The sequence below is a fragment of the Mytilus trossulus genome, chromosome 3 (genome assembly GCF_036588685.1).
Source record: "Mytilus trossulus isolate FHL-02 chromosome 3, PNRI_Mtr1.1.1.hap1, whole genome shotgun sequence".
NCBI lineage: Eukaryota > Metazoa > Mollusca > Bivalvia > Mytilida > Mytilidae > Mytilus > Mytilus trossulus.
The window spans coordinates 44,769,431-45,057,788 of record NC_086375.1 but is presented as its reverse complement, the minus strand read 5'-3'; the positions used below and the strand labels follow the sequence as shown (position 1 = coordinate 45,057,788).

At 31.4% G+C, this 288,358-nt stretch overlaps 5 protein-coding genes and 3 long non-coding RNA genes across 9 annotated transcripts; 4 read left to right on the top strand and 4 right to left on the bottom strand.

Annotated features, from left to right (window-relative positions):
- Positions 1-6,023: 6,023 nt before the first annotated feature.
- LOC134711596 (transcription factor Sox-14-like) lies at positions 6,024-7,890 on the top strand. Its single transcript, XM_063572284.1, has one exon. It carries the CDS (start codon positions 6,305-6,307, stop codon positions 7,112-7,114), a length of 810 nt encoding a protein of 269 aa, XP_063428354.1. The 5' UTR covers positions 6,024-6,304; the 3' UTR covers positions 7,115-7,890.
- A 73,178-nt stretch (positions 7,891-81,068) lies between these two features.
- LOC134711595 (peroxisomal ATPase PEX1-like) lies at positions 81,069-111,090 on the bottom strand. The gene is made up of 20 exons (XM_063572283.1): positions 110,937-111,090; positions 105,125-105,259; positions 104,191-104,274; positions 103,414-103,525; positions 100,454-101,499; positions 98,293-98,416; positions 97,444-97,669; positions 96,915-97,150; positions 95,604-95,774; positions 94,792-94,946; positions 94,147-94,324; positions 93,605-93,789; positions 92,856-92,990; positions 92,374-92,438; positions 91,824-91,883; positions 91,603-91,685; positions 91,245-91,348; positions 89,836-90,210; positions 88,784-88,974; positions 81,069-82,464 (listed from the first exon to the last, which is right to left on the bottom strand). The coding sequence occupies exons 1-20, from the start codon at positions 111,072-111,074 to the stop codon at positions 82,371-82,373; spliced, it is 3,897 nt and encodes a 1,298-aa protein (XP_063428353.1). The 5' UTR covers positions 111,075-111,090; the 3' UTR covers positions 81,069-82,370.
- Positions 111,091-124,620: 13,530 nt separating this feature from the next.
- LOC134711594 (transcriptional coactivator YAP1-A-like) lies at positions 124,621-153,779 on the top strand. Of its 2 annotated transcripts, XM_063572281.1 has the most exons (7): positions 124,634-125,406; positions 145,066-145,298; positions 145,764-145,915; positions 147,003-147,147; positions 147,890-147,979; positions 148,386-148,483; positions 149,373-153,779. In XM_063572281.1, the coding sequence occupies exons 1-7, from the start codon at positions 124,964-124,966 to the stop codon at positions 149,451-149,453; spliced, it is 1,242 nt and encodes a 413-aa protein (XP_063428351.1). In that variant the 5' UTR covers positions 124,634-124,963; the 3' UTR covers positions 149,454-153,779. The 2 variants fall into 2 exon arrangements, with proteins under 2 accessions (XP_063428352.1, XP_063428351.1); XM_063572282.1 differs by lacking the exon at positions 147,890-147,979 and having other exon boundaries at positions 124,621-125,406.
- A 1,881-nt stretch (positions 153,780-155,660) lies between these two features.
- LOC134711592 (UDP-glucose:glycoprotein glucosyltransferase 1-like) lies at positions 155,661-209,439 on the bottom strand. Its single transcript, XM_063572280.1, has 41 exons — positions 209,360-209,439; positions 200,032-200,159; positions 197,327-197,412; positions 196,804-196,934; positions 196,385-196,503; positions 195,787-195,967; positions 195,043-195,139; positions 194,621-194,696; positions 194,289-194,389; positions 189,534-189,633; positions 188,750-188,810; positions 188,061-188,216; positions 187,542-187,628; positions 187,047-187,166; positions 186,454-186,675; positions 186,013-186,141; positions 185,534-185,698; positions 184,492-184,615; positions 183,755-183,853; positions 181,125-181,219; positions 180,575-180,781; positions 179,717-179,848; positions 178,971-179,101; positions 178,419-178,514; positions 177,926-178,028; positions 177,497-177,576; positions 176,742-176,931; positions 176,059-176,110; positions 174,511-174,614; positions 173,867-173,952; positions 173,652-173,736; positions 173,237-173,322; positions 170,634-170,729; positions 169,856-169,940; positions 168,782-168,891; positions 165,706-165,778; positions 164,722-164,825; positions 164,091-164,147; positions 163,407-163,638; positions 158,780-158,948; positions 155,661-158,366 (listed from the first exon to the last, which is right to left on the bottom strand). Exons 1-41 carry the CDS (start codon positions 209,375-209,377, stop codon positions 158,335-158,337), a joined length of 4,605 nt encoding a protein of 1,534 aa, XP_063428350.1. The 5' UTR covers positions 209,378-209,439; the 3' UTR covers positions 155,661-158,334.
- LOC134711593 (uncharacterized) lies at positions 190,562-191,922 on the top strand. Its single transcript, XR_010106199.1, has 2 exons — positions 190,562-190,654; positions 191,607-191,922. It is a non-coding gene; the product is annotated as an uncharacterized LOC134711593 (long non-coding RNA).
- Positions 209,440-216,583: 7,144 nt separating the features above from the next.
- LOC134711590 (uncharacterized) lies at positions 216,584-252,534 on the top strand. Its single transcript, XM_063572279.1, has 12 exons — positions 216,584-216,666; positions 219,574-219,987; positions 220,226-220,370; positions 221,103-221,202; positions 221,529-221,648; positions 225,156-225,212; positions 225,460-225,627; positions 244,605-244,902; positions 245,322-246,915; positions 247,389-248,142; positions 248,821-248,976; positions 249,603-252,534. Exons 2-12 carry the CDS (start codon positions 219,627-219,629, stop codon positions 249,783-249,785), a joined length of 3,936 nt encoding a protein of 1,311 aa, XP_063428349.1. The 5' UTR covers positions 216,584-216,666; positions 219,574-219,626; the 3' UTR covers positions 249,786-252,534.
- A 15,485-nt stretch (positions 252,535-268,019) lies between these two features.
- Positions 268,020-269,913, bottom strand: LOC134709466 (uncharacterized). Its single transcript, XR_010105974.1, has 3 exons — positions 269,121-269,913; positions 268,753-268,816; positions 268,020-268,120 (listed from the first exon to the last, which is right to left on the bottom strand). It is a non-coding gene; the product is annotated as an uncharacterized LOC134709466 (long non-coding RNA).
- A 4,642-nt stretch (positions 269,914-274,555) lies between these two features.
- LOC134711589 (uncharacterized) lies at positions 274,556-282,028 on the bottom strand. Its single transcript, XR_010106198.1, has 4 exons — positions 281,896-282,028; positions 280,126-280,268; positions 279,045-279,177; positions 274,556-275,605 (listed from the first exon to the last, which is right to left on the bottom strand). It is a non-coding gene; the product is annotated as an uncharacterized LOC134711589 (long non-coding RNA).
- Positions 282,029-288,358: the final 6,330 nt, after the last annotated feature.

Sequence of the window (288,358 nt, the reverse complement as noted above, 5' to 3'; positions counted from 1 at the left end):
TGATATTTGCTATCAGATTTTTCAAGGATCTTTTGATTAAATAATAGAACTTCTGTTTATCCTTATTTTTTAAGAGGTTTAGGTTGATGAATAAACTTGGATTGCATCAATACAGAATTCGGTGTCAGTTCTTTCCATAATTTGTAATGATATGCTTAGGTGATTAAATATTGTTGTTTAATAATGCATAATTGTGCTATGTGTCTTATTGCGTTCCTGATATCTTTTAAAATCTAATCAGGATAGCGATTTATTACTGCGGTTTCAAATTTGATTTTGTATATCTTTTTCAGTCAAAGGGAAACAACCAAAATCGTGTTGCAAAAAATATTTAATGATTCTTCTTCCCAACCATGGAATTGAGAATGTAAATATAGTCGCATCTTGCACTCTTTATTTAAAACAGCACATGCAACTAAATTGTGGTTTTTTTTTATTTTGATTGTACACTTCAAATTGCCTGTACCAAGTCAGGAATATGATAGTTGTTGTCCGCACGTTTGATGTGTTTGGGGTTTTTTAGTTTTCCTCCGAGTACAGTATTTTGTGATTTAACTTTTCAAAAAGATTCACGTGATTTTAATTCGGTAAATTTCTGATTCCAAATATATATTCATCGACTCATCCTACGTGGTAAATTAAAAATCTGAAATGAACAACCATGCCAATACAGACTAACTGGCTATAAGTTATTTTAGTATTTTAGTTTAACAAAACATTATACCTTCATAAAAAGTAAAATCACAAATCAAACGGTGTAAACTTTCCAGTACCCGAGGTGAATTTCGACAATTTATGTCTCTTGAGTGATTTCCAATACACCAAACTCGCCAAACAACGAATGTGTTTTTTTTTATTTGAAAAGATGCTTTTTGTGCTTCTTTGTGAATGCTTGTTTGTTTTGAGATTGTAACACAGTGATGACTGCTGTAACCATATGTTTGACTATTTTACCGATTATGTCTGTTTTGTTCACACATCGTTATAAAAAAAAGTGATGCGACTGTCATACAAGTGAGAGGTTTAGCGCTATAAAACCAGCTTTAATCCATCATTTTCTACATTCGAAAATGCCTGTACCAAGTCAGGTTTATGACCGCTGTTTTCCATTCGTTTGAAGTGTTTTATCATAGGACTTTGCCATTTAATTGGGTTCTTTCCGTTTTGAATTTTCCTCTGAGTTATGTATTTTTGAGGTATTTCTACCTTTTAAGTCTGGTTTGATTTTTTGAGTTGGCAGTTCCAATGCTTTTTTGTCGCTTTATTGTTTAAAATGTGCATATAATAATTGAATTTTCATATCATATTTGTAGCATGTTAACATAGAACTTTCCATTAATAATTTGATGGTACATTTTGGTCCAACACATTTCCCAATCCTCTCACCCCATACACACAAGTCTAATAAATAATTTTTATAATGATATCAGGACAAACCTAGTTATCGTCTCCCGAAATTGACTATTATTATCAAACTGTCCGAGAATAAAGTTTCTGTGAATGCTTCGATTTTTATTCGGAGTGACGAAAGATACCAAAGGGACATTCAAAGACTAAAAAAAACTGACAACACCATGGCTAAAAAGGAAAAACGAAAAACAGACTATCAATAGTACACAAAACCAAACATGACATTGAAAACTACAGAATGAGTAACACGAACCACATAAAAAAACTTGGGGTGATCTCAGGTGCTCCGTAGGGTAAGCAGATCCTGCTTTTTGTAAGACACCGGTCGTGTCCCTCCTATGAAATATATTGATTTGTCTTTAATATGACAGTTGTTATCCATTCGTTTGAAGTGTTTGAGCTTTTGATTTTGCCTTTTGATAGGCGACTTTCCGTTTTGAATTTTCCTCGGATTTTGTTTTTTACTGGTTACTTTATCTATACGTATCCATGAACCTCTTTTTTCCACACATGAATTTTTTTTTTAGCTTGCTCCTATGAATTATCTTAATACTATATCTGGAGGTCTTTATTTGTAGTCTTAGCGACATTAATAAGGTATCCCTTAGCTCAGAATACTGATTTTTTATTTCGCTCTTTTTTTTAATTTACCTTTGAATTCGGTATTTTTGTTTATACTTTTTATGATACAATCTATATTAAAAAAATATATAATCACACAAGTTATGTAAAAATAAATAACATGAAATCTCAAAATTTATTTATCTCCTGCATATCTTGTACTTGAATTCAATTGTACATTTAGGAAAGCTTTATATATTTTACGATTTTTTTTAACTTAAAGGAAAATAAGACAATATTAAGAGATGTTACTAGAAATATGAAAAAAATAAATAGATACAAATATTATTTATAACTGTAGTATAAGTATAGACTTCAACAAAAAGCTCTTAAGATAAGACTTAAGATAAGACAAACATGTGTACACTTTATATGACACCTTCAACTTTTTAACCTTTCCATGTTGTTATTTTGCATGTTGGGTAAAACATGCATACCAGGAGACGGGTGACCTTTTGAAACATCCGGGCTTGTTCCCGTCTCAGATTCTATCTTTTAGTTTGCGTATTTGAAATAAATCTTGTGAGTTTTGAACATCGATAAACTGTTAAATGCAAGTTTAATATTTTCGGGCTCATGAGATTTTACACATAATTTACTAGTTTAATTTCATGAATACAAAGGAATTGTTCGTATCACTTAAAGAGACCGTCAACCAACAAATAAATCAAACTAAAGGCATAAACGGGTAAGCACGTATTCCTATACACTAAACAATGTTGTGTAATTCAAATTCTGGATTTCATCTTGAAATTGTTAATAGGGGTAGGTGATGAGTTTATACACAACAAAATTTACGACAAAGGTTATCTCTACTTAACAGTTGTGAACTTTCCATTTCTTTGTAGCAACATTCCATGAGCGCCAGCATATACCTCTCCCTTTTGATACGATATTGGAAAGCTTGCGTTTTCTATTATGATTTCCATGACAGTTGGTTGCTGTTGACAAAAAACTTTTGAAATCAGGATTTCAAGAACTAAAGTTCAGAAGTAAGCTGGAAGTCATCACTTTGAAAGTGTCGTAGACGCCATTGTGCTTTGATTAACCGCTACTTGATATATATGACATAGATGACCACGAATATGTTCCAATTGTCATCACAGAATTTTTACATTACCATCAACAACAGCACTAGTGCCACTAATGGAGTAGGACATTCTTGTCTTTTTGGAGTATCTGACAGTATCTCCCATTTTATGGTGGGGTTTTTATTAGTTTTGCCAAGTATTATGTGTTCCATGTGATGTTTCGAGGATTTGTTTGTCTTTTTGTCTCCTTCTCTTGTTTGCCGATGCACTGTCAGTTTATTGCGATTTATGATTTTGAATGTCTGTGTATCTTCCATATTTTATTTTTATATAATGTCAAGCACTAACTCGTCCAAAACTAGACAAATATTTCATGCATTTAACAGAGACTATGATTTGATACTATCAAAGATTTGTCTTTAAATTCTTAAAGTGGTCACATAAAACAAAGACAACTATAATACTGACAATTTTCTTGACACATTTAGAAGTGGCGAATTAAGATATTTGAGAAGCCACTAGGTCCTTCCCTTGAAATATTTATCTTAATAATGTTATAACACGTTGAGTTATAGTATGACAGGATGAAACATATATTCTTTGGTTATCCTGTATAAGTCGCTGAACTTATTTGAATGAAAAGTAGGTACTTTTCTTGTTTAATATGCTGTCATCTTCGCCTTTAAGATTGTATCTTGTTTATAAAGTTTGGTTTATTATTACATGATCATCTTGTGTTTGTAAATCATAGGATTAGTTTCTACAAACTAAACAAGATATTATCCAAAGTCTAATACAAACGAAACACAGTAAGTTATATATATATATAACTTTATTAACAGATTAATTCAATTCTAACTAAATTAAAATCAAGGAAAAAAATTAGAAAATTTGTTATCTTTCCCATCATCATGACGAAATCCTCTATTGCTTATTTTAATGTAAACAGTATTCACATAAGATACAATTTAACGATCATATTAAATTCCTATAAACTTTAGATTAAAAAGAAACAGAAATTAAAGGCACTTTTCAAAATTTGATTTATTACATAAAAATCACATAAAGTATTTCAAATGCGTGAATGTAGACTAATTTCTGTATTTGAAGCTTAAATATGCACAACAAGGAAAATAAGATGAATAAAATTATTAAATGATTTAGTCAGTTTTACTGACGAAGCAAACTCAACTCTCTTCTTGTAATTAGACTAACTTTATACTTGAAGAATAAAATTATATTTTTTTCATCGTTGACAGTTTATCATTTAAAAGGAATGTAATATTTATTAACTGTGTTGATAAGATCTTTGAATGCTTTTGTAAAAGAAAGTTCTATAAATTATACATTGAATATTTTATATTATGTGTTGTAACTTATGTGCAGCTTTAAGAATCAGTTGATTTGTTTTTATTTAGATGAAACTGTTTAATCTTCCACTAAAGGATTTTAACCTTCGATATTGTTTGATTCTTGCTCTGTGAAATTCAATAGTTCTTTGAAATATTATTCCGGGAAAAGCGTCTTTTTATAATGAAATCTGAATGATAATAATGAAATATTTTTTCGTGTATTTCTTCGATCGTTTTAACTTATGTAGTCAATATGTCCACTTATTACTTTTAATATGAAAATAAGGAAAGTAGAATTTAAAGATCAAAAACTCGGTGCTGTTATTTTTTGGTCAAATGTATTATTATTTGATTTATGTTTTGTCAAACTTGTCTTCAGTATATTGATATATATCCACATCAGTAGATATGGATATACATCGTTTTTTTGCTACAGCTACCCAACACCATTAGTTCATCCAAAAATAAACATTTGTGTAGGCTAATGTATATTTTTTTCATACATTTTCTTCTTCCATACATTCTTCTTTTTGATTTCTGTGAATTTCTTTTCGATATTCGAAAATAAAATATGTACTGACAAGACGTCCTAGCAAATAAATAAAAACGAAAACAAAGAATTAAGAATTCATAAAATATGATTTAAGAGTGCAAGTGACTGCATAATATAATATTGTGATATTTTCACATTATGGGTCGCAGTTTACACGCTTTCTTATTTGTTTAACTCGTATCACACTGTTTGTCGTAATAGTTTGGTATTCGCTTTGGCACGTTAAAGTAATGCGCAATTTATTATGATGTGGCATTTTGTACTTGGGACAATATAATCTATTTAATTTTTCTTTTTGATGTTTGTTTAATATCCATCAGTTGAATTACCTTTCGTTGATATCATTATATCCTCTAATGTATTTTGTGTTTTAATGTGCAACTGTATTTTATTTTCCATATAGCAACTCGATATTTATGACATAACAGTCATTATTTTTATTTGTTCTAATTTTTCACTACGTACCTAACTCTCTTTATATTGTCTGGGTACAATACAAATTTGAATTCGGTTTTAATATTTTATAAATGTAATATTATATTCGTATCAATAATTCAGCATTCAGCTATATTTAATAATTTCAGGAAAAACGTTTCCTATTTTAATTTCCTAATTGAAATTTTTAATATTTACACCATGCATATTTATCTATTGTTCCAGTAGAATAAAGTACATCATTGAATTATTCAAATTAGTTTTCAACATGAAGCATGAAATTCCATGAGCAATACATGTTGTAAGATACTGAGGGGAAAAATGTCCGATTGTTTTAATGGTACCTTCAAATATTTACCTGCCAATATATTAACCAAGAATCCTTTTATTTCTCAAAACTTATTAAATACATGGTATAAAAATCAACAGACCAAAATCTATAAACGAAGAAATGAAAATTAATATGCTAGTCTGCAAATAATGACATCTTCATTTTTCTGTAATTGTAAATAAGAGGCGTGACCCAATCACACGTGGCTACAATAGACGAATGAAAAAATTTATATTCACTTCCAATCAGAAATGAATACACAAGAAGGAAGGTGTTATCTTAATGCGAATAAAAGTCTATTGGTTAACACTTTGTTAAAATAACAAATGGATAATAAAAGCTTCTGAAGGGGCTAAGAATTAATCGATTTAAAGGTTTAGTAAAAAAGGTATTCAAGTTAATTCTAACTGATAGCGGATGAGAAAAGGCATTGAAGACCACAGGTGTAAAGTTGGAAATTCAAGCATTTTTTTCATAATCGAGGAAAGTTGTGTTATAATTCAGACTTGAAATATCCGAAGTTGAAAAATACACATATTCAATAACTAACTTTATTTGTGATCGATAATTAATGATGAGTTCCGAAGATATGAGTCCGGAAGATCTTTCTTCCCCTGGAAGTGACAATATTGACTATGGTGATGCTTCTAAAGCGGGAAATATGGATCATGTCAAAAGACCAATGAATGCATTCATGGTTTGGTCAAGAGGACAAAGACGAAAAATGGCACAGGATAATCCAAAAATGCACAATTCTGAAATCAGCAAACGACTTGGTGCTGAATGGAAATTACTTTCAGAAGATGACAAAAGACCCTTTATTGATGAGGCAAAACGACTCAGAGCTCTTCACATGAAAGAACATCCTGATTATAAATATAGACCACGAAGGAAACCAAAGTCATTGTTAAAAAAGGACAAATATGCTTTTCCGATTCCAATGATACCAGGTATGAATCCAATGGCATTCGGTGCTTTATCGTCATCGTTCTATCCTTCTGCAGTTTCCGCTGCGACAGCAGCCGACAGTTTCATGAACTCTGCATCAATGAGTGACAAAATGAGGGCATTTTTACCACCATCATCAACACATAGTTTGTATTCGCATTTAGAAAATTTGAAAAGTTTAGACTCTTCATCTCTAGCTAGTTTACGATCTCAGGAACTGTCCTCAAGTAATCCACTCAGTTATTCGCCGTATTTCCACCCTCCTACGTCATCAGCGTTGACGGGATTACCGCCTGCAGCACACTCACATCCGGGACAGTATTTGTTACCTTGCTGCCCTCCTGGATATTTACCGTCACAAGACATCCATAGACCAGTAGCATATGTAGTACTTAAACCGGAAGAACATTACCGACATTCGTCTGTTATGTGATATTCATAGTTATGACTATAACAATGTTTGCTTTGAAATAACATTTCTGGCATACTTGAATGGCGAAATTCAAACGCATACAGTTTGGATGTGTTTCAAGAATACATTTTATTATATGATGCTGGTGTTATTCAAAGGGATAGTGTCCAGACACTTGTTCGGTATGTAAAAATGGACATCATGATCTCATGAATTTAAACCATTCTGAACACTCATTAACTTTTAAAGCCTAGTGCTAAATAGATGAAAGACTAAAAGTGCTAGAACTGTTGTCAGAATATGTTATGTTTATTTAGTTTTAATGTTATAAATGTCTATTATCTATAATGTTGATACCTATTTTTGTTATTTTTTTATTGAAAGTAAATGTATAAAAAATATATAATGACAAGCAAAATATTCAAACTTCCTCTTAAACTACAAATAATCGTTTTACTATTAGAAATTGAAGCAAAACTCTTGTAAATTTAACATTTTATAAATTACTCTAACACTTAAGTTTTTATTGTTTCTATTTCTAAACTTAATATTATTGCGGGAATAAAATGTCATAAAGATTTTTTTCTTGTTCTAGATTAGTCTTATATAGAAATAAGATACCTTACATTCGTTCCAGAATGACAGGTCTATATTGTTAATTGCAGAAAAAATTATACAAAGATTCGAAATAAAATTCTCGTTATTACATTGATAATAGAGAATAAGTGTAAGAGAAAAGTTACAGATTTATTACAATTTTCAAAATATTTAAATAGCATATAATTTAAGTTCGACAAGCAAAACCATTGTCCAAATTTAGAATAAATACAGAAAAGATTTAATCAAAATGTTACAAAATACTCCTAATTCAATATGTATACATTTTTAAATACAATCCCGATGGGCAAAAAGATTATAATCTACTAAAAATCCCAATGTCAATTACATTGAAATAATTGTAAAAGATTATCACAGATAAAACTTACAAAAGGCGACAAATCAATTTCAACAATAGAAAATTAATTGCATATTGTGACGTTCATTTTTTTACAAATTGCCTCATCGATCTGTATTTATGAAACAAGGAAACATGACAATAACATTGTTAAACTCTGTTAGTTATGGATCGTTTATTGCTTAGGAGTTCAACCTTCGATGACTGACAGGGTGTTAATTTCAATGTCAGCTTCACTAGATTGTTTAACTATTTGTAAACTGTTCGTTATTCAGTTTAAACTACTGTTTAAATATTTATGTGTAAACGTTGAACACGACAAACGGTTGGTTTTGTCTAAAAATACATTCATCATTTCATTATTCAAATTTTATGACAGAAATCATACTTTGCGTTATAATAAATGAAAAGCAAAAAACTTTGCTTTTCATACTTTGCTTATAATAAATGAAAAGCAAAAAACTTTGCTTTTCATTTATTATAAGCAGAATTACTTCTATTGTCCAAGTCTATTGAGAAAATTTAATTTGATTTTCAAAGTATGATTTCTTTTGTCAATTACAATTGGAAATTACAAAAAATGATAAAGTTAAAATTATTTTAAACAACATTCTATAAATAAATAATAGTAACATTATTGCCATGCAATATATTATGCAATAGAAATTAAAGAAACTCAAATATTTACGAACTAGAAGGAAGTCATTACATACAACATACTAGCGCATTCATTTCAAACTGCATGTGCCCATTTATTGCATTTTATTCATTTGACATGTCTCTTAGGATATATTAACATTGTCATAATCTTAAACAGGGTTATTGTTTACCTTGATTATTATTTTTAATTTTTCTTAATATTTTGTTATTGAAATAAAGTGTTCAAATGTTTCTTCGTTTTCTGAATTTCATTATTTATGCAACATTGTCTTTTACATTAAATAGACAGAATCTGCGCTTCAAATTAAAGACGTGGTGCAAACATCGCTTGAATTTGAGAATTCGTAGAAAAAAATGCATGAAAAAGTATATGAAGGCGTTTAGAACCATTCGAATTTTTTGTGGGAGTTGCAGTGAAAGATTTATCAATTTTTGTTAAGAGATCTGACTATGGGTTCATCAAGGTTTGAAATAAGAAGATATGGTGTGATTGCCAATGAGACAAACTACTATTAGGGATAACAGCAACTATAGGGAACCGTACTACCATCAATAATGAACAAAACCCATTCAGTATACAAAGTTGTAAAAGACCATTAACTGGCAAAATACAAAATAGTTCAATCAAGAAAACCTACAGCCTGATTAATGTACAAAACAATATACGAAAAATAATTGTAGTATACTGCATCAAATGACAACTACTGAATTAGAGCCACTTACTTGAAACGGGCACATAAAGAGTTCATTTTCTGGTCGTATTTTCTTTTTGTTTTAAACAGTTGACACAGTTTCTGGTGCTTACGGCTTAGGAACATGGCAATAACACACTGGTTTTTTTCTTAATTTGTTGTTGCTTCAGTCTATTGAATGTGAGTGTTCGAATTTTATTTCTGATTAAGCAGCATGCATCTTTCCAGTGGTAAATAAAAAATACTTTTTATGGCTTCGGCATGCTTTTCCATAAGAAATCAAATCTTGTCATTTAGGCCTAGCTAAGAAGAGCACAAAATATACTGTAGGGACCCTTATAATTTTATGAAACTGAGAGTACAAAACCAAAAATTTGTAAAGCTAAAGATGGAAAAAAAGTAATCATTTGAAACGCTGGTGATTTTGGCAACATAAAAAAGTATATATGTTTTAGCAGGACGACGTTGTATCGTATACGAGAATAACGGAATATACTTTGCTTAAATCAATCAAAAGTTAGTTTTAGTAGAATTCGTCCATTGAATAAATACGCACATACATATGTAGCAATTTTAAGCTTGTTTATTTTAAGAGCTATGATGAGATTTTAAAGAAAGTTAGCGTTCGAATGATTCTGTGATAAAGATATGAATAAATGAGATGTGTGTGTACATCAATGAGACAGCTACTCAGGACAAAAAAAAAGAAAATGTGGTATGATTGCTAATGAGACAGCTATATCCAAATATGAAGCGGATACCTTCTTTTGCGTTGATTCGTATAGTATATATAGAACTGAGGCTAATTTATCAATCCCATCCTATTCTTTTTAGGCTGAAATGTCATTATCATGAAACTTTAAATAAAACAAATAAACGTTTTGTTGATAGACTTTCCAAAAAGTATTCCTTATTAGACACGAAACAGTAGAACATTAAACATACATATCATAAGTCATCAGTGTAATATTTTCTTTTAAAAATCTATATTTACATGCCGAAAAATGCATGAATAGTGTACACGTAATTTCTGGTGAAAATTTGTGATGCATTATATCAAATCTTTTCAAAGAAAATACAAAAGAACCATTGACAACTTTTATAGAATCAATGTCGATGACGAAAATCATGACCATATATACATGTACATTGGTCATGAACTTGAGATAACATCAATTCCCAATGCCATAAACGTCTGTAATATATTGAAATAAACGAATGGAATTGTCGAAAAAAGAAATTAGAATGAACCTATTTCACGGTGGACGTTAAAAACATTCAGTACCTTCCGGATTTAGTTTTTTTCCTAATATGTTCTTGGTAGTTTTACTTTCGTGTACAGAGGGTGCATTATGTATTTTTTTTTACAATTCCTTACACTTTTTTATGTTTATAAAGTCTCATGATGTTTGTCTAAAAATAAGAATAAGTTTTACATATTAATAATACTTATCAACGTCCTTAACAAAATATTAAACGTTTAAAGTTAGAAATATCTGAAATGATACGTTAAAATTTAGTCTTTTATTAATGAAAGAAATCCATTAATTGAATTTTAGACTAAAAATTCTGTGAAAATGGAAAAATAAATAATTCTTTTCAATACAGCGTATATGCATCAGTGAAAACCAAGGGTATTGGGTATGAATTTGATGCTTAGGTGAAATATAGTTCCCATTTTCAACGTTATTTGGATGCTGAATTTATGTGACTCTATAAAGCAATGATTCATTGGACATATACAGTTAAATTGGGGAAAAATCTTTGGCTGTGATCTCGAAATTGATGTCTATTTTTCTGTCCTTGTCACTCCCTTTTCCCCCTTTTTTCATATACTTCGATTCCACTGGATTGTGGAAGTTCATTGATATTTACATAAAAGGATGGATGCGATGTTCACCTAAAGTGTAAACATCAATTAAACAGTAAAAAATAAAACTCCTTTTCTGGTACTCAAATTAAGTCTGGTTTCTCCTCGGTTTTGATCTGAAACCTGTTGCTCAATGCTACAATACTACCACATAAAAAGTATTAAATATTTTCAACACCGGAACATTCATCAATATGTATACTTAAAATAAACCACCGAAAAGAACCACACACATCCACACATGGAGACAAAAAAACCTAAATGTTACAAGTACAGCATATAACTCAATTTTAATCTATAGTCTTCGATATCGCAGTAATCAACAAAGAGGATAAATATGTTTACAAAAGCAGGCTATAAAACATTAAACCACAAATTTAGATAAAAAGTTGAATATATATTCATAATGGTCATGATATGCAAGTTTTTTGTCATTATTAGAACCAATAATATATATTTTCAATTGGTCTAACATTGTACGGTTTTAAGATAATCGTATTTTAACTATATTTTTTTAAATACTCGTACTTGCTATTGGACTTAAAACATTGCGTACATTATAAAATATGTGAAAAGTTTGATATCATATCTACAACTAGGACAAGAAGTTGACCTCTAAGTAAGATGACCTATTAGGAGACAACAGACTGGAGATTCAATGAGTTAGCTAATTTTTGCTGGTTAAGAGTTGTCACAAGTAACGAGCTTGTGTGTGAAATACAACAGGCTTCTTATTGACTTTTTATAGCATTAAAGCATTTTGTAAATAGCTTATTGTCGGTAGAATATATCTTAGACTTAATTATATTTGTAAAGGACTTGAGATACAATACAAAAGTTTGTAAATTGACAATATGAATTATTCTAGCCTCTCAAAATGAAGTCTTAAAGAGAATGATCTAAAACTGTAATAAGTCTAACCACTGTTCAGATGATTTGTGCAAACTTACGTAATTTATCAACTTTTTACCATAAATTTTTACAACCCTTGAAATTTAAAAGAAGTTTAAAAGATCTTACAATAGCTTTATATATTATCGACAGTTATCATCATAAATGTAAAAATAAGTATAAGAGATTTTCGTAACTTTACCTTACCTAATAAAATAGTTAAAGCATTCTTTTAAAGACCTTTTCATTTGACTAGGGCCAAGATCTAGGAAGTCTGCAGTACACAACGAAAAATAATATATACCATGGATTATCCAAAAGACAGTCATATTTAATTTTTATAGAACGAAGTCGTCTTAGAAACTTTTTGAAATTATAAACAAGACCAAAACATTGAAAAATAAAAGATTCGAAATCGTGATGGATTTTATATTCATCAGCATCAATTATTCTATATGCTCTGAGGAGTGTAATATCAATTGTTAATGTGCTTTGTTTTACTGTTTAATAAATGTAGTAATTCCTGATATCCTTTTTATAAATTATAATTGATATTTATCAGTATTTTCCAATTGTTGCATGCCTAAGGTTGCATGCGCTCGGTAGGGAAATAGAATCAATCTATTTCCTCCATTGCTTAATTACCCAGCCAATAATAAAGCTAGTCAAAGATAAATCCAATGACTTTCGTGTTCCTGATAATCACTTTAGATTAATAACCGAATAGTTTTTTTTATCGTTTGTTTATAACTTATATTGACTAAAACAATCGCATACTAAAATATTAGTAGTATGAAATCAAATGATCTTTTTTTTTTATTATAAGGCAACTGCAGTTACAATGTATCAGATCATATCAATATTTGTTTTTCTAGAATTATCCATCACATTCACAATTGTGTAGAACTAAATGATTTTTTTTTATTATTGAAGAGGTACATAAATTCCCAGTACCAACACTTTGATTACCTTACTCTATATGTAAATATTACTCTACAATTGTCTTTTGTTGACTAGATTCCAAACTTAATTGACTTGGATTTTCAGTTTTCCTACCGATGGTCAGTGGTTCTTCCTGCACTCTTGCTTCCTCAATCAATAAAAAACTGACCGCCACGAAATAGCGCAAGAGTGTTGAAAGGGACATCGAAAACCAATCAATCAATCAATATAATTGTCGTTTACTTTGAGTAATTTTAGGTCCTAAATGCTCTTCAAATTCGTACTTTATTTGGCCCTTTAACATTTTTTGATTCGATCGTCACTGAAGAGTCTTTTGTAGACGAAACGCGCGTCAGGCGTAAATATAAAATTTCAATCCTGGTATCTGATGTGTTTATTTACATATGAGACATATGAATAAAAGCACACGTTGGTTATTTGTGTTATACGACAATGAGACAGCAACCTATATCTACTTGAGGTAAGTAGGTAAGTAGTTTGATTATTATTTATACTAACACATGTTTCCAAAAAACAATCTAAATTTCGATAATTGTTGTGTTTTTAACTAAATTCGATTGTTTGATTGACTAATACAGCTGGCAATGTGATTACAAAAGATTATACTTGTTTCAGATAAAACTTTTTGTATTCACAGTATTTGATGTGTTTTGTTATTTGTAATATATAAGTAGAAAACCGGCATATTTGGTGTGATATTTAACCGACCATAAGCGTTATTGAAAATCGCAGTCACCGATCAGATGTATTCTTTGCTGCCTTGAAGAAATCGACGAATGATATTTACTAGTGCAGGAAGTTCAGTTTACCTTACCGGAGCACCTTACTTCTGCCCCGAGTTTTGATCGACTACGTGTTGCTCAATCTTAAGCTGTTTTATTCTGTGTGTTATTAGTCTTTATTTGCCGTTTTGGTACACTCTAATTAAAATTCTGATCCACATCTAAGTATAACGAACTCAGAGAAACATGTTTTAAAATTACACAGGACCAAGGTATTATCTGTTTTCTTTTCTTTGACCCATGAAGATATTCGGTTTTTTTTTTCCAAAATGAAGACCCCACCTAAATATACGAAATTTTCTACAAATTGCTTATCATTCAATGTTTGAGATAATCTTTTTTAACTTAAGGCATTCGAAGTTATAAACCATTCTAAATTAAACATGACTATGTTGTTATATATCAACCTTCCACAAATTTTATATCAAAAATACTATTGTTTCAGAGTTAAATGTCTAGGTTTTGTTCAATGGTTTTTCTTCATTCGTTTCTCCTTTTGGAATAAGTTTGCAAATAGGTTTTTTTTTAAGTTTGGCTATTCAAAGGTTTTTTGTTTTGTGCTGTTTATGACAGCCTTATATAACGCATATTGAACTAATGTTTAAAACTTTTTAACAGACCACTTAGCAAACTATGAGCAGCTATACTGCAATTTTGTGATGCCCTTTCTATACATCTAAGTAAATATTCACAATCAAAACAATCAGTTATAAGTATATAATCCTTTGGTATTGGTCATACATTATTGTGTTTCTGTCTCCTATGTATCATTTGTTTCCGAATATTTAAATACAACATGCTACTCTTGGCATATAGACAAAGACTCTTTTTCTCTTTTTTAATACCGTATGACGATCCAACTTTGAAAAAAAAATGAACCCTGAAATATTTTTCTGTACATGTTAGTGTTTCAAAACACAAATAAACATATAACAATGATAACTATTTGAAGTCACTTTCTGGTAAAATTATTTGTTATTAATTTTGTATGAAAAATTTATAATATTAACTCCTGCCAATGAATCTGAAATGAATATGAATGAAAAGATGTATCAATTAATCAGCAATTCAACAACAGAAAACCCAAAAGACACATACGTTCTTTTAAAGATGACAGGTGTCTCTATAATTTGTCAAGATCTTAATCGGCCCTAAGTTAGGAACGTAATGACTGAATTAACAGAAACTTTCAAAGATCAGCTATCAACCCCATGTCAATTCCCAGGCATGACAAGAGATAACAATTAACGAGTTTTCCGACTAGTATGGGACAGGCGGTTGCATATGTGGCGGGGTTAAACTGTTGTGGTTCTTTCGACCGTGCGATGGCTGAATAGTCGATCAAGGCCGTTAAACACTTCCATCATCAGTGATATCGCAAGCAAAATATTGTGTTTTTTTACTTATTTTGGTAAAATTATACCTCTCTAGACTCCGATATACATGACTGTATTTCAAAGAAGATTTCGAATCACAACTGTCATAAAAACAATGCATAATACAGAAAGATACTATCATTTACAATTCAGAAAATTCACCCTAAAATAAGGAAATAGAAAAAGTATTTCAAAAAATAAGTTTTACAAATTAGAAAATATAATATTTGATAAAAGAAAATGTATGAGGGGCGCCAAAAATAGCAACCTACCAAAAAGATATCTAAGGAAAACACACGGTCTTCAATAATGAAAATTGTTCATAATATATATATTATGTCAAGCCATAACGAGTTTACACGAGTAACATGACAGATACGAGATGTTGAGCAGGATATACTAGTATTTACCCTTCCGAAACAAATAAGATCCTCCCAGTTTTTAATGGGGTTCGTGTTGGCAAGTCTACTGTTTGTTATGTTGTGTTTTGTATTATACTGTTTGTCATTTGATCGTTTTCGTTTTTTCATTGCGTTGTACGTTTGTTTTCGACTTATACGTTTGAATGTCCCTTAATTTTTGGTATATTTTGCCTTTCTGCTTACTCTTTCAGATGGAGGTATTGACTATTTGTCTTACATTTAATTGAAGGAACTGGTCATTTCATCTGTTCATCTACATTCTTTTAGTTTACCTTTATGTATGCAAACAGAACCAACAGCAATGCAACAATTGGACAATCCTCTACATACATTAATACCATTCAAAAAGTGACAACTAAATATCTCATATTGCTCATTGCTCAGGATTATTCCTGAGTTCTCTACACATCAAAGTATTCTATCGGATGTTGAATTTTGAAGGTTAGTATTACATTTTTAAGTTCTAGAATATAATTATGTATTGGACATCCCACCACAAAGTTAACAAAGGGGAGCGGGGTATCCATTGATAAGCTCTTACAGAAGTACTATTCGATTTTACGTTTTCATAACATCTCCACTTCCGTGTAGTATGCAGGATTAATAAAAGTATGCATTGACCAATGCGTAATAATTTTGCATGTCATTTAATCTGATAGTCATCAATTTTGATGACTGGGTTGCGTTCAATGTCGTAGCAGCTACATAGGGCTATGGTTGATTTTTTACTACTGAACGACTCACGTGTTACCATATAGACTAGCTGCTATATAGGGCGTGATCTCAAAAAACTTTGCTCAGTGCTTGGAGCACAAAAATCATGCCCGAAACATAAAATCAAACATTTTGATTGGTTGATTTTGAAGTAAGAGTACAAAAAACTGACTCGAAAGTTTTTTTTACTTCAAGGCTAGATCTACTTAGCAGTTAGGCTAATTACACGTTCAGTAGTCAGTAATCTACGTGTATAGCTGCTATAATATTAAACAAAACCTTGAACTCTTTTATAGCTAGATTTTTTTTTACTAACATACATAAAATACTAAAATACATAAATTACATAAAATACATAAAATATTTACATTAATATATATCAGTTTAGAAATATTCACACAGAACAGTTTATAAATTAGTTTAATGTATTCAATGTAGGATAATGCTATATTTAAATAATTAATGCGTTTAATTACGCTATTGTAATTAAAAATGTTAGAACTCACTGACCACAATACATATCAGTTAGAACACAACTGCAAGATTTTCATTATTAAACATGTTCGTGATAATTTTGACGCTCTAGAAATAGATGAATTTGCATTATAAAAGTATTTTGAAAAAAAATCCTTTTAAACTTTCATTTCAACAATTTGTATGCTTTAATGACACGTCATATACTTAAATTGAAATGAAAATGAAAAAGGCTTTTATAAAATATAAATGATTAATGGTATGAATAGAATCAAAAAAGAAAATGATACATCAATTTTCATAAAATACAATTTTGGATACGCCTTCATGGTATATGATTGTGTGCCTACAAAAAGGTAGCTCTTAAATGGGTATAATTTTGATAATACAAACAAATAATTTGATGATCTTAAATGTGATATCCTTTAAAAAGCTTTTTACTTAAGACTGATAATAGCTTCAATGTGAAAAAGTACCTAAACTAATAAATTTGAGTGATTCAGCAACGTTTTTTTCACTAAAAGTATAGGTGTCAAAATTTCATTTCGATTTTTCCATCTTGATATGCTTTACTGTATATCAGATATTATTCGATATTATATCTTCCCGCAAACTGAAATTCATTTATTTAAAACGTATGAAAATATATTGGTTTTTTGTCTTAAATTCTGCTTTTTGACATGAATCTATTGTATGGTAAAGCTGCATATCAGGGTAATGTTGCTCACTAGTAACTGTTTCCAGACATTTTAATTCATTTAAATCATTATGAATCCAGGGTATGTCTAAAAACCAACATACAACGTATCTGGTGTTGAGTTAGTTGCAACACCTAAATAATAATAAAAAAACAACATATAAAGGTCATTGGAACCTCTGGTTTGATGCATTGCGCATTCAAAATGTACTAATATATTTGGTTTGTCTGTATGGTATTTCGTTTGTTTAAAATAGTTTCCTTCTCTCCAAGAATTGTGTTGCTCTGATAATCTCGTTTTGTTTCCTCAATAATTCACTCTGTTCACATTGAATTACTAATTTTGTTCAATGAAATGACTTCTTATTTCTAGGAAATATTTGTTAGTTATTCCTCAAAGACAGTTAAACTTAAACAATGTATTTCTCATCTAACTTTTGTTTTTTAATCATTTGCCCTTATAAAAAGATTACATAGCAATTTTGATATACAATTAGTTCGTATTTCAACTCATGGGGCTTTTATTTTTGGTAGGTGTGTGTCAACTCTTAACAAAATTTACTTTCTGGCTTAATAATATTTTGTCTGTTAACAAGTGCATAGATTTATTGCAAAAATTGCAAAGATATTGACTTCCTTTGTAGAGGTCGTGTTGTTCTTTCAAGGAACAGTGCGCGGAAGTGTTTCAAAAGCGCAATTGTCAGATCACTGAATACGACCTGCATGAGATCTGTGTCATTTAATTCATTTTTATACATTACACTCAGAAATACAAATAAAAAGAAACTGAGATAGTTGACTCTGAATACTTGTCAGTCTACCCTTGCAGAGATTGAATAATGTTCCATTACATGCGAATACAAAAGTCTCAGAAACCATTCAGTACATTTACGTGCTATTTGAAACATTATATAATCAATCAGCATGATTCTAAAATGACAGGTTCTATTACGAAACAAAGACAGTAACAATACACGATTATTTAACAGTACTTTTATGATTCAACATTTTATTGTGAAAACACAACAAACGATTTCAAAATTTCAAAAATTCAAAGCTTTTGGACACAGTTGTCTCTTGAGACATTTTAACTTAGTATCTCTTAGACTTTTAAGCATGCACCATCTTAGTTGGAATATTTGGCCAATTGGTTTTATTTGTTATTACAGTACTAATTCAATTCATAACATATTCAAAGTTCTTCAAGATTCGTTATTTCTCTGAATTCTTACAACATATTTCAACAGCAACACAGATGATAGACTAACTTATTCAGTTAAAATGATTCTTTCTTTCTATGCTTTAACGATTAATACAAATTGCCACTTGCAACTACTGGCGATCACAATTAAATATAGTATCAGACTTCATGAAACCTCCCAGGTCTCTAATTTTTTTCTTGAGACAGAGTACTCAACCAACTTCTGTGATAACTTTGGTAAGATTTTTGTAGAACCAACGTTTGAACCCCCGAGTTTGAACCAGCTTTCTAAATTGTGTGCCGTGGTATGTTTCCTTATTCAAGTGAGTATAGAAAGAATATGTGGTATTATTGACAATGAGACGACTACATGTATCCACGAGAGAGCAAATGACACAGAAATTAACAACTATAGGTTGGAGGCCATTATATTTGAAGCTCGTATATGCAGATTTTTATTTATTGTTTTACCTTGACGAAACATGGTCTTCATCTCCGTGTTGTAATAGCCAAATTGGGTTTTGTGTTCATGTGAATAGTCTCATTTTTTTTTCATTCGAGCGCCAATGATGAGCCTTTTGTAGATGCAACGCGCATCTCCCGTACACGATTATTAGCCTTCTAACTTTAATTAGTTTTCCTACAACCACTGAGTCGATGTCACTTCTAGTAAAGGTTTCATCTCCGATGATATCAACAACTCAGTATTCAGCACTTTTGTGTTGACATGAATTATTATTGAAATGGTCATATGTTAAAAATGAACTATAAAAAGAAGATGTGGTATGATTGCCAATGAGACAACTCTCCACAAGAGACCAAAATGACATAGAAATTAACAACTATAGGTCACCGTACGGCCTTGAACAATTAGCAAAGCCCATACCACATAGTCAGCTATAAAATAGTCAGCTATAAAATAGTCAGCTATAAAAGGCCCCGAAATAACAATGTAAAAACGATTCATACGGGAAAACTAACGGCCTTATTTAAATAAAAAAAATGTTTACAAATCTTTGAATTTTTCGAAACATAAAAGATGTTCTACCGCATGAAAATAACACCTTAGCTGCAATCATTTGGCAAAAACTATGAAGTTTCGGGTCCTCTGTGCTCTTCAACTTTGTACTTGATTAAGCCGTTTTTTTCATATTTGAGCGTCACAGATGGAGACGAAATGCGCGTCTATAGTGTACACAATTACAAGCCATATATCTTCAACGAGGGTTTCCCCCAACATTAAAACAATCTAAGATACATTATAGAACCAATCATTTGTTGTCTCTGCTGTCTTCTGAATTCATATAATAACATCATACCATGCATACAGAAAGGTTCCATCACTAAAACTTAACCACAAACTCTTCAAAATATATGATGTCTTGATTAAAAACATGCGTTTGTTAAATTATTTGAAGTTTCTGTTTTTATAATATATCTGTTTTACAGATGTTAAGATATGCATGATAAATGCAGATGTCCAATTCTGCAAATTACGTAAACTCTTTCACTTCAGAGCTGAGATAATTAGCCGAGCAATCTGAAATATCGGATTTATGTGACAATTGTCTTGGATAATTCGTTTTCATAATAATAAAAAAAAATCACATATTTCAGTAAAGGACAACTTTATGTAAAATTATAAAAACAGACTGGATAAGACCATAGCACAAAGATATGAAGCACGGGTTTTAAGTTTGTGAACAATTTCTCTGTCAACTCAGGCTTGGCTTTGTTTTGCAATACAGACAACCATATGATTTCAAGTTTAAATCCAATGACACGATAAAACTATACTGATATAGCTGTGTGACTAGGCTACACATGAGTTCATAAAACAATAAATCGGACGCGTTTAAAATGTGAATTGCTATTGAACATAAGCATAATATGTGTCTCTGATACGATTTTACTAAGTTTGAACATTTACATGTGTGACAACATTGCATAAAAAACTGATTTCTAAAATTATGAACTCCGCTTTAATAAATCAAACATGAAAATGATTTGCCAGAAGTTAGATTTTATAATAAAATAGTTTATGAATGAAATTCCCGAACTGACATATTGTATTAATATTGTTACAAAGTCTCTCTCAAAGAGCTTCAGCACTTTATTTGAGCACGAATATATATGTCACTATGCCGTTGGGACCATGTTTTTTTTTCTTTTAGGGAAAACAGTTTTGATACGTCTTTGATTTAATATAAAGATTTTTATGTTTTGATGAATGGAATCGTTATTTGCATATTATTTATTTTTAATATCTTTTGCAGTTTTTTACAACTGACTTGAAAGGTCTTTGTTTATTTCACATCTTCCTTTCTTTTAATTTCTTGATAATCAGATACTTAGTAGCTATTAAATAATAATCATCATTATAGTGGTACAGTTGTTTCAACAAAAACAAACTTGAGCGAACACAAAACCTTCGATGGATTTAGTGTATGTTTGTCAGTTGAAAAGAATATACGTCAATGTAAAATATATTAACTAGAAATACTTTACGGTTTATTAATGCCAATTATAAATTTATCTAAACATCCGTTCTACAGAGTTGAGAACCTTGAAGCCTTTTCTTTTTGAAGTACGTTAATGAATTGGTTAAAATTTGCAAAATCTATACATATGTCATCTTCCTCCTGGGAAGCACTCTTTTCGTTTTTCTAGCAATACTAACTATATTCCAACTCATACTGCGAATGTTCAATTGAAGAAGGCCATCCTCTGGTAGCAGACGTACGCCACACACCAAGTCACGCGTGGAAATCTCATTTTGACGAGATCTGATGAGTCTTTCTGATTTTCAACAATAAGTACAGTTATTCTTTAAACTACTTAGTATTCAAGAATATCAACGGGATATTGTATTAATTAAATACATATTATTTCCGCATTCAACTCAATAAATTTGTCATTGATGGCCCGCGCATTTTTGATTGCTGAAGTAAATATGTACAGGAAAAGCCACAAAAGCAGTTTGATTTTTTTTATAATAGGGAAGGAAGCTTATTTACCAGTTCACATATTTCTGTTTTCCACTTTTTACTCATTTCTGCATATAGATAAAGCTGATAAATGGCTAAATAGATGAATTAAAATACTATTTATTGATTGATAATGCCGGATATGTATACGTGGTCCGCCACCTTCACTCATAAATTGAAATACAATAATAATTTTAGGTGACCGGCAAGTTTTTTTCTCATAAAAATACATCTCTATCCTCAATTCCAGAATTTTAACAAGAAATTACAGAAAAAACAAGTGCCATATGATCACTCCGCCCCTGATGATTTTCAATCCCTCTGGACTTTTCTCTCGTCAATCAATCAATATATACATGTACGTTATTCAAAATATATTTCAAATAAATTTATCAAAATATTACAATGTCTTGCTATTTTTATGACATTTTTCTGCAGAATATGGAAAACTCCTCATTTTTGAAAGTAATGATATTTTGAAATTCAGGGCAGCAAACTTTCTTTATTCTAAATTCCAGCGTTCGAAAAAGTTTTCAAACAATTATTGGTATATTTTTCTCGGCGCGGGACGTTTGCGCTTTTTCATAGGACATTTGCGCTTTTTTTTTTAGACACTTGCGCTTCAAATCATAGGACATTTGCGGTTTGTAAAAAAAGACATTTGCGTTTTTTAAATAGGACATTTGCGCTTTTTAAATAGGACATTTGCGCCTTCTTGTCGTCTTTGAGTCTCTTATCACAGTTACAATGTAATTACTATTTTTTGTTTAACAATTTTAATTTAGTATTCAAGAATTGCTTTGCAATTTTCACAGGTTGCCCTTAAGAGTTTTGAATTATAGATAAATAAAAAACTTTTCCATTTCAAAATAATGTGTTTTGTCTAAGTCAACATAAAACATGAAACTGAAATGTTTACGATAACTCATTCTTTTTTATTTAAGCTATTTTTCTCCGATTTCATGGCCATATATCTTGTAACAGACTTGTTCTCCCTTTGTTTATGCATACTTAATATGACAATTATTCTTTTCAGTTTACTTCTGAAGCATTTCTGATCTGTAGAAAGCTCACATTGTAATTTCCATCTCTTGTTTGTGCGGAGATACAATAGATTCTATCATCATAGAAGTATTTTTGTAGACTTTTGATTATTTGCACCTGTGCCATTTGAATTTAGAGATGTAAATTTAAACTTTATTAAATTTTTCAAGTTTCAAATTCCAACAGTGAAATGCGATACATTGGTTTTATTGAAACTTCCATAAAGAGATTAAATCTCCTTTTGTCGCCATTTTGTTTACAGTCCTTTCGGAATCACTCGCTTAATCGCTTCGTCATTGTTTGGGGGTCATCACCTATTCATGGTTTTTGTTGAAGTTTATTGTGGTTTTATTATACTCTATTTTGCGTTTTGCATTCTGTTTTGAAGTAATTAATAGTTAGAATATGGTCGCACAATGAAATTGTAGTCGAAATATGCGAGTATATTGTCAAGGGTTGAACCTAGCTGCTATAATTAAGCGAACTCAAGGTATTAAATGTGCAATGAAAATCCGTAGGATGTTGAGTTAAAATAATGTTCTTTTCAGAAAAAGATTTATTGGTGTCAAACCAACTTTTAAATTTCTCTTCATCCAGCTGAAAATTTGTTTGTAATAACAGAGAAAATTTAGAAACATAACATCTTTTGTTTTCTTTATTGACAAGTGATTTTATCAGTTTAAAAAAGAGTAATTTAAAAGAATATGATATCAATAGAGGTTTTAAAATCACAATTCACGTAAAAATTTAACAATAAACCGAACAAAAGCTTTTAAATATGATAAAAGTAACACGTTATATTCATTGTTGCTGCGTCAAAAGAAATACAAAAACAAAATTGTATTAGTTTGAATGGCATAATAACATTTAAAGGTACTACGTCTAATTTGTCAATTAATCATATGATTTGCAGCAATATAGATTAACTTTACAAGAATAGGACACGCAAAGGAGCTGTAAAATATTAGATATGATATTTTAAACCACATGAATGTTAAAACCATTGAGTATAAATAATGGCTTAGAATATTTTATGAATATTAGTAATCGGCACCATAAACTGGTCATTCCAAGTTACTGACACCGAGTTTCACTTAGATCTAACACGACACTGTTTGGACAGAGCGGGGGGATATTGAGTACAAAAAGAATGGGTGTGGTATGATTACAAATGAGAAAACAATATACCTAACTTTAAGGATTCAATGCTGAACAAAAACCATACCTCCAAGTCCGTTAAAAGACCTAGATATGACAACATGTGAAACAAATTCAAAAGACAAACAACGGCCTGAATGTCTCTCTGGTATCTTCCGCCTCTCTCTCTTTCACACCACACAAAAAAACAATGTTCTGATGATAGGTATTGAAACAGTCACTCTTGAAATACTAGGGGACAATATTGAAAATAAATAGCGCTGTTTGTTTCCTTGCGTTTCTTTGACAACTTGATTTCTTTGGGTTACATATACCCTTCTTATGGTCGAAGACTCTTGTTGTAGCAGTGTAAAACAAATCAACAACAACAAAAACGATACTATTATAACCTAAACACCGGAAGTATTTAACCTCTGTAAAAATGTATCTGTGACGTATATTTTATATTGTAGACGAAGAAGCAACAAGCTTTAATCATATGTTTTTTTTAATTTCACAAGTGGTGTTATTTCACAGATGCAAAAGATGTAACTGATGAAAGTTATGAATTTAAGATTCGTCAATATACATGTAGTTGAACTGTTGATAAAATGGTTGATTTGGATGCTACACTTACAAAAATAAGGAAATGTGCCAATGAAACAACGATGCACCTAGATCCATATATTTACTTGTATGGTAGTGAATTGCTGTAGATGTGAAGCAACTAGTTTATCCACCGTAATTTTCCTTGATTTTAAAATGAAGCGCCATTTTTTTGTCATGGTAAATTTAATGCGTCTAAAAAAATCCATTTATTCTTTTAAAATGCTCGACTTGAAGTCCGCATTTCTGTACGACTTCCATCTGTTGCATCAATTGTTAAACATGTTTATTTTTGTATATATGGGAAGAACTTTACTGTTGCTATACAATATCTATAAAGTACGGATTATAACTCTACCTTGAAAATGAAAAGAATTGCATATTGTGTTGCCAGGCTTGGTGTATTGTTTCGGAACAGTACATTTCGTTTGTAATGTATGAAAATTATAAAGATTTCATTATGATTTCATCCACTATACAGTCACGGGTAAGCAGTTGTTTTCATGACTAGGATTATTTTTTCTATTCAAGCGAAAAAAATAAAAGAATAATCCCCTTTGATAAACCCATCACGATGTATTTGTTTCATTTCATGCAATTTATAATTAATGAATACCATTTAAAATGAATTGAAATAACTTCGGCGTCTTTGAAACCAAACCAGTAAACATTCATTCAAATTAATCATTAAACAATACTATGATGAGAATCCTATCGACAAAAGTTAATTACAATGATTATTATTTTACAATTAGCAGAATCTGATGTGAGAAAATGTTTCTACAATTTGTCATAAACGATGTTACCTAACAATACGTAACGTTTTAATGAACACTTGTTCTGTCTATTGTTGCTTGATCCAGCATCGTTCAATACCACCCAAAACCGTAGGCGAATAGATTGTTACACTCGCTGTTATCAAAACCACGAAGCACACAGCGAATACGAAAATATAATGAATAAAGGATAGATGGTAACTACGTTAACCTGCACAAGACTGGGTTTTTACATCTATGTTCTGCACATATGCTGGGGAAGCAACAAGGTCTTAATTTGCCATAAATCAAACGAATCAAGTTTGTTCGCTAAGCTTCGTATTTCAAATGATGTAAAATTGTTTTATAATTTGAGTAAAACATTTCATGCCCTTTTAGATTTTAAATATTCAAATTATAAATTGAGGAAGGACATTTTAAACATCCACCCACCAGTATTATAACTTTAAATTAATAAATTTTATTACAAAAAGAAATGTTGAAAGATATGATTTGGTTTAGAATTAATAAAAAATAAGACTAAATTGAACAAAGTAAAGTTTCAACAGAGCAGCTGATGATTTTTTTTTATCATTTCGTCCTTTTGATCTAAAACACGAAACTGTATTACGCTAAATAATAGGATAAAATAACCAAGGAAGTAACGATTGACTTCGAACAAAAGCTAAGCTGTATGCTATGAATAGAGTTTGAAAACTCGGCCTTTATCAATGACATAATGAGGAATCGGCTACAAATAAACCCTATTCAAGAAAATTGACATATATTCAACTAGTATTGTCCATTGCAGTAATGAAATCAGCATCGCTCCTATTCAGGCAGATTTTGTCATTGTTCAAGAGAAAATTGAAAATCATTTCATTCTATACAAACACAGCATGCTTTTGAATGGTGATGAAAGGCTTCAAATGCCTCTATAGAATATAGCTTTTCATAGATGAATAGACTTTAAAGAGCTTTTCATGGATCGTGTACAAGATCAGTTGTAACACTGATCGGGCGTTTTTTTACAATATCTTTCTAAAATTGATATTGAAATTGTTGTCTTTTTTCATGTGTGAGAGCCATGATTCCAATTGCATACCTTTTAAGAACAGAGTAGTTTTCTTCGTTACCTTCCATTGAAGCGAACAAAAGTGTACCTGAATGAAGTACCGACACAACTCATTACATTCGGACCAATCAAGCATGAAATCCCGCCCTTGTTCACCTCCATTTTTAAAATGGCTGCTGATGTTAAAACGGAAACTCATTTGAAAATTTCCCACCTTTAACATCCAACGATCCGTTTTAGCTTTCAACGAGAAAAGGATGCACTTAGCTGAAATGAACAAGGTCCCAGGTACATTGTTAACCATGCAAACTTCCGTTTGTGTTCCTTCCATGGCGAAAAATAATGCAGAAGAATGTAAATCATCACTTTTACAGTATAAGTAATATAATACTCATTATTAAGAATAAAAGCGTTGTATTATTTGTTTTAAGTGAGTTATTAAATCTAAGATGTTTTGTTTATACTATAGAAATGTTCTTATGGTGTTTCCAAATGCATTCTTTTCACAGGGTTTCTATTCTCAGAATTTTCTCAAAAGATGTTAAGAAATGTTGGTCTTTGGTCTAATGATAATTAAGTGCGAACACTAAATAATTTTCCAACAGGAATTCTCTTATGATAAACATGTACAAAAGAAGTTAAAATCTATTCGGTTTACGGTGACTTTTAATTTTGAAATAAAGAAAAGCTTCAATTGGCAAATGAATATAACAACTTTTAATTTGCAGATTGAATGGCATTATATTGTAACACTTAAGGTTTTTAACCTAAGCACAGAATGAAATTAACCGACTAATCGCAGAATTATAATCATCAATAACGCTGGAACTGTCACACTTGTGACTTCTTTAAGGTAAGGCAGCAACCATTTGATTTTCTGGGGGTGGGGTGGGGGGGGGGGGCTATGTTTTTTTTTTTGGAAGTTTGTTTCCAGTTTTTGGAGAAAAAAATAATTTGTTTTTGTATTTGGGGAAAATTGTTTGTTTTAACCCTCAGCTGCCACTATATCACTATATGTCATGAAAGTAAAATTGAAAGAAAAAAATTGTTTTTCGACTTGTCGAGAAAAAAAAAATTGTCCAGAAAAAAAACCCATAGCCCCCGCCACCCCCCCCCCCCCCCCCCCCCCCGAAAATCAAATGGTTGCTGCCTAAATGAAAGTTACAGAAATGCCTTCTTTTTTGTTTTTGTTTTTATTTGTTTTGAAAATCATCATTGTGATAAAAAAAAATTAGTACAAGCATGTTGCTAATGGCTTCCCACAGTTTACAAACAAGCATGTCATAACGAAGTGATGCAACCAAGATTCATGTATAAATCGGCAACGCATTTAGAACTACCTTCAGACAAATAACGTTCGTTGCTTTTCTGTAAAGCCCCTGTAAACACTCTGATCAAAACATTTTTTTATGAACAAGAGTTAGTGTGGGGTGAATGTCAGAGAGATCGCAAACCACTGAAAAAAATAACTGAATCTGTAAAATTTAGCTTTGGTGTGATCGTCAGTTTGTAAAAATTGGATTGCCTTTAATTGCAGTGAGGTGAGAGTTTTCTAGTTCCGTGTTGAAGGTGACTTTGAAATGAAGAATAGCAATAAATACACTGTTCCTTTGCTATTTATATTCTAATGTACACATACCTATGTTGTACCATGAATGAATACCCCAAATCCTTTCCTTTATATTTATATCAAATTCTTCAAATAACGAAAACTTTAGGAGATTACAAATTCGTACTAACACCAAAGACACAAAAAGTGACTTTTTTTATGACTAAAAACGATAAAAAGAAAACCAAAGTCCTCAAAACCGTTCATAGAAAAATTAAGACTTAGCAACGCGAGTCAAACAAAAACAGAGGGGTATCTCACGTGCTCCGGAAGAGTAATCAGTTCCTGCTCCACATGTAAAACATGTAAAACCTGTAGTGTACATCTCTGCTGTCAAAAAAATGTTAGTAAAAAAAAAAAAGGCATTATACAACGGAAAATCACCATCATGAAAATAGTGTTTTTATGATAGTTTATAACACTTTTAACTTTACATTTTGACTTGTACAATATACAACTACTTTATCTTCGGGACAAAAATTATACATATTATGAAGCATTATGGCTTATATCGTTTCTTTGTATTTTTGATTGGTGTTTTTGTAAGTTTTGTTACTGAAAAAGAAAGTAACGACTGCATCAGATTTTGTAATAATAGTACCCAAAATCAAATGACATATTTATCAAATATGAACACTTCAAATTCTGTATAACAAGTTTGTGAAATAAGCTGTTTGAAGGGTGGAGTAATCTGAGCGAGTTTGAAACGATTGTATTTGAGCATTTAAAAATAGAAGAACCAACACATGTCTTGTTGCATTTTTGGTGGATGTAGAAATTAAAAAGGTTTCTTTTGCACTTGTATAAAGATGTATTATTCTAGGGCATGTTTTTATATGAAAAGAGAATGCTTCCAAAGAAAACAGTTTAAAATGGCAAAATACATTAATGCTACCATCCACTCGTGTACTAGTATCTGGTTTCTGGAAAGCATGCTCTATTTCCGGGATACTTTTCGTTCACTCTGACTTGATTTCAATCACATCTTTACTTATGGTGTAACACCACTAATTCAGGCTCCGCCAGAAAGCACATACCAGAAAGTAGTACATATTTAACACAAACTAGTTCCTACGCATGAGTGTAACTTTCAAAATATGTAGAATATTTAATTATTTTTGGTATCAAAATGAAAGCTGAAGGACTGGTGATCATTGTAGAACACTTTTGGACTTTTAGTTTTGAATATTAAAAAAACTGCACCAAATTTTAAAAAGAGGGTACATTTTGTCTGTTTGTCAGATCTGAAGTACCTGTTTTGGTACATCTGAAGTTCCGGGAACCAGTTCTTTCTTATATGCCATGCAAGGTATGTTGATTTTTTCAGTACAAGACACCATAAAGTGTTGCTTTGAAATGCAATGATTGCCACTTTATTTGAACTTAAAATAAAAGAGGTGTGCCTGCTTGAAACGGAGGAATTTAACATAGAAAGCAATGGGACCATGAATTAGTGGTGTACTTCCTTATATCTACATGTGTGCGTCGATATTCAATTAGCATCGTGTCAGTATATTAGCAAATAAGCAAACTTTAAATGTTTGTAAATTGATTTAAACTTCAGTTTTATAATTTTTAGCAAATGTTTTCTAAATTAAAAATGAAGGTCATTTCTGAACAAGAGAATATACTATAATTGCAGTAAATCTATGTATTCTTTTTCAAACTATGAAATAATTCATTTGTACAAAGAAGTCCTTCGAAGCAAATTTTCAACATGTATATGTACTATTTATATCAATTTGTCTTTAACAGCAATGTAAATTGCATTAAATAGCAGTCTCAATTTATGGATGTACTAAAAACTGCTGTGAAAGCCTTCGAAACAAATATTATTCAGTCTTTAGTTTTCAAATAACAAAAGGTATAATCAACTTTTGCATTTTGACATCATAAGGGAATCAAATACAGACGAATTTTGCCATACTAGGCTTGAAAAGCATATGCTTGGAAAATTCCCTGAAGTTGCTCGGTACGACAGTCAGTTTAGAAGTGATTTCATATCTATGTGTACACTAATGAAAATCTCTATACATTAAAAACTTAGATTGCCGAAATGAAATAATTCCGATGTATCCAAGGGGTAAATTAGCATCCCAATCGAGAATAACTAACAGGAGCAACAACTTAAACAATTCACTTATAAATGACGAATTTGTCTTTAAGTTGTTTTTTTTTAGAAAAGATTAAAGAATGATATTTAGATATAAAAAGTAACAAACAAAGAAGCGGAGGTACCAACAGGACATCCAAAACTCCTATGTCGATAAAAACTGACATTTAAGGCAAAAACAAAAAGCAAAACTTTAAGGAAATAAAAGATACAAATTTTGATACGGTGACGCATATTCAAACAACACTTGATGAATAATTCAATTGATTTTCGATAGGTCAAACATTGATATAGAAATACGGAGATGTGGTATGATTGCCAATGCATGAGACAACCATCCACCAAAATTCAAATGAAGTGGATGTTAGCAATCATATGCAACCGTACGGTCTTCAACAATGAAAAAAAAACAGACCATATAGTGGGTCACTATCGTTATAATGTAACAATTATATACATTACGGTTGTTTTAAATTTCTAAGGATATACCGGGAACCAGTACAGCCTTCGACAATGAGAAAACCCCATACCGTATTGTCGGTCGTTATTGTAATAAGCAATTACGTTAGTTTCTGAGTAATGAAGAATGATTCATGAACAAAAATCTGCCATGTCAGAGTTGCATGTAAGGTGCAGTTTCCTTTTATTTTATTAAAATCACGCAGTGTCAACGGAAAGCAAAAACAGCGACCTTTGTCAGCTTTAATTTATTTCAAATTAAATATGATAAAGGATTTTATAAATAATATGAGAAATTGTACATTTTATCACGACAAAAGACGAACAAAGGTGGTAAAAAGTTTTCAATGTTTCTTTATATTTTAACAAACAAATTTGTTATCTCTATACAAATTTAATATCAAATATCGTTTAATATTATTATGTTTTTAAGTAAAAGAATACCATATCCGTTTTGATGAATATAGATTTTCCAGCTTAAACAAGACTTCAAAGAATTCAGGGCTATCGGATATGTTATAATTCAAATTTACAAATCTTTCACCATTTATATCGTTTTTGTTCACTGTAAATTAACCATACTGTGAATTAAAACCTTTTTCATACGATAGCTTTTTACATACAAAGCATCTTCGCTGCATGACCTCTTTTAAATGGGATTTTGAAACCTTAATCCCTCCTTGTGACTGAATCAAATTGGATGACAATTTGTTCGTTATTTAATCGTGGAAAACGGGTCCCGCAAATAAGTAGCCTTTATAAATTCTATTGGGAGATAATACGGGGAAAGTTCAACATTTAATAAAAGCCTTTGAAAACAGATCAACGAGGTTTTTACAAGGCGAAATCAACATTACGAACTTCGTGTCTTTTGTAAGTCCTGGCATCAGATTTCATTTGAAATCAACATGGTTTCAATATCCTTATTTGTTCGGTTGAAAAGAGTAGTGTTTAATTTGGCGTAAAACTCTTCAGATATCGCGTTACTCCCACCTGTGACGAGAATTGGTTTCTATTGTTAGGTTTTGTTTATCAATACCCCGGGACATTGCCGATGCTTAAAATTATGACTGTTAAACGAGCGTAGTTATAAAGACATAGTACCTATGAATGCAGATTCACAAAAGAAGGATTCATTAGGTAGCACTTCCTTTTTATAAGTCCACAAAAGGTATAAAAACATTTCTCAATAGTAAAGCAACAAAGGTGTTAAAAGGTATGATAATTTCATTGAAGAAGTAATGATTTTCTATTTACGTGTAATTCATGATGTTATTGGAACTTAACAAAGCGAGGTACAACATTTGATTGTTCACAGTAAGACCCAGATTAATTCTATTGTCCAGTGCTTTTACAAACCATAATAGCTTTAGAAAATATTGAAATCGTTTTTGCGAGATTGTTTGGTAATTTCCTGTGTTGGCGACTTCCAATACATTATTAAATCGGTTGGGTATTTTTGTTAGTTTGAGTATCGTTTGTGTCTTCCTTAAATTGTCGTGATTAATTAAAATTGTCCCGTCAAACCATTGATTGTTGCTTAAATTTGGGAGGTGAACTCGTATGATTTGTAAAGATGACTTTAAACGTTGATAGTACTTTAAAATAGTCGTACTCTGACCTATATTTTAAAGCATTTGTACTATTGCTTTTTCATTAAGCGATATGACTGTTGCTGCGTTATGGGTTATTATAGATCGATTTGTATTGTATAAATACTATTATACTAGGTGTGTTATATATATAATTAATAGTTTGGTTTCTAGTTAGGTATTCTGATGTCTGCTAGAAGTTTGTTTTAAAAGGGGGCAGAAGATACATATTGTAACAAAGTGGCAACCATTATTATCGTAAGGCAATGAAAAACAGACAACGTCATAACAAAAAGCAAATTGCGACAAAAATGTCCATAAAACACATCACAGAAAAAGTAAAATATTTTTAGAGAAATAATCTGCAGTCCTCAATAGTAGCATCGGTTGAATGTCTTTACAAACAGTGTTAACTATAAAACTTACAATCTGGTTTCAAAGTATGATTACGGAGATGGTTAAGAAGAAGTCAGTTTATAAATTTTATTTTGTTGTAGTATTTTTTTTTTAAATACAGTCATAAACTACACTGATTTAGACATTAAACTTAGTTGTGCGGAATGTTAGCTGTTGCGAAACTGAATGGAAAAGGAGAATTGTGAACACACCCTAAGGAATTAGCCATGTATTATTCTTAGAATATAGATATTAAGTACCAAAGAACAAAAGTACATTCAGATTGAATACAAAAGACATTTCCTCTACATATTAATTTTCGATCTTTCATTATATATTTACATTGTTGACCAGTCAATTACCATATACTGTTGTTGTATTGTAATGATTGTTTTTCTTTTTTTTTTAATGTTACACTTATCTTACTTTCAATATTTTCGTATCCTTTCTTTTGGTTTTTATATCCATTTAGATCTGTATTTAACATTGAACAAAAGGAAACAATATACGGAAAATGAAAAATGTAGTTTGAAGCAATCCTATTGAAAAAGATCAAATCGTGTATTAATACTTAGTTTTTAAGTAATTCTTACATACAATGAAAATGGCATTATTTTTCCATTAAGCGAGTATAATTTGAGAGAGTACAATAAAATCTCTTTAACAAATAACATTTAAACACCCTGAAGGGAAGTTTTAATGTAATTTGTTATTGAAAAATATTAACCCTTTTATATATGTGTTAAGGTTTATTTGTCCAATGAGATATCACCCAATACACATAAGAAAATTTCATTATTAGCTTTCTGAAAAGAAAAATAATTATACAAATATATATTTTACCCCCGTCAAACAAAAGTTAACTTTCCTTTGAAGACAAACTAATATTTTTAAAAGCAATCAATTATAAACTAAATATCTTTTTTTATCTCTATAAAGTAAAGTAATTTAAGAAACCCCACTTACACGTTTTAAAGAGTTTTAAAAATGTTTTAGTATTTTAAAAGCATATGTTATCAAATTTATTGTAATGATTTTTTTTAAGGTGAAAAGGCCGCTGAACTATGGGTAATTAATTTTTAGACTTGTAGACTTGTAGACTTGATATTGTTTTTTGTAAATTTGCCATGCATGCAGCAGGCCACCTATACAGACTGTTTTAGTGTTATCAATATGCAGAGAGCATGATACTTTACCTACATAAGGCAACATATTTAACGTCCCTTTTCGAACAGGAAGCCGGCGTATTTATAAGTACCACAACGTGAGACGCCCCACTAAAGAAAGGGTTATACTCCCGGGCGGAGGAGTCTGGGAATGGCCTTCATCTTATATCAAGTAAACCCTTGCATTTAAATCTAATTTAAAGAAATGAAACCAACACATTCAAATAGATTACTATTGCATTTTCTGTGTCACCTTGCGGTTATCGGTTAACCCAAGATAATACTTAGCATCTGCAAAAGTTCAGAAAAGTTCTAAATGTGATGGAATTATAATTACAGTATGAATACAAAACCTTGTTGGCAAAAATGAAAAACAAATGTATCTGAAACAGTTGTGTTTTCCGGCTTTCATTCTTAACGAGACGTAAAACCCTTATTATGATATTTACATTTCCACGGATCATTCTAACGAAAAGCTGATGTCAATTGCCAATTCTAAGTTCAGCCTTCATTATCGAAAACACTGGATGCAGCGGTGTCAATTTCGGCAAAGAAATGAACAACTGTTGATCATTGTAAATGAAATATAATTGATAACCAATATTTCTCATTATAAATACATGCTTTTCAAAGAAACAGGCGTTTGTAATCATTGGTAAGGAAAGAATTTTTGTGATTCTTTACTTGCTAATGAGCAAAGAAAATTGACAGGACAAGTAAAAGGGACTTAGTGCAAGTTTGTCTGTGTCTTTAGCAAGCACCTTATGTTTAGTGCAAGCTTTTAAATAATTTTGATACAATATCAGAAAAAATAGGCTGAGTTAAGTGAAAATACGTAACTTGTTAATTGAAATACAGCTGCTAACCTTGGTCTTTCTGTAAATCTTGAGATCTTAGGTTTATCGTCCTAGACCATCCAGTAACTTTATCATTTAAAATATCAGCAATGAAAAAAAACTTATCAAAGTATTAAAACGTTTTGTTTTTCTAAACTTTACACCAGTATTCCCCATTCCAAACTAACAGACAAATTGAAATGTTGGTCTTACTTTGTTTCATTAAAAAAATGGCGAACGTAGATACAAGTATCTTGTCTTGGGGAGGGATACATCCTACTACTAGTATTTAAAAAATCACTCTGATTCAAACAAAATATTCTCTGAAACTGGTATTATCAAGATTGCGGTTTCTTGATTGACAACATATTTGTTAAGTTTGGAATCTATCCCATCGAACTAGAGATAAAGGATACTGCATATACAGTTAAGTCTGCCTCATATTTTGAATAAGGTCGATTGAAAACAAAACTTTACGACAAAAGAGATGATTTCAGCTTCCAAATTGTGACTTTTCCATTTCTATGCAGCAACATTCCAGCAGCGCCTGCATATACGAAGTATATATCTCCCAATTGATACGATATTCCCGGGCTTGTATTTCCTATCATGATTTCCCCTTTAATAGAAGATTGCTGCTCACAAGGAAGCTATTAAACCAAGAGTTCCAAATGGTGAAGTTGAATCATCTCTTCGAAAAATTTACGGACGAGTTTGTTAACTTTTATGGAATAACCGTTTCATAAATGATATAGGATATGTCCTTATGTAACTATTATACCCTTCCCTTTCCACGAATGTGACCAACCGAATTAGACTATTTACCGAATTTGAAATAACATAAGCAACACGACGGGTGCCACATGTGGAGCAGGATCTGCTTACCCTTCCGGAGCACCCGATATCACCCCCAGTTTTTTTAGGGGTTCGGGTTGCATTTTATGATGTGTCTTCTGTTATTATTTGTCTGTTTATCTTTTTATTTTTAGCCATGGCGTTGTCAGTTTATTTTTAATCTATGAGTTTGACTGTCCTTCTGGTATCTTTCATCCCTCTTTTACAGTGTATGTTTTTGCTAGAGACACGAGTACTCTGTCATCAATGTAATAGGTCTTCTCCGTCATAATCCATCAGACATGTGTTTTCTGTTATTAACTATTACAATATTTAGTTTTACTAGAGAAAACTGCTCTCCGTCATAGATACCAGATAGTTATAATTGTGGAAACATAAGTAATGTTCCTGGCATATTGCTAGATATAATTATTGAATCGAATGACGGGTAGTTCATGCAAAGCAGAATATGTTTATTCTGAAGATAAACTGGATGTATAATTCCGTTTGAGGCTGACATAGTCAACCTCTCTTGGTTGTCTCAGTTCCTTGCCTATTTGAATATAACTTTCGAATTATTAAGTTTTAGTGTCATGTGATACTACATTTGTATTTTTCCTTTACCTGCATATACACGATCATAAATGATCAGGTATGTTCTTAAAATTTCTTTTGTTTTGGCTTTGCTACATCACAATGCACAATCATAAGCATAAGTAGAGAGGGCATAAAGTCATATTGACGACAACATTCATTTTTGACAATAGTGTATGCCTGAAATAGTTTCTCATATGGGCACCTTTTATGCTTTTGGTTATATTTTCTACATTTTCTGATTCCTTCATCCTTACACATCGTCTTTTTTCAAAGTGATAAAAATTGATTGAATCTCAGTTGTTTCTTACAAATGTATGAGATCATTATTGCCTTTAGTGAATAAAAGCAACTTAAGTATAAAGTAAAATCACCAAAATGCTGAACTCCGAGGAAAATTCATAACAGAAAGTCCGTAATCAAAATGGCAAAATCAAACGATAAAACTGTCATCTTCTTGACTTGGTACAGGCATTTTCAAATGTAGAAAATGATTAGTTGAAAGTGTTATTATAGCGCTAAACCTCTCACTTGTATGACAGTCGCATCAACTTCCGTTATTTTTACAACGATGCGTGAACAAAACATACACAATCGGTAAAATAGTCTAAAATATGATTTCAGCAGTAATCACTGTGTTACAATCTCAAAACAAACAAACATTTACAAAAAAGCACAAAAAGCATCTATCAAATTAAAAAAACACCTTCATTGTTTTGCGAATACCGCTGTCCGAAAGTCATAAATCGATTGAGAGAAAACAAATCCGGGTTACAAACAAGAACTGAGGGGAAACACGTCAAATATAAGAGGAACAACGAAACAACAGAAATACTAAAGTGCAACACACAAAAAAACCGACAATGGAACCCACACAGGAACGAACTATAAGATAACAATTGCCATTTTGGTTCAGGACATTTTAAGAAAAAAAATGATGGGTGGAACCTGGTTTTGTGGCTAGCTAAAGGTCCCGGTTTTGTGGCAATGTTAAACATAACACTAAAATGACAACATCACATTCAGTGCTACAATACAAAATAATGAATAAACATTATGGATAGAGAAATACACAAATTAACAATACGATAGAATATTATGACATACTAATAGTTATTAAAGGTTCCAGGCTTAGTAAATATCAGTTTTTTACGATGTCCGATTAAGAACTGCATGAAAAGGAGATCAAAACTTCAAATGCCAGATTAACAACTTTTAGAATAATTGCATCACATCTGCAGTTGTGCAGTTTCATTTTCTATTTATACCTTTTCAATATGGTTATTTTAAGTACTTATAAATGAAATGAGGATAAAATCAAAAATGCTTAAATATCAAAAAAACATTACAAAGTAAAATCTTCGCTAACGTATTTCTTTGTTGATCACACAATACACTTTCTTTTTGATCATTTCCTAATCCAAATTAGTAATAGAGAAACATGTTGTTGACGCAATTTAACATCTTTTGTTTGTTAAGAATTTGAATAGAAAATAATTCACTGCGTTTCGTGTCATTAACCCGATCCTCTTAGCTTCATGCACTGCATTAAGCATGTACAAAACAAATTTAATTTGCAAAACATTTGTACATTTTTCTATTAGTTGTTTTTTAGTTTGACTCCATCTGTTACATGGGTAGCTCAATAGAAAACACATCACGGTAACGAAATCCTTTGAAATTAAATAATAACTTTGCAGGTATTAGAGACATTATTGTCAAAGTCCTCTTTTGGTTTTATATTCAAATATCAATTTTCAAACTGCTCATTGATAGCCCATTGTGATCGGGATAATACAAACGATAGGACTCCGATGACAAATATGCTACCAAGAAAAGAAACTTTGATGAAGGGTTATTTGGTAAAATGATTGAAAACCACTTCACAAAGGGCATGCATTATGCGTTAGAATTGCACAATACAAAGATAACCATAAATGTATTGTTAAAATCACAAAAGAAGAATTGATATTCTTTAGCAAATTATATTATTTGAAAACTCAATATAATGGCCTCAAAAGAATTATAATAACCCGAACAAAAGCCGGATCGACACAACATGTCACTCTGTGAAAGAAAAGTCATGTTATAGGAGAAATTAATTAGGATATAAAGGCCTTTGAATATTTAGGTGTCTTAGGGGGGCGTGCATTATTCATAAAAATCGTTGAGAAATATCCGTATTTGAATAAGAGAAATTTGTTAATCTTTAACACTTCTTAAAGGTCCTCAAGTTTGAATAGGGTTATTGCTCTGAAATATGTAAATATTAGCAAATGACTTTCAGTCTTTTGTTATTAAGACGTCTTGAAATGATAATACCGTTTTAAGATATCGCGTAGTGAGGATCTAATGCCATTTGATGTCAAAGAATTCATTAATGATCGCATCTTTCCCTCAAGTACTTTTTAAATGCCTGTTTTATTAGTGATATAATGCTGATTGTTATTTTTTATTGCTCAAAGATAAAAATCCCTCGGTGAGATGCAGGTGTTTTACAGATGAAGAGCACGATTTTTTTAATGCAGGTGTTTTTTTGATCTTGTTGCTTACGCGCTAACAAGTTGATTAAAACGGTGAAAATTGTAAATTTTCGAGTGCTAGTGACATAACTTACATAGACAAATGTCTTGCAGTCATAAAAATTTGAAGTGCGATAAATATGTGATTTACTCAGACTCAGAAACCAACCAATCTAAATACTGGATGATGTATTTCGAGCAAACATTTATTGCTCCGAATAATGAATTAAGTTTCTTGGCCGGCACACCGGGAACTAAAGGTGTCAGACCACCAATTACTCCCTCCAATTTAAAAGTAGCATTACTCTGACACAAAATAGGTTTTTGATGTCATTGTTTACCTAAACTAACCAACAAATTTGCAGAAATGAAACATTTATTTAGACCATTTTGAGCCAAAATTTACTTAAGATTTAGGATTAATGCGCTCCATAGTATTTTAATTTGAGATTTCCAGAAAACCAAGGGTTATTTTGGCATACCTGTTTTTCGAAGGTCAGATTTTTCTTATTACACTTTAGAGGTAGATTGAAAATTGGCATGTAGAAAGTGAGATACATGTACAATTCAGGATATACCTGGTTTCTATGAAGTTGAACTTAAAGTAAAATGTTAAGAAGGCTGTGAAAATTGCTAAGTTTGGTTGAACATATAGGGATTTTTAATTGGTGATCTGACACCTGAAGGAACAGAAGAAGCTGTGTTACAATCAAAACTCGATTGTTTGAAACAACCTTCACTTTATTTTCTAGTATCATTACTTCATATGTATACTGTGAGATTTCGACATGACAATGCCCAGTATCTGTATATCAAATCATCTTTTAGAGACTTGTTGATCCGTGATACTGCAGTTTTGACAAATTTAGGAAAAGTTTAAAATAAAAATTGAGTTATTCAAAGAGAAAAATAATAATTGAGTTATTCAATGAGAAAATTCCAAACCAAAACAAAATCGAAAGTAAAAATTCAAGTTCAGTTGGTATATAACCTTCCGTTCAAAACGTGTGAAAACAAATTAAATATTTCAATAAAACTGTCTCCTTTGCGTTGAAGTCCATTGGTGGCTTTCGGCTGTTGTCTGCTCTTTGATCGGGTTGTTGTCTCTATATTCCCTATTTTCATTCCCAACAGTAACTTCATGACGTTGTTCGGGTTTCATGAATATATATTTTAACTTCATGAAAAGTTTCAATTTTTTATATCTAAATTCTGTGGGTGTTGTTCATACAGATAAATACAAGACTATATACATGCCTGTGTTGATATGACTGAGTTTATTTTCTTTATCCCTCTTATGACTGTTTTTGTACATTAAAAATATACATCAATCGTTTGATTTATAAAACGGAATCAAACGGAAAAAATCATGTACAATTCTATGGTCATGAATTTTTGTATTATTCGAATTCTCTTATACTTTTTCCAAGTTGATCACTTTGTATGTTTATATAACATATACATGCTAAATTAGAATAAATCATTTGAACAAAGCCTATTATACCAAACAATAAACAGGAAAGGCACAATTATAGAATTTTCTATTCATTTGTATTATTCATGTTCAAAATACTCTGAATCCGTTATCTTTTGTTCTAAGCAGGATCTGAACAATGACGTGAATTTTAAAATTGTCAATATTGCTTAATTATTTATTCCTCTTTTGTTCAGGTGGGATTTCCACTCCAATATGAAATTAGAGTTTAATTTCATGGCGTTAGAGTTTTTTTTTAAATATTTTTTCAACAAAAGCGGATATCAATAAACTTGTTTCCTAGTATTGTGACAACCCTTCTCTCTTCGTTGTTTAGTAAAGGAAATAAACCCTGTTTAAACTCTTCAAACTGGTTTTCGATACATTTCGATATGTTCAGCTCATTTGTCAACCCTTATTTACCCTTCCGGAGAACCTGAGATCAACCCTAATTTTTGGTGGGGTTTGTGTTGCTTATTCTTTAGTTTTCTATGTTTTGTCATGTGTACTATTGTTTGTCTGTTTGTCTTTTTTTTCATTTTTAGCCATGGCGTTGTCTGTTTATTTTCGATTTACGAGTTTGATTGTCCCTTTTGGTATCTTTCGTCCCTCTTTTATTAATATAGAGGCTATAAAAACGAACCCGTCAAATGCGAAGTTCGAACACTGATTTTTGACAATTGAACATTACAGCAATTCTTAATTATTTTCATATGTATACTATATCTGTCCGTCTGTTAATTTTTCTCACTATTTTCTATGATATTAGTTAGGTATTTTAGTGATTTCTTGGTTGAAGTTGTGGCCCTTCAAATTTAAATTTACCAATTTTATCGATTAAGGATTTATATATAGTATTTTCCGAAGATTGTACAAATTGTTATTATATATTTTGTTCTGTTAGTAAGTTTTGGTGTGTTCCTTTTGTGTGTGTGTGTGTGTGTCTATTGTTTGGAATGATACTAGTAGTTTGATTTCTAAGGAAGTATAAGTTGTAAAAGAGGCATTCATTTGTTAAGATTAAGAACTCTCTACCCTATATCTTAAGAAATGAAATCGTTGAAACAAAATAAAAAGTGAACAGCAGGAGGCATTTGATTTTCCTTTTAAGATGTGGCTACAAAATATCACTTTAAACCGTATTGCCGGTATTATAGAAGACAAAAAGATTAGAGTGTGTAAAAACATGTTTAAAGAGCACTATCAATTGAGAACAAAGTCACATTATATCAAAATACGAGGTAAACATAAATAAATACAAAGGACCACATTTTAAATGTTAAATGCAAAAACAATAAGTATAACATATATTTCAAGTCCTTCGTCTCTCGTCTTCAGAAGATTTATGGAAATGGTTTCAAAAGAGTCTTAGAAATGTCTACATCATCAACACAAACTTTGAAAATGATAGACGAATGATAAAAAATTGACACCCAAACTAAAAAGTCGAAAATAAACAAATAACACCATGTCAGAAAAAGAAAAAGACAAAAGACAAACAACAGTAAACAAAACACAGCGTCGAAAACTAAAGATTTAGCAACACGAACCAAACCAAAAACTGGGGATATCAGGTACTCTGGAAGGGTAACTAGACCCGGATACACATGTGACACCCGTCATGTTGCTCATGTAAGTACAAACCAGGTGATAATACTAATGCGGTAGGTCATATTCAGGGAAGAGGAGGACGGGATTGTGGTTTGACGATTGGGACATATCTGTCGTCATATGTGCAACTGATATTCCATAACAGTCAACCAACTAGTGAAAGCGTCCGTAATCAAAGGAACAATTCCAACTACATCACTTTGAACTCTTGGTTTGATAGAGTCCTTGTGAGCAGCAACTACTTTATAAAGGAAATGGTGATAGGAACACAAACCCTGGAATATCAACTGGGAGATAAATACTACATATGCAGGCGTTGCTGGAATGTTGCTACATCGAAATGGAAAGTTTACAATTGAGAAGCAGAAATCATCTCTATTTTCGTAAAGTTTGTTTTCATAATCAACCCTCATTATCAATTTAAAGTTGAAGGATAATGCTTCCTCAGAGGCTCCTATATGACATCAATGAAATCCACCTCATATATAACTCATTGCCAATTTGTGGATATTTTAAGATATGAGGCAAACGTAACAGTTATGTTTATGGATAACAATGACAATCATGTTCCTAAACTGGAATATACAAATGCTACGCGGTTAAAGCAGATTTGCTTATTATTCGATCAGTGAAAGAACAAAAGACACCAGTCAAAATGAATTGTTTGTCCTCTGATAAGTCTATTTTTACCTCTTATATCTGCCATTGTATTTTTTAATAGATATCTAACATTAACATACGTATGACTTGGCTCTGTTCTTATACATCTCGTCATTGTGTTATTATGCTATGGTAATTTTTTGTATTCTTGTCTTCAATTTCTGCTAATGTGATTTGCCTATATGCCTTTTTGTGCTACTTTGTAACATTTTTTTTTAGTGATTAAGATTATAACACAATGATGACTGTGGTATCCCTTTTTTTTTTTTTTTTTTTTTTTTATCTTTTTTACCTATTATGTCTGTTTGTTTTGTTCACACATCGTTGTCAATATAATGAAATGTGACAAGTGGGAGGTTTAGCTAGCTATAAATCAGGTTAAAATCCACCATTTTCTAGATAAGAAAACGCCTGTACCAAGTCAGAAATTTGACAATTGATTTCCATTCGTTCGATGTGTTTTGGCTTTTGATGTTGCCATTTGATAAGGAATTTTCCATTTGAATTATCTTCGGAGTTCAACTTTTTTTTTTTACGTTTTTTTAAAAACAGGACAAGTAAACACGATAGTGTGCAATATATGTACATTATAAAAAAAAACAATACAAATATGGAAAACAAACTGTACATCATTTAACTGGTATTCCAGTGTCGATTACTGAACTTTTATATTAGAGGGTCGATGGATTACAACTGGATATTCAAACACTTTAGTCGAAAGCAAACTGACAATGTCATAGCACTAGAACGAAAAATTTTCATATTGTGTTGAGGATTTACCGATAATGAACAAATGTAAAGGAGAGAAAATCGATACCAGGAACTCATATTGGAATACCTCCAGACAGTTTTAACAACAGAAACGAAGCCATTCAACTTATTTTCTTCCAGCAGCTAAAACAAAAAAAGTATTTCCTTGTTTTAACTGTTTATGTTTAACAAATAAGTTACCATTATAGAGACATAACAGCAGTCTTCTATTTCATGACCACCAACTGTCGTTTTTGCCTATAGTATGGCATTGTGTCCATTATTTTAATTCTTTACTCTATTGTACGGACATAAAGCACCCAATGATTTCTATCGTATTATTTGCTGCATATTATCGTTAATTCTTTTCCGGCAGTAACACAATGAAGAAAACAATATGTTATTAATTGAAGCCCTATCAATCGCTATATCTCATTCTCTATTGAAATTAATATGTATTGGACAGAGGCAGCCTTTTGTTCAACAATTCATAATAAAAGATGTTTCTGTATTGTGCCATTGTATTGGAACACAATGGCACTATGATTATCGGGATGTTTTACAAAACCAGAACAATGGCTACTTTGATTACACCGCTATAGACATAATTCAAATTTGATTGGTCGATATAGATGTAAAAGAAATGTACATGCCTCATTTGATTCTATTGTTTAATAACTTCAATTTTATTGTTACTTGTTTTGTGTTGGGATTATTTTATTGTTAGCAATTGATGTAAAATCAGATATTTTTTTTGAAACTGTACCGAGGTTTCGTGGGTGCAGATAAATTGAATATTGAAAAATTACAATTTAAAACTGCCAGATAATTGTATCTTTGTATTGTTTTTAAACTATTGGCATTTTACTTGTAACATATTGCGTCCTTTTGACGACATGAAGTAGTACTTTTCAGTATTATTTTCTTTTCTATACATTGAACTATGTATCGTTCTATTTTTCATATAGTATGTCTTTCACATTGTTGTATTATGTTCTCTTCTGATAAGATTCTTTCACTTTTAACTGTGCACTTCGAAACGTAATTGTAAACCGGTCTTAGAACATCAGGTTGTTCAACTGCTTGTGTTTAGTAAAGTATTCCTGTTGTCAGCTTCCCTTCCGTCCGCATAACGTCTGCAATATCTTGTGTGGCTTTTGTCGCAAAAGCTTACATAAGATTTCCTGGAGCTTGTTTAGTTTAAATGTCCTGTACCAAGTGAGGAGTATGGCAGTTGTTATCTAATAGATTCCATTTATGTTGGCGTGTGTTTTTGTTGCACCTGAGGGTTCCTGTTGTTCCTTTGTTTTTCTCTTATAGATGATGTGTTTCCCTGAGTTTTTGTTTGTTACCCAGATTTGTTTTCTCTCAAACGATTTATGACTTTCGAACACCGGTATACTACTGTTGCTTTTATTTGTTTTCAACTTGAAGATAAGAGCTATTTTTTTCAAAAATATAAAGACTTCTCTAAGAGCTATTTTTTTTTCAAAAATATAAAGACTTCTCTAAGAGCTAAATTTTTCAAAAATATAAAGACTGCTCTAACAAGGCAAAAGTGAAAGAACTATATCAGTTAACAAGAAAATCTGATTGTTGTCATCGTCTTGACATTTTTTCAGTTTCTCACCTCATTGATTGCATTCAATGTTTCCACATTAATATTTATGTCATGCTCAAATTGCTTTCGTGTTTTTCTCTCCCTGGTTTTTGGAAGTAACTTCTGCATAAAACTGGATGTGACCAGTGATGAAGGGATACCAGCAACTGTTTACCCTTTTGATGTAACTGGTTTTACACAGTTTGGATTTCGAGCTATTTCAATTATTTTCACCCCAAAGGTCTGCCTGTTACTGTACTTGTGAATAGAGAGAGAAGAAACCTAAGGTCAAAAATCAAAAGTTCAATAAAAACTTACAATACCATGACCCAACACAAACGACAAAAAGACACACCACGATAACAAAATATTGCGCAGACAGCAATATAAATGTTAACTAACACTAGCATCGACAAAAAAGGGGTGATCTCTGGAACTCCTGTTCAACTAGTTACATCCGTCGAGGTCTTACTTATTGTAAGCAAACATTTGTTGATAAATCATATTTCGTGATGTCACAATCGTTGAAAAGAGGACAGGAATGTGGTTACGACAAATTGAACATATCAGTGGTCTTCTTTGACATCGATTTTCCCCCAAAATGTGATGGTGTTCGTATAATGTGTGAATATTCGTTTGATGTGTTTCATCTGATTTTGCCATTTGATTAGGAACTTTCCGTTTTAGATTTTCCTCGGAGTTCAGTATTTTTGTGATTTTACTTTTATTTTATTTTTAAATGTCTTCATATTTAACATCCCTAATTTATAGCTAAAATTCATTTTTTTTTTTACAAATTTGAAATATATATAGCACACATGCAAATTATGTCAAGTTATACTTTAGAAAAATAACACGACTTCATAACAAAAAAGATATGAGCAATTTTCTCTTTTTTTAACAATAGTCTTTTACCAGAACTTGATGGCATATGTTGACCAGAATGGGATGGCATAAGCGTAGATGTTTTGAATCTTTAATTAAATACTGGAACATATGTACAGTATATAAAATGAAATGACGTAAAGAATACACACTTAGATCAAATACGAAGTATAGGACATGTAATTGTGCAAATTATTGTACATCACCAAGTGATATTTTCCTATTTCAAAGCATTCAATGAAACAAAAAACAGATGTCAGATTCTGTCATATTATTCAGTCAATTTCGGTATGAGGTACAAAAATTCTTATGACCAAAAGTTAAAGGTTGTGTAAGGCTTTTGGTTAAGATTTTTCGTAAAAAGTTTTCCATTTCATTTAGTCCTGGTATTTATGATGAGTTTATTTACAACCACTGGGTCGATGCCACTGCTGGTGGAGATTTATTTTCCCGAGGGTATCACAAGCCCAGTAGTCAACCCTTTATGTGCTGACATGAATTATCATTGATATTGTTATATTTATACATTAACTGTTTTCAAAATTTAGAAATTTTTGAAATACTTAGGCTTTTCTACCTCAGGCTTAGATTACCTTAGTTGCATTTAGCAACACTTTTAGGAATTTTGGAACTCAATGCTCTTCAACTTCGTACTTTATTAGGCTTTATTTTATAACTTTTTTGGATTCGAGCGTCACTGATGAGTCTTTTGTAGACGTCTGGCGTATATATAAAATTTAGTCCTGGTAACTATGATGAGTTTATTCACAAGTCGATTTAAGTCAATTCAAGATGTTTGTACCAGACATCTCTATGTGTTCTTATGTCGCACTGGATATATACCTGTTCGAAGTTTAGAGCATGTTGATGTTGTTTAGTGGTTGTCGTTGATTGCTGTCTGTTATCTTTGTTTTTGCGTGTTTCACTTTGACACAGACTTTGGCATGCAATATTAAGTTGGAATAGAATTCTTTTGGCATATTATTTCCTTATAAGATCCGAAATATTTCAATTGGTGTTTTTCATATTCAAGAGGCTTAAAAGTTACTTTGTCGTGTTTTTACCTTAGATCATGCATCTTGTACCTGAATATTCACTACAAAATCTTTAAAAAAAAAAGTAAACATGAAATATAAATAAAGTTAATGTGACCATGATCAGTCTGTAGTTGTAGTTTTAGAAATGATTCGTTTAGGAGTCTTGAGTATTACCCCCAAACGCTCGAGTTATTTTGCTTACTTCATTGCTGGTCTGAACAGTTTTTGTTTGACATTGTAGTATATCTAATATTTCTGTACACTGTGTATAAGAACGACTCAAAGGTACACACCCCGATATTTAATTTTATGGAGTAATGATTTCAACGTCAGCAGATAAGATCATTATAACTGCAGGCTTTTTTTTTACTGTTTTGGGGTACTTACTCATACCTTTGTGCCTATTATCTGTAACACCCATAACAGGAAAGAGTTTTTTTAGTCTCAACTGAAACTCAAAAGAAAGAATGAATATAAATAAAGATTTTAAATCCCACCAAAAGCAAATGTGCCTGTCCCAAGTCAGGGCCCTTATTGCTTATTGATGTTTATCGTATGTTTGTGTCTTTGTTTATTTACTTTTTGAAAATGTTGTGTTGATGGCAGATCTTTTTTGTTGTGTCTATCAAATTCATTCACAACTTGTCTAGACTCAATATGATTTAAATGATATCATATGGTATAGACACGTGTCTGTTGTTGATGAACACGTGTTGCCCTTTGGAATTCTTTTCTGATTTTCTTGTGACCTTGGATGGTTGGCGTATATACACATCTCGCTTCTTCTTTTCTACACATTGTACATAATAGACAATGAAACAATTATACTTAAAGTTGTCCTGTTACAATGATAACCGAGAAGACTTTTAAACTCTGTTAGAAACATTTTCCTTGCAGGACGACAAGGCCATTACCGATTGAGACACTAGACAAACGAAAAGGATACAGATAAATGATGAAAAATTAGTTTTTATGAAGTTGATTTCTTTCATTTACTCATTTAACAAAATTTTAAATTGATGGACGACAGAGGTTTAGTTCATTTATCCTGTACTTTTTAGCTCACCTGGCCCAAAGGGCCAAGTGAGCTTTTCCCATCACTTTGCGTCCGGCGTCCGTCGTCGTCCGGCGTCCGTCGTCGTCTGGCGTCCGTCGTTCGTCGTCGTTGTTAACTTTTGCAAAAATCTTCTCCTCTGAAACTACTGGCCCAAATTGAACCAAACTTGGCCACAATCATTATTTGGGTATCTAGTTTAAAAAATGTGTGGCGTGACCCGGTCAACCAACCAAGATTGCCGCCACGGCTAAAAATAGAACATAGGGGTAAAATGCAGTTTTTGGCTTATACCTCAAAAACCAAAGTAAAAATGTTTATCAGGTCAAGATCTATCTGCCCTGAAATTTTCAGATGAATCGGTTAACCCGTTGTTGGGTTGCTGCCCCTGAATTGGTTATTTTGAGGAAATTTTGCTGTTTTTGGTTATTATCTTGAATATTATTATAGATAGAGATAAACTGTAAACAGCAATAATGTTCAGCAAAGTTAGATTTACAAATAAGTCAACATGACCGAAATGGTCAGTTGACCCGTTAAGGAGTTATTGTCCTTTAAAGTAAATTTTTAACCATTTTTCTTAAATTAAAACTATCTTTTACAAAAATCTTCTCCTCTGAAACTACTGGGCCAAATTAATCCAAACTTGGCCACAATCATCTTTGGGGTATATTGTTTACAAAATGTGCGGCATGATCCGGTCAACCAACCAAGATGGCCGCCACTGCTAAGAATAGAACATGGAGGTAAAATGCAGTTTTTGGCTTATAACTCAAATATCAAAGCATTTAGAGCTTATTTGACAGGAGTATAATATTTTATCAGATCAAGATCTATCTGCCCTTAAATTTTCATACGAATTAGACAACCCTTTGTTGGGTTGCTGCCCCTGAATTGGTAATTTTAAGGAAATTTTGCTGTTTTTGGTTATTATCTTGAATATTATAATAGATAGAGTTGAACTGTAAACAGCAATAATGTTCAGCAAAGTATGATTTACAAATAAGTCAACATGACCGAAATGGTCAGTTGACCCCTTTAGGAGTTATTGCCCCTTATAGTCAATTTTTAACCATTTTTCGTAAATCTTAGTTATCTTTTACAAAAATCTTCTCCTCTGAAACTACTGGGCGAAATTAATCCAAACTTGGCCACAATCATCTTTGGGGTATATAGTTTAAAAAATGTGTCCGGAGACCTGGCCATCAAATCAAGATGGCCGCCACAGCTAAAAATAGAACATAGGGGTAAAATGCAGTTTTTGGCTTATAATTCAAAATCCAAAACATTTAGAGCAAATCTGACATGGGGGTAAAATTGTTTATCAGATCAAGACCTATCTGCCCTCTAATTTTCAGATGAATCTGACAACCCATTGTTGGGTTGCTGCCCCTAAATCGGTAATTTTAAGGAAATTTTGCTGTTTTTGGTTATTATCTTGAATATTATTATAGATATAGATAAACTGTAAACAGCAATTATGTTCAGCAAAGTAAGATTTACAAATAAGCCAACATGACCGAAATGGTCAATTGACCCCCTAAGGAGTTATTGTCCTTTATAGTCAATTTTTAACAATTTTCATAAAATTTGTAAATTTTTATTAACATTTTCCACTGAAACTACTTGGCCAAGTTCATTTAAGATAGAGATAAATGTAAGCAGCAAGACTGTTTAGTAAAGTAAGATTTACAAACACATCACCATCACCAAAACAAAATTTTGTCATGAATCCATCTGCGTCCTTTGTTTAATATTCACATAGACCAAGGTGAGCGACACAGGCTCTTTAGAGCCTCTAGTTTCATGTAATCAAAGGTTGGTCGATTGTAATTTGAAAATAACATTTTCTCGTTTGAATTGTTTTACATTGTCTTATCGGGGCCTTTTATAACTGACTATGCGATATGGGCTTTGCTCATTGTTGACCTATATTTGTTAATGTCTGTGTCATTTTTGGTCTCTTGTGAACAGTTGTCCCATTGGCAATCATACCACATCTTCTTTTTTTTTTTGTATAGTACAGATTTCATAATTTCAAAAGCATTCATATACTAGTATTCAAAATGTTATCCAGCTTTAATAACTGATGTTGAGCCTAGTGTGATACAATACTAGTCAATTTGTTTAGTTTGTATCAAAGTTTGGACTGATAGACGCCTATAAGCAAAATAAGATAATAATAATGTATTTCATTAAAGTGTCACATACTTCTCTACAAAGTTATATACTTATTATATAAAACACCTTGCACAATAACAGAATAAGACAAAATTTATCAATCTTGCATTTTTGATCCATCTGTGTGCATTCATAAATATGAGTTGTCCAAACAAGCAAAGAATCTTTTACAAAAATCTTTTCCTCTGAAACTACTAAAGCAAATATAACCAAACTAGTCCACAATCATCATTAGGGTATGTAGTTTAGAAATTGTGTCTGTTGACCCCGGCCAGCCAACCAAGATGGCCATCATGGCTAAAAATAGAACATAGGGGTAAAATATAGATTTTGGCTTATATTTTTCAGATGAATCCGACCACCTGTTGTTGTTGGGTTGCTGCCCCTAAATTGGTAATTTTAAGGAAATTTGGCTGTTTTTGGTTATTATCTTGAATGTTATTATAGATAGAGATCAACTGTTAACAGCAAAATTATAATGTTCAGGAAAGTAAGATTTACAAATAAGTCAAATGACCAAAATGGTCAGTTGACCCTTTCATGAGTTATTGCCCTTTATAGTAAATTTTACCATTTTTTTATTAAATTTTTGTAATCTTTTACAAAAATCTTCTCCTCTGAAACTACTAAGACAAAAAGTAACCAAACTTGTCCACAATCATAATAAAAGTATCTAGTTTAACAAATGTGTCCTATGACCCTGTCCATGAACCAAGATGGAAGACATGGCTAAAAATAGTACATAGGGTAAAATGTATTTTTTTGTTTATATCTATGAAACTGAAACATTTAGAGCAAATCTGACTGGTGGCAAAAATGTTCATCAGATTTAGATATATCTGCCCTGAAATTTTCAGACAGATCCGACAACCAGTTGTTGGGTTGCTGCCCCTGAGTTTGTAATTTTATGGAAATTTTGCAGTTTTTTGCTGTTATCTTAGATATGATTATAGTATCTAATGATATCTTATAATATAAATTATGATTTTAACCTTATTTTACGTGATTTCCAAAGCATCAGTAATACAGGTGAGCGACACAGGCTATAATTAGAGCCTCTAGATTATAGGTGATTATCAAACAAAAATTTTGTTCGATGTATTTGCAGTTTTTCTTTGATACTTGAAACGTCAGAATAAAGTATGTAAATAATTGAATAGGAACCAAAGTTAGCCAAATAAAAGATAGAAAGATCACGTTTATCATGGAATCTTGATATTTAAAAAAAGAAACTAAGTTCGACCCAATTACTCTCAATGGATGTGTTGGAAAAACTATCTTTGAGTTCTTTTCTTTCCCAGTTGATAATAAATAGTAGTTCCCCGATTATTTGGGACAAACATTGCTGGTGTAATAGCCCAATCGGGGTTTTCGAAGTGTTTCAATTTGAAGGCGACTCGAATTTGGAATCCCATCATTGAGACATGTAGTTTAATGTGTTACTTTAATGTGTTACATGTATATATTTTACTTATAATTTTGTGTAAAAATGTAAAAAGCATTTGTTTCTTTACATGTGTCGTCCTGAACAGGCATGAAATATTTTCAACTGGACTGTAAGCAACCGACAATTAATCAAATCTATTTCATGACAGTGGTGTAACGCATGATCCTAATAAGATTTAAGGTATACTGTATACCAACTTATTTTTGAGAGCGATTTATTTTCGCGACTTTCGCGAGTAGAAAAATAACGCGAATCAATATAAATCGTTGCGAATATGTCAATCTTTGATCTTTCCTTAATAAACTTCATGAAGTAAATCAGATAATCGCGAAATTAAATAGCCGCGAAGTGGTCAAGAAAGGGTAAAACGCGAAATATAGTATCCGCGAAAAAAAGTTGGTTTACAGTATATATATGCTAGGATTTCAATAAGTTTGCGTCATTTATCGACATTTTAGCACTTTTACTTTATGAAATAAATAATAAAATTTAATGTCTGTGACATTATATTTCATATTTTCAATCTTTACAACAAAAATGAATAAATAAATATAAGTGCATTTACAAAAAGAATAAAAGATATCATATCAAAGTTATTTTCTATATTCTAATATATACAAAAGCAATTACTGTATGTCACAACCCCTTTTAAATATGTGAATTTATCATCTTTTTTTCTAATTTACAATTTTTCACACTTTGATGGAAATTAGATACATACCTTGTTTTCTATTTCAATAAAAGTTAAATGAAAGACGATTTCTCTCCAGTGAGACTACCAATTAAAATCATTTATTGTCCCTCCTTTCAGCTTCAATAACTCGAAAAGTTTTCTTTTGAAATTGGAAGATAATATCTGAAAGGACAAAGCCATCCCCGGCACCGTTTATACCTAGTACAATGAAAACCAAAGGAATTTTAAGGCATCCAGTCTGCCTTTTGACAAAAATTATACTCTTCCATAATAAAGTGAAAGAAACTAAATTCAAATGTCGACAAATTAAGATGTTATCGTTCAGTAATGTACAAGTTATTTGATGTTCATTGTGAATTAGATGATATCAAAGTTCTAGTTTTTATGATTTAGAATGTTATAATTTATATTATTAAAGTTAAATGCTTTTAAAAATATTTTTGATCTGACAATAAAGGCAAAGAATAAAACGACAAAAAAGTTTTGAAAGTGATATGAAACACTTCTTTGTATATCTTGTGAAATCTACAATGGAAAAGACATCAATGTTAATGGAAGAAATTGACGAGTATATGATAGTGGTAGTTTTTATGACTTTGGTACCATGCGGGGGTGGCAGTGGATTGTTATTTACTTGTTGTTTGTGACCTAACAATATTTTATTGCTAAACGTACGTGTGTGATGGAAAATAGTATAAAGTACATATATATCTGGTGCATTTGTTTGACATTGACTAGGATTGTTAATTGTTCTGTCGAATGTCGGTGGTTCTCTTCGGTCACCACAGCTTCCAATAAAAACTGAGCACCACGAAATAGTCAATAGTGTTTAAAGTGTCGTTAAACACCAAAAATCAAAATAAAATCCTGAAAATCAGACATGTTATATGGATTAAAAAGTAAATCACAAAAAATACTGAACTCCGAGGAAAATTCAAAGCGGAAAGTCCCTTATCAAATGGCAAAATTAGAAGATCAAACACATCAAACGATTGGGTAACAACTGTCACGTTCATGACTTGTTATCGGCTTTTTTTGAAAAATGAATAATGATGGATGAAACCTGATTTTATAGCGAGCTAAACCTCTCACTTGTATGACAGTTGCATCGAATTTCATTATATTGACAACGATGTGTGAATAAAACAAGACATAATAGGTAAAAATGCAAAAATAGGGATACAATCGTCAATATTGCAGTATAATCTTTATAATCCCTATAAAAACAAACAATATGTAACAACTTGAAGAAGCACAAAAAGGCAAATAGACAAAGCACAATAAGCAAAAATGAAAGACAAGAATTCAAAAATTTACAATAGCACAATAACACAATGACAGGATGTACAAGTAAAGAGTCACTTCATATGCATCAAAGAATCACAGAAAGGCATATAGACAAAGCACATTAGCAAAAATGAATGACAAAATTTCAAAAATTATCACAGAACAATAACACAATTACGGGATGTAAAAGTGCAGAGCCACGTCATATGTATTCTCAAGAAACTCAAACATGCATAAAAAAAGATACATTAGAAAAAATTATGAAGTCACTACTACTGTTCATTACTGACGAAATAAATGCTGTTCACATCTTTCTGTAAGGACTTTATACATTGATGCAGGGGTTGGTCAGGGAAATTATTTTCAAAAGACATTTCTTAATCCTTACTAAATAGCCAGTCATAAGTCGAAGAATAATAAACAACTTCATTGCAAATCTAAAAAGGTATACTAGTAAACAAACAACAGTTCTACACACAAATAAACTCGGGTGCTGTCTTTAAGTGTACATGTTTCTATTCCAGTGGTAACATCCGCCTAGTTTTCCTATTATGTATGTTCGTTAACGCGTCAAATTTCTATGCAATAGGGGATTGGTAAAATATATATTTATTTCGCAAAATTTAGAATACATCCGTACTTGTTCTTGAAACAATGGGAAACTTTGAAACATTTTGATCATGACAAATGATGAGACACGATTGTTGTCAGTAAAGAAACTATTCAACACAGAAATCATAAACAGAAGCAACATGATTTTTTTTAAAAACAAAACAAATTGACTCTTGTGCCCCGGAAGGATAATTCATCCCTATTGGCACCGCCGGTCATTTTGCTTATGGCAAACAAACTAGGAATTGACTATAGTGCCCCTATTCTACTATTGACAGTGGTATGTTGCTTACATGGCAAGCAACAATCCTGAAACACGTTGCATTCAGTGATGTCACAACTGAGTTGGGGCTGTGCCAATTAACATTGGGATAACGATTAGACCACAAAATTTGAAATAAAAAAACATTATCATTATCTGACTTGCATGACATTGGCATGCAAAAAGTAAAATCACAAAAATACTGAACTCAGAGGAAAATCAATTTGGAAAGTCCATAATCACATGGCAAAATCAAAAAACAATACGCATCAAAAACGAATGGACAAGAACTGTCATATTGCTGACTTGGTACAGGCATTTTCAAATGTAGAAAATGGTGGATTAAACCTGGTTCTATAGCGCTAACCCTCTCACTTTAATAACAGTCTCATCAAATTCCGCTACGTGTGTATTATCACAAGAACACATAGACACGACAATTAAGTTGCTGTGTCCATTACCGGTTTCACTCAAGAACACATAGATACGTCAGTTACTTTTACCGTGGGTAAAATATCACGTTGTGATTGGTTTAACGCCGTCACATGGTGATACCCTATGAGACCGTAGGGGGATAGTATATTTCATAGGGGGTTCATGACGCGTTAATGGTGACGTCATCTATTAATGTTGTAATGTTTCATTGTTTATTTTTCAACAGAACGCAGCAGAAAAAGGCCTCACCCCCTATGAATTTTACTAACCCTCCATGGATCCGTAGGGGGTCAGTAGCGAACCATATGTTTTATAGTATGCATTATCACGATATAATACATAGGCACGTCAAATACGTGTGCATTATCAACCAAGAAAGGAAAGTCCACTTTAACCAGTAATTTTAAATATAAAATCTACAATCACAAACATTTTTACACGGATCTTTATATACTAAGTTAACTTTGATTTGTTTGGCACATTTTAGAGGTATGACAAAAGCGAAATCTTACAAACCACAACTTCACGTCACCTGTGTCCATTCTAACTCGAGTGCCTTTCATTACGTTATCCCGTAAAGCTACAAACAATGTTACGAAATTGTATTCAGTATGTCCTATTGTTAATACCCGTCTTTTAATTTATTATCTTTTTACCCAGAAGCAAACAAAATATTTTCCTACATCCAATACAAAGGCATCTTGTATTGTGTATCGTCTTGTCGTTAATTAAAATTGAAAACTAAGAACTACAGAGTAAACATGAAAAATGAAATGTAAACTTTTACCTTGATACTAACAATGGAAAGATGAATTGTGTCTCAAGTAGGAGTAAAATGTCTTTGTCCAGCTTGACATTAAAATCTCCCAATAATATAAACTTTTGTCACCCAATACAATGGAATTTCAATAGGTATTGACGAAGGGCCTTGTTCTTTTATGCTAACAATCATTTAATGATACAATTTTGTAAATGATAAGATCTCTTTCTTGTGGCTATTCTTCTTTTTGTAAAAGGAAAACACAAAACATTGTTGTTAATAAATAAAAGGACCGGAAAATTAATTTCTAATTCCAATAAAAACACGGATGATACATTGTAATGAAAGGTTGGCCACAGAAATACCGTTTGGTAAATTCCCCCTGGCAACTTTCAGGGTGTTCTTCAAAGGAAGATTAATGTGAGATCGATACCACGATATGATACTCCAGTTCACTATGTACTTGTTTGCTAACCACGATACATTGTGTTTTAAGCAGTGTGTTGATACCAGTAATCAATCAGTGTTTTTTTTGTGTGTTGCTTGGTTGCTGTCTCATTGACGCTTGCGTCTTATAGCCTTTTATTCACAACTTTTGATCTTGTATTGAAGCACTGTTGTTAAGATAAGGTTCTCATTTAAATGAACGTTTTGGTAATTTATGTTAGTAAAAAATGCGGAAACTGGCAATTTAATGTTAATGAAAATAACAAAAAATGACTTATATTATTTGGATACTGTTAATACATATGCAACAGTGCTTGGCCCGAAATATATTGTTTGCACTACAGTACAGGCATCTCCGAATAGCGCATATAAAAAGAAGATGTGGTATGATTGCCAATGAGACAACTCTCCCCAAGGGACCAAATGACACAGAAATTAACAACTATAGGTCACCAAACGGACTTCAACAATTAGCAAAGCCCATACCGCATAGTATGCTACAAAATACCCCGAAATGATAATTGTAAAACAATTCAAACGAGAAAATTAACGGCTTAGTTTTTGCACAAATAATAACAAATGATAAATATGAAAAACATCAACAAACGACAACCACTGCACTACAGGCTCCTGGCTTGGGACAGGCACATACATACAGAATGTGGCGGGGTTAATGCACCATGGACACTGTATTTGATTCCTCGTGATAAAGTGCATAATTTGATAGAAGTTCATGTTGTAGATTTAAATCTGTTTCAATTTTATTTGTTATAGTATTACATATAATTTTAAATCAACTTCCAATCTGATTTTAACTGGATTAACCGATTTGATGAATTTTGTATTTCCGAATTTGGGTCTTTGATTATTTCTCAATACAAGTCGATAAAACTGATAGTGTACTAGTTCTCAAAATCTACCAAATGTAAAATAATCTTATGCGTTGGCAGAGTTATATTATTAGTTCTCAAATAAAATCTCAATTGAACCAAGTTTCATCATCTTCATGCATAGGATAGTTGGATTTTTTTTGTTTCTGGTTTTTCTTAAATTTTCAGATTTGACTCCGCTCTCCAAAAATCTTCCCACAACTGGTTATAACCATTGAAACTAAACACAGAAAGAAATATGCGAATAATCTTTCTTGCAATTTGCTCGTGTTTATCTCTTTCGTGTCTCTAGACTGGAGAATATAATGGAAAAATATATTCGTTCTTGACTGTTGGTGACCTTCTGCTGTTGTTTTGTTTCTATGGTCGGGTTGTTGATTCTTTGACACATTCCCCATTTCCATTCTCAATTTTATTGATTATATTCATTGCAATGCATAAATGTGTTGAGAAATATTGTGCAGGTTGTTGGTGGTACACTAACCCAAGGCAGAAATTGCCACTGTAGTAACGATATCCTTGGTCTGAAGCTGTTTATGTTGTTTTTGTTCAAGTAAATTGGAATACTTGGCATAAGCTCTTATATAGCCTGTCAAGTTTGAAATGTCGAAAAAGGAAATGTCGAAAAAGCACATAAAAAGGCATATTTCCACCAAAAAATAAACTTATACTGGAATCACTAGTGTCCCTTTGGTACAAAGATTGATCGGTAAAAATATTATGTAGAATTCATTATATTTAGATCACAAATATTGCATTGTTAACTTTTTTTGAAGGCTTGGTTTCAGTTAAGGATTCGTGTAGAATATTTTACATGTATGAGAGCCTTGGGAAGAATCGGTATGAATCTGAATGCAACAATTGAGTTAAGAAAGATAACTCAAATTTAAAAGATATTTTTCTATTTTAATTGAAAAAACGAACTAATGACAGTTTAACCTCTTGTCCATCCATTAGCAGTAACTAATTTGCTTTTGTACACTAATTTTGATATGCACATCAATTGTTGATGCTGTACATTGCCCGATTGGAATTTCTTTGTTAATACTTTTTATGATGAAAGTAGTCATTTTCACTGACAATGCACGAATATATTAATATTATAGAAACTTCATCCTATAATTATATTTTCTGAAATTTATAATTTGCAAAATATTAGATTTTTTAACACGTGAAATCAATGATTTTTGTATTGTTGTCCCGCGTAGTAGATCCGCTCAGTAACAAGTATTTGGGTTTAGGCTTTGAATTCACGCGGCAGGCACTTGTCTCAGAATTTTTTCCCCCTATATACCTTAATATGTACACATTTACTACTTTGTTTAATGAAATTTTATAGTCCTCACAGGAACTTCCTCGTAATGAACAAATTAAATTATAGGTTTAAAGTCTTTAAGTTTATTAAAAGCTTTTCCAAACCGGCACACAATTTTGGTAAACTTTTTCAAAACTGAATATTGTTATTTTGGTGGGTTTTTTAAGTCATCATTTAGGTACACAGTCTGTGATTCCAATATTTTGAATCGCACCTTTCTCTAACAGCAGCAGTTACCAGCGAGACACAAGTTTCTGTGGAATCCTTCACGTGATTGTTTACTTCGATAGACTTTTAGATATTGGCAAAGTTGAGTTCTTGCTATATATTTTTGTGTTTCTTTGTTACATATCTCTTTGTTTTAATAGCAGATACGATTATAACACAATGATGACTGCTGTACCTCTATTTTGAAATTTTAAATCTTTTTGCTCGTATATAATCGTTGTCAATATAATGGCATTGTGTGCAACTATCATAAAAGTGAGAGGTTTGGTTAGCTATAAAACAAGGTTAATTCCGCCATTTTCTACATGTGAAAATGACTGCACCTATTCAGGAATATGAGTTGTTATCCATTCGTTTGATGTGTTTGCGCTTTTGTTTTGACCATTTGATATACTTTTTGATATTTTTGTTATAATACTTTTTTTAGATATTATTTTGTATTTCACCATTTTGCAGTTCTAGTCATATATTTTACCTATGTCCATCAGTCGTGTTTGATAAAAGTGTGTTCGCCATCACGACATGCAGTTATTGGGAATTTTCTAAAACCTATGTCAAGGTAGAGAAACTGCACCTTTGTGTGAATTTTGACAGTGGAAAACACAATTCATGCTTTAAATGTTATGCATGTGTCACATCGTTTGGAAATGTGTCCAATAAAACGTAAACGTTTACTGTGGTTTTTGCTATTTCTCGCCTATTGTGTTCAAACCTTTGGCGATTTTTCTTTTTCTTCATCACGTTTCCCCGTGTTCGCTTCATTTACTGAAATGCAAAACCACCTTACTGTATATGACCACCATACTTAACAATATGTAAGTTTTACCATTTGCTTGGAAATACATATAATTATCGGCAAAAGTACATTTTCACTTTGAATCTAATGCTTTTATTCTAGATCATCAGCAGGTTGTGATACTTGGAAATAGTCTATAGGTAATGGCATCAATAAACACTACAGAAATGCTAGGCCCACATATTCATTCGCGCCATGCAATTCATTAATAAATGAACGCGGACGGGGTTTTATTCATGCAACAGAACAACTATCGCAACCGTTTATACACTTTAAACAGTTTTACTAATTATTTTATGTTATTTCATTTTTCTAAATAAAAATATATGCATAAAGACAAGTTCAAGATAAAAAAAAAAACGTAATGGCAATTTTTTTTTATCAATTTCAACAGCTCGAATATCGGCTCCTTCTAGCGGTCTTGATTGATATTCGTGCTGATAAAGTCAATAAAAAAAAATATAATGCCATTGTTCTATTTACTGTATCTTTACTTTTTTCGGGTCAGGCTGACCTCCGGTTACAGAATATAAGGAATATGTATAGAGCAGAACATACCGTTTTAAAAAAATTATTTTGTGACTTTACTATTTGAAATATTTATACCATCATTATATGAGTTTAGACATTCAATCCTGAAATGTTTTTAACAAAATTCTTTATTTTGTAAAGCTAAAGAAAAATTCTGACATAAAGATAAAGTTGTCTATAAAATTAATCATATCTAACAGAAATTTTGGAATATTCACAAAAACAATTTCGTAATTTTTATTCATATAAATGTACAAATGTTGATAATCTAATTCATTAATGTTATTTTCTTGCTTTTATAAAATGCCTTTAAACCTTTTCAATTTGATGTTCAGAAATGTTTCCGCTTTGACATGTTACAAGCGCCTGAATCACAATGCGCCAGTAGTCATGTCAATGCGTTTATTTAGGTAATTGCGAATAATTGAAGACTCTGTCAAAATAGTTCCGTTGGAATTACAATAAATATTTGTGGGTTGAACACTCAATTGAATCGCAAAAGCAATAAGATAAAATTAGCCGATACATTTAAGCGCAGACAGTTAAAAATTGAATGGCAATAAGTTAGACTAAATTGAATTAACTAGGCCATTATATACCATAAAATGTTGGCTTCATTAGTATGCACAAACCCATCACTTCGTTTTCCATCTATTATAGAATAATTCCGGATCATTCGAGAGTTTTGAAAAGTAATCTGCGTCTTTACATGATTGACTTTGTTTCCCAACAATGATTGGTTGGTGGTGTTAGCCGGAAGGACAAGTGCCGCAAATATGGCGGATAATAATTTCATTGCAGCTATTCACCTCGAAGTCAGATTATAATTGCTGGGTTTGTTAAAATGGGTGTAATTGAGTTTCCCTTCTCAAGATGAAAACATAATTCTCAATAGAAACTATTTTACAGTAAATTAAAGATAATTTGTATGAAAGGTTCCCCAAAGATTGTTGAGGTTAATTATATAATGGTTCGTCGTTGCCCTTAGCGTTTATTGTTAATCAGAGAGAGAAATTGTATCAGCATATATTATGCTTGGTTTGATCTGCTTTCTTCGATTTCTGAATTTTGTAACTGGTATAAATTCTTTTCGGAACTATTTTGAATCTTAATTTAATTTCATTAGTCCAGGAAGAAAATTAAAGAGTTAGTAGGTATTCAGTTTTCTAAAATCTTTATTTTAAGTTGCATAATGAATTGATGTCAACGTTGACAAAAAGTAGGATCATTGCAAAAAACAATAGACGAACAGTACATTTATTTATGGACGAACATCATTATAAAGTCATTTTTGTTTATTGTTGATGCAAAACAACAAGTGTATTTAAGATACTAGACAAGTAAACGTTGCCAAATGACAGAAATAACTAAATCTCAGTTATCATTAATGTTTTATTCAGGTGACTGATATCTGTGAAATGTCCTCTTTGATATAATCTTTGTACATTGTGTTGATGGCAATGATATTTCTAGTTACACATTTTGCTCACTTTGCTAAATTTACTCACGAGGTCAGCTTAGACAAAAACGATGAGTCGTAAATTCATTGGAATGGTCCGTTGCATTCTGCGGTTTACATGTTGTAATGTTCTGTTCTATTATTTATTTATGTATTTCTCTGTTCCGCGTGTTCTTGCTTTATTTGTACTGTATTCCTGTCATATGAATTTATAGTGTTGTCATTTTAGTGGTATTTTTATCATAACAATATAAGCGGGAGGTTTAGCTATCCATAAAACTATGTTCAAATAAAGGCAACAGTAGTATACCGCTGTTTAAAACACGTAAATCCATAGACAAAAACGAAATCGGGGTAACAAACTAAAACTGAGGGAAACGCATTAAATATAAGAGGAGAACAACGACACAACATAAAATTGTAACACACACAGAAACGGACTAAGCATAAGACCAAATCTGATGAGAATAAAAAATATAACATCAAAACCAAATACACGAAATTTGGGATAGAAAAGTACCGTGACACGTCTTTTAGTAATGTGAACACAAGAGAAAACAAACGACACAACGGAAACACAACATCAAAATGTAACACACAGAAACGAACTATAATATAACAATGGTCATATTCCTGACTTAGTACAGGACATTTTAAATAATTTTAATAACTTTATCAACCCAGCATTTTTCTCTCTCAAAATGCCCTGTAACAGGTCAGGAATATGGCAGCTGCTATTAAATAGTCCGGACCGTTTATATGTATGTCGACGTTTGTTGTTGTTGCAGTTTAGAGTTGCTTTATCTCCGTTGTTTTGCTTTAACGGTGCATTTCCTTCGGTTTTAGTTTGTAACGCGGATTTTTTTTTTCGCGTAATAGATTTATGACTATTGAACAGCGGTATACTACTGTTGCCTTTATTTAATGAGTTTGTACAATTTACAATACCGGATAATGCTTATACAAAAATAACGAATTTGGAAATTGAGAGGTAATGCGGCGCGATGTTCATATTTTGACCTTTTGTTTTATTTGTCGTTAAAATTTTCAAAAGATTACCATAGGTTTTCATGCGTTGCTACAATTATATTCAGACTATGCCATACCTGATAAAGATAAAGGGAACTTTCAATATGTTAATCTGAGAAGTTTGATTTAGGGGGCCAAACCATATCTTAACCCGGAAAGTAACAGTTATGTTTGGCGGAATTTACTATTAATAGGTTACTGAGTAGTTACAATTTGAGTCACATAAGTAAGCATAACTTTTTTGTAAGCAAGTAGTATCGAAACCGTTTATTCTATATAGTGACTCTGTTTTGTGGCTTTAAAATCACAGCAGTCATAACAAAAAAGTCTATCAGAAAACTTTCAATAATATATTGAATTTATGTCATATCTGTATTCGGTTTAAAGATGTCACAACTGCGTTCTCGTAATATTATTCAACACAAATTTTGATGCTGAATTGACAGATTATTCCACGAACAATAACCAACACGGATGTCCTGCAGAACATCTATAGTGACGTACCTAATGAGCTAAGTAAAGGTGCAGGGTATGAGCGGATGAGATAGTCTTTGAAGTTTGGATGTTTTTTTAACTTCAAAAAAATATGAATGGCATCTAACGTCAAAATGGTCGTAATTAGGAAGAAGAGAAAAGTAAACACTGTTTGTTACTTTTGGGGGAAGCTAATTATTTTAACATAAGTCCTCCAAAAGTGATGTGTATGTATTATAAAAAAACAAGTTAATAAGTTTAATTTAAGAGTGCTAAATTGTGCGTCAGTTGACAACTGTTTAATATGAATAACGAAATACTGTGAAATTATTTTCGTTTGTGCATTTCTTTGAACTAAACATCTAGAGAGCGTTGATAAATGTATATTTCTGATCAGATGAATATGAAACAAGTGCATGTTAAAATATGACAATATTAATGTGTAATATAAAATATAAAGAAATAATAATAACACTTCAAAAAGGATGTGATTACTTTTTAATTAAATATTCGGAGTATTTTTTAACACTTGTCAGTTCACATCCATTTTTCAACCGTTTTCGAGGATGCTAGTCAAAAAACTTAATCTTCTTTTGAAATATGTTTCTTTGTATATTTTTTTGTGTAAACAATGTTTATTGTCGTTCAAAGAGGTACAGACATTTAAAGTGCCACGTAACTGAAGAATCAGGCAAATAGGAAACGGCAAATGTTAAAAAAAAAAATGAAAACCGGTGTCTGTTTTTCTTCTTCACTTTATTATGTAAAATATACGTATATTGTATTGACTTAAAAAAAATCTGAAAAAGATTTTTAAATTTTAGTTACAATTTAAAATTGAATTTGTAAAGGACATAAAATTTGAATCAGTGAAACATGGAGGTCATCAAATTTACATAAATGCAATTATTGTCAATGCTTGTCATTTCGTGCATATATAAATAGATTTCGAAAGAAAATTGAAATTTTTGCATGACAAATTGTTGCTAAAGAGAATTCATTTACAGAATGGAAAAGAATTCATAGAAATTTTATCTTTCAAAGAACTAAAATTTGCTTTCAAATTGTGTTGCTTTTACGTTTAATTCAAAGAACAGAAAACATGAAGTAACTCTTTATTGAATCAAAACAGCCAAGCATCTTCTTCAATTACTGACAAATTGGTCCATTTCTATCGTTTATGTTCTTTTCAAACTTGTCTTCACTACGAATAAAAGAGTCAATTTGTTTGTTACAAAATTATTCGGTATACAATATACATCTAATTTGTTCTAAGTTTCGCATTTAGACGATAAATGAAACACGATTCCAACATTCAAATGCATTCATGACAAAGAAAAGAAATGAACAGCGTTGTCAATTCAAATTTCATTTTTGGTCATAATCTGTGTTTTTCTCGTGTTTAATAAGTCTAATAGTAAATCCCAAATTCAGTAAATTGAATTGGCATAAATGGAACATTCAGAAATCTATTCAGACTCTCCGCAAGATTTCTAAAGATTCATTAGAGTCAGAAGAATATTGGATGAATTCTTTTCTTTGCAAGGAGAAAGAAAAGAGCGATAATTGAATGTTTCTATAGCTTATCTTGTGAACTTTGTCAGGCAAATAAAAGGGGTCCATAATCATTTAAATACTTCGTAAGGACCATGTCAATTTGTTCTCAAGATTTCTTAAAACCTCATAAAAGAAATGTTCGTTTCTAATGAATAGAAAATGACATCCATTGTCGATTTCATTAAGACTTCACTTGATATTGATGAGGCTGGGAATTGTGGTTTTTTCAGCAAATGATTCTTAAGAGCCTTCTCTACTTTTACTAGCTCTTCTAATTAACCTTTTCTGACATTTATAGAGTATTTTTATAAATTGGCAAATAATTTATCAATAAATTTCTTACAAGCACGTCTAGCAAGAAGAACATTTGAATAGGAAGTGGTTGGACTAATTGTCTGAATAATATGGGCGCTGTCATCGGTATTATGTTTGGAAAAATACAAATCATCTGATATCTTTTAATTCTTGGCTTGGAAAGAACAGATCATATGCACGTTCTCATATCAGATAAATGTTACTAGTGCAAATCAGCCAATTATTTCAAATTTAATTATATAATTATTTAACAAAATCAAAATGCATGCATTTATAATGTATACTGAGTCTCTTCGTATACAAAGCTTTCATAACATGTTCGTAAATGTATTTAAGAGCAATATCACAGAGTTTTAAGACATTTTGCAAGCAAAAAGAGCATGTGGAGTTGTTAAATTGACATATGGGGCATATGAACGTTATACATATTGTTTCTTTATTTTTTCCAAGGTGTATCGTATCGATTATCTAATAACCGACAAATGGAAAGAATGCACTTAAAAGTAGCAAAAATTTTAATCATTTTACTTTTACTTTTATTTTACTCTAAACCCTGTCTTACAAATTTACTTTTGAATGACATGCCTGGAAAATTCGGTTCAAAATATGAAGAAAAAAAATTTGATAAGTCGCCGAACCTGTTTCCTATTGTCTTTATTCATGTTCTGTTCCACATGCTCCAGTTGCATTAAATGTTTTTATAGAAATCAATGAGATCGCCATTTACCTACCTGTTACCTTAGAAAACATACTTGAAGAGGAAATTTCATATTTCATCCGAATTTATTTTATGCTAGGTCAAATTGAAAAAAACTCTTTACTCTTATTTAGATTAACAGTAGCAAAGCTTCGTGTTGAAAGACTACACAAATCTTGGTTTCATCAACTTTTGGATTTTTATCCGCGGGGACTTACCTCTTTGCTCCAAAAATTGTATAGTATTGCTTGTCTCAAGATTAAAGTTTTTTTTAATTTATCTAAATGAAAAACTAATATTCAGCTACTAGTATGCTTTATACTTGGAATTAAAAGAACTGTTGAACAGAATTCAGCACGACAATCGTTCTGATTTTCCAATTTCTAAAAGTGAAGATCCCTTTTGTCATGAAACACCTCGCCAATACTAAATTTCCTGAAATCGCTAAAACAAAAACAGGTGCTCTGAAAGTAATGTTTACTCTTTTGTTACGATTATTTAGGTCGATCATGAAGTTGTTAAATGATCTTAAATAGAGTCCTGAATTTTTTTTAATAGAAAACGGTGCTTGAATTCAGTACATACTAAGCAATGTAATAACACGTTCCAATTACTGGTATAAATATTATGTCATATCAAAAGTTTTGAGTCGATTTTGTGTGTATTCTTTTTGTAAAGATGAATACATTTTGAGTTGTCAAATATTAGAATTTAATGTTACACATACTTTGTGCAACGCAAATTACCGGTAAATATTATGTCATATGAAAAGTTTTGAGTCGTTTATGTTTGTTTATTTTTCCTTTTTGTAATGAATAAATTTTAAATTTCTAAATATAAAAATAAATATAACACACACACTTTATGACTCTTAATTTGTTAAAAGCAAATTGAGCATTTCTAAAAAAAAAAGTCTTTTATGAAAGCAGGACACCGGATAATATCTCAGCAATTCCGGAAATAACAATAGAAAGAAAATTGTTTTAACGAAATAATATACAATATGCTATGCAACAACTTTCGATGGGAAATTGTTTGAGTATTTCAGATGATACAAAGGAGCATTCATATTATTGGTAAAAACGTGGGAAAACATCTTTGACTAAAGAACATTGGCGATCTAACAGTGTGAGGTCATTTAGATGTTTTAGAATTGTTTATTCATTTAAAAAGTAAACGTTGTCGCTGGGAAATTCCAGGAAACAAGGTCTCAAACATTATATTGGAAAATACATAACGAAATAATTTAAAATGCTACATATTTGAATAAACCGACAATATTTTTTGTCAAAAACACTTAAGTTTATCATGTGTCTTGGACCCATAAACAACCGGGTTATATTAGAACATAATCTACTTGGTTGGATAAAACATCTTTCTGATATCTAATACTCGGTATAGGCATTTTCTTATGTAGAAAATGGTGGATTAAACCTCCTTCCATAAAAAAACAGACTAGAATCATGAACAATACACATGAAAACACAATGGTGGTTTAAACCTGCATCCATAGTTAGCTTAACCTCTCACTTGAAGGACAGTCTCATCAAATTCCATTATATTGACAACGAGGTGTGAAAAATCCAAAAACAAACATATTTTTGACATATTTCCCATTTCCATTCCCAATTTTATAACAGGTAAAAATGTCAAAAACATCAGTCAACATTGTGTTATAATCTTAATCACTATAAAAACAAACAAAGAGGCACACAAAGGCAAATAGACAAAGCACATAAGCAAAAATGAAAGTCAAGAATACACAAAAATTTACAATAGAAAACTTACACAATGCCGAGATGTATAAGTACAGGGCCACGTCATATGTATTAAGGAAACAAATAAGGAATCTAGACATAGCATAATAGCAAAAATGAAAAGACAAGAATACAAAAAGTAGCATAGAACAATAACACAATGACGGAATGTATAAGTACATAGCCACGTCATACGTATCAAAGAAACACATAAAACATATAAACCAAGCACATAAGGAAAAATGACAGACAAAAGTACAAAAAACATCATAGAACAAATAACACAATGACGGGATGAATAAGTACTGAGCCACGTCATATGTACAAAAGAAACGCAAACAGTCATAAAGACAAAGCACAAATGAGCAAAAATGAAACGGACAAGAATACAAAATCATCATAGAACAATAACACAATGACGGGATAACTAAGCACAGAGTCCCGTCAAATGGATAACACAAAAAAAAACAGACTAAAATCATGAACAAAACACAATGGTGGTTTAAACCTGCATCCATAGTTAGCTTAACCTCTCACTTGAAGGACAGTCTCATCAAATTCCATTATATTGACAACGAGGTGTGAAAAATTTGACACATTCCCCATTTCCATTCTAAATTTTATAATAGATAAAAATGTCAAAAACAAGAGAACATCAGTCAACATTGTGTTATAATCTTAATCAATAAAAGAACAAACAAATATGTATCAAAGAGAAGGACAGTCTCATCAAATTCCATTATATTGACAACGAGGTGTGAAAAATTTGACACATTCCCCATTTCCATTCTAAATTTTATAATAGATAAAAATGTCAAAAACAAGAGAACATCAGTCAACATTGTGTTATAATCTTAATCAATAAAAGAACAAACAAATATGTATCAAAGAAGCACACAAAGGCATATAGACAAAGCATGATAGGCAAAAATGAAAGACAAGAATACAAAAATTTACATTAGAAAACTTACACAATGACGTGATGTATAAGTACAGAGCCACGTCATATGCATAAAAAAAACACATAAGACATACAGACAAAGCACATAAGCAAAAATGAAAGACGAGAATACAAAAAGTATAATAAAACAATAACACAATGACGGAATGTATAAGTACTGAGCCACGTCATATGTATCAAAGAAACGCATAAGGATTAAAGATAAAACAAATTATCAAAAATGAAAGACAAGAATTCAAAAGGATCATAGAACAATAACACAATGACGGAATGTATAAGTACAGAGCCACGTCATATGTATCAAAGAAACACATTAGGCATATAAACCAAGCACATAAGCAAAAATGAAAGTCAAATACAAAAAACATCATAGAACAATAACACAATGACGGAATGTATAAGTACTGAGCCACGTCATATGTATCAAAGAAACACATAAGGAAAATAGCCAAGCACAGTAGCAAAAATGAAAGACAAGAATACAAAGAGTATCATAGAACAATAACACAATAACGGAATGTATAAGTGCAAAGCCACGACACATGTATCAAAGAAACACATAAGGCATATAAACCAATCACATAAGCGAAAATGAAAGACAAAAATACAAAAAAAAAACACCATAGAACAATAACAGAATGACGGGATGTACAAGTACTGAGCCACGTTATATGTATCAAAGAAACACAGAAAGTTATAAAGACAAAGCACAATTTAGCAAAATATTAACGGACAAGAATACAAAATCATCATAGAACAATAACAAAATGACGGAATGTATAAGTACAGAGCCACGTCATATGTATCAAAGAAACACATTAGGCATATAAACCAAGCACATAAGCAAAAATGAAAGTCAAATACAAAAAACATCATAGAACAATAACATAATGACGGGATGTATAAGTACTGAGCCACGTCATATGTATCAAAGAAACACATAAGGCATATAAACCGATCACATAAGCAAAAATGAAAGACAAAAATACAAAAAAAAACACCATAGAACAATAACAGAATGACGGGATGTACAAATACTGATTCATATAATGCCTCCTTTCTGTCTCCTACTTAGAAAATAATAGTTTATACTGTTTAAACAAATTTGTTCATATATATTGTATGAGATGCAGTATAAGTGAAAACGAAACAACTCTCCATCCAAATCACAATTTGTTAAAATAAACTTTTACCCAGATTCGTCGACCTTTCTGACATTACTTGTTTGAAAAGTCAATATGGATAAAAAAAAAAAAAAAAAACAGATCCTGGTTTCCTTTTGTCTTTCGCTGCACCTGATCTTATTTTTCTATCTTTTCAATCATTTGTAAAAAAAACATTTTTTAATAGGAGTATCGTATCTAAATGTTGGTCTTTATTTACAGCTGAACTGATTCAAGTGCTAGTAACATATACAGTCAACAAAAGAAGCGATACACGACTTTGGAATAAAAATTGATCAAAAAGTATTAAATATAAAACAAAATGAGATACACTTTTTTTTAAATCTTTCATTTGCAATATATGCACATATAATAATGAAAATCAAAAACTGTCGGAAAGTAATCAAATTACGTGTAAACGATCATAGGGTGAAAATTACTATTGCGGAAAGTTTGATAAAAAATCGACACACAATTTTCTAAGTAATAACTGATTTTTCAAAGTTGAAAAACATTCAATATGTTAATCAAGTTATGTTCATGTTGAAACAAATTGGTTGACATTTTGTTTTTTTTATTTTTTGGTAAAAAAAAAGTGTTTTTTGAAATCTCAAAAAATGCAAAAATTAAAAAAAAATGTTTTCGCCTCAAATCAATGCTTTAGATATGAAAACAACACACAGTAAATTTGGAAACTTTCAGATTAGTTTAAAGATTGTTACCGAACTTTGGAATTTCACTTTACACATACTGTCTATGGTAAATCATTTGATAATGTATACATTTTAACGATTTTTTTGTGGGGCCCAACTATGACTTTTTATAAATAAACGAAGAAAGTGTTTGATTTTTACCATAGAATTGATGGCAAACATTGGCTTTATCTTTAAATGAGAGGTTGGCATCATTAGTTTGAACTTCTGTTTTTAAAATTGTCGTTTGATGTAATTTTTTTCAAAAAATTTCGCCAGATGACGTCATGAGAGCAAAATTTCTTATTTTTTAAACGGATTTATGTTTCCAAGGTCATAAAGAATTACTACCCTCAATATTGGTCCTATAAAAGGAAAACTTCATCTTTAATTTGAAAAAAAAATCCTGTATCGTTTTTTTGTTGTTGACTAGAATATGAAGACGTGGTGACGCAACAAATGAAAATTATATAAAACAGTCATATAAGTTAAGAAGTTCACGAGGGAATTGCAAAAATTATTAATTAATCTGTTACGCAAAAACTGGGAAATATATAGTAAAAGTACAATTATTTTTATTGGTAGAAGTTCAAGCTGGCTTATTGGCTTTTCCCAAGCAAAATTCTGAGGAGTCTCTAGATAATTTCCTTTTCTTTTATAATTTTTGTTTTCTTGCAGATGAGAAAACCTAAACTGATTAAAGGATCTCTAAAGTTTTTTTTATTAGAATAAGTTTTTCATCGAAATAGTTTAAAACAAATTGAATAACTTCATGAATTTCAATTTTGCATATATTTTAAGCAGGGAGGTTCTATTATTGCGGAACATTAGAAATCCGTCGCGAACTCTAAATTGGAGTTGGAAACAAAGAAATATTTTGTGTTTAATGTCGGCTATTGTTTATCCTGCATTTTTAAACATGTCATGTTATTCAGGTGACTGACAGTCTTTAGTTAAATACCGAAAGAGCGGAATACATAGGACCCAAAGCAGACCGAAGCAACAATTATCCTATGCCTTTCAAGCTTCAACATCTTCAATATTCGCAACAAAGTCGCTGTGCTATTTTCTAGTCTCTTCGAGATACTGGGATTCAAAGTAGCAGGTTCTACTGTAAATAAAGGCAACAGTAGTATACCGCTGTTGAAAAGTCATAAATCGATTGAAAGAAAACAAATCCGGGTTACAATCTAGAACTGATGAAAACACATCAACTAAAAGAGGAAAAGAACGAAACAACAGAAACACTGAAGTGCAACAAAAAAGAAACGACAATGTAACATGATACATAGATACGAACTATAATTCAAAAAACAACTGCTAATGGGAAAAAATATAAAAAAGTAAAAAGTAAAATCACAAAAATACTGAACTCGAAAGGAAAAATCAATTTGGAAAGTCCATAATCACATGGCAAAATCAAAAAACAAAACGCATCAAAAACGAATGGACAAGAACTGTCATATTCCTGACTTGGTACAGGCATTTTCAAATGTAGAAAATGGTGGATTAAACCTGGTTCTATAGCGCTAACCTTCTCACTTTAATAACAGTCTCATCAAATTCCGCTACATTTACATGATGCGTTAAATAAACAGTCACAATTAATAAAATTGTCAAAATATGGGTACATCAGTCATCATAAACCTAATCTTTTGTATTAAACTTCCGATTTGAAATTGGGTTGAAAAGTTTGTGCTAGTGTTTCTTGCATTTCTTTGTTCTAATTGCTGTTGTCTGAGGCTGTCACAGTATAGTCTGTAACAAACTGTTTTTATGATTTAGTGTGTTAGCTTGTATTGTCATCTTCTTCACTTTGCGCTTGTGGAACTTAAGATGTCGCTGATTTAAGTTTTTAAAATGGAATTCTTTAGGGTTAATTACGTATTCTATGAATATATAAATTCAACTTTTAGAGAAGCTAATTTTGAAATTATTCCATAAACATATTGACATCTCTTTCACATTCCACTGCAATTGAAATTCAGTTATAATAGTTACCATTGAGGCATTCAATAAGCCCATTTCTTAAATTACAGATTTTGAGGCAAAGACTTTGACATTCTATTATCTTAATTGGAATGCTTCTATTGGAAAGTGTAGATGTGTTATGAATCATGCTGGCGGGAAACTACGCGTATAATTGATCATCATTCTCTGGAACAATATTTCCGGTTCGTTTCTGGTGTCAATTTCCTTTATTGAATCTTAATCATCAAGACGCTTGGTCCATAGTCCTGAGATGTTTTAAATCTTTGGACGTAATGAGTCGTAATCAGAAGTCATAGAAGAGCGAAATGGATTTTGTAGGTTAAAACATTTCCAAATAAAAAGTAATTCAAATATGAATAAAGATGTTTTGTGCAATTTCTCTCAGCGCTTTGAATTACTTAAATTGGTTCCAGAAAATGCTTTATTGCGTTGGGACAGTCCACCGTTGGGAATAAGTTTTGTTCGTTTAGAAATCAGTATGCTTTTTGTCGGACATTGCATAGGCGGATAGTGAATTATTTGTGCATTTGTCCACTTGTCCATACTTAACAATCTAATGAACCTGTGTGTCATTATGTGACATTATGTGTTAAATGAGTGTTTAATTTACTTTATGTCAAGTATACATGCAATTACAATCTATTTGTATTGATGTCTGTGCTTTTTAGTGATTTATTGGTGTTTAGTGATTTCCAACTATATCTATGCATAATAATTGTCTGCATATTTGCAATTTGCGACCTTCTATACTTGTTATTTCCGCTATTTTTCTAAACACTATTTTACAATCAGTAGAAAATTGGCTGCATTAAATTTAATCATCTACTATTTAGAACATCACCAGTTATAAGATTGTATTTTCAGTTAATTAGTAATAATTTTGTATGGCTATTTTTGTTGAAGTAGATTTGAAATGGCAATAATGCCAAATTCAATGGAAATTATCGGTCATTTCCTTCATGTAAACTTGGCTAAGTTTTACTTGCCTTTGTTACTTTAGAGTTCCTATAGATTGAAATAAACAATTAATTTACCCATAGGCGACAATGGTAGCCTTTTTCGAGATACAGACTTTAGAAAGTTGATTTTTTTAACGAAACCTTGCTAGAATCAAAGAAAAGTTATTAGGACAGTATTTGTTGGTCCAAAAAATATAGGTTCGCGTTGCTTTTCTTAGCGTATTTTGTACTTATCTCCCATGCCTATCAATTTTGTCCTTAAAAATACGTGTCTTGTCCTAGCGTTGAAAAGTCATCTCAGTGCCTTTAGGGCTACGGAATAATTTTTATTTTGCCTTTTATATAAAGCAAAGTGCACGAAGTCTCTAGTAATAAAAAATAACGGGCCCACATATCGACCAATCAGGATTCGCCATACTCTTAATTCTGAATACCATGTTATGCTCATAAAATGGCTGCGCCCATAAAATCTAATGGTGTATTGTAACCTATACGGTATTTAATACTTTCTTGTATCGTGCAATTCATAGTTCGTTAGATGCACAAATATATATGCCACAAATAAATCATCTTCAAACCGTTCTGGCTTTACTCTCTGATTTTTCACAATTTTTTATCGGAGGTGACCCCAGTAAAAAAATGTGAAGAAAAAAAATCTGTTTTTTGAGTAAATGCGGTTCTGTTAAAAAGGGACTGAAGATAATGCCCACTTTCTCCAATGATTCTTTATATATCATCAAGTACTGATTATATTGATACCAAAACCAATCCAATATATAACTACTACGGTGAATTTTGAACAACAGTTTTAAATGAAACCATTTTCGTATAAAAGTACATTTTTGAAACAGACTATAGCATTTCAAAATATGGAATATGTGTAAATATTTGTGTTTTGACATCGATAACTGTTTGTTAACTACAAAATGGCATGCTTATTTCATTCTTTTAGTTTGTTATTCGTGTGAACATTTCAATGTTCGAAGGAGACCATTTCCGTACATTTTCGCTGAATTTGGTAATTTCGATAACAGCACTTGGGTCGAGATTGTTATGTTTAAAAATCGATTTATATTCACAAACTCTAGACGTGTACTTGCTCTCTTCGAACAAATCAGCAGAACTTCAGAAAATGACATATTTGTTCCACAGTAAGTCAGAAGTCGAGCCCACCCTTGTTTCTAAGGTAAAACGCAATACCAATATGAAACAGACTATAGCTTAAAAACTAGATAATCAATATTTCATTTGTCACCAAAAAATACGGTTTCACATCAAATGTCAAGTAAAATGACTGTTTTTGACACTTTTTGAGCACTATGATAAAGAAATGTCGATGCTGTATAGATTGAAATAAACAATTAATTTACCCATAGGCGACAATGGTAGCCTTTTTCGAGATACAGACTTTAGAAAGTTGATTTTTTTAACGAAACCTTGCTAGAATCAAAGAAAAGTTATTAGGACAGTATTTGTTGGTCCAAAAAATATAGGTTCGCGTTGCTTTTCTTAGCGTATTTTGTACTTATCTCCCATGCCTATCAATTTTGTCCTTAAAAATACGTGTCTTGTCCTAGCGTTGAAAAGTCATCTCAGTGCCTTTAGGGCTACGGAATAATTTTTATTTTGCCTTTTATATAAAGCAAAGTGCACGAAGTCTCTAGTAATAAAAAATAACGGGCCCACATATCGACCAATCAGGATTCGCCATACTCTTAATTCTGAATACCATGTTATGCTCATAAAATGGCTGCGCCCATAAAATCTAATGGTGTATTGTAACCTTAATACTTATATATAGAAATTTTGAAGTTTTTTAATATTGTTGTTCACGGACGAGAAATTATTTCCAGAAAATCCAATCTTTTGCATCAGAAATAGTAGTGAATTGTGTTATCAGTGCAAATAGATCAAGAAATTCGAGTGTTAGCATCCTGGTCTTGTTACATTCGTATGAAACTACGAAAAAGGTTCAGACATAGAACGGCTAAAATACTGTACCATAAAGATCTTTTGTTGTTTTTATTATTTCGTTGTGTTGCAGTCCTCTTGTATACTCCACACTTCCGTTCGTTTATATTGAATTTAAATGAAAGATGAACATTTCTAGGAATCTCTTATAAATGTATTTATTAGGTTTATAGTTCAGACAGTATGCAGTTTTCGTATAGTAAAGTGTCGAATTTTTATAAATACAGACTAAATAGTTTGAAAATAGAGAATACAAGACGGCATGGATATTGGTCTATGCCTATACAAAATTTGCTATTGCCATTATTAGGAAGCTATCTTTTTTTTTAAATGCAAAGATAAAAATAGAGAAATTAATTTAGAAACAAATGATAATCTAACTAAAACAAACCCCTTGCTATAGTCTTTTTCTTTTCTCGTTATCCTCATAGTTTATGTCAGATGTTTTGTGTTGTCTTGTTTCCTGGTCATTTTTTATTTGAAGGTTTAAAAATGTAAGCATTCAAGTCTCCAAAATTACGTTATGATATATATTCCAGACACACATGCAGTTCCCGATGTAAACTAACTGAGCTGGAAACGTATTTATAAATTTTAAGGTTTTGATGTTTTGCGAGTTGTTGTTCCTTTAATCTGTGCTTTATAACGGTGCTTTTTTAACATTGTGACATAAGCGGGAGGTTTGGCTAGCCAGAAAACCAGATTAAACGACATTATTCTTAAATGTCCTACACAAAGTCAGGAATATGACAGTTGTAATCAAATAGTTCGGTTCTATGAATGTTGCACTGACGTTTGTTTTTGGTGCACTTCAATGTTTCTGTTCTTTCGTTGTTTTCCTCTTATAAATAGTTGACGTGTTTAGCTCGGGTTTAGCTTGTAACCCGGATTTGATTTCTCTCAATCGACTTATGACTTTTGAACAGGGTTTTCTACTGTTGTCTTCTATTAAAACATCATTTTTATCAGATTTGGGTGTGGTATTGAATATAAGACCGTGTATGGCGTAAAAGTATAAAGATTGTTTTGTCTTAAATCAGGTCCTATTTTGGCTTGTTGCTTTGAAGATTTTAAAATATTTACTTACCGAAAATTTAGAACTCTAGCACATATCAAAAGTCATTAAAACATTTATATTATTATTATATCAATTGTTTACATTTGCAGGATCTCAATGTTCTGTTCACTAAAATTACCATCATTTTGTTAACAGATATTACCATCATTTTGTTAACAGATGTAATATTGTTAGTCTGGATGCAAATGAACTATACCACACCTAAATAAAGCACTGGCTGGTATAAAAACGATCTTCTAATGACTATATCATTGTTTTTAACAATTTCATAATAATGAGTACTGAAATAATATTTTTGATACATTGGATCTATGATTGCATAATAGTTTACCGCATTTACAAAGACATGCGGTTCCTCTCAATTTAAGATATGTTTATGAATGAATGGTTTGATTATTAGTAGATTTTCTCTTTAGCATTAATTTACCAGTCATCACATACGTGAACAACAGTTTTCATACTTATAATCAAAGAAGTCTTGCTTATGTAAAGGCTAATTTGATTTACTTGAACCCACAAGTAGATATTTAAACACATCAAATTTGCTTTTATCGGCTTTTTATTTTGAGATAATTACATAAAAGTATATGTGTACGTTATGCCTTATTGAAGCTAATAGAGTCATTGAGATGTCCCGTGGATTGGTTCCGATAGGTTTTCCGTTCTTGCACGCATTTGTCCTTTTATCAATGGGATTTCCTTCTTGATAACCAAGTGTCCTAAACAAATGGGCAAGGAAATTATCAAGTTGAATGAGCATGAGAAAAGCTTAAGTCAATTGTATATACTATTTGATAGAACCGTACTGTGATGTAATTCATTATTTCTTCACAGGTGCATTATCTATAATAATTGGGGTATTCTAATTAACTTAAGTCTAGTGATCTGCAAATGCATTACTTTATTTATGCATCAAGAAAATGCTGCATAAAAAGAATATACAACAATATCAGAAACCGAATTATTATAGAAAAAGAAAGGCTATTGTGTATCCATCCAGAAGCACATGCACACTACAAAACACAAAACAAAAGGAACAGAGCTTTTATCAAAATTTAGAAAAGTACTGTGGATCCGATTCATTATTATTTGTTGGATACCAATTTTCGTGGGTACACGTGAACCACAAATTCATATCTTCAACGAATTTCTAATCCACGAAAATTGATACCCACAAAAATATATGAATACAAGATTACTGGTTATACAAGCATTTGATCTTTATTCATCTATTATTTGGAAATAATATGAAAATGGAATTTGTTGTCTAGTTTTCAACAGCATTTTTACAATGCTGAGTTTTGTTGACATAATTTTTGCCGTTACAAAAGGCTGGACAGTTTCTGTGTATTAGCTATCATACAAAGATGATTCCTGTGATTTAATTTTGGATAAAGAGTAGTTTCTTATCCTTCATAAGCAAAGCAGCTTTGGACTCATAAGCTGTGTGTGTAGTCTTTAGCTTTATTATGTATTGTTGTATGGATGTGTCTTTTCGTCGTCTTTTTTTTCATCAATGGCGTTTCCCTTCGACTTATACGAGTTAAATTTATTGAACCTAATTTGTTTTCATATGAATTGTACTTAGACAGCAAGAAATAAAATGATATCAAGTTAAAACTAAAAAAATCCGGTCTTTTCCGTTTCTGTTATACTCGTAAACAGGATTGTCTTGTCACAGTCTACCAAGAAAATATATGCGCTACGGAACTAACTTCTTTGTGTTGGTGGAATCCTTGTATTTTGCATTCAGATGTTAACGAACTACCCTTTTCATCCTTATTTCAACCAAAAATAATTAAGACTGGATGTATTTATCTAATGTGTTTAGAAGACTGAAAAGAAATATATTTGTACGAGGCTTAACAATGCTAGACAAATTGATGTACAGCAGAAAGTCGTTTGATAATTAGAATTGTATTCAGGCTATAGTCATTGATCTATAGAGAGTGTCTTAGAAACACCTGATTCTCTTCAGAGTATCAAAATGCGTTTCCTAATTTGTTTCATTAATAGTTTTGTCTCTATCCCCTTTCAATTTGTAATAAAAGCCAGCACAATACGGATTGCCTTAGGTTTCTCCGGTATTTGCATCCGAGGTTTTAAGTCGCATTTAGCCAAAGAAATTATTTTCTTTTTTCACTCCGTATTTCATTTCCGCACATCAGATGGGGTTTAGTATAAGTAAAAGGATTAATGATCGAATTGTATCTAATAGAAATTTGATGCCATATTACAACATTTCTATGTGAATAACAATCGTACGCCGACCAGACCAAACCGAAGTCTCACAATGGTCTTTAGATGGTTCTATTTAATCCGAATTTGTTTAGGGATAAAATATTCTTATTTTCCAAAGAGTCGAATAATAAGAAACTGATTGTTTTATTTAATAACAGGTCCTTTTTCTTGTGAATTAATCAGTTTTGTATTAAATCTCCAGCTTCCTCTGTTTTTAATCAGTGGAAGACAATCGTGTTCTTTTTAATTTAGATGTGATAGAATTTTATGATAGAAAGAAAGTCTTACAAGTAAAGGGAAGATAATACAGCATCTAATCACATTATAATCTATGGTTTCCTGAACAAATATCTTTTGATAAATACTTTGTCTTTTCTAAGTTTTCTTGTTGACGCAAAAGAAAATTGGAGAACGGTTTAACTTTACAAAACCATTGTTGTTAATAAGAAAGAGCTGTTATAGTTTAATTCTGATTTATACAAAAAGCTATTATTTACTGTAAAATGGTTATCTTCATGATAGGAAGAATGCTTATAAGTGTAAGATAAGCATGCAAAGTTTAATTATTTTTACAAATACGATAATTAAAAATGTTAAATCCATTATCAAATTCTAGAAGAAAACCAAACAATTATTTATACGACACATATTTTATTTTACAGTAAATTAAGGCTCAGAAAACACAGATTAACCATGTTAACACGATTAATAGTCTTGTATAAGGCTGGAAGTCCGTCTGTAAGAAAACGGTGATTTAAACTGTAAACGAAAGTTAAGGGGGGAAACTCCAAACTGAATGTGAACCAAAATAAAAAAAGAATCGGCTGCTAATAAAATGGGTAAATTCATGCATCAAAGTCAACCCAATATTTAACTACACAGTTAACAAAAAGTATAAATAAATACTAGCACAAGGCAAACTATTCCTTATATATAGGTAGAAAATCCTCAGTATTTCGAAAGATTCCGCGGCCAAGTTTTGTAAAGAGTTAATTTATAATTATGACAGTTATAAATGGACCCTGGACAAAGGCATTATATAAATAAATGTTTGCAATAAATTCCTACACACTTGTATTACAGCTTATTTCCTTTGAATGCATGTTAAGCTAGCTTGCTTTACAAGTTTGTATATTGTCAGAAACATATATATACTGTTCCCAGATATTGTACAATTGTAATGGGATAACGTACACTCAAATTTAATTATTATATATACAAGTTAACATATGCCTATATATATATTGTTTATAAATAGACGTTTATACAAACAGAGTTAGCAAGCCTATCAAAGCTTTACTCTACAAGCATTAGGAAATTAGCTGTAAGCAATTCGGAATGAAACGTTATACTTTGGATTAAAGCATAATTTTATAATGTAAAGTTTTAGGCAGACTAGTATGATTCCCATTTACTTTTAATTTAATTTCAAATGAATGAACATTTTGAAGTTATTGGTGATATTTGATGCCCTTTAATTAAAAATTCACGACAATTGAAATAAGTTTGATACTAGTATTTTTTGTCGTCTCTTGATCTTTTGGAAACTGGCTTGGCTTTTAGAATATGCAATGTACAATGTATGAACATTTGTTTGACCGATGGTCACAATTAAAAAAGTTAACTATTATTTGTATATTTTAGCAAAGTATAATTCCAACTTTTTTCTTTATATGTAAAGTTGCGCATAATCACCGCCTTAAACATTTATTAGTATGCATATATTATCTTTCTGGACGAAAAATAATTAATCGGAAGATGAGATGTCGATGAACAATTACAATCTTGTGTCATAAATTTATACACTATGTAATTTTTTATTTGAATTAAACAAACACCGAATGCAACAACCATCCCACCAAAGCTATTCATGCTTTGTCAGCGAATGTTACCCCTCATTATTTTACGGTATAATTAACAAGTTAGGTCGTATAATACTATTTGTGGTTACCGCAAATCTATAAACCAGGCACTGCTACAGTATAATGTGAGAATTGTATTTCAAGAATTTTGATGTTAAGGACAAGTAACACAATAGTAGGTTTTGAAAATATAAATTCATTTGTGTAACGTCCAGTCACAAATATTTCAAGAGTAGTCAGAACCAGAATAATTACCAAAACCAACCAATTAGCAAGATAATGAAAAGTTGGGCCGATTTTTTGAGCGCATTATGATGACTGGTAATGAACAAGAGATCCTAGAATCCAAACTTTGTCTAAACTATTTCAACTCAATGTGTTTCAACGGGAGATAATCCAATATAAATTATTTGCCCTGGGCTTCTTGAGAACAGTAGTATTGTCATCTTTTCATAAATGACTTGTACTTGGATTGCTTCTGACTGAAGTTAACATTCAATTAAACTAAAGATCTTCTGGTTTTTAGTCCAGTAGATCACAAGAAAATCAGCAGAAATATCAAGAGTCCAATATAGATACATCTTTCATATGTACAATTGTAAAAACATTTTTTTTACATCAGTTTAGTGCAAAAGCAAGAGCAAAATCAAAATCTTGAAATCTGATTTTATACATCATGGAAGACCAATATACCACACTTGTACCATGACAAAGATCCAGAAACTAGAGAATATCTCAGTTTAGAAACTTTGCATTGTTTTGTCACCTAAAAATTTGTATCACTGACTTTCGAAGATATGATATCTCCCTGAACTTTGCAACTCAGTAACAGCGAATTTTGGCTACATGTATCTTCAGTTTTATTTCAATTGGCAATCTTTTTCCTGGACTACAAAAGTAGGAACGAAACAGAAACAATCAAATCAATGTTATTGTGTGAAGATGTGTCTAAATTCATATATATCTCAGGAATTGCTTCTAGATCTGGATGTCTTGGGAAAACATTGCAATGAATGTTAATAAGAGATAAATACATAATTATAAATAATGCCATCAACATTATTCTTATTGAAGAAAGTGTGACTTTAAAAAGTGTGTTTAATCATTGTACTTTAAAATGTAATAACTTTTTTGTCCTCATTGTATCTAGTGTTATAAGCATCATATACCTCTTTTACATAATTACACTTGGTTGAACCATGACAGCCGATTTACAGAAGTCGTTGTTTTTTATGTCTGAGAACATAGTTAGCAACATCAGAAAGGTTGCAAAAAGAAACCCTATAATTCAAGACTCCATTGCACTTGAACATCATCAATAAAAAAATATCTTTCTACTGCTATGAATAACTGATGACTCAAGGTTGTGTTTTAACCAATTTTATTATCAAAATTATGTATCAAAAGTATTCAAACTTAAAAATTAAAATAATCAACATCAATAAATAAAATGCCTTACAATAATTTCATTTAAACATCTTCTGATTATTAGAAAGGGATCATAAACAATAAATGCTGTATCTCTTAAAAACACAGACTGAAGCTAATTAATAAGGTGGATTTCATTCTTTTATTTCATAATTAATAATTGTTCAATCTATATTTCATAAATTGAATACACACGGCAATCATTTCTCTTCATCAGATCAGAATATTTTCTAGCAAGTTGACAACCAAAGACACATGCAAAGATTGCAAATGAAGATCACTTACACATCATACTTCTATGCTCATTGGTTGGATTTCATTAGAATCAAGTCCAAAGATTTCAGAAAAAAATGCAAGCAAAAAGACATAAAATTGAAGACTAGGATTTTTTTGAATAACCTTTCAAATACTTAAAATAATTTATTCTGTTACTGATTTAGAAAGAATGAAATATCTGTTTAATTGAACACAGATTATTCAGTACTATACAAAAGCCCATGAATGGTAAGGGTTTTGGGGCTTCATGCCTAATTGTAAAATGCACATTTCTTGGAATTTATCTGAAAGTGAGGTCTAGCAGCATGACCATGGACATACACTGTCAACACTGTGCTAACGAATTTTACAATGCAATACCATTAACACAAAATATTAAATATCCAAGAGAGATGTGATTGATCATAATACACATATGTACCAAAATTTTGTTTTTAAAAATAACTAAGCACATCTTAAACAATTGTTTGAGTTAAATACATGACATAATTAGTTTCCACAAAAAAAACCATTCCAACACATATTTAATGTACATTGTATATCCATAATAATTCTGAAAATAAATAATCTGCATGTCTCGATTTCTCAACGCTGTCAATTCCATAATGGTCTAAAGATTTGGCATTTACATCACAGAGAATTGTCCAGTCATATTGATATCTGATTTCTAAAAGTCTAGCTATTCTATTGATTTTTGTAGATATTGACACTAAAGTTTTAGGAAAACTAACAGACAGGTGCTTATAGGCAAGAATAAAGACACAATCAGTAGGTACAGCAATGAAAGTTTTCTACCATTTACTTTTGACTAAGTTAGCTCTGGAAACAGTCTGAGTATATTTAACAATATATTTGTTCCTGGTTAGCTGTTCTCATAACAAAGATTTTGTTCTCATGCAGCACCAAAGAAGTTACACTTGTCATGCACACCATAAAGAGATATCTTTTCATAATCTTCTTTTTCATCAAACATTTGTTCAAACACTTCTCATGCACATGTTTGCTTTTGTCCAACTGCTCCAACAGCATCCATAAGACTTTGAGCAAAATTACCCCCTCTTGACGAAACAAAGTTCTCATAACTGAAAATAAAGAAAGACAAAAATTTATATTAATACATTTTGAATATTGAATACATGTATAACTTTTAAATGTAACTGCACAACAGCATTAAATCCTCAGCAATCTTAAGCAATCCTAATAAAAATGTATATCAATAGAAATATGATAGAATTCATCAATAAAAAAGTTCTTCAAATCTGAGACTACTATAACACAGTATGTTATAATAGTCTCAGTTTAAATCCAATGAATTTAATCTTAATAAAAATTCTTTAAAGAAATAATTGGTAGTTAAAAGATTTTAAAATGATTTGTACATTTGCAGAAATATAAACAAGTGGTTGTGGTATTGAAGCAAAAACATTAGAACCATTTAAAATTTTATCTTTTTTGCTATAAATGTTTCGAGATCAAGATCTTAACATTGCTTTTTCCAAGATTTTTGTCATTCAGTTTTCTCAATAAAACAGTTGGATTTGTTTATTCAGACAAGAAGTAATCTTTTTTAATAATTCTTCAATTTTTTGGTCAATCAAACATTTTTTACGCATTTCTATTGTTAAATTGACCTCTCTTCGACATCCCTCTTCACAAATTACAAGCCACTAATTCCACATTGTCATCTGATGTTGAATTTTGTTGTTTTCACAACAGATTAAGTCAATGGTATATTGTGTTAGGACAATGAGAGGCGACACAAGAAATGACATCAAATTAGATTTCATTCTTTGAGATGACACTTAACTCACAGGCGTCATTGTTCCTTGATGAATGGTTTTGGCAGAACAGATGAACTCAGGATATTGTTTAACATGTTATACCATCGTAATATAAAGAAATTTGTATGATTATATTATGTTTTCAGACTTTTTCTTATTTTGTTATTTGTCCAACCAAACGAATATGATTGCTATTCTGTTCATCAGCTCTTTGGTCGAGTTGTGGTCTCTTTAACACAATCCTTGTTTACATTTTCTAATTTCCAATTCTATTTTATAATAATTTGTTCATTGTCATTATTTATAATGTCTTGTAAGTCTTTTAATCTTTTTTCTATTTTCTTTTTTCTTATGTTCAATTAAATAAACTTTATAATTTTAGTACCTGAATGAAACCAATGTTGTTTCAAAACAGTATTGACTTTTAAATTTTTTAGTATTTTCGGATTTACCGTCTAGATGCAAACAAATGCAACGGAAGAATATAAAGAGAGTAAAAATAACTGTCAGAAAAAATATATTATACTCTTGTTTATTGAGAAATTTTAGTTAAATGTGGAAATTATCTGTTGACTGGTTTCTCCATCTCCTTTTGATAAAACTAATGGGGATTGCTTTTCCGACTTTTATGACTTTTATTTTCCTTACTCATCTGTGCATCCTGGGACATTTTCTTATGCAATAAACTTCCAGTATTTATTGAATTTATTCAAAAAATCTCTTTTTTCCTCCATATTATTTTAAAAGATTCAGCATGTACATCTGATTATTCTGAAATTTTTCTATCCTCCCATATTTTTATTTTCACATTTACTGCATTTAACACTATAAAACTGAGGAGATTTTCTAGGTTTATTTCTAAAAGAACACCACTCAAGTTGATGATTTTAATTTTCTCTCTTCCACATATCTACTACAAATTATTTAAATGTACATTTATATAAAATCATTTCATTGTAAGTATAAGAAGTAAACTCCTATGAAATCCCTCTTCCTATAGCTTTTACAGTGATAAGTAACTGTTGAATACATGTACGTAGAATTTGGTAATTCAATCATTGTAGATGTGTATATGTTATTTGTTACTCTGACAATAAGTAGTGCGAAAGTACATAGTAAATTGGTATAACTCCCACCAAATAAGAAACTTTATAAAAAATAAAAAGTTATTTGTCCAAATAAAAGATGATAAATTTGACATCCATGTCACAAGTACACGTTATGAAAAACTAACAACTAAACATGCTATTAAAATTCAATTAAATATTCATTGCAAAATGGGCTTTAGACCATACACAAGCAAAAAATTAATTTCATTTTTGACATTCTGCATAAAAATCAATTGTTTTGAATAGCAAACTGCATATTTTGTTATCCATGCAACACCCAAGTCTCCCGTTACTCAAAAAGAACATCTCAAATTATAGTTTATCACAAAATCCTCATTCAGTGTATCTTGCATTGCTTTTGTTATTCTTTTGAATATAACCACAATGGAGTAACAGAAAAATTTGTTTGGTCATTAACTACTTAAATACAAGTTGACAAAGCTTATTTCGATTAATTTTTTCTGGCTGGCTTTCTATATAACAAGACAAACATTGGCGAGGTCTTGCAATTGGTAACCAGTAATCAGAGAAACACACCGGCTTTATTTAATTTTTAGCTTAACAAAGCCCTGTTGTGATTTTGAATTGAACGTCTATTGTATAACATTGAATGGAAGCGTTTTAGCATTTGTTTGGCGATGCTTGCTATCAATAGAATTTTACAGTTAATTTTTGACTCTATTTGACATCCCTATTCACCATCACGCCGGGGTGTCAATATTTACCAAAAGCTAATCAAAAGAACTGAATTAAATTCTTTTGTGTTCATTTTTTCAAATAAGTTTAGTCAAAATATAAACCTATTCATTGCGGAATACACATTGATATTACAGAAAATTAGCCCTATTTGTGAAATTTAACCATTCAAGCTAATCAGATATAAATCTTTAGAAAGAATAAAATTCACATTGTTAGCTTTGGTGATCAAATAGAATTCTACCAATTTTGACAAATTGATTTTTTAAATGAGTATTACAAATCTTTTATATTTATCAATGGTTTGTGAAATGCATCACTCCAACTTTATAATTAGTTTCAATAGTGATTATGTCAAGTCAAATTGAGTATCTGTTTTGGTGGAAAAAAATAACCCTTAATTTCACAACTGGAAACGGCCTGATCAAAAGAGTCTCCAACAAGTTTGTTAATGTAAGCTATTTTAGAATACAAGAAAATTCTGAGGAAGACATGTTTTTGTAACTTCATCATGAAAAAGATATAAAAGTATTATTAAAAGATAGATGTTTCCTTTTTCACACTTCTTCATTATCTTTAAATTTGTGGACATTATGTGAAAGCATGACATTCTTAAAAGTACATAAAAAACATTACGACTTGTTTAAGGCTTTACTCTTTATTCAACATATACAGATTGCTAATATAATAAGTGCTTATGAGATATCCCTAAGTGGAGGAATCTGAAACAGTTACACTTAAAAAATATTTAAAAAAAATACATGAGTAATTCATAGAAAGTTTGAGGAATTTGAACTTGAGCTTAAATGTTTGCCCCCCAAAAAAACCCAGAAGATATTGAATTGAACATGAATAACAGATATGTTGGTAAAGAACTATCTAAATTTGAAACTTTTATAACACACACAAAGAAGATATTTTGATTGATTGATTGTTGGAATTTATTGCCACTTTCAGTACTATTGGCTAAATTGTGGTGGTCAGTTTGAATTTAAAGAGGAAGATGGTGTGACCACAGAGGACAAAAAAATATGTAAAAAATATGATTTGTATTAGTTATGAAACAACTGCATTTGCAAGAAATATTATCGAAATGTGGTTATTTTCACAGAAAGCTTAACATTTTTTTTTTATAACTACAAAGTTTTTGCAAACAAGTAATGACAAGATTTAAAAAAAAATAAAACTTGTAAAAGATTAAAGATTAGTATGGAATTTTCTTGTTTTAAAACTATTTTGTATTAAAAAAAAAGATAGTTAAGTACTATATTTGTATAAAATATGAAGCTGACAATATTGAAATGGACAACAACTGATTCAGCATATTCTGTGATATAAAACAACCAGATTTAATAAAAGGACAATCAATAAGTACAGAACAATTGTAAAAGTCAATATTTAATTTATCTTTCAAAACAATAGCACTAGACCAGTTCAAATCTAAAAAAAAAAGCCAGTTAACCTATACAACAGAATGAATTCAAGAATATGCCAGAGAAACAAAAGTCAAAAATTAAAGGAGGAACAATTTTGAAAGGTTGTAAGAAACTGGAGTATAAAACTTCAGAAGACATCCTGAAACCCATATTATCTATAAGATATCAGTCTTGTACACCTGCTATGACAAAACTTTGATATCTAATACCAGTCTGCATCTTCATTATGGACATTTTCTGGACACAATTGGATACATGATCCAAATGATATCAACTGATACTCAAATTTGCTCATATTTCGGCATAAAACTCATATAACCTTCACCTTCGACTTTTTTGTCCAGATTTCCTGTTACAATTATAAATTACATTCAAAACTGGCATAAACATACAATTATTTTACTAACAAAATATAGTAAAAATGTATTGTACTGACCAATTAGAGTCAAGACACTAGGAAAGCTGTCATTGACTAATTATTTAAATATGACAGACATCAGCTAGAGCAAGAATTATAAAGGCAACTGCTGACCACAAACTCATTACAGCAGTAAAGGGTGGCAACACCATATAAAGCCTGACCACATGATAGTGCAAACGGACATTTGTTAGCAACACATTTTTGACTACAGAATTATGACAAGCTTTGATGGTGAGCAACAGACAAAGGATGGTTATGAAATACTAACAAACGACAAACACTGACTTTTTATTGACAACCGATATATGTTAAATATTGAATGGTGAAGACAACCACATAGCTGCTATTAAAAGGGGATAACAGTCGAATAGCAGTTACTAGATAGTGACAACAGCCAGATGTTGAACTGGGATTAAAGCCATAAGCTAACTATCAAATGTTGACAACAGACAAGTTATGACTGAACTGGTGGTAACAACTTTATGTCAACTATTGTTAATATATTAGCTCAAATGACAAACAATGAATATGGAAGCATGTTAAGAATCAACAGTTGACATTATTCCATATTGGTATTTTTCAAGTAGGTTTTTTCTCTATAAAATTTTGATTTTGAATAATACAGCATATTCACCTGTGGAAAAGGTTGATTTGCAAGGTTTCATATGTAACATTGTGATCAAATTTTTCATGTACCTGCAGAAGCTTCAAGTCTCATTATGGTAAATAATTGTCATTAAACACAGTTTTCTCTAGGAATATGGAATAAAACAATTTCTTTCTATAGTTTCTGTAAATGTACAGTTTAATTGACTTTTGAAAAACTGATATTCATTATAATCCTGGTACCTTTGATAACTATATTCATATGGGATATTGGCCTCAGTGAATATCATTTATTTTTCTTCAAAAGACAATAAAACCTCATCCTCACCAAAAGATAGTGGTTGTAAAATATAGTAAGAAAATGGCAGTGTTGCCAAAGAAAAAAGACTCAGAACTTCAGTGTACATGTAAAAAAATCAACTTGAACCAAGCAGCAAGCAATGTGTCTCTAAAGAAGCAACAACAGACACACACAAGAACTACAATACTGATTAAATTTGTCAACACAGAAGGTTATAAAAAATAATCATGAACAAAAAAATAATTGAAAGATCTATCAGCATTAGATATATGTTTCTATCCTTGAATCATTGTAATAATTATCGTACAAAGATGTCAATTCTTGAAAGAAAAAAAAATCATGTGCAAAGGGACCAAACTGATTTTTCTCATATGCACAACAAATTTATTACTGTGCAAAGGGACATAACTTAGGTTTTTTTTCTCTACTTGTGACTAAAAAAAGTAATGTCTTGGAATATTTTTGACCACAGTTACTAGAACATAGAATTCATCAGATTATGTTCAATTTTCAATTCATAATAATCTGAACTTTTAAATCTCTTGGAAAGGTCAACACTTTTTAAAAAAAAAGGATGTAAATCTTTAAAATACTTTACAATCAATAATAAAGGCAAACTTAAGTTAGAAAACAGAAACAAAACTCAGCTATTAAGGAATATAAGTGAAATAAAGTATTCACAAAATTGAATTGATTTACATACAAAATTTGGCTGTTAATTTGATTTCTTCTTGTGCAGTACATTTGTTGTTTTAATCATTAAGGTGGTACCTAACACTACAGGGTGATAACTCTGAAAAATCAGCTAAACGTTTTGATTACGTTGTGTTGTTACAGGGATATTAAGATTCTCAATGATCAAAATGAGTGTTTGTCAAACTGCTGTATAACCAGTGTAATTTTTCTGATAAAACGGTTGGTTCAAAAATTTTTATATTTTTGTCAAAGGGTCAAGGTAAATACTTTGTCAAAATTTTAAGAAAATTAAATGAGTCAAATTAATTTTAGTTCAAGTGTTGGGTACCTCCTTAATATTGAGCTTTTCACTTACATGTGTTGGTATTTAAGTCTCTCTTCAGCAGGAACTGATGGTCTTGTTTTATCGAAAGCTTTCTGTATATCATCCTGTGATATCAGTATTGCTTGACCTTTAGAAGTGGCCACTGGTGAAAACAGACTTTCAGCAGTTGTAACTTTTTCTGTGTTTTTGTGGACCTTCAATCTGTTTCTAATCTGCTGCACCTGAAATGTATGTATCAAACAAAAGTTACAAAATTATTTAGATACTTTCCCATAATCCAGCCAGTGTACTATGAAGTAATGTTATATTACTAAAAAGAACTTCAAGCTTAACTTTTATTCCCATATATATTTTCTAAAAATAAATGAAAGTTTTTCAGTTAAAACAGGAAAGTTAAACCATTCATCATACTAAACCAACAAAACCAATAACCAAACAGGCCCTGGTAAATATCTCCATACCTGCCAACTGTCACTATTTTGGAGGGATTTCCCCCATGAAAGCACCCAAATGGAAACTTTGTAAGAGCAATTTTGTGTACAACTTTAAACAAAACAGTTAATTTTACAATGCTATAGCTTTAATAGTATGAATAAGCCAAAAAAAAACAACAACATTAAAATACATTTGAAGGCCCCTTGAAGGTTAGAATTATAAGATACATCTTGCAAGCAAAACCCCCATGGGCATTTTGAAAAGTGGTATGATTGCCAATGAGACAACTATCCACAAAAGACCAAAATGACAGAAACATAAACAATTATAGGTCATCGTACGGCCTTCAACAATGAACAAAGCCCATACCGCATAGTCAGCTATAAAAGGCCTCGATAAGACAATGTAAAACAATTCAAACGAGAAAACTAACGGCCTTATTTATGTAAAAAAATGAACTAAAAACAAATATGCAACACATAAACAAACGACAACCACTGAATTACAGGCTCCTGTATGGCAGGTATGTATCTCATGTAAAATGTGTTCAATTTGCATTAAAAAAAAAAAATCCCTCCAAACAAATGAAGAATATATCCATGAAAGTAATCCTTGTAGTTTTTACTGAAATCAACAAAAAAAATAACCTGTTGTGTTAGAAGATCATCCATTTCTTCTGATAATTCTGTAGCCCCTTCATTCAGATTCTTCATGTAAATAAAGTCAGATCTAAATTGTTTCTGTTCTCGTTCCAATTCGGCTGCTTTTGATAGAACACCATAACTACTGCTTCTTCTCCTTGTTCTAAGATAACTAGGACTCTTTTGAGGTGAAAAGTCAAATTTATCCCTCTTTACTTGACCTGTCACATGATGAATGGCCTCTAACTGAGCATTATAGAGAAGTGCCTTGAAATCAGCACCAGTAAAGTTTTCACATTTCTCTGCAAAACTGTCCAAGTCTACGTCAAATCCTAATTCTATCTTTCTTGTTAAAGCAGTAAGTATCGCTTTCCTTTCATTCTGCAATAGAAAAAAATATCTGCACCTTGTAATGTCCCTGTTTAAAAATCTGTTATTTCTGTTTTTATTGCATAGAATTACACAATTAAAAAAAAATTAAAAAATACCACTTAATGTGTACAAATTAATTACTATACATGTATTAAAAACTGTAAAAACTGTATTTATCATTCTGTATTTTTGTTGTACTTTATTGTTTTCGTACGAGTTCTTGTTAGACAGTAAGTCGAAATAAACTGTTTTCTTTCTGTTACCATGTATCTGAGAATTTCTGGCAACACATTTTAAGACAGACTGAAGTGCAGTGGAAGTTTTAAAATTGCTACTTATAAATATATTTTATTTTATTTAGAGTTTTACCTTCAGTTTTAAATAGAAAACTCTACAAACTTCAAGGTAAACTAGATGTGTCTGATCGACATGACTTGCAAAAAAAGCTTCAAGCCAATTTTCAGGGAAAGAAATTTTCAAAGTCCAAACCCTGTTATTTTGGCAAAAATCTGTGGTGAGTTTCCAAACATAAACTAAATCTGTAACTCATCATAGACGAATCTCATACTAAAATAAGCTAAATATATGAAGTCCTGTAGAAAAAAGTCTGTAAAAAATCATAAAAATACTAAACTCTGAGGAAAATTCTATCTCAAACTCCCTAATTACATGGCAAAATCAAATGACAAACCAGGGGTATTCCAGAGGATATTCCGTGGAACACACAAATCAAATGCTACAGTGTTCTGTGCAGCAAAGGAGGACCTTGGTAACCCGGGCGTGTATCTGTTTTTTTCACAAAGTTTTCAAAGTCAGTAATTTTGACAAAAATCAAGGCAGGAGAAACAAATGTAAGCATGAAGTCTTATTCGTCATAGTAGACTCGCATACTAGAAATAAGCTTAATATGTGAAGCTGTTTAAAAAAAAGTCTGTATAACTGTTCATTGAGAAATGACTGAATGACAGAAAAGGGTAACACTTTATGGCCTAAAACTAAGTCATCTTGGTCATATAAAAAAAAGTAAACATTAATTTTCTTACAAGGTCTGGTAAGTTGCAGCGTAAACATTTATCCAATCTGCCAGGTCTGAGAAGAGCTGGATCTATAAGGTCTGGCCGACTGGTAGCAGCTAAAACATACACACCTACAAAAAGAAAACAGAAAATTTAAAAAATCTTGTTTAAACTACAGTAGATAATTATCTTATCTATAAATGAAGGAGTTTTTTTATTGAAACATAATTGTTTTTGTTCTTTCTGTGTGGTTGTGAGGGCTGTTGTTAGTCAATTCATTATTTTCAATTTGATCAAGATTTTCTATTTGACTTGTGGTTTGAAAAATATCCCCTTTGGAATATAAAATAATGTTTGTATTATATTGATTTTTTTTTCTTGTTACCTTGAAGTCCTTCCACACCATCTAATTGTGTCAGTAACTGGTTAACTACTCGATCTGTAACCCCTGTGTTGTCATGGCCACGTCTGAAAATAGAAATAGATGCTACAAACCAGACTTCCATTTAAAACCCAAATAATATCTAAGTTTTGGAAGAAAAAAATAGATAACATTTTATTGATAAATATTATTTGAACAGGTTTATAGTATAATAAGAGTCTTACCTAGGAGCTATAGAGTCAAATTCATCAAAGAAAAGGATACAGGGTCTGGCACTCTGGGCTCTGAAAAGTACAACACATAAATCTATAAATAAGTATTTCTCTTCTTCTCTCTTTCAAAAAATGGTATCATGCAATTTTTCCAGCTACTTCTTAAAATATGTACATGTATGTTCAACATTTCAAATTTTTTAGGTTTTTAAAAGTAATGTATAAATATGTTATTTTTTTTTTTTTTTAAGTTATTGTTGATTTTAAAATCCTACAAGGGACCATATAAGTGTAATAAAGATGCAGTAGTAAAAAATAACTTCTTTCATCCACAGCTTCAACTGAAAATGTTTTCAAATACTGATAGGGACTAGTTTCACTGTATATCTAGAATATTGATAGCCTTACTAGACAACTGTCACAGATTAATCTTGGAAACAAACAAAACTACAAACTATTTTTGTACAAAGTCTGTATTGGGTTTTCTCCTAAGGTCATAATGGTACTTAATATGCATACCCCTTATATCCTCATACCCTCCTGTTACATTAACAATAAGTACCGTAGAAATGTATCTCTAACAGCCTGTTCACTAGCACCTATGTATTTATTGAGCAGCTCCGGACCCTGTTTGAAATAAATACAAGTATGAACATAAAGCATAATATTTCTTAGGTTTACCCAGCAAAATATATCTAATCATTGCAAACCAAGATATTCCAAATGTTTTTTGTTATGCATTTCAAAGCAAGATATAGTCACATATAATTCAATGTATGACCTTGAAATTCCAAATAACCAATAAATTTCTCTGCTTTTGTCAAAATAAAAAAGTCTTAAGGTTGGCCCTTATTTAAACGTGCTGCATTTGTTTGCACCTGTCCTAAGTCAGAAACCTGATGTTCAGTGGTTGTCCTTTGTTGGTTTGGTTCATAAGTGTTTCTTTTTTCTCGTTTTTTATATAGATATGACTGTTGGTTTTCCAGTTTTGCACTAGTAATTTTTGGGGCCCTTTATAGCTTGCTTTTTTGACTGTACCCTTACCTTTATGCTTATGAAGTTGAGTCCACATTCTTTAGCAACAACTCCAGCGAGAAGGGTTTTGCCTGTTCCAGGGGCACCATATAACAGAAGACCTGATCTTAGTCTTAATGGACAATTGCTGAATAACTTTGGATACTAAAAAAAAGAAAGTTATTTCTCCCAGTTAAAATAAGAATGTGTTCATAATACATGGATGCCTGACTCACATTATCTTTTTCTAAGTTCCAAGTACAGTGGACCATGAAATTGGGGGAGGTCTAAACTCTAAGTATTAAAATTAGAAAGATCATATCATAGAGAACATGTTACATGCATACTATGTTTCAAGTTGATTGGACTTCCAACTTCATCAAAAACTACCTTGGCCAAAAATATTTACTTGAAGCAGGACAAGCGAACAGAAAAAAGAACTGACTGACAAAGGAATTGACACACAGACCTAAAAACATAATGCCCAAAGGTGGGCCATAAAAATACAGTATAGATACATCTTAATTTCTTTTAATTTGCATACAAAATATGCTCTTAAAGGTTTCATATTTTGGAATTAAAAACTTTTAACTTGAGCATTTTTGGATGAACCTTATATTGTAAACATGTCTTTAACATAAAAATCAGCAATATTCTTGTTGTTAATCAATACTGAACCCATTAAGATAATAATAAATAAGTAAAACTCAAGCTAAATTGTGTACACATCTCTGATGCAGGTAAAACCATTATCTTTTTTGATATTGTAAAAAACAAACCTTGCTTGGCCATTGTAATGTCTCTACTAATATACTTCTTATATCCTCAAGGCCTCCAACATCATCCCAACCTAGCTCCCCTGCTGTATGTAATGACACATTCCTAATTGATGCAGGAGTGAACCCTTCTATTGCAGCTTTGAACTCTTCAGTGTAGAGGGTTATTCCATGTTCTGTATCTCCACCTTGTAAAACATAAGTAAACTTGAAATACAAATGATGACTTACATAAAGTAATTTTTCAAAATATTCAGTTGAAGACTTAAAACACTTTTTTATTGTGGAAACCCTGTCTTTTGTTACAAACTTAGTTACACATTGTTGAGTTACAATTATTTTTTTCTTATTTTATGAGAACAAGGAAATAATAAATTACAGTATTCAATTAACTAAGCAATGTCAGTTGTTTTGATAGATATCTAAACCGTGCCATTATTTAACTCAAAACAGCTACTTTCTGTACTTGTAAATTTATAAGATTAAACAAACCACAGTTATCTTTCTTTTCAACAAATGTTAATGAAAAAGAAATATTTATTTACCATAACCATATTTCAACCAATGAGCATGCAATGCCCTGCTGACTAAGTTCATGAGGTCACTTGCAACATATCCTTCTGTACGACACTGTAACCAGTCAAGGTCAACCTTGTCCAAGGTTGCTGGATTAATTACAGGTCTTGATTTAATAATGGAGGTAATAATCTTCCTTCTTCTTACCTACAACAATTCAAATTTAATTAGAATCTGCATAATATTTTGGTAGCATTTTTCAGTTTACAATTAGATGGCTTTATTTTTTTTAATTTTTATAAGTTATTCTCTCATTTTCACATACGGTAACTTTTAAATAATTTTTCAATAATGTGCATAATACATACCGCAAAGCAAGCTCAATAAGCAAGCAAAAATAAAAGCCCCCAAAATGACAAATATAAGCTGTCTTAATGTTTACATTTAACAGCTTTATAAAATGTGAAAGGTTATTTTAGTGCAAGTTTGAAGTCAATACTGCAACCAACATAGCTAAATTAGACACTATTGAAATTACTGTTGTAGAGCCATTTGTGTTTTTCTATGCTTTAAACAAATGCCATGTAATTTTGTTACAAACTTTCAAATCATGTTGAGGCAAATACAAATCATTGCATACAATGGATTAACATTATATGCAGATTATATGTTACCTTATCTGGTGGATTAATGGCAAGAGTAGTCTGTACGAAATGAGTTCCTCTAGAATTAACCAATAAGGAATTGATAGAAGTTCTAGCAACAGTGGTGGCAATCACTGCAATTCTTGTCCCATCACATATTTCTCTCCTCAGTAAATCCCGTAAAACTGTGATGCAATAAGATAGAAGCAATGAAATCGTCTAAATATTTAATTTTTTTTACAATTCAACTTGTTCACAATGTCTAAGTACCTGAATTCACACCATCTATCTGGATATTGTATTGAACTTGTGAAGTATAATACATTACTAAATATGTATGGGCCCTTATCAGTTCAATCTTGCACCAATGATATTGTCCTACTAATAACAATCATTCTTTTTGTCAATGGTCTAAATACAGAAGATGTATTTGACCAGTCAAAAAAGGATATGCACCTATTATGTGTTTTATGATATTTTGGGGTCTAATGACAATTCAAAAACAGCTAGAAAATAATTTATATTATATTGTAATTTTATTTTTTTTAGCATTATTTAAAATAAAACAATAAGATTCTGTAGAATCATTATTAATCATGAAAAATATGGCTGTACCTATTTATGTTTTATAAAATAATAGATGTTAGCCAAAATTCGTGACAAGTTAAACCAATTTTAGATTCAACTGAAATTCAATATGCTGTTGAAGGAAATAATGTTTAAGCACATGTACTTAAATTATTCAGCTTTACATTACTTAACTTTTCTCCTGGCTACCAAAAAACCTATAAACATGTATTTAAATAGTACAACACAATACAAAGTTTATGTAATTTCTCTACCTTCAGCCACCCTAGATCCATAAATAGCTTCTCCACTCATTTCAGCCTCAGGTCCAGAAGGGGCTGGCACCACATGTTCTAAATCATCAAATAATATCACAGAAGGTTGGCGCCAGGCAGCTTCATCAAAAGCCATCTGTAATATCTTTAGAATGGTATCTGGTCTTTTACCTATTCAAATGTATAACAAGTAATTTAACTGTTCCCAAAAATTTCTTTCATAGTTTAATTGAGGTATTAAAAAAACGTTGTACATTTTATTGAAAGCAAAGGAGTGAAATGTGTCTTTATTTAAAAAAAAAAAGTATTTAAGCAATATTATTATAAAATAGGTCAATACTCTGATAGCTGAATATGGACCTGCAGACTGATATATCATTCCCAGTATATTGATATATAATAGTAAGGGATATGTCTCAGCCAGTCAGCTTAGATAAACGAAAAAGATAATTCCAATTCAAGTTAAAAGTAATTTTCCTTTTAATATTTTCTTTATAAACACCATTTTACATATTTCATTTCTTAACCATCAATGTTTACAATCTGGACAGGGAATATCAAGAAACAGTTAATACAATAAATAGATAGTGCTTGACCTGTCAGGTTTCAATATGGACTGTTACCATGTGATTATGATTATACTGACTCGAAACTATTGTATATCAAATATTCTAACATGACGTCCTTCAAACGCTTTGAGTACATACCCCTGGTAAAATATGAATATATTGTATTGGCTGTTCAGATCGTACTCCCACGTCATATGTTTTTTTAATGAATGAAGTACCCGACGTCATAGAATGATGACGTTATAATTTAAGCATTTTACGGGAAAATACACGCTTTTGATACCGAAAATCATCACAACAAGGAAACGTAAACAAACGATGCAAAAATGTGGTATAAGCCCATTTTTTTATATACATAGAAGGCATATAAGTAAGTTATCATTAAAATTCATCGAAATCTATCTTTATAAGTTTTGTGAATAGTTTGAGCATGTCACTTATTCTGTTTGCTCCGTTCTTTTACGCCAATCTAAAAGTGCGTGAATTTATGGGAACGGCAAATAATGGCCTCCACCTAGGGCGCTTCGATCCAAAAAAGTAGCCGTATTTGTCCTATTAGAATCGAAATAATTCATGGGGGCTTGAATATATCTAGATTTTACCACGGGTTGTCCCTTTATGCCGATATTTTACCCCTCACTATCGCTCAGAGTAAAATATTTGTCATAAAGGGCCAACCCGTGGTAAAATAACGATATATTCAAGCCCCCATGAATTATTTCTTAAATATATATTAACTAACCTCGTAATGGTTTGCAATCTATATTTAAAATATAAGCTAAGTTTGGTATTTCTGCCTGCTCCCTACATAATGCATGAGCAAACATGGTCTTCCCAGATCCCTTAGGTCCAGTTATCAGAATCATTCCATTTCTAAGACCAGGGGTGATCTTCCTAAACATGGAATCTCCCAGTGGTTTGGATGACAGGCAAATCTCTACTGAAATGACTGCCTCCTCAGCTAGTTCTTCTACTCCACTAAAAAAAGTGTATGGAATTTTAGTCTACAGTAAAATGTGACATAGTCATTAGCAGTCACAATCACCTTACATCACAAAATAGTCCAGTCTGTTAAAGAAATAGCCCAGTCCAACATATTCAAAAATTTTGTAGACAACCTTTTTTTCCAAAATATTTGACTGTAAAATAAAACTATTTTGAAACCATAATGATGAACTAAGGTGCTGAACTAAGTGTATCATCTTTTTTTAGGGCAAATACAAAAATACACAACCTTCACAGTGAACATCTATTTCAAATAATAAACATACCCCATGTCCTCAAACTTCTCCTTTGGATAACATGGATCAATACTTTTGACATCCATATAAGACAACATAGGAAGAATCGGCCATTTTGAATTTTCTATGCTTGTAGGAGTTTTTATAAAGAATGACAAGTCCTCTAGATTATCACAATGTAACAAACTGTAAACAGCACCTTCCCTTTCATTTAACTTCTGTTCATGATATAATACCTGCATGTCTATACTTGTATCTGGAAAAAATAGTCATTCAAAATTACTAATATCAAACTAAAAAGCTTCAATTTAATGAGGAAATGTCCAGAGACTCTACTGAATTAGCATAGATGTTCTTCCTAGGAGCAAAATCATCTCAAGGTCAGTTCATAGTAATAAAATAGGATTTCAGATCCCCGTAAAATAGGTTCTAGTGAATCTAAATAATTATTTGGTTGCTATAAACAAGTTCATTATATATTAATATAAACATATTTATTTATACTAGTGGATTGGGAAACATGTTTTTACAACTTATATCAATCCCTTTCTACTTTACTGGTGCAAGTTCTGCCTTGTAGTCAGTTCCTTATTAATCAACAGGACAAGTAAAAAAACATATTCAGTTCCTTATCAATCTAGGTCTCAAAATAGACTTCAAATGGATATGTACCAAAAGAAATGCAATTTAGAGAAAATTTTATTGATCTATCACAAGTAGTTCCTATCAAACTGACTTAACAAAGCAGGAAAATTTAACAGTTGTTGATGCATGCACCTCTACTGCCATTGGGGCCAGAAAAGCAATACCTATTTATTCCTTTGCGTTACTTTCATCGCAGGCGAGACAACACAACATCTGTCTGAACAAAGATCTTACCTTTAAAAAAATGCATATTTATCATGACCCCTGGAAACATTACAAAAGGAACATTTCTGGAACTTGTTTCCCTCACCCATTTCTTAAAGGTTTCTTGTACTTGGTAATTTCCAAAACCTCTTGGCTGTAAAAAAATAAATATCTATAGTAAACTTCATCATGACTGACATCAAAACATGTAATTAAATTTAATATGCAAAGATCATGCTTATCAGTTATGGTGTGATGATAATAAATTTATGATACAAACAAGGTCAATTATTCTATAAAATGCAATTTATAAAAAGTATGAATAGTTAGCATGTTGTTAGAGTAGAAATAGGGGTTGAAATTAGCGCTAATCCAGTTGTCAGACACCAGTAGAAATTGCGTCTGACCAGTAGATTTTGTCAGCTGGTGGTCCAGTGGACAGTAGAAATTTGTCAATAAAAATCACTGATTGCCAAAAAAAAATAACCTACGAATTTAAGTACACAGTACTGGGGGGTACTAAGTATTACAAATGATCAAGTTAATTAATATCACGAGTAAGCATATGTAAATGAAAGCACAAAAATAAAAGTAAACATCTATCATTTATATAATTTAGTGTTTGTGAAATAAATGTAATTTTTGCAGGACCAGTAGTATTGGACACAGACCAGTAGATTTTCAGTCCACTTGTCCAACTGGCCAATACACAAGAAAGCTTAAAATTGACTCCTGATGACAATTATAATTAAATTAAAATCATGACATCCATAGTTTTAATGTCAATTGAATATAAAAAATGTTTCAAATATTTCTTTGAATTATATCATGATACTTTTGTTATAACTATGTCCATGATTTCATATCAAATATGCCACTGGATGTTAAGCAAGCAATAGTCAATCATTTAATCAATAATCAACTACAGTTAAATATTAATAATTGAAAAATCATTGAACTACTTCAATGATAATAACATGAATATCTATGACAGTATCTATATTTGATTAATTCAAGGGTTCATGATCCTTTTGTCAAATGGTGTTTTCCCTAAAATTCTGAATTCCAATAAGCAAGGGGTCTCATTGGGGGGTTCCGATCCCGGATCCCGCTTACTGTTTTTGTCAGATTCCCGTATCCCGCTTACACTATGTACGTAAGCAATTCTCATTTTTTTGTCATTTCCCGGGTCCCACAAGACCTCATTTCACATTTTCACGACAAATTAATTTGCATTTCACGTGTCACGCTTACAAAAAATTGTCAATCCACGTCACGCTTAGACCCCAATGAGACCCACTAAGCATCTTAACCAATAAATTACAATTATTATTTTCCCAGTGTTATTATGGTCTCAAAACTTGAGCAATGTGTCACCAAATGTGATTTTAACAGGAAATAATGCACAATGCATATGTAACAAATGGGAGATAACCTATGTTTATCAAATATTGAATATGTTGCAAAATGGGATAATTCTTTTAAACTGTATTTTGGTAAACATTGAAATACCATACAGGTTTACTATTGTGCACCCTGGTGAATAATATGAGGCAGGCATTACCTGTAAGTGGGGACGAAGTCTGTATGAATTATTTTTTTATAACTTAAATATTTGTTAAAAAAAAAGAAACAGAAATACCGTAATGTTTCCAATTTTGGTTCTGTTGTAAGGGATTTTAGTTGTGACGTTATTTAAGTTATGATGTCATATGCAATGTAAACAAAGAAACGCTATCATCAGGTAACGTTTTTTCATATCAAGGAATTATTAAAAATGAAATAGGTATTGCGTTCCTTCCTATTTATACTAGACTGATAAATATATATTTTACTCAAAGATTCATACAAACAAAACCGGAAAAAGGAAGTACATTGTAGATTTCTGCGCAGGTCTGGGATTTCAAAACAGGTGACAAAAAAAATTTGAACGATTTTGAGTTCATTAGTACAATGAAAAATTCGGGAAATTTCCCCGAATTTTTTTTTTATTGAATTTTCTACCGTTATTGGGGACTTCATCCCCATATAACATTAATATTATGTTATAATACTTTATTTTTAAGCCATAAGGAACCTTAATAAATCACCTTCCTTTGAATTATTCCCCAAAGATCACCGTCAATTATTTATCTGTGAAACACCATTAAAAAGATTTTTAACATAAACACTCTATATATTGTATACATACAAGACTAGCAACAGGTTGGAGATCAAATGCCAGCGCTGGATATGGTTTTTCATCTATACTCTGTAACCAAATCTGTCGTGTCACATCTAACTTCATCAACCGACGTAATAAATCTGGAACAATCACATGACCTCTCAAACATGGCTGTTCCTCTAACATATGTGATATCAAATCTACATATTCTGGCTCAGAATGCAGACCTTTCTTGGTCAAAATCACAACACGAACAATACAATTCAGCTGTTTATCCTTTTTATCACTTCTATTAGATTTAATTGAGTCTGAGGACTGGTCTAATTTATCCTGCTTTTCTTTTTTCTGCTTAGCCAATTCATCTTCTGCTCTAGCATAAATATCTTTAGGTGAATCTAGCCTAGTCAATTTTGCATAAAATGTATCAGGAAGTCTGATGTTTTTACTATTAATCTGTTGTTGTATGTCTTCACTGTTTACAAATACAATGTTTGGTTGTTTTAGATAAAGTTTGGAACGAAAGTCATCCTCTGAAATACCATCAATTTCTGATTCAATTGATGACAATTCATCATTGGAGTCAAAATCTACCTTTAAAGATTGCACTCTAAATTTAAAATTCAAGCCTCCAAAACATGTACTTCTTGTAAAACTTTCTTCTCTTTCAGGAGAATATGATGGAGTCCTAGAAACACTCCCACAATCCTCATCACTATCTACTGATGTCTGTGGAACATAGAAATGAGAGCCACCATCAAAACCACCAGTTGCAGACAGAAAACCAGTAACAATTCTAAATGGATTCCAACTTGATCTTTTCTTTGGTCTTATTTCATTTGGCATAATATTGTTAGCACTAAAACTTGTAGGACGTGACTGCACAGAGGTAGTTTTTCTAGGAACAATTGGTGAGGTGTTCCTTCTAATGGGAGATAATGACTTTCTGACTGAATCTTTTGAGAGACTTGATTGGTTAAGATTTTGCCCAGTAGAATTACTCCTTACTTTAGGAGAGATGATGACTTCTGTATCATCATTCAAAATCACACATTTTCCATCTGGTTCTGTTGAGTCTAATTAATAAACAATTTTGATGATATTCATGGTTACATTTTACCATAATTAATAATGTTAAAGAATAATATTTACCTTATAAAGTAACTATACTTTTATATTTGGATTAGTGTCACATTGTTTCTTTTTAACTTGACATTACCTTTCAATGTAATTACTCAAATTGTGTTAAAAATCATTTACACAGTGATTAGATCATACTAAGTGACAGACAGGTTTTAAAATCCTCTTTTAATGTATTGAAAATTTAAACAAGAGTGCACACGCTGAAATGTCTTGCCTTCTTTAATAATCATTGATATTATGTTGATAGTCCTAAATATAAAGCTTTATTACAACTGTCAAATAAACTTAACATTAACCAAGAAAACTAGAAAACTAAACATTGACCAAAGAACCATGAAGATGAGGTCAAGGTCAGATGAACCATGCCAGGCAGGCATGTACAGTTAACAATTTGTCCATACAATATAAACTCGACCTATTGCTTACAGTTTAAGAAAAACAGACCAAAACACAAAAACTTAACACTGAGTGATGAACCAGGAAAATAAGGTCACGGTCAACTAAAACCTGCGCGACTGACATATTGATCATGAAATATTTCCATACATCAAATATAGTTGACCTATGCATTTAGTATTGGAAAAAATGACCAAAACTCAAAAACTTTGACCACTGAACCATGAATATGAGGTCAAGGTCAAATGACATCTGCCAGCTAGAAATGTACACCTTACAATGATTCCATACACTAAATATAGTAGACCTATTGCATACAGTATAAGAAAAACAAACCAAAACACAAAACTCAACTTTAACCACTAAACTATGAAAATGAGGTCAAGGTCAGAGGGCACCTGCCAGTTGGACATGTGCACCTTACAGTCCTTCCATACACCGAATATACCAGACCTATTGCTTATAGTATCTGAGATATTAACTTGACAACCAATACTTAACCTTGTTCACTGAACCATGAAATGAGGTCGTGTTCAAGTGAAAACTGTCTGACAGACATGAAGACTTTGCAAGGTACGCACATACCAAATATTGTTAACCTATTACTTATAATAAGAGAGAATTTAACATTACAAAAAATCTTCACTTTTTTTCAAGTAGTCACTGAACCATGAAAATGAGGTCAAGGACATTGGAAATGTGACTGACAGAAACTTTGTAACATGAGGCATCTATATACAAAGTATGAAGCATCCAGGTCTTCCACCTTCTATATAAAGCTTTTTTAAGAAGTTAGCTAAAGCTGCCGCCTATGAAGGCCCCGCCACGACCGCAGGATAACTATCCCTATGTCAAGCTTTCTGCAACAAAAGTTGAAGGCTCTACAAAAACAATTTCTTACATTAGTGCATGAAGCATGTCCCCATAACAACATTTTGAGGACATTTACTTTCCATATTGTTTTTATTTCTTACAAAGTTACCACCCACAAAGTGTTTGGTATTTTCATATATATAAATGTATTAAAGATGTCTAATGCTTGTTAAATATGTTATTTTTGACATTGGATAACAATAAGATATATGATATTAGATACCTGTGTGGTCAATGAAAACTTACATGATGAAGAAAATAAAAAAAAAAGTAATGTTTCTTAGTTGTTGCATTATATTTCATCGTTTTTTTATGTACTCAGTTCTCTTGTTTAACATAGTCCTTTTTTCATTTAACATCTTTCTCAATAGATAAAAATATCCTAAAGAGTCTCCTCACTGCACATGTTATGTACCTTATCAAATTTAAATCAAACAAACTACAACTGCAATACTTACTTCTTTTCATTAGTTACTATCCAATATTTCTGTCAATTTTTCATTTTACTTTTTCAAACTTATTTTCATAAACTTTTCATAAGCAAGCAAATTAATTCAAAATGTTTTAACTTAACTTACTTATTTTCAAAAACAATACAATTTTCTCTACCCAGAAAGGAAAGACTTGTCCCTTCCATACAACTCTAATCTGGTTCATCAAGTTTGTTTCAACATACCCAGAATGAGGCTCCTGAATAATGTAAAACTACTTGTTACAAATGTGCAATATTTGAATGACATTAGATTTATATAAGTGAGACCCTTATTTCTATAAGGCTTAAATGAAACATTCCATGTGAAAAAAAATAGAAAGAACCTATAAAAGCATGCATATTGGAAACATGGTTGCAACCTTGAAAAAAAGAAAAATCTTTATATTATATCTGGATTGTTATTTTTCAAGTAATATTCAGCATGGCAACTGTGGCTTTTTTTTCCTGAAGTCATGTTTTTCTCTGCATTTTATGTTCTATTGTAGAAATTTGCACACTGTGGGTGCTCTGTTATATTTCGCATATGGTCTTAATTAGCTATTGATTGGCACTTTCCAAATGTGTATACTGAAGGAAATGTTCTAAATCCTTACTGTGCAGTGGCAGTAAAATTACTGACAATTTATCATGGTGCTTCTAAGGTTTAAGGTGATGTTTGTGCCCAAATATAAACTTTAAAAATTGAAATTTGATAGACCTGGTTCTTCTTAAGGGGTATGGCACACCTAATACAGAGGCCTAAAACTTCCAAAAATAATGCAAACCCTCAGGCATTTAACTAGTCTACTGTCTGCAAGACTAGATGAAGCCAATAAACAGAAAACAGAAAATTCAATAAAGATATCTAGATAAATATACAAACCAATATCTCCCAATCATCAACTGACTGTGGTTCTATAAAAACTCTCTGTGATTTTGACACTGCACTAATAGGTCTAACCAATACCTGAAAATAATAATTAAATGTAAAATTCACAACACAATAACTTCGTACAAAAAAAAAAAATGAAACCAGTGTATAATCTTGTACCGACAACATAAAGATTTAAAACGTTAAACAGGAAAACTGATTCCATAAAATTAACCATTATGCTAGATACTTTTTTTACTGCATGCTATATTGGAAACATTTTTTTGCATGATATAACTGACATATCACTTACTTCACAAACCACAGAACAAACAAAACTCATCATTTAAATGCATAAAAGGCTCAAATTAAAATGTATATTTACATGTACGATCAACAAAAAAGTTTATTGGCTGAATTTTGGAAGGACAAAATGAGAAAATTGGTTAAAACTAGGTGCCACAAAAAGGACTATAAGGGATGAATAAAAAACATAAAAAAAAAATCTTTAAAAATTTGGCAACCATTTGTTTCATGCTGGGGAACATTGTGAATCTTGAAAAATAAAAATAAATGGGACTTATCCACAAGTTATGGTATAGAGGCAAATGTAGAGATAGAGGATACCATTCCTATATAATTGTATGCATGTCTGTTTACAAAGTATGAGATTCTTTATCAACATACATAAATACTGTAGATTCATTTTTTTTTGTGGCTAACATTTTTTTGGATTCAGGAAAACTTGCACTTTAGTAGATGTTTATTTCAGAGTTTTGCCAATGTCTAGTTTGTCTGCATTAAAACTATTAGAAATTTTGTAATTCATTGAACACTTTTATTTATGATTCACTTGTTCCCAAGAATACCACGAAATGGGTATCCCACTAATAATACTGAATCCAAAGACAAAACAATTGTCCTAAACTCTTTCTAAGAAAATTACTTCTGGATCCTTCAGTCCAAGTCTGTCAGCATATATTCCATTCACTTGAAGTTCTGCATCTCTGTATCCTGTTTCTCCAGTAGCAGTAAAATAAGCATGTTCATCCCTGCCAAACTGTACTTCATACACCTGTACCTATAAAATGGTATCAAAATATATTAATAACTTGTTTCAATAGTTTGTTCCATATACATGTACATTTGTACATACAGTTACAAAATATGTATTATCACCTATATATCTGTTTGATGGCAAATTTATATATTAACAATTTTTTTCTTTTTGTTTTATCCTCTTATTTGATTTTGTAAAGAGTGATGAAAATAATCGTAAAATATGGGCTTGATATAGATCCCTTAAAGCAAAAATTGTTCTGCTCATTGTTGAAGGTCGTACGGTGACCTATAGTTGTTAATTTCTGTGTCATTTTGGTATCTAGTGGAGAGTTGTCTCATTGGCAATCATACCACATCTTCCTTCTTCATATCAACAGTTCAGTTGTTAATGTGAAAGAGTAATGAAATTTGAGCACTATCCATCCCTTTGTGAAGTTTATGTATCTTTTGAAAGCGAAAAATTCCTAAAAAAAAATGCTTTTTTAGCAGAAAAATTTGTAAGGGTTCCGCGGAACCCAGTGTCTCGCCTACTTTTGCTGTAAATCGCAGGCTCAACAAAAAATGAGGAAAAAAATCAATAAAAAAATTCCTCTTGATACTATCTTTTGATTGTAAGAAGCTTCTGTCCAAGTTTGGTAAAAATCTAGGATAGTTAATGAATCTAATTAATGTTTTGAAAACTTAAACTGCCGACTGTATGTAATGTTAACTGGAAGAAAATCTAAGTCCATTTAAAAGTAAAATACAGAAAAAATGGAGTAATCTTTTTACAATATTTACTTCTGGATACTATCTTATGGTCATAAATAAGCTTCTGTCCAAGTTTGGTACAAACCCAGGATAGTTTAAGAAAGTTATAAAATTTTTAAAGACTTTAACCACAGAGTGAATGTAATGTTTCCCCGCAGAAAAAACTAAGTCCATTTAAAAGTAAAATACGGAAAAAAATGGATTTATTTTTACACAAAATTTACTTCTGGATACTATCTTATGATCATAAACAAGCTTCTGTCAAAATTTGGTTCAGATCAAGGATAGTTTAAGAAAGTTATTAAAATTCTAAAAACTTTAACCACAGAGTGAATGTAATGTTTCCCCGCAGAAAAAACTAAGTCCATTTATAAGTAAAATACGGAAAAAATGGAATTTTATTTTTAAAAAATTTACTTCTGGATACTATCTTATGATCATAAACAAGCTTCTGTCCAAGTTTGGTAGAAATCCAGTATAGTTTAAGAAAGTTATTAAAATTTCAAAAACTTTAACCACAGAGTGAATATTTGTGGACGCCGCCGCCGCAGACGCCGACGGAAAGTAGGATCTCTTAGTCTCGCTTTTTCGACTAAAGTCGAAGGCTCGACAAAAATGGGCAGATGATTGAATTGGGGTATGCGCTTCAAGGCCAAAAAGTCTGAAAAGTAAAAGCCAACCTAAACAACCACACTCTGGAACAAGTAACATCAAATCCTTATCTGGGGCTACAAATTCAGGAAGGTCTGAAATAGAAGGAACAACTAACAAACACATGCAACAATGCCAGTTCCACATTATGCTTCCTCAGGAGAAACCTACAACATTGCCCTACGGAATGCCTGAAAACAGCATATATAGCTCACGTAAGATCTATTAATGAGTATGGAGCAATTATATGGGACCCATATACCCAAAAAGACATTGATAAATTGGAATCTATACAAAAAAGAGGAGCCAGATTTATTACAAAAGACTGCAAATCAAGGGATGAAGGATGTATGACTAAAATGCTATCGCAACTTCAGCTTCCTTCTCTTCAATCAAGATGACAACAACAACGACTGATTTTCTTTTTCAAAGTGGTTGAGGGGAAGATACCAGCGCTTCCACCAGATGATCTTATTAAATTCCACAGACCCAAACGGCAAATACATGTAAAAGCAAAATCATTTGATAACTTTGTATCCAAGATCATTATACATGTAGACCAACAAGTCCGTAACAACAAACAAGCGGTCATAGTTCCAAACAGCAAGACTGACCAGCACAAAAACTGTATCTTTGTGCGCACTGCGGTAGATTGGAACCATTCTGTAGTGTGCGTCACTACAAACGAGGAGTTTATTCCGCACTCCTCAGCAAGTGCGACTAACTTAAGCTGAACCAACCTGTCACACAATAGCCAAAAGGAATCTGTGACATACCCATCCATATACAGAAGTTGGAAATACTGACAGAAAAAGTTTGGCAAATTGCCCAAGTATGTTCCTTTATTGAACTGGCCCTTCCAATATTTTACTTTGATTAAAATTGAATAAACCATTGCTCAGACAAATTAACTAGTTGATCACATGATTTGATTTGTACAGAATAATACTTGACTATAGCAAACAGAGTTAAGTCTGTATTACCATTTATTATAAGTGACACTCAAAAGGGATTTATCAAGGGGAGAATACTAGATTATTGTATGATTTGATGCATTATCTTGAAGATCACAACATGAGCGCCTTACTTTTATAAGTTGATTTTGAAAAGGCATTTGACTCTGTTGACTGGGTATTTTTACAAAAAGCATTAAAAAGTTTTAATTTTGGTCCTTCGATGTGCAAATGGTTTGAGACTCTCTACAAAAGTGCTAAGAGTTGTGTAATCAACAATGGCAATTTGTCAAATTTTTTCAATCTTGAGAGAGGTTGCAGACAAGGTGACCCGCTCTCCCCTTATTTGTTTGTTATTGGTGTAGAGTTATTATCGTTAAAACTTAAGTCAAACCCCAAAATTCACGGTATCCTCATTAATGAAAAACAAACACTTTTAAGTCAGTATGCAGATGATACTTTTCTAACTTTAGATGGTAGTGAGACATCACTACAAGAAAGCCTCAATTGTTTTGATTCTTTTTATATGTTATCTGGATTGAAAATGAACAAATCAAAGACAAGAGCTGTTTGGATTGGTAACAAAAAATATTCTGATCAAATATTGTGTCCTAATTACAATCTTATGTGGTCACACACAAACTTTAGACTTTTAGGAATAGATTTTTCGCTTGATTTAAAAAGTATTCTTGATATTAATTTTAGAAAAAAGATCAAAGAGGTTTCAGCTATACTAAAAAGCTGGCAACATAGAAAATTATCATTACTAGGTAAAATTACTGTAATTAAGACTCTGGCATTACCAAGACTGATTCATTTGTTGACTGCCCTGCCAAATTTACCTCACTCACAATTAAATGAGCTGAGTGCTATGTTTTTTAATTTCATTTGGAATGGTAAGACTGATAGAGTAAAGCGTAGTACTCTTATTGCAGATTTTTCACAGGGAGGATTAAATATGGTGCATCTGCAGTCTTTCTGTACATATCTTAAATCATCTTGGGTAAAGAGATTTTTATCAAATTCAGAAGGTTCTTGGCAGAATTTATTACTTGCAGAACTAAAACAGTTAGGTGGTGACAGAGTCTTTACCTTACAAAAGGATAAGATTAAAGAAATTTCTAATTGTGTAAAAAATCCATTTTGGAAAGACATATTTGAATGTCTACACATGGCAAAGCCTTATACAAAGTTATGTGTTCCAGAAATTTTGTCATTGGATATTTTAAACTTTATACCACTATCTGAATACCCTGTTTATATGAAATGGAAATTATATGGTATACAGTTTATAAGGGACATTGTAGATAGTCAAAGTAAATCACTACTAACATTCCAACAAGTAAGACAAAAACTTAATTTGGAAAATTTTTTGAGATACTACAGTTTATTATCTAACATTCCAAAATATATAAAAAAATACATCAAAGACTATTGTGATTTGAACTTAGACAATTTTGTTCCTTTTGATGCATTTTCTAAAAGGATCTTGGAAAATAAGAAGTTAAAATTTGTATACAGAGATCTTGTAGATAAAGTATGCATACTCCCATATGAGAAATTTTTAAAATGGGAGGATGTAACAAATTCTGAAATCTCAGAATGGTCTAAGTATTTTTCTCTTTTGAAAAGATGTTGTAGGGATACATATTTAAAGAACTTTCAATATAAAATATTACATAGAATTATACCTACCAATACATTTTTATATAGAATTAAGCAAAAGGAAACAAGTCTATGTACCTTCTGTAATGAGGAAGAGGAAACAATAGAACATTTATTTTATGATTGTAATGTTACATACAATTTTTGGTTGTCATTTTTACAGAAAATTAAATTATTTGATGAGCATTTCAGCATTAGCAAGATGGAAGTTTTATTAGGATTTATTACCAAGAGTTTGTTTATAAATTTGTTAATAATTATAGCTAAAAACTACATCTTTAGATGTAAGTTAAGAAATATAGCTCCTAGTTTTATAGGACTTAAATTCAGAATAAAACAATACCAATCAAATGAATTTTATATTGCAAACAAAAATAATAGAGCAGCATCTTATGAAAGATTCTGGTCCCCACTACATACAATTTTGTCATGATTTATTATCATTTATACTTTAAATTATTCTATAGTGAGCAGTGGTATTTTGAATTTTTACTTTATATATAGACATGCATGCATACTAATGGTAAGATTGCAGAGACTGTGTGTAAGTAGTGAGAGAAAGTGTGAGTGTGAGCATCTATATTCTTCTTTTCTTTAATAATTATATTCTTGTATTATGAATATAAATTTTAAAAAAAACAAATGGATAGTCTTGTATATAACTTTCAATGTTTACCCCAAGAACCATAGTCAGGTGGTGATTGTAGGGGTATTGTAAAATCCTGACTATTGAAAAACAAATAAAAGATAAAAAAAAAAATACTTGATGTTTAAAAATTCAAAAACAATAGCACTGATTAGAAACTGCTAAGGTCTGCCCAGTAGCACAGTACTGAAATACAATGGTGCTGAATACTGCAGCGCTTAAGGTTCATCATAACAAATGGACAAATATGGCCGTATTTTTACATAAAAAACTACTCTGTGTACAGACTTACCTGTGCTGTTTGAAAAGTTTTAATGCCTAGCATCCACTAGATATATAAAAGTTAAATGCATTTTGTGTTTCAGAAAGATAAAATCTTTCTTGATTTTTGCTGGGCATTTTTTTTCCTTCATGCAAAAGGTATGAAAACTGACTAAGTTGTGGAACAACTATGAGATGCTCCCTCAGGTAAAAAACCGGTTTGTATTGTTTTCATTGTCCTTAATTGACATGGACACCAGGTATCTTCACAACTATAGGTGAGTTAAAGAGTTTATCTGAGTCAGTGAGTGGACAGTATCAAAGTAATGCAGGTGTTTGTTTATTTTTTAACCTTCTGAAGAAAGGAAAAAAAATGCCCAGCAAAAACCAAGAAAGATTTTATCTTTCTTAAACACAAAATGCATTTAACTTTTATATATCTAGTGGATGCTAGGCATTAAAACTTTTCCAACTTTACAGGTAAGTCTGTACTGAGAGTAATTTTTGGCATGTAAATACAGCCATATTTGTCCGTTTGTTATGATGAACCTTAAATGGCCTGGGGAGAACGCCTTTCAATATTTCGTTTCTTTTTAGACAGATTCTGAATTTAGAATATGAGTGTCGTAATGGGGTACCTGAGAAACGAAAAACTGTTAAAAAAATGCATGATGAGGGTAGAGGAGAGAAGAATAAGCAACACTAAAATGTATTTTTAAAGTGAAACTGAAACAGAAAGTAGAAATATTTCAAAGCTTCGTCTTTTTTACCTCTTCAGCGGCTAACGATGTTTTGCATAACTCTTTTGGTAAGACAATAAAGCAGTTCTTTTCAGTTTTGTGGGACACCCTGGCCACTGTGCAGCTCATTTCAAATAATTTATTTTTAAGATAAAAATAGCTGACCATCCTTTCACTTCCGGTCCATTGGGGTGAATAAAAGATGGATTGATTTGTCAAAAGACCAAATGTTAAATAAAAATAAGTGTCACCATAAAGTACGGATATAGAAGTAACAAATCATTGTCTTTTTGTAGAGGATCATAGTTGTCTTCGGCTCGGTTAGTTTTAAGCCCATATGGATGTAAGGAAGAATATAATTTAAAATGAATTTCAAACTTTTGACTTTTATTAGATAAAGCATCCAAAAGTGGCAAAATAATCAGTTTATTGATGGTGGTCGCAAAATGGTAGAAGTAGAGGCAAACCAACGTGGACAAAAAAAGAATTAATCCATTTTCTTGTATACTTTTCTTCTTTTTGAGTTAAACAATGAGTATTTTGTTCATATTATAAAGTATTTTGTTAATATTAGAAAGTAATTTGTTAATATTAGAAAGTATTTTGTTAATATTAGAAAGTATTTTGTTAATATTAGAAAGTATTTTGTTGATATTAGAAAGTATTTTGTTAATATTAGAAAATTATTTTAATATTAAAATGTGATTTTTTAAATATTATAATAGAATGATATTCAAAACAGTGTGGTACTGGCCATTGATTGACGATCTAAATTATCCCATTGACTGGGACAGATTAGGTGAACGTTTGTCTGTAACGACCATTGCTCACTTCTTACTTAATATAGAATTTAAACTGTTGGGTCACCAAAGGTTCTTAACGCCTCTAATAATAAAAGAATTCGAAAAATTATTCAGGAATAACCTTTATGTTTTGATTTATATTATTGATATAAATCAACACATTGTATTATTCCGGATTCGTTTTTCGAATTGCTTTATTTAGGTGTTGAGAACCTTTGGTGACCCCACAGATTCCGATTTTCTTTAACAAGTACATAGTGAGCAGTGGTTGTTACCGACAGACGTTCACCTAATCTGTCCCAGTCAATGGGATAATTGAGGTCGTCAATCAATGGCCAGGACCACACTGTTTTGAATATGATTCTATGACGATTCTTAATATTTGAAAACGTTTTTCATTTTTTTTTTAGCTCTTTTGTCCACTTTGTCACTGATAAGAAGATGTGACTTTTGAATTTCATTTTAGTGAAAGCATTTGACCCTTATACTTAGGTCATGAGCACTAATCCAAATGCATCTTTGTAAACTGCACATGGACATGCAATATTCTACTTCTTTTGTGCGTATCGTCCCTTATTCTTGCTGATGCAGACAATATGTCTTAATAAATTAATGTGATTTTTTTATTCTCTAGATCTAGAATACGATTATGGTGGAGGTTGATTACTACTCCTATGGAGGTTGTCTTGAAGAACGGAAGAAGATTCAGCGGTAAGGGTAAGATCTTCACGCAAAACCTTTAAATGACATGGTTATGCCGGGTTTTTTTTTTTTTACCTTGCACCAACCAAATTTTAATTTGTACATATACCCCCCCCCCCCCCCCCCCCCCCCCCCCAACGTTTAACCAACCAGTCCCCAACCAGTCCAATGATTACACCTCCTGATGTACTGATGATACTTCCAAGATATGTTAATCTTAAGACATATTTTATTTCAGCATCTCTCACTTTGGTCTCAATTGATACATTGGTTTGCGTTTACCCTCATAGATTTTGTCTTTTTTGCATTTATGTACAGTCCTACTTGTTTTGCAGTTGTATCAAGGATGCTTGCTTGGTTTTGTCAGTCTTCATGGCGATGGGTACGCAGGCAGATATCGTCTGCAAAGCCAGTCACGGTCTTCGAGGCATGACTGTAATGTCCACGGAATTTTAGTTATGACATAAAGAACCTATACGATATCATCTGTGAAATGGAAATTTCATAACGGTCAATCAACTCGTGATGGCGTCCATAAATACAAAGGAATTATTTCAACTTCACCATTTGGAACTCTTGGTTTAATTGCTTCCTTGTGAGAAGCAACCCTCTATCAATGATTTCCTGATAGGAAATACAGGCCCGGGAGTATCGTATCATTTGGGAGATATATTCCCCGTATGGAATGTTGCTACAAAGAAATGGAAAGGTTCACAATTGGGAAGCTGAAATCATCTCTTTTTGTCGTAAAGTTTTGTTTTCAACCGACCCGCATTGTCAATTTCTAGATGTTAGTCAAGATATGAGGCAGACTTAACTGTATCTGGTATCCTTTATCTCTAGTTCGATGGGATGGATGCGGTCAACATAGTCATCAAATTATGAATTATTTAGTGAGAAAACATCATCTATATAGCGGAAAGTAAAGTTATAGAATATTGCTAACTTCTTATCTTTCTTCATAAGAAATCTCTGTATGAAGTCAGCCTCATGATAATTAAGGAACAAGTTGGCAAGAAGAGGGGCACAATTGATTCCCTTTGAAATGCCGACTTTCTGTTGTAAAAAAAAACACGTCCTTTAAACGTAACAAATATGCTGTCGATCAAGAAATCCAATATCTTGACAATATCAGTTATTTCCTAAACTTTGTAGGATGATGATGTGACATAGGACTTTGCTAGGAATTGATAGCAACATTATACCTTTCCAGTTGCTACAGATTGATTTAGCCTTTCTTTGGTAGTTTAATAAAGATATCTTTACACCAGTCATCAGGTATATGTTCGTCATTCCGTATTTTGTTAAGTCGTTGTGAAGTGTATCAATACATACATTACCTTAATAGCTTTAGGGGGTATGCTGTCAATTCCTCCTGCTTTTCCATGTTTCAGTTGTTTTATTGCAGCATTTATAAAACAATAAAGCGTTATTCAGGACCTGTCTCCCTTCTTTATTAGATGGGTCTGTTTTGGCACTTTTTTTAAATGTTCTTTTCATCGTTAAACTAAGGATTTTCTAATCCCAGGCATAGATTACCTTAGCCGTATTTAGCACAACTTTTTGGAATTTTGGGTCTTGAATGCTCGTCATCTTTGTTCCTGTTTGGCTAAATAACTATTTTGATCTAAGCGTCACTGATGAGTCTTTTGTAGACAAAACGCGCGTCTGACGTATTAAATTACCGGTATATTAATCCTGGTACCTTTGATAACTATTTACACCACTAGGTCGATGCAACTGCTGGTGGACGCGTCGTCCCCAAGGGTATCACCAGCCCAGTAGCAAGCACTTCGGTGTTGACATAAATATCAATTATTTGGTTATTTTATAAATTTCCTGATTAAAAAAGTACACAATTTTCGAATACTTAGGACTTTTTAATGCCGGGTTTAGATTACCTTAGCCGTATTTGGCAATTTTTTTGGGGGAATTTGCGTAATTAATGCTCTTCAACTTTGCACTTGTTATATCTGATTTTGGGGAGCTAAATTTTCATCTTTATTGGTCCTTCAACTATAAATGATGGTTTGATGCTGCATCTGCTCCTGGTTTTGCCCTACTGACATCTTACATCTCTGAGAGATGGTTATTTGGTCTATTTGGTTTCCTGCATTTCCGGCATTTCCTGCTGGTGACACCCATGTTACCTTATGGCAATTCTCGTGTTTGAAAAGTGTTCCTCCTATGACAAGGCGTCATATCATAGCATATTTCTGCACATTTTCATTTCATTTTTTTCCTATTCCATGAGGACCAATGTCTCACTCCCATCCCTTTCTTTCTGACCCGACCGAAGCATGTAGCCGACCACCCATGATTACCAATAGGTACCTTTTTAGCACCTTTTATATATGGTTGTTCGTAATGAGTGGTAGAAGTCTTCTTTTTCACTGTCTTCTGCATCATTTATTGGTACATATACTTGTATCAGGGTGGTTTTTGGAAACGTGAGTTATATAAAGCAATCTGTGATAATTCTTGGCGATATGGGCTTCCACTCCAGAAGAGCTGTTTTAGAGTCTTTTTGTTCTAAGAAATCCAACTTCCTTTCCATGTGGGTCATTCTGTTTGGTGTTTCAGTAATATATAATTGTGTGGCCTGTATTCAAATTTGTCATGCCTGATGTGTGTTCCATCTTATAAACTCATCATAGATACCAGGATTAAGTTTATATTTACGCCAGACGCGCGTTTCGTCTACAAAAGACTCATCAGTTACGCTCGAATTCAAAAGGTTAAAAAGGTCAAATACGGTACGAAGTTGAAGAGCATTGAGGACCAAAATTCCTTACAGCTAAGGTAGTATATTCTTGCGGTAAAAAAGCCTTAGTATTCAAAAGTTTGTAAACACAATTTATAAATATGTCACATGACCATATCAATGATAGTTCATGTCAGCAATGAAGTATATATAATATAAATTTGTTTATTAAAGTGTCACATATTGAAGTGCTGACTACTGGGATGGTGATACCTTCGGGGAATTAAAACCCCAAAAGTGGTTGTAAATAAAGACAACAGTAGTATACCGCTGTTTGAAATTCATAAATCGATTGAGAAAAAAACAAATTTTGGTTACAAGCTGTAAATAAACTCATCATAGATAAAGTCGCTTAGTCCTAGAATATAAATCTTGTATCTAGCGATTTTGTTTGCTACTTATGAACATTTACCACTTTGGTATAGTGTTCTTGCATTTCATGTGCCTATTCTGTTGATGAGTTTGTTTGAAAACAACTTCATCGGCCTTCGCGTCAGATGCTGTTTTTGTTTAAAACATGTTCTTCCGAAACGTGCGTCTGGTGTAAATACAAAATTCCAATCCTGATATCTATAACGAGTTGATTTTCCTCCAGTCATTTGACGAGAAAGAAGGTGGTCGTTTTTGTATTCAAGATTTTGTCAAAGGCAGGGTGATTTACCCTACGATTATCCGCCTAGACTCGGAGGACCGGCATCTTTTCTGTAGGGGTTTCCATCCCTAAGACGATTGCTATTGCTAACGAGGTCCATCTACCCAGATCGTCTGTCTGGGTTTACTTCCATAGCCTTTGATTAAAAAATCCAACCACAAGGCAGTGATTCTATTTGACCCATATCTTAGGCAAGGATGATGAGTGCTAGGGCATGTCCACACGCCAGTTTGCCTACACACTGCATCTCGGAGGCCCTTGCTGCTTCGATGTCCTCTACAGATGACGCCTATGGTAATATTATCAAAAGTACCAGGATTATAATTTTATACGCCAGACGCGCGTTTCGTCTACATAAGACTCATCAGTGACGCTCAGATCGAAATAGTTAAAAAGCCAAATAAATACAAAGTTGAAGAGCATTGAATATAATTGTACCAACTCAAGTTGTGGAACACGATGGGGGAAAATCGTGTTAGTTTGTAATGCAAGTTACAACTATTCTGTGCAGCGCCACAATATTTCCCCGTGAGGTAGTCGTGATCGCGAACTTTGTCCTCATCCAGCACTTTTCCACAAATGCAAAAATGCTAGATTCAAAACATTCCCTGTCTTCATCGGTCATCGCTATCTCTTTCTTGTCTCGGTATATCTTGGTGATGACATCTACCTCACAATCAACAAGCTACCTTGATTACTTGGTAGAGGACCGGTGCAATGTAGACCCCGAGTGTTACTAAAAAAACAGAAGAAACACGATTGTATGTAAAGTCGTGTATGCCTTTGATGAATCGAATTGGCATGTGTCGATGTTATTCATGAATCTTTCAAAGTACGCGTAGATGGTGCACGAGGTTTCTTTGAATGTTTCAACGGCTTCTTTTGACTCCAATACTAAAAAAAGACTTAATTATTATGGTCTATTATAATTTTACAAGTAAGTTGAGATTCAATATCTGCGACAAGTTAGTACACCCTACAGGTATTCTGATTTTTCAGTGTTATTTAGAAACATGGGTCCGTCATGCTTCGTAATTGTGTTTCTTGATTTTTTTCAACAAATATACTTTCAGTTTACATTTCTATTCAAGTGTCTTCATACCCTCACTCCTTCACATTGACATAGTCATTCTTCTTTTTGAACTTATCAATTGCTCCTAATACAATTGAGCTCTTCTGTTCAACCTAAAACGTGGTCACTGGTTTTGAAGATTTCTGATCCACCAAATTACGGAGTAGGGCTTAAACAATGCCGATCACTAAATATCGGTTAATCGCATTCTTAACATAGATACTAGCTTTGTTTTGTGCACGCCGCTGTTGGAGCAGTATGTTAAGAACCTCCTGCTAACGCTGTGCCTTTGAACTTATCAAAATCAATATCTAGTTTAATAGTCGATGTTCCTAAATGTTCACGTACAAGCCTGTCGCTGAACGTTATCCATATTTTGTTTGATCCTCTTTAAAAAAAATCATCGCAATTTGATACAATATCTTTTGGTCCACATACATCTTCCCAAATCACCATATTTTTATCGTCAAGTTGCATAGATGTTTTTTGCCACTTTCAGCAATGTTGTCTTTTTCATGGCGGCCAGTTTTTATTGATAGAGGAAGCCGGAAAGCTAGGAGAGAACCACATACCATCGGCGGGAAAACTTGTAATCGGCCTAGTCACTTGAGCTTGGAGTAGCACGCACATGCAACGTGCGTGGTTCGAATTCACAACCGTATAGAGCAGTTTGAACTACCTGGACCATCTTCTCGTTTGAAGATCGTTAAACAAAATACTAAACTCAGATGCTACAACCCTTTACATTCAATGGAAACGAGACGGTGGTTTGGAATTCGCAGATATGGAAAACCTGTGTCATCTTTGCTTCTTGTGTCATTAGGAAACGAATTTCATTCATTTTTATTATCTGTTATCATTAAATAAAAAAAGTAAGAAAATTCCCGAATATTACTTTACTGTTACATTTTCAAGTGATGAAAAAATGAAAGGGATAAGTTTTTATTTAAGATTATAGCAAATGTTTAAATCATTCCATATTTATTTGCTAAAATCATTGATTTTCATTAATACGTTTGTTATAATTATGTAGGGTGCTAATTGTTACACGTGTATATGTGTCTCAGTGGTCCTAAAACACTTCGTTATCATTATGTTATATATGTCACCGATGAGTCTTTTGTGGACGAAACGCGCGCCTTGCGTATATATATATTTTTATCCTGGTATCTATGACGAGTGTATTATGGTATGACCAGCAGGGTCACCTGGTATCTAGAAATAGCTATCGATTCGATTTGATTTTCACTAAATTTAATATCAAAGTGTGCTGGTGGTTTTGTTTCATGGGTTGTATATGCGTCTAGTGTTTGTGTTTGTGTGTGTGTGGGGGGTCACTATCATTACCACTGGCTATCTCAGATGTGGGTTAAAAGATAGTCGAGTGTGTAGATCTCAAGTTCATGCCAGTACAAAGCCTATACACTATCAAAGATTTCTACCGTGCCTCCTCGCTACACCACACAGTCAACTAGGTTATATCGTGTTCCACAACTTGAGTTGGTACAATTATATTCAATGCTCTTCAACTTTGTATTTATTTGGCTTTTTAACTATTTCGATCTGAGCGTCAACTTGAGTTGGTACACCTCTTCATGGCAGAGTTGGGGTTTGAGCCCAAATACATTCTTGAACCCGATGAGATGTACATTAGCTTTCCAAGAAGGCACAGGACATGGAAATCAGCTTCATCGATTCAATCCTCTTTATGCGATACTTGCTGGTCACTTTGGCAAAATTACTGACAAAAGTTCAGTTTAAGACATTGACACGCTACGATTTGTGGGAAAGTACGTGAGTGTACCACTATGATATCACATAAAGTCAGAAGAGATTCGAAGAAACTGAATAATCACCCAAACAAAAAGTGTATTGTCTTAACGGTGAGGGCATTTATGATGACGACTACACTCATACATAAATTGTCACATCCAGGTATAAGATCATGTTTGATATTCACAACTAAAACTCTAACTGATGTGATGCTATTTGAAGACATTTTAGCATACTTCGAGGCTATGTGCATGGAGGACTACAAGCAAGATTCTATATTGTACATTACACACCACCAGGGTTAGCCAACGACTCGACTCATAGCTCAAAATTAAAGGGTTCGATTTGGAACTGTTTTCCGAACACGAAAAAAACAACACATTAACAATGAATCATAGAACAACTTTAATACAAAAAAAACATTTAAGTGCATGGTACCAGAGAAGATCATCGAAGACATGCTCGTCAGCTCGGACGCTCACGAGTATGAATAAAATTGAGAATGGAAATGTGGAATGTGTCAAAGAGACAACAACCCGACCAAATAAAAAATACATGGTTGATAAATAAATGCAACGATAGTATAACGCTGTTCAATAGTTATCAATCGATTAAGCGAGAAAAAAATCCGGTTAACAAACCGAATGCGATTTCGAGTACCAGCAGTAACTCCAAAAAAATATTACGATTATCCTATGGTGCCTTAGAATGTGGAGGTTAACAATGTGCTCATACTAATACCGACGCTGAACAACCGCATTTTAACAAATGTGTAGACAGAAATCATTTTTGTAGACAGAATTCATTTTTGTAGACAGAATTCATTTTTGTAGACAGAATTCATTTTTGTAGACAGAATTCATTTTTGTAGACAGAATTCATTTTTGTAAACAAAATTCATTTTGTAGTCAAAGTTCATTTTTGTAGACAATATTCATTTTTGTAGACAAATTCATTTTTCTTATTTCCATACAAATCTACTTTGTTCCCTATTATGAAAATTAAAACACAAAAGTTTGAAGATAAAATTCATTCTTGTGAAGCTAAATTTCTTTTTTGTGAAGCTAATTTTATATTTTGTGAAGACAAAAGTCAAGTTTGTGAAGACAAAAGTCATATTTGTGAAGACAAAAGTCATATTTGTGAAGAAAAATTTCATATTTGTGAAGACAAAAGTCATATTTGTGAAGACAAAAGTCAATTCGTGAAGAAAACGTTATTTTTTAAGACAAAAGTCAATTTTGTGTCACATATGACAATTTTGTGTCACAAATGACAATTTTGTGTCACAAATGATTACAATGACAATTTTGTGTCACAAATGACACGTTTGTGACAGTAAAGTTTTTCCTCAGTAAAGTTACTGAGGAAAAATCTAAGCGAGCACAAACAACTGATTATATAGTAGAATCAACTTTCAAAAAGTAAATTAGCTGTATCAATTTAGATCAATTCATTTCATTAAGATTATAGATTTGAACATCCTTGTGAAATAATTGCTTAACAAAGTGGGCTATACCAACGGTTGTAAGATGAACAATGACAGAAATATGCCCAAAAAATCGATTCGTAACGATCGTGTGTAGGTCTTTGGCAAATATCTTCATCAACCAATCTACCGACTCTTGCAAACAGCCTACTGCCTTGGAAAAAAGTGTGAGAGGTGTTCTCTGGAACACTTCTTGAGAGAGTGCAGAAATAAGACTATGAAGTTTTATTTGGCACAACTTTTTGGAATTTTGGATCCTTAATGCTCTTCAACTTCTTACTTGTTTGGCTTTATAAATATTTTGATATGAGCGACACTGATGAGTCTTATGTAGACGAAACTGGCGTCTGGCGTACTGAATTATAATCCTGGTACCTTTGATAACTATTTACACCACTGGGTCGATGCCACTGATGGTGGACGCAGATGGGTGGACGTGGACACCTAGCAGTCAACACTCCGGTGTTGACATGAATATCAACTTTTACAAAACTTTGACTTTTTCGAAAAACTAAGGATTTTCATATCCCAGGTATAGATTTCCTTAGCCGTATTTGGTACAACTTTTTGGAATTTTGGATCCTCAATGCTCTTCAACTTTTGATAACTATTGAGAACGTTCCACTTTTAGGTATGCTCATATATATAGGCTGTATAACTATAATTTGTCAACACTAGGTTGTCAGTTCGACCCCCGCACGACACAGATTCCAATCTGAATTTACTAGGACTGCCAATTTTCCTGTCGAAGGACGAAGGTTCTCTACTGCCAATCTGGCTTCTTTAATCAATAAAAACTGTCCGCCACGAGAGAGCCAATAGTGCTGAGAGTGGTGTTAAATTGACGCCTAGAAATCAATCAAATAATCACCTTAGGATGTAGTCAGTATGGTTTTGAATGACAACGACATCAGCAAAGCAGAATTTGCAGGCGTTGTCAGATGCTTAACTTTTTACTACGAGGAAAATTAAAAACTGTGACAACTTTGACTACATTAAGCTCGGGAAAATTCATCGCATCTGCATGCGATAAAGTTTGTAACGTATCCCATTAAGCCTATATTCCTATAGTATCCAGGATTCAAAACGATTTTCAATTAGTTTTACATATGTACCAGATCTGCTCGCTACCAACCAACTTTCTAGTTAGTGTCTTGGAAAAATCATCATTTATAGTATAGTTACAATGATTTGTTAAGGTTTTCCGTCATTCTATATTTGGATTTATTTACAAATGGGCCAAATAAAATGAGTGGATGATATTGTTGAATGTTTAAGTTCATCATACAGTCACATAACTGTGATGGCTTACTAGTGCTATTGGTTGGTGTCTGTGTTTTGTCATTTATGCAAAACATTCCTGGTGGATGAGTTAATTGAAAAATCGGACAGTTTCTATTGTCACGAATTTAATTTATTCTATAGGAGGCTTTGTAAACAAGAGCAGTACAAAAAGGTACGTGTGAGACATAAAATGAATAAAACTATTGTTTGTAAACACTTAAAGTACTTCAAGTAGCACTTTCGGTTAAGTGCCTACTTTTAAAGAGTTTCCGGAATTGGTGGTTGTGAGATTATTCAAGTGAACTATCCGGCAATTCAGTGATTGAGTTTGAAAGACCTTGTAAACCTGATCTCCTGTGTTGTTTTATCAAGTCAAAGGTGGATAATTTCCCCTACGGATTGTTGATAGCTACATAAGTATGATTTCACAGCTCTGTAAAAACGCACCAACACAACTAGAATAGCTGTTTCCAACAAATGTACTATTAAACCATTTTATGATTGTAAAGCAGTATCCACTTAAATTTAGTAACACCATCTTCAAATTATTTATTTATTTATTTCTATGTAAATGTTATCTTTTCGTAATAATGAACGGTTTTATGCTCTTCAATCTCGTTCTTTATTTGGCCTTTTTAACTTTTTTGGATTCGAGTGTCACTGATGAGTCTTTTGTATAAGAAACGCGCGTCTGGCGTATATACAAAATTTAGTCCTGGTATCTATGATGAGTTTATTTATATGAGTGACTTGTACAACTTATGTAACACAATGCATACTTAAAAAGTAACTCCAGATTTACATAGACCAGAGATTATGTCTCTGCATAGACATTATAAATTTTAGGCGGGTGTGTGTATTTTCTTTTTTAAACTGGTATGCAGTCTTTAACATTTATACCCTATGGTAGTGCGCTATCATCATGGTAGGCCAAATGCTTGAAACTGGACTGAACTGAAATTACTGCTAATCATTTATATCTGTGAAGTTCCAGGAACACAGCTAAATGCCGCTGGCACGTGCCGACCGTGATAATTTTTTTCACAAACATTTGTTTATTAAAAAATGAAGTTGTCAAAACTTTTAAAAATTAATCAAATGTCAAGTATTACATTAGACTCTGGAGTATAGGTTAGAATGTAATGTATAAATAGAAACTAAAACTAACTTAATTTAATTCAGATAATTTCACTTTTTCTTAACAAATACTAATGATCCACTAATGAACCTCAACATGATCCATAACCTGACAATACATTTTATTTATTAGTTGTTATTGGTTTTCAACAAACTGTTCACTTGGTCTTCTTTCAATCGGTAGTAAAACCCTTGCTAAAGTTGGGGGTTCGTTTGGATGTATAGAATGTATAAATATACTCGGTCACGTCCCACTGCATGTCCGGTAATATGGGACCTTAAATCTGATGCCTCTTGTAGAGATAGTGGCAATACGCTAGATATGAACGTTAAGAATCCTTGTAGCAACTCTTTCTTGGGTTATGTGCCGGCCTGTTGCAAGGCAATATGTATGTCCCTATCCAATTAACAATCATTTTTCAGGTGCCCGTCTAATGCCGTTTACCTATGTCTGTCTGTTACCGTGTTCGTCAACATTTCACGACAACCCAAATTTGCTATAACTAATACTAGATAGACGGAAGAAAACTCCCTATTAATTTTGAAAATTTTGGCTTTGCTATCCCAGAGTTACGGGACTTTAACGGCCATTTGATTAAGACAATTGTTCTTATATCGCGCACCTACTCCAGTATGCTTGAGTTTATTCCTCATAACCTTACATTATTGTTTAGATTAATAAAAGGAAGCTCCCTTTCGATGTCTTTTTTTATTTCATTCAAGGATTTGTCTTTCCTATAAATACACGGGATATTTTTCAAATATCGCATACAAACTCTATGCCTGGATTTATTTCCTGAAATATAGCATAAATGGAGTATTCAAGGCTTCTCGTAAACTTTACATTTTTGTTTGGATTGATAAAATGAAGATCCCTTTCGATTTTTTTTCTATTTCGTGTTTTTTCCGACATTCTAAAAGTTACTGGAGTTGGTCCGTTTGAATTGAGTAAACTATTCACATGCCGCATTCAAACGTCAGATTGCGGATTGATTTACTCAAATATATAATTTGTTTGGTCTGCAAGTGTTATGGACAGAAGGATTTTGAAAATGACTGATAAAAGTCATACCCCAGCCTAGTATGAACTGCAAGTCATTGGAATTATCTTGCTCAAAACAGAGTTGAATGAATAATCGGCAACACAAAATCACAAAATCTCTAATGTGCACAAAATTGGAAAATTAGACACAATATGATAAAGACTGCCCTAACCGGCACTTTTATAAAAATTTACCGTAAAGTTGTTTTTTTTTTACATTGGCACATCATCTGAATTTTTTTACTAAGGAAAAAGTTGTACACCCTTTAACATATTTGTTTGCAATTAATTTGCTTAATTGTGGTTAGAACAATTTTTAAATATTCTGACTGTTATGTTATTGGCTCGACGAACTTTTGTTTTGTTTACTTTTATATTTACAATCTTCTACTCGGTGTTAATGTTCAATCTTTTGAAAGAGGGTAGACTTTTTGTTACTTTTTCAGCGTTCTGAGTTTTTCTTTAAAAAAAAATATGACTCAGATATAACAAATTTGGATAAAGATGCTGATAAGAATAAAAAAAAACTGAAGAATATTTCAGATTTTCTGTCAGCTATGAATAATATATGTCTAACGCCTTTCAGTGTTAAAGTTATTGTAAAAAAGTAGTAAAAGTAGTAATTTTAAAGAATGATTCACCATTTGAAGTCCCCACCCACGCAGTAAAATTCAACTGAACTACTTATCAAATCTCGGCCATTGATTGATTGACATATTCACAATAAAACAAGCCCCTTATAAGGATTAATGGGCCTATCAAGGGGAATATAAGCATCGATTATTATTTGAAAAAAAGGTTAATGTCATAATTATTCACATACAAATAAAAAAATTATGTTTCATCTTTACATGTAATACTATTATATCACTATGTCAAAAATTGTTTACAAAGTATACTATGTAGTTTGTCACCATTGACATAATTTCCTATGACGTCACAAGGTGCTAAAACATACGCAATTCACATCGGTAGTGTTGTCGTACAACTTAAGATTTAGAATGTCAATAAGGAAAAAAACTTAAAAAAAATATCATTGTAACCATAATTAACAAACCAAGTATTGAATATTCATCATCAACTTAAGATTGATTAAATTAACCCATAGTTTATAATGCACTATTTCGTCCCGCGGATGAGGGGAACCTGTTAAACCTGGTTGTGACCAGTCATAGGGTTAATTTTCGTAAAACTTCAATGGTGTCCGACAAGAAGAAAAGTTCTCAGGAAATCTTCAAGGATATGTAACTAGTTTCGCTTACTCTAGAAATGTTTTTGTCTTAGCTGAGTAGGATAATTTTCGGTTTTTAGTGTTGTGATTTTCATAAATTTCGTCAAAATGTCCCAACAGTCGGATTTATCGCAGCGTAAAGGTAATCAGGTGATACACGTCCGGGACAACAGTGGGAACGAACTCGAAGAATTATTTAATGTTGCTATGAATCCGGCCCGCTCGGGCCAAACTGGACAAGTGCCTATGAAAATGCGTAATTTCCCAGCTTCTTTTTTTACACCACCAAACTCTCAACAATCGGGTCATTCAAAACAAGGTAGTAACGATTCAACAGGTTATGGACCTAATATAATTGCACCACCTCCAGTGCATACCAGGGCGCATTCATCACCTGCAAGTTTGCAGCCATTATCCACTATTCCACAAAATCCTCCACAGCATCAACATGCAAGACAACATTCATGTGACTCAATGTTAGACAACGAACCCCCTCTGCCTCAAGGTTGGGAAAAGGCAAGAACTCCAGACGGACAACTTTACTATATAAAGTGAGTAAATCAAACTACATATGTATGCATTATTCATAAAAGTCATTAGTGTGTGTACATGTACAATGTATATAGTCAGTGGATAATATTTACTAATTTCTGTTTTGTTTGCAAAATTTAGAAATGGGTAAGTAGATTACTTTTTCAGGTGTAACCAGATTAAAAGAGTTGAGGCTCAAGAAAGGAATAAAACAGAAAGGGCAAAAGAAAATTACAGAGAATATATATTTACATGTTATTGTGTTTCTTTTGAACTTGCAAATTATTTGTTAAGTTTTTTTTATATATAAATTTCACGACTTCAAATGTAAACAAACTAGTTCATCTCTGTACATGTACATTGTACATAGCTTATTGCCAATATTGCCTGTAAAATTGCATTATTATTATTATGGCCAGGTCGTGGAGGAGGCAGTAATTGGTGTAACTCCTGTCCCTCTTTAATTGCACATTTTCTAAAATTAGTTTTTCATTCACTTTAAACATGTCATGCATTTACTTTATGAAAAAAAGAATATGCGGAATGATTACCAATGAAGCAACTTATCAGAAGAGATCAAATAACTTTACAACTATAGGTCACTGTATTGCCTTCAACAATGAGCATGCCCATACTGCATAGTCAGCTGTCAAAGGCCCTCGTTAAAAGCAACTAAGTTTTCCTCAAAACTAGCACACAATGCTCATAAACACAAAACTGATCAGATCAAGTGTGAATTTGAGTCAACACTTTTACTGTTCTTGAGTTATGCCCCTTTGTAATGTTATACAGAAGCTGGACATCATCTATGTCCATTGACTCATTCTGCTGCTTCTGCAATGTCTGCATTTATTTGACATGTCCAGAAAATACTATTTTACATTTGTATTAATTCCGCAAGTGTCCAACAGTATTTATTGCTAGGCATGACCCAATCAGAAAGGTCAGTGATTAAGAATTAAATTTAGGTCACAAAATTTTCATTATATCAGAAATAATTCTTATCAGTTCATTGAAATCTGGCTTTTTAAATTTCCATTTTGCCAAAAAAAAAAAAAAAAAGTCAATACTTTTCCTCTATCTATTTAAATTGTGGCTCCATAAAACTGACACACAGACTCTGCCAGTTATACATGTAGTATTATAATCAGAAGGGCCTTCTTAAATTAATTACCATTTAAAGCCCCCCCAGATGCAAAATGATATCATGACAATTTAAAGGATTCAACCCATATTCATTTACATGTACATTTATATTCAAACACTGTTAAAGAAAAAAAAAGAAAATACCAAAAATTGCCTGCCATTTGCTAAACAGATTATACATTTGTAATGTTATATTACAAAATGTATGGTCAGATCATATGTTTTCATGTATGTAAATGTACATATAGGTCATATATGATTTTGTACTACGGATGCTTTTTCAATAGAAATTGTGATGTCATAATGCATTCCTACATGTTATGGCACCAAAATGCATAGGACAAGGATTATCCAGAATCCTAGTAATTTGTGAAAGTAATGCAGAAAATAAAGAACAACCAACAACAAAATAAAATAAAATATTGAAGATCAACTTTTATATCAATGTAGTTCAAATTTCATACTCCAGATCTATACTGGCAATTTAATTCTCATGTATCTCATCTACAATGTACATGTATATTATTTAGAACCACAGACTACATTGTACATGTACAATGTAACTGCAATTAATAGATAAGTTGTATCACTGGTACCAGGCCTTAGGATTTGGATTGTGGAATTAAGAGTGCCTTGTCACTAATTTAATTTCATGCTTCCGCATGCAGTAAGAAAAACTGCAAAAGATAGGGACTTCATTGGCCGAATGGTGTAAGGCTAAGCAGCTTTGACTGTAGTCTGTCCTGCTACTGTGTAACTAGCCTGTCAACACTAATGTTGTCAGTTTGAATCCTACACATGGCAGTGCAGGTGTGCATGATTACAATCCTACACATGGCAGTGCAGGTGTGCATGATTACAATCCTACACATGGCAGTGCAGGTGTGCATGATTACAATCCTACACATGGCAGTGCAGGTGTGCATGATTACAATCCTACACATGGCAGTGCAGGTGTGCATGATTACAATCCTACACATGGCAGTGCAGGTGTGCATGATTACAATCCTACACATGGCAGTGCAGGTGTGCATGATTACATTTTAGATCAAATTGAATCTTAGTTTTTTGGGGCGAATGCCAGTGATTCTGTCTAGGCTCTCAGGCTCACTCCGCTAATAATGAACCGACCACCACAAAATAGTCGATAACCACAAAATAGCCATTAGTGCTGAAAGAGGTGTTTTCACCATATGCATTATATCAATCAATATTCATTCAGATCATGATGTACATATATGCATGTTCACCTGAATACATGTAAAAAAACAAACTGCAGACAATGATACATTATACAATTGACATGTAGTTCCTTGTATATACAATGTATATATTTTTTTGTACTTTTAAGTCTTATTATTTAGAAGTGTCTGAAAAGTGGGTTTGTTGCACTTTACCAGTAACCTACGTACATGTACATGCATGAACTATACTAGGCATTTGCATCTGACAATTTTGTTGGCTATATATTTTTTAAATATACAGAACCACTATAAAATTTTAAACATTAAAGAAACTTTCAATGAATTGTTAAACAGCTTCTATTGTAATTCAAAAAGCATGGTATGATATGTACAATGTACATTGATTGAACATTTCAATAGAGAAATGAAAGTCATTCTAATCATGTCTTGATTAGTGTTTTAATATCAGTTTTAATTTTTTTAAAGAGTTTATGGCCATCAAATGATGTAATTGATTGTTATTGGATCTGCAGTAATCAATCAACTGATCAAAAACCAAATGGATTCAATCATGTTCTGCTGTTTTCATATACTTTGACATTTGCAATTTTGTGCATTGATAGTTTACATACATGTAGTTCTTTTTTAAACCTTCACTTCTTTAAATGTAAAGGACTGTTAAGGAATGTTAGAAAATAAACAGCATAATAGGCCCCCAAAAAATAATACATGTGTTTCTGCTAACCCATCTCTGCTAGCCAAGGGTTATGATCCACTCCCATTCTCTCCACCCTTTGCGGATTTAGATATAATTTTGGAGACGTAAGGTTAGGATTTTTATTGGTTGCAGTAGAAACTCCATGCATCCAATCAAAAAGCGCCTATAACATGATCACGTGTAGTTGTAAAAAGTGTTTGTAACCAATTGCCACATGTTTATTGTGCAACAAGTCTTTACATCACTTAACATACGACTGTATTTAGTGACAACTAGAATGTTTTTAATCAACTAATAGAAGTTCCTGTGTATGTTTCATGCACAAATGCCATAATGTTAACGTATATTTTCGTTTCCGGTTTTACCAAGTGTGTAGAATCTAGACTTTACCGTGTTTTTACCTTCAAATTGAAGAGTTCAAGTGCTACCATTGGTCAAGAATAATGTATTCGGAATGGGCGTGACTTTTATCTTCAGATAGATGGCGCAACATTGATATCACAAATGTTAGCTCAATCTACCAAGGGTGGAGAGAACGGGAGTGGATTGTAACAAAAACAGAAAAGGAATTGCATTTGAAACAGAAAAGGAATAACTATTAAAACAATACTTAAGTTGACAAGTTGCCACCTGACATCAATTGTATAGTCACAAATGCAGTTTTAACTGGGAAAGCATAGCATATCCATCAGAATCCAAATGATGTGCAGAAGGAAGTAAAAATGTAACCATCTATGTAGGTCACTGTTCTTCCTTCAACAATGAGCACAGTTCTATATTGAATAATAAAAGTGTTGAAATTCAGTTCATTAATGTCATAATATGGTTGGCAAAGTTTAATAGGGTGTACTTGAGTCTACAATGTATGTTTGAATCAAACATTGGTTGAAAAAAATTGATGGTGCACAAAGTATAAACAATTTATATGTATAATCTTTGAGATATAAATTAACTACATATGTACTTGTAGTGCAATGATTATGCTATATGATGTGTACATTTCTTCTTTGAACAAACAAGTGGGAAGAAACAAAACAAAGACCTATATAGATGTTAAATGTTTTATCATACTTTTGATATGAGTTGATACACATTTAATGTTTACATTTAGTTGTATATTTACTTTAATACAATCCTATAAGTGCAGTGTAAACAAAGGTGGGGTTAATGTCAAAGAAAACTTTTAAATTGATACAATGTAGTTAACCTCAGACCTAATCATATTAGGGAGGCAATGTTTGTTTATTTTAATTTTGGGCAGTGATGGCATTTATTTTTGTAAAGAGGTCGTCTACATTGTTTTATTAGGTTACTAGCACAGGTAAGGTTATTTTGGGAGGAAGTTTGGAAAATTAATTGACTGAAATATAATACTGCACAAACTGTTTTTATAATCTTCTAATTTCAATCATGGCAAGTTCACCGATTTCCTATTGTAAAAATCTTCCCAATAAAAACAGATATCAAGAACATGATTGTGGTTAAACTGATGTTTTCTTTGATGTCAGGTGTTGTCTAGGTGCATATGTTTTGTCTGTCCTGGAGGCCTGGGTGATATTTGTTGTGATCTCCCCTATTGATCTTTAATCCCCCTGTGATTTATGGGGGGATTAAGTAGTACAGTTTTATCTTTGATCTATGCCATCTACTGACCTTATGTACTGTTGTAAAGAAAAGGAAGTCTTGTCATTCAGCTATAAATGTGTTCAACATGGGGGTTGTTTTACAATGAGGAACTATTTTCAGTACAGAGTAGGTATACATTATGTGTATCCATGTTCATAAGCTGTCCAGGGGATCTTTGATTAGAAATAGATAATAAGAAATTGCTCGTTTAAAGGTGGATGTGTATATATGTACATTACATGTAATCAAACACTGACGGCTAGAATTATTCACTGGTTTTAAATTTCTCTTTTTTACCCTAAGTTTAAAAAACAGAGGCTCATATTCTTAAATTAATTACCATTTAAAGCCCCCCCAGATGCAAAATGATATCATGACAATTTAAAGGATTCAACCCATATTCATTTACATGTACATTTATATTCAAACACTGTTAAAGAAAAAAAAAGAAAATACCAAAAATTGCCTGCCATTTGCTAAACAGATTATACATTTGTAATGTTATATTACAAAATGTATGGTCAGATCATATGTTTTCATGTATGTAAATGTACATATAGGTCATATATGATTTTGTACTACGGATGCTTTTTCAATAGAAATTGTGATGTCATAATGCATTCCTACATGTTATGGCACCAAAATGCATAGGACAAGGATTATCCAGAATCCTAGTAATTTGTGAAAGTAATGCAGAAAATAAAGAACAACCAACAACAAAATAAAATAAAATATTGAAGATCAACTTTTATATCAATGTAGTTCAAATTTCATACTCCAGATCTATACTGGCAATTTAATTCTCATGTATCTCATCTACAATGTACATGTATATTATTTAGAACCACAGACTACATTGTACATGTACAATGTAACTGCAATTAATAGATAAGTTGTATCACTGGTACCAGGCCTTAGGATTTGGATTGTGGAATTAAGAGTGCCTTGTCACTAATTTAATTTCATGCTTCCGCATGCAGTAAGAAAAACTGCAAAAGATAGGGACTTCATTGGCCGAATGGTGTAAGGCTAAGCAGCTTTGACTGTAGTCTGTCCTGCTACTGTGTAACTAGCCTGTCAACACTAATGTTGTCAGTTTGAATCCTACACATGGCAGTGCAGGTGTGCATGATTACAATCCTACACATGGCAGTGCAGGTGTGCATGATTACAATCCTACACATGGCAGTGCAGGTGTGCATGATTACAATCCTACACATGGCAGTGCAGGTGTGCATGATTACAATCCTACACATGGCAGTGCAGGTGTGCATGATTACAATCCTACACATGGCAGTGCAGGTGTGCATGATTACAATCCTACACATGGCAGTGCAGGTGTGCATGATTACAATCCTACACATGGCAGTGCAGGTGTGCATGATTACAATCCTACACATGGCAGTGCAGGTGTGCATGATTACATTTTAGATCAAATTGAATCTTAGTTTTTTGGGGCGAATGCCAGTGATTCTGTCTAGGCTCTCAGGCTCACTCCGCTAATAATGAACCGACCACCACAAAATAGTCGATAACCACAAAATAGCCATTAGTGCTGAAAGAGGTGTTTTCACCATATGCATTATATCAATCAATATTCATTCAGATCATGATGTACATATATGCATGTTCACCTGAATACATGTAAAAAAACAAACTGCAGACAATGATACATTATACAATTGACATGTAGTTCCTTGTATATACAATGTATATATTTTTTTGTACTTTTAAGTCTTATTATTTAGAAGTGTCTGAAAAGTGGGTTTGTTGCACTTTACCAGTAACCTACGTACATGTACATGCATGAACTATACTAGGCATTTGCATCTGACAATTTTGTTGGCTATATATTTTTTAAATATACAGAACCACTATAAAATTTTAAACATTAAAGAAACTTTCAATGAATTGTTAAACAGCTTCTATTGTAATTCAAAAAGCATGGTATGATATGTACAATGTACATTGATTGAACATTTCAATAGAGAAATGAAAGTCATTCTAATCATGTCTTGATTAGTGTTTTAATATCAGTTTTAATTTTTTTAAAGAGTTTATGGCCATCAAATGATGTAATTGATTGTTATTGGATCTGCAGTAATCAATCAACTGATCAAAAACCAAATGGATTCAATCATGTTCTGCTGTTTTCATATACTTTGACATTTGCAATTTTGTGCATTGATAGTTTACATACATGTAGTTCTTTTTTAAACCTTCACTTCTTTAAATGTAAAGGACTGTTAAGGAATGTTAGAAAATAAACAGCATAATAGGCCCCCAAAAAATAATACATGTGTTTCTGCTAACCCATCTCTGCTAGCCAAGGGTTATGATCCACTCCCATTCTCTCCACCCTTTGCGGATTTAGATATAATTTTGGAGACGTAAGGTTAGGATTTTTATTGGTTGCAGTAGAAACTCCATGCATCCAATCAAAAAGCGCCTATAACATGATCACGTGTAGTTGTAAAAAGTGTTTGTAACCAATTGCCACATGTTTATTGTGCAACAAGTCTTTACATCACTTAACATACGACTGTATTTAGTGACAACTAGAATGTTTTTAATCAACTAATAGAAGTTCCTGTGTATGTTTCATGCACAAATGCCATAATGTTAACGTATATTTTCGTTTCCGGTTTTACCAAGTGTGTAGAATCTAGACTTTACCGTGTTTTTACCTTCAAATTGAAGAGTTCAAGTGCTACCATTGGTCAAGAATAATGTATTCGGAATGGGCGTGACTTTTATCTTCAGATAGATGGCGCAACATTGATATCACAAATGTTAGCTCAATCTACCAAGGGTGGAGAGAACGGGAGTGGATTGTAACAAAAACAGAAAAGGAATTGCATTTGAAACAGAAAAGGAATAACTATTAAAACAATACTTAAGTTGACAAGTTGCCACCTGACATCAATTGTATAGTCACAAATGCAGTTTTAACTGGGAAAGCATAGCATATCCATCAGAATCCAAATGATGTGCAGAAGGAAGTAAAAATGTAACCATCTATGTAGGTCACTGTTCTTCCTTCAACAATGAGCACAGTTCTATATTGAATAATAAAAGTGTTGAAATTCAGTTCATTAATGTCATAATATGGTTGGCAAAGTTTAATAGGGTGTACTTGAGTCTACAATGTATGTTTGAATCAAACATTGGTTGAAAAAAATTGATGGTGCACAAAGTATAAACAATTTATATGTATAATCTTTGAGATATAAATTAACTACATATGTACTTGTAGTGCAATGATTATGCTATATGATGTGTACATTTCTTCTTTGAACAAACAAGTGGGAAGAAACAAAACAAAGACCTATATAGATGTTAAATGTTTTATCATACTTTTGATATGAGTTGATACACATTTAATGTTTACATTTAGTTGTATATTTACTTTAATACAATCCTATAAGTGCAGTGTAAACAAAGGTGGGGTTAATGTCAAAGAAAACTTTTAAATTGATACAATGTAGTTAACCTCAGACCTAATCATATTAGGGAGGCAATGTTTGTTTATTTTAATTTTGGGCAGTGATGGCATTTATTTTTGTAAAGAGGTCGTCTACATTGTTTTATTAGGTTACTAGCACAGGTAAGGTTATTTTGGGAGGAAGTTTGGAAAATTAATTGACTGAAATATAATACTGCACAAACTGTTTTTATAATCTTCTAATTTCAATCATGGCAAGTTCACCGATTTCCTATTGTAAAAATCTTCCCAATAAAAACAGATATCAAGAACATGATTGTGGTTAAACTGATGTTTTCTTTGATGTCAGGTGTTGTCTAGGTGCATATGTTTTGTCTGTCCTGGAGGCCTGGGTGATATTTGTTGTGATCTCCCCTATTGATCTTTAATCCCCCTGTGATTTATGGGGGGATTAAGTAGTACAGTTTTATCTTTGATCTATGCCATCTACTGACCTTATGTACTGTTGTAAAGAAAAGGAAGTCTTGTCATTCAGCTATAAATGTGTTCAACATGGGGGTTGTTTTACAATGAGGAACTATTTTCAGTACAGAGTAGGTATACATTATGTGTATCCATGTTCATAAGCTGTCCAGGGGATCTTTGATTAGAAATAGATAATAAGAAATTGCTCGTTTAAAGGTGGATGTGTATATATGTACATTACATGTAATCAAACACTGACGGCTAGAATTATTCACTGGTTTTAAATTTCTCTTTTTTACCCTAAGTTTAAAAAAAACTTTTAATTGACAAAATTTGAAAAACATGTCCCCATGTCTATTGTAATTTAAACTGCACATTTTGTTTTGGACATGAACATGTATACATACCTTTTGGAATTTTCAATGTTATGAAAAATTTCACCTGATGTTAGTTCAATTTGATCACAATTTTGACTTTTTTTACAGTATAAATGAAGGTGCACATACACATTTGTATATACTTCAAGGTGCAAATTGAAAATAACTGCAATTTTTATGCAGAGGCTTAATTTTCATGGTAAATTTCTAAATCATGTATAGAATTTTCCACAACACAGTTTGGTATACCTCATCCCATTAATATGTAATGTATAACATGTAATTTTTGACAGCAGTGACTCAATAGTACATGCAATATCATGTCTTGTAATTATAATATTAAATATAAACATATTGTGATCCTCTTAAACCCTAATGAATACACCCTAAAGGGAGTGTAGAGTGGACTTTATTGTCATGAGTATTAAATGACCAATTAATCTGTTAATTATACCTATTTTGCCAGTATAGACTTAAACATTGACATTTTGATATTGTTTATATACTGATAGGTCAAGTTGTGGGTGTATTCTGTTTAGAAATCAACATTATATTGTATTTCTTTTCCCCTACTCAGAGAGCAAAATCTCAAGAATTTTTCAATTTATATCTGAACAATATGTTTTTGTTTTAAAATTAATTCTAAACCTAAAAAATAATGTTTGGAGGTTAAATAGGTCATTGTGTAATTAACATAGTTATATTTAGAGGTCAGTGTTTACATTAGATGGTTATTTTTGTCTGATTTGCTGTGAGGAGTTCAATCATCTTTGTATATAAGTTATTATTATTGTTACACATATTACAAGTTGGTCACACATATGTTCAATATTGTAACTGTTAACTGTCACTCAAGTTTGCTGGTTATATTATAATTAGGTTCTGATGTTTACCTAAGATTTGCATTGTGTCTGATTTAGATTAAAGCTATGGTGATGTGTAATGAAGTAAATATTTTGTACTTTTTTTAGAAAACATTTTTCTGGTATGTTGTTTTTAGCATAGAAAAAAATAAGGAAAAGTCATATCATGGATGAATATTCATTGTTCAAGAAATTTTTGTATGTACATGTGTATGCAATTTATACAAAAATGGAAAAGATATTTAAATGTTCTTCTGATCGTTGTTGTTCTTGTATCTGAAAACATTGTATGATATATAAAATTCGAAGGTGCTCTAATTATGTGGGAACAGTTCTATTCAAGTAATCAAATTGACCAATATGTCCAGTAAATTAACTACATGGTCAGTTTCTATTCTTTTTTTCAACTGTTTTGCCTTTTTCTTTCCCCTAGTAAGAGCAGTATATAAGAAAAACAAAAGCATATTCATGTATTTTGAAGTTATTATAACAATGCAAAGTAATCTATATACATGTAGTAAATACCTCAGTGTAAATTTGTAAATTACAATATCAGTTAAAAATGACAGATGTTTGAGTTCTATGAAAGTACATTTGTAATTTAAAAAAAAAGTATTTGTATACTTTTTACATATATACAGTACTAAGGTCTGATTTACATGTAAATAAGTTTTCTAGATCTGAGTGTGTTAACATTACTGTCTTATTTTTCATACTGTAAGTTACGCATACTGGGGTGTCAGTTGTGACCCCTCCCCCTTATGTTACATGGTCACATTTAAAAATGGCCACAGGTCAACAAGACACTTTTATGCAAGCTACCCTGTATACAGTTCTAAGCTACATGTATATGCAGTTGAATTCTCTATTATGATAATTTGTAAAGGTCACAGGTCCTTTAAATGAGACATCTCATTCTAGACATAAGGTCCAGGTCTTATTTGACCAAATATTGTAGCCACATACAGAAACTAATATTGAAGTGTTTAAAAAAAAACTGCTCAGTAAGCAGACCGAAGTGTAAATCACTCTTCTATCACTTCAACTGGGAGCAGTGGTTTCCGCAAATTTTGAGAGATAGACAAAAATGATTTGCACTTCAAGTGCTCCTCGTGACGTAAATGAGAGAAGTGACCAGGACATCACAAGAAAATACCTCAGGAGAATCAAGGTGAAATTTAATTTGAACAGTTTGGTCTTTTACAATGTTGATGGACAAATCTAAAATGTATTAAAAAGATTCAAACACCATTTTGTTATAAAACTAAATGAAAGCAAACTCTGTCATTTACTCCCCTATTTTTCCTCTGAGAAAATGGTATTGAGCACATGTCAATTAAAGATGATCATTTTATAGTAGTGGAAGATGAGTGGAAAACAATTAAACAGTGTCTATAATTAGTTAGATTGTTATCACAAAGAAAATTAAAAAGATGAAGTTTTTGATTTATGACTGAGGCTCAGACTGTTTTCTATGATTTTTATTGAGTGAAGTTAATATTATTTTATATCTTTATACCTATTATAAATTACTTTTCGATGGCTTGTCTCATTTATAGGTCTTTTACCTTTAGATTTGATAATGACCTGAATCATGTGTTTGTGCTTTGAATAATTTAGTGTATATAGAGTGCATGTGAACATTACATGGCACAGTAACTGTGATATATACATATATGGCCATGTTAACAAACATCTAACAATGTAGGAGAGAATATATAGACTACATATATGGCCATGTTAACAAACATCTAACAATGTAGGAGAGAATATATAGACTAACATTTAAGTCAAAGACACTTTAAGTACATGTACTGTTCTTGTAATTTGTTATCCATTTTATGTTCTGTCTGTTATGATTACGCCTGATCTTTGTCTGTCTGTCTGTTTGTAGACTCTGACAATGAATGGTTAAGTTTTGTATATCAGTGGCAGATTCATAACTTTTCATATGGGGGCCTGCTGACTGGCCTAAATAGGGGAGGGGGCTCCAGTAATGCTTTAGTGATTCCCTTTTTATCAACCATATTTTTTTCAGGAAAAAAGGGGGGGGGGGGGCTCTGGGCCCATCCAGGGCCTCCCTGGGTAATTCCTAAGTATTTCTAACATTTAATGAATTTGGAAATTTTCACTTTTTCACATTTATTAACTCTATGTTATGTTATTTTAAATGATGTGTAAGCAGATTTTGTATTTATATTTTTTTTATCGAATTCACACTGATGACTGCTTTTGAATGACATTTGTGTTGCAAATTCATTGAAAGGATTTTGATTTGTTCTGTGAACCACACATGAAGTTTATAATAAATGGTAGTGTTACAAGGTACTCATTAGTCGAGTGCATATTGTTCCTAATTGTTAATTTCTGTCTGCAGTTAAACAATAAACAAAACAGGTTACAAAGCATGTTGTACTGCTTTTTCGCATGTTAGACACCAGTAAATACAGGTCTATAGATTTTGATCCCTACCTTGAAATTGATTGCCAGTTTAAAAAGGTAACTCATGTATTATCTGATCATTGACCCATTCCTGGCTATAAACTTATAAAATTACCGTGTCAATAATACATGTGAGAAAAAACAAAGCAAATGGTATTCTCTGTGGGACTTTTAAAAACAAAACAACAAAAGTTAAAAGAAAACTTCAAAAACTTTTTTACTAAAGAAAAAAATGTAGTTGTTAATATTTAACCGAGTTAATTGAATGTTTATGGTTTGATCTTTTATAAAATAAGTGTGTTATTGTTTTTCACTGCAAGTAATGACTTTGTTTATTTAAAAACTAGAAGATTTTTTTTTCTCATTTGATGGCACTATATAAACTATAGGTTGATCTATAGATGTCAGTTTGTCAACTTGTATTGTTTAAAAAACAAATATGCAATGTAGGTTTCATGATCATTTCTTATAAGATATTTATTTCTAAGCAATACTAGTACATGTTTTGAAAAGATAGACAAAAGATGCAGCTATTCACATGTTTGCATGAATGATAGGACACCCAAATTCCCCCTAAAAAAGATTCAAATCAAATAAGATATGTCAAACTCTCAAAGTAAGCCAACAGCTTTGTCAGTCTTTTTGGAAATTATCCTAGCTTGACATAAATATATATATGTCCTTACATTGATAGATAACTGGTTTAATAAATCATTATTTAAGGGAGTGAGACAAAACTTGTTATCATAAATTAATGACTTTTCTATTTTTGTGAATAATTGCAATTTGCATATTGATTCAATTTGGAATTGCATCCTTGACAAGGTTGTCAAATATGGCAGATATCAATACTTTGATAATGAGAATTAAAGGGCAAATTGAAATTTTAAATAAACATACAAATAAAAAATTCATAAAAAAAGCTTGATTAAGGATGGCATGTAATGGAAAAGATTGCTGTAGATTTCTGAGATATTTAAATTATTGCAAAATATGCAATAGGATACGTTAATTTTGTGCAAATCAAGTTCACAATTTTTTAGCATTTTTTCTATCCCTTATTTGTGTCTATTGCTCGATTCAATTCCTTTGGTACATGTAGGCCAACATTTCTGAATTTATGGTACCTTAAATTTATACAAGAGTGTTTGGAAAAAGCTGTGTGTTACCCAATTTTGGATTACAATTATAATAACTTTTAATTGCCACCACAAAGTAAATTTCAAAATGGTACTACCAACTTTGTAATAATTATGAATAGGGTTTTTAAGATGAAAATGTCCTTTGAAACCAATAAAAAATTAAACGACACTATATATTGTATGTGTCCGAAGTACTTTACTTGATTAACCTTCATCTGGATTGCTCAAAGCCAAGGATGTATAAGAACCAAAACAGTTAAAGCTCTGTATGACCAAAATGGAACCAAAAGTATATGCAAATGCCAACATTTATTATTGTTTTAGTCATCAGTAGGTACAGTTTGGGTGATCAATGACATATATGTTATCAAAATGTCACCACATTTATTTCTGGCATTTTATAAATAATAACCTATATTTGGAAAGATCACCAAAATAGTACAGATTTGCTATGTGAATTTTTTTTTCTTGTGCATACAATATTAAAAATATAAAAACTTTCTGAGTCATGTATTTATTTCCATTGAATATTATGGCTGGCATTAAATATATACACAAAAAAGTGAATAAGTATCAATATTTTTTTTAATCAATTATTGACCTAAATTTTTCTTCCGTACATTTTAAAAGTGAAATATTATGGATCAATGTACAAGATGATTAAGTTCAATTAAGTTGAACACTTTTACTTTGTGAACATTTGAATCTTGATTAAGAGAATTGTAATGGATACATGTACATGCGGAATATACAAACAGAAAACTGCCACATAGAATTATTAATTTCAGGACAAAAGAGAAATGATACATCCATCTCTTTACAACAAACTATAATGTCTGGATGGCATAATGCCAAAACAAACAGCTGTAGAACTATTTCACCTGAGCTTAATAACATGGTGGTGTATTGGGGATCTTAACTTGCACTGATTTTATTGATAAACCATACTTTACAAACAGTTTCTGAAAGAGGTCACATTAAGGGGGAAAGATTGATATGTAATGGAAATTTAAAAGCAAAAAAGCAATCATTCACAAAATCCATTGCAATGTTGACATACATAATATACTTTTTTTTAAGTGTTGAGTCATTATATATAGGTTGGTTATATATCTTGCAATAACCTTAGATTGGAAACTACTCATAAATGAGTAACTTATTGCTCACAAGGAGAGATAAAGAAGAGATTGTTTCAAATTTGAATAGGGTGGCAACATTGAAATATTAAGAAACACACATGAATATAGAAAATGTTTTATTTTCATTAAATGGGCTTGCAAGGAGCATAGTACACTATAAGAGATTAATAAGACAATAGAAAAAAGAAAGAACAATAGTCTGGTCTACATACAAAGATATATATTTGTACTGTGGATTCATTATTATTCGTTGGATACCAATTTTCATGGATTTCTTGTGAGCAGGTAAATCATGAAATATAATGTTCAATGAAAACCAACAAAATTTTCGATAGGCTTAGCTTGTATGCATACTTTGGCAAGACCTTGAAATTAAATATCCACCAACATGCAAGTTTTCCTAAATCCACAAAATTGGTACCCATTAAAATAAATGAATCCACAGTATATAGACCTAATAATGCACAATACACTCGAATAACACACTGTATTAAGACTATGTTATAAACAGACTTTTTATCTGGAAAGGTGTCTTTTATTTGATATAACTATCATTTGATTTATGAAAAAGTAAATTGAAATTTAAAATTCTAAACACCTTTTCTTGTGAGAACTAAAAACACTACTAGATACTCAGACAAGAGGTTTTGTTATGACACAGTTAACTGTACGTCAATGACCTACAAATTTGAGACCACCATACCGAACTTTAAGTTAAAATAGTAGTTGCTAACAATGAACAATTCATTTACGATGGGATCAATTTGTAAAGTCAGCGTCAAGTTTCACAGTCAAGGAGGGCTGATTTTTAAAAGCCTGCTCGGGTCAACAAAAGGGGTTGTAATTACGGTTTTTACCCTTGCATTATAAAGTTTATTGTGCTTGTCTGTCTATATTCATTTGGTTATCTATTCAGATGCTTTTCAGTAATCTTGTTATACTCTGTGACCCTCCAACGAGCAATGAATCAAATCTGATCAAATGTGTTCTTAAATACAGATCCAGTTTAAAACCTAACCTTAAACAGTTATTCGATGCTCAAAGTTTGCATGCGATATACATTTATTGACGTCATTCTATTGTTTTTAGATAAGATATTTCATTTGATATTGTTGTTGTTTGTTTACTTCTGATTAAAGTACATGTACATGTAATTATATTAATTAAATTATATCCTGTTAGAAAACACCTTTGTTATGACAGAAATGTTTTATAAAATTTGTAATGTTTTTGTTTAAACTTATGCTGGTGCATTGTTATAATATACTGGTAGTAAACATGCACAAAATCAGTTTAGAATGGGTGGATGTTTATAACATCTTAATTAACAAACAAAAAAATATATAATTAGATATTCGTATCTGCAAAAAGAGGAAAATTTAATTTTGAATTGAATGAATAACTATATGCTACTAAAAGATAATAGCAATGAAAATGTTTTAGAAAGATTCTAGTAAAGAATTGTTCTTTATTTCTAACAATACAAAAAAAAATACATTTACGGGAAGTCACTTTTTAGATTCTTAGAAATATAAGTTCAGGTTTTTTAAAAGTCTAAAAATATAATCACATTTTGCAATACAATGTCTTATGTTAATGATACGGTCTATAGCTGATTAATTGTTTTTCATATGAATAAGTGTTAAGTATGCTAAAATGTAAAGGATTGACCACAAAATAATCTTATTCCTGGACAGTTGACATACTTAGCATTGTTCTGTATAAAAACTTCACATTCCTGATATGCTCTGTGGGTAGGAAGGGAAAACATTGTTCTTTATTTATATATGATCATGCACAACACATTATAAAATGTTTTAATACATTGTAGAAAATGCATGTCAAGGTTGTCATTTGCATATAATTGGCGAAAAATTATATTTGCCGATAAAATATGTTTTCATTGAAAAAAAACTAATGTATACATAAACAGGATCTTCAGTCTGGTTCCCTCGTACATTTTGTAATTTAACAAATGAACAGGAGTTACAGTATGAATCCTGAGATTACTTTTTGGCACATTTACGCTAGCTGTGAACTGAGTTGATGCAAATTGGAAAATTATATTCATATGCATACATGTTCAGTAAATCACAATATAGCCATAGAAATTGACTGTTTGATCTGTCAGCAGCTTAATTTATGTGTCTGTTGTTCTACAAATTTGATGAACAACATCTAAATGATGTATTTTAAAAGATCCACCCATACTTTAATTTCTTTAAATACACCTACACTTGTCTGTTTATATACACACCCTTAATCAAGTGCATTTCATCAACGGCAGATGCACTTTAATGGTTATAGGTTATTATCTGTAAACCGCATATGGGTGTCATAAATGATAAATGTTATAAAATCTTCAATTTCATATTTTTGTAAACATCTTAATGGGTACTTGTGCTATTTTTACTATCATATTTTGTCAGTTGTCTGTTTTTTGTGTTGCAAAATTAAATTTTGCAGGTGGTACAACAAATTGATTTTTATATCATAATGAGTAGGATGATTTAGCCAAAGTAATGTGTAATGGTACCATATTAAATAGGGTATTCAATTACTTGCTTTATAATAATTGAATATTTTGCAATGTGTCAAACTAGGCTTTTTGTAATTAATGTTTTATCAATTATTTATCTATTTATTCATGTACATGTATAGTTTGAGCTTTAATTTGTTATTTTTGTGAGGTTAAAAGATGGTGCAGTGATATTGTTGGCTTTTTTCAAAACTACCTCTACCCTTTTTTATTGGGAAAATATGCACAATTTTCATCAAATTGGGAAATTTAGAATAAACCATGAATTTGACTGAAACTTCTTTTTGCAGACCCCTTTTCAAGAATCAAACCATGCTTTGGAATGAGACTCCTTTTTGTCAGTAATGATACATAGATAGACCCTCAAGTTTGCACATTTAGTCATTTTAGGATGGAAAAATGTATAAATGAGTGTTTTTTAGTTTGAATTCATACACAATTAATACTGAGACTGAACTGTTTGGGAAAAAAGTTGTCTTTTTGGGAATAATTTTAAGCCATTTTTTTTTCAAATTGGGATTTTTCTCCAGGGGAAAAAGCCTGTATTCTCCACTAATTTAAGGCAAACAATATCACTGTGGTGTAAAATATGATTTTTCATTCCTTTGAAAATATTCTATGAATAAACTGTAGGTACCTCAGCACTTCTGTAAACTATGTTCAGCATATATGCACATAATGCATTACTCAATAACACAAACAAATAAAACCAAGCACAAACAGTACCTTGCATCAAATAATTAATATAGATAGTTAATTATTGATGTTCTTTGAAAACAATCTAATACAAAATCAACATTGATAACAGCATAGTATCATGGTGCTGTTAGCCCATGTGGAGAACACTGCATAATCAGAAAACGTACTGCACACAAACACAGAATTTAGAGGAAAATCTTTTACAGTTCTTCAGTTACATCCCTTTACAACTTTATATGAGATGCAAGGAGGGGCATCACCTGTGTCCATAGGACATATTCCCCATTTATTTGTTGCTTTTATAAAACAATTTCTGTGAAAACCCACTTTCAAGGGTTGTATGGACAGTTAGTAGGGTGTTTTTCATGTACAAATTAAGGCTACTAAGTGAACTTTATATTTGTATTTCTGCTTGTGTTATAATATCATTTTCTTCTCAGAATTATATAACTTACATTTAACGATGATTAAAGAGTTTGTTTTTGTTTCCTACAGTGGATTTGATCTTTTTAAACTGAAGTTAATCAGAATAAGGTGGCTTTATTTTTGTCTACTGGAAAGTCTCCAAACACCTGATGTAGTTGATTGTGAAACTTAAGAAAATATTACATCAAAACCTAATCCTGCGATAAAATATACTTGAAATGAGATGTAAAGAAGATTGGTTCGACCTTTTTCTATAAATACATTAAGGCCTGTTCATATTTTCGAATCACTGTGTTTGTGTTGATAAAAGAAGCTTTTTCTGTATCAAACTGGGGAAAATCTGGCAAGAGATGAAAATGAACAGTTTCTAACATGTCAGTTTACAATGGGTTAACCAAATAATAAATAGATAAATTGTGTAAATATTTGGGCTTTTCCTGTGTTGCTATAATTGAGTTATAAAATATTACTATTGGAGATATGAGGTTGATATTTATGAAAAAGCAGTCCAAATAGTTAATGACATAAAAAAAAAGCAGTTTAAGGAAATAAAATTCAACACAATACTGAATAGAATTAACTGGTTTGAAACCCAGGGGAATTTATATTTTATTCAGACTTTAACCTATAAAATAACTTAAATAGACTTTCTTTCTACCATCTCCAGGATAGAACAGCTTTTTATCATCACTTTTATTCTACTGTTCAAAATAATATAATTTGGAAAGGGGCTCCTAATCTGCCCTTGCAAATTCAATGCAAATTATCAAGCAGACGTCTTATACAGAATAAAGTAAAGTATGACCTGAAATGTTTATTTTTGTAAAGTAATGTAGTGATTTCAATATAATAACAATGACGTTTAAATGTACAAGAATAAATTTTGACCCATTGGTATAGTTTCACTGTCAATGCATATTATAAGCTACATGTAATAATAAATCAATGTTTGTTTGAAGGCTAACATTCGTTTTAAATATATTTATAGATGTAATTGTACATCTACTTAGATTTTACTGTAAATATCAACCCTATAAGTAATATGTTAGTTCAAGGTTAAGATTAATGGAACGTTACACAATTTCCTTTGTAACACCTGTTGTGTAATCGTTAAGTATCTATATAGCACCTGTTTTACATGTTCATAATAATATATTATGCTATACTTCTTCAGCCTCATAATGAATTAGTTGCAAGGGTTGGCAGGTAAAAGTTCTCCCGTCTGTGTTACAATCAGTCATGCACATATAATGTATATATATATACTAGTACTTAAGATTCATTGACATTTTTTAGCTACTTATTTTCATTGATTTTTTCTGTACAGACATTAAATGAATTGGATGCACACATACATCTATAGTATTTATAAGAGAGCCACACATTTCAGTACATACATGTAGTATTATTATAGCTTTTGCTAAATTTTCGTACCAACTTATTGAGTAAACTTTTTTTTCTCTTTCAGTCATATTTTACAGACAACTACATGGATAGACCCTAGAAAAACAATAAATCAGCAGCCTAACCTGAATGGTCTACAGAATGCTCCCCCACCCCCACCACAACACTCCCCTAACGTCTCACTACAGAATATTGGGCCCCTTCCACCAGGCTGGGAACAAGCTTTCACACCTGAAGGGGAAATGTATTACATCAACCATATGGAACGGAATACAAGTTGGATGGATCCTAGATTAAGTAACTACATTTTATTTTATTAGAATTATGCTTTTGTAGTTATTACTAAGTTTGAACTAAAGTTACATTTAGTAAAAATGTTTTTTTTTTCATCAACAATGATAGACTCAGTTGTAGTTCATTTCACAGAGTTCCTAAATAATCCTAACCAAATTCTGTTATGATAGAATATTTTCAAACAGAATTTTAGCATTAAGCATCCTCTTAAATAGATATAAGGGCTCTGACCTTAAAGTCATGCTTAGGACATGAAGTAATTGAAAACATAGTGCAGTGTAGCGATAAGACAATCCATCAAATAGGTCTATTGGTTTTCCTGCAAATCGTAACATTTCTTTATATGAATATAAAGGTATACTTTAAACAAAAACAAAAAATTAAAAAATGAGCACGATATAAATTGCTACCAGCACACATGATTTTGATGTTAGATAATTGTCATTGTAACAAACTTTTTCGTTTTAGTTCTTACCACAGCTCAGAGAATGCAAGATGTTAGACTACAACCACCACCACAAATATCAGCACAACCAAAATACAGTCCCACAATACAAATGACACAGTTACAAGCTGAAAAAGAAAAGCTGCGAAAGAGGCAGGAAGAAATAGATCGCCAGGTACAATAAACCTTTAATTATTATGCAATATAAAAATAAGAAGATGTGGTATTATTGATAATGAGACAACTCTCAAGATAAGAACAAATGACACACCTATTGTAATGTAGGGCACTGCTCGGCCTTCAAGTTTATATGAATCGAGCAGATATACTTTGTGCTTATTTATTTCAACAGACTGAAAAATTCAAGTTTTCAATATTAAAAAAAGTCAACTGAATTCATCCTGCATTTAATCAAATATGTTTTATTCTGATGTAAAAATTCCTCCAAGTTGCATCAATTAAGTATGCATTTTAGTCATCTTTTGACAATTCACAATTTCATAAAGTATGCATTAGCAATATTTACATTAATCAACACAGATTCGTGGACCATTGTTTAAAACTCAAAGTTACAATATGATTGTATCACTTCGTAAGTGATACCATTAAAAAGGTCTATATGGAAATAAATTTGACATATTTCTGAGTCAGAAATTGTATTTATATTTTGAGATGATTCAGTTATAATCATTGATTGTTTTAAGATGTCAGTGTTGCTCGATTAATAGCAGTTTAAATGCTTTTACTTCACAGTTTGTATTTGTTGCTTGTTGTGAGAAAGAAAGCAGTGTCTATATACCTGTCATTTTCTACTCAGATTGGAGATTTATAGACATAAGATATATATCTGTCAATTAACTACTCTGTCTCTCTACAAATATTTTGAATAATTTGTTGACTTTACTCATTTAAAGAAAAATAAATTTTCAGTCAATATTTCATCATTGCTTTTATCAAAACAAACCGATAAGATTAAAACATTTCTGGAGATTTGTTTTGCACATCTGTCTTTCTTCATTTCTATGTTGCATCAACTGTATTGTTATAATAAAAAACAAAATCACAGATACAAAGAAGGAGAAAAAGTAATGATTTCAAAAAAGCGTAGAGGTTTTGCAGGCTTTATTTGTTTTAAACTGATAACAAATAAAAAAAAATCAAACTTAGCTGGAAAATTGTCATTTCACCAATATGTTTGTTAAGATGAACCTTTGAGCATGTATGCAGCAGTTACACTAACATGTATGTCTATTTTCCTTTAGGAGATGCTCCTTAGAGCACGTATGCAGCAATTACAACAAAGTGGGGACAGCAATCTGAAGCAGGATCCATTACAGTCCGACCCATTCTTAGGTCAAAACCCCTCGTCTGACCACTCAAGACAAGCTAGCACAGACAGTGGTGTTGGTAGGGTCACAGGATTATTTGTTAATTTCTTAATTTTGCAAAAAAGCTTTTGTTAAAAGACTGAATATTTCAATTTATACATGGTTAAAAAAAATGATATCAAAACTAAAAAAAGTATTTAACTTATTTCAAATTCCTTAAATACACAATAAGTGGATTTTAAAATTTTATTTCACTGGTACAAAAACACAGCGCTGCTTGAACAATTTATCTCATTTTAAAGTAAACTTGGATCAAAATATCATTCTATAACATGCACATTAATAAGAATTGATACCTTATCTTAAGAAACTTAATACAGCAATTTAACTGTTTTAAAGGATAATGACATTGTATGGGCTGCTCATCTTTTACTTGGAACTAAGAGTAACATGAAAATGTTTTCATTTAATGTGTAGTAAATCTTCATTGGATTGACTCACTGACCAAACAAAACCATGTGGTTTGAAGGCATGACCAGTAGAGTTGTAGTTGTACAGCATTAAATTTGTATTATACTAATTCATGTCTGTATATAATGCCTATATAAGTAAGGCAACACATCACATTAGAATATGAATAAAAGGAGATATGGAATAAATGTCAATGAGACAGCAACCTAACAATGGACATAAAGTGGTTACTATTCTGTCGTATATAATTTAGACAAAATATTTTGCACAATGAATCAAACAGATACACTCAACACTTGAAAAAGTAGCAAGAAAAAAAGAAATAAAAGTGTTCTATTTTTATATTGAAGGTGGAATGGGCACAGGGACCAGCTATAGTTTACCCAGAACACCTGAAGATTTCCTGAGTAACGTTGATGAAATGGACTCATCAGACTCAAGTACGAGCATTATATTTTTATCAGAAAAATTAGTTTTAATTATTGCTTGTATGATGCTTTTAAATATCTACTGATTGCATGTTAGCACATGGTGACTCTTTTGCCATGTTTAAATCAGTATGATCCTGCATGCCTGTCCTTGTGTCCTTCCTATTATTAAATGAACACGCAAAGAGTTTTGAGATTCGTTAAAATCATTGCATATAGGTTCTTTTGGCAGCTTTTGTTTACTTTTTAAATGGGTATCCAAGATTTCACTGATGCAAATACCAATTGACTGATTACATATTTAGAGGGCAAATCATAATAAACTATTTAAAAATAGAATAGTGTTTTCACATTAGAATGTAAAACAATTCAAATTTGGTGTTTTGATATTATTTATTCTTTTTAAACTTTTCAACAGGCCACAGATTTAATGATTTTGGAGGAATGGACATTGGAAGCCTAAGTACAGATGATACCAGCAACATGGATAGTGATAATTTAGTGCCAAGTTTACAGGTAATTATTATATAATTCACATCAGGGATAGCAAGAATCACCAATAATTTTGCATAGTACAACACACACACCACAACTGGCTCCAACACTCAAATCCTCCGAAAATATATGTACAAACAAAAACAACAGACAGCAGCACCTCATGTCACATGATTAAGATAGACTTGATACAGGCAAAAAAAGGGATGGAGTTAAAAACTGTTTTATGTTTGCACAAACCTCACCCCTTCTGCACTTTCTAGACCATATACAAAGAAACAATAAAACATGATACCATCTAGATTCTGCTTATCAGCATGATCAAAGCAGATGTTGAAAAAAACACCTCAACAAACACAAAATAATACATGAAAGTATATGTAGACATTTTTTAACATAGACACGGTAAATTTACATTGAAGGAGACAATGGTAAATATAAATGAGACAGACAGACAAGTTCATTGAAGTAAATATCTGTCTCTTGATGGAAAAGATTTTCAATTCTTGAGTTGAGGCACAATAATTCCACAAATAAAATCATATTGCTGACTATCGATAATTAATACACAGAACACTGCAACTAGTGCTGATGATAATTTTGAATACAGTCATGGACATAACATTGAAATTTTTACACTTATTTCATGTTTTGTTTTGTATGTATATAATGTAGGATTTATCCACTTTCTTAGATAAATAAATACTAGGGTTGTAAGAATTTTATTTTAGAAAAACTTCTGAGAATTTAAAGACTTAAATATCTAAAGAGGTGTTGACACAAACAGCAAACATGAAAATTACACGATATTGCTGAATAATATTGATGTCCTACACTTGATTGAGTTTTGACAAAAAATAGTGAACCTAGTTTTATACTGTTATTTTGTAATGTTGGTTTTTTTTTCCAGGAGGACTTATCAGGGGACTTAAATTTAAATGAAATGGACGTTTTAAATAAAGATGACAATGGCCTGTTAACATGGTTATGAGGTCGAATGCCAAAGATCAAAGTTCATTGACCACATTTCAGCCATCATGTGTAAAGTGTTCTTCTCATTTTACCAATGTAGTTTTATTTCGATCATCAAAATGTTTTCAAAAGAAGAATCTCAGGTCGAACTGAGAAAAAAAAGGAAACATACTGGGAATGGACTCACAGAAAAGATGAATTAAAAATGTGATGGATTGCCAAAGAATATGCAGGGAAAATATAAAAAGAAAAACATATCACTCTTTCTATACTTCCTCATTTCATGGGAATATGGAGAACAGTTTCTTATAGCTCTTATTAATTAGAATCAAATTTCATTATCATTGTCAGATGAGAGCTTGTAAAATATATGGTAAAAGTCATCTTTTCGAAACACTTTGATGATCCAGGTCATTGTTGACAAAATACTTGATATATTCCATGTTGCAATGGTAAATGTTGTTGTCATATTTTCCCATGTGGGGAGATTTTTGTTTGTTTATAAATATTTAATAAATAATTATTTTTCCAGTAGGATTTTTTTTATAGAATATCAGGGAAAAATTACAAAAAAATTTTGTATTGACATATATCATGAAATATACATACACACCATTAATCATGGAGTTATACACATATACATACACAAAAAAAAGTCATTTACGTTGTATCATTATTTCATAGTCAATCAAAATTTGAGTATTTAGTGAAAGGTAGAGTCGCTTTTGATATAATAAGTTGTGCAATGATATCTTCCGTCAAACAGCGGCTTTACCTCCATTTTGTTTTCTATCTTGTTCATGTTTTGTTGATAAGCAGCAGAAACAAGTTATTTGTTGTACTACACATTCAGTTCTAAGTATCTTGTAGACTTTCCTAGACTATTGTGTATTTATTAGTACTTTGGTAATTGCAGTTTATGACTTCTTTTACTTTTTGTAAAAGATAATGAAGTTTTTAGTTATATTATTACAGTTTCCAGCTTTTATCTATCTTTATTCTTTTTCTTTTAGTAAATCTTATTAATTTGAGAAATCTCTTTTTATTTGTTGTGGAAAAAGATTTGCTGATAGTTGTTTTTGTCTGATTAAAACAAGATTTGTCTTTGTCTTAATTTACTCAAATGTGGCATGAATGTTTAAGAAAATTCAGTCAAAGGTTAACTTGAATGTCAAGGTGAAATGATACCAATGATCAGATAATATGGAGACAACAATATTATTAATGTTGAATAATATATATTATATATACATCATGAGGTTTTAAAAAGTTAAAAATGTTCAAAATCAGGATTTAAAGTTTATTTTTACTTGCCTTTGATTTTAAGAATAAGCTAAACAATTTCAGTTTATGCTTGAAATTTCCAAATAATTTGTCCATGAAATAAAAAAAAAAACATTAACAAAAAGTTGACTGTGATTTGCTAGTAGAATTTAGTACACTTGTAACCAATGATTTGGATACCTTTAATGTTTATGCTGCAGTAGAAAGACACTGAAAGTTTGTTTTAATCAGGCTGGTTATTTTTTAACCCCTTTGTGAAAGCTTATCTCTTAACTAACGTCAGTAAAATGTCATTGTGTACATGCATATTAAATATAAATACAAAGTATATATTATTATTTTTCCAATCTATGCAATATACTCCAGTTGTATTTATTTATATGTTCAAAAAGTAGAATGGACAAAAATTATATAGAAATTGGAGGACCAATTGAAATTAATTTTAAGTTGTTTTACTGATTTAAAAAAAAAATGTGTAGCTAAAATGAAGTTTATATAGCCTTTTACAGAAACATTCAAACATCGAATTAAAAAGAGAAAAATTAAGAAATAAAAAGGGAAGAAGTTAAGAAATCTTTATTTTAATTCTTTCAGACGAATTTGATTGAAATAGTCTGCAGATATGCAAAATCAAGAAATGCCTTTAATTTTTACCAGTTAAACATCTTAAGATTAGATTTTGTTGGTCCACAAAATTGAATAGGTATGTTATTAAAAGTATGTATTAAAGAAAACTTTATATTTCTATCATTTATAATCACAAGTTTTAAATAGATAGAAAATTTAGATATTAATATCTAGTATGAAAATGTAAGAAAAAAATATATTTGAAGGTTGTAAAATATACTATATTTAGAAGGTTTTAATACTGGATTGAATATAGAGTTTCAAATGTTATTGTAATGTGTTAACTAACAGTTTGGGTCATTTAATTTTTAAAACATTTTAAAACCTCTTGTATGTTTTATTTAGATTATTTGAAAATGGCCCAGAATTTTAAGCAATTTTCAGTTACAAAACATACTAAAAAATTATTTCAGAGTCTATATTTTTAATTTTCAAAGTTGTTGCTTTTAATAGTTGCCTTAGCAACTCATGTGTGATATTCGTATATTAAACCTGTGATTTTTGTCGGAGATCTTTGCAATTTTTACCTCATGTATTTTAATGCTTGCTGGCAAGAGGCTGAATACAAGATTTTTTTACTGCAGCTTATGTAAAATATTGAGTTCAACGGTCAGTTTTCAAATAGCAGCTCACTGTTGTTCACAGGAGAACTCATTTAAACTTTTGTTGTATTGTGTAATTCCAAATTTGTTGAATTTGTGTGACAAAAATTTATTTTGATACGATCACCATTTTGATAAAAATATTCTTAATTTGGAATTGATATTTTTTATATTTGATTAAAGGCAGTTATGATATGAGCAAAATTTACATTCCAATGTCCAAGTTAAAAGGGTCTCTTTGGGAAGAAAAAAAAACCTTAGAAAGGTTTACTGTGGCATTTATATGATAATTCAACAAAGTTTTGAAGAGAATCAGGGAAATTAATTATAAATTCCCCACTGAGACCCTCGACACAATTTTTCTCACAAGGTTGAAACAACTGTCATACACAAACAATTTGTTGCTGTTTGTTGACTTGTGGTTGTCATGACTATATTTAAATCTGCCATAAGGTCAGATAGTAAATAACTTGCATATATTATTATTACTTGCATTGAGGATGTGTTACAATAGATATTTTATTTTTTATTAGATAAGATTTATTTTCCCCCTCAACTAATGTGCATTTTTGTGGTGCTAAAATTTTATATGTTAATAGTATTTTCAAACTTTTAGTTGCTCATTTATAGAGCTAACTATGTATAATTTGGTTGGGTGTTTTCTTAAATTTTAATGCCACAAAAGTTGATAAATATTTAAAAGATGCACAGGTTTTATTTTGTGTTAACTCAACCTTAGACAAGTGCTAGATTTATTTTAGATTTCTATGTGTACAGTTAGTATTGATTTTCATTTGATATTTGTGTAGTATAATTTTATAATTTGTTTCATTTGTATAAGAATCATTTAGTTCAGTTTTATTTCAAATTCTAGGATCAACTCTAAAATAGTGAAGTCAGATCTTAGACATCAAAATCAAAAATCTATAGAGTTTCGAAATTTCTTTTATGTGACCAATATAAGTTAGTAAAAAAAACCACCATAAAACTATTAAAGTATAAAGCAATATTGATATTTACGAAGAAATATGATGAAGTTTTGGTTTCCTTTTATCATTTCAGAAAGTCATATCTACACCTTCACACTAAATGTTTGATTTAATGGTATGAAAAGGGCTTTTATCATCTGAGAAAAATTCTGAAAATCATCTTTACACCTTCACACTAAATGTTGGACTTGGTGTAAAATAAGGGCTTTAATTCTCTTATAATTCATAAAATCATATCCACAATTTCCTACAAAATCTTGTATTTATGAGTATAAAAAGGCTGTAAGGGGGATAATTTCACAGACGAATCGAGATATGTGTAGAAAAAAATATGCAAGCAAATTACTCACTGTTGATTTGGACATAGTTTAAATAAAGTCTGTCAGACTTTACCTATATCAATTAAAATTAAATGTGTTATGTATACAGTATAAAAAAAGAAAAATCACACATTAATATTGGGATTTAACTGAAACTGGACATCAACAGAAACAGTAAACCAGTTCTAAGACACAACATTCAACATTTATTAATTCATCTCATTCTGTTTTAGAGTTGATCAGTACAAACCGTTTTGTAATGTTCAGTTATTTTTGTAAGTTTATAGACATTTTTATATTTCACTTCCTCATGCATTGAATACCATGAACATTTTTCGATACTTCAACTTATGCATAGCAAGTTCAACATTGTACATATGATCTCAATAAAAAGAAAAGGCATGGAGATTTTAAATTTGTAAAAAAAAGTGAGAAAATTGTTATATATGTACCTTAAGCCTGGGTACTTATATTGTAAATAAAAAATCAAAAAAATCAAATAAAAATAGTAAATAAACTTGAATTGTCTTTGTTTCTGATTCCTGTGGTTTAACTGAAGAAATGCTACATGTATTATATTTGCCTAGCCTTTTTCAGAATATAAAAGAAGTGAAGATTCACATATTTTTATTGAATTTAAATTTCAGTCTGTTATTTATCTTCATTTGTACAAAAATAGCACCATTTCATTTGATTTAGCATTCTCATACTCATTTGGTGTAGTAGAAAAAACTAAGATATGGGGTATTCATCCATGACTCACAATCCGTGAATGCACAACCAAAAAACATACAAAAAGCAAAAGAACAGTGCTTTTATTGCTGTTCTTCATCTCAAAGTCAGTGAGATCTATCTCAACACAAAGCAAAAAACTCACCACACTGCCAGTTTAAGACTGCCCTTAACAGAAGTTTAAGGAGGACTATTTTATTGTTTTAAAAAGTTTTTCAGATGGTTTATTAATTTGGAATAGAACAAAGGAAAAGCCACTCCTATCTACTTCAAGGCAATAAGTTAAGAGTGTTTCAACAAAATCTGTCCAAAATCATCATACAAAAAAGAAAATCAGTTACCATTATCCTTTTAACTTCATGTTCTGCTATACAGATTATGTCCTCTTACTGAAAACTGCCTGTTGTCTTTTGGTAGCTTGTTCACAAAATCTGAAGAAGGTTGTAGATTTGTCCTGTGGCAGGGTCAAACTAAAGTGTGTAAAATTGGAATTTGCTGTTCTTTGCTCAGTACTAAACACTAAAGAAAAAGAGCAAAGATGAGTAGGCTCAGATTTAGAAAAATATGTCTGGGTAATGAGACATGTCTTCATGCATGAAGACATTGCAGACTCTTTCCTTGTGAACCAGCATGTACACAATCTGCCTAAGGGTGTTGGTTTGGTACTAAGTAGAGTTCATAACATGTTCTCATCCAGGATATGCAGTTAATTTACCACTGATCCTGGTTAAACAGCAATTCATCCTTTCACCTAACAGTTCACTAAAAATTTGGTGACTATTTTGAACTCATTTATCCAATCACAAATGAAGGATACCAAAGATACAGTTAGGTCTGCATTATATCTTGATGTGCATCTAGAAATTGCCAATTGCAAAATCGTAAGGTTGAGCTGATTCCAGCTTTTCTAATATGACATTTCAGTTTCTATATTGCAAATTTCCAGGAGCACCTGCTTATATAAAAAGTAAATTCCAGTTGAAAGAATATTCCAAGGCTTGCCTTCCCAATCATGATTTCCTAAATAAAGGGTTCCTGCCTATATGGATGATATTAGACCATAATTATTATTGGTTAAGTTGAAGTAATTCCTCTGGAAAGTATAACAGATTCCATTATGAGTTGGTTAACCGTTGTGGCATAGCATCTCATGTTTTAATTGTTGTTGCCATTCTAGTCCTTTTCTCCTCAATTATGACAGCTAAATGAGACTGGTCACTGAATTTGTACTTACCATAAGCAACATGAAGGGTGCCCCATATGAAGCAAGATATGCTCACCATTCTAAAGCACTAGATGTCTCCCCTGGTTTTTGGAGGAATTTATGTGGCTTTTGTTTGATGTTTGTGTCATGTTTTGTAGACAGTTGTTTGTTTTTTATTTATCATTTATGCCGTAATATTGTCGGTTTCTCTTCAACTTTTGAGTTATGATTCTCCATTTGGTATTTTCCAAGGTAAGTTTTAAGAAGCATAGTTATATAAATTGACCTATAAATATGTAAATTATGCAAAAGTTGCATTCAATTGTCCACCACTGAGTAGATGTGGCCAAATAATAATATAAGACATCAAAAACACAACATATACTGATACTAACAACAGAGAGAAGTGGCTGCAGTTTGTTGTGGCCTTATGTCCCACTGGGGATGATGGGGATAAGGAAAGGATACTGATATTTTAATTTTTTAATTGGAAAATGATTTAACAATGACTCAGTCTTTAATACATGTATTCATAATTACACTACATGTACCTGTAAAGATGAAACAAACTCTCTATCTTCCTTTATCATATTTACCTGACTGTGCTAAAGTTAGTTCATACATATACAGATAAAGGTGTATGACACTTGGAATGGAGATCAATCATAATACAATTACTCTTATGATTTTTGAAATAACATACAATAATACCAACTCTTTGGTAATCCACACAGAACAAGTGGCATTCATTTCACTCACTCATACAAATCACTCAACATTCACCTAAAAATCAATACCTTATGATGATGACACAATATAATATATATATATTAAGCAACTAGAAGATCAACAGAAAATGGGTATAACCTATGTAAACAAGTCAAAGATAAAAAGTTGTTTTCTCTATTTCAATGTGATTTAATGAGAAAATGATTTTTTACTCCCTCCCCCCAAAAAAGGAAGAAAGATAAATGGAATTCCAATGTCAATTGCACTTTATAACTTTTCTTCACTCATCGTTTAAGTATCAACATTGTAGCATGAGGTTGTTTAGATTAAAAAAAAGTTAAATACAATTTTATAGGTAAATTTAAATTGATATATAAGATAACAAAATAAAACAAATACTAAAAATAAAATACAATATCACTGTTTTCTTATCATTCAGAGTGTACATACACTTAACATTATCGCAAACTGATTACAATACAAAATTAAGAGTGTAAACAAATAAATATGAATTTAGCAAGCCTATTCTAATATTTATTTCAGATATTCTATAAGAGAAGATACTTAAAAATTGTGCGCATCAATAAAAATTTTGGATTTTTTTTTAAAAGACAACTTCAAACAAGTAGAGTCAAAGTATATTTCTAGCACTTGGTTATAGATTGTTTACCTAATGTCTTTGCTTACCTGCATTATGCCAATTTTTTTATAGTATGATGATAAAAACTTAGAGGTAAACACCATTATCAACTGGCACATAAAATTCAGTGAAATTAAAAAATAGACATAGGTCCCTCTAAAAATTGTCTCATTTTCCAAGAGCTATAACCTAGTCATGTTTGTTATTTCCCCAAAATTCTTGTGTGCTGCATCTTTCCTGGCAGTATTAACATTAACTTACTTTAACAAGTAAAGTAAATGCAATAAGACAATATGTGACATTGTGAGTTTAATCTACCTACTGGAAGACCTGTTGAAAACGTACATAAAATATTACCTTGTGCTGCAAATTAACCAATATAATAACAGCATTTATATGTGTCCTTTTTTGAAAAATCTCAGTGATCAAACTAATAAGTTATGTTTCAATACCAGTCAGGTTAATGTTACAGAAATTAAGTAGCTAAAATATAAGCCATATATGAATACTTTAAAAGTTTCAGAAGATAGACACATATAAACAATGATTCACCTTACATTACAATTTTCATCCAAAGCATTTATACATAGCTAACATTATATATATATATATATATGAGAAAAAAGATAACTACCCCACTACCTATCCACATGTCCAAAAGTACAACTGAGATCAACCTGTTCCAGTATCCTACATATATCTAGATTTTAATCTTCACATATAATAATGTCTTATGATTATTCTTTAAATTAGATGCATATGAATCTTAAACCTGAGTCAGGAAAGTATTGTTCGTTGATAAACATCAATTTCCAATTGACAAATTTTGTAAATATCATCAACACTACGATTGTCTAATAAATCAGATTCAATTACTGTACTGCATTTTGTTGTATTAAGGTAAAATGTTGAAATGTGACTTCTAAATACTAACACTAGTTAGCAACAAAATATAAAGTATTTTGTGAATAATTATGTGATAAAAACTGAGAGGATTTAAGAAGTAAAAACCTATGACGTTGTCACAAACAATCATTCAAAAATAATAAGAAAATGTTCAGCACTTAACAGTACAATTTACAATCAATTTTTGTATTAATCGTTATCATAACACTTAAATCAAATGTTTACATAACAAGAATTCAAGAGGTTTTATTTCTCATTTGGAAAAGAAATAAAGATTTTGGGTTTTTGTTTAGATAAATGATTCAGCAATATTATTATGAATAACTGATATTTTCCATGATTTAATTTTCCAGGTGGCAATACACTTGCTCTTATCAGTAGAGATACAACAATCTAAGTTTTCTATTAGTTTCGAGTCTTACTTTTGATACACAGAGAACTAAACCCAGAAGTTTACTTTAATACCAAATTAAGTATTTCTTTAATGTATTGGTGCATATTTTGTTTGAGGAACATCATGATTTGCAAAATAATAATTCTGTTCACAGGGTATTACAATAATTGAAACAAAAAACATCAATTGAACATTAGTATTGTGAAAAGTCCAGCTCATTCAGAAAAAAATACTAACAAAGTTATTCAGTAACCTCCAATAACAACTTAAACACATGATTTATCTTAAATATTGGTCATATGGTCCCTTGTGGAACTTAACAATTGTTTTACAATTATTTTTTCCTGTTAAGAACAAACAATAAATGCAAACAATAAAAATTCAGAATGATAAATTAGTATAGATTTACATATATGTATAACTAAAATCTGAAGATTCAACTGTCAAATTTAAAACTAGTTATTAAGTAGTCGTTATAACTCGTCATGGAGACCTAATTTGGCACCTGGAAAAGAAAAAGGAAAACACATTAAATAGATCGTTAAATAAAAAACGTTTTGTAAAATTTTCAATAAAACGATTGACAGAACTGTCAAAAGTATACCTGACTGCAAACAAATACTTACTCCATTACACCACATGAATTAAACTTTTGTTTATAGTTGTTGATTTGTGTGTTGCATTTTGTATTGTTCATTGTGATCATAAGTTTAGATAAGGCGTTATAGATATAAATATGTCTTCCATTACAACTTTCAATTCAATAACATAATCGTACATCACAAAGATAGCGACTGCAATACAAAAGGGTACCTAAAATGTAAGCACAATTCTTAACTACAGTATCTGAGAAACACACTAAAATATGTTACATCCTTATCATTTTTCCCTCTCCAGTTAATGTTATATTTCACTTACCTATTTCTTTAGTATCTACATTTGGTGCTTCATATTCTAGTTGATTTCTTGTATTTGTACCATATATTTTATCCCATAAAACTTTTATTTCATAATCATAATCTTTCCATTCTGGTGCTATTCTTAAAGCTGCTTTTAATTTTGGCTCTTTGGTTAATGGATTATTGCACTGAAATAGAATCATAACCCTGTTCATTGTATTCATCTTAATATATAAAGAATTGACCAATACTTTGCAGACAAATTCTTTCTCAATTTGTTACACACCCTCTAAAAGTCAACTATAATACCAAGCTTTAGGGCATTCCAACGTTACGAGTCATGCAAGACTAATACTGTAGATTCATTTATATTCGTGGGTATCAATTTTCGTGGATTGTTGAAAACTTGCATATTCAAGGATTTTTGATTTCGTGGTTTTGCCATTCTCTGTATACATAGCCTATTGAAATTATGATATTCGTGGAACATTTGAATTCGTGGTTTACCTGTACCCACGAAAACCTCGAAAATTGGTATCCAACAAATAATAATGAATACCAGTATTCTGTTATTTTAGGAAATTCAGTGTTGAAGGCATATAAATTTCTTTGATAGTCTATGATGAATTCCTAAATACTGCTTTTCTAGACTCATTTAAGATTTATAAGAGGGTAAGGCAAAGATAGCTAACTATTGTTTACGATTGTATGTGGACCTATAGACTTTATTTCTCATTTTTTTGTGCTGTTCTTTTCAAGACTCTTTAATACGATTGTTTGGAAAAACAAGGCATTGGTCTCAGACACATGTTATCTAAATTAAAACTAAGGTAAATAAAAATAAAGTGCAGGACATCATTTATTGATTAAAACCTAAAGCTTAAGGGCATACAATACAGTTTTGATCCTGTATTTACAAGTTCGTGAAATTTTCATATAGGCTATTTTTTACCTGATTAAATCAAATATGTAATAAAAAAAATATACCCTCATGTGCTACTTTTTGAGTAAACTGAGGTTGAAATTTTGTATATTTGCTCAAAATTCAGATTTGTGGCTGTAATTTCTTTTTGGAAAGAAAGACATAACTTTTTTGTTATAAAAGATAAGGCCACACTAATTTAATTTCTTGTTCTACAGATTTTTGACTCCAAAATTTGGGGCGAGCGAGCGATTTGAAAATTTTAATAAAAAAATATTTAATTTGAAAAATTTTGAGGCGAAGCTTGAAAAGTAAAGGCGAGCGATTATATTTTTTTTGTAAACATAAAATAGTAGGTTTTGACAGTATTAAAACTTGATTTATCACTTGTACTTTGACATTTCTTTAATTTCTGAAGTATTTTTTCCCTGTTCACCAAGAAATAATTAAATCTGGTCCATGTATGTGTGACAGACAATGAGACAATTCTCCATCCAATTCATAATCAGTTTGGGGGCAACCTCTTAATGTTATAAGTATCCCTTTTACATGTTTTATGAGGGCTCAATATAATTTATAATATATTTGTTTGTACAAAAGGGCTCATATTTTCTGAAAAAAACTATATATCTATCTGGTCTTAAATGGTCAAAACATGCCAAAGAATTTTTGTAATATTCCTGGACTTTAACAAGTTATTTACTTTTTACAGTTTAAAATTATTCAAAATAAGTGGACCCCTTTTTTAGAAAAAATTGTTTAAAATTTGATGTAACTCTCCTTTGTTTGAGTACAAAATTCTAAGTTTTCAAATGTTTTGTATAGAATAACTATACAAATCCTTGGTATTTTTATTTTCTTTTCTACATCAGTTAAATGACCCCTTGTCTGAGGGAGGGTTGTTCTCAACCTAATAATAATAAACACAGGTCAAAGTACAGCCTTTTACACAGGGCTTTGATACAGACCAAACAGCAAGCTAAAAAGGATCCCAAAATTATTAGCATACACAATTCGAACAGGAAAACCAACAATCTAATTTATATATCAAATATAAATATCAATATATAAAATATCAATGAACAACATCAAAAAACGATAACTGCTGAACGACAGGCCCCTGGATCATTCAGGACAGGTGCATAAACATGCAGCGGCTATGGATAGTTTTGTTTCGCCAGCATACAATATAATTGCAGTTGAAGGCAAATCCTTCAGAAGTTCTTTGTACTTTATTCTAACAACGAACATTTTTCGATAGGGAATATAAGTAAGGGGAAAGAAGCCTATTGAATGTTGATATCTTTTTATAATATTTACAACAAAACTAGAGGCTCCAAAGAGCCTGTGTCGCTCACCTTGGTCTATGTGAATATTAAACAAAGGAAGCAGATGGATTCATGACAAAATTATGTTTTGGTGATGGTGATGTGTTTGTAAATCTTACTTTACTAGTCTTGCTGCTTACATTTATCTCTATCTATAATGAACTTGGCCCAGTAGTTTCAGTGGAAAATGTTAATAAAAATTTACAAATTTTATGAAAATTGTTAAAAATTGACTATAAAGGATAATAACTCCTTAGGGGGTCAATTGACAATTTCGGTCATGTTGACTTATTTGTAAATCTTACTTTGCTGAACATAATTGCTGTTTACAGTTTATCTCTATCTATAATAAAATTTAAGATAATAACCAAAAACAGCAAAATTTCCTTAAAATTACCGATTCAGGGGCAGCAACCCAACAATGGGTTGTCAGATTCATCTGAAAATTATAGGGCAGATAGATCTTGATCTGATTAATAATTTTACCCCGTGTTGGATTTGCTCTAAATGCTTTGGTTTTTGAGTTATAAGCCAAAAACTGCATTTTACCCCTATGTTCTATTTTTAGCTGTGGCGGCCATCTTGATTTGATAGTCGGGTCATCGGACACATTTTTAACAAGTCTGGATTAATTTGGCCCAGTAGTTTCAGAGGAGAAGATTTTTGTAAAAGATAACTAAGATTTACGATAAATGGTTAAAAATTGATTATAAAGGGCAATAACTCCTAAACGGGTCAACTGACCATTTCAGTCATGTTGACTTATTTGTAAATCCTACTTTACTAAACATTATTGCTGTTTACAGTTTATCTCTATCTATAATAATATTCAAGATAATAACCAAAAACTGCAAAATTTCCACAAAATTACCAATTCAGGGGCAGCAACACAACAACGGGTTGACCGATTCATCTGAAAATTTCAGGGCAGATAGATCTTGACCTGATAAACATTTTTACCCCATGTCAGATTTCCTCTAAATGCTTTGGTTTTTGAGTTATAAGCCAAAAACTGCATTTTACCCCTATGTTCTATTTTTAGCCGTGGCGGCCATCTTGGTTGGATGACCGGGTCACGCCACACATTTTTTAAACTAGATACCCCAATGATGATTGTGGCCAAGTTTGGTTCAATTTGGCCCAGTAGTTTCAGAGGAGAAGATTTTTGTAAAAGATAACTAAGATTTATGAAAAATTGTTAAAAATTGACTATAAAGGGCAATAACTCCTAAACGGGTCAACTGACCATTTCAATCATGTTGACTTATTTGTAAATCCTACTTTACTTAACATTATTGCTGTTTACAGTTTATCTCTATCTATAATAATATTCAAGATAATAACCAAAAACTGCAAAATTTCCACAAAATTACCAATTCAGGGGCAGCAACCCAACAACGGGTTGACCGATTCATCTGAAAATTTCAGGGCAGATAGATCTTGACCTGATAAACATTTTTACCCAATGTCAGATTTCCTCTAAATGCTTTGGTTTTTGAGTTATAAGCCAAAAACTGCATTTTACCCCTATGTTCTATTTTTAGCCGTGGCGGCCATCTTGGTTGGTTGACGGGTCACGCCACACATTTTTTAAACTAGATACCCCAATGATGATTGTGGCCAAGTTTGGTTCAATTTGGCCCAGTAGTTTCAGAGGAGAAGATTTTTGTAAAAGTTAACAACGACGACGGACGACGGACGCAAAGTGATGGGAAAAGCTCACTTGGCCCTTCGGGCCAGGTGAGCTAAAAAATGGAGCAGGATATGGACATAATTACATTTCGGGATGCAGGAAGCGGGAATATAAAAAAATAGGTGCGGGCGGGTCCATCGAACTAGGAATCAAATTGGTGTGGCCTAAACACAAATTGTTTTTTGTTAAATAATCGGTAATTTCTGTATTTTATAAGTGTCATAAAAAATTATGCATCTTTTATTCAGAAATAACTCATATTTATCAAATGTTCATGAATTGAGGAAAATACGTTATTTTTTGCAGCATGTTTAACAAAATTAAAAAAAATCCTCTATTTCCAGTTTTATAAAATTTGGGTCACATCATCTCCTTGCAAAATGAAACAAATTGCTGTTTTGAAAAATAGGGGTCCATGAACTCGTTTTCAAATTAAATCAGTTTGAATGATAAAAATCAGTCGAAAAATGCATCTTTTCCTGAAATGTCACAGTTTGATGTCGCGAAAATAATATTTTACGTTAGCAACGTCATTACCACCCCTGTAACTGTATCGTATGCCCTTAACCAACAGCCTTATTAACTAAATCCATGGTTGTCTGCTTAAGTATTAGATTCATCACTTTACCTACGAACAACACCCACCATGTGGTAATAATAATCTTTTTTTACAAAATTTTTACAAAGTATTAATACTACTTACCAGATCTATAGTTTTAGCCTTAGCTTTAGATTCATCACTACACCAAGTGGCACACCACAGCCACTCCTGTGGCAATGATTTAATGCTAACTTGATGTATCATATTATTAGGTAAATCTTGATCTAAGTTAGATAAACTGTTAGGATCCTGACTTAATCCTTGATATTGTCCACGCAATCTATCACCAGCTGCTATCTTGCGGAACTTTTTCAAGTCTACTACATATAAGGCACTGAAAAAAAAATAACACATGTTTTTACTATCTCATTGCAGACAAGTTTGCCTCTTACAACTTGTAACTGCTTAACTAATATGTTAAAATAGTATCAAATTTCAGAAATGTTTAAATATTATATGTAAAAAGACCCAACAAAATGCCATCTCATAAAATTCTTTTTTGATTTTTAATTACCAGTTCTTTGGAATTATTCATTTTAATGGATACATATTTTCATGGGCAGAGGAAAAGTTATACTTTATTCAATATAATAATAATAACAAATTCTTTATAAAAAGAGGGTAACCACAGCTAGCTACAATTACTGATTTCCCTGAGGCCTTCAGACATTTGATTCAACGGTGTTGCAAAAGTTTCTTTTCAAGCCTATTGAAAAGTTATAATTCTTTGTAAATTAAATTTGTGATTTCCTTCTACCATCAGTATAACGAAATTCCTAAACCTACCTGATATGGTATTTTCTTCCAGCTAAATGACTGGCCCAATAACCTGATTTCCAAAATCTACAATCAAAAGAACATTGAATGTTTCCAGAATAATAAGTCATGTTGACAATTCCAAATAAGCATTGCATATAAAAGCATATAAATGAAAATTGTATTTGTATGAATAAACAGAAATCCATGCTCTCCATGGTATCAATCAAAATGTTTAAGAGAGTGCATTGACATATTTCTCTGATTTCCTTAATGTTGTTGAATTAAACACAGCTGTGTGATATTCAATTTAAACGCATTGTATTCAAATTTTGTAAATCAACAGAATTGTTTGTCCATGACATATCATATTTTCAATTAATGCTTGAATGAGGAATTTGTTCAAATTGTTAGACATGAAATGATAGTAACTTATTTTTCATACTGTTTGCCTAACTATACACTATGTAACATCCTTCCTTACTGGTTAAATTTCCAGTATCAACTTTAAATAATATAATCAATGGCAGCAACAAATTTACACATTGTAATCATATTTTTTTGTACATTATATGACATATGTTTTATCCAACAAAATACCACCAAAAATATTAAATGCAGTTTTAATTTGAATACCGGTATATAAATAAGTGTAACTAACCTGAATCCATCCATTTCTTTTCTATCACTGCAGAAAGGAGTGTACCCATATGGAGCCCCATTCAAATCTAAGTCATGCAATTCTTGGAGATCTGCTCTTACAATCTGAAATTTGTATTTACAAAGAGTTCTAACCCATTTAAGTTAATGCAAGATATTCATGTAAAATTTAAATTTTGCTTTTCGGGAGTTTAAAACCATATTTAGATTGAGTGTGAGAACTCTTAGTTGTTATGGACTGACATGCTCAGTCAGATAGAATCATATCCAAAACAGTGTGGTCCTGGCCATTGATTGACGACCTAAATTTCCCCATTGACTGGGACAGATTAGGTGAACGTTTGTCGGTAACAATCACTGCTCACTATGTACTTGTTAAAGACACTGAATCTGTGGGGTCACCAAAGGTTCTCAACACCTAAATAAAGCAATTCGAAAAACGAATCCGGAATAATACGATGTGTTGATTTATATCAATAATATAAATCAAAACATAAAGGTTATTCCTGAATAATTTTTCGAATTATTTTATTATTAAAGGCGTTACGAACCTTTGGTGACCGCACAGTTTAAATTCTTTAATAAGTAAGAAGTGAGCAATAGTCGTTACAGACAAACGTTCACCTGATCTGTCCCAGTCAATAGGATAATTTAGGTCGTCAATCAATGGCCAGGACCACACTGTTTTGGATATGATTCTATTTTAACACACCAACTTACAAGGTAACAGTTTGCAAGAAAACATGTCATCCCAACCAGACTCTAAGCTAAACAGTCTTTGCTCTTATCTTTTTAGTACCATGTGGTAGGCAAGGAAGCATAAAACAACTTGAAAATATATGCGTTGAATTAACTGTGACTCTAACACATGGCTACTGAAGTTGAATGATCAATGGAGTAAAGTCAGCAATCAAACCATACATTACTGTATACAACATTTAAAATTGGAGAAACATTCATCATGGTATAAGATGACTATAGTTACCTGATCAGCATCAACAAATATAAATTTCTTTACATCCAATGGGAACAATACATCAAGGAAAAGGATCTTATATCTACAAAATCAGAAAGGCAAAATTAAGAAAATCAAGAATGTATACAATTTATATGTACCAAGCTCAAAAAGTATATAATAAAGATGTGGTATGATTGCCAATGAGACAACTATCCACAAAAGACCAAAATGACACAGACATTAACAACTATAGGTCACAGTACAGCCTTCAACAATGAGCAAAGCCCATACTGCATAGTCAGCTACAAAAAGCCCCGATAAGACAATGTCTGGCAAAGCCTCATATTTAACCTGTTTTCAAACCCAAAACTATTAACTTTTTTATTTTGAGACAATGTATAGATATTCTATGCAAATATGTAGATAACTGTGATAACTTTTCGGCAAATCAAACATATCTCCTCGTTTTCATATATTAAGCAAAATTTTTCAGGTTATAATTGAAATTTCTCAAACAAGAGGCTCTCAAGAGCCTGAATCGCTCACCTTAATTTTTTTGGTTCAATCTCTCATCAATGATTATTTTGGCTTTTCAATTTATTTAAATGTTCTTTGAATCGTCCTATTTTCTTCAAAAGCAAAAAAAAATCATTTTCTCCTATGTTCTATTTTAGCCATAGGAGCTATGTTTCTTGACATACAAGGAAATGAAATATAAAATTTATACTAGATACTCTGAAACTCATTTAGCCTAAGTTTGGCTGAAATTGATACAGCAGTTTCAAAGGAGAAGATTTTTTAAAGCAAGTCAACATGATGAACAAATTGTGAAAAAAAGTCTTTAAAGGGCAATAACTCCTTAAGGGCATACGATACAGTTACAGGCAAGGTAATGACGTTGCTAACGTAATTTGTTATTTTCGCGACGTCAAACTGTGACATATCGGGTAAAGATGCATTTTTCGACTGGTTTTTATCCTTCAAACTGATTTAATTTGAAAACCAGTTCATGGACCCCTATTTTTCAAAACGGCATTTTGTTTCATTTTGCAGAGAGATTATGTGACCCAAATTTTATGTCACTGTAAATAGAGGATTTTTTTTTAATTTAGATAAACATGCAGTAAAAAATGACGTTTTTCCCCAATTCATGAACATTTGATAAATATGAGTTATTTCTGAATAAAAAATTGCACGTTTTTTAGGATATTTATAAAATACAGAAATTACCGATTATTTAACAAAAAACAATTTGTGTTTATCTTTTATAACAAAAAAGTTATGTCTTTCTTTCGAAAAAAAAATTTCGGTCACAAATCTAAATTTTGAGCAAATATACAAAATTTCGACCTCATTTTACTCAAAAAGTAGCACATGAAGGTATATTTTTTATTACATATTTGATTTAATCAGGTAAAAAATAGCCTATATGCAAATTTTCATGAACTTGAAAATATAGGATCAAAACTGTATCGTATGCCCTTAAGGGGTCAATTGACAATTTTGGTTAAAATTGACTTATTTGTAGATCTTACTTTGCTTAACATTTTTGCTATCAACATCTGTATCTATAATAGTATTCAAGATAATAACCAAAACTGCAAAATTTCTTTAAAATCATCAATTCAGGGGCATTATACCTGAAAAACCAGTTACCCAATTCGGCTGAAAATTTCAGGACAGGTAGACCTTGAACTTATAAATACTTTAACATCTTGTCTTATTTGCTCTAAATGCTGGAGTTTTTGAGATATAAGCCAAAAACTGCATTTTACCCTGTGATCTATTTTTAGTCATGACGGCCATGTTTTTTGACGAAATAAAAAATAAAGCACAAACTTTATTTTATACACCCTACTGATCATTCAGTTGAAGTTTGGTTGAATTTAGTTGAGTGATTTTAGAGGAGAAGATTTTTAAAGTTAGCAAATATGAAGCACAATTAAAAATTGTCATTAAAGGACAATAACCCCTTAAGGGGTCAATTGACAATTTTGGTCATATTAACTTATTTGTAGATCTTACTTTGCTGATCATTTTTACTGTTTACAGTTTATCTTTATCTATAATAATATTCAAGATAATGACCAAAAACTGCAAAGTTTCCTTAAAATTACCAATTAAGTGGCAGCAACCCAACAATTGGTTGTTTGATTCATCTGAAAATTTCAGGGCTGATAGATATTGACCTATTGAACATTTTTACTCCATGTCAGATTTGCTCTAAATGCTTTTGTTTTTGAGATATAAGCCAAAAACTGCATTTGACCCCTATGTTCTATTTTAAGTAACAGCAGCCATGTTTTTTGACGGATCAAAAATCAAAGCACACACTTTGTGCAGGATAATCTAAGGAACAATCATGCTAAGTTTTAACCAAATCCATTCAGTAGTTTCAGAGGAGAAGATTTTTTAAAGTTAGCAAATATGATGAACAAATTGTGAAAAATTGTCATTAAAGGACAATAACCCCTTAAGGGGCCAATTGACAATTTTGGTCATATAAAACTTATTTGTAGATCTTACTTTGCTGATCATTTTTGCTGTTTACAGTTTATCTTTATCTATAATAATATTCAAGATAATGACCAAAAACTGCAAAATTTCCTTAAAATTACCAATTAAGTGGCAGCAACCCAACAATGGTTTGTTTGATTCATCTGAAAATTTCAGGGCTGATAGATCTTCACCTAATGAACATTTTTACCCCATGTCATATTTGCTTTAAATGCTTTCGTTTTTGAGATATAAGCCAAAAACTGCATTTGACCCCTATGTTCTATTTTAAGTAACGGCGGCCATGTTTTTTGACGAATCAAAAATCGAAGCGCACATTTTGTGCAGGATATACTAAGGAACAATCAAGTTAAGTTTCATTTAAATACATTCAGTAGTTTCAGAGGAGAAGATGTTTGAAAAATTGTAAACGACGACAGACGACGACGACGGACGCCAAGTGATGAGAAAAGCTCACATGGCCTTTTAGGCCAGGTGAGCTAAAAAAGGACATTAATGCATCAACCTCTGTCTTTTAAATGCATATTGTTGTTTTCTGTATTTTTTATTACAGAAATCATGATAGCACATTGCATACTACACTCACCCCCACATAACTCTTTGTTTTTCTTTCTGCTGATTCAACCATCTCGGCCATTTGTACTGTACTAATTCATATTCAAATCCATAATTTTCAGCCATTTTTGGTATAAAATCCTGTCACAAAGATAATTTATCATCTTTTTAGCTTTTTAATAAAAACTCATAAAATAAGAAGATCAAACATAAATTAACAGCAGTCATGGTATTTGCAGATGGTTTTATTCTCATTGTGAGTAGTATGCTTTTTGTTAAATATCAAAATACTATGATGTGCCCTAGTCATATATGTTGACGATGTATGTTGTACTACAATCAACATATACATTGTATTACAATTTTAGCAACATTATCCCATCGAGTTGAAAGCTGCTAAATCATAGCATTTCCTTGGTTTTTTTTAGCAAAAATGAGGTCAGCTATGGTAGGTTTCAATAGCTTCCAGCTTTTTTCTCTAAACTAACATGTTAAGACTAAATAAGTTCTTTTAGAAAAGATTAAGCAGAATCTAACTATTGCACATATTATTGTTAATCTACCTTAAATGATTTAAGAGATAACTGTATTGTATTTGAAGCTTTAAGGACGTCCATCGGTAGTTTTACTGTCGCAAATTTAGTTTACCTGGCGACGCAGAGCGGAGACAGGTAAACAGGCATTTGTGACAGTAAAACTACCGATGGACGTCCAAAAAGTTTCAAATACAATACAGTTATCTCTATTCTAATGCAAAACAAGTTTATATTTAAATTTCAATCATTATTTCAGTGTAAAATGTTCATTAAAGAAAATTCCGCGAAAAGATGTTATGGTCTTTGGTCCCTACACTAGGTGACGTCATAGGTATGCTTCCGGCATCAAACATAAACACCGGGTGTTATCCAATCAGAACAATTGTTACAAAATAATTGCATTAGAATTGTATATGAACTTGACCTTCTGAGAAGGAGTAGAAAGTCAACTATCAATTATATGAAAAAATAGTGGTAAAACCAATGTCTACAAATTTCTGTAACTATATCCTGATAACTATAAAATTACAATTTCTATATAAAGTAGTCTTTCTCCTTTTATAACTTACCTTAAAAGATGGTGATAAGTAATTTTTCAAAAACCAAAACTTTACTTTTGACTTTGTATGTTTCAAAACACTCATCATCATAATTCTGAAATTAGAAGGAATATAATCAGATACAAAACATATATTGCTTTATATTTTTTCTAATGCAGTTCAGTTTACTGTTGCAATTTCCCCTTAGTATCTGATTTTCATAGGACTATTGTCTCCTGTACTTCCATTTTTAAAATCAAATTAAAATAACAAGTAGCATCACCTAAATATATTCTATTTTCTTCAGAACTTGCATAAAGAGGTAATCCATTTCAATAGCATGAACAGTACAAATTTTAAGGCATCAGATTCAACATTTGTTATTCTTATAAAACTATAAATCATTTTCTTGTTCAACAGCAAAGAACTGATATGGTGTATCAATAAAACATAATTGAAATTCATATATTTTTCTTATTTCTTGGATCCGAGATGGCCAATCGAATGCACATTGGAAGGACATCTTAATCAATATTTACTATCACATTCAATAGATGGTATACTGTGGATTCATTTGTTTTTCGCGGGTATCAAATTTTCTGTATTGCCGAAAACTTGCATTTTCTTGGATATATGATTTCTTGGTTTTTACCAATCTCTGTATACAAAGTCTATTGTAGATGTTATTCGTTGAACATTTGAATTGGTTGTTCATATGTATCTACAAAATCCATGAAAATTAGTATCCAATGAATAAAAATGATTCCACAGTAAATCTGGTAAATAATGACAATTTTATTACACTTACCTCATCAATCTTTCATACATAAGACCTGATGCTAGGGAGAAGATATTTAAAGTCTCGTCTACATCTTTTGTGCCACCTTTGTCTCCTGTTAGTGTGCTGTAAAAGAAACATAATTTCATGTTTTTAATGATACGTGGAAAAAAATAATACATGTAAGTCAAATACTGGTGCTGTTTTCTGTAAAAGAAAAATATGGTATGTATAAATATCCATGCCTTACACTTCCAAGATCTTTCTCAAAACAAATTTTGTAAGGCCAGGTCAGTGTCACTTCAGATTTTCTGGTTACTAAACTAGTTAATTCTTAGGTATAGCTAGATAACACATGAAAAGGATAACATGATAAACATAACATATTGACCAACCATTATAACATTTCAGTGGAAAATAAATAAATAAAATATCAACAAATAAATAAAGCCAAATAACTAAAATGATGTAACATTTGAATACTACTCACATAGCATGCATAGTTTTCCTGTATGAACACAAACATTAGATATATAGACGTGTTTCTTCACAAAAGTGTGTGCAATGTAAATAGAAGGTATTAAATGGAATTATTTTGATATCATGTACTATACCACTAACACCACAGTTCCTGTATTCCCAAGTGAATGCTGACTGTCAGTTGATAACGGTAGGTTTTCAATAAAAACTAAACACTTTTAAGTTTGTCCTTTTCAGACAACTTTTTGTAAAAATGAGTGGTTTATTTACAAAAAAAAGTACAATCACAAAAATACTGAACTTACAGGAAAATCCAATCAGAAAGTCCATAATCACATGGCAAAATCAAATAACAAAACACATCAAAAACAAATGGACAAGTACTGTCATATTCCTGACTTGGTACAGGCATTTTCAAATGTAGAAAATGGTGGATTAAACCTGGTTTTATACGTCTAACCCTCTCACTTTGATGACATTCTTATTTAATTCCATTATATTTACAATGATGTGTGAACTAAACAGACATAATAAATAAAATAGTCAAAATATGGGTACAGCAGTAATTATTGTGTAACAATTTTAAAAGGAACAATTTAACAGAACACAAAAACATCTATCTACAAACACATTCATTGATTCATGTGTCTGACATCAGAAAATTTTATACCTCACATATATTTGTCATTCAATGTGTATAAAAACAATTTTAAAATTTCACATAGGCAAATGATTATTTAGTCTTTACTACAACTAAAGATTTTGTATCTTTGTTGGCCATTCATTTTATGGGAAACATAAACAAATTCTAATTTCGAAAGATTTTTGTTATTCATGTGGTTCATGAGTAGAAGTCTTTATTTTATTGTACTATGATAGATCAATGGCACACAGAAGTTTTATAATCCACATCTAGACTTTCAGGTTAACAGCATGGTTGAGTTAATACCAGGTATTTCAGATTATAAATTTCATGCTTATGGTTACAAACAACAAATGCAAAATAATATGAATATCCACGAAACTGCTCAAACTTTACAACCAACTGCTCATGCAGAAAATGTACACTTTTAGAGAGAACAGCAATATTATACATCACCCATGTGTGAAGAAAAAGTAAGGACAAATGATTTAAATCAGTACTGATTACGACTTTGAAAAATAACTTTTAAATCATAGCCGAAATTTTGGATTTCCTATTTTGCTTTTATGCCATCAGATCATTTAGAAGCAATTGGAGTATTATAAAAGGTCCAACTATGCACTTGCATCTTTGGTCACTAAAAAAATTCACTTTGGAAATAAAAAGAATCATAAATTTACAGAAAAGTCTTGCATTTTACAGAAAGATTGTCACATAATCAAATATGAAGGTATTAGTATAATTATGTAAGTTGAAGTGTTTTAGTCCAGGTATATACAGCTAAATATTAGGAAACCTCAGTTATAACAATAAATGCATAGAAAATATAGCACACTCTTCTGTCAGATTATCATTTACTCCCCCTCACTAACTTACTTATAAAGTATGCTTCTGAATCCTGATATAAGTTTTCTAGACAAAATTCAGAAACATAGATTCAACATTTTTGTTGGACAACAGGAAAACCAGACATCAGTAAATGCCAAGAGTATATGCATTTAGATAAATAAGGGGAAGTTTTCTGAATGACAGCAAAACCTAGTTGGTAAGAGATACTAATGGTTTTGTAAGTTGAGTACAATTTTAAGCAGAGGCTGGGAAATTCTTCAGTACCATACATCATTAACTAGGATATCAGATTTTGTTATACATAAAAAAAAAAAAAAAAAAGGAAAGAAAAGAAAAGGAAAATTCAATGTTCACCCAATGTTTAAGACATAGATGCACAAGAATCTGTTTATGAAATTTGCATTGCAACAATAACTTTTTAGATGCATAACTGGCATTCAAAAGAAAGTTGGTGAGTATCCTGTCACTTTGTCAGTGATTTATTACTGTGTTTTACACCACACTGGTGATAATTCAAGACAGAGATGATTTAGGTGAATCTTCACCTACTTTCTGGACCATCAATGATTGTACAGAGAAAAGAATATGCATGACTGACAGTTTTTTCATTGAGAAAATTAATAAGTGGTTACAAGTAAAAATGTCCCTTCAGAGATCTCACCTTGAAATAGAATCCCATAAACCTTTTTCTTCATCCTGTGGTTCTTTTAATAAGTCTTCATTTTTCTTGTCTTCTTTCTTTTCAACCTGTTAATAAACACAGTATTGTATACTGACATCACTTTAATTTCTTAAACATATATTTTTGATAAAAATCAACCCCAACCCCCTATGTAACTGACTTTATCTTTTCATTAGCTACAAATATGAAAATCTATAATACTAGGAATGTGTTGGCATTCAAGATCAAATTGGAAATTATGTACTTTTCGAAAGATTTCTCTCTTCTTTAATTTTTTTTTTTTTTTTTTATAAATATGTGTCCCAAGAATAATCTGATTTTGAAACCCACTGTAACATAAAATGTGATAAACTTAACCTTAAACTATTTTTGACTTTATACTAGGTATACTTACTTTGATTCTAATAATTTTACTCTTGAAACTATTGACAGAAATGACGACATCATCTGAATCTGAAGGGGTGTCTGTATATTCATGACTGAAAGACAAAAATTAACAACTGTTACGGATGACTGAGTGATTGTTGGTTGTTAAATTTCTTACTCAGTATGAGAAATTGGCACATGCAATACTCATGTGGTATTGTTTGAAAGCAATAAAGAATATACCTTGCAATATCATATATTTCTCTAGACCTTCCTTCTCTCAGTCTGAGATGCCAAAGTCCAGGTGTAGCCTTTAGCTGGAAATATCCCTGTAAATAAGAACATACAATTTAATTTTAGGTGAATACAAAGATTTCTGAATACATTTAGTCTAACTTTTTCCTAAATACTATAAAGATGGATGAAACGAAAGAAAACATAACTCCCTTCGATTTGTAAGAGGAGCATAAATATACCTCCAAATAAATTGAAAAGAAAAAACAAACATTACATAATGTATATAAAGAAAGACTGTTGAAGTTGTAACCTTTGTAAACTGCTAAAGTAAACTGATATGTTTCAATTATCAGCATCTTGTACGACTTTTTGTAAAATTTTCAAAAGGATGGAAGTATGATCATTGTACATATGTAAAGAAAATATTTATGTTAGGTGGAAAGATGAAAAGATTGTGAAACTTGATGTCACATTATATAACACAAAAATCTAATTTTAATAGTACAAGAAGATTGTAGGACATTAATGTTTTGAAAGCTTAGTATTGACAGGATTCTGTTATAGTGACTTATACCATATTTCACTTTTTCTCAAGACTGGAATTGAAAACTGATGATTTCCATTGATATTTAAAGTCCTATAATACTTACTAGATTAGCCATAACAATGGTGTCTACCATAGGTGTCGAATTAGATCCTAGAGTAAACTGTAGACCTCGTGGTGGCTGTCCAGACGTACCATCTGATCCATGACCTACAGATTATAAATAACATTCAAAGTTGATTCTAAAAGCAGAAGAGGTTAATGCTAGTATTGCAAGTTTATAAAGGAGTGACATTTAGGATAATATAAGACAGGTGTTACCTGAGATAAGGACAAAATGCTTATTATTGTCTCCATAATTTCAGTAAAAATCATTATCAAAGTGGTAATAACTTCAGAGTTTACTGACATTTAGTTGGGTTGACATTATTTGTAAATCTTCTCATGGTTAATTATTTCTACTTATTACAGTTAATATCATTTACAGTTTTCAAGAAAGTTGTCAAATACACAAAAAAAATGTTGGTATTCAGGTGAGGGTATTGAACAAATGTTTTAAATGGACAATGGTCAACAGACACCAAGTGATGATAAAAGCTTGGGCCAGTTGAGCTAAAAATTAGAATATTGACATTGCTACTCTTTAGGTTTTGAAACAATAAGACCACCAAACTTAATTGAAGAACTTTTGAGAGCATGCTCACATACCCAACACCACACATACTACACAGTATTATCATCAAGGTGGGGAAAATGTAACCATGAAATTTATAAATTACCTATAGAACTTTATTTCTCAATAAAAAGGAAAATAGCAGCTACGATGAATGAAAAAGATTTTTTTTTGTAGATCCTTTTCCAAGATTAGTTTGAAAAGAAACAGAGAGTGCAGAGAAAATAAAACAGAATCATATTAATGAAACAGCTAGGTTTAATTGAACTAATAAACTTATAAAAGCATAGGGAATATTCTATGGCTATAACAGAGAATGTGGCATATTAAACTGTAAAATTAACAAAATGAATAAACTAATACGTCCTTTATCTATAATTGGGGAATTTTTTTTTACAGAAAAGACATTAGTTTTACCATTTTTTTTAAGTATATGTGCAGCTCCTGGGAAATATAGAAAAGGTGCAGAGAGTAAATGTTTTCAATATATTTGAGATTGTAATTGATTAGGTACATGTATAAGAAATTCTAAAATATCTTGTTATACAAGGTTATCATATCTCAAAATATTTCACTTTCAGTGTAATATATCCATAATTTGATGTTTGAGAGGAGAATGCAGCAACAAGTTCAAAATAAGATAAAACATTTGAGCTGAATTCAAGTTGAAAGCAAGATTTAGGTGAAAATCGTGAAACTAAAACCTTGTGAATTGGCTTGGCCTTCGAATTTCTAAAAAATTTAAATCTGCCAAAATAAACCTCTTAACAGGATGTATGGTGTCTGCTTTAATTAGTAAGATCACTATAATTTCTATGGTATTGCAGTAGTTTAATGAATTTGGTCAGTTGAACTTGTATCATATGATAATTTTTATTCGAAATTTCTGAATTGAAAAAAAACTTTATGCCAGTAGTTGCAACTCTCAATATCTGACAAAATATTGCAGAACATATTGAAATTGATCTAATAAAGTATTACCCTCCAACAAAAGATATTCCAAATCAAATTCTGCGTGTACAACACTGTCAACCTAAAATATATTAAAAGCAATATCTTATTAAAATTAAACTGCTTATTGTATTTATAAAATGATTGAGAATGACTTTTTTAAAACATGCATATGAGCAGTGAAAACTAAATATTAGAAAATTGCATATGTCTGCTCAAGCTTGCCGTTATACTTGAAAATACTGTTTAGGAGCATTTGATGTCACTAATAGTAAGAGTGCTGAAATGAAAAAAATAAGCTATTTTTCAAGTTATCAAAGGGTATACCTTAAGATCAGTACTTTATTCACCACCCAAATTCAAACTCTGTATGACAGTTTTAGTTCTTAGCATTGTGCATGAGTTTTACATGATTTGCATGAGGCAAACTTGTGTTAGAGTGCAGAAACCAAAATAAAGCAATTTTCCAAGTTTTAAAGGGGAATAACTCTAGATGACTCACTGCCAAAATCCAAACTCGGTCTAGAGGCTTTGGCATAAAAAATGATCATTTGAATTCTGATATATCCCAAAGTTAACAGAATCAGGAGGAATTATTTAATCACCTAATAGAAAGCAATGCTGGTAATTTGCAAAACAATCTGAAATCAAAAATATTTTGTAACCTGTAGTTTCCATACTGATAAGTAACAAGAAATTTAAAGTTAACATACCTCCTCTAACAGAATATTATCCAGATCATACAATGCTTTGACTGATTCCACCATCCAACTTTCTGGACACTTCATTCCTAATGTCAGTACAGATTTATGTGGGAGTCCTGTAAATACTGCCTTCTGTCCAGACTTAAACATTGCATTTGGCTCAAATTCTACATCAGGGCTCAGAACATAGCGGTAATATCTGTGTAAACAAGAATAACATTATGATAAAAAAGGTGTCTGTTGTGTGCAGAAATTATATTTTTAAAATTTCTTTCAAAACTTCAAACTTAAAAAAAAATATCAAAGTACCGGTAAAGCATGCAGTCAGATACACTTTTAGAGCATACACTTTTTTTGTGTTGTTGGATTGCTTGTCTCGTTGATATATATCCCATATCCTTTTATTTGTCTGTAATTCCAATGCTGTTCATTTGCTTATCTCGATCTTTTGAATTTTTGAGACTGTCAAATAGAAAATTGTGCAATGTGTACCAAAATTCATTAAAAGTTAAAATACTATATAATTGAACTCAAAGTGGAAGACAGGTTGAGTGATACACTTTATTTCAATCATGAGATCACGTTTAAGTTCATGGTTTTCAATGATTTCAACCAAATTCAATTGTCCTGCAATATATATTCAACATAACGGAATATATAAATGCATTTCTAATAACTATTTCACTGAAGTCCCTTCATTACTTTTTCCAAAAAAAATTTTGATAACTTGAACTACCAACTGATAGATTTTAATTTTAACTTACGTAGTTAATGGCATCTCTGATAATTTATCCCTGCTGTTCATAAAGATTTTTATATCAACATTTACTGCTCTTTTCAGAACCTGCAATAAAAGAAAACAAACTTGACAGGAATGTCATTAAAGTCCTTTGATGGCGAAACAAAAGTATTAAGTTGTATTGCTAAATTGATACGCTATCCTTCAGTAATATTCATTATGTTACACTAAATGATCAGATTAAAAATAAAGCTTATGATTTCTTAAAATAGTATTGTAATCATCCTAATAAATGCTCACACCTAAAGGCAGAGATAGATACTAAAGACAGATTTTGAAATATTCGATACCGGTAACCTTCAGACAATTGCTTTATTACACAGGCTTCTGCAGCATTTTTACATTCAAATAATCACATGTAACTATGAATTTTAAGAAAATGATATTTACTTACCAAGAGAATAGGAGCTAATTTCTGTGCTTCACTAGACACAGGATCTATAATAGCCTCTATCTGGAAGGCAGGTTCATTTGTATCACCTAGAATCTTCAATACACTAAAACAAAAAACATATTCCATCATTTCTATATCTAATTAGACAGTCTGATATATTAGAATTAAATTATGACACAATTTACAGCTAATCACTATCGAAACTGACCACTGCGTTCAATTTAGAAAACGAAAAAAACTTTCAACTAATGAATGCTTTCACAGTAGAATTATTTTTTTGCAAGTTTTCATATGCATTGTACCCTGAAGAATATCAAAACCAGTAAACAAAATTTTACAACTGTTCCTAGAACAATAATCAGCTTTCAATAACATGTGGTTAGAAGTTTTTTTCCCAAATACTAGTTTATTAGCATTTATTCAACTTGTTTTGATGAAGTTAAAAAAACATGCAATTAATCATAATTTATGAAAAAATATTTGAAGTATTTACCTGTGTTCATCTGCATGGAAATTGATTTCTTTTCTTTCAGTAGTAGAGGTTTTAGATGACAACAAAGCAGAAACTTTCATCACCATATCACTTCCTCTGTAAAAGATTTAAAATTCATCATTAACAGCTTCAGAAAATAAAAGGTATTGTTATTCCTAGTGTCAAACCAATTTTTATGTTTTATATGGAATTCCTTATTTTTGATTGGCAGCTTACAATCATGTGTATTTTATATCGTAGTAGACAGTACTTTATTGAAGACCGTACTTTGACCTATAATGGTTTACTTTTATAAATTGTGACTTGGATGGAGAGTTCTCTCATTGGCACTCATACCACATCTTCCTTTATCTAAAACTCTCAACATCCATGAGTGCACATGATATCCTTGATCCTCTTAAGTAATGAATAGGAACATTAAACACAAAATTAACAAAATACTTGTTTAACTTAACTTCAAGGTAAAGCATTGCAATTTAGTTATAATAATGTAATGCCCTTATTTTTATAGTTAGCCGGGTTATAAAAGCCTTAAAGATAATGTATTTATACCTTTCATCTAAAATTCCCATCTTCATTACTCTTTCTTTGATCTTCTTTGCTCCTTTCTCAAAAACAAATTTCTCTTGCAATGCAATATCCTCTTCTGTAAATTCTTCAGTGTCGTCAAATGCTCCTATAACCTATTATGAAAAGGAACACAATACAAGTGAAAATAGTGAATAATGACAAAGCTATCATTAATTAAAAGAACTTAATTCAAATGTGGATATTTTCAAACGTTGATGTTTTTGTGACTTAGCATAGGGGTTAAATTCATGCATATAACCATAAATTCGCCCTCAGACCAGAATTGTTACTTTCTACTAACTATTCACACATAGGATATTTTTGTGCATTTTGAATAACGCAAAATAAATGAAATTTACCCACACAAAAGTTTCCATATTAACAGAATACATGTTTAATCCAATAATTTATGTTACAATTAAAAATTCATCAAATGTAAGTTTTTTTCCATTGAAAATTGTATGCTAACTGTAATAATTGACCTTATTCTATAATTACCTTTCCATTAGAAACCAGTCCTGTGTTGACCTTATTCTATAATTACCTTGCCATTAGTAACCAGTCCTGTGTTGACCTTATTCTATAATTACCTTGCCATTAGTAACCAGTCCTGTGTTGACCTTATTCTATAATTACCTTGCCATTAGTAACCAGTCCTGTGTTGACCTTATTCTATAATTACCTTTCCATTAGTAACCAGTCCTGTGTTGACCTTATTCTATAATTACCTTGCCATTAGTGACCAGCCCTCTTGCTTCTGTTCTCCATCCTAGGACAGATCTAACAAACAGTCTATGGACTCTCAGGAAATGAGTTAATAAATTATCAAGCTGAGATAAGAAACTATCCATATCCATTCCCTGTAAAAAAAAAACCAACATTAATCATATTTAACAAATAAATGTTTGCAGTATGCAGAATAGATATAATGTTTGTTTTATTATTCATTTGTCTATAATTAAGGTTGAGATTTGCCATGCATCATCATAATCATTGCTGTATATTCAAATAATTTCACTTTGTTTCCAAAAGTTTAGAATATCATTTGATTATAACTTAAATTACACATCAGGAAACACAATTATCATAAGATATCTGAAAAATACATAACAAGAACTTTCTTAACAGTTATAGATTTAGATTTCAGGAATCATTTTCTTTTGTTTTCATATGTTTGTGTATGGGTTTTTTTCATTCATGGTAAAATGTTCAGAAAAAGTGATGCTGACTAGAAATAATATCATTTCATTTGGGTAACCTTACATCCTTCCATAGATATATCTCATTTCATAAATTTAGAGTAAACCTATCTCAAAAATCAAACATATCTGTGGTAAAACCTCCAATGATACTCCCATACTTGTGAGAGGTTTGGTTAGCTAAAAATCCAGGTTTTATCCACCATATTCTACATAAAAAATGCCTGTACCAAGTTAAGAATATAACAGTTGTTTTCAAATTGTTTGATGTGTTTGAGCTTTTGATTTTGCCATTTGCTAAGGGATTTCAGTTTTGAGGTTCGGTATTGTTAATACATTTTTTTTACTTCTTATAAATGTTTCTATTTAACAGACTGTCATACTTACACTGACTTCAAAATCTCTCAGTGTTTTCTTAGCCTCGACCAAATCTTTGACATTTTCTTCCTTTACAAGCTTGGTGATGAAATTCTTGGCTTCTGAGGTGTCTAATGTTTTAAGAGCTAAGAAAATAGCCTTACTGATCATATAATCTTTGCCTTCTTCAACTTCAGTATTAAATACCACACCAACCCTCAAATCATGGGAATGTTTCTATACAACAAAATAACACGATTCTTAATAACTTGTTTGCTTTTTAAATCAAATATTAACCAACAGATGTGTATTTAAATCATGAAATAAATCAAAGTCTTTACTCTTACATTACTTCAGTTGTTTTTATGCAATGATAAATAAATAAATATCTTTTATAATAGAATACAAGATATATATATAATCTAATGATCAAATTAAAACCTTATATCAAGTCTATATCTTGTATATCAAAGCTAAGATTCAAAATATATTGTTTTTTTGTTGTTGTTTGTGTGTATTTGGTACAAGGTATACGAAAATATAAAAAGAGACCTCAAACATTGACTTGATATAAACCTACCAGTTGCTTAATAGCATTATATAGGAGTTGTCTCCCTTCTGTTGTTTCTACATCACAAACCACCCACATGGTCACTGCTCTTAATACAATGTTATCTGAAATTAGAGAAATTAGAGATTATTTTCAATATCATCTGAGTTGTAGATGAGGGACATACAATGTGAATGAAATATACCAATTCTCCTAGAGTGTGAGGTATAATTAATGTTTTCAATCATTTGAAGCACATTAGGCCAATTAAAATTAATCAGTAGATTTTCATCCAAATTTAGAAAAAAAAATGGGGCGGGTGGGATGATTTTATTTTCTTAATTTTATTTATATGAAACCCTCGTCACAAGTTCCTCATACCCCATGGTATATGCAAGTGGAAAACAAGCTTGTATAATGTATATACATGCTGTATTAGGAATCCTACATTATTTTTTAAACTCTTAAATAAAAATCCCTGATTGGTAACCAAAATGACTGTTATACTAGTACAGGTAATTGCCACTTTAGAAACCTATAAATTTATAGTATACATTAAATAGAAGAGAAATGCTCTTTTTAGTTGGACTACACCTACACCAAATTTAGTTTGCTTTCTAAGCAATGGTTTGCAGTCCCAATAAAATAAATAAAATGTATTGGTACAATTATATGCAACACAAGAATTACGAGTACAGAATAAAATGTAAACTCAGTGTTGAAAGTAATTATGATGTAAAACATGAACTAAACCAAAAAGTTGTTGTTTAATGACTAAATTGAGGGTATTGGGACAGTTACAGAGTTAGCTTGCTGTTTGCCAACAAAAACAACAGTCATGGGAAAGGGCTTCTTATAATGAAAATGCGTGTTAGTCGACTTTTTTCTTCTCAATATACGGTCATAAATCAAACAAGTTCGTGCTTGTGACAATTTCTTTAATCCAGTCCTGTTTGTACCAATTTATTCTACGATTCTTGCGCTTTGGATATCATTCACAGTCCAAATTTCCTTATACAAAGTCATTGTATAAATAAAGGAAAAAACATGGTTTTCGAATTCACTTGTGACTAGGATCTGCAATTTGCGTTCAAGGACAATGCGTTTAACTCGTAACTCGAATATTTCATGCCCTTCTCGTTATCAATCTCTATTCTAGCAGCAGAATATATCGACTTAATCATTTTCGTTAAATTACTCGAGGAAATACAAAAACGAAATTTGAAACAGAGGGTTTTGAACAGCAGGGCTTCCAAAATTTTTCTGAGCCAGCCGGACATTTTATATCTGATCCGAATTTTAATTCCTAAGACAAAAGTCACAAAAGGCAATTATGGTAATCAGATGGCCATCCCAATGATTGACATCAAATTAAAATCGATATTAAACTTTACTTTGATATGAATTTGATGTTCTGACATAAACTGTTAAAATTGGCATTGCATCATTCAAAGTGTGCACATCAGCGTGCTCATATCTGCATTAGACTCTTTATTTGTGCAAAATGAAGTTGTCTAGAACTTTACTTTCGTTTTTAAAGTCACATTTTTCAAAACCAGATGTTGACTTGACAATGGTAAAACATGTACCATAAACAGATACGTAAAATCCGTGTATGTTACATAGAACTACTGAGCGAAGAAGCTCTTTCTACGTTATTTCTTCAACAAAATACTTGAAATGAATGTTAGATACAGGTATCAATGATACTTTTAGAATTTTTGAAGAAATGTAGGATGCATAATTGAATTTCCCACCTGTGCACATGCGCACACGTGTTCTTGTTCATACAACGTAGTGCTGACGATTTTTCATTTAAAACCTTTTTAAATGATTTATCAAATCATGTTTATAAATGTATTCATTATATATTTTAAATGAATTAGATACAAGCTGCTGAAATGTACGAAAATAATTGTGAATGGACCGATTAATTTATACGATGTCCGGTACTGAAAATAGTTTACCTGCCACCTGAACAGGTAGTTTTCAGCTGTCCAACAACTAATTAGCCTTGATTAAAATTAGAAAGTATTTAAGTAGGGGTTGTTTTGATAGTAATTAATCATCATGTCACTTTTATGACCGGAAATGTATAGCTGTTAAAGGCAAAATGTTGGGTCAAAAAGATCGTGAATTTATATGTTAAAATGACCGAAAAAGCCTTTGAAACTAAAAAGTATATGACCGTTTCATGCTTTGCCCAGCCGGTCTTTTACCGGACATTATACAAATGACCGGCATATATGACAGTTTTGGAAGCCTTGGTTTTGAATGAAACGAAATTATCGATAATTTCCTGTAATGGACATGAGCAAAATCTGAAATTTTTTTTTGTTAAATAAAAAAATCGGGGCGGGAAGATTTCAGAGGGGCGGGCAGGGGATGAAAATCTAGCAATTAATTTTAATTGGCCTTACCAGGATATAAACAGCAAAGGAAAAAATAAAATTAAGCTAAAATAATGATTGCAGGATAATTAATAGATCACAACAGTATCCCCATCTTAAGATATACTATCAAAATTATCTTTCTTATGAACATTATCATGTGTTGTTCTTCAATTATGTATTTCTCATAGAGCAGTCATGTACAAAGGATTGTGCTTTGAAAACCACATACATTTAAAGCTTTACTGGGTAAATAAAATAATCTTTTACCTCTTCTCTGCATATATTTCATATTTTCTGCCATAACAGCTGTCATGTCATCTGAAGTAAGTAGTCCAAATGTATCCACATCATCAAAGGAGCCTCCATCTGAAATATTTGAAGTACAAAAATAAATTAGAGGGTCTCAAAACTTTTGTATTGCTTATCTTGGCATATTTTTGCTAGTGTGACTCTAGCAATATTTAAAGGAAAACACAAATTTCAACAGTATAGAAACTGAGCTGTGACTCATAATGTAACATATAGATAGAATGCTTAAATTTTTACATGGTAAGTTATTAATATTGTGGTCATATTGATTGGGCTATAGAATTATCCTCTTATTCACCTAGGGGCCTTGGTTGCCCAATGGGATAAGTACAGTAGTTCATCTGCAGTGATCACTAGCATGTTATCACTGAGGTCATTAGTATGAACTCCACTGGTAGCAGGAGCCCTAGTATCCCTTCTTAATCAAATAGGATTGTCAGTTTGCCTACTGAAGGTCATTGTACCCTTTGAGTACTACCGATGGCCTTCATGATAATGCCAGTTAAGTGTCCTCAAAGTGGTGTTAAACACCAATTAACAATCAATCTCATTCATCTACTACCTATTATCTTCTAGACAAAATATGACTCCTATTCATTACAATTCATAATTTCTTGATGTCTCTGAACATTATTGAACAAAGAATTTTTTATAATTTTCTCTTTTAACAAATATTCCAATTATTAGTGCCTTACCAATATTAACCGTCAGGTCTAGTGTTTTGACTGGTGGAGACAGAACACGAGAGTTTAATCTGGGTAACACATTACTCTTCTCCATCAACCATTCATGTATATTGTTGCCATCATGTAAGTTCCCCTATAAAATATAAGTTTATTAAAAAAACTAAATAATTAATTATAAAATCATTTATTCTTTTCTTGATTTTTCATGTCAAAAAGACCATTGATTAACTTATCTTTCATAAGGTTAAAAAATATTTGGAATCTTTTTTATACCTTTTATCATTGTTTTTTTTTTATTCTATCAAATATTTTTAATGTTGTTTCTTCTTTACAAAAAAACTGCAACTTTTTGAAGGATTAACAAGTGAAACTGTGAGCTACTGCTCACTGATGATACCCCCACCGCAAGTGGATAATATAAATAGTGTAAAAATATGCAAGTGTTCTGTAAACAGAAAGTTGTCGAGTGATAAATCTGAAAACGCATCACACGGTATAGCTGACTTATATAAATCCTGAAACCAAATTTCAGAAATCCTTGTATTGTAGTTCCTGAGAAAAATGTGACGAAAATTTTCAACTTGGCTATCATGTGTAAAATCATACAAGTGTTTTTCGGTAAACAGGAAGTCGATGAATGATGAATCTGAAAACCCATCACAAGGTATGGCTGACATATATAAATGTTGATACCAAATTACAGAAAGGGTGGATGTGTAGTTCTTGAGAAAAATGTGACGAAAGTTTCATGGGACGGACTGACTGACGGACGGACGGACGGACTGACAGACAGAGGTAAAACAGTATACCCCCTTTTTTTTCAAAGCGGGGGTATAAAAAGTATAAAACAATAAAACTAACCCAAAGTTAATATAAATAAACCTTTGCAACTGCACTCTATACATAACAATGCAATATAAACATTCTTAGTAGCAATTTACTTCAAAAACCTTTCTAATCTACACAAAATATACTTAACATCTTCACAAAATATTCAGTTTAAAAGGACACTGACAAAACCATGTTTCACAAAATGGAATTGATATCTTACATTATAGACAGCTTTCTGTATATCTGGTGTCTGTGCCATGATCTCTGATACAACTCCCTCTTCAAATGTATTCTCTGTTAAATATTTCTCCTTCAGTGGAACACCATTCAATAATACCTGGGGGAAATCCTTTAGTCCTGCTCTTTTTATATAATCTAAAGCTGCCTAAAATAGAATTGAGAATTTCATTAAAAAAATTATTACAAAAGCAAGATTGATTTTCATACATACAGTTTCTTTTGTCATTTTCACTTCTACAGTCATATTTATAATTATGTTAAAAGAATCTTGAAATTTCTGGACCTTCATTCATACTTTTTTTTTTAAATTAAAGGACCAAAAAGCAAAGTTGATGTTCTGTAGAGTACGGCAAACAGTCATTTTATAATTCATTAACATTAGTAGAATGGTAAAAAGTCTGTGGTAGATATTTTTAAACTTAATTCTATATTTTCCCATTAATATTTATAAAAATTTACCTTTCTGCTTGTATCATATTCATCATCAGAACCAAATATCATTTCAAAGTCATGATCTTTATACTTCTTTTGAAACACTTCAACAACTTGTTCTGGTGCAATGGTTCCTGACTTCACTTTTTCATACACCTGCATTTGATTAAAAAAAAAAAAAAGTATAATATTATAAATAATCAATTATTTTAAAGTGCAAAACATCTTTTTATTGGCAATTTCTCTTTATAAGACTGATCTAACTTAACATTAAAGCTGAACCATACAATTTTAAAAGTCAACCACCCTTATCAATATTTTGCACGTTAACCCAATGTACAATTGCTAACAGACAACTGTAAAATGTCTTCTAACTGTCTTCCATTGATACAGGCAACTAAAATGTACTTTTAATGGTAATATCTTTATATACTTTGATCAAATCAATACTATTGCGATTTTACTTACATCAGTGACAAATGACAAAGCCTTCCCATGATTCTCTTCTTGACTAAGTATATCATATGCCCTAGATAGGGCCACACCTGCATCATCATGTCCCGTGACCTTCATATCATCATTGGTTACGAATACAACAGCTACTCTGATTGGTGCACTGTGAACAATGAATGCTTCAGCCATTTTAACAAGCTCTCTACTCTCTTTATCCAATGGATCAACAATGAAAACCTATAAAGCAGAAAATGATATTCTAATTTCTACTTTTATAAAACTATCGTCATGAAAATTGTCCACTTAGGTTATTGTGGTTCATGACAGTACCGGGTACTTGGAGTCTCAGATAATTCTGTTATTACACGACTAAGACCATGGGTAAATTAGAGCTTGACATATGTTAAAGACCATTGTTTATTGTTGAAGACAGAAGATGGATCTCTAGATGTCTTTACTGGTCTTGTTGTATTGTAAGGTTGTTGTCATATGGAAATATATTCCATATCACTTTTATTAATATCCGTTTTGATAAATAAAAATAAACCAAGTTTTTAATTTCTGAGAAAAAATATTAGTAAACCAACTTGTATCATCCTTTTACTTACCAAATGAAATATATTTCTAGCAACATGTCGTAACATCCCTGGAAAAGTAGGTCTCAGTAAATCTTGGACACTGCTTGGCCAGTTACTATACTTCTTATCTTTTTCTAAATCATTTATATACTGTAAAAAGAAATATTAATGTTGTACCAATTTTACTAAAAATAAATTATAAAGTTCTCTGTAAATGCCATGTAAAGAACTTGTAAGCACTGATTGGATACAGATTTCTTTCATTTAGCATTGTAATTTCAACATTCAATCATACATTGCATTTTATACAGATAATTCATACATCATACACTCCGAGTTAAAAAATCAAAGTTTCAGTTTGAAATGTGGTTTGTTTTTCACTGTTAATTTTAAAATAATGACAGTTAACATTCATATTAGCTTAAAAATTCATTACCACAGAATAGAAAGAAAAACTTTCAAAATTAAAAAAAATCTGTTAACAAAGCATTACTTAGTATTTTAAAGGAAAGTCTTTTTACTTACTTGAATGGCAGTATGTCTAATATCTAGTGCAAAATTTTCTGTTTCTCCTGACAAATCTAGCTTCATCAACTGGGATAAATCATTTCCCTGAAGACAACAAGAATTACATACAATTAAAGACTATAGCATAGCATCTAATATCTTTAATGTTATTATCAGGCATAATAAGTACCTTTTGGAAACAAATAAATTTGTCATTTATTGGACATTCCATTGCAGATGTTATCACACAAGAATGCATATTTCAGTCGATTTCAAGAAAAGCACATACATCTCTGAACTAGTTTGTAAAAAATTATAACGGATTTCTATAACTGCATCGCATGAAATTTAATTATAATTTTTTAATTCTTTAATGATAAATTTACACAAATTATTTTTATGTCTATTATGAGTGGACAAATTAATAGTATGTGTTTCATAAGTAGAGTAATCTAAGTTTTATATGTAATGTAAACTGTTAATTACAAAATCAGTAAATCTAATTTTAGGTTATAAATTATTAGAGAAACTCAATACCTTGAAACCTAAAGAAAATAATCCTTGCATCAGTTTGGCCTCTGATCTCATTACATCTAAGAATGTAAACATATCATATACATCTATATCTATTGGTAGACCATTAACATACAGGGCAGCATCTCCTGGGGATATACCATGGTAATTCTCAAAATACTGAAAAACAAACAAAAAAACTCACAGCTTATACATAATATTTCTACTGAGGTTCCCTTTGAATCAAAGGTATTAAACAACATATCATAGGGAATGCAAATCTAACTTGTCCCATATTTAAGAAAAAATTCATGGGGGACTTGAATTTATTCTGATTTTACTACAGGTTGGCCTTTATGCTAAATACTGTAAACCAACTTATTTTCGCGAGCGATTTATTTTCGCGAGTAGAAAAATAACGCGAATATAAATCGTTGTGAATATGTCAATCTTTGATCTTTCTTTAATAAACTTCATCAAATAAATCAGATAATCGCGAAATTAAATAGCCGTGAAGTGGTCGAGAAAGGGTAAAACGCTAAAATTTAGTATCCGCGAAAATAAGTTGGTTTACAGTAGTTTACCTTGAGCATAGCCTGGTGTAGTCGCAAAATTTAGGAGAGTTAAATGGCATTGCTCTCTAAAGAAAACATGAGATCTGCAAAAATCAGCTAACCTTGCATTTAACTGTCTTTGTTTTTAATAAATTATACCTGTTGGTTTTTCTCAATTTCTTTTTTCATTTCTTTCTTCACTGGCACTTTAACCAAAGTCCTGAAAAACAATCCATGCTAGTATTAAGTGTAAGGATAGCATAATTTACAAAATTTAAGAAATCTGTACAATAAATATAAACATATATTCACTGATGGGCCATTGCTATTTATGCTATGTATATATAAGACTCTGCAAATTTCACCCTCAATCAATATAAATTATGATTTTTAAGTTAAAATTTGAATGAAGCTGTCTATACATGAAAAGCATTACTACTAATATATTTTATCCCTATTTTGTGCATTTTTCCTTTGATTTTTTTTGTTGGAAGTTTTCACATCATACTTCTTACTTGAGATGGAAAATTATCGCTAGAAACTAAGAATGCATGTGGCTTTGCTTATGAAATTGACAATGTCATCATAGGTAAAATAGCGATAAACAGATTATTATTGGTCATCTCAGCTCGATTGCTTTTCTGGCTTTCGCCGTACCCGTCTCAAGCTAGAAAATCAATCTCATTGAGATGATCAACGATAATCTATAATTACATGAAGAATGAGAGCACCGAATACACAATTTAACATTCTGTTAATCCATTTAATATTTTTAACCTTTAAATGTATCTATTATTCATAAAAATAAGTTATCATATATAGGACTGAAAATTTCTAGACATAACTGATAATATTTTGTATATCATTGCATGTAGAATCATTTTCAGACAAATAGCAAACAAATCTTAATACTTTCAGTTATAACAATACCAATCAGATATACCTGGCAACAGAAGGAAAGTTTTGACTGATATCTTGTAATTTTTTCAGAGCTTCTGGACCTTCAGATAACAATACAGTTTGTGCAGCTTGCAAGCTCAAATCTGTTAATAAAAAGTAAACATTTGTTACAAATTGCATAAACAGTATAATTTATATTAAGGATGTACTTAGGTGAGGTTAGGTGAAAATTAATAAATTAAGAAGTGAAAATTTATACTATAACCTGGTAGAGCATCAATTGAGAATACAAATAAGCTAAAAATATTGATAGGTCATGGACCTCCTTTTCGAGATAATTGATATTTAAAATATGGCGGGAAAAGGCTGACTCGGACTTTACCTTATATTTGCATTGGTATTATTGGGACTCAAAAGAAAAGAAAGAAAATCAAGAATCTTCAAAATATTTTGGTAAATGACCTTTCATTAGCTATTAAATCTTATATGAAAAAATAAATGGGTGTTATTGGGCAAAATATTTAACATTGTATTGTATGGAAAAACTCCAAGGAGTCCGAATATTTGACACAAATTCCAAAACCTCACCTAAGTACATCCTTAATACCAATTTCATCTAGAGCTGCAAATTCAACCCATTTAAATAGATATCAAAATGTATCTAAAGAATATACAGATCATTGGGTTTACTGCACAATGATATCATAAAATCAGCTACTGCAAGCTTCAATGTGTCAAATTATTTAAAAGGGAAAATAACTATAAAACAAGTATGTGTCCATAGTACATAGATGCCCCACTCGCACTATCAATTTCAATGTTCAATGGACCGTGAAATTGGGTAAAAAATCTAATTTGGCATTAAAATTAGTAAGATCATACCATAGGGAAAATGTTACTAAGTTTCAAGTTGATTCAACTTCAATTTCATCAAAAACTACCTTGACCAAAAAATTTAACCTGAAACTCACACTTTCATTTTCTATGTTCAGTCAGAGACATATATACACAGAGATTGGCAACTGTAACAGTGGTCAACGAAATCTAATCCACGTCACGCATCACACGAGACTTTAACAAGATCGCCATTTTGATTCTATCACGACAAGTACACTACCACGCTTCGATTTTTATTACACATCAAGCATTTCAAAACAGCATAATGTAAGTATATATTTCAATTTCTAGTATGAATTACCTTGTTTTATTCAGTTTGCAGTAGTTATTATTTAAAATATTGAGACGATTAACGTTTTATTGCAGTATTTAATAAGGGTAAAAACTAGGCCGATATGCACGTTATGAAAATTTTTAGCACGGTCGTAATTTTTATCAAAACATTTTCATTTGAAAAGGAATAAAACAAATTGTGAGATGAATTACTTTCCCCAGACATACTGAATTTGCATATACAGGTTGTTTTTATCATATTTTCACCCACTTTGATGCAATTTACAATTAAAAATCAGTATTATAGCTGACGGCCATGTTAATTTTCTTTAATATCAAGACAGACCCCTGTCCATGGCTACAGTTTAAAACTTTTCCATCTTCAGAGAATAATTGTTCCCAGCACATTATTTTTTTTCCTATGACATACTGAATTTGCATATAGAGGTTGTTTTTATCATATTTTCACCCACTTTGATGCAATTTACAATTAAAAATCAGTATTATAGCTGACGGCCATGTTAATTTTCTTTAATATCAAGACAGACCCCTGTCCATGGATACAGTTTAAAACTTTTCCATCTTCAGAGAATAATTGTTCCCAGCACATTATTTTTTTTCCTATGACATACTGAATTTGCATATAGAGGTTGTTTTTATCATATTTTCACCCACTTTGATGCAATTTACAATTAAAAATCAGTATTATAGCAATCGGCCATGGTGTTTTGCTTCAATATCAAGACAGACCCCTGTTCGTTTACAGTTTATAAACTTTTCCATCTTCAGAGAATTATTGTACCCAGCACATGCATTACTTTCCTATGACATACTTGATTTGTGCATAGAAGTTGGGTTTTTTTTTCATTATTTCCACCACTTTGATGACATTTACAATTTATATAGATTTACATTCAGTATCTGACAGCTTTCTTTTTTTTAACAGGGTCCTGCATGCTATAAAAGAACAAAGATGTTGATCAAATTTACCTGCATCAGTGCAGCATACAAGAGATATAATATCATACATGGGCTGAATGTAGGACTCCCAAGTCTTTCTGATTGAAAATAAGACTCCCTGGCAAACAGAAACAACTAGTGATGACTTTTTCCAAAAGTGACAGCACAGTCATGTAGTGGAATGATTACTACTATCAATGTGATACTTAAAACTAACAATGGTTATGTAATAGAGAGAAAAGTACATGTGCTTATCCTGACTGTAAAATGGATAAAAAAGCAAATAAATATCTTGTGTTCAACTTCATTAGTCTTATTTATGTTTACAAAGTTTACATAGTTTTTACAAGAAACCATACATGTAGATGTATAACAATATGATGATGTAGTATGATTGCTAATGAGACAAGGATTTACATGTATGACTATCATTAGAAGGCCACTCTATTCACAAATTCCTTCCTCTCCATGGAAAGTAACATATGTAATTGTTTACATAAAATGACAAAATGTGTAGGAAAAAGGCAAGAAATGTTCACTCTGCTACTGTTACACTAGTCGCTTACATTGGTCACCATCTATGTTTGTTTAAGTCCTTTAAAAAATTGTCAATGGTGCTTATTTATTTTTATCTGTTGTGTTGTTTAAGTTTACATGTCCTCATTCTGTGATCACTATTTCACCTCTCCTGTTTTGAAAAAATGTTTATGGTAATATTTTCTGCAATAAGTTGAAAAGGCACAGATGCTATGACTAAACAGAAATGTGAGGTATATATGTCAATGAGACAACAACCCAATGACAACAATATTCTTTGCACATTTATGAATGTTTAAGAATTCTTGTGAAGGTCAAAAGCACATAACGTGTACTTATATTATATCCATGACCTGGTACATGTATGTACCTATTGATGCATTCCGTCCTAACTGACACAAGTTGTGGGAAGAGACCAAGCAGTTGATATGCTTATAAAAATCTGATATTAATATGAATTCCTGTATAACAAATTCCGGGAATGAGACTTTTTTATTTAAAACAGATGAGATATTTGTGGTAAAGGTTTAAACAGAAGCAGGAGATGTCAAGGGGCAAATCAAAAAGTACAAGGTCGTGTAACACAGAGGAAAAAAATAACAAATGAAATGAAAATAACTGCACAGAAAATTACCTTGAACAACATAAACCCACAAAAGATCAGATAAAACTTGTGCACAATTTTAAATCTTTCTAATTTCAAACTCAAGTTTCACTGTGTATATATGTCTCTGGAAAGAGTAAAGATAAGAATGTTGAAATACTCCAGTGGTTTATGAAATAAAACATTAAAATTCTACAGTTGAGCAGGAACATATTAACGTTAAATAATGTTCCCAGAGTTGAGCAGAGCATTTTACTGTACTTATGAAACTTATTGTTTTTAATCAAAGTCTGTGATATTAAGTCTTTAAAAAAATACAAATAATGACGGATTCATATTCAATATTTCATGGCAGCAAAAAATAGTGATTTCGACAACACTATAATGTACGTTCATTGAGGAAATTTACGCAAATGTTATAATTTGTTAATAATTTTATTTTAGGTCAATCGACAATTAAACATTATAATTTAATTAAAACAGATATAAATTCAGTTTCTCACGAGACAAAATTCGGCCACAAAATTCTACTGGCTACATATTTTTATATATATGACCAGAGACATATAATGTCTCTGATATGACAAAGTTGCCTCATTTCTTTTTTTTTACATGTTAAAAGACTCTTTTTGTTTTCCTGATTGAATATACACTATAGTATTGCCGAGTGTTTCTGTTAAAATAAAGTTCTGGTCATGGTTAAAATAATATGTCAGAATTTGTTAATTTAAAAAAAAAACAATTGCCAAGTAATAATCCATTTAGAATTCACCTCCGGTAATATTCAGGTGATCGGAGGGCAATAAATTGCGTAATCGCACACCTGTGAATCAAGTCACAACTCTATTAAGGACCTAATTACAGGAAAATCGGACACACACAATTTCACTGTGTAATTAAACAAACTATTGCAAAGATATATGCCGTACCGATAATTTTCTTGTAATAACAATTGAGCATTACCAGATTTGAAATTTTAATTATGAAATGCATATCATATAACAATATTTTTCTCAATAAATGCTTAAAGATAAATATAACATTCAAGTATTTTTATTAGAAAAGAAATTATAATATGATCTGATATAATTTTCCCATTGCTTCTCTTGATTATCTATCGAGGTTATTCATCCCCGACTTGATTGCATGTTCTAAATTTTATCGACGAGAATCTCATTCTGGGCCGCGATCTTTAACGGGATTTCACGGAGTTGCCAATCTCTGTGTATATATGTCTCTGGTTCAGTGGACAGTGAAATTGGGGTCAAAAGTCTAATTTGGCTATAAAATAAGAAAGATGATATCATAAGGAACATGTGTACTAAGATTGAAGTTGATTGGACTTCAGCTTCATCAAAAACTACCTTGACCAAAAACTTTAATCTGAAGCAAGACAGACAGACAACCAAAGGGAGGCACAGACCAGAAAACATTATGCCCCTTTACTATCGTACGTGGGGCATAAAAATTAGATTTCTGAAATGTTATAAATCTGAATGTAGTTAAAAGAAGATTTTTTAGTCATACCTTGTAACTGCCATACTTTCAATGCTGTCAGTTCTGTAGAAGATTCTCTAAGATGTTTTCTAAATTGTTTCAAATCATCCTGTTGTTCTGGGTACAAATCTCTAAAATTATATAAATAAAATAGGCACTTTTAAATCTGTCAGTAAGCTAGCATTCTTTGATACAGAGTTATGATTATTGAAATATTGTACATATATTTTTTTTCATATTTTTTCTTTTATTTCTTATATAATATTACAGATTTAAGAGCTTTTGAATGATAAATCTTATTTAGGTTCACTTTTGTTCATCCACTGCTAACTAACAATACTTTTATTTCTGATTAAACTTACTTGAGTTTTGAGAAAATAAATCCTTGAATTTCATCTTCTCCTTCTATCACTTCATCTTCCTCTTTTGTTCCATCACCTGGTTTGCAATAGATAAAACCATATGTATATATTAACAATCTTAAGATTCAGATTTTTTTTCAAACAGAACCAATGCAAAATGCAATCGGCTTTTAAAATATTTTTTTTTATTAAAATCAATGCAAATTGCATAATAATACATATTTCATATACTAAACGTATCTCTACAGTTCAATAAAAGTTACTGTCTTGCAGTCATAAATTCACAAATTTAAATTAACTTCTTTCTAAGGACTAACAGAATAAAAATAATCTTGTTTGAATTCTTTTAAAATTAAAGAATAAATATTTATAAATAACACACAAATATTTGTTTATAAGCATTGCTCTGGCAAGAAATATACCTTCAATCTTTGTATCATCTTTAGCTTTATATTCCTGACTTTTGATTGCAAGTTCTACCCCATAACCTGATAATCTGGTCTTCTGTTCAGAAGGATTCTGTAACGAAAGAAATCAATTTCATCAATTTTATTTATCTTACAGCTAATTTACTAGTGCATGTAGAGCAAGACTTTGGTTAGCTTGCTTGCTTTGTTTGTATATTGTACAATAGTAATTTAGATAACGTTCAATCTAATTTAACTAAAATATTTACAGGTTAAAGTATGCCTATATTTATTTTTTGAAGATGTCAATTTTAAGTACAAAGCTTTGGGAAAGGTTTTATACTAACAAAAGCAGGCAAGCCAACCAAATTTCTACTCTACAAGCTTTAGGAAATTAGCTGTAATACCGGAATATAGAGCGTTTTTTCTTTGAAACAACATTTTGTGATCAGCAAAACACCACAAAAATAAGTTTGTTTCTCGGTGAGTTCAGTATGAATGATTGAAAATTTTCAACAGATAAGTCATTTTGATTTCAATATCATTTGTATCTATCTTTCAATCTTCCATTTGCTGAATACATAACCATGAGAATAAAGAATTACTGTTCACTTTATAATAAAATAACAAAAAATCTTTTATGTGAAGTGTTTTGGAATTGGAAACAAGAATTTCATAATATCTGACCAAACATGCACTTTTAATAGAATACAGAGACATTAAGAGGCTGCTGAGTAAAAATTGTCAACAAGTTCCTACCTTAACAAAGTGTCGCAGTAAATAAGTAACTTCATGACTCATGGCCAAGTTTCTAAGTTCCACATGGAAGTCCCTAAATTTTGGCTTTCCAAGTTCTCCATACAAAACAGCCACTACAGGTATATCAGAATCATCTGATCCTGGGTAAACATGATCAAACTTGTATATAGCTGTCTTTTTCCTGAAAATTAAAGAGTGCAAAAGTTAAATACTTGTATTTATTTTAAGTACACTTACTTTTCAATACAAAACAGCAATACTGTAAACTACTGACTGTCCAAACAAAATTAATAAAAGAAAGGAATAAATAGCTGGCATTTGTTGAAAGTATGTAGTATTGCTATTCATGCTATTATTTTGTTGCTTTTTGGCAAAACTGATACAAATGAATTAAGGGCTTTTTCTGGTTTGCTATTAATGTGTTTACATTTACCCCATACATGTATCTCCTCTACTTCACATACATATTTTTCTCTTTACAATAGTTACTTAATAATCCATGCAAAGTAAAGAACTAGTCTTTAATATCTGAAGCCACAAATATGTCAACAATCTAGAAATAAAGTTCAACTTGTTACTAGTATAAAACAAAAATCACCTTTTCTTGGCTTCTTCCAGGTTTTTTTCTATTTTTTTTGGACTGCAGACCTGAAGTCCATTCAAGCTCACAAATACATCACAGTTTTTCTTTTCAGGGGGAGGCTCATGCAGCGCCATCTACAATGGATATTTCTGACTATGTAAAAATCTAGTCAAAATCATTGCAACATATATCTGACAGCTTCTATATGATAAAATTGAAAATTGAAAATATAACCTATAAGAGAATTCATAAATTCGTCTTATTTCACTTTCGGCACCTTCAACATCTATGGTTCATCTATTACATTTTATTTGAAAACAACATCTTTAAAAAAATTTATGATTTATACAGGCAAACTTTTAGATTAGTTTTCTTAACAAAACAGAATTTAAATTTAAAAATCCTGACGCACATCATAAGCAAATAGATCCTACCTGATTAAAACTTTCGATAGCAGGAGAATATATTCTTAGAGACATTGACAACTTGAGTAAGCTCATCTGTAACTTAGATAGTGACTTCTCTGCATACTGAAGTATCATGGAATAGTAGGGTAGATCTTTTACTGTAAAATAATTAATCAGTTTATCGACCGGCATATGTTCAAATTTCAGTTTAAGTAAATTGAAATAAATCAATAATGAATTGATGAAGAACCAACCTGCACTTCCCTTTTACAGCTTATTTCCAGGTAAACTTTGAGCACAATACAATAACATTTAAGATCCAATGTTTGTTAAATGAAAAATAAATTTCACAAAATATATTATACAGTCTTCAATATTTCCTGGTACACAACACAAATTATCTATACCATTACATGGCAGTGGTGTATAATGAAATTAAATCTGCAATGGTTTTCAAAAAAGATATAAACCTTGTTCATAAAAAAACTTTTAACATTTAACTCAATGAATTTTCATGTTTTCATAGAGACTAAATTCAGTACATTCTTACCACTTTCCATTTCCTCTGGTTTGAGTAGTGAAACGTCACTAATATATCTCCAAAAATATTCAATATTTTCTTTTGCAAGGTATTCACTGTAATAGAAGATTATTTACTTGCAACATTATGACATTGATATTAGATGTTGTTATCTGGAAGCTTGGGATACTGTAATCTAATTTTTTTTTTAAAGTTTCACCCATTTCAACCGCTTTTTGGACAATTTATTTTCTAAATTATCTTACTTAGTTGAAGTTTTCATTTAAAAGAAGATCCTAGTCTGACATATTCACGAAATCTTTTTCACGTTATGTTTCTACTCACAAAAGTATTGAAAATAAACTGCCCTCAAAATTAGTTTTTTTTTTACTGTTTATCTCATATTCTAAAACATTAGTTGTTAACCTTTTTCAATTTCAATGTCTGCTTGAGTTGACTCTTAATTTTGTCTTTTATATCAGTTTCTCTATTGAGATTTTGAACAGTATCTGAGGTGTTACAGTATTTCAAAGTAAATAAATTATATGTTTGCCTTGAGGAAGATTGAATGTCTAAAGTTATCACAGCATTATTATTACATTTATACCTATTCTTAAACCAGCATTTAGATAATTAAAAATAAGGTAAACAGTTCATCCTTGAAGACATTCATGCAACAATCAGAAACAGAATTATTAGTTGGATTTTTACATATATCCATATAGTTGTAAGCTGACGATTTTTTTCTCAAGAACATTCTTGTGAACGATCATTTAGGCCACGTTTTTTTAATTTGTTGGTTTACGGATTTTCCCCATGAAAAAGTCAGGTTAGTCGGTCGGGGAAAAAAAGAGAAAAAAAATCATCTTTGAAGACAGAAAAATATGCAAAATTAATATATATTTCACCTTTCTTACAATATGATTGTTATGTTATTTTATCATCATTTCTTAAATGTTAGTTTGATGAAATATTATTGCTCAGCTGTTATAAACATCGCATGACATTGTCTAATAATTTACAGTAAAAAAAGGGGGGTGCATGGACAAAGACGAAATTAAATCGTCATTTCAGAAACAAGAAAAATAGATTCCCGTATCTCTTAATCAATTCCAGAAATCTTGGTGAATAATGATCTTCAAGCACGAAAACTAATAAAGACAAACTGTAAAACCGTTGTACGAAAATAAGTTTCAACACACACATGTGTCAAAAACCTAATAGACTGGTCCACTAGAAAACAAGATGATTATCGGGTTAATCTGTTGTTTCGCATTCCCGTTTTTTATCCAAATGGACGATAATTTTTATATTATCTATGAAACAAGAAAATTCCAAATGATTTGTTAATATTCAGTACTTCAACTTGATGCCTTCACCCTGTCCACATTTGGACAAGTCTATTTCTATGAGATGATGCATCTTACGGACTGATGACAAATAAGGGAAACAAACTTATTGCGTAATTGGTTTTAAACACTTAAGACATTCCAAGGTCAGTTATAAAACTTATAAAACTTATTTATAGTCTTCACCAGTTCATTGCCACATTATACTTGAATTGTTCTTTTCTGGGCAGTAAGAGTTCTCCTTCGTTACATATATATATACAATGTAGGCAACTGACTCTCCTCATAAAAAAATTTAATAAAAATACATTTGTATTTGTATTTTTATCTGTATTTTATTTTTTTCATTTACATGTTGTGCTGTTAAATCAATCATCCTTAATCAGAACGATAGTTGTATGTGTGAGTGTATGCGAGTGGGAGAGAAAGGCTTTTTATTTTTACTTTATGTGATTACATGCTTGTTATGAGCCCTATGATTAGGAAATAAAATATCTTATCTAATCTTATTTAGTTATAATTGATTTGTCTATTTTTAGAAACGTAAACTGGAAGTCTTATTTTTTCACAACAGAAGGTGTTATCAATTTAGGGTTTTCAATTTAGTTAGTGATTAATGCATTTCATATCATTAAAAAAATATTTTAATTATTTTTCAGGGATAATGCATTTGTTAGGGTCGGCAGTAATAAAATGCATGAAAAGTCAATTTTATTTTTATTCTGAAAATCAGCAAAATCGGGTTGGCGGATCTGTAAACCAACAAATTAAAAAATCCAGGCCTTTAGCTTATTTTCAATATATTTATGATCCACAATGAAATACAGTCTGTTCAAATTTTACACTACTTTATTATTCCTAGTGTGATTTATATATGTTGACAAATAGTGAAGACACTATTTAACGTTTGTTTCAGGTTTCAGATTTTTTATTATTTTGCGCTCTTACATCACTGAAAAAAATCAATGGTCGAAATGAAGATCTGGTGAAGAATAATTAGTACTGTTAAGCTTTTATTTTATTGCTAAACGTCCAGTGGCAAATATTTCATGCATATTCAGGACGAGTGCTCAATAGATGGACAATAAACATCTGCAAACAACATGAACAATAGGTGATTTAAACTGTGTAAATGAGTGGACCATATCAAATGAAACTCAGTTGTTTGTTTATTTTGCTATCTTCTGCTGACAGGAAAAAACTACACATCAAAATTCAGGTAAGTTTTTAAAGTTTCTAAAAGGTATACTACATATAAATTTTATATATATCTAGTTGCTGCCATGTCTTAAACCTTTGTCTGTACTCAGGGTTAATTTTGAGGTGTGAACACGACCAATATTTTTCAATTCTTTATGATGAATCTTAAAATTATATATAATATACCTAGCTTCTAACAATAAAGGTGTTGAACCCCATTTAGCATCAAGTGACACAGATACAGATTTGGGTTTTCCCTGTACTGTAGACGTAAGACAAAATAATAACAATCCAATGGTCAACATCTTCACCATCTGAAAATAGGAACAAGATAAAATTATATACATGTACATGTAGTGTCTGTTTCTGGTTCACCAACATATATAGTCAACAATGTGCTGATAGAACGTCATAGATGCAGATGATGCATACATAGGGCTATTCAACTTTTGGAGAAAAAAAATTAGCACTACAAAATGATTACTCTAATGAGGGATTGTTATTCATTTGGGTAATAGTTCCTCATTTGGCAGGTTGTCCCCAACCTGATAAAGATAAACATTCATGGTATCAGGTCCATTTGAGCCCAATATACTTTTGCACCCTACACGTTTGCATCTCACATGTTCGCCCCTGAAGTCCATTCACACCCTTCACGTTCCTGCCCATTTATTAGATATTTATTCAAAAGTATATACCAACTAATTTCATTTCCTTGAATAAAATTTGGGAAATTAGCATATTTTTTTTTTTATTAATTTGGTAATTAATTATTAAATGCTATTATGTATGATTACTGCTAATTTATATATATGTACACAGCCTAATTTTGTGTTATTTTTCAGTGTAAAAAATCATTGACTGATTGTTGTTGAGTCTTTTAATTTGCTTTGATGTAAATAACTGCATATATTTAGGTTGGTATGACTAAAACTCAAAGATTTTAAATAAAAAAAACATGAAATATAATTGTTGTGAGTCATGTGTGTTTGGACAAGTATGACAATATGATGGCTAAATACATGTATCTATAACAATATACACTTTCCAAAACTCATTTAAAAATTATTATACACAAAACCAATAAAAATATTGGCTCTATCATTATTTTTTTTAACAAAAAAGATATAGAGATACAATGTACGATTTTTATTCATAGCATATGATAGTTAAAATAAAATGTGGGCATGAGCGTGTAGGGTGCGAACAGACTATGGGTGTGAACTTAAAAGGGGGGAACATGAATGGCGCAAACATGATTGGCCGTGAACAGACCTGGATTCAACATTCACTGATTCAGTATAAACGTATTTACACTTTTGGTATTTAGCTGTATCTTGCCTCCAAATGACCTTACATCACCTCCAAATAACCTTTTGACGTCAAGCAACAATCACTTTTTAGTTGTGACGTCATATGTTTTGAATTATGAAGTCAAAGTTTACGGGAACCTGTGTGATGTTATGTAATGGCGGACAAATTTGCATACAAGTGTAAATACGTCTATTATATTATTTAAATATTTCAATATTTGTGTGAACTTCATCCTCTTTCACAGGTAACACCTGCCACATATTATCTTGTGCTGTATTTAATTATATAAATATCTGAACGTTTTATATTTAAGTGTTGGGTTCCAGCAGATGGAACCATGACAGTGTATTGACAATACACGTAACCATTGTGTATCATCGCCACCGGAAATTGGGTACTAACGAAGCGGAGAGAAGCAGAAAAAAAAATAAACAAGTTAAGAATTCATTCAGTTTAAAGCATTTCCACTCATTTGATGAGAGTGTCGCTTAAGAACTGATTGTCTGATATATAACTCTTTTAATTATTAGGCCGATAAGTACAAAATAAATACAAGATTTTGTGTAATACTCCAAAACTTGCCACTTAGTACCGGAAAATTTCGAGGTCTATCGTCCTCTGTAGCCCCATTCTCAAGATATTGAACTGTTTTTCATTATTTTTCCAGGCACGATTTTAGATTATCATAGTGTGGCATCATATTTACTGAAATTTGTTGTCAAAAAGATGCATTTTAAAGAATATAGACCACAAAAAATAAAGTCTAGGGTACGGCAACTTGCTCGTGTTGAAAAATTTACTGTATGGCAACTTGTTTTCAACTGTATGGCAACTTGCTAATTTTAGAATAGTTATTTACCGCGTCCTTTCAAAGAAAATAGAGTATTCAGTTCAAATATCTCAGGTGGGGGGTCCTTTTTATATTAAACTGTTTTTGTCCTTTTCAAGGTTGAAATTTTTTAAAACTGTTATTCACAGTGTGGGAACGGAACTGTACGGTTTTCTAATATTTTGGTCATTCGGGAGACTGTCAAGCGGTGCTCCGACATTCGAAAAATAACAAGTTGCTTGATGGAAACTTTGACGAACTCTTATGTTCCTATATAATGTTTCTGCTTCAAGTTTTGATAGCTAAAACATTCTTTATGTAAATATGAACCAATAAAATAATAAGAAAGATATATGCATCAAAACGTTTTCCTTAGAATGGTGGAGCTCCGTGTAAAACGATAAAAATTGTCACACAACAGCGATCAAAAATGTCAAATAAACATCGAAAAATCATTGTTTGCTACCTGGATTTTCACATGTACCTTTTCTGATATATAGTCTTACCTGTCTGAAAGTTTCAAAGCCATTGTCACAGTAGAAATCCAAATATATTCATTTTCTCCATGTCGGATATTTTTATTGACTGTACAATCGCTCGCAAGTTGACTGTAATATCACTCGGAGCCTTCCTGTAAATTACTTGGAGCTTTCCTGTAGAATTGCTTGGCCAAATTTATTAAATACATTGCATATGCATTGCATTGGTTGTTTATTGCTGTCCTATTTGTTCATCTATGGTATTTGAAGTGAAAATAAGCACAAAACCAGTCATTTTGACAATTAAGATTATATCAAGGAACCCTTTTAAGGTGACTATATCAAAGACAAAAACAAAACGTGTACACTACACATAAAAAAAAAGATGTGGTATGATTGCCAAAGAGACAACTATCCACAAGAGACCAAAATGACACAGACATTACCAACTATAGGTCACCGTACGGTCGTCAACAATGAATAAAGCCCATACCGCATCTTTAAAATGTCCCGAAATAACAATGTAAAACGACTTCAAAAAACTAACGGCTTATTTATGTACAAAAAATGAACGAAAATATGTAACACATAAACAAACAACCACTGAATAAGTATACAAGACAAAAAGAAAAGGACAGTACAAAATATGTTAAGAATCTAATCTTAAATAAAAATGAAAATAATCCTCGTACAAAATAAATATTTATATATACCGAAAAGATTCTCTGGAAAGTTAATTGGCATATTTTTAATTTTACTTAATGTATTATTCACCAGCAATTTTAGAAAAATAATACATACATATTTGAACAAAACAACAAAGAATTTTTCAGCACAGGATCGGGATATTGTAACTTGATATGTACCATAGTTTGTTTGAAAAAGTGTGAGGGAATCGACACATACACCACAGTTCCATATCGACCCTCTGATTGGTTTACCAGAAGATTGAAAATGGTCATGTAAGATTCCTCACACGTTTAGCAAGAAACTATACATTGTAACACATTTTCTTTCCTGTGATATCAGTTGAAAACTTGACAAATGTCATTTACCAAATAAAAAAGTGATTGGCTATATGTGTAGATACACCATAGGATGAACTAAATTTCAAAGCAAAGCTTTATCGTGAAATGTAGCCTCTCTTATGGTGTATCTACACATACCCAACACTTTTTAATTTGGTATAACAAGGAATTCGAATGTGGAATTGTGGTAGCAAACCACTGACCCAAGAAAAGACACGTATATGTCAATAAACATGATATTAAAATAGAAGATGTGGTATAATTACAAATGAGATGTCTGTTTATTACAAGCTATACATGTAGCTACTGGTAGAAAAAGCTCCAGTAAAATTAAATTTTATCAAGGATGGGAGAGGACTTGTTATCTGAAAGACAGAGAAAACACAAAATTCTTCAACATTTTTTTTTTATATCAATGTCACGATTCAGGAACTTTTTAATATTCCCAACTATAGCATCCGACAAACGAACGAAACAGTTGTTTTTATTTAGGGAAAACAACATTTTATCAAACCACATTTATATTTTCAACATAAAAATAAGGAGATGTGATATGATTGTCAAAGTTAAAAAATAAATGGATTTAAGCAATTATAGTCGGCTATAAAAGGTCCCGAAAAGAAAAATAAGAATCAATACCTTTCGAATTTAACTGACGGCCTAATTCATAATAAAACAATTTACGAAAAACATATATGACAGACACGAACCAACGACAACCACTGAACTACGAGTTCTTGACTTAAAACAGGTACATAAAGAATTTGGCAAGGGTAAAAATGTTTGTGTGCGCTCATTTCTCCCCAAAACTATCACAGCACAAGACCAAACTATAAAAATCAGATGAATAATCGGATCATCATACTATCATTGACGATATCAGACCAGGTGCGGATCCCGCGTTTCCACGGAACACCATAAAAATCGAAAAAAAAAATAGGCTTCAACCACCAAAAACTCCCTCTCCCCACATACCAGATCCGCTAATGCAGGCTGCAGCCATTCAAATAAAACGTTCAAAAATCATTAACACTTTTGAGTGTGTAATTTAGGTTAAAACAAAAATCGATAACAATACCAAAAATCGTAACAGAAAAAGGAGAGAAAAATCATACCAGACATATATTGTATTGGATTGCAGTAGTTTTAATAAATATTTAGATGACAAAAGTATCATGGAAAACATAAACTGATCATGAATGTGACAGAAGAAGATGGCCATTGTTATACTATTCTTCGTTTCTGTGTGTGTTGCATTTTAACGTTGAGTTGTTTGTGTTTTCTCTTATTTTTGAGATATTGAGATAGGACGTGGCACGGTACTTGTCTATCCCAAATTCATGTATTTGGTTTTCATGTTATAATTGTTATTCTCGTGGTGTTTTGTCTGATGCTTGGTCCGTTTCTGTGTGTGTTGCGTTTCGGTGTTGTGTCGTTGTTATATTTAATGCGTTTCCCTCGGTTTTGGTTTGTTAACCCGATTTTGTTTTTTGTCCATGGATTTATGAGTTTTGAACAGCGGTATACTACTGTTGCCTTTATTTAGCATTATCTACTTAAGAGTTATAATTAGTCATATGCCACTAGAAACTTTTACAACAAAATGCATTGACTAGCTTGCTTGCTAGCTGGGCTGTGAAGTCATAAGAAGGCTTAGTAGGTTACCCTCCTTTCGGAGTAGTCTAGTTGGCCAAACGATGAAAAGAAAAGCTCCGAGTGATTGTGCAGGAAGGCTCCGAGTGATATTACAGTCAACTTGCAAGTGATTGTACAGTCAATGAAAATATCCGACATGGAGAAAATGAATATATTTGGATTTCTACTGGGACAATGGCTTTGAAACTTTCAGACAGGTAAGACTATATTTCAGAAAAGGTACATGTGAAAATCCAGGTAGCAAACATTGATTTTTCGATGTTTATTTGACATTTTTGATCGCTGTTGTGTGACCATTTTGATTGTTTTACACGGAGCTCCACCATTCTAAGGAAAACGTTTCGATGCATATATCTTTCTTATTATTTTATTGGTTCATATTTACATAAAGAATGTTTTAGCTATCAAAACTTGAAGCAGAAAAGTTATATAGGAACATAAGAGTTCGCCAAAGTTTCCATCAAGCAACTTGTTATTTTTCGAATGTCGGAGCACCGCTTGACAGTCTCCCGAATGACCAAATTATTAGAAAACCGTACAGTTCCGTTCCCACACTGTGTTATTTGACTGATAAATTTTAAAAACTTAACTGTTTTCGACCCACTGTCTGTAATCTGTTTTGTTAAAATTTGCAATGATGTTAACTGTTTATTTGAAATTGAGATTCTTGTTATCTGTTACTTTATACTTAAAGTGTTCACTGTTTTTGACATTATTTTCTCTGTTAACTGATCTTAACTGTTATTTACAAGAATCACATTAAAATTTGCTGTCCATCTCTTACTTAACGTTGCTTCCGCAAAGGAGTGACATTAACAGCATAATTATATGTAACTGTACATGTCTTTAAAAAAATCTTCAGTGAGTATAGGAAATCCTTGATTAAATTGAGAATGGAAATGTCAAAGAAACAGAAGCTCGACCAAATAGAAGAAACAACCCAACGCAGCGAAAAAAAATATGCACTAGGGTGGGTGTCAAGTCACAGATAGGAAAAAAATAAGAATTGACACTCATAATTTTTAAACACCCTCTTTCCTCTTTCCCTTCCTTCCTAATAAATAAGGCTTAATATTTAAGCTATGCATGTGTATATTTATGGAAAGAGAATCGTCCATAGATTTGATTTCCAATAGTAATAATGGTGAAATATAATCTCTTTTTTTGTGTAACTATGGCAACAATGAGCAATTATTTGATACCAAATATTGCAAAATAGGGGGTTGAACATGTCACAAAGATCTGAAAAATTTGGTCCAAAGGAAAATTTCAATCAATAAGAGTGATACCTTTCCTAATACCATAGACATATATCTATCAAGAGGTAAAAAAAATCATATGCATTTCTGCTGGTTTTTTCCATGAAATTGAAAAGATCGAGCGTCGAATCTTGGTTGAAAAAAATACAAAATTTTCAAAATGTATGGCGGTACGGATAGGAACGCTTGGACGGTCAAACTGAACAATGGCTTATAAAACATGCTAAAAATAATCTAAATGTTCATATAAACCCACTAGGAAGGCTATATTATTATTCAACTATCTAAAAATCAATTCAATTGTACAAAAACGTTCATATTTAGAAAATTCACCATGACTCGAAACTAAATTTGTATGGTATACCTGAAGCTGTCACCTAAGTGAGCAATCAATTAACTACAAAAGGGGGTCGAAGTTCAATGTTTGTTTCTTGAAACATATAAATGAACCCAAATTTAAAAAAATAAATAGATACAAGACTTTATAGCAAAGGTTACGGACTCAAGTTGGGTCATGCAGGTGCAACAAATGCGGCAGTGTTAAACATGTTTAAAGATATCTCATGCCCCTCTTTATACGTCTAACCAATGTAGTTATTTCTGGCTTCTATTTGAAATGTATCCAAAACGTTAAAGGGAAAGGCCACTTCTTATCCAGCTTAAACCCTGGTCAGTCCTATGACGAAAATAATTCACATGTATATGGAATGTTTGATAAGTTATATCGACCCAGAGTACCTGGACGGAATTGTGAAAAATAAAGTACCTTTTCAATTTGCAATTCGTAAATTAACTGAACAGTGTGGCCTGGTAGAAGAGGCCGAAAAAAAATAGGAATTGGTTCTCAAATTGAAATCAAATTTGCTAGTCTAAGAAATTCAGAATGGATCTAAAGATAGACCAAGGCTTCTTTATATCAGCTCAGATGGAGATGAAAGAGTGATTCAACTTGTGACACCTTACATGTTACTTTCTGATTTTACACTGGTTTTGATGATTTAAAATAAAAATCAGTAAACCTTCGTAATTCCTTTCAATACATTCATGTAAGCAATGAGTCGTATGAATACCCTGACTGCGATGTAACTATAATTTATAAAAGCCCCCGCCATTAAAAAAAATGTTCGCGCCCTATAGTATTCACGCATTCTATCTGTTTGTTACACTTTTTCTACGTCATGACGATAATCCAAGTTTTCTACGATTGATTGACACAAAACATTTACTCCACAATATACATAACCAGAAGAAGCCTCCCTTTTGGTGTTTGAAGCATTTTCGATTTTTCATGACATAGTCTTTTTTCTTGGAGTCAATCACTCCGTCTGCTTTTCCATCAGTTCAATTGTCTGTCCATGTGTCATTAAAGTTGCTGTTCACTCTTATCAGCATTTAAAATTTGTTGTTATCTGTGTTTGCCAAAATCGAGGTGTTGTTAACATGTTAGCAGACCCACTTACCCCCCCCCCCCCACCCCCCTCCACCACCCCATCTAATTATGCATTAGATAAAATGCATTAGATAGAAACAGACAAAACAGTTAATTCGAAATGCAATTCACGATTTGTTTCTCCTTACTTTCGATGAAAACAAAGTATTTTCTTAATTCAAAGTTTATTTTTACAAATGAGTCATTTCAGAAATTAAATAACTAAGCAATTTTATGTGTCTGTCCGAATTCTCGATCCTGTGGTTCGATGGTTGTCGTTGCTTCATCTCTTTTTTTTTCATAAATTGTTTTGTTATGAGTTAGGCCGTTCGCTTACTTGTTGAGTCCTTCCACATTTTTCGTTCGGTGCTTTTTATTGCCGACTATAAGGGACGAGTTTTCGTTGTTGAAGGCCGTACGATAGCATATAATTACGTACATACAGTTTATTTGATCCTGATGGATAGTTATCTTATTTGCTGTCATACCACATCTTAACTGTTTTTATCTAAAAAAAAACAAAAAACTAGCACCAACAAAAGATGAATGGACGGTTTATTTTATTGAACTTACAAAATTTCACCCTAACAACAAATAAGACAACATTTACAGTCGTTAGAAGTATAACGATATATATATTAATGTATTTAGGATATTATGGTTGAAAAAAAAACTTTTTTACAAAATCGAAAAGCGGAAGGCAACGAGGCCTCCTGAACTGAATTAACGGCATTTATTTATAATATTTGATAAGTAAGACATTTTGTATGTTTGTCAGCCTGTAAAGCTTTGATATCAACAAAATATCGTCACTTGATATTATCTAAACAGTGATTAATTTCCTCTTAAAATTATAATATATTGCAAGACGCCGTACAGACAAAAGTTGTTATTTTGCAATTCGCCGTACAACGTCCTGCAATTCGCCGTACAACAAACAAACAGTGTTTTTGTCCATATTCTTTAAAAAACATGTTTTTGACAACAAATTTCATTAAATATGATGCCACACTATAATATTCTAAAATCGTGTCTGGAAAAATAATGAAAAACAGTTCAATATCTTGAGAATGGGGCTACAGAGGACGATAGACCGGTACTAAGTGGCAAGTTTTGGAGTATTTCACAAAATCTTGTATTTATTTTGTACTTATCGGCCTAATAATTAAAAGAATTATATATCAGAAAATCATTTCTTAAGCGGCACCCTCATCAAACGAGTGGAAATGGTTTAAATTGAACGAATTCCTAACTTGTTTACTTTTTTTTTCTATGTCTCTCCGCTTCGTTAGTACCCAATTTCCGGTGGCGATGATACACAGTGGTAACAGAGAAGGGAAAACCGGCTAGTTGGGGTATACTTTCTCAATACATTATAATTTGCCTTTGTCATCGATTTTGTTTATTTGTACTCAATGGACAATAATGTTCGAAATAAAATGGTGTTCAATTTCTTTAAAATCTTTCTTTTAAACGGATTTCTGTGGACAAAGAACAGAATAATTTTTCGTTTACGTTACCTTGATGGACAGCGCCATGTTACAGGTTCGGGTACGATGTGGATCATTTTCATTTGCTAAAAATATTATTTTGAGAAACAATTATTTTGTCTTCACGCAGATATTATACTTATAATATGCATTAGTACTTTGGCAATAAATTTAATTGACAATATGTATTTTTGGTAAATAAAGTCAATTTACTGCTCAACTGTGTATGGGGAAAATCTCAAAACAATCCATCAATAATCATGAAAAAGCATTAGCTTTTCGAAAAAAGCTGGCGAAAAAAAAAATGAAATTCATTTTTTTTTCGAATCGTGATATAAGTGGCATTAGCTACGAGATGTAAACAAATATATTTTATTCAATTATTAATAGGCATCTACCCAACAAAGGGTTGGCCGATTCAACTGAAAATTTCGCAAAAGCGCATATATAGATCTTGACCTGATAAACAATAATATCCCATGTCAGATTTGCTCTCAAACGCTTTGGTTTCAGAGATATGAGCCAAAAACTGCATTTTACCCTATATGTTGTATTTTTAGCCATGTCGGCCATCTTGTTTGGGCGAGATCATCGGACACAATTTTTAAACTAGATACCCTAATGATGATTGTGACCAAGTTTGTTCCAATTTGGCCCAGTAGTTTCAGAGGAGAAGTTTCAAGATTCAAGATTCAAAGTTTTATTAAGAGTCGATATTCAATAAACTACATAAACACAAGCTCTAGTGAGCTTTTCAAATCGACTTAATGATAACAAAATACAATACACACACAATACAATACACACATACAAAAGTCATGAAAACAACACAATTTTAAACATAATTATAATGCATAGTACGATACCATTAATGACATATATAAGTTAAAAGTATATAGTACACTTAAAAAATAGCACAAGTTAATAATAAGATTGCACAAATCATATACATGTAGTCACACAAAAAATAAAAGTAAAATAAAACAGGCATAAACACTATATGCATGCACTGCACTGGCATGAGCTGTTACTTGGATGATGTTTGTACCAATTTTTTGAATTGGTCAAAAGATGTTTCCATTCGACAATGGTTTGGTTGCTCATTCCAGATTTGTGCAGCATTATAGCGAAACGATCTTAAGCCATACTTAGAAGTTCGAACTCCGAGTTGGGAGTACTGCTGTTTCCTGTGATCTTAAATCATACTTGTTAATTTTTATATTGATCAAATCATGAAGGTAGCTCGGACTTTTTCAGTTTGTGAATTTTTTTAAATGTTTCTATTGCCATTGTTTTTATTCTTCTTATTTTCAAAGATAGTAATTTAGATTTTTCTAGAAGTTTTTCGTAAGGACTATCATAATCTTCATAAATGAATCTAAGAGCTCTTTCTTGATTTTTTTCCATTTTAAAAGATTTGTTTTCACTACAGAAGTGCTAAATTACTGGACAATAGTTAAAAATTCGAAAGTATGAATTAGTAGTATGCTGTTAACCTACCTAGCCTGTTTAAATATTTACCCATACGTTTTAGAATATTTGGTTGTCTTGATGCCTTTTTACATATTTCAAATATATGATTGTTAAAATTTAAGTCCGAATCTATAGTTATTCCAAGAAGTTTAACATTTTCTTCGCAAGAATTTTTTTCCCATTTAAATTAAATATCAAATTATGTTTATTTGTCTTTTTTCCAATGGTTACAGTATAGTCTGAAATTTGTCAAGACTAGCCTTCATTAAATTTATAGAAAACCAGTTTATCAGATTTAAACTATCAGTTTCTAAACTTTCAACAACTTTATCTAAATTATGATCACACAATGATACAGTATTGTCATCAGCATAATTATAAATGGTGCTTTTTTGTACACTGAAATGAAATATGTCATTTATGAAGACATTAAAAAGAACTGGACCGAGAATTGACCCTTTGGTACGCCTTTAATCATACGATCCCATTCACTGTAAGAACTTCCAATTTTAATGCGTTGTTTTTTGTTTTCTAAATAACTTTTTAATAATTTTAGAGAATTTTTAGACAGACCGTATGCTTTCAATTTAAGTAAAAGTAAATCGTGCGGTAAACAATCAACTGCTTTAGATAGATCCATCAAAATTTCAGCAATAAATTTGTTCTCGTCGTTTTATGAAGGAGACAGAAAGAGAAACAAGAGGTCCAAAGACAGACAAGAGGGTTCATGGATGATCTTACAGTAACAACATCATCCAATATTCAAGCAAGATAAATACTGTTAGCACTGTGAGAGGTAATCAGGACGAACTTTTAATAAGCCGAGGAAGTCAAAAGCAGTAGAGCTTAGTCGTCAAGGAACATGGATGAAGTGGAATTTGTCAAAAAAAGAAAGATCACATGGGCAGAGTTATGCATGGAGGATGGAATCATTCAGAATTTCATTCATGCTTTCAGTCTACGATATAAGTTCCTTCCCCTTCATACCAGTGAGGTCTGATAGACGAACAAAGCTGCAAGTTACGTGGTGAAAGAGGCACTATGACACACATATTTTCAGACAGTAAGGTTTCTCTGACACAAGAAAGATATCGATTGCGGCAAGACCAGATCCTAAAACATTTGACAGACTTGATATTGAGAGAAGAAAGAAGAAGAAACCAATAACAGAGACAAAGCATATCAGATTTGTCAGAGAGGGAGATACTGGTAATGAAACAAAGTCACAACAGCACTTCATCTTGGACAATGACAGTGAAATAAACGTGAGGGCTGATATTGACAAGAAGCTTGTGTTTCCTGGATGCGTATTGACAACCCTACGCCCAGACATTGCAGTTTGGTAACAGTCGTCAAAGAGGATAGTAGCAGCATAACTGACAGTTCCTTGTGAAGAGAGATGTAAACAGACATACCAGCGGAAGAAAAAAAAAGTACACAGAGCTGATGACAACATGCAGAGAGAGAGGATTGAAAGTGTGGCTGTTCCCAGTAGAAGTATGCTGCAGAGGTTTTCCTTCACAGTCATTGAGTATGGGGGATACTACAGACAATGAGAAAAAGTCGTCGGAAAGGCAAGGAAGACAGCAGTAAGACAGCTAGGAGAAGCAGCAGAATGTTCATCTTGATGGTAATGGCATGGCAGAGATAGTATGAGCTAGAAGGATGTAATGGTACAGGGTTGAACCATCTGTTGAAGGTTGGAACCATCTGAAGACGTCAAAGTGTAAAGCAAAGTTATATCCGGGTGAAATTTAATCCAGAGGAAAAAATGTCACAGTAGTTGTTGTTATTTTTTTATCCGGAGGAGAATATTTCCCTGGGATATTTTTTCCTCTGTCGTGAAATTCTATCTAGGTAGTTAACTTATTGAATAGTTCTTAGTAAAAACTTATCCTTTACAAATACTATGAAATAATAATAGTGTATTTGAATTAAACCTATATTGTAAAAAAAAATGTGTTATAATGCATTATGGGATTCATTTCACAAATTATCATTGAAAAAAATCCTGAAATAATCAAGTAAATATCATTCTTTTTAAAAGAAAATTATCATTAAACCATAGATGGGTATTAAATCTATGATTAAACATCAGAAAAAAAACCTCGAAATAATTTCAAAGATCGTTATTGTGAAATAATATCATGATTGAATAAGGGAAGTGAAATACGTAAAATGAGTTGTTTTAGATCTCAGTACAATTATAAATTAAAAAGTATTTAAAAGGTAAAAATATAGTTGCATTACTACTGTTAACAGTAATTGAAGAATCTGATTATGATAACATTTTTATCTATATAAATAGTTTTGTCGGGGGACAAAGATGTACATGTAGTTGCATATGGAAATCAGATAAATTAAAGCATAACAATTTGGAACAAAAGCAATTCTAACAGCTGGATAGTATTTACCTGTTAAATTGTATCCGTCTTATTAAAAAATCATGTTGTAAGTCATCTTTTTATATAAATGAATATATAAAAAATAAGATTCAAGGAAAAATTTCATTTTCCCTTTGATAAATTATGCAAATTTGTTCTACCTTTGTGAATCATTTTATAATTATAGTCAGGTATATATTGATTGTGAGTAACGTACTTACTAGTTGATGGGACTATATTTAACAAGGTACTGTGAAATACTGTACGGCCAATATATACCGGTACATACTATCCGCACAACACAGATAGATTTTCACTCCTCTGGAAAAAATCTACCTGTGAAATACCATGCCTGGAAAAAAATTGCCGTGACAAATTATCCTCAGGATAAAATATCACAGAGGAAGAAATAATCCGTTACAGATCTGGTGTACTTAAAAAATATTGACACCTTGTGTTTGTGGCACAACAACTTAGCCACAAGTTTATCGTTTTCTGTTTAATATTAACTTGAATTTATATTAAGATCCATTTTGTTACATCTATTTGGTAATCGCCAATGGCAGTCAGCAGGGTTTAAGAACATCAGTTGTTCTACCTGTTAGTCAAATACGTTTTGTTTAAATATACTATTTCACTTTTTGGGTCTTTTGGGAAATGTTGTTTGTGCTGTATTTAGACCATTCTACATCGAAATTTGTTTTACATGCACACGTATAAAAATGGCGGTTTTTATCCAAAGCAATCGTAGGTTTGAACGTAGTTTTAAATTTAGACTCGTTTATATATATAGGCATTTCGGCTTATATGGCCGTCGAAAGTCTTCTGGGGTCACCTCGATGTCTAAAAGGATGGTGTTTAGTCTACAACACAGGAAGTGCTGATACATATATGATCCAGTACATGAATTTGGAACTGTTCATTGACGACTCTTTTTCATATCCAACTAAGTTAGACATCACGTGACTTTTGTGACGTATAAAAGCCGCCATTTTGTATTATATTTCCCCATACAAAATGCATATATGCTTCAATAAAGTTTAATTTTCTCTTAAACCTGATCCGTTTTCTTAATTTTGCAAATCAATCCTTGATATTCAAACATATTTCTATCAAACAATGTTGGTCTTAACAGTTTAATTTTTGATTTAATTCGGTCAAATCGGAATCGTAAAACCTGCACTTTTTCTCGTCATTTCTCCGTTGACTCAATGCTAAATTACCGATATCCATGTCTACTTTTATAACAAATAAAGAAATTCTGTAAATAAAACTCAAACTTTGCAAATCGATTAAGTATATTTAAACATATAGCTGGCGAAGAATAGTACTTAAAACAGTTTAATTTCAGGGCAAATTCGGTCAAACATCGAGTTAAATAAGGGAATTTTCCGAGATTTTTCAAAATGGCGGCTGATGTATCCTATGAAAATGTTGCATCACATCAATGATTTCTATAGTAAGACTTTCCTAGATTATAACTATTTTTTTTATAAAGAATCTCTGATGATTCTGTTATTTTCCTTTAGTGATATTTCAATATCCTTGATTTCAAAATTTCTTAATAAAAAAAAATATATTATTAAGTGTGACACGGAAACATTTATTTTGACAGATATTCATCTAGGAGATACTGTTACCAAAAAATAGTTTCAATATCTATAATAAAAAAAAATCTCTTCGTTTTTAAAGGTGTATCCAAGTATTCTGTATATTTTATCTTTCTTTAGAAATATATTTATACATTTCTTTTAAAACAAAACATAAAAAAATTTCATCCTAAGAGAAAAAAAATAATGTCCAATTATAATAGATAAATATTCTATACCTTCAAAATTTGATTCGTTGACTGAACAGGTGAAATCTAACTTGGATTATAATGTTACATCATAATATATTGTCAGGTAGACGTGCAAACCAAAAGCAACCAGGTGACATTCAACATCCTGTCAGTGTGTATACATGTTTTACCAGAGTTTAAATTTTGTGATATACAAATGTTTTCATAAATGTACAAATCTTCCTGTGTCAAATCAGAAGAAGTATGGTTCATAATAAACTTCAGGAAAATAAGAATATTATGAAAATTTCATTAAAAAAATATTTTTTGCTTAAAAGGCATTCAAATATTTATATGTTTCCATAATTATTTCAAAGAAATATTCTGATTCAAATTTTAATTTAAATTTATTTCGATCATTGAATATGATTTTATTGTTATTTATTTTTTAATTCAATTTTTAAAACTTAATCCAGGCAATGCATCGAAATAAAGTTTAAATTGCGTAAAAAAAGAGTTATTGTTTACATTCCAACAAAGACGTATAATACGATTGATCTGGTTTTAACAATATTGTACACCCGATAATATCTATCGACAGAGTTATCGGTCCTGAATAGGACTGATATAGTTGGGTATGTTTAATTATAATTTCGACCAGAGATTATATGTCTCTGTTTCGACATACGTTTGAGAATGTTATAAATCAAATATGTCATGATAATTTGAGTCAAATAGGTGAACTTGAATTTGACAGCTAATACCACTTAAACAAAATATTTAGACGATAAGTAAAAAATCGCGGACTTTATCTTTAATATTCAAGTATTTGGGGGGTGAGGTAATGCATATCATCGGATTGTTGCACAATCCCGGAGTTCAGTCTCAATTTGAATTTGTTGATTGAGATATTATATTGAACAAAATTATCAAAAAATGTGTTCTAAAAATGTTCTACATTGTGGTTTTTGTCGCAAATTCTTCGTTTCTTTCAAAATTATGAAAATTTACTAGAAATTGATATCCACTTAATCTGAGACTACTATACGGTGCTGACGGTTACTGTTCTTCGACATCTTCAAATCTCGTACGAAATCGGACGCCGTGAAAAGTAAATATTTCGAAAATTTCAGTTAATTTTAAATACTGACCAATTGAAATATTAAAGTATTTTTGGTAACCACTTTCCTTGTCAAAGGATATATTTAAATGTTGTCACGTTAAGAAGATAAATGAAATATACTGACAAAAAATGACGGTAACTGGTCCTCGACCAATAGTAGTCTCAAACTTGATGTTAAAGTCAAGAAAAAAATAACAAATATTTATTTGTTATACAATTAATCTTTTTGTACCGATTTTTTTTTTTTACATATGACCAGGTTGATGTTGCTCAGCTTTCTATGTAGTATTTTTCAGACCTGTATTTTAGACGGGTTTTGTTTTGCCATGGCTTTAGCAGTTTTGCTTCCTCTAGACTTATAATTTCAATACCGATTGTTGCTCGATGAAGTGTAGTCTAAATTCTATAACTTAATTTTTTTTTCCATTTAGATCTTTAACATTAAAGAGTACAGCACATTTTGAAACAGTCCCCAGGTTTTTGCCCGGAAGTAATTTTCTTCTCCATTCATGCGCACATGTAGTTGACTTGACAATGTTGACAGTGAGAAGGGGCTCATTTTCAAGCATAATTTCTAGTAATACATAATCTAAACATTTTGTTACAATATAACACAAATAGATAATAGTATTCCCTCCAAAAATATGTTAATTCAAAGTGGTATAATATGTATGCCACTCTGCTGTTGATCATTTCAGCTAAAATAAAACTGAAAATCATAAAAAAATAAATATGAATAATTTCTGAAGTTGTCCCAGCACCATTATGCAGTATGACCATTCATTTAAGAGCGTCAGTGCCTTTTAATGAATACATAGACACTCTGATATGCTATTACAGTATAAATTTGTTCACATAATCATGACATTTTAAATCATATTAAAGTTATTCGTAATGAGGGGGCACCCATTCATCCCTCATTTATGTAGCATCTCAAATTATTCTCAGATCCGGACATCCTGGCATTTACATTTGTCAGGAGGTGATGCTATCCGGATTCCTCTAGATTTTTCATCTATTTGAAGGGGATTACTGATTATTTATATTGCCGATTATTTTTTAACCAGAGGTTATAGTATGTTAAAAATCAAAATATAGATATTATATAGTGTCTTTAACAGTATTAAAAGAGTAAAATTACTATATTCAACTGGTTACGATATATATCAATTAAATTAATTTGCAATAAGTCTATGGAAAATCTAGAGGAATCTTATCCGCATCACCTCTCAACATTGTTTACATAACAAAAATGCTAATCATTGATTGGTCAGTTACATGTTGTGATGTCACTGCAGATCTGAGAATACACCTTTTCGCTATTTGTCTGCCATTACTGGATATCACACAGGTTCCCGTAAAATTTTGACGTCATGAAACAAAATATCTGACGCCACAATGGAAAAGTGATTGTTGTTTGTGTCAAAAGTTCAAGCGGCTGACTCAGCCGGCCGATAAGGCTAATAGCGATAAGATGTATAATTATACTGATCCATTAATGTTTATAATGTTATATAAGCAAAATAATAATATTGATCTACAATTAAGAATTATTGCCAGGCCTTGTCAAAGTCAGTAGGGCAAGACTAATTAGTTGTGCTGTTTCTTGAGGCCTTAGCAGAGTCGTCATCATCAATGTTTAATTGGTGATTAGATCAGTTTATGGGAACCATTAGTGGTAGATCAATGATATTTGGTATGAAGTAGTGTAAGCATTGACACTTACATATCGCTTCCTTTTAGATTACATTTATTGGGTCCTTCCTCCTCAGTTGTGGTTTATTTACTTTGTAACTTTTGCATAGTTTAAATATGAGTTTAAATTTGTGATCAGGTCGTTTTCAGGGGAAGCACTAGAAGTACATGTAGGTCAGTGATATTTCATATACAAATGTTTAAGCACTGGCACAACTCATTACTGTTGAGATTATATTGCCATATCCCAAAGTCATGGTCTATTAACAATGAATGTACAGTAGTATAGATACAATGAAAGCACTGCTTTTAAATTAAAACAGACCTCACTTGCATTCATTTGGGCCATAAATTGAAAATGTTTGTTTTCCCCTAACCCTATCTACCCGGAAAATAGCTGCCAACTCAGAATCTTTTATTTTCCTTTAATATGTGAGTTTTTTTTCATCAGATTCTTCAGATAGTATGAGGACTAAAATAACCTCTGACACTTTAATTTCTCTTTGCTGAAAAAAAGAAGAAAAGCGAATGACTACCATAATGCATTCTACCCCTGTTTGTACCCTTCTAAGTTAGGGCAAACCAAAATATTTTTAAGTGTGGCCATGCATACTAGTTATGCTGGTACAGATTCTAATTTTCATCTTTTCTTGTAAAAAGTTGCAAATGATTTTTGTGTTATTTGGTTGTAGTTTCATCAATAGTTAATTATCATTTTTTCCTTTGATTTAACCATACACATGTATGCCAGAAGAAATGTACACAATGCTTAAATTAGAATTAGTGTTTGATGTTCAAAATTCAAGTTTTTTTCAAATAATTCACCAGGTCTTGTGTGACAGAATTCACTGCTCTGTGTTTATAATGGAGAGGTGAATGATTGAACATGTTAACTTCAAGTTTAAAGTCTAGAAAAAATATTTTGATTGATTAATTGGTGTTTAACCCTACTTTCAACACTTTTTGCTATATACATGGTGGTCTGTTTTTATTGCTAGACAAAGCTAGAGTGCCTTAGAGAGCTACCCACCTTTGGTAGGAAAACTGGCAACTTAGTCAATTAACATTGTATTTGAGTACATAGTCCCTATGCCAGATTTAAAACACACACTTTATTTAGAAAGAGAATGTATGATTGCAATGTGGCTTAGTTTGACATGCTACATGTAGGTTTCAAAGTTATAGTTGGCAAAATAATATATTTTATTTTCGTCCTAATCTATTAAATTGTTTTTAATTTGAAGCAACGCTCTTATTTCATGAACAAATAATGTTTGTAAGCAGTTGCTGAACAGATGTTAAAAGTTATAAATAAATACATATAAATCATTTAAATAGAATATTGATCGACAATTAAAAACCAATAAAAAAAGAGCATTTAACATCCTACTCACTGTTATAATTGGTTGGTTAGAGGAAGGTATCTTTTTATAAATAGAGTATAATTAGAATTAGTTATAAATAGTACCAAGTAATTACAAATACATGTATTACTAAAAAGGTACATTAATGATCAATTTTGGAAAAAATATGAAATTCGTTTCCTATAGATAATATAAAATCAATACTGAACAAAAAGACATATAACATCCATTATAAATAATTATAGGCGATAATAGCCATTAATGAAAGGAAAGGAAATGGTGTTCTAAAAATGTATTAAACAAAATTTACAAACTGATACATCATAAAGTTTTTAAAGTTATGGTATTGGAAGTGAAAATTCATGTTATTTACCTGTACTATGCAAAAGCTTTTTTTGTAAATAATGTTTTAATTGTTTTTTTAGGTCGTGAATTTCTAAATGGAGTTCACTGGGATACATTGTAAGAAGTTAACACAATGAATGATGATGCTTTTGACGCATTACGTCTGCCCTGTCACCTACCAACATGGCATGTCATACGAGATGGTTTGGAAAACTTGAAAAACTGTGTCCAGGATCCTACATGCAGTTTACGAGAATGGGCCACAAAGCATCAGGAAATAGTCAATCTTTGTAAAGAAGAATCAGAATCTTCATCTAGAATACATTTTAAAAGTTGTGTTTTCTATGGTTTAGTGGAGTTTTTACAGAAGACAGCATCTCAAGTTGAGAAGCGAACATTTCTACGTTCTACATTCCCAGCTATAGTTGATTTTGCTTTAGAACTTCCAAATGTTGTTCCTCTGAGTGGTGTACTATATAGTAGACAACAGATAGGTAAATATTTAGTTTTTATCATTTTGAGTCTGGGGAAAAATTACACATATAATATTTGAAAATGTTAATAAAAGTTGCGATTTATCATCATTAATTGGTAGCTTGGTATTCACCAAAGGAATTGAATCATATGTATGTTCTCATACAGCTTGCCTTCAAAGCCTAAGATTCACACCACACAATTGCCTCATGATCATAGAATTAATCTGAATCATTAATCTTCATCGTCTATTTTCAGGTAGTGAAACTGTACTTAATAAGCAGTGCGTTGCCAGTATACTAGCCAGTGGATTTCTATGCTTATTTCCAAGACAGTGTAGAGGCCCTAGGAGAAAGCTCAATGATATTAACTTTACTCATTTTTTCAAGTTTCTTCCAGAATTGTAAGTTTTTCGAGTAATAAATGTTACTTTTGTTCTAAGTTCACAAGTATTGCATCTTCTTTCTTTTTTGATGTTGTTCTGAAGGAAAGACAGAAAAAAAGATAAACATTTTGATATTGTACAATATTTTTAAGTCTTGTCAGTTACTTTTATCTTTGCTCTTTTACATTTACAATTTGTTAGGATTTAACTATAAGAGTTTGAATATGATTTGTCCTGCAATGCTAGTAAATGTATTTATCCTGATTTAGAGTAATTTCTCGCAATTTGATTGGCTGATATTGTCCTAATAAATTTCAGTACAATATTTTTATCACGTCAATTGGAATTATCTCCCTTATTTATTACGTGAATTGAAATTATCTTCCTCACCCGTTATGAATTTTATTGACCAGATAAATATAAAATAATAGGTAGTTTCGTTTTTGATACTGACTGTATCATGTGGAATATCTATACCAGCCCGTTAGGGCGAGTTAAGATATTCCATCATGATATAGTCAGTATCAAAAACGAAACTTCCTATTATTCTGTTTATCGGTAATTATGACGTCACACAATTTATTGCCTAATATTTTCAGTGATACAGCCAGTATGTTGATACTTGAAAATATTAGGCAGTAAGATCAAAGGGAAAACATACGAATAACCGATAAATGCTCGTATTAGGACAATTGCACACTGTGTAACTTATAATATACCTCATCAATATGGTAAAATTTTTATTTTCAGATCATCTCAGCAAGCAAAATTGAGATGTGTTTTGAATTACTTTGAGAAGGTAGCTGACAGAAGATTTGAAATTCAGGGCAGTGTTACATTTGTTAGACAGGTAAATATATATTTCTATGTTCATTAGAATATACACCTGTTCATAAAGAGAACTTTGTACTTTCAGTATATGATAATCATATTTTTAGAAATGGTTTGATTACTACAATAATGTAATATCTTTTAGTCAATTCTTTTTAGCTGAAGAAACACATTTAAATAACCACTTTTTATACCATGAGATTTTAGACTGCTTTAGCTCACCTTGCCAAAAGGGTGTCTTATCCCAATTTGGGAAAGTTTGGAACTGTGCAATGTTGTTATGTAGTGCTCTTCTAAATAAATTCACATATCATACTTATGACTTTCTTGGGCAATTTTATTAAGGTAATTCCATGGGATGAGCTACCTTGTATGGATACATGGTTGAACTGTGATGTAGAGTTATGTCCCCTTATAGTTCATCAGGATGGTATTATAGAAGATGCGGGATGTAGTGCAATAGAGGTGAGGGAAATTTCAAAAAGTTTTAGAGAATGAATTTCAATGGCAGCTCTCAATTCAGATGAAATATTATAGAGATGAATTTAACTGATGGTATATAAAAATTGTAAACATAAGTATATGTAATGTTGAAGTATATTCAATATATTTTTACTTGCTTCTATGAACAGAACTCTATTTTCTTACAAATAGCAATTCAATGAAAAGTGACAACCTTATCGGTAAAACAAAAAGTATGAAAAGACGAAATAAGTCCACAATTCACTACATAAAAAAACAAAGTTAAACCAGAGATGGGTCCGATTACTTTTAATGTAATTGATTAAATTACAATTACTTTGTCATTTGTACGATTAAATTAAATTAATGATTACATCATTTCTGAAAGTGTCTGATTGAATTAATGATTACATTGGCAAAGTAATCATGATTACATCTGATTACAATGAATTAAAAAAATAAACATTTTGCATGATGTGAATGAATAAATGTTTATTATATAACTATAGCATTTTTTAGAAAGTATTGTGTTTGCTATATTATAAAATGATAACTTCAAACTTCATCTATTTAATAAACCTCAAAAGTTCACATCATACATACATGAACATTGTGTCACTGGTTTACGGGTTACGACCCATTGCACTTTATCATCATTAATCTCTGAATTATTTTGACTTCAATTGAATATAGCTTATAAAAAGCATTTGCTGTTTGTCTTCTGACATATTCTAGACTTTAATTTATATTTGTTTCAAGGTACAGTTTATGGGAGTTAAAATATGGATGAAATTGAACCAGTTTAATCAAATTGTAAACAAAATACAAGTCCTAAAAAATCATTGCATTTTACATGTCCAGTCCAAATACATACAAAAATTTGTTTATTTTAAACAAGATATTTGCCCAACTTTTAATTAATTTTGTGCTAATTGGATAAATTATCACTTGTCTAATTTATCTTTTACCATATATATTGTCCTACAGCTATACTCAGTTGGTAATTGCAATAAAAACAAACCTTAATTGGTTTCCTACCTGTCAATTCAAAGCGGCCCATTCAAAGATGACAAAAATCACAACATTAATAAAAGATTATAATTAAGGGTTAAAGAAAAGTATTACTTGAATATAACATTATTTATCAAATATATGTATGTACATCTTTAAATTGTGAATATATGTACAATATTTTTTACTAAGGCCAGAAACATATAATTGTATTATATGTCTCTCTTAGGCTATTGATGACTTTTCAATACTGTAACAGTTTATTTTTATACGACCGCAAATTTTGAAAAAATTTTCGTCGTATATTGCTATCACGTTGGCGTCGTCGTCGTCGTTGTCGTCCGAATACTTTTAGTTTTCGCACTCTAACTTTAGTAAAAGTGAATAGAAATCTATGAAATTTTTACACAAGGTTTATGACCATAAAAAGAAGGCTGGTATTGATTTTGGGAGTTTTGGTCCCAACATTTTAGGAATTAGGGGCCAAAAAGGGCCCAAATAAGCATTTTCTTGGTTTTCGCACTATAACTTTAGTTTAAGTTAATAGAAATCTATGAAATTTTGACACAAGGTTTATGACCACAAAAGAAAGGTTGGGATTGATTTTGGGAGTTTTGGTTTCAACAGTATAGGAATTAGGGGCAAAAAAAGGGCCCAAATAAGCATTATTCTTGGTTTTCGCACAATAACTTTAGTTAAAGTAAATAGAAATCAATGAAATTTAAACACAATGTTTATGACCACAAAAGGAAGGTTGGTATTGATTTTTGGAGTTTCGGTCCCAACAGTTTAGGAATTAGGGGCCAAAAAGGGACCCAAATAAGCATTTTTCTTGGTTTTCACACCATAGCGTTAGTATAAATAAATAGAAATCTATGAAATTTAAACACAAGGTTTATGACTATAAAAGGAGGGTTGGTATTGATTTTGGGAGTTTTGGTCCCATCAGTTAAGGAAAAAGGGGCCCAAAGGGTCCAAAATTAAACTTTGTTTGATTTCATCAAAATTGAATAATTGGGGTTCTTTAATATGCCGAATCTAACTGTGTATGTAGATTCTTAATTTTTGGTCCCGTTTTCAAATTGGTCTACATTAAGGTCCAAAGGGTCCAAAATTAAACTTAGTTTGATTTTAACAAAAATTGAAATCTTGGGGTTCTTTGATATGCTGAATCTAAAAATGTACTTAGATTTTTGATTATTGGCCCAGTTTTTAAGTTGGCCCAAATCAAGGTCCAAAATTAAACATTGTTTGATTTCAACAAAAATTGAATAATTGGGGTTCTTTGATATGCCAAATCTAACTGTGTATGTAGATTCTTAATTTTTGGTCCAGTTTTAAAATTGGTCTAAATTAAAGTGCAAAGGGTCCAAAATGAAACTAAGTTTGATTTTAACAAAATTTTACATCTTAATATTTTATGATGTATTTAAATGAGTAGTAATTGTTGCAAACTCCATTAGAATATTTTAATTGAAATAAGTTTTGGAATAAGGGAAAGGGGGATGTGAATAAAAAATTGGGTTCAATTTTTCTCATTTGAAATTTCATAAATAAAAAGAAAATTTCTTCAAACATTTTTTTGAGAGGTTAATATTCAACAGCATAGTGAATTGCTCTAAGAGAAAACAAAAAATTTAAGTTCATTTGAATACATTCATTCTGTGTCAGAAACCTATGCTGTGTCAACTATTTAATCACAATCCAAATTTAGAGCGGAATCCAGCTTGAATGTTGTGTCCATACTTGCCCCAACCGTTCAGGGTTCAACCTCTGCGGTCGTATAAAGCTACGCCCTGCGGAGCATCTGGTTTACTGAAGTATACAAACCAATTGTCATGTTTTATAAAAAATAAAGTAAACCAAACTATCTTAACATGCTCAATATAAATTGAATAAAAATAACAAAAAGTTTCCTTTATTGACCATACACACAGTTTAAGATTTTTTTTATTGTAATCAGAATGTAATCATAAAGTAATCAGGAGTACAGGGTATTTTGAAAAGTAATTGATTAAATTAAATTACATGTAATCAGATTTTTGGCTGATTAATGATTACAATGATTACTTGAAGAATTGTAATCAATTACAGCTGATTAACGATTACAATTACAATTACCCCAACTCTGAGTTAAACAGAAAAAAACGTTGATGAACTCAGGGGCTACATAGGGCCCTTGCTCCGTAAATATGACAAGAAGTGTTTCTATTGCAAGAACAAATCTGAAGTTAGAAAAAGAGGCTAGAACTATGAATTGAGATCTTCTGTGACACCAATATTTGTTAACAATCCACCATCTTCAAACTACAACTGTAATAATACCACTTGGAACCTTTGATTGAATAGCTTACTTGTCAGTAACAACCATCTAGCAAAGATATTATGTTAAGAAAGGGAATTTCTTGAATATTTTATCAACTGTGAGATATAAACTCCATATGCATTCGTCATGAATTGTTTTCTTTCTGTATAATGATATATTTTATTTTGTGGCAGGTTGACTTTGCAAACCAATACATTGGTGGAGGGGTATTATCTAAAGGCCGTGTACAGGTAAACCTATCTTTTAATTGTAGTGTTATATTTCACAAACACCATTATATTATGAAAAAACATGTTTAGCATGGACATCATTTAAATTGTAATTATATATATAACAAAATTTAAAGACAAAAACAGTTCAAATTCATTACTGTTTCATGTAGTAGAAAATTTATGCATATAAGATAACAGCAATTACCAAAGGTATTGTACAGTACATCAAATCACACTAATCACTTTAATCATGTTTACATTTTAGGAAGAAATAAGATTTTCTGTTTGTCCAGAGTTGTTAACTTCAATGCTATTTATGGAAGTTATGGAGGACAATGAAGCCATAATTTTACAAGGTTATGAACAGTTTTCAAGGACAAGTGGATATGCTAGTAGTTTAGAATATGAAGGAGATTTTACAGAGGCAACAATGGTAATTATTTGTTGAAAGTACTTGGATGCTTAATAAACTGTTGTGAAAGTTACTTTTAGTAGTTGACCGGTGAAAATTTGTTGACTAAAAGCAATTTAATGCAGTTTCAAGCTTGGATAATTTATCAGTCATCATAACTTTTTTGACACATTACAAATCAACAGTAGAATCATATTCAAAACAGTGTGGTCCTGGCCATTAATTGACAACCTAAATTATCCCATTGACTGGGACAGATTAGGTGAACGTTTGTCTGTAACGACCATTGCTCAATTCTTACTTATTATAGAATTTAAACTGTGGGGTCACTAAAGGTTCTTAACGCCTTTAATAATAAAATAATTGAAAAATTATTCAGGAATAACCTTTATGTTTTAATTTATATTATTGATATAAATCAACACATCATATTATTCCGTATTCGTTTTTCGAATTGCTTTTTTTAGGTGTTGAGAACCTTTGGTGACCCCACAGATTCAGTGTCTTTAACAAGTACATAGTGAGCAGTGATTCTTACTGACAAACGTTCACCTAATCTGTCCCAGTCAATGGGATAATTTAGGTCATCAATCAATGGCCAGGACCACACTGTTTTGAATATGATCCTATATACCGGTACACTTTAATTTAAATTCTTTGTTTTACAGAATGAAAAATATTGATTCTCAGTTACGATTATATTATATTATATTTTATGATATGATTATATTCAAAAGTGTTATGAGTTTAGTCTCTAGGGAAATTTTTGACTGGGTAGGTTATTTTTGGGGATAACAAATAGTATTTTGTTAAAACTTAGTTTAAACATATTTATTTATAGTGGATTGGGAAACAAGTTTTGCAACTTATATTAATCCCTTTCCACTTTGCGGGTGCGAGTGCTGCCTTGTAGCGGCATTAGCCTACTCTTTTTCGAAATCTACAAGGGTGTCTTTAACGTGCAAGAGATATGGCTCTCTCTTAACACGGGTCAGCCATTTATCGTCCCCGTCCGACGGACTATCATCGTTTCCTCAAGACCATACTCGCGAATAGTGTCAAGGGAGAAACGAAAATTGAGTTCCTGAAATTTTCATCCCAAACGGGAATCGAACCAGAAACCTTTGTGTTAGTAGTCCGATGCACTAACCACTACACCACGGTTAAAACTTACATTTTTGTTATAAAGTAAAAGCAGTGCAAGTTGATCTGTGATGTTAGGTAATAAAGTAAAGTAATTAAATAATGACAAAGACATAATAAAATGACCTTGTTACTAATTTAAAAGTAGTTAAATTATGACAATGAATTTGTTACTATAGTAGTTAAATTATTACAATGACTTTTTTACTATAGTAGTTAAATTATTACAATGAATTTTTTACTAAAGAAAAAAATAATTACAATGACTTTGTTGCTAAAGAAATTAAATAATTACAATGACTGTTACTAAAGAAATTAAATAATTACAATGACTTAAGATAAGTAATTACAAATTAGGTTGGGGCTTTTTTCCACCGGCTAGGATGAGGTTTAGATATTATTGAAAAATGTAATACGGATCGAACTCGTAATACAATTACGGGTTAGGACTGATATACATTACGGACATTAAGCCTAAATTTGTAATTGATAGTATTGTTATATCGTATTGTTTAATATATTTCTATGTATATCTTAAACCCTGTCACACTCTTATTACAATTACTGGATATGATTGAAGTACATTACGGACATTATAATTTTTATTCAACTTATCCGTTTATGATAATTTTTCTGAGAACGCACTTACGGCTTCTAACACCCATACTGAGTGCACACTAAGTTTTAGTTACTTATACAAATCAGGTTACGTTTTAGGCAGCAACCATTTGATTTTCTGGGGGGGGGGGGCTATGGGTTTTTTTTTTCTGGACATTTTTTTTTTTTTTTTCGCGACAAGTCGTAAAAATTTTTTTCCTTTCAATTTTAGCATTACATATAGTGGCAGCTGAGGGTGAAACAAACAATTTTTTTTTCTCACAATCAAAAGCAAATTATTTTTTTCTCCAAAAACTGGAAACAAACTTTTTTTTCCAAAAAAACCCATAGCCCCCCCCCCCCCCCCCCCACGAAAATCAAATGGTTGCTGCCTTAGTTACTTGTCTTATACACTTCAGGTTAAGAATTTAATTACTTATTCTATGGACTTTCTATACCAACGGGACTGGTCACTTGTAACGAATTATCAAACTGATCTCGGTCGTAGCTGATGTCACAGGACTTTATAGCAAATCATTTCACATTTACGAAGTGTTCTTCATAACTATAATAGTTAGTACAGAAAGTCATTGCTTATACAAATCAGCCGTTCGGCTGTCTCCTCACGGTAGTTTTTCAAAACCATCATATTGCTTGCATTTTAAAACGCATGTGATATAATTTTTGATGGTCTGTATCTTATTTTCAATGAAAAAGGCGAACTTATACACCCGCGAAAATGTTTCTCACCGGCTACAACAAGGTAAGATATATACTGTATATACTATGTTATATACTTCTAAAAACTGTACTGACATATGTGTCACCTGCTGCAAGGAGGTGTGTGATATACCATGGTACTAAGTATCTCATTTTTTTTAATATAGATAAGGCCGTTAGTTTTCTCATTTGAATTGTTTTACATTGTCACATCGGGACCTTTTATAGCTGGATATGCGGTTTAAGCTTTGGTCATTGTTGAAGGCCGTACGGTGACCTTTAGTTTAGTCTTAGATGCATGATTTTTGTATTAGTTGTTAGTGGCTATGAACTAGCTGTCAGATAATTGCGAGTACTCTTAGATATATGCATTGTGTCTTTTTGTGTCAGGATGTATAAGTACCCGGCCACGTCCACTTGTATTTTTGTCCATCTGATGAGATCAGCCTTTTCAACTGATTTTCATAGTTGGTTCTTATGTTTTACTGTTATACCACTGTCCCAGGTAAGGGGAGGGTTGGGATACCGCTAACATGTGTTACCCCGCCACATCATTTATGTATGTGCCTGTCCCAAGTCAAGAGCCTGTAATTCAGTGATTAACGTTTGTTTATATGTTACATATTTGATTTTCGTTCATTTTTTTATATAAATAAGGCCGTTAGTTTTCTCGTTTGAATAGTTTTACATTGTCTTATCGATGCCTTTTATAGCTGACTATGCGGTATGGGCTTTGCTCATTGTTGAAGGCCTTACGGTGACCTATATTTGTTAATGTCTGTGTCATCTTGGTCTTCCTCCTGTAGACAGTTGTTTCATTGGCAATCATACCACATCTTTATATATATATTGCGGTTTTTATCCAACGCAGTCATAGGTTTGAACGTAGTTTTCAATTTAGACTCGTTTATTGCGGTTTTTATCCAACGCAGTCATAGGTTTGAACGTAGTTTTCAATTTAGACTCGTTTATATTTTTTGTTTGGGCATGTATCATATTTTCCCTCCGGTTTATATGATCCGTTCATCCTATATATTGACTCTTAAAATTCAAGAGTTAATCTAAAAATGAGGGTACTTTCTCTAAAAATGAGGGTGCTTTTTATATGGCCTTCCAAATACCGTTTCGATCCCTAACATCACTGAAGAGACATTTATTGTCGAAATCCGGATATGGTGTACTAAAGAAATATTGACACCGAATGTTTGTGGCACAACATCCTGTCCACAAGTTAAAAAAATTTTTTTTTTTCTGTGACGTATTAAATTTATAATAAGATCCATTTTGTTACAACCTGTGATCAATTTTATTTGGCAATCGCCAATGGCAGTCAGCAGGGTTAAAGAACATCAGTTGTTCGACCTGTTAGTCAAATGCGTTTTGTTTAAATATACTTTTTCACTCTTTTGGTCTTTTGGAAAATGTTGTTTGTGCTGTTTTTAGACCCTTCTACAACGAAATTTGTTTGACATGCACACGTATAAAAATTGCGGTTTTTATCCAACGCAGTCATAGGTTTGAACGTAGTTTTCAATTTAGACTCGTTTAATATATATATATATATATATATATAACTCGTCTAAACATCAACCCAATAATGTTAGATCTGTAAATTTGCTTTCGCAAATTTTTGGTTCTTCCCTCGCAGGGATTCGAACCCATGCTACTGTGATATCGTGACACCAAATCGCCTGCACTGCAGCCGTCCCGCTAGACCACACGACCACCTGGGCTCTCAAAAAAAGAGCTTTCGGTGGCCATATGTTACCTTTCCACGTCAGTTTTAATCTAGCGGCGTACTACAGTACATGATATATAAGGCATGAATGTGTTATTGTTACAGATCAGCTAAATATATATATATATACCTCTTAAGACTACTTGCATGTAGGCTACACCGGCTACAATAAGGTCAGATATAGACCATGTTATATACCTTTCAAGATTGTACAGACATACGCCTCACAGGCTACAATGAGTTTAGATATAGACGATGTTTTAAACTTCTCAAGATTGTACTGACAAATGTCTAAACGGCTACTAAATTGTCTATTCTTCTTACCAGCACACTTGGTACAATAAAAAACCTGATAATAAATTGTTCAAATAAGGCCTTCGAAAATAGTGGAATTAATTACTTTTGGAGTGTCAAGAACTCGTTGGAAGTACTTGATAAATTGCATGCTTATATTGGTGATTTTGAATCTGTTCAAAGGTTTGATTTTTCTACCCTGTATACCACATTGCCTCACATTCTCATTAAGAAAAAATTCACACACCTAATTAAATGGGAATTTAAAAAGTCAGATTGTGAATATATATGTTCAAACTCTTTTAGGTCATTTTTTAGTAGCAATAAACAAAAAAAACTATGTCAATTGGACATGCTTTGATACTATATATGCCCTTGAATTTTTACTAGATAACATTTTTGTTCGCTTTGGGGATTCCGTATATCGTCAGATTATCGGAATTCAAATTGGGACTAACTGTGCACCACTTATTGCGGACCTGTTTTTGTATTGCTATGAGTTACAATTTATGACAAAAATAAGCAAAGACCCATCGAAACAACATCTGATAAACAAATTTAATAATACTTTTAGATATTTGGATGATATTTTGGCTCTCAATAATGACGACTTCAGTATGTATATTAAAGAAAGTTATCCTGTTGAACTTACTTTGAATAAAGCTAATACTAACAATTACCACTGCATTTTCCTCGATCTTGATATCTTTATCACTAACGGAAAGCTGAATACTAAAATTTATGATAAAAGGGATGATTTTTCATTTCCTATCGTTAATTATCCATTTTTAGATGGTGACGTTCCCTTGTCACCATCTTACGGTGTTTATATATCTCAACTTGTACGATTCGCTCGTGTATGTAACAATATTAGATTTTAACGAGAGAAATTTATGTATTACTGAAAAATTATTACACCAGTGTTTTCGATATCACAAACTAGTCAAAACATTTACTAAATTTTATCATCGGTATAAGGACATCATTCGTAAATATAGTTCAACATGCAGACTTCTTATACGTTCAGGTATTTCACATCCAATTTTTATGGAAATATTCTTTATAAAGCACAAAGGTGTCAGTATTCACCTAAGAAACTAACAAAACCTTTAAATAGACTTATTAAGAAGGGATATAGTTACGATACTGTTGTCAGGTCATTAAAGATTGCATATTTTGGCGTTAATATTGATTCACTTATAGGGTCTTTGCATCGGAACTATTCAAAAACCAGTTGTTGGCATGACACGGATTATGTTCTTCTCATATATGTTATGATGGTATGATACTCAACCCCTAACGGGATTGTGCCTGATGTTCATATGATGAAATCATAATTTTTCAGTCAGTTTAATTGAAGTCTGGAGCTGGCATGTCAGTTAACTGCTAGTAGTCTGTTGTTATTTATGTAATATTGTCATTTTGTTCATTTTCTTTGGTGACATCTTCTGACATCAGACTCGGACTTCTCTTGAAATAAATTTTAATGTGCGTATTGTTATGCGTTTACTTTTCTACATTGGCTAGAGTTATAGGGTGAGGGTTGAGATCTCACAAACATGATTAACCCAGCCGCATTTTTGCGCCTGTCCCAAGTCAGGAGCCTCTGGCCTTTGTTAGTCTTGTATTATTTTAATTTTAGTTTCTTGTGTACAATTTGGAAATTAGTATGGCGTTCATTATCACTGTACTAGTATATATTTGTTTAGGGGCCAGCTGAAGGACGCCTCCGGGTGCGGGAATTTCTCGCTACATTGAAGACCTGTTGGTGACCTTCTGCTGATGTTTTTTTCTATGGTCGGGTTGTTGTCTCTTTGACACATTCCCCATTTCCATTCTCAATTTTACAATGAGATCAGATATAGACCATGTTATAAACAATTTAAAGGCAGAAATAAAATATCTTAAAAACAAATGCGATGACCTAGAGCAGCATAGTAGGAAATATATGCTCCGTTTTACAGGGGTTCCTTTCTCTTATGGTGAAAACACTGACAACAAAATACTCCAAATCGCAAGCCAAATGCATGTCCAAATGTCACAGAGTGACATAGTAATAAGTCACCGCACTGGGAAGCAACATTCTGATTGTCCGCGCCCAATCATCATTCGCTTATCTAGTCATAGAGTTAAGGAATCTCTACTTCGATTGAGCAAATTTAACAGAAAAAACCCTCAACTTGCTAATATCTCCATTAACCAAGAATTAACAATGCTGAGAAGTAAACTTGCATACTATGGCAGATTTCTGGTACGAAACAAGAAGCTCAAATCATCATGGGTGGTCGACGGCAAAATATATATTGTAGACAACAAAGATGACAAACACATAGTACGAAATAATGATGATTTCATTGCAATGTTAGATGAGCTTGAAATTGAACCCCCAAACCGAATGGTCCGAACAACCAGATGAAGCACCAGCTGCTACTATTACTAGAGAACGATTATTAACACATGATGATAATGCTATGTCTGTCATTACCGGAGATGTTGGAAATGGTGGACGCTAATAAAATTAACCATGTTCAGTTTGACTCTGTCTAATTTACTTTGTTACCTTGTGTTTTTGTTGTTTTGGTTTTTTTTTTTATGTTATTTGCTACATCATACTGTTGTATTAATCATTCTATATTTACCTTTATATATTGAATTGGGAATGAATGTGTTTATACAATGTGTGTGGATGTGTGGGTGAGCTTATTTTATTTTGGCAGTAATATGTAAACTGGCGAGCGGGAATACATACAAAAACAAATCAAATCAAACCAAACCAATGATTTCCCCACTTTATATTAAGTCATGCAGTGATTCTTTGAGAACGAGTTGAGCGTGCATGTATAGGTGATCATTTGTTTTTGTCCTTTTGTAACACACCCCCCCCCCCCTTTTCTTTTATTGAAGGTGTGTGACTAATTGAGACGGTATTTTCTAAATGATAATCACTTTATGAATTCAGATATAAATGAACAAATTAAGGGTTACTCTTTCTTTGGATACTTCAAATTGAAAATACGACTGCAAATTTTGAAAAAAATTTCGTCGTATATTGCTATCACGTTGGCGTCGTCGTCGTCGTCGTCGTCGTCGTCGTCGTCGTCGTCGTCCGAATACTTTTAGTTTTCGCACTCTAACTTTAGTAAAAGTAACTAAAAATCTATGAAATTTTAACACAAGGTTTATGACCACAAAAGAAAGGTTGGTATTGATTTTGGGAGTTTTGGTCCCAACATTTTAGGAATTAGGGGCCAAAAAGGGCCCAAATAAGCATTTTCTTGGTTTTCGCACTATAACTTTAGTTTAAGTTAATAGAAATATATGAAATTTTGACACAAGGTTTATGACCACAAAAGAAAGGTTGGGATTGATTTTGGGAGTTTTGGTTTCAACAGTTAAGGAATTAGGGGCCAAAAAAGGGCCCAAATAAGCATTATTCTTGGTTTTCGCACAATAACTTTAGTTTAAGTTAATAGAAATCAATGAAATTTAAATACAATGTTTATGACCACAAAAGGAAGGTTGGTATTGATTTTGGGAGTTTAGGTCCTAACAGTTTAGGAATTGGGGGCCAAAAAGGGACCCAAATAAGCATTTTTCTTGGTTTTCACACCATAACGTTAGTATAAGTAAATAGAAATCTATGAAATTTAAACACAAGGTTTATGACCATAAAAGGAAGGTTGGTATTGATTTTGGGAGTTTTGGTCCCAACAGTTCAGGAAAAAGGGGACCAAAGGGTCCAAAATTAAACTTTGTTTGATTTCATCAAAATTGAATAAGTGGGGTTCTTTGATATGCCGAATCTAACTGTGTATGTAGATTCTTAACTTTTGGTCCCGTTTTCAAATTGGTCTACATTAAGGTCCAAAGGGTCCAAAATTAAACTTAGTTGATTTTGACAAAAAATGAATCAGTTGGGTTCTTTGATATGCTGAATCTAAAAATGTACTTAGATTCTTGATTAATGGCCCAGTTTTCAAGTTGGTCCAAATCGGGGTCCAAAATTAAACTTTGATTGATTTCATCAAAAATTGAATAAATGGGGTTCTTTGATATGCCAAATCTAACTGTGTATGTAGATTCTTCATTTTTGGTCCTGTTTTCAAATTGGTCTACATTAAAGTCCAAAGGGTCCAAAATTAAACTTAGTTTGATTTTAACAAAAATTGAAATCTTGGGGTTCTTTGATATGCTGAATCCAAACATGTACTTAGATTTTTGATTATGGGCCCAGTTTTCAAGTTGGTCCAATTCAGGATCTAAAATATTATATTAAGTATTGTGCAATAGCAAGTCTTTTCAATTGCACAGTATTGCACAATGGCAAGAAATATCTAATTGCACAATATTGTGAAATATTGTGAAATAGCAATATTTTTTTTTAATTAGAGTTATCTTTCTTTGTCCAGAATAGTAAGCAAGAAATATCTAATTGCACAATATTGTGAAATAGCAATATTTTTTTTTAATTGAGTTATCTTTCTTTGTCCAGAATCAACTCAAATCTTTGTTATATACAATGTATATTCACTTTTTACTACCAACTGATAAATTAAAATAATCTTTACCATTCAGTGATAACAAGCAGTTTTTTTACATCTTAATATTTTATGATGTATTTGAATGAGTAGTTATTGTTGCAAACTCCATTAGAAATTTAATTGAGATTAGTTTTGGAATAAGGGAAAGGGGGATGTGATTAAAAAAATTGGGTTAAATTTTTCTCATTTGAAATTTCATAAATAAAAAGAAAATTTCTTCAAATATTTTTTTGAGAGGATAAATATTCAACAGCATAATGAATTGCTCTAGAGAAAACAAAATTTTAAGTTCATTAGAACACATTCATTCTGTGTCAGAAACCTATGCTGTGTCAACTATTTAATCACAATCCAAATTTAGAGCTGAATCCAGCTTGAATGTTGTGTCCATACTTGCCCCAACCGTTCAGGGTTCAACCTCTGCGGTCGTATAAAGCTACGCCCTGCGGAGCATCTGGTTAAGACTGTACTGACATTTGTCTCGCCAGCTACAATGAGGTCAGATGTAGACAATGATATGTACATCTAAAGACTGTATTTACATGTGTCTCACCGGCTACAGTGAGGTCAGATATAGACCATGCTATACACATCTTATTACTGTTCTGACAATTGTCTCACTCGCTACAATAAGGTCAGATATAGACTATGTTATATACCACTTAATAGTGTACTGACATTTGTCTCACCACCTACAATGAGGTCAGATATATACCATGTAATATACATCTTAAGACTGTAATGACAATTATCTCACCAGCTACAATGAGGTCAGATATAGACAATGTTATATACCTCTTATTACTGTACTGACATTTATCTCACCAGCTACAATGAGGTCAGATATAGACCATGTCATATACCTCTTATTAATGTACTGACATTTGTATCACCGGCTACAATGAGGTCAGATATAGACCATGCTATATACATCTTATTACTTTATTGACATGTGTCTCACCTGCTACAATGAGGTCAGAGATAGTCTAAAGATCATGTAATATACGTTTTAAGACTGTACTGACATTTGTCTCACCAGCTACAATGAGGTCAGATATAGACCTTGATATATACATCTTAAGACTGTATTGACATGTGTCTCACCGGCTGCAATGAGGTCAGATATAGTTTATAGACCATGTAATATATATCTTAAGACTGTAATGACATTTGTCTCACTAGCTACAATGAGGTCAGATATAGAACATTTTATATACTTTTCAATACTGTACTGACATTTGTCTCACCGGCTGCAATGAGGTCAGATATAGTCTATAGACCATGTTATATACGTCTTATTACTGTACTGACATTTGTCTCACTAGCTACAATGAGGTCAGATATAGAACATTTTATATACTTTTCAATACTGTACTGACATTTGTATCACTGGCTACAATGAGGTCAGATATAGATCATGCTATACACATCTTATTACTGTTCTGACATTTGTCTCACCACCTACAATGAGGTCAGATATAGACCATGTTATATACATTTTAAGACTGTAATGACATTTGTTTCACCAGCTACAATGAGGTCAGATATAGACCATGTCATATACCTCTTATTACTGTACTGACATTTGTCTCACTAGCTACAATGAGGTCTGATATAGAACAATTTATATACTTTTCAATACTGTACTGACATTTGTATTACTGGCTACAATGAGGTCAGATATAGATCATGCTATACACATCTTATTACTGTTCTGACAATTGTCTCACCAGCTACAATGAGGTCAGATATAGACTATGTTATGTACCTTATATTACTGTACTGACATTTGTCTCACCACCTACAATGAAGTCAGATATAGACCATGTAATATAAAAGACTGTAATGACATTTGTTTCACCAGCTACAATGAGGTCAGATATAGACCATGTCATATACCTCTTATTACTGTACTGACCTTTGTATCACCGGCTACAATGAGGTCAGATATAGACCATGCTATATACATCTTATTACTGTATTGACATGTGTCTCACCGGCTACAATGAGGTCGGAGATAGTCTAAAGATCATGTTATATACTTTTTAAGACTGTACTGACATTTGTCTCGCCAGCTACAATGAGGTCAGATATAGACAATGATATGTACATCTAAAGACTGTATTTACATGTGTCTCACCGGCTACAATGAGGTCAGATATAGACCATGCTATATACATCTTATTACTGTTCTGACAATTGTCTCACCGGCTACAATGAGGTCCGATATGATCATATTATTAATGTCTTTAGACTGTACTGACATGTGTCCCACCGGCTACAATGAGGTCAGATATATACCATGATATATACGTCTTAAGAGTGTACTGACATTTGTCTCACCAGCTACAATGAGGTCAGATATAGACCATGTCATATACCTCTTATTACTGTACTGACATTTGTCTCACAAGCTACAATGAGGTCAGATATAGATCATGTAAGAAACTTCTCAAGATTGTACTGACATATGTCTTACCGGCAACAACGAGGTCAGATATAGACCATGTTATATACGTCTTAATACTGTACTGACATTTGTCTCACTAGCTACAATGAGGTCAGATATAGATAAACCATGTTATATACCTCTCAATACTGTACTGACATTGGTATCCCCGGCTACAATGAGGTCAGATATGGACCATGCTATATTATTCTTAAGACTTCTGACATTTTTTTCACCACCTACAATGAGGTCATATATAGACCATGTTATATTCCTCTCAAGATTGTACTGACATTGGTCTTACCGGCTACAATGAGGACAGATATGTACTGTGTTATATACGTCTTTATGTTGTACTGACATTAGTTTCACCGACTACAATGAGATCAGATATAGACTGTGTTATATACGTTAAAGACTGTACTGACATTTGTCTCACCAGCTACAATGAGGTCAGATATAGACCATGTTATATACGTCTTAAGACTTTACTGACATATATTTCACCGGCTACAATGAGGTCAGATATAGACCATGTTATATACGTCTTAAGACTGTACTGACATTTGTTTTACCGGCTACAATGAGGTCAGATATAGACCATGTTATATACGTCTAAAGACTGTACTGACATTTATTTCAGCGGCTACAATGAGGTCAAATATAGACTATGTTATATACGTTTAAGACTGGACTGACATTTGTCTCACCAGCTACAATAAGGTCAGATATAGATCATGTTATATACGTTTAAGACTGTACTGATATTTGATTCACCGGCTACACTGAGGTTAGATATATAGCATGTTATATACCTCTCGAGATTGTACTGACATTTGTTCTACCAGCTACAATAAGGTCAGATATAGACCATCTGATATACGTCCTAATGTACTGACATTAACTTCACCAGCTACAATGAAGTCAGATATAGACCATGCATGTTATATACCTTTCATGATTGTACTGACATAGGTCTCACCGGCTACAATGAGGTCAGAGTTAGACAATGTTAAATACGTCTTAAGACTGAACTGACATTTTTTTACCGGCTACAATGAGGTCAGATATAGACCATGATTTATTCGTCTTAAGACTGTACTGAAATTTGTTTTTCTTGCTAAAATGAGGTCAGATATAGACCATGAAATAAACATATTAAGACTGTACTGACAATTTTCTCACCAGCTACAATGAGGTCAGATATAGACCATGTTATATACCTTTTATGATTGTACTGACATTGGTTTCACCGGCTACTATGGGATCAGATATAGACTGTGTTATATACGTATTTATATTGTACTGACATGTGTTTCACCGGCTACAATGAGGTCACATACATACTTTGATATAAACGTTTAAGACTGTACTGACATTTGTTTCACCGGATACAATAAAGTCAGATATAAACCATGTTATAAACCTCTCGAGATTGTACTGACATTTGTCTTACCGGCTACAATGAGGTTAGATATAGACCTTGGTATATCCGTCTTAAGATTGTACTGACATTTATCCCAACAGCTACAATGAGGTCAGATATAGACCATCTGATATACGTCCTAATAATGCACTGACTTTAACTTCAACAGCTACAATCAGGTCAGATATATACCATGTTATATACCTTTCAAGATTGTACTGACATAGGTCTCACCAGCTACAATGAGGTCAGATATAGACTATGTTATACATGTTTAAGACCGTACTGATATTTGTCTCACCAGCTACAATGAGGTCAGATATATACCATGTAATAAAGTTTTAAGACTGTACTGACATTTGTTTCACCGGGTACAATAAGATGTAGACCATGTTATAAACTTCTAAAGACATTTATAATATGATCTATATCTGACCTCATTATAGCCGGTGAGACAATTGTCAGAACAGTAATAAGATGTATATAGCATGACCTCATTGTAAGTGGTGAGAAAAATGTCAGTACAGTATTAAGAAGTATATAACATGGTATATATCTGACCTCATTGTAGCTGATGAGACAATTGTCATTACAGTCTTACATGTAAGATGTATATAACATGGTCTATATCTGACCTCATTGTAGCTGGTGAGACAATTGTCATTACAGTCTTAAGATGTATATAACATGATCTATATCTGACCTCATTGTAGCCGGTGAGACACATGCTATATACTTCTAAAGACATTTATAATATGATCTATATCTGACCTCATTGTAGCCGGTGAGACAATTGTCATTACAGTCTTAAGATGTATATAACATGGTATATATCTTACCGTAATGTAGCTGTTGAGACAAATGTCAGTACAGTATTAAGAAGTATATAACATGGTCTATATCTGTCCTCATTGTAGCTGGTGAGACTATTGTCATTACAGTCTTAAGATATATATTACATGGTCTATAAACTATATCTGACCTCATTGCAGCCGGTGAGACAATTTTCATTACAGTCTTAAGATGTATATAACATGGTCTATATCTTACCGTAATGTAGCTGTTGAGACAAATGTCAGTACAGTATTAAGAAGTATATAACATGGTCTATATCTGTCCTCATTGTAGCTGGTGAGACTATTGTCATTACAGTCTTAAGATATATATTACATGGTCTATAAACTATATCTGACCTCATTGCAGCCGGTGAGACAATTTTCATTACAGTCTTAAGATGTATATAACATGGTCTATATCTTACCGTAATGTAGCTGTTGAGACAAATGTCAGTACAGTATTAAGAAGTATATAACATGGTCTATATCTGTCCTCATTGTAGCTGGTGAGACTATTGTCATTACAGTCTTAAGATATATATAACATGGTCTATAAACTATATCTGACCTCATTGCAGCCGGTGAGACAATTTTCATTACAGTCTTAAGATGTATATAACATGGTCTATATCTTACCGTAATGTAGCTGTTGAGACAAATGTCAGTACAGTATTAAGAAGTATATAACATGGTCTATATCTGTCCTCATTGTAGCTGGTGAGACTATTGTCATTACAGTCTTAAGATATATATTACATGGTCTATAAACTATATCTGACCTCATTGCAGCCGGTGAGACAATTTTCATTACAGTCTTAAGATGTATATAACATGGTCTATATCTTACCGTAATGTAGCTGTTGAGACAAATGTCAGTACAGTCTTAAGAAGTATATAACATGGTCTATATCTGTCCTCATTGTAGCTGGTGAGACTATTGTCATTACAGTCTTAAGATATATATTACATGGTCTATAAACTATATCTGACCTCATTGCAGCCGGTGAGACACATGTCAATACAGTCTTAAGATGTAATATCATGGTCTATATCTGACCTCATTGTAGCTGGTGAGACAAATGTCAGTACAGTCTTAAAACGTATATAACATGATCTTAAGACTATCTCTGACCTCATTGTAGCCGGTGAGACACATGTCAATACAGTAATAAGATGTATATAGCATGGTCTATATCTGACCTCATTGTAGCCGATGATACAAATGTCAGTACAGTAATAAGAGGTATGTAACATGGTCTATATCTGACCTCATTGTAGCTGGTGAGACAATTGTCATTACAGTCTTAAAATGTATATTACATGGTCTATATCTGACATCATTGTAGGTGGTGAGACAAATGGCAGTACAGTATTAAGAAGTATATAACATAGTCTATATCTGACCTTATTGAAGCTGGTGAGACAATTGTCAGAACAGTAATAAGATGTGTATAGCATGGTCTATATCTGACCTCATTGTAGCCGGTGATACAAATGTCAGTACAGTATTAAGATGTATATATCATGGTCTATATCTGACCTCATTGTAGCTGGTGAGACAAATGTCAGTACAGTCTTAAGATGTATATAACATGGTCTATATCTGAGCTCATTGTAGCTGGTGAAAGATGGGCATTACAGTCTTATATATTTAAGACGGATATATTATAGTCTATAGCTTACCTCATTGTAGCCGGAGAGACAATTGTCAGAACAATTTCAGAGATATATAACATGGGCAATATCTGACCTTATTGTAGCTGGTGATACACATGTCAGTACAGTCTTAAAATGTATACAACATGGTTTATATCTGACCTCATTGTAGCTGGTGAGACAAATGTCAGTACAGTATTAAGAGGTATATAACATGGTCTATAATTGACCTCATTGTAGCTGGTGAGACAAATGTCAGTACAGTATTAAGAAGTTTATAACATGGTCTAAATCTGACCTCATTGTAGCTGGTGATACACATGTCAGTACAGTCTTAAAATGTATACAACATGGTTTATATCTGACCTCATTGTAGCTGGTGAGACAAATGTCAGTACAGTATTAAGAGGTATATAACATGGTCTATAATTGACCTCATTGTAGCTGGTGAGACAAATGTCAGTACAGTATTAAGAAGTTTATAACATGGTCTAAATCTGACCTCATTGTAGCTGGTGATACGCATGTCAGTACAGTCTCAAAATGTATACAACATGGTTTATATCTGACCTCATTGTAGCTGGTGAAACAAATCTCAGTACAGTACAGTATTGAGAAGTATATAACATGGTCTATATCTGACCTCGTTGTTGCCGGTAAGACATATGTCAGTACAATCTTGAGAAGTTTCTAACATGGTCTATATCTGACCTCGTTGTTGCCGGTAAGACATATGTCAGTACAATCTTGAGAAGTTTCTAACATGGTCTATATCTGACCTCATTGTAGCCGGTGAGACAAATTTTAGTACAGTCTTGAGAAGTTTATAACATGGTCTATATCTGTTCTCATCTTTAAGGAGGTGAGACACATGTCAGTACAATGTTTAGAATTTTATTACATGGTTTAAATCTGACCCAATTGTAGCCGGTGAGAATTATGTTAGTACAATCTTGAGAAGTTTATAGCATGGTCTATATCTGATCTCATTGTAGCCGTTTAGACATTTGTCAGTACAATCTTGAGAAGTTTAAAACATCGTCTATATCTAAACTCATTGTAGCATGTGAGACGTATGTCTGTACAATCTTGAGAGGTATATAACATCTGACCTCATTGTAGCCGGTGTAGCCTACATGCAAGTAGTCTTATAGTGTCTAAAAATAGCAACAATCAACATTCAATCTATGTAGGTGTGGATCAGTTTGTAAATAAACTAATGCAGTAAATAAACTAATGCAGTTACTGAATTGAATTCTAAGACACTTATATATATATATATTAAAAGATGTGGTATGATTGCCAATGAAACAACTGTCTACAGGAGGAAGACTAAAATGACACAGACATTAACAAATATAGGTCACCGTAAGTCTTCCACAATGAGCAAAGCCCATACCGCATAGTCAGCTATAAAAGGCCTCGATAAGACAATGTAAAACTATTCAAACGAGAAAACTAACGGCCTTATTTATATAAAAAAAAAATGAACGAAAATCAACTATGTAACATATAAACAAACGTTAATCACTGAATTACAGGCTCTTGACTTGAGACAGGCACATACATAAATGATGTGGCGGGTTAAACATGTTAGCGGTATCCCAACCCTCCCCTAACCTGGGACAGTGGTATAACAGTAAAACATAAGAACCAACTATGAAAATCAGTTGAAAAAGGCTTATCTCATCAGATGGACAAAAATACAAGTGGACGTGGCCGGGTACTTATACATCCTGACACAAAAAGACACAATGCATATATCTAAGAGTACTCGCAATTATCTGACAGCTAGTTCATAGCCACTAACAACTAATACAAAAATCATGCATCTAAGACTAAACTAAAGGTCACCGTACGGCCTTCAACAATGACCAAAGCTTAAACCGCATATCCAGCTATAAAAGGTCCCGATGTGACAATGTAAAACAATTCAAATGAGAAAACTAACGGCCTTATCTATATTAAAAAAAAATGAGATACTTAGTACCATGGTATATCACACACCTCCTTGCAGCAGGTGACACATATGTCAGTACAGTTTTTAGAAGTATATAACATAGTATATACAGTATATATTTTACCTTGTTGTAGCCGGTGAGAAACATTTTCGCGGGTGTATAAGTTCGCCTTTTTCATTGAAAATAAGATACAGACCATACATGCACGTCATGACTACTTTTGTATTTAAATGCAGATAGATCGTGTCGAATTCACAGAAGCCACACTATGACGATGTAAAATTATAATATCACATACCAAAATTGTTGGACCTTTTAATTGGAATAAAAAAATATTTTACATCTTATCTTATCTAGTTCTTATCGTATCTTAATACCTGTAATTCATGTAATGTTCGTACATGTATGCCTTATATTATATCTCCAAAAATTACATCACATGCGTTTTAAAATGCAAGCAATATGATGGTTTTGAAAAACTACCGTGAGGAGACAGCCGAACGGCTGATTTGTATAAGCAATGACTTTCTGTACTAACTATTATAGTTATGAAGAACACTTGGTAAATGTGAAATGATTTGCTATAAAGTCCCGTGACATCAGCTACGACCGAGATCAGTTTGATAATTCGTTACAAGTGACCAGTCCCGTTGGTATAGAAAGTCCATAGTATAAGTAATTAAATCCTTAACCTGAAGTGTATTACTATAAGACAAGTAACTAAAACGTAACCTGATTTGTATAAGTAACTAAAACGTAGTGTGCGCTCACGTATGGGTGTTAGAAGCCGTAGGTGCGTTCTCAGAAAAATTACCATAAACGGATAAGTTGCATAAAAAATATTATGTCCGTAATGTACTTCAATCCTATCCAGTAATTGTAATAAGAGTGTGACAGGGTTTAAGATATACATAGAAATATATTAAACAATACGCTATAACAATACTATCAATTACATATTTAGGCTTAATGTCCGTAATGTATATCAGTCCTAAACCGTAATTGTATTACGAGTTCGATCCGTATTACATTTTTCAATAATATCTAAACCTCATCCTAGCCGGTGGAAAAAAGCCCCAACCTACAAATTATGCCTGTTACTGTAGTAGGTCAGATGCAATAGTAATTACAATGACTTTGTTTCTAGACCTTTTAGATGGATGAGATTGTTTTTTAAAACAGATTGCTGTTGGTTGTTTCATATTATAGGAATTCAGTATGTATAAGAACCAGACAGAGAATCAAGCATTTCTAAAAACATGATAAATAATAGTGCAAATAAACATTGAATTGAATATAATGTATGCAATAATGCAAACCATAACATTTATTTCTTCAATTCTAAACTGAAGACAATCCAAGACATTAGTATTGCTATGAAATATTCTGAACATCAACAAATAAGGGAACATGAAGTAGTAATATATCTAGACTATTATCCTGCTAAACAACTATCTAATGGTATCCAATCATACACTACTAAAAGTAACAGCTATGAATATTGGTTACTAACTTATGTTTCTCTTCTCAACATTTTCTCAGAATTGTTTACATTACCTGAATCTTGTTTTAAATTGCTCTATATATTTATGATATATACATGGGTTGTGTAATAAGTAATTCTATTTTATTGTCAGGTGGATGAACATGGAAATTTAATGACTACTTTATGTGCAATAGATGCTGTTAGATACAGAAACAATGCAAAATGTCAATACTCAGAACAGTATTATCTTAGAGACCTGAACAAGGCATTTGTGGGATTCTCAGCTAAAGTAGATAGGGGGACAACTGTATATCCCTGTGAACAGTTAGCAAAGAGAATGTTATCACATGACCGATCAGAAAGTAGGAAGGAGTCAGCAAGTGAGGAGGAATACATGACGGCTGCTGAGGAGGAATTAGAACAACAGGAGGAAACCAATACTAGCAATGGTAATTATATAGATGTGAACAATAATTATTATGAATGCAATGTAGATTTATTAGAAAAGTATGTTTTGTTGGTTTGTTAAATTTCAGTATTCTTTATACTTTATACTTTATATTTGAGAGCAAACTAGTAAATAAATCTTTTTTTGTTGTTGAGATAAATTAAAAAGTATAAGCAGTGAAATATAAATTGATACAATGCACAAATGAATCTGGATAAACTCTAGAAAGTAAGCTGGTATAAGAAAAATACCTCTTCTGTCTCCTGACAACTGAACATGAACTTATGTAAAAATGTGGAGATATGGTCATTTTTCCAATAGCACACTTGTACAATTATTAATTTAATAAATCATTTAGATGTTGAATGTTAATGAAATGTAATTTAAAAAAAATTAATAAAATTAATATTTATTTTGCAGTTCCTTCATCTCTGTTGAACTACGCAGATGGTTTATTGGTAGAAATAATGTCCTCTGCCTTGCTGGAAGCAGGTTCTGAAATGTCAGGGAAAGGTCAAACACAACAAGTTCATATAGACACTAAATTTTTAGAGGAATCATCTTCATCAACTTCGACCAATGAAAAGCCACCACCAGATGATGGCATGGACCATTTAGATGTTGATTTAAAAGACTGGTATTTGCGTCTGAGACGTAGAAGTTCAAATCTCAGTGATGTAGGATCTAGACGAAGTAGTTGTAGTACTAGATATAGTTCTGATTTCAGTTCAGAATTTGAAGAATATTACGAGAATTTTCAGAAACGGGAACAATTATTAGGGAAGCAACACACAATTAAAGAAGAGACTTTTCATCCTTTAGTTGGAGAGTTTGCTGCAAGTTTAGTGTCATCCATATTGTTTGAGGGTACAACTACTGCTGCCAATGTTTTACAGTCAATGTCCCCTACCATGACTGAATTTCATAACAATGCACCTTTATCTGTGATAAATAAACCCAAAGCAAGAAAACTTTCAGAAGAGGAATCTTCGGGGAACCCTGAAGAGGGTTCTCAAATTTCCATTGTAGCAGCAAGAAAGTTTGCCCATGATTTTATGGATAGAATATTTTGTGACGACTTTTTCAGAGATGAAATAAGACAAGAATTTCATAATTTTTTTTCAGAATCAAACATTCCAGTATCAACTAGTCAAAATATTTCCAGTATTTCTGGTGCTAAGCATCAATCATGTACCGCTGACTTAGAACGAGAAGAAGCAGATAGACGCTGCCATGAAATGGCAACGAATATAGTTTATGATGTAATGAGTGAGGCAGTATTGAAATATTTAACTGAGGATGATGATAGATTTGACATGAATGAGGACGACACATTGAATAGATCAGTATCAGAATGTTCTTCATCTCCTTTTGATAGCTATTCCAACCATTCAGAATCTCCTAGTGTAAAACACTTTGGTGATTCAGATTTTTTGCAACCGATAAGTAGTATTCATTTATATGGAGATGAATCAGTTGAACTGACAGATGATAATTCTGATTCAACTCTCGGTAGTATTCCATCATTAACAGTTTCTGCAGATAAAGTTAGCAATAGCATTCTTGTGAAAAATAATATAGAAAGAGTCAAAAGTCCAACTATAGATATAAAAGGTAGGAGAAAGCACAATACTGATGGCTTTATTAATAATCAAAGACCTACTGAAGTGAAAATTGACCAATATGTGGGCAAAAATCAAAGAAAAGTTAGCTTTTATGCAAGTTCTCTCTCAAGAGACCTTTTGACAACTGCTTTTGTAGAAGTACAAAGAAACACAAATGGTGGAAGCTACATTAGACGTAGCAGTGAACCTCTACAAATGTCTAATAAAGCTGCTAGGCAGTTAAAAGATTCAATAAATGGAAGTGATGGACCAAAGAAAAAGATCAGTAGAACTGATGAAGATATTGCCATTCTAAAAGCAGAGATTTGTGAAGATGGTCGTAACTCTGTTGATTTCACCAGAAAGTATAGAAGAGAGTCATGTGGTTTTCATGATGAAACTTTATCAAAGTAAGTTAATATACTTATATAAATTATTGAATTTTCTTTGGAATCATGTAAGTGTTCTTTATATCTTATTTATAATTTGATGTGCACATTAAATCGAATACTGATAATAGCTTGCTGGACCTGAAACCTGATTTGTTTTTTTTTATAGGTTCAACAACAAATGAAATATGTATAGTTGTCCAAAGTTTATTTAGGATTTGCAATTGGTGGTAGGTTAAAGGACTTTTGATTAAATGGAGGCCTTTTTATATTGATTTAAAATGATGAATTCACTGCTCTGTTTTGAACGTCACTGCCTTATTTTTTTTTATGGACTTTTTTTTAATTAAAAAATGTCATAAACTAATAAAATGATATGTTTTATAAACAAAGTTATTTTGATGCAGTAATACCAACATTTTCTAATTGATGAAAGTAAAATTAAGTTTGACTTTGACAGCTTTAAAATTATCTGATTAACTTATCTATTGCAGGTTTGCTGAGGAGCTAATGAAGACAGAATGTAAAATTCCCGAACTATATCTATTTGATTCTTCAAACAGGAGTACAAGTGGTTCATCTAGTCATTCATGGCGTAGCAGCATAAGTGGTTTTAAAGATGAGACTTTAGCCAAATTTGAAGAACAGCTACTCTTAGCTGGTAGACAAAAATCTAGGGGAAGTCTTAAAAGAAGGCGATCAGCAAAATCTTCTAAACATTCTAAAAGCAAATCATCAGAGAGACTGACTGAAAAAAGAGGTAGTAAAAGTTCATTGTATAGCCAACAAGGTCAATCAGTAGGTAGTGAAACTTCATTGTATTCCTTGTGTTCTTCCACACCAAGTCCACCCTTGGAGGAGTTATCTAACTTTGCTGAACAACTTTCTCATAATATAATAGCAGAAAGTTTTAAGGTCATGTTTGGTGGAGCAGTGCCAACTTGTCAAACTTCAACTTCTTATAAAAATTATAATGTCAATAACTACGCTGAAAAAATTGCTGCTGAAATAATGTGCCACGCTTTTTCTGATATAAAAGATAATAATGATTGGATACAAAGGCATCCAATCAGCGAGAAGGAAAGTGAGGTGAAAGGTGAAGATGACTCACATAGCCAATCTGATGAATACGCTGATGCATTAGATGTTCCATATAGAAAATTAGAAGAATTTGCTGATGTTCTGGCACTTAATGTACTACAGAGATCTATTAATGTATTTAGACGAGAAAAGGAAAGCACCAAAAGGGTATGTCTATTATTTAAGTAACAATGACATGAGTAAAAGTTCAGTGTAGCAGCAACCCATCAAAATTCAATTAAAAAAGATTTGTTGAGGATAAGTTATAGTTTTTAGTGTTCAACAAATATACAAATATGCACAGAAGAACTGTCATTAAAGCAAAATGTGCAAAATGGAACCAAAATATTAAAAAAAACATGACAATGGCTTAACTAACTACAAACACCGTTATAAACTTTATTCTCTTAACATGCTTAAGTGGTACTGAATTTTCAAAGCAAAAGTCATCTATTGATAAACAGCCTTATTCATATAAATTGGTCTTTTTTATTACAATTTTTTGTATTGCAAAGAAATCAGCACACTTTTTAGTTGAAACACTTCATGTAGTATCAAATATGTAAAGGTAAGTATTAAGCAAGTGTAGTATAAAAGGAAATATTCTTTCCATCCAATTACAGTTATTGACTAGCTATCTGTATCTTTGAGAAGGTTTAAAGATAATTGTTCCACCCATCTAAGGATAAAGAATTGGATGGTAAGAACATATTTTATGATAATTTTTTTGTATTGCACTTGCTTAAAACTAATAACCTTTCAAAGGATTAAATTATTTTCAATTTGATAAGTTTGAAGAGATGAATTTAAACTGCAGAAGGTTTCAGTAAGGAATTTGTTTTGTAGAGAAATATTGGACGACCTATTGCTACAGGTAATTGGGGTTGTGGAGCATTTGGTGGTGACCCTCAGTTGAAAGCTATGCTCCAGTGGATGGCTGCATCTTATGCTGGGGTGCCATATGTCATGTATTATACTTTTCATCACGACAAACTCATCAAGGTATGTTGGGATATATTTTATAAGATTTTTGGATAAGGTTTTATGTTTTATTAATATGGAACTGATATGACGGTGTAATTTAGAATCTTTTAGATTGTAGAGATAGCTAGGACTAAAATATATGACTGTGTAATTTAGAATCTTTTAGATTGTAGAGATAGCTAGGACTAAAATATATGACTGTGTAATTTAGAATCTTTTAGATTGTAGAGATAGCTAGGACTAAAATATTTAATTTTGATAAAAGATAGGAAGAAGGTTATGGAAATGACACATTTGGGCCTTAATTGAAATAGAAGGCGAAGAAGATCAAACAAAGTTCACTATATGAAATGACATTTAGGATAATACAGAACTTAATTTTGTTGATTTTAAGTTTGTTCAGCCTCTAATATAAAAAAGAAGTTATGGTATGATTGCCAATGAGACAACTATCCACAAAAGACCAAAATGACACCGTACAGCCTTCAACAATGAGCAAAGCCCATACCACAGATAGTCAGCTATAAAAGGCCCCGATAAGACAATGTAAAACAATTCAAGCGAGAAAATTAACGGCCTTATTTATGTAAAAAAAATGAAGAAAAAATCTATATGTATTATCAATTTTTTAATTTCTTTTGTAGTTACAAGAAACAGTTGATTCCATTTTGTCTAGAGGATGGACAGTTTGTAATCTGATGCAGGCTATTAGAAATTACTGTTTAACCACCTACGAAATGATGGACCAGTCCAACTCCGACCCACCAGATTTATTGAAAGCTTTGTTATTTCAGGACTTTTTTTCCAAAGATGTATCTTATAACTAACACTAAAATTGTGATACAAAATCTTTTTATATTTATACTTCAATGTTTTAAATATTTTTACATGGCTGCAGTAAAAAGAAAGGAATGTGTATTAATGACAATACTTCAGGTAGTTGATTTTACTACCTGGTTCAATATTCTGTTTAATTAAATTTGATTTGAAAGAGGTTTGCATAATGTGCGATGGCAAATATTTCATACATATTCAGGACAAACAACTAAATTACAATTTCATGATAACATCCTTGACAAAAATTGGTAAAGGAATCATAACTTTTAAAACATTCAAAGGCAAAGTGCAATTTTATATATGTAAAGCCATATGCAATGAGTTTGTTATATGTATTTTGTATGAATACATGCTCCTTAGGTTATTTTTAACCTGCACAACATTTGCATTACAACCATGAAAGATTGTGAAAACACAATGATAACGTATTGTCTGCATCTGATTGTAACCTCTTTCATTGTTATACTATGTCCAAGAGATGCAGAGATGAAAATTACTGGAAAATATTCTGAAATATAAATAGCTTGCTGCTTTACATAGAGGGTTTGCAGCTGCTAGGGTTTATATTTCTAAAAACTTTTGTCATACATATTTAATAGACACATGCTGTGCATGTCATTTTAACTGATTTACAATTGTATTCTTCCTCTTAGTATCTGTTATGCAAAGATTTGTCAATAGAAATATCAGTTCACACATATGTTGGTAAAAGGATATATATGATATATACACATACTTTCTAGTCTTAAAAGTATTATCAAATTTTTTCTCATATTTACAATTAAATGTCCTTAAATTTAGGCTATAGATATTTTAAATGACGGTTTCTGCAGTATTACAAGTTTTTATGCTAGCTTGATACTTGAAAGGAAAATGAACTAGACAATCTATTTTGTATATAGGTTATAGATGCTATATGTGCGAAAGATGTGCCTGTTCTATACCTCAATTTATAATATACTCGTCCTTCTCTATAGATCTTTTTATTTTATGTAAACATAAGATGTGGTATAATGCATAGTAATAAGACAACTCTCCACCAGAGATCAAATGACATAGAAGTTTACAACTATATGTCACTGTATGGAATTCAACAATGAGCAAAATCCATACAGCATACTTAGCTATAAAAGATAACTCACTGTAAGTTATGACATGCAAGTTATCATAAGTACTTAGTTCAATCATGAATTCATATGAATTGTTTTTGTCCAATAGGGAATTTCATTCTGGTAGCATACCTTTATTAATCTTTAGTCAACTTATTCCCAGCTTGTTTAGACGAGAAGTGTGATATTTAGATATTGTGGAGACACTTATCTATAATTAAAACTAACATGTTGACCTCTAGATGCTTGTTTAAGTTTCATTCTGTTATAAATGGATATCTGTTTCAGTGATTTACCCTCCACCTTTCTTTTATTGTAATATGTAATTGCTGGTCTACCTTATTCTTAAATGAATTGGCACTACATGTTTTGCTGATCACGGTAGTTTCTCTATTACTGTACCAGTACTTAAAAATAGGCTTTACCTTTTTCAAAGTTCATGGTAAGATAAAAATGTCTGTCCAACAGATTACTTGACCTTCATCTCATTTTCTTGGTTCAGGATCTGTATTCTGTATTGTAATTAGATTGACCTTATGAACTTAAACCTACTGGAATTTCAGAAATTATTGCAATGACAGACTATTATGTTTGTATTATTGCCAAAAATACAATGGTTGTAATCGCAATAACTTACTCACATTTTGACAAAAATTTATATGAACTATACAGGATTTTCTTCAAAATCGCAAAAATTAAAATCGCATTTTAATCACAATAATAAATAATCACAGTAAATTCTGAATTTACAGTATTCAATTGATAACTATGTAAACTGTAAGACATTTCTGTATGTCAATTCTTTTGGGGAAAAATTGCATAATTGAAGACTTGTGTGATATTTTAAGCAGTAGTTTGAAATATATAAATACATGTACTGACAGTATTAAATTAAGTCACATTAGAATCAAAATTGTTTGTAGGCAGCCAGTCACAGCTTATTTACTTAAATTTGCATTTCTTTAGTGAAAAAAGTGCTTTAGTATTCAGATTTTGAAATCTTGATACTCTATGTTTTATAAAAGCTAGAAATATTTATTTTATCTTATCTTCTTCATCTTTTGGGGGAAAAAACTTTTCCTTTTTTAATCTAGCAGTTCTTTCTCATATACTAGTAAATCAAAATGATGTAAAGGGTGGTTGCAATGCTCTTTAAATCAGAAAACACTTCAAAATGTGCTAAATATGTAATAACTTTAAATGGTATGAAGTGACATACTTTCATGTTCAGGGAAACAAAAGCTGTGATGCTGGCAATAAGTGTAATATGAAGTTCGCAGGTTTCCTTTCCAATATGATAAAAAAGACCTGTTTGATTAACTTATTCTTGATTTGATATCTAAATAGTTATGTATGTTTAAAAACATTTTGTCAATAAAAGAAATTAGTATTTTTACAAAAGATATTTGTTAGATCTATGATTTATTTTATATTCTTTATTCATGTCTTTTTTTCTTGGACAATATTTATATAAATTTAATGAATTTTTATTTATATGCCATTTTTTTTCCCATTAAATAGTAGCTAAAAGTAATCACATATACTGGGTGGCTTGACACTGAATATTGAAAATATATTGTTTGAAAACAAAATCAATGCACTTATGATCAAATAAAATTTTAAAACACCATTGTTATTTTCTTCATTGGGGAAAATGTATTGCATATAAACATAAGAAAATGTAGTATGATTGCCAATAAGACAACTATCAAGTAAAGACCAAACAACACAGATGTGATCATTTACAGGCCGTAGATGGGTTCAACAATGAACTAAAACCTTTCTATATAGAAAACTATAACCTGCTGCAGGATGTCAACTTAAAATTAAATTAAAAGAGAAAACATACAGAGAAAACATACAGCCTGCTTGAAGTTACAAGAAAGAGATAAAAAACTATTATGGAAATCACCAACCAACAACCTTTAATGGATGTGATACCCCTGGCTTTTGACATAAAGAATGCAATGAAGCTAAACATGTTTGTAAGCAGCTATAACAACACAATATGAGAACAAGCTGTAACAATTTGTTGAAAAAAGTCTTGACTTATATGCACAAAACACATAAAGACATAGTACAATGCAGTTACTGAAAGCCACTCCAAAGCCTTATTTCCACTATAATGTAAACCCTGTCCTCCCGGACTGCTTATAAGTTAGAGCATTAAGAGAGAATTTAGTGTAAAGACACCATATGTAATCAGAGACAAGAGTGCACATGCTGAAATGTCTCACTTTTTCTACTAATTATTGATATTATATTGGTAGTCTTAAATATATAGTTTTACTACAACTATCACATAAACTTAACATGATTCAGGAAAATGAGGTCAAGGTCATATAAACCAAACAAAAAACACTAAAAAAAAGGTACACCTTACAATAATTCAATTTCCTAAATACAGTTGACCTATTGCTTATAGTTTCTAAGAAACGGACTACCAAAGAAATCTAAAGATTGACCAATGAACCATAAAAATGAGGTCATGGTCAGATGAACCATGCCAGGCAGATATGTACAGCTTACAATTCTTTCATACAACAAATATAGTTGATATATAGCTTATAGTTTAAGAAAAATAGACCAATACACAAACTTTTAACACTGAGCAATGGACAGTGGAAATGAGGTTAAGGTCAAATAAAACCAGCAAGACTGACAAGTACATCATAAAATATTTCCATACACCAAATATAGTTGATCTATTGCTTATAGTATCGGAGATATGGAATTGACCACGAAAACTTGTTCATTGATCCAAGAAATGAGGTCAAGATAAAAAAAAACAGTCTGACGGGCATGAGGACCTTGCAAGGTTTGTACATACTAAATAAAATTTAGTTCGTCTTGCGTAAGTAATTCATGAATATTCATGACATGTGACCATTTGTCCACACTTAAAACCCGTGCGGTCACCTTTCTGACCATCAACTCTCGCTATAGCCTAAAGTAGACATGTGTATTCACGGTTGATTTAATGTGAATTTGTAATTGGAATTATGATATTATTGTTATTATGTTTGTATGTGGTACATACATTGTTGTATTATATAGAATTAAAGGTTATAGCGAGTAGCACACCTACTTTATGTCGTTTGTTCTTTGTTAAGGCCATAGAATATTAATTACTTTATATTCGGACGAACGTAGTGAGGGAGAATATAAATATAGTTATCATACTACTCATAGGAAAGATTACAAAAAAAATCTCAACCTTTCAAGTAGTCACTGAACCGTGAAAATGAGACCAAGAACAATGGACATATGACGGACAGAAACTTCATAACATAAGGCATCTATATACAAAGTATAAAGCAACAAGGTCTTCTGTCTTCTAAAATATACAGCCTTTAGAAAGGCCACTGGATCACTATCCCTATGTCAAGCTTTCTGGGATAGATGAAACAGGCTTGACAAAAATCAATTTATGCCACTGTTGTCTATGGTAGTCTGGAAGCAAGCTTAAATGATTTGAAATAGGTTTGTTGATTCAGACATGCTGGATCTATGTGATCACTCTGGATTTGGAGATAGTGAACAGTTCTAGGTTGAAGAAATATTATGAAACTGGGTAATTAATAGATTAAATCTGTGTTAAAAATCTTTAAAAAGAATTAGGGTTTTAAAGCAGGTATGACAGAAAATTTACATTATCATTGAACCATGAATAAAAGGAAATTTCAGACAAAACCTGTCAAATTGAAATGTACACCTTCCAACCATCCTATACACTCACAAAATTTGGAACCTTGGTATTAAAAGTTAATGCTGACCAGGACTTATAATATGGTCAAGGTCAGAAGTACCTACATGTTCAACATACAATCTTTCTGTATATCAAGTATAGTTGACTTATTTTTGAATATCTCATGATTCTTTTTTTACTTATATATGTAGTACCAAAGAAAAAATTTCAATCACAATAAAATGCTTCGCTGAGCTCACCTTGATAAGAGGTCAAATCATGAACAGTTGGGGAAGCTTTGACACAATTTTCAAGTTTGATACAGACTGACTTTAGATTGTGATCAAATTTTGGACATAATATAGGTTGACACAAAATAAATGTGGTCAAAGATCTTAAAAAAAATCAATTTTTGACCCTTCAAACCGTAATATGACCAAATTTGAAAATGGCTCAAAATAAAAAAATCTAAATGCACAGTAAGATAAGATATCATACATACAGCTGACAAATAATTCAGTTTTTAATAAAATCAAACAAATTTTAAATTTGAGCCCTTTTGACCTCAATGTAGACCTACTCCCTATCCCCCCTCGGTAATAATCCCCAAACTTAATCCCAGCTTTCTCTTTTTTGATATAGAATATTGTGGTCAAACGAAGCAAAGACATCATAGCATATGAATACAAAAACTTTCTGCAGTCTTATAAAAACTGACTGTGGACCAAAATATCCATGATAATTCGGTCAAGGTCAGATGAATATGAACTAGAGGCTCGCACGAGCCTGTGTCGCTCACCTGTATCCTTTGGTTTTGGACAAGATTAAGTGAAGATTTTTGTGAAAAATTACCAAAAAGGGCAATACCTCCTGAAGGGGTCAATTGACCATTTTGGCCATGTTGAATTATTTGTAGATCTTACTTTGCTTAACATTATAGCTGTTTACGTGTTGTTTATTCTTTAGTTTTCTATGTTGTGTCATTTGTACTATTGTTTTTGTGTTTGTCTTTTTCATTTTTAGCCATGGCGTTGTCAGTTTGTTTTAGATTTATGAGTTTGACTGTCCCTTTGGTATCTTTCGTCCCTCTTTTATATCTATCTATAATAATATTCAAGAAATAAACCACAAGAGTGCACACGCTGAAATGTCTCGCCTTCTTTACTAATCATTGTTATTATGTTGATAGACCTAAATATAAAGCTTTATTACAACTGTCACATAAACTCAACATTAACCAAGAAAACGAAACATTGATCAATGAACCATGAAAATGAGCTCAAGGTCAGATGAACCATGTCAGGCAGACATGTACAGCTAACAATTCTTCAATACACAAATAAAGTTGACTTATTGCCTATAAATTAAGAAGAACAGACCAAAACACAAACACTTAACACTTAGCAATGGACCGTGAAAATCAGGTCAAGGTCAAATAAAACCTGTGTAACAGATATATAGGTCATAAAATATTTCCATAAACCAAATATAGTTGACCTAATGCATAAAGTATTAGAAAAATAGACAAAAACTCAAAAACTTAACTTTTTGACCACTGGACCATAAAAATGAGGTCAAGGTCAGATGACACCTGTCAGCTAGACATGTACACCTAAAAATCATTCCATACACCAAATATAGTACACCTATTGCATATAGTATTAAAAAAAACAGACCAAAACACAAAAACTTAACCATAACTACTCAACCATGAAAATGAGGTCAAGGTCAGATGACACCTGCCAGTTGAACATGTACACCTTACAGTCCTTCCATACACCGAATATACTAGACCTATTGCTTATAGTATCTGAGGTATGGACTTGACCACACAAAAATTAACCTTGTTCACTGATGCATGAAATGAGGTCGAGGTCAAGTGAAAACTGTCTGACGTGCATAAGGACCTTGCAAGCTACGCACATAACAAATATAGTTATCCAATTACTAATAATAAGAGAGAATTTAACATTGCAAAAAATTTTAACTTTTTTTTCAAGTAGTCACTGAACCATGAAAATGAGGTCAATGACATTGGACATGTGACTGACGGAAAGTTCGTAACATGAGGCATCTATATACAAAGTGTGAAGCATCCAGGTCTTCTACCTTCTAAAATATAAAGCTTTCAAGAAGTGAGCTAACACCGCCGCTGCCGCTGTAGCCGCCGCCAGATCACTATCCCTATGTCGAGCTTTCTGCAACAAAAGTTGCAGGCTCGACAAAAAACTGCAAAATTTCTTTAAAATTACCAATTCAGGGGCAGCAACCCTACAACGGGATATCTAATTCATCTAAAAATTTCATGGCAGATAGATCTTGAGCTGATCCCGTACAGAAATTGCTAACAAAAGCACATAAGTTTCACATGTGAAGCACATGAGATGCAAGTAAGAATTGTATGCAAATCAGGTTGCTCATATGTGCAGTTTGGTAGTTCATATGTGCCCACAAAAATCTAACATAATGCTCACGTGTGCAATTTAAACCTCAGGTGAGCTTTTATCATCCATGTTAGTTTTATGTTAGTTTTGTACTTTGAAAAGTTTTTCCATTCTTCTAACCATTCAAAACTAACCGACATCATTGCTCATATGAGCTTTTTCAAAATGACATGCCCAGTCATGTACTTCCTGTAAATTCAAATTCATGAAAAGCATGCAATAAATGGAGGTAGATGGATATGGAAAATGTTAAGTCCTATATTGTGCTATTTGAAGAAATGGCATTGTTGAAAGCTGATAAAACCAGTGCGGCTGTGGTTAATTATTTGTAAGTTATCATTTCTATTTCATTATGTTCATTTTTGTGTCAGATTTTGAAATATATTACAATGTTAAGTCCTTTATGGGAAAATATATGCAGGTTGCTTCAAAATAAGTACTACATGTATAAAGATTTTTCCTTTTAAAACTTTTTGAAATACAGTACAGTTTGTACTTCTATTAGTTTTATAATGTAATGTTATGTTTTTAGTCATTATCATGACTATTGATTAAATAAAAAAAAAAGACCAAATGATATGAAAATCATAATTAAATGACAATAATTAAAGAATAACTCTTTTAACATGATGTATCAGTTATTTTATTTTCAACTGAATTATTTAAGATTTTCATTTAAATTTGAAAAATATTTCTATTTTAAAGCAGCCATTTTGTTTGGGTCAACTATAATATTCATGTGTGCAACTGCTCATATGAGCAATCTAATAAAATGCACATGTGAAACAAAAGCTCATATGAGCAGTTGCACGTAAAGTTTTTAACATGTAAATTAGGTTAGTTTCATATGTGCAATTTTTTTTCTCACAAAATGCTCACCTTCTTTGTATGTTAAAAAACTTGTGTGCAATCATGTTAGTTTCTAACATGAGAATCTTATGTGCAACTTATGTGCAACATGTTAGCACTTTTTGGTAAGGGATACACAATTTTTCCTATTTTGCTATAAAGGACAATATCTCCTTAAGGGAACAATTGACCATTTTGGTCATGATGACTTATTGGTAGATCTTACTTGGCTGAACATTATTGCTGTTTACAGTTTATCTCCGCCTTTTATTATATTCATGATAATAACCAACAAGAATGTGTCCCAAGTACATGGATGCCCCATCCACACTATTAATTTCTATGTTCAGTGGACCTTGAAACTGGGATAAAATCTTTAATTTGGCATTTAAATTAGAAAGTAGAAAGATCATATCATGGGGAACATGTTTACTAAGTTTCAAGTTGATTGGACTTCAACTTCATCAAAAACTACCTCGTTTAAAAACTTTAACCTTAAGTGAGACAGAGGGATGAAAGAAAGGACAGACGGACAGATACAGAAATTATCAACTATAGGTCACCTTGCAGCCTTCAACAATGAGCAAAGCCCATACCACATAGTCAGCTATATAAGGCTCTGAAATGACAATGTAACCATGTTTATGACTAACACTGACACCTTATAATCATTCTATCTATTGAATACAGTTGATGAATTACTAAGTTTTAAAGAAATAACTAATCCCAAAACTGAACATTATAATCTTGAACCATGTCATGATGTCACTATTAGGTGATCCCATGTGATGATAATGATGAATTGCTGTTTAAAGTCCTATGCCCTTAGGTCAGTCAGTGGGGATCCCCCCCTATGAATAGTTCTGGATCCACCACTTGTACATGGATATTAACCCTGCTTTGTGCAATCCACAAGAACAGCAGCAAATAATAATTTTTAAATCACTGATGTAAGCATTGTATGAGGGACATGAGTACCTTGAAATGAATCCAAATACCAAATATAGTTGTCCATATTACACATACAAACTGTGCAATAATACAACCTTGGTTATTGAACCTTTAATTTTTTTTATTTAAGATTGGTAAAATGTCAAGATGAAAAACCATGAGGCATTTCTATAGGTAATTAAGATAATCAAGTTTTTATAAAGATGCCTCACCACTAGATAAGTATCCCTATGTTTTTCAGATGATACAGGCAAGCCAATAAATGATATCATTTTAGCATTCTTGTTTTTCAGATGATACAGGCAAGCCAATAAATGATATCATTTTAGCATTCTTGATCTATTAACAGCATTGGTAGCTAAGCAGTAATCAGTTAGTCCAATGATCAATTCTGTAAAGTAATGCTTAAATATAAAAGAGAAGATATGGTATGGATGTCAATGAGACAACTATTCACAAGAGATCAAATGACACAGAAACTGATGACTAATAGGACACTGTATGGCCTTCAACCATGAACAAAGCCCATACTGCAGTCTGAGTCAGCTTTTAAGGCCCAGAATGTAGATTGGTTAAACATGTTAGCAGGTGCCCAAACCCTGTCCTTACCTGGAAAGGTGGTGTAAAAGTACAACATAAGAATGAAAAGCATTATTTATCTTAGGTCTTATTAAAACCAGCAAAAAAGATTCACCAAAAATTCTAAAATGTTAAATAATAATGACAGACACCAAGTGATGGCAATATAAATCATTTGTATATGTCATGCACTCAACCACAGAAACCTCTTCCTCCTTTACTTGTCATCCAGATTTAATTATAAAAGGACAGCTTTCCAAAAAAAAATTATTTACCAATTAATCATTATGATCTTACATCATGATACAAAATAATCAAATGAAACCAAACACAATCTGCTTTATTAGGTGTGTATAAATATCTAACAAATTGTTACTAGTGATGTGCTTTTGGCCACGTTTGTAAATTAATTATCTTTACAATTAAAAAGAGGAAAAAGATCTGCATCATGAGTTTGGTATCAATGGCAAAATGTTACAATAAAATAAATGACAATACTGAGGATTCTTTTGAATTTCCTTTGAATACTAACTAGGGGGAGATAATCCTAGTGTAATTTCTAATTATTTAAGTTTTATGAATTTTTTGATACATGTATTAAATTTTATAATTAAGTTACTATTCATGGTTCAATTTTGTAAACTTTAGGCTCTTTATTGTTTATCAAACTTAAATAAATAGAATTCCATAAAAAAAATCCTCAATTTGTCTCAACTTTTACAAAAAGACATTCAAAAACAATACAAGTCTTATACAAATGAAAATTATGGTAAAAGCTATAATATAAAATATACATGAATCACGTTTTTATTTATAAAACTTCTCAACTTCTTTACTGAGTAATTGAGGAAAACTCAATATCTTGATCTGTGCAAAAAAGACCAGATCACCAAGGAAATAGTTTACATTTCATTCCACATTGTAACCAAACGCTGTTTTAGAATATATATATATATTTTTTTTAATTACGTAGGAAATTTCTATCCTTATGTCAGGGAAACTTGAAGGGGAATAACTAGCATTCAGTTTTTATTTTATATGCATTAGGGAATGTGCTATAATAAGTAAGTGTATTATAAGTTTGCTCATCCATCTACAACTTTAACCCCCCAATTATAAGATTAAATGAACTTTCCCAAAACTTTCAAATAATCTTCCGTATCTGTAGTCAAAATGTACGTTGTTTTTCACTTCTAAAAGTGTCTCCAATCAAAGAATTGACTTTTTCATTTCCATCTTATTACTCATGTTGAAGGATAGGTTAGTTCAGCTGATAGGAACATAAGATTTAGTTAGAGCAGATTCTGTTAACTTTGAACCATAAATCTTGTAATTTTGTTAATCTTTAATTACTACATCAATAGTTAAAGGCTAAAATAAAAAAATTATGAATTTAAGAAAGAGTTAAAAGAATAAAAATGTCAAATCTCATTACATAAGTAGATATTTTCCATGTTTAGGCAAACTTTAGTTTCCCAACAAACTCAAACATATTCAGAATTGGTATAACAAGATTTGAAAATAAAAAACTAATAAAATTATATAAAAACAGATAAACCACAAATCTTGTTATAACAAAACCGTATCTTTACATAAAAGCTACAGGGGTATTTTACTAGTGTCTTATTATTATTATTATAAAGTAAAATATATTGAGAATTCCTGTTAATGTTATATAAACTTTGCAATAGTGAGAACCAACTCAGGGGCGGATCCAGCCATTTTAAAAAGGGGGGGTTCCCAACCCAGAGTAAAGGGGGGTCCAACTATATGCTCCCATTCAAATACATTGAACGTCCAAAAAAAAAAGGGGGGGTTCCAATCTTCGTCAACCCATGTAATGCTAGCCTTGTAGGCAGAAGGGTATTTGAATTGAAAATTGTGATTGATTCTCCACTGCATATCATGCTGCATTTAGGAGTAAGAGCCAAGATTCTTCAGCTCGTACTTATAGTCGACCAATGCCAAGTGATGGCTGAAGCTCTCAATTCCTCAGAACAGTGGGCTAAAAAAAGTGCATTTAAAGTTACATTAAGTGAAGTTCCTAGTAGAATAAATAATCAGAAAATGCATTTTTTTTTTTTATTTGAATGGTCTATAAAAGATTCATTTATGATCATTATAAAGCCCTTATAACAATACTTCAGGGATTATTGGAAAAAATAAACTATATTGGCATGTTTAATTTCTATGGAACATCTATCAGAATAAGAACTACAAAAGAGTACAAAATGGTGAAGTGATAATTTGCTTTCACAATGTCAATAGGGGGAATAATAATAAATAAAAAATGGAAGAAGGTATGAAAGTAAATTTTAATAAGAATGTTAAATAAAATTTGTTGAATAGTGTTTAATCAAATTTTGCAGAGGTACATGCTTCCAATTGGCTTCGCTCAGAGTTACTGCCTCTAATTGGGACCGCTCTGCCAGGGGTACTGCTTCTAATTAGCTTTAGCAGACAGAAGTATATATGTACTGCTTCCAATCAGCTTCGCAACATGACAGAGGGTGTGCTCCCAATTAGCTTCACTAAGAGGTACATACTTCCAATTGGCTTCGCTCAGACAAAACGTACCTCTTCCAGTATTGAAATGGTACGGGACAACAAGTCTGTACTACATCCAGTGTAGTAAATGGTACATAATTGTAAGTCAAATGTCGTCCAAATTTTCGAAACAATATTTTATTTAACATTCTTGATCTAGGTATCTTTCACATCTACCTTTACTGGGGACCACCCATTTATAATTTATCCTGATGGTGACATTGTGAAATGCAAATTAACACTACAGGATTTTGTACTCTTCTGTAGTTTTAATCCAGATGAAGGTGCCATAGGAACCAAAATATGTCTATCTAATCAAATTACGGTAGCAATCCCTAAAGTCTTGTCCTTATAAACATTTAATTTTGTGTTTTATCAAAACCCAACCTTGTATACATGATCTAGGGATCCACTTTCCAGATTATATTGTATTGGAGTTTACAAGAGTAGACAAAGATGAATAAATAGACATTTTCCTCAAAAGAAGAACCTAAAAAATTCCTCATAACACATTGTATAAATTATGAGCGAGAAAAAAAAAACTGACAGCCATTTATTTGTATAAATGTACAGAAAGTGGAGCCAATCCCAACCAAATAACCAAATATTTTTTTTTGGTATCAAAAACTACAAATATTTAATAGGGGATTTGTTAAATATTTTTGGCCATCTAAGTCCTAATTTATTGGTATGTAACTGGCAACATTCATTTCACAAAGCACGTTTAAGACTAACACATACATAACATGAAAATATATGTAACTGATGCAAGTCTTATGGGTAAATTGTGAAACCATTTAGCATAACTTTGGGACCCATCAAAAATAACAATTATTTCAGTTTTATTTATCATCTGAAAATCAAAAAAAACAATGATATCAGATGCACTTTTAACAAATCAATTTTTTTTTTCAAATTTCACCTAATAAAATGTAGTCACTCATGATTTCCCCCTCCCTCAAAATCTATTATCAAGAGCTCTGCTTACATTTTTTCTTATTTACAGAACCCAAAATAAAAGTCAATTTTAAGCTAGTATACATCTGATATTAAGAGAAGACTTGCACAATAGTGAATTTAAAGTAAAAATAAAGAATTTCCAGTATGAGGAGGTTAATAGGGGAATTACCCCCCCCCCTTGCCCTGGCAACACCCTGTTGAGACTCCACATCCTTCCTTTATATTAAACAAAAATTCAAAATATAATATGATCAAATTAAGAAAAAAAAATAATGTAAAAGCTACTAATTTTTACCTAGGGGTCTTAGTGGTAGAGTGGTCTAACTAAAATACCCCAATGCGGAGGTTGATAATTCAAACCCAGAATGTGGTAGTTTTTTTCGACTCAAATCGAATTTACTAGGAATGACAGTTTTCTGGGGACAAGTTGGTGGTTTCACTTTTCAGTCAATTAAAAAAATGGCCACCAAGATATAATAAATCTTTCTAAAAGTGGCGTTTTACACATCAATCTCACCAAGATGTTCTTTAATTATGCTTCTTGTGAAACAATCTGGGTTTTTTTTAGCAAAAACAGTGCTTAAAATAACAAAAATATATATCTATAAACAATATGGGAAACCCAAAAACACAATTTTTTTTTTTTAATTTTTTTTTAGATTCTCCATTTTAAACCTTCTGAAAGTGGTTTGACTAGACGGACCATTTTGAAGTTTTCACAAGTCATGTTACAGGGTTTCAAATACAACTTCCTATCTTGTTGAAAATGGAGAATCTTTACAATTTTTAAAAAAAAAAATTTTGTGGTAAAAAATAAAAAAATTGAAATGTATACACATACATTGTCTGAATTACATTCTTAAATGTTGTATCACATAATCATTTAATGCTGCAGCCACAGTTCAAGTTTCCTGAAAAAGAAATATACTTTCTTTAAAATTTGTCAAAACAAAAATTATGATCAAAACTATGTTTAAAATTTAAACAATATCAATATATTCTGCTTACAACTAGTATTTCCCTGCTAACGAAAAAGGTAAACAGGAAGTTTTTGAGTAATTAGTCTGAAAAAACATCACAAAGTATAGCTGACTCATCAACCGTGAAACAGAAATCCTTGTAATGAAGTTTCCGAGAAAGATGCAATGAAAAATAGTTATAGGACTGACAGACAGACTGACAGATTGACAGTGAGACTATAGGATAGAAATAGGAATGGACAGACGCAGGTTAAACAGTAAACACCCACTTCTTTTTTTAAAGCTAGGTATAATTATTAACAAATAAGGATGAAAAACTAATCAATGGTTGATGTTTGTCATGTTTTTTTTGTTTTTTTTTCTTTTTCATTAATCAATGGGTTAATTTTCTTGTCTGAAATTGTTTTACATTTTGTTATGTTAGAGCCTCTTATAGCTTGCGTAATACTGTTACTGTTAATTTAGAAATTATTGTATGCAAGATTGATAATCATTTCAGGAAAATCTGCATACAAAGTCATGCATCAGATATAAGAATGAGTTGTTATAATTGCAATATTCTACATGCAGTATTTGCATTATTATAAACCTCGTAATAATTTCTGAATATACAGTCCTATATGATTTGCTCATTGTTGGAGGTCAATAAGTTGCTTACATATCCTGTTACATCATTTGGTCTCTTATTGATAATTGTGTTATTGTCAATCATATTACATCTCCTTATACTTATATACCCCTATCCAGATTACAAGTATACATAAAACTATTACTTAAGGAGGCTCGCGGGTATAAGATTTTCAGAAAAAAATTAAATATTTAATTTTCATTACAAATTTTATAAATTACCTTAAGTAGTTGTTACTTTTTCATATGGCACAAAAATCATTCCAAAAAATCAATTCGTGTTGGTCCCAGCTGACTTTTTAAATATAGATATCATTGAAAAAGCTCGAAATTATCTCCCTTTGGTATAAAAATGCTATTTTTTGGCATTACAATTGAAATATCTTTTTTTACTCATCGGTGACCTATATTTTTTATTGTTGTTTTCAAATAAGCTATACATATACTAAATAATTGTAAAATTTAAGCGATTTCTGTAATTAGGTTCTTTTTTTATTTCGATATTACCTCTTTTTCTCCTATTAGTTTAACAGGAAAAAAGTTCATTTACAATAATGTATGTTTCTTTCGAAGGCAAATTGTGAGCGTAAATGATCGGTGACCCCTCTTTTTTATTTCATTTTTCTATTAGGTATAAGATAAAGTTAATTTATAGAAAAAAATAGCGAAATCTTATATTAAATAAAAAAAAATGATTTAGACCCGCGAGCCCCCTTAAGAAAAACAATAAAATGTTACATATGCATATATTCACATGCTCTTAGATAAATTATAATTGCATTAATCTGTTTTGTTCTTACCATAAAATTTAGCTCCAATGGCCCTTTCCCAGCTTCAATCCTTACAGACAAGCTGTGGTGCTAACCTGAAAAATAAAATGCTGAATCATTTAAAATTGTTTTAAAGGATCACTTTTGGTACACTGTATTTATGTTATTTATATGTGATAGGTTTTGAGAACATATCTATTAGCCATCAACCCAACATACTTTTATGAAATATTATGTGCCTCGTAATCTAAATATAACTCTTGGCACCTTTACTATCTAAAGATTTTGGATCAGAGGATGTGGCCAAAGTGTTCTAAAAGCTTTTAGATCAGAAAAATCACAAAATCATCACATTTTGATAGCTAATTATAGAGTCTGTAAAGTATTATAGAGAGTATAATTTTTTTTTTCCATATATAGACTTTTTTCTATACTTAGAATAAAAATAAAATAAAATATGGGGACAATGTTCGTTTAAGCTCACAATCTGCCTTTGAAAGAAGCATGCATTTTTGCTAAAGTACTTTTTTTTCTGTTGAAATAATAGGAGAAAAAAATGGTAATATTGAAATAAAAAAGAACTAAATTAGAGAAATCACTTAAATTTTACAATAGTTTACAGCTTATTTGAAAAAAATAATAAAAAATATAGGTCACCTATGAGGCTATGAGTTTAAAAAGATATTTCAATTTAATTGCAAAACAATAGCCTTTTTTCACCAAAGGGAGATAATTTGGAGCTTTTTCAGTGACATTTTTAAAATCATCTGTGGCTAAAACAAATTGATTATTTTGGTTGATTTTTGTACCATATCATAAAGTAACAACTAATAGTGTAATAAATAAAATTTGCAATGAAAAACAAAATGTTTAAATTTTTGCTGATTTTTTAGTACACTCAAGCCTTTGTAAGAAGAGATTTATTTTTCTCTAGCATTAAATCTCTTTGAATTTTAGGCCTTATTTTGCCAAGTGAACATTGATTTTACTTATAATGGTATTGATAAAATAAAGAGTTTAATGTTGAGCCAGTTCTTAAAAACCTTTCAACCTTTAGTCTACATTTATTTCGAATTAATCTTATTTATATATTTTCTTTTTTCAAAACATGATTAACATACAGGTACCTACCTACATATTAGCTGTATTAGACCACCAAGTCTTATTCCCACACCATGAACACATGCCACAGAAAGTACCTATATAGAAATTAATATTTATATTTATTTTACAAATCTAATTTTTTCAAACCTAAAGTTTACTTTACAAATTTTTCTGATTTCTTTTTTCCTGTAACAAGAGGTATAACATTCACATAATTTGTAAAATATATATAAGAGATTGAAAAACAAAGAATAAGTCAAAGATTTATGATATGAATTTCAACTGCACACAACTTATTTGAATATTTTACAATGAGTTGTCTCCCATTGAATGAACAAATCTTACTGTTAATTGTGCTTGTCTCCCTTTGAAATTTTATTCCAATCTCAGTATTTACTTTTGTAATTTTAAATAGAAATTCTTGCTTATGTACCTGTTATCTCAAAATATAAAACTGGTGAATGAATTCTTCAAAGATGTTTTTCACGCAGAAAAGAAAGATGAATATGCACTTTATATCAAATATTTCTAGAAAATGTATCAAAATTGTTCAATAACTTCAATAAACTTGCCTTCTCAATTTTCATGGAAAAGTCTCAGACTTGTTTGAAGATTTTATTGACCATCTTCCTTAGAGCTGCTCTCTTAGGTGCAAGGGTGGCTGTCGTCATTATCTGATTGTCAATCTTTTATTTGTTGATCCATTGTTTACAGAAATAAAGTCAAATATAAAAAACCCATATCAGATGCATTTTCAATTAGCGGTAATCACCCATTCAGAAAATTTCACCAAATAAATTCTACCAGAGGAGACCCATGATTTCTCCCACCCTCAAATCTATTATCTAGAGCTCTGTTTACATTTTTTTTTATTTACAGAGCTCTATATAACAGTCAATATTAGCTTATATGCATCTGATATCATGGGAAAAACTTGTCTAAATGTGAACATTCAATTAAATAGTTATATATTCCCTACCATGAAGAAATTTCAATAATGAGGAGTTAAACAGGGAATAATGAATTACCTCCCATTGTGAAAAAATTCACCTGTTTGGACTCAACATCATTGCTAGATCTTACAAAAATACAAAATGGTTTAGCTATAATGAAAAATAAATAAATACGGTAGATATAAAATATTCAAACATTTTAAAAACATATTTAGTACATCAATTTCCACCTAGAGGGCCTTTGTGGTTCTCTCCCATTACTCTTGACTCGGTCCTTCAACCAAGATATAACCAATCTTGCTGAAATTGGAGTTTAACACTAAACATCTGAAATCTTTTCTCTCCAAAATGTTTCATAACTATGCTTCTTGTGAAAAAAATCTCTATAAAGACACTGCTGAATTAACAAACAATTGAAACAAATATACACATTCAACAAACCAGTAAACCCCAAAATAACATTTTATTTTTTATATTTCTTTCTTTTTTTTTCTTTTTTTTTTTTTTAGATTGTCCATTCTTAACCTGCTGGAAATGTTGTGATAACAGATTGACCATAATTAAGATGTCTTTAGTGGGTCTACAAGTAATATTGTAAAATTCTGCAGAATCAATTTAGTCTACAACTTCCAATCTTGTTGAAAATGGAGAATCTTTAAAAAATTTTTTAATTTGTTTTACATTTTTCAAACACTCAAAAATTGTCTGAATTACATTCTTTGATATATAGCACAATAATTTCATGCAGCCACAGTTGAAGTTACCTGAAAAAGAAATATATATTCTTAAACATATCTGTTAAAACAATATTTAATGCAGCAATGGAATAATTAATTGTTCATGTACACTTATGGTGCATAGAAAATTACTTTTACTTTTTGTTTTAAAAGTGCTTTATTGACTTAAATTTTAAACAACTAGTCTTCAGTAGCCAAGAAGGATGACAATCAAGTACATTTGTAGTTTGTTTATGTCCAACATATTTGTTATTATATCATTGATTCATCATAAATCAGGCTGTTCATTTTCTTGTTTGAATTTGTTTTTAGTTTTGTCATGTTGCTGACTTAGTTAACTGAACGGTAAAAGTTATGCTCATTGCTGAAGGCTATACAATGACCATTAGAAGCTTGCATCAATGTCATTTGGTCTCTTGGATATAATAATTGGCAATCATTCCACATCTCATTTATTTTACATGTGGGAACATTTTTGACAACTTAAAACAGATAGTAAGATTTTCTAAGTTTTATTTCCCTTGTTTATCTTGATACCTCCTTCAAGATTAATTTAAGAAAAATTAAAATATAAAATGATACTTCTTTGCATAATAAAATTCTAGGATATTTACATGCTCTTGTCTAAATAATTCATTAAATTAGGTATTGGTTCTTACCATAAATGTCAGCTCCAATGCCCACTCCCAGCTTCAATCCATACAGACAAGCTGTGATGCTAACCTGAAATATAACATGCTAAGTTTTACCCAAACAAAATGGTTTAAAAGGATCACTGTTACTGCATGAAAAGTATATGAAATGTAAAAGACGTTGAGAAAATATTAAATAAACAGAAACCTAACAACTCAAAAAACTAAATAATCAAGAAAGATCTCTACATTTGCACATTAATTTGTAATGTTAAAAAAAGAAAGAGTAGACCATTGACGGAACTCATACTCTTTCAAGCCTAGAGCACATAAAATTTCTAAATTATTTTCATAATACATTTTTTTTCCCTTCGAAACAGCATGGAGGAACCTACCAACATATTAGCTTCATTAGACCTCCAAGTCTTATTCCCACACCATGAAAATATCTCACAGAAAGAACCTAAAATATAAGAATACTACATTATTTACCAAATATAGTTCTGATTTCTTACTGCATGTACACAATTGAATATAACATCTACAACTGTAAAATTAAAATAAAAGATAAAAAAATATATAAAAAAAGTCTTATAAGTTTATGATTTGAATTTCAACTCCACAAATTAATGGTTTAAACATATTTTATTGTTCAAAAAGACAAATTATTTACATATTTTTAAAATGAGTTATCTCCCATTGAATAAAAAAAATCTTGCTCTTCATTGTACAAGTCTCCCTATAAAATAGTACTCTTTCAGGTTCTAATATTGCTATTTAAATAGAAATCTTTTTCATGTGTCCATTATCTTATTCATATATAAACTATCAACTTAGTTCGTCAGTGGTGTTATGAAGGCATAAGATTTGGAAATAAAAATCTCCATACAGTATCAAATCAAATGAAATTTTTAGTCAGTGGGTCCATGATTGTGCTCATTTTCAAGTTAATTATTCAAATATATATATCCCTTAAATAAATCATCTTCTCTGGATATGTTGCAGTTTGACGCCACGAAAAATATAATTTTACATGCTAATAATAAAAATTCTTTGAAAAATTCATCTTTTCCTGGTAATAACAATAAACATTTTATGTTAGCAACATCATTATCTCCCCTGCAACTGTATTGTATACCCTAAATGTACATTTTTTATCCAATTATTAACAAAATAAATGGAAATTGTTTGGTGTAATTAAACTTGCCTTACTAATTTCTTGGTAAAGCCTCAGACTTGGTTGAAGATTCATAAACCATCTTCCTTGGAGCTGCTACTATGGCTACTTTTATCTGCTTTCCAACAGAAATATTTGTGCTGATCAGTTTACTGACTATCCATTTTATCCTCTGAATGAAATGTTCTTGCCATTGTTTTTAATTAAATATGCAATTGTCTAAAGAATGTTCCATAGCATTTCACAATATTTTCTTTTTCATGGCAGCTAAAGTAATTCTCTATTTAAAATACAAATAATTATTGAATTCATTCATAAAGTACAGTAAAAATACCAGATGTGCTTTTAGGAAATTTGTATTTTGAAAATTACCAAATTTTTTTAGTACCCCACAATTTCTCTTTCCCATTATTATTTAGAACTATGTGTACATTGTTTTTTATGTACATAGCCCTAAATAATAACTCTTACATTAGTTAGCAGACATCTGATATGTAAATACAGAAAAAAAGTGGTAATAAAATAGAACAGAATAGTAAATGGCTTACACATATAAATCACAAAACATTTTTTAATATTTTGAAGCATAGTTGAATAAAATATCCCTTCTTGTAAGGCACATCATAGGCATGTATATTCCAAAAATTGATCATAGCCTCAAGTAACTTAGTTCTGCAAATCTACAGTTTCCCTAAATGATGGAGAATGATCTATATTGAAATTTAAATACATGGGAATATAAAATGTAAAATTGATTATGAAGATCAACCTCAATCCATTTGCTAACCTTTTTAAATGGTTCCAAATGTGTGTTAAACACATTTTTTTTTACCTTCTTTAGAAGTTTTTAGATGTCGGATCCCAATTCAAGAATATTGGGAAACATTATCAATCAGTTCCATAGTAACAAGTGCACACCTTAAATATATGTGCAATCATTGTGTGAAGTTTCAAAGATTTAAATTAAAAACTGCAGGAGTTAATTTCACAAAATTGTTACTGTACTACCGTCTTTGTAAATTTTTTATAAAAAAATATTAAGTTCGGAAATTTGGGAAAATGAGGGAAAATTCCTCAATCCATCTCATGCTAGGAGATACACAACTTCAACATGGTTGCAATCTATCTGAAGTTTCGATAGTGCAAGTAACACTGAAAGTAGAAAATACAAGTATTATGCAAAAAATGGTGCTATGAAGTAAAATCTTTACATTTATGAACAAATTTATTAAAATAAAATGTGAAACTCAAAGGGAAGATAAAAATACTGACGCTTTTGAATAAAAAATAATTGTCCAAATTCAAATTGCATGTTTCTTCATTAAAAGATTTACTATTATCCTTGTAGAAAAATAGTCCAAAAATTTAGAATTCCAAAAATGATGTCAATTTTGTTCCCAAATTAAATTTTATGGCATACTGATTGTTGATATCAACTTTTTTTTATAAGACTGCTTCCAGAAACCTCTGTTGGGAAAGAAGAGAAATCACTGATATCATGACATTAATAGAGATGGACTGACACAAGGTAACCCTTGGAAATGACTGGTTCTTTAAATAACAGTCAATACAGAACCAGTTCCTGTCAATACAGACTTACAGGAAAACAGATCTTTTTGGCTATTATGGCTATTGTGGCTATTAGGAGAGGATACAAATCCCATGTAAAACTAAAAAATATTAAATCATTAATTTCTTAAAATGCAATTATTTACCCCTCCCCCCCCCCCCCTTAACCTGCAGATCCAGCCATTTTTAAAAGGGAGGGGTTCCTGACCTAGGATAAACTATATGTACCCATTCAAATGCATTGATCATAAAAAAAAGGGGGTGATCAAACCCCATGAAACCCCACCTCCTTAATCCATCACTTGCCCCATTGTAAAGAGTAGGATAAAATTTGAATTTACACCTGCTTGGTAAAAACAAGTGATTGTGTGCAATTTTTAGAAGACATTTGATGGGAATTTCGAAAAGAAGTCAAAACGTTACAAATCTGGTCTACAAATCATGATGAGCAATTCTTAAATGTGATGAAAAAGTCGAATCAAAAAAAGTAATTTTGTACCCATAATTATACACAAAATAATAACTAAAGTTATATATTTTTAAATAGAATAAAAATACACGAACTTTAGTAAAATCTGATGTTAAATGGACAAAGACACAAAAATTAACCTCTTCCTTAAAAACTTGTTTTTAGAATCTTGAAAATGAAAATAAAATTTGAAGAAAATTATCTCCCTTACTACATAGAACTTGTTAAAGCTGTGTTATTAGTCAAGACAAAGAAAACTAACTGATATACAACAGTTGAAGCTTGATGATGAAATTTAAATTCAATTATGTTAAGAGCAAAACGAGAATACTGTGGACTCTTTATTTATTTATTATTCCCTAGTTAATAATCTTTTGTGGAGTCAAGTTATTCACCAAATATTTTTTCATGGACTTGCATGGAAAATTGGTAAAAATTTCCGAAAGAAAGCATATTGTTGGAGGTTAGAGTTGAAAATTAACCCAAGAATTAGATATTTGAGGCAAAAGAGATTTTACTACTGTATAACACTAGGGATGATGATTTAAATAACTCTAGGAAATGATGATAGTTTCAGATAACTCAGAATGAAGTTTTTTGGGGGGGATTTGAAATGATTTGAATAATTATTCTTCCCACTTGGTCAAAGCATTAAGTTATTGTATTTTAGATAGGAGAAACATCCAAGTTGTTTATAATTTTGAAATGTTACTTTTTCTTCTCAAATACATGTACCTTGTTAGTGACCAGTGCTTTAAAGAAACAGATACCCTTCAATAATTTTGATGACGCTAAAGTAAATACTGTAAAGAAATTTTTCACAATACTGGTACTTGAATTCAATTTAATATAATATATTTCATTTTTACATTTCTAATACATCATAATATATCATATTCTAAATTATCATATTCAATTTAGAATTTGATTTAAGATATTGGCATTTAACATAGTTTTGAAACTGTTTTTCAGATTTTAAGTTCAGAGAAGCTTTAAGCTCAATTTTTTTTTTTAAATTCAAATGACTATAAAAATATCAAATACATTTCATTTCAGAATTACATATAAGATTCCCTTGAATGCAAAATACCATATCCTGATTACTTGAAACCATAGAACCATCCAAAGAACAATAAAAGAAACAGAAGATATAACCAGACCCAACTGCAAGCTACACGTCACCAAAAAGAAACTATGTTAAATGTTAGCAAGAAGACGCAGCGCTCCAAACTCAATGTATTTCTGAAATGATAATTTGATATTTTCTTGGTCTTTAAAAAAAATAACTTTCAAGATGAACAATAATGTTCAGTTATGAAACTTTCAATGCAGATGCTTATGAGCTTGATTTAGTTTCAAGTACAAATGTACTAAGGTATTATCTGATTTGACAATCAAGACGTATTGAAAATAGTAAAATATTTAGGGAAATTGTTTTTCTGAAATTCCAATTTATCCTTTTCAATTGGTGTACCAAAAAAAACAACCATTTTCAACCACCCAAAAGCACTGATAGAGCAAACAGGACAATGTTTAAAAATGTTTTTAAAGTATTTGTCAATTATAGTGCCAAAAAACCTAATAATCCTTATCCAAAGTTATTTCAACTATCTCCATTTCTGCATTGATCACTATGATAAATAAAATGAACAAATTAAATAAGTGGGTGTTCCACTCTTGGTAAATCTTTAAAAAAAATTTTGCTTCTAAGGTTGCATATTAAAGTATGCCTAATTTTGCTTTTGAAAATTATGGGTAAATTTTTTTACAGCATTCAAGAAGAAAAAAAGTTTAATTATAAATTAATTACTTTTTGTATGTTATAATCAAATCAAATCAAGATTCGTTTTGGGTTTTATTATTTAACTCCCTATATTTTTGGTACATTATGATTTGTATCTATTTATCACTATGGAATACATGATTTTTTTATTTTTTTGGGTTAGAAGTCTTACTATATTTCATGAAATATGGAAAAGGCCTTTTCACCAAGACAAACTGATTTCAATTCAGATAGCATCACTTTCAAGCAGTTTCTTATACTAAAATAACCATGGTATAATATTTTAACCCCCCCCCCCCTTTTTTTTCAACCTTCCAAAGGGCAAATGACATGACTTATTTTGGCATAGTGTGTCTGAATTTTACCTTTTCAAATTAATAGCACAATTGCATCACATAGTTGAAACACCACATCATATTGGTATTCCCCATTTCATATTAGTTACCTCCCCTTCTTTTTTTCCTCTACCATCATTCAAGATATCAGTGTTTTCATGTAGACTGATTCAGAATTTGTTATTGATTCACTTTATATTTTCTGTAGAAAACGATACATTATTCAAATGTAAAAATTCAAAGAAGCATATGTCTTAATTTACCCCCAAAAATAAAGAAATTTGTTATTTGTAATCTTTTTACTATTGAACACATTTAATAGTTTGGTTATGCATGAAAACAGTTTGATAATTTTTTTTTACATTCTGTAAGTAAATTATCATTTCCAAATTTTGATTTTATTCAAGAAGTTAATTACTTATTATTTTTTATATTTCAATATTTCAGTAAAATATTTTGAAGAAAGATGAAAAAACACACAAAAATTAATGTCGCATTTTGACAATTTTTTTATAGTATAAATGGAGCAATGAATGAAAAAAAAAACATTTAACTTTGCCATTTTGTAAATTAATTAACATATCAAATACGTGCTACCGTTCTGTGGTGCCTGAGACCATTCCTGTTTGTTTGGGTTAGTGCTTTGTGCACGAGATCAACCCTGGTCTTTGGTTAGGTTGGTGTGTGGTACCTGAGATCACCCCTGGTCTTTGGTTGGGTTGGTGCTTGGAGTCTTGAGAACCTCTCAGGTCTTTGGTTGGGTTGGTGCTCTTTGACCTAGTTCATCTCAAGTCTTTGGTTGGGTTGGTGCTCTTTGACCTAGTTCATCTCTGGACTTTGGTTGGGTTGGTGCTCTTTGACCTAGTTCATCTCTGGACTTTGGTTGGGTTGGTGCTCTTTGACCTAGTTCATCTCTGGACTTTGGTTGGGTTGGTGCTGTACAGTTTTAGTTATCATTGTAGACAATTTTCAGTCATTTCTTTTGGTTATATGTTGTGTTGTCTTTTCTCATCACATGGTTTTAGATTGGCTCTTTGGTGTCTTTCTTTTTTGTGTATGATCTTGTTAATCATTATACTTGACTGTTTGAATTTTTGAGGATAAGCTATTCCAAGATGTTCTAGGACATGGATACCTTCTTGATTACACTGTGTGCTGCTTCATTGAAAAAAATGTTAAATAAGATGTCTACGAGTTAATTTTGTGAGGTAGAATATGTTTTGTGTTCCAAGGTGTTCTGTGTCAAATTACACCAGTTAATACTTTTGAAATTAACGATTTCTCACAAAAAAAAAATGTTTTTACTGTTCAATGTAGTTTTTTTTTATTACCATGTTAAGAATTCAATCCGCATAGATACTTAAAATGATTAGAAGGGTGTTGATTCTTTATATTTAAGGTACATGTATTTCAGTTGTTTTGTTCTGTGTTTTTTTGTGTTTTTTTTTATCTCATTGGCATTAATACCACATTATTTTCCTCAAAGACAAACACACATAAAGACAGAAATAATAAATACTGTATACCTATACATCTTTGTAGGAACTCTGAAATGGATAGGAATAAGAAAGATTAGTAATTTGTTGACATTTTTTTTGGTCACTTCCATCAAAGAAATGGACATATGGAATCTATGCCACTCTTCTTAGTCTGTTACAACAGAGCCATACTCTAGGATCTATGACTGAGGTTGCATCTACAACAAAAAATATAAATTATTAGTGTGCGAGAACATTGGAGTCACTACCATTAAATGGGTCCATGACTGAAACATCCTCAGCTGCATCTGCAAAATGTAAATCTGTAGTGTTGGAGAATGTTGGTGTCACTTTCATCAAACGGGCCCTTTAACAAGCTCATGGTAGAGTGATCTTGTTACTATTGTATAGTGCTGCGGAAACTCTTTGCTACCCTCCCTGGCCTAGTACAACGGAGTCTATCCAACGTCTATGACTGTAACATCTCCATGCTGCAATCTGCAAAAATCAAAAGTATAAAATAAAACATCTGTTGGTGAACTCTGAAATCAAAATAAAAATATATATATGTATATACAACATTATGCATATAAGTATAAAATCAATCAAATTTTATTTTATTTTCTTTGAAATAACTTTCAAAATTCAAATTGTCTTTTTTTAATTAACAACTTTCAAAGTTCAAATTATTTTTTTTTTTAATTAACAACTTTCAAAATTCAAATATTTTTTTTTTAGATAACTTTTTTTAATTTTATTTTTCCTTATAATTTAGCGAAGTAACTGCTGTAAAAATACCAACATCATATATTGTCATTGGCTTAGTCTGTTTCTATTGTTACCGTTTCTGACATTGGACAAAGACTTCTTTTTAAATGAGTTTTACTGTGAGTATTGCTGTATGTTTGTATTTTGTGCATATTGCTGTGTGTTTGTTTTTCTACATTGGCTCTTTAAGAGGTATATGTGTGGGTTAAGATCTATCAAAACATGTTTAACCCACTGCCTTTTTGCACTTTTTTTTTCTTTTTTTCAAATTTTATATTATTGATATGTTTTGGAGTTTAGTGTGCCCTCCTCTTTCACGGAACAAGTATACGTTTTTGTATAGGGACCAGCTGAAGCATGCCCTGGATGCTGGATTTTCTAGCTGTGTTGAAGACCCAATAAATATTGAGTGGCCTTTGGCTGTTTTTCTGTTTTCTGTTCTTTGATTTGGGTTGCTGTCTCCGACGTAATTCTCAATTTTATCTAAGATGTACCCTTGATTACACTCACTTGAGTACTGCTGAAAGAATAATGTGTGTGGGCAAAACCAGTCACCAAAACCATTCTTTGTGGTAGCTCTTTTGTTTCATTTTTTTATTTTGACATTCTGTTTTTTTTAATAATCTGACCAAGCTGAGCAATCATCTACTACAATGGTTCTTCTTAAATGTTTCAAGCATAAAGACCAAAATGAGGTTGAATTATAGTCTTGGAAAACAATAATATATAAGCAATGTTTTTGAGATCAATTTTACAAAGTTAAACTAAAGTGAAAGTTATTACTTCATTATTCCACTTTTAGAAATGTTTATAAAAAACAAAATGCTGCTATTTGTTGTCTAAATCATAGTGTATGCCTCTGAAAGTGATAAATATTCTAAATATTTATTTTTTAAATTGAGTGGAAGCTGGCAAAAAAACACAAGAAAATTAAGTAATTTTTATAACAATTTCAAGTTCACAGAAAAGGGGTTTTGCTCCTAAGTGTGTCTAACATATAAAACCTCAAGCTTAGCTTTACATATTTGGTGAATTCTTTAATGTTAAAAATAAAAGTGTCAATCCCCTTGCAAAAAAGTTATTTATTCTAGGGCACAAACCATAGGACATACTATCAACAGTAAAATATGGTGAACACTTTACCAAATATTAAAGCCAAATCTTCTTATCACTTATAAAAGATTGTGCTGCATTTGGTCAAACTCATTTATACTCTGCAGAAACTAAAAAAAAAATCAGTCTAGTCAATCAAATGTTTAGCATTGACAATGCATTGAACATTTCAATGAAACTAACAAACATAAGGTTCTTTGTGACTGTAGAGTTCAAAGCCCATAAACAACCAACAATGACAAAATGATTTCCATGTCCTCAAACAAGTCGACACTATAGTCACTTGTGCCGTTCAACTTCAAAAACATTTTGTGTCTTCGTCAAAGTCAGAGTGCAGTGTTAGTGAAATAGTCTCTACAGAGAAGAAATGAGTAAAAATCTTTAAATTAAAGTTCTTGAAAAATATATTCATTTTAAGATGTAGGACACACATTTGACATTTTAGTGTGCTGACTTGGGTATACATGCTGTGATGTTTTGTTAGAAGAATGGCATCCTACATCATAGTCTTGAAATTTGTTTGTGGAAAAGAAAAAAAATCTTTTGTTGATGAAAGCATGGCAAAGGGTTTTAAACAATTTTTTTAAATTTTTTATCTTTAAGTTATCAATTATAAATACCACAGACCCTTACAAAAGGAACATTTGAGAAGAAACATTATGCCTTGATTAAAATTGAATTTTAATTTAAATAAACACTACTACCTATAAAAAGCTAACATGTTTAATAACTCATTTAAATGAATTTATCAAATCTTAAAAAACATGTGATAAAATAAGTAAAAATCCAAATAAAGTTCAAGGTCACTTAAATACGTTAAAATGCTGGAGAATATTGTAGAATTGACACATTTGACACAATTAAATAAAAATTAGGAGATAAAACTTTTATAAAAAAGCAAATTGCTTAAATGAAGAAAAACAATTAATTTCTATGCCAAAAATAAATGAAAATACAAGTTAACTGGTCAAAAAGAAATGACTATCTTAATGTTTATCACCAATATAAGCCAATGAGTTTTCAAAATTACAATCCATGTGGTCAAAGTTATCTCCCATTGTTTAAAGGTAAGCTTCATCAAACAACTTCCATTCACAAATTTGAAAAATTGCCAGGGCCATTGAAATAATCTAAAAGGCCAATGAGGCTGTGTTGAATGAAATATTTCCTCTTGGCGGGATCTCTTAGATTTCAAATTTTGTTGTGCGATAATTGCATTTTTTTTTTTATAAAGTACATATTAAATTAGCTAATTCAAAATAAGAGGCCCTTAAATATAAAAAAAATTCTGCATAAATTTTTAAGTTTGGTGTAGGCATTGCACAAAAAGGGTAATCTTTAAGGAAAAATATTAATGGTTGAACCTTGCCACAATTGCTCATGTGCTTGTCAGAATTTGGTGTTTATATAAGTTTTTTGTTTGTCTGTTCATTTTATTCACAAATATTTTAGACTTTTGATGATTTACAACTTCATGTATTGTATAAACATCAGACTCTAGTTGAAGACCTCTAGATGTGTTTGGCTTTTTATTTTCGTTTGGTTGCTGCTTTGTTGATTTATACCCTGCATTTGTTTTGTTTTTTATAATGATGAATAATATTTAACCAACAAAAAGAATACTCACCAAGTATAATTATAGGAGAGGTTCTTACTATACTCTTTGGTAATCACAAATATACTTAGTAGCTATCTTACTGTAGACATTGCTCTTCAGGGTCATCCAATATTGTTCTACTCTCTGCTCAGTTGTTGGGTTCCTATAAAACATAATTTCTTTTTAATATATATGAAAGAATGGAAATTTGAAAACTATCTAAAATCCCTATTCAAAGACGGTAATTTTTATTTGGAACATCTACTTTAATCAATGCACTATTTCACCTTATTTCTAATAAATTTATTTTGAAAAAACAACAAATATCCGACTAAATATCAATTTTATAATGTAAAATTACCCACCACTGTCTAAGGTTAGAAGGATTATAAATAATCTCATTGGTAAAATTCATTTCTGCACAAAAAGTACTTACATTTAAATATTTTTCAAAACTCAATCAAACTTTTGAATAAAAATAATATCTTAAGTGCCAACTGATTATGTATGAGATGAAGAACAGCAATAATAGCACTGTTCCTTAGCTTTTCCTGTTTTTTTTTTTTTTGCGCAGTCGATGTTCAAGGGTTTGGATGGGGTTAAATGATTAAAGAATAATGCCCTTAAAAATGAAAATTAGAGAATAACGGGCAAAAAAAAGGGGTGAAAATTAAATGTTTACAGAATAACAGACCCCCCCTCCATCCAGACCCTCATGTTCTGATTTTGTGTTCTGGATGATTCTACTCCATATCCTTTGTTTTTCTGTTGGTTTTTTATTTGCTAAACTGTAGCACTAGCTCTATCGAAGATGAATACCAATTTATACTTAAATATCCATAATATTATGGTATTCAAATCTGAGAAAATAATATCAAAAAGATTTACTGGGTGAAATTCATCAGCAAAAAAAATAATCCATATGCTTTCTGTCTCAAATATTAATGAAATAAATAATTTGGTTATATTTATTTTTTATCACCACAGAAAATTAGAATCTAATTGTTAATATATTGTGTGCAATATTTTATCAGATTTAACTGCTAGTTATTCAAATGGTTAAAAATGCAGAGTTTGATTAAGTTTTTAAATAAACTATTTGACTATATACCTGTATTCACTTGGTCGACTATCAGGTGAAAATCAACTTTTGTCTAATGGAGTTGATATACTGTCTGGCTTTCCAAAATGTATCTGAATACCAATCTAGATTTGAGATGGCTTAAAATCCTTAAAGTTCAAATTATCCAAGAACTGAAAAGAAATATTTAATATTAAAATATCTCTTCTTTTTTCATTACAGAAAACCATCAACATACTGATGGTTACTTTCTGGCATACCGTTCACGACTGGTAAATGTTTCTAAATAATTTGATACTAAATTCCTAAAAAATGTTGTTTTAAGAACTATACTTGTTGAGGGAAAATCTAAACTCACCACAACACATTTTAATATTTATTAAGTCAAATGACCCTACAACACAAGGTTTTCAACATTAATGTATTCCCTAGGTTTTGCCAACCAGCACAAAGATCTACAAAAACTTCTCGCAAATTGATGTGTATTGTTCCTCATAGACAGATACATGAATGTGACCTCTATTCCTTTTGTTGTAGGTAGAGCTGATTTGGAAGCAATACCTTGTCAAGATACATGAATCTTACAACATGCATGAAATATTTGTCACTAAACATTATGCAAAACAACAATCAATCATGAAATCTTACATGGCTACAGTAACAGTTCATTGCTGTTTATATACAAGAGTATAAGAAGCTTGAAGACATTATAACCATAGTAAATCAATCCACTTGAAGAAATGGTGTAAAGTTGTATTGTTCACATGGATCCTACCTAATTCTGTATAAGAAATTTGTGAATTAATCAACCCTTCAAAAGTCATTTTCTGGAACTAAAAGTTCAAATCAAAATAGACATAATTAAAGCAATTTTAAAATAATAACAAAATAATACCTTAAATCCTAATTAAATTTAAATCATATTTCATGTCCTCAGAATATTCATGTAAGGAAAGATTTTAAAAACACAGATCTTTTTCCTAGTCAAGATCAACTAATTTAAAACTGATTTGGAGCCAAATTCTAACCTGTTGATCACATGATCATACAGGTAATAAAATCTTTACACTCAAATCTACTCACTTCACACTTGAGTAACTGGCTGGGTAGAAAAGTATCTTCACCTGACAAAGGTATTTCACAAAATTATGCAACTGAATTTAAAGAATTGCCCCCAAGAGCATAATTTGTATCTATAAAGGAATATTGAAATCTTAAACATGACCATGATGAGGCTAAACGAACCTCTATAAAAAAAAATCTCCCATGTTTTTTTTGTTTTGTTACGGCATTGCAAGAGCATTCATTCAGTAAATGCAATTTCAAAAACTTAAAAGGTGAGCTTTAAGAATTGAATAAAAATTTGATATTTTGAATGCTGTTTGCATAATGTCCAGTGGCAAATACTTCATTCTTATTCAGGACAAGAACAAATTAACAACAAATACAATAGTTTTGTCATGTAGAAGAAAACCGTTTGAGATGAAGGTCAGGGAAAATGTGGACTGCCACTGAATAATCAAGGTGATTTGGATAAGGGAAGTAATTTAGCCTTGTAAAAGGCAATCTTCAGACCCCTGTATTATTTGCAAAAAATGACATGACTAGGACATTTTGTACATATATATAAACCAACATAAAGAAATGGCAAAAAGTCATCTGTGTGTTTCACATCCAACCTTATTCTGTATGAAAAAATTATAAAATCTTTTAATTTTTTTTAAATTATTTTCTGGAACTCAAAATTTGAAATCAAAAACATATTACATTAAATTAAATCATTATTACTGAATTAAATACCTTAAAACTCTTCCTAACACGTTTTCATATTTCATGTCTCCAGAAAAATTCTCAGGAAAAAATTGCAAGTCTTTGTACAAATGAAGATCAAACTAATTTGAATTCTTACCTGTAGATCACATGATCATACAGGTAAGATTTTTTTCACTTGAAATCTACTCACTTCACACTTGAGTAACTGGCTGGGTAGAACAAAATAATAATTTATTTTTAAACCTGAAAAGGGTATTTCACAAAATACGATTTTTTTTTTAAATAATAAAGCATTTACCAAAAAGGGAAAAGTTATTTTATGAACAAAAAATTAAAAACATGAGGCTCCAAACACATGCATACATTTTATAAACTTTGCATAATATTGTCTAAAGGATGAGTGTATGTATAACCACCATTGATTTTCCCCTTAGGGTATTATTAGTAAATAGTCTTTGTCAAATTTGCACTTTAAAAAAAATGTAAAGAATTTTTGGTTGAACTTTCAAATAAACAAATATTTGGTATTAGTAAAGTTGTGTCCTATCCAGTACTAAAGAAAAAAATTCACATAATGTTTCATCACATATAAGAATAAAATGCTCCACAGGGCACAGCTTGATACGACTGCAGAGGTCGATCCCTAAACAGTTGGAGCAAGTATGGACACAACATTCACGTTTGATATGTAGATCTAAATTTGGAGTGTGATTAAATGATTTGTCGTAGCATAGGTTTCTGACACAGAATGAATGTGGTCTATGAACTTAAAAATTTAATTGGACATTTACCTTAATATGGTCCAATATCCAAAATCTAAATACATGGCTAGATTCACCAAATCAAAGAACCCCAATAATTCAAATTTTGATGAAATCAAACACAGTTTAGTTTTGGACCTTTTCGACCTCAATGTGGGCAAATTTGATAACGGGCCCAATGATAATGGTTGGATTCTGACCAACTTGAAAACTAGGTCCATAATCAAAAATATAAATACATATTTAGATTCAGCGTATTAAAGAACCCCAAAAATTCAATATTTGTAACGATCAAACAAGTTTAATTTTGGACCCTTTGGAGCTTAATGTAGACCAATTTGAAAACGGTTCCAAAAATTAAAAATCTAAATACACGATTAGAATCGACATATCAAAGAACTTCAATAATTCAATTTTTGATGAAATGGACCTTTTAGACCCTTAATTTGGACCGTTTCAAAAACGGGCCCCAAAATCCAAAATCCAAATGCACGATCCGTAGATTCGGCATTTTAAAGAAACCCAAGTATTCCAGACTTTGAATTAAACCCCATTGATTTGATTTGATTTTTGTTGTTTTAACTCCACTTTTAAGCACCGCATGGAGGCTATTTCGTAGTGGCCAGTTTTTATTGTTGGAGGAAGCCAGAGTGCCCGGACGGGAGAAAACCACGACCTCCATAGGAAAACTGAAAATCCTAGTCAAATTAGATTGAAGTCGAGTGCACCCGTTCAAGCGTGGTTCGAACTCACAGCATCAGTGTTTACTGGCTAGTGATTACAATAGTAACTACTTAGACCACTTGGCCATCGAGACCCCTAAACCAAATTGAAATTTGGCCCCTTATTTCTATACAGTTACGGTGGTATAACCCCAAAAATCCATCCCAACATTTCTTTTTATACCCCCGCTTTAAAAAAAAAAAGGGGGTATACTGTTTTACCTCTGTCTGTCCGTCCGTCAGTCCGCCCGTTCGTTCGTCCGTCCGTCAGTCAGTCAGTCCGTCCCATGAATATTTTTCGTCGCATTTTTCTCAGGAACTACAATACAAGGATTTCTGAAATTTGGTTTCAGGGTTTATCTAAGTCAGCTATACCGTGTGATGCGTTTTCAGATTGATCACTTGAAAACTTCCTGTTTACCGAACACTTGTATGATTTTACACATGATAGCCAAGTTGAAAATTTTCGTCACACTTTTCTCAGGAACTACAATACAAGGATTTCTGAAATTTGGTTTCAGGATTTATATAAGTCAGCTATACCGTGTGATGCGTTTTCAGATTCATCACTCGACAAATAGGAGTAAGACAAGGGGATAATCTCAGTCCCTGTCTCTTTAATATATATTTAAATGATTTGCCAACCTATTTTGACCAAACATGTGATCCAATCCCATTAAATACACATCCCTTAAATATTTTAATGTATGCTGATGATGTAGTTCTTTTATCATCATCAGAGCAAGGACTTCAAAATTGTGTTAACAAATTAAATAAATTTACAGTTGATTATAAAATGACAGTTAACACAAAAAAGACCAAGGTTCTTGTATTTAACAAATCAGGAAGACTTAAAAATATTAAAATATCATTAGGAAACCAGACTTTAGAATGTGTACAAAACTACACATACTTAGGTATAAATTTTTCATCATCTGGGAGTTTCCAAAAAGCAAAGAAAGAACTTTATAACAAAGGAATGAAAGCATATTTCAAATTAAGGAAGACCTTTTCAGTGGAAAGCCCAAAACCTAGTACTTTACTACACATCTATAACCATACAATCCGACCAATCTTGTTGTATGGATCTGAAATTTGGGGTTATATACCACATAAGAAACAAACACATTTGGATAACTTTATATCAAAAGAAACTGATTATCTTGTACTAGAGAAACTCATACTAAGCTTTGTAAATTTTCACTTGGAGTTAACATAAAAACATCAAATATGGCATGTAGAGGAGAATTAGGTTCACTCCCTACACTGTATTATGTAATAATGAATATGATAAAATATTGGATCCATCTTATGAAAGACATTGAACCTTCAAATATTATTCTAAGGGAAGCCATAAATCTGTCTTATTCTATGGACAAACATAACCAGGAATCTTGGATAGGAAGTATTAAACATATATTTAAATTTCTAGACTTAGAATATCTATTTGTTAACCAGTCAAACTTTAAACAAAACCATATTCTAAAAAAGGTAAAAACATCTTTAACTATTAAATTTAAAGAAAGCTGGTTAGCTAGTTTAGAAAGCAATTCTGGGAAGTGTACTAATTTACAATCTGGCAATAAATTAAGAACTTACAGAAAATTTAAAAATATTTTTATGTTTGAACCATATTTAAAAATGAATTCAAAAAAAGACAGGTAAATAATCACAAAATTTAGAACTATATATATATAGCTGTCATGATCTTGAAATCGAAAGAGGGAGGTATTTTGGGATTAAAGCTGAAGACAGAAAGTGTAAGCTATGTAAGTTGAAGACGAACTACATTTTATTTTAAAATGTCCTGTTCTAAAAGATACTCGATCTCAACATCTATCTAATTCAAAAAATTTTCAGGATTATTTGATGAAATGAAATTTGTTTGGATTCTTTCATCTGAAGATTTGTTTGTAACTTCAAACTTATCTAATTTATTGCACTCCCTTTTTGAAGAACGAAAGAAAATTATAGAAAATATTGTTTTTAAAAAAAAAAAAAAAAAAAAAAAATAGAAGAAAAATATAGATAGATATATAATTATAGGAAATAAAATTGATCAGGAGTTGTCTCCCATAGACGTAGTACTATAAAGAATTATGTTATTTCTCCAGGTCACAGTGGCACCCATAACAACTATGTTTTGTCAATAACTTGGTTTATATCAGGTTAATTAGTGTAAATGTGTATTCATGTGTTGTTTTTGTTTTTTGTTGTCTAAATGTACTTTAATCATTCTAATCATTTTCTGTGCTTTATTTTGTAATTCATTCATTTGATTGTATAGCTCAAATTTTGGGCACCATGATTGGTTAATAAAAATTATCTTATCTTATCTTATCCTGTTTAGCGAACACTTGCATATTTTTACACTATTTATTTTTTCGTCGCATTTTTCTCAGGAACTACAATACAAGCATTTCTGAAATTTGGTTTCAGGATTTATATAAGTCAGCTATACCGTGTGATGCGTTTTCAGATTCATCACTCGACAACTTCCTGTTTACCGAACACTTGCATATTTTTACACCATTTATATTATCCACTTGCGGCGGGGGTATCATCAGTGAGCAGTAGTTCGCAGTTTCACTTGTTTGGTATGGCATCTAATGGTACACAGTCATAGAGATCCAAACTTATACTCAAGTTATTGTCTGGAAACCAGAAAATCTTTGACTTCATGCCTCTAATTCTAAATAATTAGCACAATTATGTTACATCCCATTGGCTTTGAACTAGCTGTCAGTAACTGCGAGTTCTCTAAGATCTGAACTCTTTAAAGTGTGTTTTGTTGTTGTTGGGATGTACAAGTACAATGCCAAACCAATCGTCTTTGTTTCTATTACATGTATTGCTATGTGTGTCCATCTGATGAGATAAACATTTTTCAACTTATGTTTTACCCACCTTGGTAACTTACCAAGTGATATTTTCACATCACTCATTCGTCGTCGTCCGTTAACTTTTATAAGAATCTTCTCCTCTGAACTACCATGTGAGACAACTTTTACCAAACTTGGCCATTAATGTATCTGGCTTCGAATTTTCAGACGAAAGAGACAACCCCATCCCGTTGTTAGGTTGCTGCCCAACCAAAAATTATTTATTTTTTAGGAAATTTTGCAGTTTTTGGTTTTTATCTTAAATATTATCAAAATTAGGGTAAAATGATTACAGCAAATACGATTTAGTACCAGTATATTTCAAATAAGACTAAAATTGTCAATTGAAGCCATAAGGAGAAAGAAAAAAAACTGATGAAAAGAACCATATTCTGCATCTGCCTGTCCCAAGTCAGGAGCCTGTTATTCGGTGGTTGCCCTTTGTTGCTGTGTTACATATTTGTTTTACGTTCATTAAGGTTTATGTACCCTTCTGTAGCCATTTTTGTGCGACCTTTTCAATTGTATCAAAGCTACAAATAAAATGAATAATAGTAATAGGCCATTTTGTACATATTCAAAGGGGAAACTTGATGCACAGCATTATTTTTTACTGTTCCATTACATTTAATAGCTTTGTGGCAAATAAATCAAGATTTTAATAGAAAATCCACAGCCTTTATCCTTACATACTCTCATATTTGGAAATTTGATGACTGATAGATATAGGATTATTGCTAGCATTGATTTCCTTAAAACAAGTTTATAAATGTAGTTATTAGTTAAAACAAATATAAATATGGCCAAAATCAAGTACACCTTTTAGGGTGCGCTCGACTTTAGTGACTCAGCACGAGGTGTTTTGGAATTTACAGGTTGCTTAGAACTTTTTGTAAAAAATCAACACTAGCACATCATAGAAAATCATGTGAGTAACTTATGTTTCAAAGTTTATAACAAAACTCTCTGTATTAAAGGCTGTGGATATTCTATAAAAATCTTGATTTATTTGCCACAAAGTCCTCTTTTTCTATCGCAAATGCAATGAAACAGTAAAAAATAATGCTTTGCATCAAGTTTCCCCTTGGAATATGTACTAAATGGTCCATCTCTATTATTCATTAGATCTTTAGTTTTGATACAATTGAGGTTTGAAAAAATCGTACAAAAATGGCTACAGAAGGGTACATAAACCTTAATTGGGCCGTTAGTTTTCTCGTTTGGTATTTTTTACATTTGTCATTTCAAAGCCTTTTCATATAGCTGACTATGCAATATGGGCTTTTCTCATTGTTGGAGGGCATACGCGGTGACCTTTAGTTGTTAATGTCTGTGTCATTTGGTCTCTTGTGGAATGGTTCACAATGCTTAAAATGCAAAAAACAACCAGTGCATTATATGTTTTTACCATTGGACCTCGTTATTTTAGTATTATAAATATATGCAATTTAAATTACTGTTTCAATAGGTTAAGTAAGCGATGAACTTCATCCATCAATCACTTTAATATTTCTAATAATTAATTGTGTCGTGCATATACGATAAAATTAGAAGAGTTTAACAATCAGAAATAGCGGTTAAGTAATATTTTAATAGCAATTAATCGATACAAAATGAAATAGCGATTAACCGATTAATAGAGCGGTTAACCGACATGTATGTACCGGTATACAATAAGTGGTTAACCAATAAAAACCAATAAACCAATAAAAATACCGTTTGAACCAAATGGTACACCATAGAAAATAGTATTCATGCATAACTATTCGAACATAGAAATCAACAATCAGTGATTATGTAAACCACTAACCTATTGGATGATGATGCGAAAGAATGTCATCAAAGCTCCCAGAAGGCGATAAAGATGATTTGGAACACTTGTTTTATATTGGGCCGATGGTAATATTGTTGTCTAGGACTCCACTGGGTTATTAAAGTTTGCTAAATAAGCGTAGACATTTACATTTCTAGAATGTAGACTTAACAGATCTGTTCCTAGTGTATTTTTGTTGTTGGGATGTACAAGTACCCGGCCACGTCCACTTGTATTTTTGTCCATCTGACGATTAACAAATTTTTATAGTTTGTTCTTATGTTGTAATGTTATACCACTGTCCCAGGTTAT

Excerpts from the sequence above, each read along its gene's own strand:
- LOC134711596 (XM_063572284.1), top strand. The coding sequence starts at position 6,305 with ATGATGAGTTCCGAAGATATGAGTCCGGAAGATCTTTCTTCCCCTGGA.
- LOC134711595 (XM_063572283.1), bottom strand. The coding sequence starts at position 111,074 with ATGGTCAGCTATTTTTATCTTAAAAATAAATTATTTGAAATGAGCTGC. Across the intron at positions 101,500-103,413 it reads TGTATTGTTTTTGAAAATAA|ACTCAACAGAACCAGATGGA; the intron begins GTAAGTTAAGTT and ends TTTATTAATTAG. Across the intron at positions 93,790-94,146 it reads TTGGTTGAAATATGGTTATG|GTGGAGATACAGAACATGGA; the intron begins GTAAATAAATAT and ends ATGTTTTACAAG.
- LOC134711594 (XM_063572281.1), top strand. The coding sequence starts at position 124,964 with ATGTCCCAACAGTCGGATTTATCGCAGCGTAAAGGTAATCAGGTGATA. Across the intron at positions 145,299-145,763 it reads TTGGATGGATCCTAGATTAA|TTCTTACCACAGCTCAGAGA; the intron begins GTAACTACATTT and ends TTTTCGTTTTAG. Across the intron at positions 148,484-149,372 it reads ATTTAGTGCCAAGTTTACAG|GAGGACTTATCAGGGGACTT; the intron begins GTAATTATTATA and ends TTTTTTTTCCAG.
- LOC134711592 (XM_063572280.1), bottom strand. Across the intron at positions 170,730-173,236 it reads TTATGGGATTCTATTTCAAG|CACACTAACAGGAGACAAAG; the intron begins GTGAGATCTCTG and ends TTTCTTTTACAG. Across the intron at positions 164,826-165,705 it reads TATTTGTTGATGCTGATCAG|ATTGTAAGAGCAGATCTCCA; the intron begins GTAACTATAGTC and ends TACAAATTTCAG.
- LOC134711590 (XM_063572279.1), top strand. The coding sequence starts at position 219,627 with ATGAATGATGATGCTTTTGACGCATTACGTCTGCCCTGTCACCTACCA. Across the intron at positions 219,988-220,225 it reads ATATAGTAGACAACAGATAG|GTAGTGAAACTGTACTTAAT; the intron begins GTAAATATTTAG and ends GTCTATTTTCAG. Across the intron at positions 221,649-225,155 it reads CGGGATGTAGTGCAATAGAG|GTTGACTTTGCAAACCAATA; the intron begins GTGAGGGAAATT and ends ATTTTGTGGCAG.